The following is a 288358-nucleotide window of genomic DNA, read 5'->3' as shown; positions in this document are numbered from 1 at the left end:
CTTCTCCTACATGTTATGTTTAGCACTCCATCTCTTCTCCTACATGTTATGTTTAGCATTCCTTCTCTTCTCCTACATGTTATGATTAGCACTTCTTCTCTTCTCCTACATGTTATGTTTAGCACTTCTTCTCTTCTCCTACGTGTTATGTTTAGCACTCCTTCTCTTCTCCTACGTGTTATGTTTAGCACTCCTTCTCTTCTCCTACATGTTATGTTTAGCACTCCTTCTCTTCTCCTACATGTTATGTTTAGCACTCCTTCTCTTCTCCTACATGTTATGTTTAGCACTCCTTCTCTTCTCCTACATGTTATGTTTAGCATTCCTTCTCTTCTCCTACATGTTATGTTTAGCACTCCTTCTCTTCTCCTACATGTTATGTTTAGCACTCCTTCTATTCTCCTACATGTTATGTTTAGCACTCCTTCTCTTCTCCTACATGTTATGTTTAGCATTCCTTCTCTTCTCCTACATGTTATGATTAGCACTTCTTCTCTTTTCCTACATGTTATGTTTAGCACTCTTTCTCTTCTCCTACATGTTATGTTTAGCACTTTCTCTTCTCCTACATGTTATGTTTAGCACTCCTTCTCTTCTCCTACATGTTATGTTTAGCACTCCTTCTCTTCTCCTACATGTTATGTTTAGCACTCCTTCTCTTCTCCTACATGTTATGTTTAGCATTCCTTCTCTTCTCCTACTTGTTATGATTAGCACTTCTTCTCTTCTCCTACATGTTATGTTTAGCACTCTTTCTCTTCTCCTACATGTTATGTTTAGCACTTTCTCTTCTCCTACATGTTATGTTTAGCACTCCTTCTCTTCTCCTACATGTTATGTTTAGCACTCCTTCTCTTCTCCTACATGTTATGTTTAGCACTCCTTCTCTTCTCCTACATGTTATGTTTAGCACTTCTTCTCTTCTCCTACATGTTATGTTTAGTATTCCTTCTCTTCTCCTACATGTTATGATTAGCATTACTTCTCTTCTCCTACATGTTATGTTTAGCACTCCCTCTCTTCTCCTACATGTTATGTTTAGCACTCTTTCTCTTCTCCTACATGTTATGTTTAGCATTCCTTCTCTTCTCCTACATGTTATGTTTAGCACTTCTATTCTCCTACATGTTATGTTCAGCAAGCCTTCTCTTCTCCTACATGTTATGTTTAGCACTTCTTGTCTTCTCCCACATGAATATTATGTTTAGCACTTCTGGTTCTCCTACATGTTATGTTTAGCACTCCTTCTCTTCTCCTACATGTTATGTTTAGCACTTCTTCTCTTCTCCTACATGTTATGTTTAGCATTCCTTCTCTTCTCCTACATGTTATGATTAGCACTTCTTCTCTTCTCCTACATGTTATGTTTAGCATTCCTTCTCTTCTCCTACATGTGATGTTTAGCACTTCTTCACTTCTCCTACATGTTATGTTTAGCACTTCTATTCTCCTACATGTTATGTTTAGCATTCCTTCTCTTCTCCTACATGTTATGTTTAGCACTTCTTATCTTCTCCCACATGAATATTATGTTTAGCACTTCTGGTTCTCCTACATGTTATGTTTAGCACTCCTTCTCTTCTCCTACATGTTATGTTTAGCACTTCTTCTTTTCTCCTACATGTTATGTTTAGCATTCCTTCTCTTCTCCTACATGTTATGATTAGCACTTCTTCTCTTCTCCTACATGTTATGTTTAGCACTCTTTCTCTTCTCCTACATGTTATGTTTAGCACTCCTTCTCTTCTCCTACATGTTATGTTTAGCACTCCTTCTCTTCTCCTACATATTATGTTTAGCACACCTCTTCTCCTACATGTTATGTTTAGCACTCCTTCTCTTCTCCTACATGTTATGTTTAGCACTCCTTCTCTTCTCCTACATGTTATGTTTAGCACTCCATCTCTTCTCCTACATGTTATGTTTAGCATTCCTTCTCTTCTCCTACATGTTATGATTAGCACTTCTTCTCTTCTCCTACATGTTATGTTTAGCACTTCTTCTCTTCTCCTACGTGTTATGTTTAGCACTCCTTCTCTTCTCCTACGTGTTATGTTTAGCACTCCTTCTCTTCTCCTACATGTTATGTTTAGCACTCCTTCTCTTCTCCTACATGTTATGTTTAGCACTCCTTCTCTTCTCCTACATGTTATGTTTAGCACTCCTTCTCTTCTCCTACATGTTATGTTTAGCATTCCTTCTCTTCTCCTACATGTTATGATTAGCACTTCTTCTCTTCTCCTACATGTTATGTTTAGCACTCTTTCTCTTCTCCTACATGTTATGTTTAGCACTTTTTCTTCTCCTACATGTTATGTTTAGCACTCCTTCTCTTCTCCTACATGTTATGTTTAGCACTCCTTCTCTTCTCCTACATGTTATGTTTAGCACTCCTTCTCTTCTCCTACATGTTATGTTTAGTACTCCTTCTCTTCTCCTACATGTTATGTTTAGCACTCCTTCTCTTCTCCTACATGTTATGTTTAGCATTCCTTCTCTTCTCCTACATGTTATGATTAGCACTTATTCTCTTCTCCTACATGTTATATTTAGCAATCTTTCTCTTCTTCTACATGTTATGTTTAGCACTCCTTCTCTTCTCCTACATGTTATATTTAGCACTCCTTCTCTTCTCCTACATGTTATGTTTAGCATTCCTTCTCTTCTCCTACATGTTATGATTAGCACTTCTTCTCTTCTCCTACGTGTTATGTTTAGCACTCCTTCTCTTCTCCTACATGTTATGTTTAGCACTCCTTCTCTTCTCCTACATGTTATGTTTAGCACTCCTTCTCTTCTCCTACATGTTATGTTTAGCATTCCTTCTCTTCTCCTACATGTTATGATTAGCACTTCTTCTCTTCTCCTACATGTTATGTTTAGCACTCTTTCTCTTCTCCTACATGTTATGTTTAGCACTTTCTCTTCTCCTACATGTTATGTTTAGCACTCCTTCTCTTCTCCTACATGTTATGTTTAGCACTCCTTCTCTTCTCCTACATGTTATGATTAGCACTTCTTCTCTTCTCCTACGTGTTATGTTTAGCACTCCTTCTCTTCTCCTACATGTTATGTTTAGCACTCCTTCTCTTCTCCTACATGTTATGTTTAGCACTCCTTCTCTTCTCCTACATGTTATGTTTAGCACTCCTTCTCTTCTCCTACATGTTATGTTTAGCATTCCTTCTCTTCTCCCACATGTTATGATTAGCACTTCTTCTCTTCTCCTACATGTAATGTTTAGCACTCTTTCTCTTCTCCTACATGTTATGTTTAGCACTTTCTCTTCTCCTACATGTTATGTTTAGCACTTCTTCTCTTCTCCTACATGTTATGTTTAGCACTCCTTCTCTTCTCCTACATGTTATGTTTAGCATTCCTTCTCTTCTCCTACTTGTTATGATTAGCACTTCTTCTCTTCTCCTACATGTTATGTTTAGCACTCTTTCTCTTCTCCTACATGTTATGTTTAGCACTTTCTCTTCTCCTACATGTTATGTTTAGCACTCCTTCTCTTCTCCTACATGTTATGTTTAGCACTCCTTCTCTTCTCCTACATGTTATGTTTAGCACTCCTTCTCTTCTCCTACATGTTATGTTTAGCACTTCTTCTCTTCTCCTACATGTTATGTTTAGTATTCCCTCTCTTCTCCTACATGTTATGATTAGCATTACTTCTCTTCTCCTACATGTTATGTTTAGCACTCCCTCTCTTCTCCTACATGTTATGTTTAGCATTCCTTCTCTTCTCCTACATGTTATGATTAGCACTTCTTCTCTTCTCCTACATGTTATGTTTAGCACTCTTTCTCTTCTCCTACATGTTATGTTTAGCATTCCTTCTCTTCTCCTACATGTTATGTTTAGCACTTCTATTCTCCTACATGTTATGTTCAGCAAGCCTTCTCTTCTCCTACATGTTATGTTTAGCACTTCTTGTCTTCTCCCACATGAATATTATGTTTAGCACTTCTGGTTCTCCTACATGTTATGTTTAGCACTACTTCTCTTCTCCTACATGTTATGTTTAGCACTTCTTCTCTTCTCCTACATGTTATGTTTAGCATTCCTTCTCTTCTCCTACATGTTATGATTAGCACTTCTTCTCTTCTCCTACATGTTATGTTTAGCATTCCTTCTCTTCTCCTACATGTGATGTTTAGCACTTCTTCTCTTCTCCTACATGTTATGTTTAGCACTTCTATTCTCCTACATGTTATGTTTAGCATTCCTTCTCTTCTCCTACATGTTATGTTTAGCACTTCTTGTCTTCTCCCACATGAATATTATGTTTAGCACTTCTGGTTCTCCTACATGTTATGTTTAGCACTCCTTCTCTTCTCCTACATGTTATGTTTAGCACTTCTTCTCTTCTCCTACATGTTATGTTTAGCATTCCTTCTCTTCTCCTACATGTTATGATTAGCACTTCTTCTCTTCTCCTACATGTTATGTTTAGCATTCCTTCTCTTCTCCTACATGTGATGTTTAGCACTTCTTCACTTCTCCTACATGTTATGTTTAGCACTTCTATTCTCCTACATGTTATGTTTAGCATTCCTTCTCTTCTCCTACATGTTATGTTTAGCACTTCTTGTCTTCTCCCACATGAATATTATGTTTAGCACTTCTGGTTCTCCTACATGTTATGTTTAGCACTCCTTCTCTTCTCCTACATGTTATGTTTAGCACTTCTTCTTTTCTCCTACATGTTATGTTTAGCATTCCTTCTCTTCTCCAACATGTTATGATTAGCACTTCTTCTCTTCTCCTACATGTTATGTTTAGCACTCTTTCTCTTCTCCTACATGTTATGTTTAGCACTCCTTCTCTTCTCCTACATGTTATGTTTAGCACTCCTTCTCTTCTCCTACATATTATGTTTAGCACACCTCTTCTCCTACATGTTATGTTTAGCACTCCTTCTCTTCTCCTACATGTTATGTTTAGCACTCCTTCTCTTCTCCTACATGTTATGTTTAGCACTCCATCTCTTCTCCTACATGTTATGTTTAGCATTCCTTCTCTTCTCCTACATGTTATGATTAGCACTTCTTCTCTTCTCCTACATGTTATGTTTAGCACTTCTTCTCTTCTCCTACGTGTTATGTTTAGCACTCCTTCTCTTCTCCTACGTGTTATGTTTAGCACTCCTTCTCTTCTCCTACATGTTATGTTTAGCACTCCTTCTCTTCTCCTACATGTTATGTTTAGCACTCCTTCTCTTCTCCTACATGTTATGTTTAGCACTCCTTCTCTTCTCCTACATGTTATGTTTAGCATTCCTTCTCTTCTCCTACATGTTATGATTAGCACTTCTTCTCTTCTCCTACATGTTATGTTTAGCACTCTTTCTCTTCTCCTACATGTTATGTTTAGCACTTTTTCTTCTCCTACATGTTATGTTTAGCACTCCTTCTCTTCTCCTACATGTTATGTTTAGCACTCCTTCTCTTCTCCTACAAGTTAAGTTTAGCACTCCTTCTCTTCTCCTACATGTTATGTTTAGTACTCCTTCTCTTCTCCTACATGTTATGTTTAGCACTCCTTCTCTTCTCCTACATGTTATGTTTAGCATTCCTTCTCTTCTCCTACATGTTATGATTAGCACTTATTCTCTTCTCCTACATGTTATGTTTAGCACTCTTTCTCTTCTTCTACATGTTATGTTTAGCACTCCTTCTCTTCTCCTACATGTTATATTTAGCACTCCTTCTCTTCTCCTACATGTTATGTTTAGCATTCCTTCTCTTCTCCTACATGTTATGATTAGCACTTCTTCTCTTCTCCTACGTGTTATGTTTAGCACTCCTTCTCTTCTCCTACATGTTATGTTTAGCACTCCTTCTCTTCTCCTACATGTTATGTTTAGCACTCCTTCTCTTCTCCTACATGTTATGTTTAGCACTCCTTCTCTTCTCCTACATGTTATGTTTAGCATTCCTTCTCTTCTCCTACATGTTATGATTAGCACTTCTTCTCTTCTCCTACATGTTATGTTTAGCACTCTTTCTCTTCTCCTACATGTTATGTTTAGCACTTTCTCTTCTCCTACATGTTATGTTTAGCACTCCTTCTCTTCTCCTACATGTTATGTTTAGCACTCCTTCTCTTCTCCTACATGTTATGATTAGCACTTCTTCTCTTCTCCTACGTGTTATGTTTAGCACTCCTTCTCTTCTCCTACATGTTATGTTTAGCACTCCTTCTCTTCTCCTACATGTTATGTTTAGCACTCCTTCTCTTCTCCTACATGTTATGTTTAGCACTCCTTCTCTTCTCCTACATGTTATGTTTAGCATTCCTTCTCTTCTCCTACATGTTATGATTAGCACTTCTTCTCTTCTCCTACATGTAATGTTTAGCACTCTTTCTCTTCTCCTACATGTTATGTTTAGCACTTTCTCTTCTCCTACATGTTATGTTTAGCACTTCTGCTCTTCTCCTACATGTTATGTTTAGCACTCCTTCTCTTCTCCTACATGTTATGTTTAGCATTCCTTCTCTTCTCCTACTTGTTATGATTAGCACTTCTTCTCTTCTCCTACATGTTATGTTTAGCACTCTTTCTCTTCTCCTACATGTTATGTTTAGCACTTTCTCTTCTCCTACATGTTATGTTTAGCACTCCTTCTCTTCTCCTACATGTTATGTTGAGCACTCCTTCTCTTCTCCTACATGTTATGTTTAGCACTCCTTCTCTTCTCCTACATGTTATGTTTAGCACTTCTTCTCTTCTCCTACATGTTATGTTTAGTATTCCTTCTCTTCTCCTACATGTTATGATTAGCATTGCTTCTCTTCTCCTACATGTTATGTTTAGCACTCCCTCTCTTCACCTACATGTTATGTTTAGCATTCCTTCTCTTCTCCTACATGTTATGATTAGCACTTCTTCTCTTCTCCTACATGTTATGTTTAGCACTCTTTCTCTTCTCCTACATGTTATGTTTAGCATTCCTTCTCTTCTCCTACATATTATGTTTAGCACTTCTATTCTCCTACATGTTATGTTCAGCAAGCCTTCTCTTCTCCTACATGTTATGTTTAGCACTTCTTGTCTTCTCCCACATGAATATTATGTTTAGCACTTCTGGTTCTCCTACATGTTATGTTTAGCACTACTTCTCTTCTCCTACATGTTATGTTTAGCACTTCTTCTCTTCTCCTACATGTTATGTTTAGCATTCCTTCTCTTCTCCTACATCTTATGATTAGCACTTCTTCTCTTCTCCTACATGTTATGTTTAGCATTCCTTCTCTTCTCCTACATGTGATGTTTAGCACTTCTTCTCTTCTCCTACATGTTATGTTTAGCACTTCTATTCTCCTACATGTTATGTTTAGCATTCCTTCTCTTCTCCTACATGTTATGTTTAGCACTTCTTGTCTTCTCCCACATGAATATTATGTTTAGCACTTCTGGTTCTCCTACATGTTATGTTTAGCACTCCTTCTCTTCTCCTACATGTTATGTTTAGCACTTCTTCTTTTCTCCTACATGTTATGTTTAGCATTCCTTCTCTTCTCCTACATGTTATGATTAGCACTTCTTCTCTTCTCCTACATGTTATGTTTAGCACTCTTTCTCTTCTCCTACATGTTATGTTTAGCACTCCTTCTCTTCTCCTACATGTTATGTTTAGCACTCCTTCTCTTCTTCTACATGTTATGTTTAGCACACCTCTTCTCCTACATGTTATGTTTAGCACTCCTTCTCTTCTCCTACATGTTATGTTTAGCACTCCTTCTCTTCTCCTACATGTTATGTTTAGCACTCCATCTCTTCTCCTACATGTTATGTTTAGCATTCCTTCTCTTCTCCTACATGTTATGATTAGCACTTCTTCTCTTCTCCTACATGTTATGTTTAGCACTTCTTCTCTTCTCCTACGTGTTATGTTTAGCACTCCTTCTCTTCTCCTACGTGTTATGTTTAGCACTCCTTCTCTTCTCCTACATGTTATGTTTAGCACTCCTTCTCTTCTCCTACATGTTATGTTTAGCACTCCTTCTCTTCTCCTACATGTTATGTTTAGCACTCCTTCTCTTCTCCTACATGTTATGTTTAGCATTCCTTCTCTTCTCCTACATGTTATGATTAGCACTTCTTCTCTTCTCCTACATGAAATGTTTAGCACTCTTTCTCTTCTCCTACATGTTATGTTTAGCACTTTTTCTTCTCCTACATGTTATGTTTAGCACTCCTTCTCTTCTCCTACATGTTATGTTTAGCACTCCTTCTCTTCTCCTACATGTTATGTTTAGCACTCCTTCTCTTCTCCTACATGTTATGTTTAGTACTCCTTCTCTTCTCCTACATGTTATGTTTAGCACTCCTTCTCTTCTCCTACATGTTATGTTTAGCATTCCTTCTCTTCTCCTACATGTTATGAATAGCACTTCTTCTCTTCTCCTACATGTTATGTTTAGCACTCTTTCTCTTCTCCTACGTTATGTTTAGCACTCCTTCTCTTCTCCTACATGTTATATTTAGCACTCCTTCTCTTCTCCTACATGTTATGTTTAGCACTCCTTCTCTTCTCCTACATGTTATGTTTAGCACTTCTTCTCTTCTCCTACATGTTATGTTTAGCATTCCTTCTCGACTCCTACATGTTATGATTAGCATTACTTCTCTTCTCCTACATGTTATGTTTAGCACTCCCTCTCTTCTCCTACATGTTATGTTTAGCATTCCTTCTCTTCTCCTACATGTTATGATTAGCACTTCTTCTCTTCTCCTACATCTTATGTTTAGCACTCTTTCTCTTCTCCTACATGTTATGTTTAGCATTCCTTCTCTTCTCCTACATGTTATGTTTAGCACTTCTATTCTCCTACATGTTATGTATAGCATTCCTTCTCTTCTCCTACATGTTATGTTTAGCACTTCTTGTCTTCTCCCACATGAATATTATGTTTAGCACTTCTGGTTCTCCTACATGTTATGTTTAGCACTCCTTCTCTTCTCCTACATGTTATGTTTAGCACTCCATCTCTTCTCCTACATGTTATGTTTAGCATTCCTTCTCTTCTCCTACATGTTATGATTAGCACTCCTTCTCTTCTCCTACATGTTATGTTTAGCACACCTCTTCTCCTACATGTTATGTTTAGCACTCCTTCTCTTCTCCTACATGTTATGTTTAGCACTCCTTCTCTTCTCCTACATGTTATGTTTAGCACTCCATCTCTTCTCCTACATGTTATGTTTAGCATTCCTTCTCTTCTCCTACATGTTATGATTAGCACTTCTTCTCTTCTCCTACATGTTATGTTTAGCACTTCTTCTCTTCTCCTACGTGTTATGTTTAGCACTCCTTCTCTTCTCCTACGTGTTATGTTTAGCACTCCTTCTCTTCTCCTACATGTTATGTTTAGCACTCCTTCTCTTCTCCTACATGTTATGTTTAGCACTCCTTCTCTTCTCCTACATGTTATGTTTAGCACTCCTTCTCTTCTCCTACATGTTATGTTTAGCATTCCTTCTCTTCTCCTACATGTTATGTTTAGCACTCCTTCTCTTCTCCTACATGTTATGTTTAGCACTCCTTCTATTCTCCTACATGTTATGTTTAGCACTCCTTCTCTTCTCCTACATGTTATGTTTAGCATTCCTTCTCTTCTCCTACATGTTATGATTAGCACTTCTTCTCTTCTCCTACATGTTATGTTTAGCACTCTTTCTCTTCTCCTACATGTTATGTTTAGCACTTTCTCTTCTCCTACATGTTATGTTTAGCACTCCTTCTCTTCTCCTACATGTTATGTTTAGCACTCCTTCTCTTCTCCTACATGTTATGTTTAGCACTCCTTCTCTTCTCCTACATGTTATGTTTAGCATTCCTTCTCTTCTCCTACTTGTTATGATTAGCACTTCTTCTCTTCTCCTACATGTTATGTTTAGCACTCTTTCTCTTCTCCTACATGTTATGTTTAGCACTTTCTCTTCTCCTACATGTTATGTTTAGCACTCCTTCTCTTCTCCTACATGTTATGTTTAGCACTCCTTCTCTTCTCCTACATGTTATGTTTAGCACTCCTTCTCTTCTCCTACATGTTATGTTTAGCACTTCTTCTCTTCTCCTACATGTTATGTTTAGTATTCCTTCTCTTCTCCTACATGTTATGATTAGCATTACTTCTCTTCTCCTACATGTTATGTTTAGCACTCCCTCTCTTCTCCTACATGTTATGTTTAGCACTCTTTCTCTTCTCCTACATGTTATGTTTAGCATTCCTTCTCTTCTCCTACATGTTATGTTTAGCACTTCTATTCTCCTACATGTTATGTTCAGCAAGCCTTCTCTTCTCCTACATGTTATGTTTAGCACTTCTTGTCTTCTCCCACATGAATATTATGTTTAGCACTTCTGGTTCTCCTACATGTTATGTTTAGCACTCCTTCTCTTCTCCTACATGTTATGTTTAGCACTTCTTCTCTTCTCCTACATGTTATGTTTAGCATTCCTTCTCTTCTCCTACATGTTATGATTAGCACTTCTTCTCTTCTCCTACATGTTATGTTTAGCATTCCTTCTCTTCTCCTACATGTGATGTTTAGCACTTCTTCACTTCTCCTACATGTTATGTTTAGCACTTCTATTCTCCTACATGTTATGTTTAGCATTCCTTCTCTTCTCCTACATGTTATGTTTAGCACTTCTTATCTTCTCCCACATGAATATTATGTTTAGCACTTCTGGTTCTCCTACATGTTATGTTTAGCACTCCTTCTCTTCTCCTACATGTTATGTTTAGCACTTCTTCTTTTCTCCTACATGTTATGTTTAGCATTCCTTCTCTTCTCCTACATGTTATGATTAGCACTTCTTCTCTTCTCCTACATGTTATGTTTAGCACTCTTTCTCTTCTCCTACATGTTATGTTTAGCACTCCTTCTCTTCTCCTACATGTTATGTTTAGCACTCCTTCTCTTCTCCTACATATTATGTTTAGCACACCTCTTCTCCTACATGTTATGTTTAGCACTCCTTCTCTTCTCCTACATGTTATGTTTAGCACTCCTTCTCTTCTCCTACATGTTATGTTTAGCACTCCATCTCTTCTCCTACATGTTATGTTTAGCATTCCTTCTCTTCTCCTACATGTTATGATTAGCACTTCTTCTCTTCTCCTACATGTTATGTTTAGCACTTCTTCTCTTCTCCTACGTGTTATGTTTAGCACTCCTTCTCTTCTCCTACGTGTTATGTTTAGCACTCCTTCTCTTCTCCTACATGTTATGTTTAGCACTCCTTCTCTTCTCCTACATGTTATGTTTAGCACTCCTTCTCTTCTCCTACATGTTATGTTTAGCACTCCTTCTCTTCTCCTACATGTTATGTTTAGCATTCCTTCTCTTCTCCTACATGTTATGATTAGCACTTCTTCTCTTCTCCTACATGTTATGTTTAGCACTCTTTCTCTTCTCCTACATGTTATGTTTAGCACTTTTTCTTCTCCTACATGTTATGTTTAGCACTCCTTCTCTTCTCCTACATGTTATGTTTAGCACTCCTTCTCTTCTCCTACATGTTATGTTTAGCACTCCTTCTCTTCTCCTACATGTTATGTTTAGTACTCCTTCTCTTCTCCTACATGTTATGTTTAGCACTCCTTCTCTTCTCCTACATGTTATGTTTAGCATTCCTTCTCTTCTCCTACATGTTATGATTAGCACTTATTCTCTTCTCCTACATGTTATATTTAGCAATCTTTCTCTTCTTCTACATGTTATGTTTAGCACTCCTTCTCTTCTCCTACATGTTATATTTAGCACTCCTTCTCTTCTCCTACATGTTATGTTTAGCATTCCTTCTCTTCTCCTACATGTTATGATTAGCACTTCTTCTCTTCTCCTACGTGTTATGTTTAGCACTCCTTCTCTTCTCCTACATGTTATGTTTAGCACTCCTTCTCTTCTCCTACATGTTATGTTTAGCACTCCTTCTCTTCTCCTACATGTTATGTTTAGCATTCCTTCTCTTCTCCTACATGTTATGATTAGCACTTCTTCTCTTCTCCTACATGTTATGTTTAGCACTCTTTCTCTTCTCCTACATGTTATGTTTAGCACTTTCTCTTCTCCTACATGTTATGTTTAGCACTCCTTCTCTTCTCCTACATGTTATGTTTAGCACTCCTTCTCTTCTCCTACATGTTATGATTAGCACTTCTTCTCTTCTCCTACGTGTTATGTTTAGCACTCCTTCTCTTCTCCTACATGTTATGTTTAGCACTCCTTCTCTTCTCCTACATGTTATGTTTAGCACTCCTTCTCTTCTCCTACATGTTATGTTTAGCACTCCTTCTCTTCTCCTACATGTTATGTTTAGCATTCCTTCTCTTCTCCCACATGTTATGATTAGCACTTCTTCTCTTCTCCTACATGTAATGTTTAGCACTCTTTCTCTTCTCCTACATGTTATGTTTAGCACTTTCTCTTCTCCTACATGTTATGTTTAGCACTTCTTCTCTTCTCCTACATGTTATGTTTAGCACTCCTTCTCTTCTCCTACATGTTATGTTTAGCATTCCTTCTCTTCTCCTACTTGTTATGATTAGCACTTCTTCTCTTCTCCTACATGTTATGTTTAGCACTCTTTCTCTTCTCCTACATGTTATGTTTAGCACTTTCTCTTCTCCTACATGTTATGTTTAGCACTCCTTCTCTTCTCCTACATGTTATGTTTAGCACTCCTTCTCTTCTCCTACATGTTATGTTTAGCACTCCTTCTCTTCTCCTACATGTTATGTTTAGCACTTCTTCTCTTCTCCTACATGTTATGTTTAGTATTCCCTCTCTTCTCCTACATGTTATGATTAGCATTACTTCTCTTCTCCTACATGTTATGTTTAGCACTCCCTCTCTTCTCCTACATGTTATGTTTAGCATTCCTTCTCTTCTCCTACATGTTATGATTAGCACTTCTTCTCTTCTCCTACATGTTATGTTTAGCACTCTTTCTCTTCTCCTACATGTTATGTTTAGCATTCCTTCTCTTCTCCTACATGTTATGTTTAGCACTTCTATTCTCCTACATGTTATGTTCAGCAAGCCTTCTCTTCTCCTACATGTTATGTTTAGCACTTCTTGTCTTCTCCCACATGAATATTATGTTTAGCACTTCTGGTTCTCCTACATGTTATGTTTAGCACTACTTCTCTTCTCCTACATGTTATGTTTAGCACTTCTTCTCTTCTCCTACATGTTATGTTTAGCATTCCTTCTCTTCTCCTACATGTTATGATTAGCACTTCTTCTCTTCTCCTACATGTTATGTTTAGCATTCCTTCTCTTCTCCTACATGTGATGTTTAGCACTTCTTCTCTTCTCCTACATGTTATGTTTAGCACTTCTATTCTCCTACATGTTATGTTTAGCATTCCTTCTCTTCTCCTACATGTTATGTTTAGCACTTCTTGTCTTCTCCCACATGAATATTATGTTTAGCACTTCTGGTTCTCCTACATGTTATGTTTAGCACTCCTTCTCTTCTCCTACATGTTATGTTTAGCACTTCTTCTCTTCTCCTACATGTTATGTTTAGCATTCCTTCTCTTCTCCTACATGTTATGATTAGCACTTCTTCTCTTCTCCTACATGTTATGTTTAGCATTCCTTCTCTTCTCCTACATGTGATGTTTAGCACTTCTTCACTTCTCCTACATGTTATGTTTAGCACTTCTATTCTCCTACATGTTATGTTTAGCATTCCTTCTCTTCTCCTACATGTTATGTTTAGCACTTCTTGTCTTCTCCCACATGAATATTATGTTTAGCACTTCTGGTTCTCCTACATGTTATGTTTAGCACTCCTTCTCTTCTCCTACATGTTATGTTTAGCACTTCTTCTTTTCTCCTACATGTTATGTTTAGCATTCCTTCTCTTCTCCAACATGTTATGATTAGCACTTCTTCTCTTCTCCTACATGTTATGTTTAGCACTCTTTCTCTTCTCCTACATGTTATGTTTAGCACTCCTTCTCTTCTCCTACATGTTATGTTTAGCACTCCTTCTCTTCTCCTACATATTATGTTTAGCACACCTCTTCTCCTACATGTTATGTTTAGCACTCCTTCTCTTCTCCTACATGTTATGTTTAGCACTCCTTCTCTTCTCCTACATGTTATGTTTAGCACTCCATCTCTTCTCCTACATGTTATGTTTAGCATTCCTTCTCTTCTCCTACATGTTATGATTAGCACTTCTTCTCTTCTCCTACATGTTATGTTTAGCACTTCTTCTCTTCTCCTACGTGTTATGTTTAGCACTCCTTCTCTTCTCCTACGTGTTATGTTTAGCACTCCTTCTCTTCTCCTACATGTTATGTTTAGCACTCCTTCTCTTCTCCTACATGTTATGTTTAGCACTCCTTCTCTTCTCCTACATGTTATGTTTAGCACTCCTTCTCTTCTCCTACATGTTATGTTTAGCATTCCTTCTCTTCTCCTACATGTTATGATTAGCACTTCTTCTCTTCTCCTACATGTTATGTTTAGCACTCTTTCTCTTCTCCTACATGTTATGTTTAGCACTTTTTCTTCTCCTACATGTTATGTTTAGCACTCCTTCTCTTCTCCTACATGTTATGTTTAGCACTCCTTCTCTTCTCCTACAAGTTAAGTTTAGCACTCCTTCTCTTCTCCTACATGTTATGTTTAGTACTCCTTCTCTTCTCCTACATGTTATGTTTAGCACTCCTTCTCTTCTCCTACATGTTATGTTTAGCATTCCTTCTCTTCTCCTACATGTTATGATTAGCACTTATTCTCTTCTCCTACATGTTATGTTTAGCACTCTTTCTCTTCTTCTACATGTTATGTTTAGCACTCCTTCTCTTCTCCTACATGTTATATTTAGCACTCCTTCTCTTCTCCTACATGTTATGTTTAGCATTCCTTCTCTTCTCCTACATGTTATGATTAGCACTTCTTCTCTTCTCCTACGTGTTATGTTTAGCACTCCTTCTCTTCTCCTACATGTTATGTTTAGCACTCCTTCTCTTCTCCTACATGTTATGTTTAGCACTCCTTCTCTTCTCCTACATGTTATGTTTAGCACTCCTTCTCTTCTCCTACATGTTATGTTTAGCATTCCTTCTCTTCTCCTACATGTTATGATTAGCACTTCTTCTCTTCTCCTACATGTTATGTTTAGCACTCTTTCTCTTCTCCTACATGTTATGTTTAGCACTTTCTCTTCTCCTACATGTTATGTTTAGCACTCCTTCTCTTCTCCTACATGTTATGTTTAGCACTCCTTCTCTTCTCCTACATGTTATGATTAGCACTTCTTCTCTTCTCCTACGTGTTATGTTTAGCACTCCTTCTCTTCTCCTACATGTTATGTTTAGCACTCCTTCTCTTCTCCTACATGTTATGTTTAGCACTCCTTCTCTTCTCCTACATGTTATGTTTAGCACTCCTTCTCTTCTCCTACATGTTATGTTTAGCATTCCTTCTCTTCTCCTACATGTTATGATTAGCACTTCTTCTCTTCTCCTACATGTAATGTTTAGCACTCTTTCTCTTCTCCTACATGTTATGTTTAGCACTTTCTCTTCTCCTACATGTTATGTTTAGCACTTCTGCTCTTCTCCTACATGTTATGTTTAGCACTCCTTCTCTTCTCCTACATGTTATGTTTAGCATTCCTTCTCTTCTCCTACTTGTTATGATTAGCACTTCTTCTCTTCTCCTACATGTTATGTTTAGCACTCTTTCTCTTCTCCTACATGTTATGTTTAGCACTTTCTCTTCTCCTACATGTTATGTTTAGCACTCCTTCTCTTCTCCTACATGTTATGTTGAGCACTCCTTCTCTTCTCCTACATGTTATGTTTAGCACTCCTTCTCTTCTCCTACATGTTATGTTTAGCACTTCTTCTCTTCTCCTACATGTTATGTTTAGTATTCCTTCTCTTCTCCTACATGTTATGATTAGCATTGCTTCTCTTCTCCTACATGTTATGTTTAGCACTCCCTCTCTTCACCTACATGTTATGTTTAGCATTCCTTCTCTTCTCCTACATGTTATGTTTAGCATTCCTTCTCTTCTCCTACATGTTATGATTAGCACTTATTCTCTTCTCCTACATGTTATATTTAGCAATCTTTCTCTTCTTCTACATGTTATGTTTAGCACTCCTTCTCTTCTCCTACATGTTATATTTAGCACTCCTTCTCTTCTCCTACATGTTATGTTTAGCATTCCTTCTCTTCTCCTACATGTTATGATTAGCACTTCTTCTCTTCTCCTACGTGTTATGTTTAGCACTCCTTCTCTTCTCCTACATGTTATGTTTAGCACTCCTTCTCTTCTCCTACATGTTATGTTTAGCACTCCTTCTCTTCTCCTACATGTTATGTTTAGCATTCCTTCTCTTCTCCTACATGTTATGATTAGCACTTCTTCTCTTCTCCTACATGTTATGTTTAGCACTCTTTCTCTTCTCCTACATGTTATGTTTAGCACTTTCTCTTCTCCTACATGTTATGTTTAGCACTCCTTCTCTTCTCCTACATGTTATGTTTAGCACTCCTTCTCTTCTCCTACATGTTATGATTAGCACTTCTTCTCTTCTCCTACGTGTTATGTTTAGCACTCCTTCTCTTCTCCTACATGTTATGTTTAGCACTCCTTCTCTTCTCCTACATGTTATGTTTAGCACTCCTTCTCTTCTCCTACATGTTATGTTTAGCACTCCTTCTCTTCTCCTACATGTTATGTTTAGCATTCCTTCTCTTCTCCCACATGTTATGATTAGCACTTCTTCTCTTCTCCTACATGTAATGTTTAGCACTCTTTCTCTTCTCCTACATGTTATGTTTAGCACTTTCTCTTCTCCTACATGTTATGTTTAGCACTTCTTCTCTTCTCCTACATGTTATGTTTAGCACTCCTTCTCTTCTCCTACATGTTATGTTTAGCATTCCTTCTCTTCTCCTACTTGTTATGATTAGCACTTCTTCTCTTCTCCTACATGTTATGTTTAGCACTCTTTCTCTTCTCCTACATGTTATGTTTAGCACTTTCTCTTCTCCTACATGTTATGTTTAGCACTCCTTCTCTTCTCCTACATGTTATGTTTAGCACTCCTTCTCTTCTCCTACATGTTATGTTTAGCACTCCTTCTCTTCTCCTACATGTTATGTTTAGCACTTCTTCTCTTCTCCTACATGTTATGTTTAGTATTCCCTCTCTTCTCCTACATGTTATGATTAGCATTACTTCTCTTCTCCTACATGTTATGTTTAGCACTCCCTCTCTTCTCCTACATGTTATGTTTAGCATTCCTTCTCTTCTCCTACATGTTATGATTAGCACTTCTTCTCTTCTCCTACATGTTATGTTTAGCACTCTTTCTCTTCTCCTACATGTTATGTTTAGCATTCCTTCTCTTCTCCTACATGTTATGTTTAGCACTTCTATTCTCCTACATGTTATGTTCAGCAAGCCTTCTCTTCTCCTACATGTTATGTTTAGCACTTCTTGTCTTCTCCCACATGAATATTATGTTTAGCACTTCTGGTTCTCCTACATGTTATGTTTAGCACTACTTCTCTTCTCCTACATGTTATGTTTAGCACTTCTTCTCTTCTCCTACATGTTATGTTTAGCATTCCTTCTCTTCTCCTACATGTTATGATTAGCACTTCTTCTCTTCTCCTACATGTTATGTTTAGCATTCCTTCTCTTCTCCTACATGTGATGTTTAGCACTTCTTCTCTTCTCCTACATGTTATGTTTAGCACTTCTATTCTCCTACATGTTATGTTTAGCATTCCTTCTCTTCTCCTACATGTTATGTTTAGCACTTCTTGTCTTCTCCCACATGAATATTATGTTTAGCACTTCTGGTTCTCCTACATGTTATGTTTAGCACTCCTTCTCTTCTCCTACATGTTATGTTTAGCACTTCTTCTCTTCTCCTACATGTTATGTTTAGCATTCCTTCTCTTCTCCTACATGTTATGATTAGCACTTCTTCTCTTCTCCTACATGTTATGTTTAGCATTCCTTCTCTTCTCCTACATGTGATGTTTAGCACTTCTTCACTTCTCCTACATGTTATGTTTAGCACTTCTATTCTCCTACATGTTATGTTTAGCATTCCTTCTCTTCTCCTACATGTTATGTTTAGCACTTCTTGTCTTCTCCCACATGAATATTATGTTTAGCACTTCTGGTTCTCCTACATGTTATGTTTAGCACTCCTTCTCTTCTCCTACATGTTATGTTTAGCACTTCTTCTTTTCTCCTACATGTTATGTTTAGCATTCCTTCTCTTCTCCAACATGTTATGATTAGCACTTCTTCTCTTCTCCTACATGTTATGTTTAGCACTCTTTCTCTTCTCCTACATGTTATGTTTAGCACTCCTTCTCTTCTCCTACATGTTATGTTTAGCACTCCTTCTCTTCTCCTACATATTATGTTTAGCACACCTCTTCTCCTACATGTTATGTTTAGCACTCCTTCTCTTCTCCTACATGTTATGTTTAGCACTCCTTCTCTTCTCCTACATGTTATGTTTAGCACTCCATCTCTTCTCCTACATGTTATGTTTAGCATTCCTTCTCTTCTCCTACATGTTATGATTAGCACTTCTTCTCTTCTCCTACATGTTATGTTTAGCACTTCTTCTCTTCTCCTACGTGTTATGTTTAGCACTCCTTCTCTTCTCCTACGTGTTATGTTTAGCACTCCTTCTCTTCTCCTACATGTTATGTTTAGCACTCCTTCTCTTCTCCTACATGTTATGTTTAGCACTCCTTCTCTTCTCCTACATGTTATGTTTAGCACTCCTTCTCTTCTCCTACATGTTATGTTTAGCATTCCTTCTCTTCTCCTACATGTTATGATTAGCACTTCTTCTCTTCTCCTACATGTTATGTTTAGCACTCTTTCTCTTCTCCTACATGTTATGTTTAGCACTTTTTCTTCTCCTACATGTTATGTTTAGCACTCCTTCTCTTCTCCTACATGTTATGTTTAGCACTCCTTCTCTTCTCCTACAAGTTAAGTTTAGCACTCCTTCTCTTCTCCTACATGTTATGTTTAGTACTCCTTCTCTTCTCCTACATGTTATGTTTAGCACTCCTTCTCTTCTCCTACATGTTATGTTTAGCATTCCTTCTCTTCTCCTACATGTTATGATTAGCACTTATTCTCTTCTCCTACATGTTATGTTTAGCACTCTTTCTCTTCTTCTACATGTTATGTTTAGCACTCCTTCTCTTCTCCTACATGTTATATTTAGCACTCCTTCTCTTCTCCTACATGTTATGTTTAGCATTCCTTCTCTTCTCCTACATGTTATGATTAGCACTTCTTCTCTTCTCCTACGTGTTATGTTTAGCACTCCTTCTCTTCTCCTACATGTTATGTTTAGCACTCCTTCTCTTCTCCTACATGTTATGTTTAGCACTCCTTCTCTTCTCCTACATGTTATGTTTAGCACTCCTTCTCTTCTCCTACATGTTATGTTTAGCATTCCTTCTCTTCTCCTACATGTTATGATTAGCACTTCTTCTCTTCTCCTACATGTTATGTTTAGCACTCTTTCTCTTCTCCTACATGTTATGTTTAGCACTTTCTCTTCTCCTACATGTTATGTTTAGCACTCCTTCTCTTCTCCTACATGTTATGTTTAGCACTCCTTCTCTTCTCCTACATGTTATGATTAGCACTTCTTCTCTTCTCCTACGTGTTATGTTTAGCACTCCTTCTCTTCTCCTACATGTTATGTTTAGCACTCCTTCTCTTCTCCTACATGTTATGTTTAGCACTCCTTCTCTTCTCCTACATGTTATGTTTAGCACTCCTTCTCTTCTCCTACATGTTATGTTTAGCATTCCTTCTCTTCTCCTACATGTTATGATTAGCACTTCTTCTCTTCTCCTACATGTAATGTTTAGCACTCTTTCTCTTCTCCTACATGTTATGTTTAGCACTTTCTCTTCTCCTACATGTTATGTTTAGCACTTCTGCTCTTCTCCTACATGTTATGTTTAGCACTCCTTCTCTTCTCCTACATGTTATGTTTAGCATTCCTTCTCTTCTCCTACTTGTTATGATTAGCACTTCTTCTCTTCTCCTACATGTTATGTTTAGCACTCTTTCTCTTCTCCTACATGTTATGTTTAGCACTTTCTCTTCTCCTACATGTTATGTTTAGCACTCCTTCTCTTCTCCTACATGTTATGTTGAGCACTCCTTCTCTTCTCCTACATGTTATGTTTAGCACTCCTTCTCTTCTCCTACATGTTATGTTTAGCACTTCTTCTCTTCTCCTACATGTTATGTTTAGTATTCCTTCTCTTCTCCTACATGTTATGATTAGCATTGCTTCTCTTCTCCTACATGTTATGTTTAGCACTCCCTCTCTTCACCTACATGTTATGTTTAGCATTCCTTCTCTTCTCCTACATGTTATGATTAGCACTTCTTCTCTTCTCCTACATGTTATGTTTAGCACTCTTTCTCTTCTCCTACATGTTATGTTTAGCATTCCTTCTCTTCTCCTACATATTATGTTTAGCACTTCTATTCTCCTACATGTTATGTTCAGCAAGCCTTCTCTTCTCCTACATGTTATGTTTAGCACTTCTTGTCTTCTCCCACATGAATATTATGTTTAGCACTTCTGGTTCTCCTACATGTTATGTTTAGCACTACTTCTCTTCTCCTACATGTTATGTTTAGCACTTCTTCTCTTCTCCTACATGTTATGTTTAGCATTCCTTCTCTTCTCCTACATCTTATGATTAGCACTTCTTCTCTTCTCCTACATGTTATGTTTAGCATTCCTTCTCTTCTCCTACATGTGATGTTTAGCACTTCTTCTCTTCTCCTACATGTTATGTTTAGCACTTCTATTCTCCTACATGTTATGTTTAGCATTCCTTCTCTTCTCCTACATGTTATGTTTAGCACTTCTTGTCTTCTCCCACATGAATATTATGTTTAGCACTTCTGGTTCTCCTACATGTTATGTTTAGCACTCCTTCTCTTCTCCTACATGTTATGTTTAGCACTTCTTCTTTTCTCCTACATGTTATGTTTAGCATTCCTTCTCTTCTCCTACATGTTATGATTAGCACTTCTTCTCTTCTCCTACATGTTATGTTTAGCACTCTTTCTCTTCTCCTACATGTTATGTTTAGCACTCCTTCTCTTCTCCTACATGTTATGTTTAGCACTCCTTCTCTTCTTCTACATGTTATGTTTAGCACACCTCTTCTCCTACATGTTATGTTTAGCACTCCTTCTCTTCTCCTACATGTTATGTTTAGCACTCCTTCTCTTCTCCTACATGTTATGTTTAGCACTCCATCTCTTCTCCTACATGTTATGTTTAGCATTCCTTCTCTTCTCCTACATGTTATGATTAGCACTTCTTCTCTTCTCCTACATGTTATGTTTAGCACTTCTTCTCTTCTCCTACGTGTTATGTTTAGCACTCCTTCTCTTCTCCTACGTGTTATGTTTAGCACTCCTTCTCTTCTCCTACATGTTATGTTTAGCACTCCTTCTCTTCTCCTACATGTTATGTTTAGCACTCCTTCTCTTCTCCTACATGTTATGTTTAGCACTCCTTCTCTTCTCCTACATGTTATGTTTAGCATTCCTTCTCTTCTCCTACATGTTATGATTAGCACTTCTTCTCTTCTCCTACATGAAATGTTTAGCACTCTTTCTCTTCTCCTACATGTTATGTTTAGCACTTTTTCTTCTCCTACATGTTATGTTTAGCACTCCTTCTCTTCTCCTACATGTTATGTTTAGCACTCCTTCTCTTCTCCTACATGTTATGTTTAGCACTCCTTCTCTTCTCCTACATGTTATGTTTAGTACTCCTTCTCTTCTCCTACATGTTATGTTTAGCACTCCTTCTCTTCTCCTACATGTTATGTTTAGCATTCCTTCTCTTCTCCTACATGTTATGAATAGCACTTCTTCTCTTCTCCTACATGTTATGTTTAGCACTCTTTCTCTTCTCCTACATGTTATGTTTAGCACTCCTTCTCTTCTCCTACATGTTATATTTAGCACTCCTTCTCTTCTCCTACATGTTATGTTTAGCACTCCTTCTCTTCTCCTACATGTTATGTTTAGCACTTCTTCTCTTCTCCTACATGTTATGTTTAGCATTCCTTCTCGACTCCTACATGTTATGATTAGCATTACTTCTCTTCTCCTACATGTTATGTTTAGCACTCCCTCTCTTCTCCTACATGTTATGTTTAGCATTCCTTCTCTTCTCCTACATGTTATGATTAGCACTTCTTCTCTTCTCCTACATCTTATGTTTAGCACTCTTTCTCTTCTCCTACATGTTATGTTTAGCATTCCTTCTCTTCTCCTACATGTTATGTTTAGCACTTCTATTCTCCTACATGTTATGTATAGCATTCCTTCTCTTCTCCTACATGTTATGTTTAGCACTTCTTGTCTTCTCCCACATGAATATTATGTTTAGCACTTCTGGTTCTCCTACATGTTATGTTTAGCACTCCTTCTCTTCTCCTACATGTTATGTTTAGCACTTCTTCTCTTCTCCTACATGTTATGTTTAGCATTCCTTCTCTTCTCCTATATGTTATGATTAGCACTTCTTCTCTTCTCCTACATGTTATGTTTAGCATTCCTTCTCTTCTCCTACATGTGATGTTTAGCACTTCTTCTCTTCTCCTACATGTTATGTTTAGCACTTCTATTCTCCTACATGTTATGTTTAGCACTCTTTCTCTTCTCCTACATGTTATGTTTGCACTTCCTCTTCTCCTACATGTTATGTTTAGCACTCCCTCTCTTCTCCTACATGTTATATTTAGCACTCATTCTCTTCTCCTACATGTTATGTTTAGCACTTCTTCTCTTCTCCTACATGTTATGTTTAGCACTCCTTCTCTTCTCCTACATGTTATGTTTAGCATTCCTTCTCTTCTCCTACATGTTATGATTAGCACTTCTTCTCTTCTCCTACATGTTATGTTTAACACTTCTTCTCTTCTCCTACATGTTATGTTTAGCACTGCTTCTCTTCTCCTACATGTTATATTTAGCACTCCTTCTCTTCTCCTACATGTTATGTTTAGCACTCCTTCTCTTCTCCTACATGTTATGTTTAGCACTTCTTCTCTTCTCCTACATGTTATGTTTAGCATTCCTTCTCTTCTCCTACATGATATGATTAGCATTTCTTCTCTTCTCCTACATATTATGTTTAGCACTCCCTCTCTTCTCCTACATGTTATGTTTAGCATTCCTTCTCTTCTCCTACATGTTATGATTAGCACTTCTTCTCTTCTCCTACATGTTATGTTTAGCACTCTTTCTCTTCTCCTACATGTTATGTTTAGCATTCCTTCTCTTCTCCAACATGTGATGTTTAGCACTTCTTCTCTTCTCCAACATGTTGTGTTTAGCACTTCTATTCTCCTACATGTTATGTTTAGCATTCCTTCTCTTCTCCTACATGTTATGTTTAGCACTTCTTGTCTTCTCCCACATGAATATTATGTTTAGCACTTCTGGTTCTCCTACATGTTACGATTAGCACTCCTTCTCTTCTCCTACATGTTATGTTTAGCATTCCTTCTCTTCTCCTACATGTGATGTTTAGCACTTCTTCTCTTCTCCTACATGTTATGTTTAGCACTTCTATTCTCCTACATGTTATGGTTAGCATTCCTTCTCTTCTCCTACATGTTATGTTTAGCACTTCTTGTCTTCTCCCACACGAATATTATGTTTAGCACTTCTGGTTCTCCTACATGTTATGTTTAGCACTCCTTCTCTTCTCCTACATGTTATGTTTAGCACTTCTTCTCTTCTCCTACATGTTATGTTTAACATTCGTTCTCTTCTCCTACATGTTATGATTAGCACTTCTTCTGTTCTCCTACATGTTATGTTTAGCACTTTTTCTCTTCTCCTACATGTTTTGTTTAGCACTCCTTGTCTTCTCCTACATGTTATGTTTAGCACTCCTTCTCTTCTCCTACATGCTATGTTTAGCACACCTTCTCTTCTCCTACATGTTATGTTTAGCACTCCTTCTCTTCTCCTACATGTTATGTTTAGCACTTCTTCTCTTCTCCTACATGTTATGTTTAGCACTCCTTCTCTTCTCCTACATGTTATGTTTAGCACTCCTTCTCCCTTCCTACATGTTATGTTTAGCACTTCTTCTCTTCTCCTACATGTTATATTTAGCACTCCTTCTCTTCTCCTACATGTTATGTTTAGCACTTCTTCTCTTCTCCTACATGTTATGTTTAGCACTCCTTCTCTTCTCCTACGTGTTATGTTTAGCACTTCTTCTCTTCTCCTACGTGTTATGTTTAGCACTCCTTCTCTTCTCCTACGTGTTATGTTTAGCACTACTTCTCTTCTCCTACATGTTATGTTTAGCACTCCTTCTCTTCTCCTACATGTTATGTTTAGCACTCCTTCTCTTCTCCTATATGTTATGTTTAGCACTCCTTCTCTTCTCCTACATGTTATGTTTAGCACTCCTTCTCTTCTCCTAAATGTTATGTTTAGCACTCCTTCTCTTCTCCTACATGTTATGTTTAGCATTCCTTCTCTTCTCCTACATGTTATGATTAGCACTTCTTCTCTTCTCCTACATGTTATGTTTAGCACTCCTTCTCTTCTCCTACATGTTATATTTAGCACTCCTTCTCTTCTCCTACATGCTATGTTTAGCACACCTTCTCTTCTCCTACATGTTATGTTTAGCACTCCTTCTCTTCTCCTACATGTTATGTTTAGCACTTCTTCTCTTCTCCTACATGTTATGTTTAGCACTCCTTCTCTTCTCCTACATGTTATGTTTAGCACTCCTTCTCCCTTCCTACATGTTATGTTTAGCACTTCTTCTCTTCTCCTACATGTTATATTTAGCACTCCTTCTCTTCTCCTACATGTTATGTTTAGCACTTCTTCTCTTCTCCTACATGTTATGTTTAGCACTCCTTCTCTTCTCCTACGTGTTATGTTTAGCACTTCTTCTCTTCTCCTACGTGTTATGTTTAGCAGTCCTTCTCTTCTCCTACGTGTTATGTTTAGCACTACTTCTCTTCTCCTACATGTTATGTTTAGCACTCCTTCTTTTCTCCTGCATGTTATGTTTAGCACTCCTTCTCTTCTCCTATATGTTATGTTTAGCACTCCTTCTCTTCTCCTACATGTTATGTTTAGCATTCCTTCTCTTCTCCTACATGTTATGTTTAGCACTCCTTCTCTTCTCCTACATGTTATGTTTAGCATTCCTTCTCTTCTCCTACATGTTATGATTAGCACTTCTTCTCTTCTCCTACATGTTATGTTTAGCACTCCTTCTCTTCTCCTACATGTTATGTTTAGCACTCCTTCTCTTCTCCTACATGTTATAATTAGCACTCCTTCTCTTCTCCTACATGTTATGTTTAGCACTCTTTCTCTTCTCCTACATGTTATGTTTAGCACTCCTTCTCTTCTCCTACATGTTATGTTTAGCACTCCTTCTCTTCTCCTACATGTTATGTTTAGCACACCTCTTCTCCTACATGTTATGTTTAGCACTCCTTCTCTTCTCCTACATGTTATGTTTAGCACTCCTTCTCTTCTCCTACATGTTATGTTTAGCACTCCATCTCTTCTCCTACATGTTATGTTTAGCATTCCTTCTCTTCTCCTACATGTTATGATTAGCACTTCTTCTCTTCTCCTACATGTTATGTTTAGCACTTCTTCTCTTCTCCTACGTGTTATGTTTAGCACTCCTTCTCTTCTCCTACGTGTTATGTTTAGCACTCCTTCTCTTCTCCTACATGTTATGTTTAGCACTCCATCTCTTCTCCTACATGTTATGTTTAGCACTCCTTCTCCCTTCCTACATGCTATGTTTAGCACACCTTCTCTTCTCCTACATGTTATGTTTAGCACTCCTTCTCTTCTCCTACATGTTATGTTTAGCACTTCTTCTCTTCTCCTACATGTTATGTTTAGCACTCCTTCTCTTCTCCTACATGTTATGTTTAGCACTCTTTCTCCCTTCCTACATGTTATGTTTAGCACTTCTTCTCTTCTCCTACATGTTATATTTAGCACTCCTTCTCTTCTCCTACATGTTATGTTTAGCACTTCTTCTCTTCTCCTACATGTTATGTTTAGCACTCCTTCTCTTCTCCTACGTGTTATGTTTAGCACTTCTTCTCTTCTCCTACGTGTTATGTTTAGCAGTCCTTCTCTTCTCCTACGTGTTATGTTTAGCACTACTTCTCTTCTCCTACATGTTATGTTTAGCACTCCTTCTCTTCTCCTACATGTTATGTTTAGCACTCCTTCTCTTCTCCTATATGTTATGTTTAGCACTCCTTCTCTTCTCCTACATGTTATGTTTAGCACTCCTTCTCTTCTCCTACATGTTATGTTTAGCACTCCTTCTCTTCTCCTACATGTTATGTTTAGCATTCCTTCTCTTCTCCTACATGTTATGATTAGCACTTCTTCTCTTCTCCTACATGTTATGTTTAGCACTCCTTCTCTTCTCCTACATGTTATGTTTAGCACTCCTTCTCTTCTCCTACATGTTATAATTAGCACTCCTTCTCTTCTCCTACATGTTATGTTTAGCACTCTTTCTCTTCTCCTACATGTTATGTTTAGCACTCCTTCTCTTCTCCTACATGTTATGTTTAGCACTCCTTCTCTTCTCCTACATGTTATGTTTAGCACACCTCTTCTCCTACATGTTATGTTTAGCACTCCTTCTCTTCTCCTACATGTTATGTTTAGCACTCCTTCTCTTCTCCTACATGTTATGTTTAGCACTCCATCTCTTCTCCTACATGTTATGTTTAGCATTCCTTCTCTTCTCCTACATGTTATGATTAGCACTTCTTCTCTTCTCCTACATGTTATGTTTAGCACTTCTTCTCTTCTCCTACGTGTTATGTTTAGCACTCCTTCTCTTCTCCTACGTGTTATGTTTAGCACTCCTTCTCTTCTCCTACATGTTATGTTTAGCACTCCATCTCTTCTCCTACATGTTATGTTTAGCACTCCTTCTCTTCTCCTACATGTTATGTTTAGCACTCCTTCTCTTCTCCTACATGTTATGTTTAGCACTCCTTCTCTTCTCCTACATGTTATGTTTAGCATTCCTTCTCTTCTCCTACATGTTATGATTAGCACTTCTCTTCTCCTACATGTTATGTTTAGCACTCTTTCTCTTCTCCTACATGTTATGTTTAGCACTTTCTCTTCTCCTACATGTTATGTTTAGCACTCCTTCTCTTCTCCTACATGTTATGTTTAGCACTCCTTCTCTTCTCCTACATGTTATGTTTAGCACTCCTTCTCTTCTCCTACATGTTATGTTTAGTACTCCTTCTCTTCTCCTACATGTTATGTTTAGCACTCCTTCTCTTCTCCTACATGTTATGTTTAGCATTCCTTCTCTTCTCCTACATGTTATGATTAGGACTTCTTCTCTTCTCCTACATGTTATGTTTAACACTTCTTCTCTTCTCCTACATGTTATGTTTAGCACTCCTTCTCTTCTCCTACATGTTATATTTAGCACTCCTTCTCTTCTCCTACATGTTATGTTTAGCACTCCTTCTCTTCTCCTACATGTTATGTTTAGCATTCCTTCTCTTCTCCTACATGTTATGATTAGCATTACTTCTCTTCTCCTACATGTTATGTTTAGCACTCCCTCTCTTCTCCTACATGTTATGTTTAGCATTCCGTCTCTTCTACTACATGTTATGATTAGCACTTCTTCTCTTCTCCTACATCTTATGTTTAGCACTCTTTCTCTTCTCCTACATGTTATGTTTAGCATTCCTTCTCTTCTCCTACATGTTATGTTTAGCACTTCTATTCTCCTACATGTTATGTATAGCATTCCTTCTCTTCTCCTACATGTTATGTTTAGCACTTCTTGTCTTCTCCCACATGAATATTATGTTTAGCACTTCTGGTTCTCCTACATGTTATGTTTAGCACTACTTCTCTTCTCCTACATGTTATGTTTAGCACTTCTTCTCTTCTCCTACATGTTATGTTTAGCATTCCTTCTCTTCTCCTAATTGTTATGATTAGCACTTCTTCTCTTCTCCTACATGTTATGTTTAGCATTCCTTCTAAACTCTCCTACATGTGATGTTTAGCACTTCTTCTCTTCTCCTACATGTTATGTTTAGCACTTCTATTCTCGTACATGTTATGTTTAGCATTCCTTCTCTTCTCCTACATGTTATGTTTAGCACTTCTTGTCTTCTCCCACATGAATATTATGTTTAGCACTTCTGGTTCTCCTACATGTTATGTTTAGCACTCCTTCTCTTCTCCTACATGTTATGTTTAGCACTTCTTCTCTTCTCCTACATGTTATGTTTAGCATTCCTTCTCTTCTCCTACATGTTATGATTAGCACTTCTTCTCTTCTCCTACATGTTATGTTTAGCACTCTTTCTCTTCTCCTACATGTTATGTTTAGCACTCCTTCTCTTCTCCTACATGTTATGTTTAGCACACCTTCTCTTCTCCTAAATGTTATGTTTAGCACTCCTTCTCTTCTCCTACATGTTATGTTTAGCACTTCTTCCCTTCTCCTACATGTTATTTTTAGCACTCTTTCTCTTCTCCTACATGTTATGTTTGCACTTCCTCTTCTCCTACATGTTATGTTTAGCACTCCCTCTCTTCTCCTACATGTTATATTTAGCACTCATTCTCTTCTCCTACATGTTATGTTTAGCACTTCTTCTCTTCTCCTACATGTTATGTTTAGCACTCCTTCTCTTCTCCTACATGTTATGTTTAGCATTCCTTCTCTTCTCCTACATGTTATGATTAGCACTTCTTCTCTTCTCCTACATGTTATGTTTAGCACTCCTTCTCTTCTCCTACATGTTATGTTTAGCACTCCCTCTCTTCTCCTACATGTTATGTTTAGCATTCCTTCTCTTCTCCTACATGTTATGATTAGCATTTCTTCTCTTCTCCTACATGTTATGTTTAGCACTCTTTCTCTTCTCCTACATGTTATGTTTAGCTTCCTTCTCTTCTCAAACATGTGATGTTTAGCATTTCATCTCTTCTCCAACATGTTGTGTTTAGCACTTCTATTCTCCTACATGTTATGTTTAGCATTCCTTCTCTTCTCCTACATGTTATGTTTAGCACTTCTTGTCTTCTCCCACATGAATATTATGTTTAGCACTTCTGGTTCTCCTACATGTTACGATTAGCACTCCTTCTCTTCTCCTACATGTGATGTTTAGCACTTCTTCTCTTCTCCTACATGTTATGTTTAGCACTTCTATTCTCCTACATGTTATGGTTAGCATTCCTTCTCTTCTCCTACATGTTATGTTTAGCACTTCTTGTCTTCTCCCACATGAATATTATGTTTAACACTTCTGGTTCTCCTACATGTTATGTTTAGCACTCCTTCTCTTCTCCTACATGTTATGTTTAGCACTTCTTCTCTTCTCCTACATGTTATGTTTAGCACTTTTTCTCTTCTCCTACATGTTATGTTTAGCACTCCTTGTCTTCTCCTACATGTTATGTTTAGCAATCCTTCTCTTCTCCTACATGCTATGTTTAGCACACCTTCTCTTCTCCTACATGTTATGTTTAGCACTCCTTCTCTTCTCCTACATGTTATGTTTAGCACTTCTTCCCTTCTCCTACATGTTATGGTTAGCACTCCTTCTCTTCTCCTACATGTTATGTTTAGCACTCCTTCTCCCTTCCTACATGTTATGTTTAGCACTTCTTCTCTTCTCCTACATGTTATGTTTAGCACTCCTTCTCTTCTCCTACATGTTATGTTTAGCACTTCTTCTCTTCTCCTACATGTTATGTTTAGTATTCCTTCTCTTCTCCTACATGTTATGATTAGCATTACTTCTCTTCTCCTACATGTTATGTTTAGCACTCCCTCTCTTCTCCTACATGTTATGTTTAGCATTCCTTCTCTTCTCCTACATGTTATGATTAGCACTTCTTCTCTTCTCCTACATGTTATGTTTAGCACTCTTTCTCTTCTCCTACATGTTATGTTTAGCATTCCTTCTCTTCTCCTACATGTTATGTTTAGCACTTCTAATCTCCTACATGTTATGTTCAGCAAGCCTGCTCTTCTCCTACATGTTATGTTTAGCACTTCTTGTCTTCTCCCACATGAATATTATGTTTAGCACTTCTGGTTCTCCTACATGTTATGTTTAGCACTCCTTCTCTTCTCCTACATGTTATGTTTAGCACTTCTTCTCTTCTCCTACATGTTATGTTTAGCATTCCTTCTCTTCTCCTACATGTTATGATTAGCACTTCTTCTCTTCTCCTACATGTTATGTTTAGCATTCCTTCTCTTCTCCTACATGTGATGTTTAGCACTTCTTCTCTTCTCCTACATGTTATGTTTAGCACTTCTATTCTCCTACATGTTATGTTTAGCATTCCTTCTCTTCTCCTACATGTTATGTTTAGCACTTCTTGTCTTCTCCCACATGAATATTATGTTTAGCACTTCTGGTTCTCCTACATGTTATGTTTAGCACTCCTTCTCTTCTCCTACATGTTATGTTTAGCACTTCTTCTTTTCTCCTACATGTTATGTTTAGCATTCCTTCTCTTCTCCTACATGTTATGATTAGCACTTCTTCTCTTCTCCTACATGTTATGTTTAGCACTCTTTCTCTTCTCCTACATGTTATGTTTAGCACTCCTTCTCTTCTCCTACATGTTATGTTTAGAACTCCTTCTCTTCTCCTACATGTTATGTTTAGCACACCTCTTCTCCTACATGTTATGTTTAGCACTCCTTCTCTTCTCCTACATGTTATGTTTAGCACTCCTTCTCTTCTCCTACATGTTATGTTTAGCACTCCATCTCTTCTCCTACATGTTATGTTTAGCATTCCTTCTCTTCTCCTACATGTTATGATTAGCACTTCTTCTCTTCTCCTACATGTTATGTTTAGCACTTCTTCTCTTCTCCTACGTGTTATGTTTAGCACTCCTTCTCTTCTCCTACGTGTTATGTTTAGCACTCCTTCTCTTCTCCTACATGTTATGTTTAGCACTCCTTCTCTTCTCCTACATGTTATGTTTAGCACTCCTTCTATTCTCCTACATGTTATGTTTAGCACTCCTTCTCTTCTCCTACATGTTATGTTTAGCATTCCTTCTCTTCTCCTACATGTTATGATTAGCACTTCTTCTCTTCTCCTACATGTTATGTTTAGCACTCTTTCTCTTCTCCTACATGTTATGTTTAGCACTTTCTCTTCTCCTACATGTTATGTTTAGCACTCCTTCTCTTCTCCTACATGTTATGTTTAGCACTCCTTCTCTTCTCCTACATGTTATGTTTAGCACTCCTTCTCTTCTCCTACATGTTATGTTTAGCATTCCTTCTCTTCTCCTACTTGTTATGATTAGCACTTCTTCTCTTCTCCTACATGTTATGTTTAGCACTCTTTCTCTTCTCCTACATGTTATGTTTAGCACTTTCTCTTCTCCTACATGTTATGTTTAGCACTCCTTCTCTTCTCCTACATGTTATGTTTAGCACTCCTTCTCTTCTCCTACATGTTATGTTTAGCACTCCTTCTCTTCTCCTACATGTTATGTTTAGCACTTCTTCTCTTCTCCTACATGTTATGTTTAGTATTCCTTCTCTTCTCCTACATGTTATGATTAGCATTACTTCTCTTCTCCTACATGTTATGTTTAGCACTCCCTCTCTTCTCCTACATGTTATGTTTAGCATTCCTTCTCTTCTCCTACATGTTATGATTAGCACTTCTTCTCTTCTCCTACATGTTATGTTTAGCACTCTTTCTCTTCTCCTACATGTTATGTTTAGCATTCCTTCTCTTCTCCTACATGTTATGTTTAGCACTTCTATTCTCCTACATGTTATGTTCAGCAAGCCTTCTCTTCTCCTACATGTTATGTTTAGCACTTCTTGTCTTCTCCCACATGAATATTATGTTTAGCACTTCTGGTTCTCCTACATGTTATGTTTAGCACTCCTTCTCTTCTCCTACATGTTATGTTTAGCACTTCTTCTCTTCTCCTACATGTTATGTTTAGCATTCCTTCTCTTCTCCTACATGTTATGATTAGCACTTCTTCTCTTCTCCTACATGTTATGTTTAGCATTCCTTCTCTTCTCCTACATGTGATGTTTAGCACTTCTTCACTTCTCCTACATGTTATGTTTAGCACTTCTATTCTCCTACATGTTATGTTTAGCATTCCTTCTCTTCTCCTACATGTTATGTTTAGCACTTCTTGTCTTCTCCCACATGAATATTATGTTTAGCACTTCTGGTTCTCCTACATGTTATGTTTAGCACTCCTTCTCTTCTCCTACATGTTATGTTTAGCACTTCTTCTTTTCTCCTACATGTTATGTTTAGCATTCCTTCTCTTCTCCTACATGTTATGATTAGCACTTCTTCTCTTCTCCTACATGTTATGTTTAGCACTCTTTCTCTTCTCCTACATGTTATGTTTAGCACTCCTTCTCTTCTCCTACATGTTATGTTTAGAACTCCTTCTCTTCTCCTACATATTATGTTTAGCACACCTCTTCTCCTACATGTTATGTTTAGCACTCCTTCTCTTCTCCTACATGTTATGTTTAGCACTCCTTCTCTTCTCCTACATGTTATGTTTAGCACTCCATCTCTTCTCCTACATGTTATGTTTAGCATTCCTTCTCTTCTCTTACATGTTATGATTAGCACTTCTTCTCTTCTCCTACATGTTATGTTTAGCACTTCTTCTCTTCTCCTACGTGTTATGTTTAGCACTCCTTCTCTTCTCCTACGTGTTATGTTTAGCACTCCTTCTCTTCTCCTACATGTTATGTTTAGCACTTCTTCTCTTCTCCTACGTGTTATGTTTAGCACTCCTTCTCTTCTCCTACGTGTTATGTTTAGCACTCCTTCTCTTCTCCTACATGTTATGTTTAGCACTCCTTCTCTTCTCCTACATGTTATGTTTAGCACTCCTTCTCTTCTCCTACATGTTATGTTTAGCACTCTTTCTCTTCTCCTACATGTTATGTTTAGCATTCCTTCTCTTCTCCTACATGTTATGATTAGCACTTCTTCTCTTCTCCTACATGTTATGTTTAGCACTCTTTCTCTTCTCCTACATGTTATGTTTAGCACTTTTTCTTCTCCTACATGTTATGTTTAGCACTCCTTCTCTTCTCCTACATGTTATGTTTAGCACTCCTTCTCTTCTCCTACATGTTATGTTTAGCACTCCTTCTCTTCTCCTACATGTTATGTTTAGTACTCCTTCTCTTCTCCTACATGTTATGTTTAGCACTCCTTCTCTTCTCCTACATGTTATGTTTAGCATTCCTTCTCTTCTCCTACATGTTATGATTAGCACTTATTCTCTTCTCCTACATGTTATGTTTAGCACTCTTTCTCTTCTTCTACATGTTATGTTTAGCACTCCTTCTCTTCTCCTACATGTTATATTTAGCACTCCTTCTCTTCTCCTACATGTTATGTTTAGCATTCCTTCTCTTCCCCTACATGTTATGATTAGCACTTCTTCTCTTCTCCTACGTGTTATGTTTAGCACTCCTTCTCTTCTCCTACATGTTATGTTTAGCACTCCTTCTCTTCTCCTACATGTTATGTTTAGCACTCCTTCTCTTCTCCTACATGTTATGTTTAGCACTCCTTCTCTTCTCCTACATGTTATGTTTAGCATTCCTTCTCTTCTCCTACATGTTATGATTAGCACTTCTTCTCTTCTCCTACATGTTATGTTTAGCACTCTTTCTCTTCTCCTACATGTTATGTTTAGCACTTTCTCTTCTCCTACATGTTATGTTTAGCACTCCTTCTCTTCTCCTACATGTTATGTTTAGCACTCCTTCTCTTCTCCTACATGTTATGATTAGCACTTCTTCTCTTCTCCTACGTGTTATGTTTAGCACTCCTTCTCTTCTCCTACATGTTATGTTTAGCACTCCTTCTCTTCTCCTACATGTTATGTTTAGCACTCCTTCTCTTCTCCTACATGTTATGTTTAGCACTCCTTCTCTTCTCCTACATGTTATGTTTAGCATTCCTTCTCTTCTCCTACATGTTATGATTAGCACTTCTTCTCTTCTCCTACATGTAATGTTTAGCACTCTTTCTCTTCTCCTACATGTTATGTTTAGCACTTTCTCTTCTCCTACATGTTATGTTTAGCACTTCTTCTCTTCTCCTACATGTTATGTTTAGCACTCCTTCTCTTCTCCTACATGTTATGTTTAGCATTCCTTCTCTTCTCCTACTTGTTATGATTAGCACTTCTTCTCTTCTCCTACATGTTATGTTTAGCACTCTTTCTCTTCTCCTACATGTTATGTTTAGCACTTTCTCTTCTCCTACATGTTATGTTTAGCACTCCTTCTCTTCTCCTACATGTTATGTTTAGCACTCCTTCTCTTCTCCTACATGTTATGTTTAGCACTCCTTCTCTTCTCCTACATGTTATGTTTAGCACTTCTTCTCTTCTCCTACATGTTATGTTTAGTATTCCTTTTCTTCTCCTACATGTTATGATTAGCATTACTTCTCTTCTCCTAAATGTTATGTTTAGCACTTCTATTCTCCTACATGTTATGTTCAGCAAGCCTTCTCTTCTCCTACATGTTATGTTTAGCACTTCTTGTCTTCTCCCACATGAATATTATGTTTAGCACTTCTGGTTCTCCTACATGTTATGTTTAGCACTCCTTCTCTTCTCCTACATGTTATGTTTAGCACTTCTTCTCTTCTCCTACATGTTATGTTTAGCATTCCTTCTCTTCTCCTACATGTTATGATTAGCATTTCTTCTCTTCTCCTACATGTTATGTTTAGCATTCCTTCTCTTCTCCTACATGTGATGTTTAGCACTTCTTCTCTTCTCCTACATGTTATGTTTAGCACTTCTATTCTCCTACATGTTATGTTTAGCATTCCTTCTCTTCTCCTACATGTTATGTTTAGCACTTCTTGTCTTCTCCCACATGAATATTATGTTTAGCACTTCTGGTTCTCCTACATGTTATGTTTAGCACTCCTTCTCTTCTCCTACATGTTATGTTTAGCACTTCTTCTTTTCTCCTACATGTTATGTTTAGCATTCCTTCTCTTCTCCTACATGTTATGATTAGCACTTCTTCTCTTCTCCTACATGTTATGTTTAGCACTCTTTCTCTTCTCCTACATGTTATGTTTAGCACTCCTTCTCTTCTCCTACATGTTATGTTTAGCACTCCTTCTCTTCTTCTACATGTTATGTTTAGCACACCTCTTCTCCTACATGTTATGTTTAGCACTCCTTCTCTTCTCCTACATGTTATGTTTAGCACTCCTTCTCTTCTCCTACATGTTATGTTTAGCACTCCATCTCTTCTCCTACATGTTATGTTTAGCATTCCTTCTCTTCTCCTACATGTTATGATTAGCACTTCTTCTCTTCTCCTACATGTTATGTTTAGCACTTCTTCTCTTCTCCTACGTGTTATGTTTAGCACTCCTTCTCTTCTCCTACGTGTTATGTTTAGCACTCCTTCTCTTCTCCTACATGTTATGTTTAGCACTCCTTCTCTTCTCCTACATGTTATGTTTAGCACTCCTTCTCTTCTCCTACATGTTATGTTTAGCACTCCTTCTCTTCTCCTACATGTTATGTTTAGCATTCCTTCTCTTCTCCTACATGTTATGATTAGCACTTCTTCTCTTCTCCTACATGAAATGTTTAGCACTCTTTCTCTTCTCCTACATGTTATGTTTAGCACTTTTTCTTCTCCTACATGTTATGTTTAGCACTCCTTCTCTTCTCCTACATGTTATGTTTAGCACTCCTTCTCTTCTCCTACATGTTATGTTTAGCACTCATTCTCTTCTCCTACATGTTATGTTTAGCACTTCTTCTCTTCTCCTACATGTTATGTTTAGCACTCCTTCTCTTCTCCTACATGTTATGTTTAGCACTTCTTCTCTTCTCCTACATGTTATGTTTAGCATTCCTTCTCGACTCCTACATGTTATGATTAGCATTACTTCTCTTCTCCTACATGTTATGTTTAGCACTCCCTCTCTTCTCCTACATGTTATGTTTAGCATTCCTTCTCTTCTCCTACATGTTATGATTAGCACTTCTTCTCTTCTCCTACATCTTATGTTTAGCACTCTTTCTCTTCTCCTACATATTATGTTTAGCATTCCTTCTCTTCTCCTACATGTTATGTTTAGCACTTCTATTCTCCTACATGTTATGTATAGCATTCCTTCTCTTCTCCTACATGTTATGTTTAGCACTTCTTGTCTTCTCCCACATGAATATTATGTTTAGCACTTCTGGTTCTCCTACATGTTATGTTTAGCACTCCTTCTCTTCTCCTACATGTTATGTTTAGCACTTCTTCTCTTCTCCTACATGTTATGTTTAGCATTCCTTCTCTTCTCCTATATGTTATGATTAGCACTTCTTCTCTTCTCCTACATGTTATGTTTAGCATTCCTTCTCTTCTCTTACATGTGATGTTTAGCACTTCTTCTCTTCTCCTACATGTTATGTTTAGCACTTCTATTCTCCTACATGTTATGTTTAGCACTCTTTCTCTTCTCCTACATGTTATGTTTGCACTTCCTCTTCTCCTACATGTTATGTTTAGCACTCCCTCTCTTCTCCTACATGTTATATTTAGCACTCATTCTCTTCTCCTACATGTTATGTTTTGCACTTCTTCTCTTCTCCTACATGTTATGTTTAGCACTCTTTCTCTTCTCCTACATGTTATGTTTAGCACTCCTTCTCTTCTCCTACATGTTATATTTAGCACTCCTTCTCTTCTCCTACATGTTATGTTTAGCACTCCTTCTCTTCTCCTACATGTTATGTTTAGCACTTCTTCTCTTCTCCTACATGTTATGTTTAGCATTCCTTCTCGACTCCTACATGTTATGATTAGCATTACTTCTCTTCTCCTACATGTTATGTTTAGCACTCCCTCTCTTCTCCTACATGTTATGTTTAGCATTCCTTCTCTTCTCCTACATGTTATGTTTAGCACTCCCTCTCTTCTCCTACATGTTATGTATAGCATTCCTTCTCTTCTCCTACATGTTATGTTTAGCACTTCTTGTCTTCTCCCACATGAATATTATGTTTAGCACTTCTGGTTCTCCTACATGTTATGTTTAGCACTCCTTCTCTTCTCCTACATGTTATGTTTAGCACTTCTTCTCTTCTCCTACATGTTATGTTTAGCATTCCTTCTCTTCTCCTATATGTTATGATTAGCACTTCTTCTCTTCTCCTACATGTTATGTTTAGCATTCCTTCTCTTCTCTTACATGTGATGTTTAGCACTTCTTCTCTTCTCCTACATGTTATGTTTAGCACTTCTATTCTCCTACATGTTATGTTTAGCACTCTTTCTCTTCTCCTACATGTTATGTTTGCACTTCCTCTTCTCCTACATGTTATGTTTAGCACTCCCTCTCTTCTCCTACATGTTATATTTAGCACTCATTCTCTTCTCCTACATGTTATGTTTAGCACTTCTTCTCTTCTCCTACATGTTATGTTTAGCACTCCTTCTCTTCTCCTACATGTTTTGTTTAGCATTCCTTCTCTTCTCCTACATGTTATGATTAGCACTTCTTCTCTTCTCCTACATGTTATGTTTAACACTTCTTCTCTTCTCCTACATGTTATGTTTAGCACTGCTTCTCTTCTCCTACATGTTATATTTAGCACTCCTTCTCTTCTCCTACATGTTATGTTTAGCACTCCTTCTCTTCTCCTACATGTTATGTTTAGCACTTCTTCTCTTTTCCTACATGTTATGTTTAGCATTCCTTCTCTTCTCCTACATGATATGATTAGCATTTCTTCTCTTCTCCTACATGTTATGTTTAGCACTCCCTCTCTTCTCCTACATGTTATGTTTAGCATTCCTTCTCTTCTCCTACATGTTATGATTAGCACTTCTTCTCTTCTCCTACATGTTATGTTTAGCACTCTTTCTCTTCTCCTACATGTTATGTTTAGCATTCCTTCTCTTCTCCAACATGTGATGTTTAGCACTTCTTGTCTTCTCCAACATGTTGTGTTTAGCACTTCTATTCTCCTACATGTTATGTTTAGCATTCCTTCTCTTCTCCTACATGTTATGTTTAGCACTTCTTGTCTTCTCCCACATGAATATTATGTTTAGCACTTCTGGTTCTCCTACATGTTACGATTAGCACTCCTTCTCTTCTCCTACATGTTATGTTTAGCAATCCTTCTCTTCTCCTACATGTGATGTTTAGCACTTCTTCTCTTCTCCTACATGTTATGTTTAGCACTTCTATTCTCCTACATGTTATGGTTAGCATTCCTTCTCTTCTCCTACATGTTATGTTTAGCACTTCTTGTCTTCTCCCACACGAATATTATGTTTAGCACTTCTGGTTCTCCTACATGTTATGTTTAGCACTCCTTCTCTTCTCCTACATGTTATGTTTAGCACTTCTTCTCTTCTCCTACATGTTATGTTTAACATTCCTTCTCTTCTCCTACATGTTATGATTAGCACTTCTTCTCTTCTCCTACATGTAATGTTTAGCACTCTTTCTCTTCTCCTACATGTTATGTTTAGCACTTTCTCTTCTCCTACATGTTATGTTTAGCACTTCTTCTCTTCTCCTACATGTTATGTTTAGCACTCCTTCTCTTCTCCTACATGTTATGTTTAGCATTCCTTCTCTTCTCCTACTTGTTATGATTAGCACTTCTTCTCTTCTCCTACATGTTATGTTTAGCACTCTTTCTCTTCTCCTACATGTTATGTTTAGCACTTTCTCTTCTCCTACATGTTATGTTTAGCACTCCTTCTCTTCTCCTACATGTTATGTTTAGCACTCCTTCTCTTCTCCTACATGTTATGTTTAGCACTCCTTCTCTTCTCCTACATGTTATGTTTAGCACTTCTTCTCTTCTCCTACATGTTATGTTTAGTATTCCTTCTCTTCTCCTACATGTTATGATTAGCATTACTTCTCTTCTCCTAAATGTTATGTTTAGCACTTCTATTCTCCTACATGTTATGTTCAGCAAGCCTTCTCTTCTCCTACATGTTATGTTTAGCACTTCTTGTCTTCTCCCACATGAATATTATGTTTAGCACTTCTGGTTCTCCTACATGTTATGTTTAGCACTCCTTCTCTTCTCCTACATGTTATGTTTAACACTTCTTCTCTTCTCCTACATGTTATGTTTAGCATTCCTTCTCTTCTCCTACATGTTATGATTAGCATTTCTTCTCTTCTCCTACATGTTATGTTTAGCATTCCTTCTCTTCTCCTACATGTGATGTTTAGCACTTCTTCTCTTCTCCTACATGTTATGTTTAGCACTTCTATTCTCCAACATGTTATGTTTAGCATTCCTTCTCTTCTCCTACATGTTATGTTTAGCACTTCTTGTCTTCTCCCACATGAATATTATGTTTAGCACTTCTGGTTCTCCTACATGTTATGTTTAGCACTCCTTCTCTTCTCCTACATGTTATGTTTAGCACTTCTTCTTTTCTCCTACATGTTATGTTTAGCATTCCTTCTCTTCTCCTACATGTTATGATTAGCACTTCTTCTCTTCTCCTACATGTTATGTTTAGCACTCTTTCTCTTCTCCTACATGTTATGTTTAGCACTCCTTCTCTTCTCCTACATGTTATGTTTAGCACTCCTTCTCTTCTTCTACATGTTATGTTTAGCACACCTCTTCTCCTACATGTTATGTTTAGCACTCCTTCTCTTCTCCTACATGTTATGTTTAGCACTCCTTCTCTTCTCCTACATGTTATGTTTAGCACTCCATCTCTTCTCCTACATGTTATGTTTAGCATTCCTTCTCTTCTCCTACATGTTATGATTAGCACTTCTTCTCTTCTCCTACATGTTATGTTTAGCACTTCTTCTCTTCTCCTACGTGTTATGTTTAGCACTCCTTCTCTTCTCCTACGTGTTATGTTTAGCACTCCTTCTCTTCTCCTACATGTTATGTTTAGCACTCCTTCTCTTCTCCTACATGTTATGTTTAGCACTCCTTCTCTTCTCCTACATGTTATGTTTAGCACTCCTTCTCTTCTCCTACATGTTATGTTTAGCATTCCTTCTCTTCTCCTACATGTTATGATTAGCACTTCTTCTCTTCTCCTACATGAAATGTTTAGCACTCTTTCTCTTCTCCTACATGTTATGTTTAGCACTTTTTCTTCTCCTACATGTTATATTTAGCACTCCTTCTCTTCTCCTACATGTTATGTTTAGCACTCCTTCTCTTCTCCTACATGTTATGTTTAGCACTCCTTCTCTTCTCCTACATGTTATGTTTAGTACTCCTTCTCTTCTCCTACATGTTATGTTTAGCACTCCTTCTCTTCTCCTACATGTTATGTTTAGCATTCCTTCTCTTCTCCTACATGTTATGATTAGCACTTCTTCTCTTCTCCTACATGTTATGTTTAGCACTCTTTCTCTTCTCCTACATGTTATGTTTAGCACTCCTTCTCTTCTCCTACATGTTATATTTAGCACTCCTTCTCTTCTCCTACATGTTATGTTTAGCACTCCTTCTCTTCTCCTACATGTTATGTTTAGCACTTCTTCTCTTCTCCTACATGTTATGTTTAGCATTCCTTCTCGACTCCTACATGTTATGATTAGCATTACTTCTCTTCTCCTGCATGTTATGTTTAGCACTCCCTCTCTTCTCCTACATGTTATGTTTAGCATTCCTTCTCTTCTCCTACATGTTATGATTAGCACTTCTTCTCTTCTCCTACATCTTATGTTTAGCACTCTTTCTCTTCTCCTACATGTTATGTTTAGCATTCCTTCTCTTCTCCTACATGTTATGTTTAGCACTTCTATTCTCCTACATGTTATGTATAGCATTCCTTCTCTTCTCCTACATGTTATGTTTAGCACTTCTTGTCTTCTCCCACATGAATATTATGTTTAGCACTTCTGGTTCTCCTACATCTTATGTTTAGCACTCCTTCTCTTCTCCTACATGTTATGTTTAGCACTTCTTCTCTTCTCCTACATGTTATGTTTAGCATTCCTTCTCTTCTCCTATATGTTATGATTAGCACTTCTTCTCTTCTCCTACATGTTATGTTTAGCATTCCTTCTCTTCTCTTACATGTGATGTTTAGCACTTCTTCTCTTCTCCTACATGTTATGTTTAGCACTTCTATTCTCCTACATGTTATGTTTAGCACTCTTTCTCTTCTCCTACATGTTATGTTTGCACTTCCTCTTCTCCTACATGTTATGTTTAGCACTCCCTCTCTTCTCCTACATGTTATATTTAGCACTCATTCTCTTCTCCTACATGTTATGTTTAGCACTTCTTCTCTTCTCCTACATGTTATGTTTAGCACTCCTTCTCTTCTCCTACATGTTATGTTTAGCATTCCTTCTCTTCTCCTACATGTTATGATTAGCACTTCTTCTCTTCTCCTACATGTTATGTTTAACACTTCTTCTCTTCTCCTACATGTTATGTTTAGCACTGCTTCTCTTCTCCTACATGTTATATTTAGCACTCCTTCTCTTCTCCTACATGTTATGTTTAGCACTCCTTCTCTTCTCCTACATGTTATGTTTAGCACTTCTTCTCTTTTCCTACATGTTATGTTTAGCATTCCTTCTCTTCTCCTACATGATATGATTAGCATTTCTTCTCTTCTCCTACATGTTATGTTTAGCACTCCCTCTCTTCTCCTACATGTTATGTTTAGCATTCCTTCTCTTCTCCTACATGTTATGATTAGCACTTCTTCTCTTCTCCTACATGTTATGTTTAGCACTCTTTCTCTTCTCCTACATGTTATGTTTAGCATTCCTTCTCTTCTCCAACATGTGATGTTTAGCACTTCTTCTCTTCTCCAACATGTTGTGTTTAGCACTTCTATTCTCCTACATGTTATGTTTAGCATTCCTTCTCTTCTCCTACATGTTATGTTTAGCACTTCTTGTCTTCTCCCACATGAATATTATGTTTAGCACTTCTGGTTCTCCTACATGTTACGATTAGCACTCCTTCTCTTCTCCTACATGTTATGTTTAGCAATCCTTCTCTTCTCCTACATGTGATGTTTAGCACTTCTTCTCTTCTCCTACATGTTATGTTTAGCACTTCTATTCTCCTACATGTTATGGTTAGCATTCCTTCTCTTCTCCTACATGTTATGTTTAGCACTTCTTGTCTTCTCCCACACGAATATTATGTTTAGCACTTCTGGTTCTCCTACATGTTATGTTTAGCACTCCTTCTCTTCTCCTACATGCTATGTTTAGCACACCTTCTCTTCTCCTACATGTTATGTTTAGCACTCCTTCTCTTCTCCTACATGTTATGTTTAGCACTTCATCTCTTCTCCTACATGTTATGTTTAGCACTCCTTCTCTTCTCCTACATGTTATGTTTAGCACTCCTTCTCCCTTCCTACATGTTATGTTTAGCACTTCTTCTCTTCTCCTACATGTTATATTTAGCACTCCTTCTCTTCTCCTACATGTTATGTTTAGCACTTCTTCTCTTCTCCTACATGTTATGTTTAGCACTCCTTCTCTTCTCCTACGTGTTATGTTTAGCACTTCTTCTCTTCTCCTACGTGTTATGTTTAGCACTCCTTCTCTTCTCCTACGTGTTATGTTTAGCACTACTTCTCTTCTCCTACATGTTATGTTTAGCACTCCTTCTCTTCTCCTACATGTTATGTTTAGCACTCCTTCTCTTCTCCTATATGTTATGTTTAGCACTCCTTCTCTTCTCCTACATGTTATGTTTAGCACTCCTTCTCTTCTCCTACATGTTATGTTTAGCACTCCTTCTCTTCTCCTACATGTTATGTTTAGCATTCCTTCTCTTCTCCTACATGTTATGATTAGCACTTCTTCTCTTCTCCTACATGTTATGTTTAGCACTCCTTCTCTTCTCCTACATGTTATGTTTAGCACTCCTTCTCTTCTCCTACATGTTATAATTAGCACTCCTTCTCTTCTCCTACATGTTATGTTTAGCACTCTTTCTCTTCTCCTACATGTTATGTTTAGCACTCCTTCTCTTCTCCTACATGTTATGTTTAGCACTCCTTCTCTTCTCCTACATGTTATGTTTAGCACACCTCTTCTCCTACATGTTATGTTTAGCACTCCTTCTCTTCTCCTACATGTTATGTTTAGCACTCCTTCTCTTCTCCTACATGTTATGTTTAGCACTCCATCTCTTCTCCTACATGTTATGTTTAGCATTCCTTCTCTTCTCCTACATGTTATGATTAGCACTTCTTCTCTTCTCCTACATGTTATGTTTAGCACTTCTTCTCTTCTCCTACGTGTTATGTTTAGCACTCCTTCTCTTCTCCTACGTGTTATGTTTAGCACTCCTTCTCTTCTCCTACATGTTATGTTTAGCACTCCATCTCTTCTCCTACATGTTATGTTTAGCACTCCTTCTCTTCTCCTACATGTTATGTTTAGCACTCCTTCTCTTCTCCTACATGTTATGTTTAGCACTCCTTCTCTTCTCCTACATGTTATGTTTAGCATTCCTTCTCTTCTCCTACATGTTATGATTAGCACTTCTCTTCTCCTACATGTTATGTTTAGCACTCTTTCTTTTCTCCTACATGTTATGTTTAGCACTTTCTCTTCTCCTACATGTTATGTTTAGCACTCCTTCTCTTCTCCTACATGTTATGTTTAGCACTCCTTCTCTTCTCCTACATGTTATGTTTAGCACTCCTTCTCTTCTCCTACATGTTATGTTTAGTACTCCTTCTCTTCTCCTACATGTTATGTTTAGCACTCCTTCTCTTCTCCTACATGTTATGTTTAGCATTCCTTCTCTTCTCCTACATGTTATGATTAGGACTTCTTCTCTTCTCCTACATGTTATGTTTAGCACTCCTTCTCTTCTCCTACATGTTATATTTAGCACTCCTTCTCTTCTCCTACATGTTATGTTTAGCACTCCTTCACTTCTCCTACATGTTATGTTTAGCACTTCTTCTCTTCTCCTACATGTTATGTTTAGCATTCCTTCTCTTCTCCTACATGTTATGATTAGCATTACTTCTCTTCTCCTACATGTTATGTTTAGCACTCCCTCTCTTCTCCTACATGTTATGTTTAGCATTCCATCTCTTCTACTACATGTTATGATTAGCACTTCTTCTCTTCTCCTACATCTTATGTTTAGCACTCTTTCTCTTCTCCTACATGTTATGTTTAGCATTCCTTCTCTTCTCCTACATGTTATGTTTAGCACTTCTATTCTCCTACATGTTATGTATAGCATTCCTTCTCTTCTCCTACATGTTATGTTTAGCACTTCTTGTCTTCTCCCACATGAATATTATGTTTAGCACTTCTGGTTCTCCTACATGTTATGTTTAGCACTCCATCTCTTCTCCTACATGTTATGTTTAGCACTTCTTCTCTTCTCCTACATGTTATGTTTAGCATTCCTTCTCTTCTCCTAATTGTTATGATTAGCACTTCTTCTCTTCTCCTACATGTTATGTTTAGCATTCCTTCTAAACTCTCCTACATGTGATGTTTAGCACTTCTTCTCTTCTCCTACATGTTATGTTTAGCACTTCTATTCTCATACATGTTATGTTTAGCATTCCTTCTCTTCTCCTACATGTTATGTTTAGCACTTCTTGTCTTCTCCCACATGAATATTATGTTTAGCACTTCTGGTTCTCCTACATGTTATGTTTAGCACTCCTTCTCTTCTCCTACATGTTATGTTTAGCACTTCTTCTCTTCTCCTACATGTTATGTTTAGCATTCCTTCTCTTCTCCTACATGTTATGATTAGCACTTCTTCTCTTCTCCTACATGTTATGTTTAGCACTCTTTCTCTTCTCCTACATGTTATGTTTAGCACTCCTTCTCTTCTCCTACATGTTATGTTTAGCACACCTTCTCTTCTCCTACATGTTATGTTTAGCACTCCTTCTCTTCTCCTACATGTTATGTTTAGCACTTCTTCCCTTCTCCTACATGTTATTTTTAGCACTCTTTCTCTTCTCCTACATGTTATGTTTGCACTTCCTCTTCTCCTACATGTTATGTTTAGCACTCCCTCTCTTCTCCTACATGTTATATTTAGCACTCATTCTCTTCTCCTACATGTTATGTTTAGCACTTCTTCTCTTCTCCTACATGTTATGTTTAGCACTCCTTCTCTTCTCCTACATGTTATGTTTAGCATTCCTTCTCTTCTCCTACATGTTATGATTAGCACTTCTTCTCTTCTCCTACATGTTATGTTTAACACTTCTTCTCTTCTCCTACATGTTATGTTTAGCACTGCTTCTCTTCTCCTACATGTTATATTTAGCACTCCTTCTCTTCTCCTACATGTTATGTTTAGCACTCCTTCTCTTCTCCTACATGTTATGTTTAGCACTTCTTCTCTTCTCCTACATGTTATGTTTAGCATTCCTTCTCTTCTCCTACATGGTATGATTAGCATTTCTTCTCTTCTCCTACATGTTATGTTTAGCACTCCCTCTCTTCTCCTACATGTTATGTTTAGCATTCCTTCTCTTCTCCTACATGTTATGATTAGCACTTCTTCTCTTCTCCTACATGTTATGTTTAGCACTCTTTCTCTTCTCCTACTCGTTATGTTTAGCTTCCTTCTCTTCTCAAACATGTGATGTTTAGCACTTCATCTCTTCTCCAACATGTTGTGTTTAGCACTTCTATTCTCCTACATGTTATGTTTAGCATTCCTTCTCTTCTCCTACATGTTATGTTTAGCACTTCTTGTCTTCTCCCACATGAATATTATGTTTAGCACTTCTGGTTCTCCTACATGTTACGATTAGCACTCCTTCTCTTCTCCTACATGTTATGTTTAGCATTCCTTCTCTTCTCCTACATGTGATGTTTAGCACTTCTTCTCTTCTCCTACATGTTATGTTTAGCACTTCTATTCTCCTACATGTTATGGTTAGCATTCCTTCTCTTCTCCTACATGTTATGTTTAGCACTTCTTGTCTTCTCCCACATGAATATTATGTTTAGCACTTCTGGTTCTCCTACATGTTATGTTTAGCACTCCTTCTCTTCTCCTACATGTTATGTTTAGCACTTCTTCTCTTCTCCTACATGTTATGTTTAGCACTTTTTCTCTTCTCCTACATGTTATGTTTAGCACTCCTTGTCTTCTCCTACATGTTATGTTTAGCAATCCTTCTCTTCTCCTACATGCTATGTTTAGCACACCTTCTCTTCTCCTACATGTTATGTTTAGCACTCCTTCTCTTCTCCTACATGTTATGTTTAGCACTTCTTCCCTTCTCCTACATGTTATGTTTAGCACTCCTTCTCTTCTCCTACATGTTATGTTTAGCACTCCTTCTCCCTTCCTACATGTTATGTTTAGCACTTCTTCTCTTCTCCTACATGTTATGTTTAGCATTCCTTCTCTTCTCCTACATGTTATGATTAGCACTTCTTCTCTTCTCCTACATGTTATGTTTAGCACTTCTTATCTTCTCCTACATGTTATATTTAGCACTCCTTCTCTTCTCCTACATGTTATGTTTAGCACTTCTTCTCTTCTCCTACATGTTATGTTTAGCACTCCTTCTCTTCTCCTACATGTTATGTTTAGCACTTCTTCTCTTCTCCTACGTGTTATGTTTAGCACTCCTTCTCTTCTCCTACGTGTTATGTTTAGCACTCCTTCTCTTCTCCTACGTGTTATGTTTAGCACTCCTTCTATTCTCCTACATGTTATGTTTAGCACTCCTTCTCTTCTCCTACATGTTATGTTTAGCACTCCTTCTCTTCTCCTACATGTTATATTTAGCACTCCTTCTCTTCTCCTACATGTTATGTTTAGCATTCCTTCTCTTCTCCTACTTGTTATGATTAGCACTTCTTCTCTTCTCCTACATGTTATGTTTAGCACTCTTTCTCTTCTCCTACATGTTAAGTTTAGCACTTTCTCTTCTCCTACATGTTATGTTTAGCACTCCTTCTCTTCTCCTACATGTTATGTTTAGCACTCCTTCTCTTCTCCTACATGTTATGTTTAGCACTCCTTCTCTTCTCCTACATGTTATGTTTAGCACTGATTCTCTTCTCCTACATGTTATGTTTAGCACTCCTTCTCTTCTCCTACATGTTATGTTTAGCATTCCTTCTCTTCTCCTACATGTTATGTTTAGCACTCTTTCTCTTCTCCTAAATGTTATGTTTAGCACTTTCTCTTCTCCTACATGTTATGTTTAGCACTCCTTCTCTTCTCCTACATGTTATGTTTAGCACTCCTTCTCTTCTCCTACATGTTATGTTTAGCACTGCTTCTCTTCTCCTACATGTTATGTTTAGCACTCCTTCTCTTCTCCTACATGTTATGTTTAGCACTCCTTCTATTCTCCTACATGTTATGTTTAGCATTCCTTCTCTTCTCCTACATGTTATGATTAGCACTTCTTCTCTTCTCCTACATGTTATGTTTAACACTTCTTCTCTTCTCCTACATGTTATGTTTAGCACTCCTTCTCTTCTCCTACATGTTATATTTAGCACTCCTTCTCTTCTCCTACATGTTATGTTTAGCACTCCTTCTCTTCTCCTACATGTTATGTTTAGCACTTCTTCTCTTCTCCTACATGTTATGTTTAGCATTCCTTCTCTTCTCCTACATGTTATGATTAGCATTACTTCTCTTCTCCTACATGTTATGTTTAGCACTCCCTCTCTTCTCCTACATGTTATGTTTAGCATTCCTTCTCTTCTCCTACATGTTATGATTAGCACTTCTTCTCTTCTCCTACATGTTATGCTTAGCACTCTTTCTCTTCTCCTACATGTTATGTTTAGCATTCCTTCTCTTCTCCTACATGTTATGTTTAGCACTTCTATTCTCCTACATGTTATGTTCAGCAACCCTTCTCTTCTCCTACATGTTATGTTTAGCACTTCTTGTCTTCTCCCACATGAATATTATGTTTAGCACTTCTGGTTCTCCTACATGTTATGTTTAGCACTCCTTCTCTTCTCCTACATGTTATGTTTAGCACTTCTTCTCTTCTCCTACATGTTATGTTTAGCATTCCTTCTCTTCTCCTACATGTTATGATTAGCACTTCTTGTCTTCTCCTACATATTATGTTTAGCATTCCTTCTCTTCTCCTACATGTGATGTTTAGCACTTCTTCTCTTTTCCTACATGTTATGTTTAGCACTTCTATTCTCCTACACGTTATGTTTAGCATTCCTTCTCTTCTCCTACATGTTATGTTTAGCACTTCTTGTCTTCTCCCACATAAATATTATGTTTAGCACTTCTGGTTCTCCTACATGTTATGTTTAGCACTCCTTCTCTTCTCCTACATGTTATGTTTAGCACTTCTTCTCTTCTCCTACATGTTATGTTTAGCATTCCTTCTCTTCTCCTACATGTTATGATTAGCACTTCTTCTCTTCTCCTACATGTTATGTTTAGCACTCTTTCTCTTCTCCTACATGTTATGTTTAGCACTCCTTCTCTTCTCCTACATGTTATGTTTAGCACTCCTTCTCTTCTCCTACATGTTATGTTTAGCACACCTTCTCTTCTCCTACATGTTATGTTTAGCACTCCTTCTCTTCTCCTACATGTTATGTTTAGCACTCCTTCTCTTCTCCTACATGTTATGTTTAGCTCTCCTTCTCTTCTCCTACATGTTATGTTTAGCACTTCTTCTCTTCTCCTACATGTTATGTTTAGCACTCCTTCTCTTCTCCTACATGTTATATTTAGCACTCCTTCTCTTCTCCTACATGTTATGTTTAGCATTCCTTCTCTTCTCCTACTTGTTATGATTAGCACTTCTTCTCTTCTCCTACATGTTATGTTTAGCACTCTTTCTCTTCTCCTACATGTTATGTTTAGCACTTTCTCTTCTCCTACATGTTATGTTTAGCACTCCTTCTCTTCTCCTACATGTTATGTTTAGCACTCCTTCTCTTCTCCTACATGTTATGTTTAGCACTGCTTCTCTTCTCCTACATGTTATGTTTAGCACTCCTTCTCTTCTCCTACATGTTATGTTTAGCATTCCTTCTCTTCTCCTACATGTTATGTTTAGCACTCTTTCTCTTCTCCTACATGTTATGTTTAGCACTTTCTCTTCTCCTACATGTTATGTTTAGCACTCCTTCTCTTCTCCTACATGTTATGTTTAGCACTCCTTCTCTTCTCCTACATGTTATGTTTAGCACTGCTTCTCTTCTCCTACATGTTATGTTTAGCACTCCTTCTCTTCTCCTACATGTTATGTTTAACACTCCTTCTCTTCTCCTACATGTTATGTTTAGCATTCCTTCTCTTCTCCTACATGTTATGATTAGCACTTCTTCTCTTCTCCTACATGTTATGTTTAACACTTCTTCTCTTCTCCTACATGTTATGTTTAGCACTCCTTCTCTTCTCCTACATGTTATATTTAGCACTCCTTCTCTTCTCCTACATGTTATGTTTAGCACTCCTTCTCTTCTCCTACATGTTATGTTTAGCACTTCTTCTCTTCTCCTACATGTTATGTTTAGCATTCCTTCTCTTCTCCTACATGTTATGTTTAGCACTGCTTCTCTTCTCCTACATGTTATGTTTAGCACTCCTTCTCTTCTCCTACATGTTATGTTTAGCATTCCTTCTCTTCTCCTACATGTTATGTTTAGCACTCTTTCTCTTCTCCTACATGTTATGTTTAGCACTTTCTCTTCTCCTACATGTTATGTTTAGCACTCCTTCTCTTCTCCTACATGTTATGTTTAGCACTCCTTCTCTTCTCCTACATGTTATGTTTAGCACTGCTTCTCTTCTCCTACATGTTATGTTTAGCACTCCTTCTCTTCTCCTACATGTTATGTTTAGCACTCCTTCTCTTCTCCTACATGTTATGTTTAGCATTCCTTCTCTTCTCCTACATGTTATGATTAGCACTTCTTCTCTTCTCCTACATGTTATGTTTAACACTTCTTCTCTTCTCCTACATGTTATGTTTAGCACTCCTTCTCTTCTCCTACATGTTATATTTAGCACTCCTTCTCTTCTCCTACATGTTATGTTTAGCACTCCTTCTCTTCTCCTACATGTTATGTTTAGCACTTCTTCTCTTCTCCTACATGTTATGTTTAGCATTCCTTCTCTTCTCCTACATGTTATGATTAGCATTACTTCTCTTCTCCTACATGTTATGTTTAGCACTCCCTCTCTTCTCCTACATGTTATGTTTAGCATTCCTTCTCTTCTCCTACATGTTATGATTAGCACTTCTTCTCTTCTCCTACATGTTATGTTTAGCACTCTTTCTCTTCTCCTACATGTTATGTTTAGCATTCCTTCTCTTCTCCTACATGTTATGTTTAGCACTTCTATTCTCCTACATGTTATGTTCAGCAACCCTTCTCTTCTCCTACATGTTATGTTTAGCACTTCTTGTCTTCTCCCACATGAATATTATGTTTAGCACTTCTGGTTCTCCTACATGTTATGTTTAGCACTCCTTCTCTTCTCCTACATGTTATGTTTAGCACTTCTTCTCTTCTCCTACATGTTATGTTTAGCATTCCTTCTCTTCTCCTACATGTTATGATTAGCACTTCTTCTCTTCTCCTACATGTTATGTTTAGCATTCCTTCTCTTCTCCTACATGTGATGTTTAGCACTTCTTCTCTTCTCCTACATGTTATGTTTAGCACTTCTATTCTCCTACATGTTATGTTTAGCATTCCTTCTCTTCTCCTACATGTTATGTTAAGCACTTCTTGTCTTCTCCCACATGAATATTATGTTTAGCACTTCTGGTTCTCCTACATGTTATGTTTAGCACTCCTTCTCTTCTCCTACATGTTATGTTTAGCACTTCTTCTCTTCTCCTACATGTTATGTTTAGCATTCCTTCTCTTCTCCTACATGTTATGATTAGCACTTCTTCTCTTCTCCTACATGTTATGTTTAGCTCTCTTTCTCTTCTCCTACATGTTATGTTTAGCACTCCTTCTCTTCTCCTACATGTTATGTTTAGCACTCCTTCTCTTCTCCTACATTTTATGTTTAGCACACCTTCTCTTCTCCTACATGTTATGTTTAGCACTCCTTCTCTTCTCCTACATGTTATGTTTAGCACTCCTTCTCTTCTCCTACGTGTTATGTTTAGCACTCCTTCTCTTCTCCTACATGTTATGTTTAGCACTTCTTCTCTTCTCCTACATGTTATGTTTAGCACTCCTTCTCTTCTCCTACATGTTATATTTAGCACTCCTTCTCTTCTCCTACATGTTATGTTTAGCATTCCATCTCTTCTCCTACTTGTTATGATTAGCACTTCTTCTCTTCTCCTACATGTTATGTTTAGCACTCTTTCTCTTCTCCTACATGTTATGTTTAGCACTTTCTCTTCTCCTACATGTTATGTTTAGCACTCCTTCTCTTCTCCTACATGTTATGTTTAGCACTCCTTCTCTTCTCCTACATGTTATGTTTAGCACTCCTTCTCTTCTCCTACATGTTATGTTTAGCACTGCTTCTCTTCTCCTACATGTTATGTTTAGCACTCCTTCTCTTCTCCTACATGTTATGTTTAGCATTCCTTCTCTTCTCCTACATGTTATGTTTAGCACTCTTTCTCTTCTCCTACATGTTATGTTTAGCACTTTCTCTTCTCCTACATGTTATGTTTAGCACTCCTTCTCTTCTCCTACATGTTATGTTTAGCACTCCTTCTCTTCTCCTACATGTTATGTTTAGCACTGCTTCTCTTCTCCTACATGTTATGTTTAGCACTCCTTCTCTTCTCCTACATGTTATGTTTAGCACTCCTTCTCTTCTCCTACATGTTATGTTTAGCATTCCTTCTCTTCTCCTACATGTTATGATTAGCACTTCTTCTCTTCTCCTACATGTTATGTTTAACACTTCTTCTCTTCTCCTACATGTTATGTTTAGCACTCCTTCTCTTCTCCTACATGTTATATTTAGCACTCCTTCTCTTCTCCTACATGTTATGTTTAGCACTCCTTCTCTTCTCCTACATGTTATGTTTAGCACTTCTTCTCTTCTCCTACATGTTATGTTTAGCATTCCTTCTCTTCTCCTACATGTTATGATTAGCATTACTTCTCTTCTCCTACATGTTATGTTTAGCACTCCCTCTCTTCTCCTACATGTTATGTTTAGCATTCCTTCTCTTCTCCTACATGTTATGATTAGCACTTCTTCTCTTCTACTACATGTTATATTTAGCACTCTTTCTCTTCTCCTACATGTTATGTTTAGCATTCCTTCTCTTCTCCTACATGTTATGTTTAGCACTTCTATTCTCCTACATGTTATGTTCAGCAACCCTTCTCTTCTCCTACATGTTATGTTTAGCACTTCTTGTCTTCTCCCACATGAATATTATGTTTAGCACTTCTGGTTCTCCTACATGTTATGTTTAGCACTCCTTCTCTTCTCCTGCATGTTATGTTTAGCACTTCTTCTCTTCTCCTACATGTTATGTTTAGCATTCCTTCTCTTCTCCTACATGTTATGATTAGCACTTCTTCTCTTCTCCTACATGTTATGTTTAGCATTCCTTCTCTTCTCCTACATGTGATGTTTAGCACTTCTTCTCTTCTCCTACATGTTATGTTTAGCACTTCTATTCTCCTACACGTTATGTTTAGCATTCCTTCTCTTCTCCTACATGTTATGTTTAGCACTTCTTGTCTTCTCCCACATGAATATTATGTTTAGCACTTCTGGTTCTCCTACATGTTATGTTTAGCACTCCTTCTCTTCTCCTACATGTTATGTTTAGCACTTCTTCTCTTCTCCTACATGTTATGTTTAGCATTCCTTCTCTTCTCCTACATGTTATGATTAGCACTTCTTCTCTTCTCCTACATGTTATGTTTAGCACTCTTTCTCTTCTCCTACATGTTATGTTTAGCACTCCTTCTCTTCTCCTACATGTTATGTTTAGCACTCCTTCTCTTCTCCTACATGTTATGTTTAGCACACCTTCTCTTCTCCTACATGTTATGTTTAGCACTCCTTCTCTTCTCCTACATGTTATGTTTAGCACTCCTTCTCTTCTCCTACATGTTATGTTTAGCACTCCATCTCTTCTCCTACATGTTATGTTTAGCATTCCTTTTCTTCTCCTACATGTTATGATTAGCACTTCTTCTCTTCTCCTACATGTTATGTTTAACACTTCTTCTCTTCTCCTACATGTTATGTTTAGCACTGCTTCTCTTCTCCTACATGTTATATTTAGCACTCCTTCTCTTCTACTACATGTTATGTTTAGCACTCCTTCTCTTCTCCTACATGTTATGTTTAGCACTTCTTCTCTTCTCCTACATGTTATGTTTAGCATTCCTTCTATTCTCCTACATGTTATGATTAGCATTTCTTCTCTTCTCCTACATGTTATGTTTAGCACTCCCTCTCTTCTCCTACATGTTATGTTTAGCATTCCTTCTCTTCTCCTACATGTTATGATTAGCACTTCTTCTCTTCTCCTACATGTTATGTTTAGCACTCTTTCTCTTCTCCTACATGTTATGTTTAGCATTCCTTCTCTTCTCCAACATGTGATGTTTAGCACTTCTTCTCTTCTCCTACATGTTATGTTTAGCACTTCTCTTCTCCTACATGTTATGTTTAGCACTCCCTCTCTTCTCCTACATGTTATGTTTAGCATTCCTTCTCTTCTCCTACATGTTATGTTTAGCACTTCTTCTCTTCTCCTACATCTTATGTTTAGCACTCTTTCTCTTCTCCTACATGTTATGTTTAGCATTCCTTCTCTTCTCCTACATGTTATGTTTAGCACTTCTATTCTCCGACATGTTATGTTTAGCATTCCTTCTCTTCTCCTACATGTTATGTTTAGCACTTCTTGTCTTCTCCCACATGAATATTATGTTTAGCACTTCTGGTTCTCCAACATGTTATGTTTAGCACTCCTTCTCTTCTCCTACATGTTATGTTTAGCACTTCTTCTCTTCTCCTATATGTTATGTTTAGCATTCCTTCTCTTCTCCTACATGTTATGATTAGCACTTCTTCTCTTCTCCTACATGTTATGTTTAGCATTCCTTCTCTTCTCCTACATGTGATGTTTAGCACTTCTTCTCTTCTCCTACATGTTATGTTTAGCACTTCTATTCTCCTACATGTTATGTTTAGCATTCCTTCTCTTCTCCTACATGTTATGTTTAGCACTTCTTGTCTTCTCCCACATGAATATTATGTTTAGCACTTCTGGTTCTCCTACATGTTATGTTTAGCACTCCTTCTCTTCTCCTACATGTTATGTTTAGCACTTCTTCTCTTCTCCTACATGTTATGTTTAGCACTCTTTCTCTTCTCCTACATGTTATGTTTAGCACTCCTTCTCTTCTCCTACATGTTATGTTTAGCACTCCTTCTCTTCTCCTACATGTTATGTTTAGCACACCTTCTCTTCTCCTACATGTTATGTTTAGCACTCCTTCTCTTCTCCTACATGTTATGTTTAGCACTCCTTCTCTTCTCCTACATGTTATGTTTAGCACTCCATCTCTTCTCCTACATGTTATGTTTAGCATTCCTTCTCTTCTCCTACATGTTATGATTAGCACTTCTTCTCTTCTCCTACATGTTATGTTTAACACTTCTTCTCTTCTCCTACATGTTATGTTTAGCACTGCTTCTCTTCTCCTACATGTTATATTTAGCACTCCTTCTCTTCTACTACATGTTATGTTTAGCACTCCTTCTCTTCTCCTACATGTTATGTTTAGCACTTCTTCTCTTCTCCTACATGTTATGTTTAGCATTCCTTCTATTCTCCTACATGTTATGATTAGCATTTCTTCTCTTCTCCTACATGTTATGTTTAGCACTCCCTCTCTTCTCCTACATGTTATGTTTAGCATTCCTTCTCTTCTCCTACATGTTATGATTAGCACTTCTTCTCTTCTCCTACATGTTATGTTTAGCACTCTTTCTCTTCTCCTACATGTTATGTTTAGCATTCCTTCTCTTCTCCAACATGTGATGTTTAGCACTTCTTCTCTTCTCCTACATGTTATGTTTAGCACTTCTCTTCTCCTACATGTTATGTTTAGCACTCCCTCTCTTCTCCTACATGTTATGTTTAGCATTCCTTCTCTTCTCCTACATGTTATGTTTAGCACTTCTTCTCTTCTCCTACATCTTATGTTTAGCACTCTTTCTCTTCTCCTACATGTTATGTTTAGCATTCCTTCTCTTCTCCTACATGTTATGTTTAGCACTTCTATTCTCCGACATGTTATGTTTAGCATTCCTTCTCTTCTCCTACATGTTATGTTTAGCACTTCTTGTCTTCTCCCACATGAATATTATGTTTAGCACTTCTGGTTCTCCAACATGTTATGTTTAGCACTCCTTCTCTTCTCCTACATGTTATGTTTAGCACTTCTTCTCTTCTCCTATATGTTATGTTTAGCATTCCTTCTCTTCTCCTACATGTTATGATTAGCACTTCTTCTCTTCTCCTACATGTTATGTTTAGCATTCCTTCTCTTCTCCTACATGTGATGTTTAGCACTTCTTCTCTTCTCCTACATGTTATGTTTAGCACTTCTATTCTCCTACATGTTATGTTTAGCATTCCTTCTCTTCTCCTACATGTTATGTTTAGCACTTCTTGTCTTCTCCCACATGAATATTATGTTTAGCACTTCTGGTTCTCCTACATGTTATGTTTAGCACTCCTTCTCTTCTCCTACATGTTATGTTTAGCACTTCTTCTCTTCTCCTACATGTTATGTTTAGCATTCCTTCTCTTCTCCTACATGTTATGATTAGCACTTCTTCTCTTCTCCTACATGTTATGTTTAGCACTCTTTCACTTCTCCTACATGTTATGTTTAGCACTCCTTCTCTTCTCCTACATGTTATGTTTAGCACTCCTTCTCTTCTCCTACATGTTATGTTTAGCACACCTTCTCTTCTCCTACATGTTATGTTTAGCACTCCTTCTCTTCTCCTACATGTTATGTTCAGCACTTCTTCCCTTCTCCTACATGTTATGTTTAGCACTCTTTCTCTTCTCCTACATGTTATGTTTGCACTTCCTCTTCTCCTACATGTTATGTTTAGCACTCCCTCTCTTCTCCTACATGTTATATTTAGCACTCATTCTCTTCTCCTACATGTTATGTTTAGCACTTCTTCTCTTCTCCTACATGTTATGTTTAGCACTCCTTCTCTTCTCCTACATGTTATGTTTAGCATTCCTTCTCTTCTCCTACATGTTATTATTAGCACTTCTTCTCTTCTCCTACATGTTATGTTTAACACTTCTTCTCTTCTCCTACATGTTATGTTTAGCACTGCTTCTCTTCTCCTACATGTTATATTTAGCACTCCTTCTCTTCTCCTACATGTTATGTTTAGCACTCCTTCTCTTCTCCTACATGTTATGTTTAGCACTTCTTCTCTTCTCCTACATGTTATGTTTAGCATTCCTTCTCTTCTCCTACATGGTATGATTAGCACTTCTTCTCTTCTCCTACATGTTATGTTTAGCACTTTTTCTCTTCTCCTACATGTTATGTTTAGCACTCCTTCTCTTCTCCTACATGTTATGTTTAGCACTCCTTCTCTTCTCCTACATGCTATGTTTAGCACACCTTCTCTTCTCCTACATGTTATGTTTAGCACTCCTTCTCTTCTCCTACATGTTATGTTTAGCACTCCTTCTCTTCTCCTACATGTTATGTTTAGCACTCCTTCTCTTCTCCTACATGTTATGTTTAGCACTTCTTCTCTTCTCCTACTTGTTATATTTAGCACTCCTTCTCTTCTCCTACATGTTATGTTTAGCACTTCTTTTCTTCTCCTACATGTTATGTTTAGCACTCCTTCTCTTCTCCTACGTGTTATGTTTAGCACTTCTTCTCTTCTCCTACGTGTTATGTTTAGCACTCCTTCTCTTCTCCTACATGTTATGTTTAGCACTCCTTCTCTTCTCCTACATGCTATGTTTAGCACACCTTCTCTTCTCCTACATGTTATGTTTAGCACTCCTTCTCTTCTCCTACATGTTATGTTTAGCACTCCTTCTCTTCTCCTACATGTTATGTTTAGCACTCCTTCTCTTCTCCTACATGTTATGTTTAGCACTTCTTCTCTTCTCCTACTTGTTATATTTAGCACTCCTTCTCTTCTCCTACATGTTATGTTTAGCACTTCTTTTCTTCTCCTACATGTTATGTTTAGCACTCCTTCTCTTCTCCTACGTGTTATGTTTAGCACTTCTTCTCTTCTCCTACGTGTTATGTTTAGCACTCCTTCTCTTCTCCTACGTGTTATGTTTAGCACTACTTCTCTTTTCCTACATGTTATGTTTAGCACTCCTTCTCTTCTCCTACATGTTATGTTTAGCACTCCTTCTCTTCTCCTATATGTTATGTTTAGCACTCCTTCTCTTCTCCTACATGTTATGTTTAGCACTCCTTCTCTTCTCCTACATGTTATGTTTAGCACTCCTTCTCTTCTCCTACATGTTATGTTTAGCATTCCTTCTCTTCTCCTACATGTTATGATTAGCACTTCTTCTCTTCTCCTACATGTTATGTTTAGCACTTCTTCTCTTCTCCTACATGTTATGTTTAGCACTCCTTCTCTTCTCCTACATGTTATAATTAGCACTCCTTCTCTTCTCCTACATGAATGTTATGTTTAGCATTTCTGTTCTCCTACAAGAATGTAATACTTAGCACTTCTGTTCTCCTACAATAATGTATTGCTTAGCATTTCGTCTCTTCTCTCACATGTTATGTTAGCACTTCTTCTGTTCTCCTACAATAATGTAATGCTTAGCATTTCTTCTCTTCTCCCACATGTTTCGTTAGCACTTCCTCTTTTCTACTATATGTATGTAATGCTTAGCACTTCTGTTTTCCTACATGAATGTTATGTTTAGCGATTTTCCTCTTCTCCTACATGAATGTTATGTTTAGCACTTCTATTCTCCTACATGAATGCTATGTTTACCACTTCTATTCTCCTACATGAATGTTATGTTTAGCGATTTTCCTCTTCTCCAACATGAATATTAAGTTTAGCACTTCTCCGGTATGAATGTTGTTTAGCACTTCTCTTCTCCTACATGTATGTTATGTTTAGCACTTCTCTTCTCCTACATGAATGTTATGTTTAGCACTTCTCTCCTTCTTCATGAATGTTATGTTTAGCACTTCTCTTCTCCTACATGAATGTTATGTTTAGCACTGCTTCTCTTCTCCTACATGAATGTTATGTTTAGCACTTCTCTTCTCCTACATGAATGTTATGTTTAGCACTTCTTCTCTTCTCCAACATGAATGTTATGTTTAGCACTTCTCTTCTCCTACATGAATGTTATGTTTAGCACTGCTTCTCTTCTCCTACATGAATGTTATGTTTAGCACTTATTCTCTTCTCCTACATGAATGTTATGTTTAGCACTTCTCTTTTGCTACATGAATATTATGTTTAGCACTTCTCTTCTCCTACATGAATGTTATGTTTAGCACTTCTCTTCTCCTACATGAATGTTATGTTTAGCACTTCTCTTCTCCTACATGAACGTTATGTTTAGCACTTCTCTTCTCCTAAATGAATGTTATGTTTAGCACTTCTTCTCTTCTCCAACATGAATGTTATGTTTAGCACTTCTTCTCTTCTCCAACATGAATGTTATGTTTAGCACTTCTCTTCTCCTACATGAATGTTATGTTTAGCACTTCTCTTCTCCTTCATGAATGTTATGTTTAGCACTTCTCTTCTCCTACATGAATATTATGTTTGTATATGTTTCTTTCACCAATATTTCGCCACACCTATATGTGCAGTTTATATTGATACCCCTATATGTGATACTTTAAAATCTATATTTAGAACTACTAATTGGATCATTATTGTTCTATCATTATTTTCTCCCAATATTTCTAACTCATGTGGAGAATATATGTATTCTGAGATTTAACTGAATTTAGGGGTGCTTATAGCACATACAGGATCACTTATGATCACTTTTTATTTGTTTGTTTGTCTGTCTGGCATTTGAAGTTCATTATTTGTATGTTTCTTTGGCAACTTGATTTTAAATATATTGATTAAAGATTTATATTTTAATTTCATCAGATTTTCATAAATAGTCAGTGGGTGCCCCATAAAAGGAGTCGCTTTTTTCTTTTTCTTGTTTTGATCTACATCTCATACTCTGAGGGAGCACCTCTGATTTGCTACTAATCCTATATCCAGACCTTTGTTGGGTTTCTCCTGTGCTATTGTTTTTTTTTCCCCATTCCCACCTTCCCATTAATAATACTAATATATTCTGGGTTTTTTATCCCAGATTCTATTACAATAAGCACGGAGGATACTCTTCACTATTAAGTGTGGTCATATGATTAAAGGGTAGGATTCTCATTGATTTGTTGTCACTCTATAGTGACATCTAATTATTTGTAATATTCCTTTTTCATCTTGTTTTTAACAAAAAATTTTTGTTTAATGGCCAGCTTCAACCTCAGGAGTGAATTAATTAGTAAACGCTGCTCTGCGGAGGAGTTAGAATCAATCTTTCCAGATAAAATTCAGGAGGTTTCCCCTAATATTAATTGGGATCAAGATATTGTCACACTTAAACATTTATTACAAAAAAGATTAAGAACACGTTGGGATGCAACTACTATTGAAAGTTACATTAAACATAAAATTTCCCCAAGAGGTTTGAGACAGAGGATTTTTCCTGCCTTTCAATTAGCAACATCAGCCCTCCAGAATGACTGGGAAATTTGTCTTTTAAAATGTTCCCAGGACTTGATGTCAATATTGGTAAAACATGACTTGCTAATTTTGGAGGAGTGTGATAAAGAAATTGAATCTTTGGGTAAAAAATTGGAAACATGGGAGAAGGATCAACAATTCCAAAAATCCTTTGAAAAAGTAAAAAAGGACTTAGAGGAATATGAACAAGGGATAATTGAGAGGAAAAAACATAAATTTGCAAGGGATAGAAATGACTTCCAGAAAGGAATGATTTTCAGATGGAATCTGAAAACCGGCAAGGAATATATTAAACCATATAATCCGCAATATACATCCTCAGAAGCGGAATCTTCTGGTACTGAAGAAACCACAGGATTGAATGTGGGTATGATTAGATCTCCTTCCACTTCTTCTATTAATTTTTTAGAGAACACCCTGGGATCCAGACCGAGGTTCCGAACTACAAGAGGAAGCAGACAAGGAGGGGGCAGAAGAGAAAGGGAGGAAAGACAATGGGATACTCCACTACCCCAACGGCAATCACAACGAATCAACAAAAGACGATGATAAAAGCTGATAATTTGGAAGTTATTAACTTGTCTGATATAATTTTGGGGGAAGAACATATAGCTGTTTTCCAAAAGGGTCTTTCTTTCTCACCAACTGGTGCTTTTGATCGATTCAAGTGGGAAAAGGATCTCAATCTCTTCTGTAGAAAACTTCTGTTAACTAAATTTTTCGCCGGCAAAAGAAAGGATGAACATACTACAATAATGGATGATCGAGATATGGGGGACGACCCAACTCCATCTATGGATAAATCTACTCTGGAAAAATGGATCATTTCTAGATCTGAGAATGAGCCATTCCCTCTTACCTCTCCTGAAGAACTAGAAGCCCTTAAAAATTTGGTAGATCTACTGGACTCTAATGACAATCAGGATATAGGGATACCAGAAGGAACTAGCAGACCTATATGTAAAAGAAAGTCCTTATTTTACCCCATGAATAACAACTGTCCCGAAATTAAAGTTTTTCAGGACCTTGTATCAAAAGATCTTGATACATTATTCCAAAGACAACTAGATCTACATTTATTTAAAATTCATAATCTGACTAATGAAGAAACACGAGCACTAAGGGAAATTAGAACATGGTGCAATGTTGTTATCAAGCCATCTGACAAGGGGGGTAATGTGGTAATATGGCCCATTGAGATGTACTTGAAGGAGGCATATCGCCAGCTGAATGATAGGAGTTGCTATGAACAACTTCTATTTAACCCCACTGATAACTTCAGCATCCTGTATAACAGGATAATTGATCAGGCCAAAACAGGGGGAATCATTACTAAATCGGAATTTGACTTTCTAAAAGTGGTACATCCTAAAACACCAACTTTTTATTTACTGCCCAAAGTTCATAAGGGACGGACAGAACCACCAGGTAGACCTATTGTCTCCGGCATAGGAGGATTGTCTGAACAGGCAAGCAAATTTATAGATATACATCTAAGACAGTTTGTAACAACGCTGCCCTCCTATGCACAGGATACCCTTGATGTCTTAAGGAAGATTAACGATATCAGTTTAGACGAGGGACAAATACTCACTAGTATTGACGTCGAATCCCTCTATACTAGCATTCGCCACCATCAGGGAATGGAAGCAGTCAAGTCATTTCTCAGCACAGATGAAGCATCTGAATTTCAAGATCTACTGTTGGAACTGCTTGAATTTATACTACATAGGAACTATTTTGTATTCAACAATAAATTCTATCTCCAAACCAGGGGGACGGCGATGGGATCGGCGTGTGCTCCCACATATGCTAACCTCTTTTTGGGGTGGTGGGAGCGCACGCATGTCTTTAATGAGGAGAACGAGGATTTCAATACATCGATATCCCTTTGGGTTCGATATATCGATGATATTTTGATAATATGGAATGGACCAGTGGAAAGATTCCATGACTTCATGATGAAGCTTAATGAAAATAACCTCAACCTTAAACTGACTTATGAGACCAGTATGAAATCTATTACCTTTTTGGACCTAAGAATAACTGTGGATGAACAGGGCCTCTTGAAAACTGAGCTGTATAGAAAACCTACTGCAACCAATAGTTTGTTGCATCATGAGAGCTGTCACTTTCCCTCCATGATAAAAAATATCCCTAAAGGAGAATTTCTGAGGCTAAGAAGAAATTGTTCAGATGATGATATCTTCCGGACACAATGTGCAGATCTGTCTTTTAGACTCAAGAATAGAGGATACAGTAACAAATGTATAAAAAGAGCATACCACACTGTATCCAAAATCAAAAGGGATACCCTTATTTTTCCATCAAATGAAAGAAGTAAAAAACAGAAGGATAAATTGAGGTTCATAGGTAATTTTTGCCATGAGTGGCAAACCATTCGTGACATCCTGCAAAAACACTGGGGGATACTGAGGTTAGACTCAGATCTTGAGCAACATCTGGACCCTAGAGTGCAGATCAGCTGGCGCAGAGCACAAAACATTAAAGATATGTGTGTCCATAGTCACTTCGTGATGGAAAAAAAGAAAAAATTCAGTGTACAGGGTTCCTTTCCGTGTGGACGATGTAAAGCATGTCCGAATATGGTCCGAAAGAAGGAGGTAACAGACCGTTTTGGTAGAAAATACACTCTTCGGCATTTTATAAACTGTGACACCTCGGCAGTGATTTACTGCCTTGAGTGCACATGTGTAAAGAGATATATAGGTATGACTACCAGACCCCTCAAACAACGAATACTGGAACATATTGGGAGTATCAGACATGCAGCGACGGACATTCAGAGAATGAAGACAATAACATCGGTCGCCAAACACTTTCTAATATATCATCAAGGATCTTCGAAAGACCTGAAGGCTTTTGGTCTTGATAAGATATCTCTGGACCTCAGAAAAGGCGATGTAACCAAGGAACTCCTTAAAAAGGAGTGTGAATGGACTTTTAAATTAGGTACAGTCAGTCCAAATGGGATGAATGAGATGATTAATTATAGTCCTTTCCTTGATACCTGATTTACAATCTAGTGGTATACTCACTTTGATTTTTGGTATTTGTCATTTTCAATATAGTAATCAGATGATCAATTTATTCTGTCAATATTAATTTTTGATATTTACATCTATATTGACTTTTTTATTTATTCTTTCATACTAATTTATTCACTACACATTTTGTTTTTAGTATACTAATGTTATATGATCATAGATTTATAAATGTTTTTTATATTTTTTGTCTCACTTTTTTCAACCCTTCGGGGTCACTTTTTATATTCATACATATATATTTTTTTCTTATTCAATTTTTATGATATATATTCACCTTATTTAATTTATTTTTTACTTTTATAACACTAATTGCATCATTTATACACATATATATGTTTTTTATCCTTATCCTTATCAAGTTTTTTATCTTTAGTGTGATTATTCAGCATCTTATTAGCATATTTATGGGTGAATTAAATTTCGGAATATCTTACACCATTTATATTATTAAATGATATATTATTTTTAATGCACGTGTGTACTTTATATGGAGTATTTATATAGATTATAAATTATTTTAATCTTTGGTTATTTTTCTTTGAGGGTTGTGGTTACACCACAAAATCATAGTGGTGAATTGTGCATATTTGTCACAGATATACTTTTATAATATTTCTTTATATTTTTATATCCTTTTTTCTCTCGTTATGTATTGACAGAGTTAACTGTCAGTTTACAAATTAAACTAATTATTATTATTATTTTTATTAATCTGGCTAAATAGCTTATAATTACTAGTATATGATATTATGTACTTATATCAGACTGATATCTAGGGCCTTTCTATGATATGCTGATTATGTATTGTTTTAGTATAATCAGATAATTTTGTCTGTACATTGATCCCTCTGAATTCTTGAATGCGCAGAGATGAAGAGGGCTAGCCATCCCTCAATCAGCTGACCTTTGCTTTAGTTACAGCTGTGACTATGTGCATCTCCTGAAGGTGACGTCATCCCCTGAGTCTGGCGCTACTAACGTACATTGCCAACCAATCAATGAACAGCCGGCACTATGTAAATCCGGCTTGCACATACAGCCATGACAGCTTCCTTGAGAAAGCCTCCGGCGAAACGCGCGTCGGCCTCACAGCTGGGGGGGACCTAGTGCGCACTTGGAACCTCCACACCACGATCCTACCTGGGAGATTTCAGGGACAGGTACTTTATCTTTACTCTCCCTCCTTGCTCTCTCATTAGCTAACCGTTACTGTGATTCCCTGCGCTGCTTAGGCAACAGGGGGTCTGGTCATTGTGGACGCTAACTGTAGAGGCAAGCTGCACTGTTTCTTTTGTGCCATATATCAGTGACACTCATCCCGTGTCTGATATTTATATGACACGGGAAAGCAGCATCTGGTTTATAAGAGCACTTATCTCTTATTATTCCTAATCTATTTAGGTTAAATCCTTTCTAGATTCTCCCAGTTAGAAGGGAGGGACGCCTCCAATATATAAACCATTGTGTACTGTATTACTTATCTCGTGGTTTTCAGCCTTTTAACAATATATGTAATTTGTTTCTGCTTTGTATATGTTTCTTTCACCAATATTTCGCCACACCTATATGTGCAGTTTATATTGATACCCCTATATGTGATACTTTAAAATCTATATTTAGAACTACTAATTGGATCATTATTGTTCTATCATTATTTTCTCCCAATATTTCTAACTCATGTGGAGAATATATGTATTCTGAGATTTAACTGAATTTAGGGGTGCTTATAGCACATACAGGATCACTTATGATCACTTTTTATTTGTTTGTTTGTCTGTCTGGCATTTGAAGTTCATTATTTGTATGTTTCTTTGGCAACTTGATTTTAAATATATTGATTAAAGATTTATATTTTAATTTCATCAGATTTTCATAAATAGTCAGTGAGTGCCCCATAAAAGGAGTCGCTTTTTTCTTTTTCTTGTTTTGAATGTTATGTTTAGCAGTGCTTCTCTCCTCCTACATGAATGTTATGTTTAGCACTGCTTCTCTTCTCCTACATGAATGTTATGTTTAGCACTTATTCTCTTCTCCTACATGAATGCTATTTTTAGCACTTCTCTTCTACTACATGAATATTATGTTTAGCACTTCTCTTCTACATGAATGTTGTTTAGCACTTCTTCTCTTCTCCAAGATGAATGTTATGTTTAGCACTTCTCTTCTCCTACATGAATGTTATGTTTAGCACTTCTTCTCTTCTCCAACATGAATGTTATGTTTAGCACTTCTCTTCTCCTACATGAATGTTATGTTTAGCACTTCTTCTCTTCTCCAACATGAATGTTATGTTTAGCACTTCTCTTCTCCTACATGAATGTTATGTTTAGCACTTCTCTTCTCCTAGATGAATGTTATGTTTAGCACTTCTTCTCTTCTCCAACATGAATGTTATGTTTAGCACTTCTCTTCTCCTACATGAATGTTATTGTTAGCACTTCTCTTCTCCTACATGAATGTTATGTTTAGCCCTTCTCTTCTCCTACATGAATGTTATGTTTAGCACTTCTCTTCTCCTACATGAATACTATGTTTAGCACTTCTCTTCTCCTACATGAATGTTATGTTTAGCACTTCTCTTCTCCTACATGAATGTTATGTATAGCATTTCTCTTCTCCTACATGAATGTTATGTTTAGCACTTCTCTCCTTCTACATGAATGTTATGTTTAGCACTTCTCTTCTCCTACATGAATGTTATGTTTAGCACTTCTCTTCTCCTACATGAATGTTATGTTTAGTACTTCTTCTCTTCTCCTACATGAATGTTATGTTTAGCACTTCTATTCTCCTACATGAATGTTATGTTTAGCACTTCTATTCTCCTACATGAATGTTATGTTTAGCACTTCTATTCTCCTACATGAATGTTATGTTTAGCACTTCTCTTCTCCTACATGAATGTTACCTTTAGCACTTCTTCTCTTCTCCTACATGAATGTTATGTTTAGCACTTCTCTTCTCCTACATGAATGTTATGTTTATCACTTCTCTTCTCCTACATGAATGTTATGTTTAGCATTGCTTCTCTTCTCCTACATGAATGTTATGTTTAGCACTTCTCTTCTCCTACATGAATGTTATGTTTAGCACTTCTTCTCTTCTCCTACATGAATGTTATGTTGAGCACTTCTCTTCTCCTACATGAATGTTATGTTTAGCACTTCTCTTCTCCTACATGAATGTTATATTTAGCACTTCTTCTCTTCTCCTACATGAATGTTATGTTGAGCACTTCTCTTCTCCTACATGCATGTTATGTTTAGCACTTCTCTTCTCCTACATGAATGTTATGTTTAGCACTGCTTCTCTTCTCCTACATGAATGTTATGTTTAGCACTTCTCTTCTCCTACATGAATGTTATGTTTAGCACTTCTTCTCTTCTCCTACATGAATGTTATGTTGAGCACTTCTCTTCTCCTCCATGAATGTTATGTTTAGCACTTCTCTTCTCCTACATGAATGTTATGTTTAGCACTTCTCTTCTCCTACATGAATGTTATGTTTAGCACTTCTCTTCTCCTACATGAATGTTATGTTTAGCACTTCTCTTCTCCTACATGAATGTTATGTTTAGCACTTCTCTTCTCCTACATGAATTTTATGTTTAGCACTTCTCTTCTTCTACATGACTCTTATGTTTAGCACCTCTCTTCTCCTAAATGAATGTTATGTTTAGCAATTATTCTCTTCTCCTACATGAATGTTATGTTTAGCACTTCTATTCTCCTACATGAATGTTATGTTTAGCACTTCTATTCTCCTACATGAATGTTATGTATAGCACTTCTCTTCTCCTACATGAATGTTATGTTTAGCACTTCTATTCTCCTACATGAATGTTATGTTTAGCACTTCTCTTCTCCTACATAAATGTTATGTTTAGCACTTCTATTCTCCTACATGAATGTTATGTTTAGCACTTCTCTTCTCCTACATGAATGTTACATTTAGCACTTCTTCTCTTCTCCTACATGAATGTTATGTTTAGCACTTCTCTTCTCCTACATGCATATTATGTTTATCACTTCTCTTCTCCTACATGAATGTTACCTTTAGCACTTCTTCTCTTCTCCTACATGAATGTTATGTTTAGCACTTCTCTTCTCCTACATGAATGTTATGTTTATCACTTCTCTTTTCCTACATGAATGTTATGTTTAGCACTTCTCTTCTCCTACATGAATGCTATGTTTAGCACTTCTCTTCTCCTACATGAATGTTATGTTTAGCACTTCTCTTCTCCTACATGAATGTTATGTTTAGCACTTCTCTTCTCCTACATGAATGTTATGTTTAGCACTTCTCTTCTCCTACATGAATGTTATGTTTATCACTTCTCTTCTCCTACATGAATGTTATGTTTATCACTTCTCTTCTCCTACATGAATGTTATGTTTAGCACTTCTCTTCTCCTACATGAATGTTATGTTTAGCACTTCTCTTCTCCTACATGCATGTTATGTTTATCACTTCTCTTCTCCTACATGAATGTTATGTTTAGCACTGCTTCTCTTCTCCTACATGAATGTTTTGTTGAGCACTTCTCTTCTCCTACATGAATGTTATGTTTAGCACTTCTCTTCTCCTACATGAATGTTATGTTTAGCACTGCTTCTCTTCTCCTACATGAATGTTATGTTGAGCACTTCTCTTCTCCTACATGAATGTTATGTTTAGCACTTCTCTTCTCCTACATGAATGTTATGTTTAGCACTTCTCTTCTCCTACATGAATGTTATGTTTAGCACTTATTCTCTTCTCCTACATGAATGTTATGTTTAGCACTTCGATTCTCCTACATGAATGTTATGTTTAGCACTTCTCCTACATGAATGTTATGTTTAGCACTTCTTCTCTTCTCCTATATGAATGTTATGTGTAGCACTTCTCTTCTCCTAGATGAATGTTATGTTTAGCACTTCTCTTCTAATACATGAATATTATGTTTTGCGACATAATATTCATGTTATGTGTAGCACTTCTCTTCTCCTACATGAGTTATGTTTAGCAATTCTTCTCTTCTCCTATATGAATGTTATGTGTAGCACTTCTCTTCTCCGACATGAATGTTATGTTTAGCACTTCTCTTCTCCTACATGAATATTATGTTTAGCACTTCTTCTCTTCTCCTACATGAATGTTATGTTTAGCACTTCTCTTCTCCTACATGAATGTTATGTTTAGCACTTCTTCTCTTCTCCTACATGAATGTTATGTTGAGCACTTCTCTTCTCCTACATGAATGTTTTGTTTAGCACTTCTCTTCTCCTACATGAATTTTATGTTTAGCACTTCTCTTCTCCTAGATGAATGTTATGTTTAGCACTTCTCTTCTCCTACATGAATGTTATGTTTAGCACTTCTCTTCTCCTACATGAATGTTATGTTTAGCACTTCTCTTCTTCTACATGAATCTTATGTTTAGCACTTCTCTTCTCCTACTTGAATGTTATGTTTAGCAATTATTCTCTTCTCCTACATGAATGTTATGTTTAGCACTTCTATTCTCCTACATGAATGTTATGTTTATCACTTCTATTCTCCTACATGAATGTTATGTTTAGCACTTCTATTCTCCTACATGAATGTTATGTTTAGCACTTCTCTTCTCCTACATGAATGTTACCTTTAGCACTTCTTCTCTTCTCCTACATGAATGTTATGTTTAGCACTTCTCTTCTCCTACATGAATGTTATGTTTATCACTTCTCTTCTCCTACAAGAATGTTATGTTTAGCACTGCTTCTCTTCTCCTACATGAATGTTATGTTTAGCACTTCTCTTCTCCTACATGAATGTTATGTTTAGCACTTCTTCTCTTCTCCTACATGAATGTTATGTTGAGCACTTCTCTTCTCCTACAAGAATGTTATGTTTAGCACTTCTCTTCTCCTACATGAATGTTATATTTAGCACTTCTTCTCTTCTCCTACATGAATGTTATGTTGAGCACTTGTCTTCTCCTACATGCATGTTATGTTTAGCACATCTCTTCTCCTACATGAATGTTATGTTTAGCACTTCTCTTCTCCTACATGAATAATATGTTTAGCACTTCTCTTCTCCTACATGAATGTTATGTTTAGCCCTTCTATCCTTCTACATGAATGTTATGTTTAGCACTTCTCTTCTCCTACATGAATGTTATGTTTAGCACTTCTCTTCTCCTACATGAATGTTATGTTTAGTACTTCTTCTCTTCTCCTACATGAATGTTATGTTTAGCACTTCTATTCTCCTACATGAATGTTATGTTTAGCACTTCTATTCTCCTACATGAATGTTATGTTTAGCACTTCTAGTCTCCTACATGAATGTTATGTTTAGCACTTCTTCTCTTCTCCTACATGAATGTTATGTTTAGCACTTCTCTTCTCCTACATGAATGTTATGTTTATCACTTCTTTTCTCCTACATGAATGTTATGTTTAGCATTGCTTCTCTTCTCCTACATGAATGTTATGTTTAGCACTTCTCTTCTCCTACATGAATGTTATGTTTAGCACTTCTTCTCTTCTCCTACATGAATGTTATGTTGAGCACTTCTCTTCTCCTACATGAATGTTATGTTTAGCACTTCTCTTCTCCTACATGAATGTTATATTTAGCACTTCTTCTCTTCTCCTACATGAATGTTATGTTGAGCACTTCTCTTCTCCTACATGCATGTTATGTTTAGCACTTCTCTTCTCCTACATGAATGTTATGTTTAGCACTGCTTCTCTTCTCCTACATGAATGTTATGTTTAGCACTTCTCTTCTCCTACATGAATGTTATGTTTAGCACTTCTTCTCATCTCCTACATGAATGTTATGTTGAGCACTTCTCTTCTCCTCCATGAATGTTATGTTTAGCACTTCTCTTCTCCTACATGAATGTTATGTTTAGCACTTCTCTTCTCCTACATGAATGTTATGTTTAGCACTTCTCTTATCCTACATGAATGTTATGTTTAGCACTTCTCTTCTCCTACATGAATGTTATGTTTAGCACTTCTCTTCTCCTACATGAATTTTATGTTTAGCACTTCTCTTCTTCTACATGACTCTTATGTTTAGCACTTCTATTCTCCTACATGAATGTTATGTTTAGCACTTCTATTCTCTTACATGAATGTTATGTTTAGCACTTCTCTTCTCCTACATGAATGTTATGTTGAGCACTTCTCTTCTCCTACATGAATGTTATGTTTAGCACTTCTCTTCTCCTACATGAATGTTATATTTAGCACTTCTTCTCTTCTCCTACATGAATGTTATGTTGAGCACTTCTCTTCTCCTACATGCATGTTATGTTTAGCACTTCTCTTCTCCTACATGAATGTTATGTTTAGCACTGCTTCTCTTCTCCTACATGAATGTTATGTTTAGCACTTCTCTTCTCCTACATGAATGTTATGTTTAGCACTTCTTCTCATCTCCTACATGAATGTTATGTTGAGCACTTCTCTTCTCCTCCATGAATGTTATGTTTAGCACTTCTCTTCTCCTACATGAATGTTATGTTTAGCACTTCTCTTCTCCTACATGAATGTTATGTTTAGCACTTCTCTTATCCTACATGAATGTTATGTTTAGCACTTCTCTTCTCCTACATGAATGTTATGTTTAGCACTTCTCTTCTCCTACATGAATTTTATGTTTAGCACTTCTCTTCTTCTACATGACTCTTATGTTTAGCACTTCTATTCTCCTACATGAATGTTATGTTTAGCACTTCTATTCTCTTACATGAATGTTATGTTTAGCACTTCTCTTCTCCTACATGAATGTTATGTTTAGCACTTCTATTCTCCTACATGAATGTTATGTTTAGCACTTCTCTTCTCCTACATAAATGTTATGTTTAGCACTTCTATTCTCCTACATGAATGTTATGTTTAGCACTTCTCTTCTCCTACATGAATGTTACCTTTAGCACTTCTTCTCTTCTCCTACATGAATGTTATGTTTAGCACTTCTCTTCTCCTACATGCATGTTATGTTTATCACTTCTCTTCTCCTACATGAATGTTACCTTTAGCACTTCTTCTCTTCTCCTACATGAATGTTATGTTTAGCACTTCTCTTCTCCTACATGAATGTTATGTTTATCACTTCTCTTCTCCTACATGAATGTTATGTTTAGCACTTCTCTTCTCCTACATGAATGTTATGTTTAGCACTTCTCTTCTCCTACATGAATGTTATGTTTAGCACTTCTCTTCTCCTACATGAATGTTATGTTGAGCACTTGTCTTCTCCTACATGCATGTTATGTTTAGCACATCTCTTCTCCTACATGAATGTTATGTTTAGCACTTCTCTTCTCCTACATGAATAATATGTTTAGCACTTCTCTTCTCCTACATGAATGTTATGTTTAGCCCTTCTATCCTTCTACATGAATGTTATGTTTAGCACTTCTCTTCTCCTACATGAATGTTATGTTTAGCACTTCTCTTCTCCTACATGAATGTTATGTTTAGTACTTCTTCTCTTCTCCTACATGAATGTTATGTTTAGCACTTCTATTCTCCTACATGAATGTTATGTTTAGCACTTCTATTCTCCTACATGAATGTTATGTTTAGCACTTCTATTCTCCTACATGAATGTTATGTTTAGCACTTCTTCTCTTCTCCTACATGAATGTTATGTTTAGCACTTCTCTTCTCCTACATGAATGTTATGTTTATCACTTCTTTTCTCCTACATGAATGTTATGTTTAGCATTGCTTCTCTTCTCCTACATGAATGTTATGTTTAGCACTTCTCTTCTCCTACATGAATGTTATGTTTAGCACTTCTTCTCTTCTCCTACATGAATGTTATGTTGAGCACTTCTCTTCTCCTACATGAATGTTATGTTTAGCACTTCTCTTCTCCTACATGAATGTTATATTTAGCACTTCTTCTCTTCTCCTACATGAATGTTATGTTGAGCACTTCTCTTCTCCTACATGCATGTTATGTTTAGCACTTCTCTTCTCCTACATGAATGTTATGTTTAGCACTGCTTCTCTTCTCCTACATGAATGTTATGTTTAGCACTTCTCTTCTCCTACATGAATGTTATGTTTAGCACTTCTTCTCATCTCCTACATGAATGTTATGTTGAGCACTTCTCTTCTCCTCCATGAATGTTATGTTTAGCACTTCTCTTCTCCTACATGAATGTTATGTTTAGCACTTCTCTTCTCCTACATGAATGTTATGTTTAGCACTTCTCTTATCCTACATGAATGTTATGTTTAGCACTTCTCTTCTCCTACATGAATGTTATGTTTAGCACTTCTCTTCTCCTACATGAATTTTATGTTTAGCACTTCTCTTCTTCTACATGACTCTTATGTTTAGCACCTCTCTTCTCCTAAATGAATGTTATGTTTAGCAATTATTCTCTTCTCCTACATGAATGTTATGTTTAGCACTTCTATTCTCCTACATGAATGTTATGTTTAGCACTTCTATTCTCTTACATGAATGTTATGTTTAGCACTTCTCTTCTCCTACATGAATGTTATGTTTAGCACTTCTATTCTCCTACATGAATGTTATGTTTAGCACTTCTCTTCTCCTACATAAATGTTATGTTTAGCACTTCTATTCTCCTACATGAATGTTATGTTTAGCACTTCTCTTCTCCTACATGAATGTTACCTTTAGCACTTCTTCTCTTCTCCTACATGAATGTTATGTTTAGCACTTCTCTTCTCCTACATGCATGTTATGTTTATCACTTCTCTTCTCCTACATGAATGCTACCTTTAGCACTTCTTCTCTTCTCCTACATGAATGTTATGTTTAGCACTTCTCTTCTCCTACATGAATGTTATGTTTATCACTTCTCTTCTCCTACATGAATGTTATGTTTAGCACTTCTCTTCTCCTACATGAATGTTATGTTTAGCACTTCTCTTCTCCTACATGAATGTTATGTTTAGCACTTCTCTTCTCCTACATGAATGTTATGTTTAGCACTTCTCTTCTCCTACATGAATGTTATGTTTAGCACTTCTCTTCTCCTACATGAATGTTATGTTTAGCAATTCTCTTCTCCTACATGAATGTTATGTTTAGCACTTCTCTTCTCCTACATGAATGTTATGTTTAGCACTTCTCTACTCCTACATGAATGTTATGTTTAGCACTTCTCTTCTCCTACATACATGTTATGTTTATCACTTCTCTTCTCCTACATGAATGTTATGTTTAGCACTGCTTCTCTTCTCCTACATGAATATTTTGTTGAGCACTTCTCTTCTCCTACATGAATGTTATGTTTAGCACTTCTCTTCTCCTACATGAATGTTATGTTTAGCACTGCTTCTCTTCTCCTACATGAATGTTATGTTGAGCACTTCTCTTCTCCTACATGAATGTTATGTTTAGCACTTCTCTTCTCCTACATGAATGTTATGTTTAGCACTTCTCTTCTCCTACATGAATGTTATGTTTAGCACTTATTCTCTTCTCCTACATGAATGTTATGTTTAGCACTTCTATTCTCCTACATGAATGTTATGTTTAGCACTTCTCCTACATAAATGTTATGTTTAGCACTTCTCTTCTCCTACATGAATGTTATGCTTAGCACTTCTCTTCTCCTACATGAATGTTACCTTTAGCACTTCTTCTCTTCTCATACATGAATGTTATGTTTAGCACTGCTTCTCTTCTCCTACATGAATGTTATGTTTAGCACTTCTCTTCTCCTACATGAATGTTATGTGTAGCACTTCTCTTCTCCTACATGAGTTATGTTTAGCACTTCTTCTCTTCTCCTATATGAATGTTATGTGTAGCACTTCTCTTCTCCTACATGAATGTTATGTTTAGCACTTCTCTTCTAATACATGAATATTATGTTTAGCCCTTCTCTTCTCCGACATGAATGTTATGTTTAGCACTTCTCTTCTCCTACATGAATATTATGTTTAGCACTTCTTCTCTTCTCCTACATGAATGTTATGTTGAGCACTTCTCTTCTCCTACATGCATGTTATGTTTAGCACTTCTCTTCTCCTACATGAATGTTATCTTTAGCACTGCTTCTCTTCTCCTACATGAATGTTATGTTTAGCACTTCTCTTCTCCTACATGAATGTTATGTTTAGCACTTCTTCTCTTCTCCTACATGAATGTTATGTTGAGCACTTCTCTTCTCCTACATGAATGTTATGTTTAGCACTTCTATTCTGCTACATGAATGTTATGTTTAGCACTTCTCTTCTAATACATGAATGTTACCTTTAGCACTTCTTCTCTTCTCCTACATGAATGTTATGTTTAGCACTTCTCTTCTCATACATGAATGTTATGTGTAGCACTTCTCTTCTCCTACATGAGTTATGTTTAGCACTTCTTCTCTTCTCCTACATGAATATTATGTGTAGCACTTCTCTTCTCCTACATGAATGTTATGTTTAGCACTTCTCTTCTACTACATGAATGTTATGTTTAGCACTTCTCTTCTCCTACATGAATGTTATATTTAGTACTTCTTCTCTTCTACATGAATGTTATTTTTAGCACTTCTCTTCTCCTACATGAATGTTATGTTTAGTACTTCTTCTCTTCTACATGAATGTTATGTTTAGCATTTCTGTTCTCCTACATGAATGTTATGTTTAGTACTTATTCTCTTCTACATGAATGTTATGTTTAGCATTTCTCTTCTCCTACATGAATGTTATGTTGAGCACTTCTCTTCTCCTACATGAATGTTATGTTAGCACTTCTCTTCTCCTACATGAATGTTATGTTTAGCACTTCTCTTCTCCTACATGAATGTTATGTTTAGCACTTCTCTTCTTCTACATGAATCTTATGTTTAGCACTTCTCTTCTCCTACATGAATGTTATGTTTAGCACTTATTCTCTTCTCCTACATGAATGTTATGTTTAGCACTTCTATTCTCCTACATGAATGTTATGTTTAGCACTTCTCTTCTTCTACATGAATGTTATGTTTAGCACTTCTCTTCTCCTACATGAATGTTACCTTTAGCACTTCTTCTCTTCTATATGAATGTTATGTTTAGCACTTCTCTTCTCCTACATGAATGTTATGTTTAGCACTACTCTTCTCCTACATGCATGTTATGTTTATCACTTCTCTTCTCATACATGAATGTTATGTTTAGCACTGCTTCTCTTCTCCTACATGAATGTTTTGTTGAGCTCTTCTCTTCTCCTACATGAATGTTATGTTCAGCACTTCTCTTCTCCTACATGAATGTTATGTTTAGCACTGCTTCTCTTCTCCTACATGAATGTTATGTTGAGCACTTCTCTTCTACTACATTAATGTTATGTTTAGCACTTCTCTTCTCCTACATGAATGTTATGTTTAGCACTTATTCTCTTCTCCTACATGAATGTTATGTTTAGCTCTTCTATTCTCCTACATGAATTTTATGTTTAGCACTTCTCTTCTCCGACATAAATGTTATGTTTAGCACTTCTATTCTCCTACATGAATGTTATGTTTAGCACTTCTCTTCTCCTACATGAATGTTATTGTTAGCACTTCTCTTCTCCTACATGAATGTTATGTTTAGCCCTTCTCTTCTCCTACATGAATGTTATGTTTAGCACTTCTCTTCTCCTACATGAATACTATGTTTAGCACTTCTCTTCTCCTACATGAATGTTATGTTTAGCACTTCTCTTCTCCTACATGAATGTTATGTTTAGCCCTTCTATCCTTCTACATGAATGTTATGTTTAGCACTTCTCTTCTCCTACATGAATGTTATGTTTAGCACTTCTCTTCTCCTACATGAATGTTATGTTTAGTACTTCTTCTCTTCTCCTACATGAATGTTATGTTTAGCACTTCTATTCTCCTACATGAATGTTATGTTTAGCACTTCTATTCTCCTACATGAATGTTATGTTTAGCACTTCTATTCTCCTACATGAATGTTATGTTTAGCACTTCTTCTCTTCTCCTACATGAATGTTATGTTTAGCACTTCTCTTCTCCTACATGAATGTTATGTTTATCACTTCTTTTCTCCTACATGAATGTTATGTTTAGCATTGCTTCTCTTCTCCTACATGAATGTTATGGTTAGCACTTCTCTTCTCCTACATGAATGTTATGTTTAGCACTTCTTCTCTTCTCCTACATGAATGTTATGTTGAGCACTTCTCTTCTCCTACATGAATGTTATGTTTAGCACTTCTCTTCTCCTACATGAATGTTATATTTAGCACTTCTTCTCTTCTCCTACATGAATGTTATGTTGAGCACTTCTCTTCTCCTACATGCATGTTATGTTTAGCACTTCTCTTCTCCTACATGAATGTTATGTTTAGCACTGCTTCTCTTCTCCTACATGAATGTTATGTTTAGCACTTCTCTTCTCCTACATGAATGTTATGTTTAGCACTTCTTCTCATCTCCTACATGAATGTTATGTTGAGCACTTCTCTTCTCCTCCATGAATGTTATGTTTAGCACTTCTCTTCTCCTACATGAATGTTATGTTTAGCACTTCTCTTCTCCTACATGAATGTTATGTTTAGCACTTCTCTTATCCTACATGAATGTTATGTTTAGCACTTCTCTTCTCCTACATGAATGTTATGTTTAGCACTTCTCTTCTCCTACATGAATTTTATGTTTAGCACTTCTCTTCTTCTACATGACTCTTATGTTTAGCACCTCTCTTCTCCTAAATGAATGTTATGTTTAGCAATTATTCTCTTCTCCTACATGAATGTTATGTTTAGCACTTCTATTCTCCTACATGAATGTTATGTTTAGCACTTCTATTCTCTTACATGAATGTTATGTTTAGCACTTCTCTTCTCCTACATGAATGTTATGTTTAGCACTTCTATTCTCCTACATGAATGTTATGTTTAGCACTTCTCTTCTCCTACATAAATGTTATGTTTAGCACTTCTATTCTCCTACATGAATGTTATGTTTAGCACTTCTCTTCTCCTACATGAATGTTACCTTTAGCACTTCTTCTCTTCTCCTACATGAATGTTATGTTTAGCACTTCTCTTCTCCTACATGCATGTTATGTTTATCACTTCTCTTCTCCTACATGAATGTTACCTTTAGCACTTCTTCTCTTCTCCTACATGAATGTTATGTTTAGCACTTCTCTTCTCCTACATGAATGTTATGTTTATCACTTCTCTTCTCCTACATGAATGTTATGTTTAGCACTTCTCTTCTCCTACATGAATGTTATGTTTAGCACTTCTCTTCTCCTACATGAATGTTATGTTTAGCACTTCTCTTCTCCTACATGAATGTTATGTTTAGCACTTCTCTTCTCCTACATGAATGTTATGTTTAGCACTTCTCTTCTCCTACATGAATGTTATGTTTAGCAATTCTCTTCTCCTACATGAATGTTATGTTTAGCACTTCTCTTCTCCTACATGAATGTTATGTTTAGCACTTCTCTTCTCCTACATGAATGTTATGTTTAGCACTTCTCTTCTCCTACATACATGTTATGTTTATCACTTCTCTTCTCCTACATGAATGTTATGTTTAGCACTGCTTCTCTTCTCCTACATGAATATTTTGTTGAGCACTTCTCTTCTCCTACATGAATGTTATGTTTAGCACTTCTCTTCTCCTACATGAATGTTATGTTTAGCACTGCTTCTCTTCTCCTACATGAATGTTATGTTGAGCACTTCTCTTCTCCTACATGAATGTTATGTTTAGCACTTCTCTTCTCCTACATGAATGTTATGTTTAGCACTTCTCTTCTCCTACATGAATGTTATGTTTAGCACTTATTCTCTTCTCCTACATGAATGTTATGTTTAGCACTTCTATTCTCCTACATGAATGTTATGTTTAGCACTTCTCCTACATAAATGTTATGTTTAGCACTTCTCTTCTCCTACATGAATGTTATGCTTAGCACTTCTCTTCTCCTACATGAATGTTACCTTTAGCACTTCTCTTCTCATACATGAATGTTATGTTTAGCACTGCTTCTCTTCTCCTACATGAATGTTATGTTTAGCACTTCTCTTCTCCTACATGAATGTTATGTGTAGCACTTCTCTTCTCCTACATGAGTTATGTTTAGCACTTCTTCTCTTCTCCTATATGAATGTTATGTGTAGCACTTCTCTTCTCCTACATGAATGTTATGTTTAGCACTTCTCTTCTAATACATGAATATTATGTTTAGCCCTTCTCTTCTCCGACATGAATGTTATGTTTAGCACTTCTCTTCTCCTACATGAATATTATGTTTAGCACTTCTTCTCTTCTCCTACATGAATGTTATGTTGAGCACTTCTCTTCTCCTACATGCATGTTATGTTTAGCACTTCTCTTCTCCTACATGAATGTTATCTTTAGCACTGCTTCTCTTCTCCTATATGAATGTTATGTTTAGCACTTCTCTTCTCCTACATGAATGTTATGTTTAGCACTTCTTCTCTTCTCCTACATGAATGTTATGTTGAGCACTTCTCTTCTCCTACATGAATGTTATGTTTAGCACTTCTATTCTCCTACATGAATGTTATGTTTAGCACTTCTCTTCTAATACATGAATGTTACCTTTAGCACTTCTTCTCTTCTCCTACATGAATGTTATGTTTAGCACTTCTCTTCTCATACATGAATGTTATGTGTAGCACTTCTCTTCTCCTACATGAGTTATGTTTAGCACTTCTTCTCTTCTCCTACATGAATATTATGTGTAGCACTTCTCTTCTCCTACATGAATGTTATGTTTAGCACTTCTCTTCTACTACATGAATGTTATGTTTAGCACTTCTCTTCTCCTACATGAATGTTATATTTAGTACTTCTTCTCTTCTACATGAATGTTATTTTTAGCACTTCTCTTCTCCTACATGAATGTTATGTTTAGTACTTCTTCTCTTCTACATGAATGTTATGTTTAGCATTTCTGTTCTCCTACATGAATGTTATGTTTAGTACTTATTCTCTTCTACATGAATGTTATGTTTAGCATTTCTCTTCTCCTATATGAATGTTATGTTGAGCACTTCTCTTCTCCTACATGAATGTTATGTTAGCACTTCTCTTCTCCTACATGAATGTTATGTTTAGCACTTCTCTTCTCCTACATGAATGTTATGTTTAGCACTTCTCTTCTTCTACATGAATCTTATGTTTAGCACTTCTCTTCTCCTACATGAATGTTATGTTTAGCACTTATTCTCTTCTCCTACATGAATGTTATGTTTAGCACTTCTATTCTCCTACATGAATGTTATGTTTAGCACTTCTCTTCTTCTACATGAATGTTATGTTTAGCACTTCTCTTCTCCTACATGAATGTTACCTTTAGCACTTCTTCTCTTCTATATGAATGTTATGTTTAGCACTTCTCTTCTCCTACATGAATGTTATGTTTAGCACTACTCTTCTCCTACATGCATGTTATGTTTATCACTTCTCTTCTCATACATGAATGTTATGTTTAGCACTGCTTCTCTTCTCCTACATGAATGTTTTGTTGAGCTCTTCTCTTCTCCTACATGAATGTTATGTTTAGCACTTCTCTTCTCCTACATGAATGTTATGTTTAGCACTGCTTCTCTTCTCCTACATGAATGTTATGTTGAGCACTTCTCTTCTACTACATTAATGTTATGTTTAGCACTTCTCTTCTCCTACATGAATGTTATGTTTAGCACTTATTCTCTTCTCCTACATGAATGTTATGTTTAGCTCTTCTATTCTCCTACATGAATTTTATGTTTAGCACTTCTCTTCTCCGACATAAATGTTATGTTTAGCACTTCTATTCTCCTAGATGAATGTTATGTTTAGCACTTCTCTTCTCCTACATGAATGTTATTGTTAGCACTTCTCTTCTCCTACATGAATGTTATGTTTAGCCCTTCTCTTCTCCTACATGAATGTTATGTTTAGCACTTCTCTTCTCCTACATGAATACTATGTTTAGCACTTCTCTTCTCCTACATGAATGTTATGTTTAGCACTTCTCTTCTCCTACATGAATGTTATGTATAGCATTTCTCTTCTCCTACATGAATGTTATGTTTAGCACTTCTCTTCTCCTACATGAATGTTATATTTAGTACTTCTTCTCTTCTACATGAATGTTATTTTTAGCACTTCTCTTCTCCTACATGAATGTTATGTTTAGTACTTCTTCTCTTCTACATGAATGTTATGTTTAGCATTTCTGTTCTCCTACATGAATGTTATGTTTAGTACTTATTCTCTTCTACATGAATGTTATGTTTAGCATTTCTCTTCTCCTACATGAATGTTATGTTGAGCACTTCTCTTCTCCTACATGAATGTTATGTTAGCACTTCTCTTCTCCTACATGAATGTTATGTTTAGCACTTCTCTTCTCCTACATGAATGTTATGTTTAGCACTTCTCTTCTTCTACATGAATCTTATGTTTAGCACTTCTCTTCTCCTACATGAATGTTATGTTTAGCACTTATTCTCTTCTCCTACATGAATGTTATGTTTAGCACTTCTATTCTCCTACATGAATGTTATGTTTAGCACTTCTCTTCTTCTACATGAATGTTATGTTTAGCACTTCTCTTCTCCTACATGAATGTTACCTTTAGCACTTCTTCTCTTCTATATGAATGTTATGTTTAGCACTTCTCTTCTCCTACATGAATGTTATGTTTAGCACTACTCTTCTCCTACATGCATGTTATGTTTATCACTTCTCTTCTCATACATGAATGTTATGTTTAGCACTGCTTCTCTTCTCCTACATGAATGTTTTGTTGAGCTCTTCTCTTCTCCTACATGAATGTTATGTTTAGCACTTCTCTTCTCCTACATGAATGTTATGTTTAGCACTGCTTCTCTTCTCCTACATGAATGTTATGTTGAGCACTTCTCTTCTACTACATTAATGTTATGTTTAGCACTTCTCTTCTCCTACATGAATGTTATGTTTAGCACTTATTCTCTTCTCCTACATGAATGTTATGTTTAGCTCTTCTATTCTCCTACATGAATTTTATGTTTAGCACTTCTCTTCTCCGACATAAATGTTATGTTTAGCACTTCTATTCTCCTACATGAATGTTATGTTTAGCACTTCTCTTCTCCTACATGAATGTTATTGTTAGCACTTCTCTTCTCCTACATGAATGTTATGTTTAGCCCTTCTCTTCTCCTACATGAATGTTATGTTTAGCACTTCTCTTCTCCTACATGAATACTATGTTTAGCACTTCTCTTCTCCTACATGAATGTTATGTTTAGCACTTCTCTTCTCCTACATGAATGTTATGTATAGCATTTCTCTTCTCCTACATGAATGTTATGTTTAGCACTTCTCTCCTTCTACATGAATGTTATGTTTAGCACTTCTCTTCTCCTACATGAATGTTATGTTTAGCACTTCTCTTCTCCTACATGAATGTTATGTTTAGTACTTCTTCTCTTCTCCTACATGAATGTTATGTTTAGCACTTCTATTCTCCTACATGAATGTTATGTTTAGCACTTCTATTCTCCTACATGAATGTTATGTTTAGCACTTCTATTCTCCTACATGAATGTTATGTTTAGCACTTCTCTTCTCCTACATGAATGTTACCTTTAGCACTTCTTCTCTTCTCCTACATGAATGTTATGTTTAGCACTTCTCTTCTCCTACATGAATGTTATGTTTATCACTTCTCTTCTCCTACATGAATGTTATGTTTAGCATTGCTTCTCTTCTCCTACATGAATGTTATGTTTAGCACTTCTCTTCTCCTACATGAATGTTATGTTTAGCACTTCTTCTCTTCTCCTACATGAATGTTATGTTGAGCACTTCTCTTCTCCTACATGAATGTTATGTTTAGCACTTCTCTTCTCCTACATGAATGTTATATTTAGCACTTCTTCTCTTCTCCTACGTGAATGTTATGTTGAGCACTTCTCTTCTCCTACATGCATGTTATGTTTAGCACTTCTCTTCTCCTACATGAATGTTATGTTTAGCACTGCTTCTCTTCTCCTACATGAATGTTATGTTTAGCACTTCTCTTCTCCTACATGAATGTTATGTTTAGCACTTCTTCTCTTCTCCTACATGAATGTTATGTTGAGCACTTCTCTTCTCCTCCATGAATGTTATGTTTAGCACTTCTCTTCTCCTACATGAATGTTATGTTTAGCACTTCTCTTCTCCTACATGAATGTTATGTTTAGCACTTCTCTTATCCTACATGAATGTTATGTTTAGCACTTCTCTTCTCCTACATGAATGTTATGTTTAGCACTTCTCTTCTCCTACATGAATTTTATGTTTAGCACTTCTCTTCTTCTACATGACTCTTATGTTTAGCACCTCTCTTCTCCTAAATGAATGTTATGTTTAGCAATTATTCTCTTCTCCTACATGAATGTTATGTTTAGCACTTCTATTCTCCTACATGAATGTTATGTTTAGCACTTCTCTTCTCCTACATAAATGTTATGTTTAGCACTTCTATTCTCCTACATGAATGTTATGTTTAGCACTTCTCTTCTCCTACATGAATGTTACCTTTAGCACTTCTTCTCTTCTCCTACATGAATGTTATGTTTAGCACTTCTCTTCTCCTACATGCATGTTATGTTTATCACTTCTCTTCTCCTACATGAATGTTACCTTTAGCACTTCTTCTCTTCTCCTACATGAATGTTATGTTTAGCACTTCTCTTCTCCTACATGAATGTTATGTTTATCACTTCTCTTCTCCTACATGAATGTTATGTTTAGCACTTCTCTTCTCCTACATGAATGTTATGTTTAGCACTTCTCTTCTCCTACATGAATGTTATGTTTAGCACTTCTCTTCTCCTACATGAATGTTATGTTTAGCACTTCTCTTCTCCTACATGAATGTTATGTTTAGCACTTCTCTTCTCCTACATGAATGTTATGTTTAGCAATTCTCTTCTCCTACATGAATGTTATGTTTAGCACTTCTCTTCTCCTACATGAATGTTATGTTTAGCACTTCTCTTCTCCTACATGAATGTTATGTTTAGCACTTCTCTTCTCCTACATACATGTTATGTTTATCACTTCTCTTCTCCTACATGAATGTTATGTTTAGCACTGCTTCTCTTCTCCTACATGAATATTTTGTTGAGCACTTCTCTTCTCCTACATGAATGTTATGTTTAGCACTTCTCTTCTCCTACATGAATGTTATGTTTAGCACTGCTTCTCTTCTCCTACATGAATGTTATGTTGAGCACTTCTCTTCTCCTACATGAATGTTATGTTTAGCACTTCTCTTCTCCTACATGAATGTTATGTTTAGCACTTCTCTTCTCCTACATGAATGTTATGTTTAGCACTTATTCTCTTCTCCTACATGAATGTTATGTTTAGCACTTCTATTCTCCTACATGAATGTTATGTTTAGCACTTCTCCTACATAAATGTTATGTTTAGCACTTCTCTTCTCCTACATGAATGTTATGCTTAGCACTTCTCTTCTCCTACATGAATGTTACCTTTAGCACTTCTCTTCTCATACATGAATGTTATGTTTAGCACTGCTTCTCTTCTCCTACATGAATGTTATGTTTAGCACTTCTCTTCTCCTACATGAATGTTATGTGTAGCACTTCTCTTCTCCTACATGAGTTATGTTTAGCACTTCTTCTCTTCTCCTATATGAATGTTATGTGTAGCACTTCTCTTCTCCTACATGAATGTTATGTTTAGCACTTCTCTTCTAATACATGAATATTATGTTTAGCCCTTCTCTTCTCCGACATGAATGTTATGTTTAGCACTTCTCTTCTCCTACATGAATATTATGTTTAGCACTTCTTCTCTTCTCCTACATGAATGTTATGTTGAGCACTTCTCTTCTCCTACATGCATGTTATGTTTAGCACTTCTCTTCTCCTACATGAATGTTATCTTTAGCACTGCTTCTCTTCTCCTATATGAATGTTATGTTTAGCACTTCTCTTCTCCTACATGAATGTTATGTTTAGCACTTCTTCTCTTCTCCTACATGAATGTTATGTTGAGCACTTCTCTTCTCCTACATGAATGTTATGTTTAGCACTTCTATTCTCCTACATGAATGTTATGTTTAGCACTTCTCTTCTAATACATGAATGTTACCTTTAGCACTTCTTCTCTTCTCCTACATGAATGTTATGTTTAGCACTTCTCTTCTCATACATGAATGTTATGTGTAGCACTTCTCTTCTCCTACATGAGTTATGTTTAGCACTTCTTCTCTTCTCCTACATGAATATTATGTGTAGCACTTCTCTTCTCCTACATGAATGTTATGTTTAGCACTTCTCTTCTACTACATGAATGTTATGTTTAGCACTTCTCTTCTCCTACATGAATGTTATATTTAGTACTTCTTCTCTTCTACATGAATGTTATTTTTAGCACTTCTCTTCTCCTACATGAATGTTATGTTTAGTACTTCTTCTCTTCTACATGAATGTTATGTTTAGCATTTCTGTTCTCCTACATGAATGTTATGTTTAGTACTTATTCTCTTCTACATGAATGTTATGTTTAGCATTTCTCTTCTCCTATATGAATGTTATGTTGAGCACTTCTCTTCTCCTACATGAATGTTATGTTAGCACTTCTCTTCTCCTACATGAATGTTATGTTTAGCACTTCTCTTCTCCTACATGAATGTTATGTTTAGCACTTCTCTTCTTCTACATGAATCTTATGTTTAGCACTTCTCTTCTCCTACATGAATGTTATGTTTAGCACTTATTCTCTTCTCCTACATGAATGTTATGTTTAGCACTTCTATTCTCCTACATGAATGTTATGTTTAGCACTTCTCTTCTTCTACATGAATGTTATGTTTAGCACTTCTCTTCTCCTACATGAATGTTACCTTTAGCACTTCTTCTCTTCTATATGAATGTTATGTTTAGCACTTCTCTTCTCCTACATGAATGTTATGTTTAGCACTACTCTTCTCCTACATGCATGTTATGTTTATCACTTCTCTTCTCATACATGAATGTTATGTTTAGCACTGCTTCTCTTCTCCTACATGAATGTTTTGTTGAGCTCTTCTCTTCTCCTACATGAATGTTATGTTTAGCACTTCTCTTCTCCTACATGAATGTTATGTTTAGCACTGCTTCTCTTCTCCTACATGAATGTTATGTTGAGCACTTCTCTTCTACTACATTAATGTTATGTTTAGCACTTCTCTTCTCCTACATGAATGTTATGTTTAGCACTTATTCTCTTCTCCTACATGAATGTTATGTTTAGCTCTTCTATTCTCCTACATGAATTTTATGTTTAGCACTTCTCTTCTCCGACATAAATGTTATGTTTAGCACTTCTATTCTCCTAGATGAATGTTATGTTTAGCACTTCTCTTCTCCTACATGAATGTTATTGTTAGCACTTCTCTTCTCCTACATGAATGTTATGTTTAGCCCTTCTCTTCTCCTACATGAATGTTATGTTTAGCACTTCTCTTCTCCTACATGAATACTATGTTTAGCACTTCTCTTCTCCTACATGAATGTTATGTTTAGCACTTCTCTTCTCCTACATGAATGTTATGTATAGCATTTCTCTTCTCCTACATGAATGTTATGTTTAGCACTTCTCTTCTCCTACATGAATGTTATATTTAGTACTTCTTCTCTTCTACATGAATGTTATTTTTAGCACTTCTCTTCTCCTACATGAATGTTATGTTTAGTACTTCTTCTCTTCTACATGAATGTTATGTTTAGCATTTCTGTTCTCCTACATGAATGTTATGTTTAGTACTTATTCTCTTCTACATGAATGTTATGTTTAGCATTTCTCTTCTCCTACATGAATGTTATGTTGAGCACTTCTCTTCTCCTACATGAATGTTATGTTAGCACTTCTCTTCTCCTACATGAATGTTATGTTTAGCACTTCTCTTCTCCTACATGAATGTTATGTTTAGCACTTCTCTTCTTCTACATGAATCTTATGTTTAGCACTTCTCTTCTCCTACATGAATGTTATGTTTAGCACTTATTCTCTTCTCCTACATGAATGTTATGTTTAGCACTTCTATTCTCCTACATGAATGTTATGTTTAGCACTTCTCTTCTTCTACATGAATGTTATGTTTAGCACTTCTCTTCTCCTACATGAATGTTACCTTTAGCACTTCTTCTCTTCTATATGAATGTTATGTTTAGCACTTCTCTTCTCCTACATGAATGTTATGTTTAGCACTACTCTTCTCCTACATGCATGTTATGTTTATCACTTCTCTTCTCATACATGAATGTTATGTTTAGCACTGCTTCTCTTCTCCTACATGAATGTTTTGTTGAGCTCTTCTCTTCTCCTACATGAATGTTATGTTTAGCACTTCTCTTCTCCTACATGAATGTTATGTTTAGCACTGCTTCTCTTCTCCTACATGAATGTTATGTTGAGCACTTCTCTTCTACTACATTAATGTTATGTTTAGCACTTCTCTTCTCCTACATGAATGTTATGTTTAGCACTTATTCTCTTCTCCTACATGAATGTTATGTTTAGCTCTTCTATTCTCCTACATGAATTTTATGTTTAGCACTTCTCTTCTCCGACATAAATGTTATGTTTAGCACTTCTATTCTCCTACATGAATGTTATGTTTAGCACTTCTCTTCTCCTACATGAATGTTATTGTTAGCACTTCTCTTCTCCTACATGAATGTTATGTTTAGCCCTTCTCTTCTCCTACATGAATGTTATGTTTAGCACTTCTCTTCTCCTACATGAATACTATGTTTAGCACTTCTCTTCTCCTACATGAATGTTATGTTTAGCACTTCTCTTCTCCTACATGAATGTTATGTATAGCATTTCTCTTCTCCTACATGAATGTTATGTTTAGCACTTCTCTCCTTCTACATGAATGTTATGTTTAGCACTTCTCTTCTCCTACATGAATGTTATGTTTAGCACTTCTCTTCTCCTACATGAATGTTATGTTTAGTACTTCTTCTCTTCTCCTACATGAATGTTATGTTTAGCACTTCTATTCTCCTACATGAATGTTATGTTTAGCACTTCTATTCTCCTACATGAATGTTATGTTTAGCACTTCTATTCTCCTACATGAATGTTATGTTTAGCACTTCTCTTCTCCTACATGAATGTTACCTTTAGCACTTCTTCTCTTCTCCTACATGAATGTTATGTTTAGCACTTCTCTTCTCCTACATGAATGTTATGTTTATCACTTCTCTTCTCCTACATGAATGTTATGTTTAGCATTGCTTCTCTTCTCCTACATGAATGTTATGTTTAGCACTTCTCTTCTCCTACATGAATGTTATGTTTAGCACTTCTTCTCTTCTCCTACATGAATGTTATGTTGAGCACTTCTCTTCTCCTACATGAATGTTATGTTTAGCACTTCTCTTCTCCTACATGAATGTTATATTTAGCACTTCTTCTCTTCTCCTACGTGAATGTTATGTTGAGCACTTCTCTTCTCCTACATGCATGTTATGTTTAGCACTTCTCTTCTCCTACATGAATGTTATGTTTAGCACTGCTTCTCTTCTCCTACATGAATGTTATGTTTAGCACTTCTCTTCTCCTACATGAATGTTATGTTTAGCACTTCTTCTCTTCTCCTACATGAATGTTATGTTGAGCACTTCTCTTCTCCTCCATGAATGTTATGTTTAGCACTTCTCTTCTCCTACATGAATGTTATGTTTAGCACTTCTCTTCTCCTACATGAATGTTATGTTTAGCACTTCTCTTATCCTACATGAATGTTATGTTTAGCACTTCTCTTCTCCTACATGAATGTTATGTTTAGCACTTCTCTTCTCCTACATGAATTTTATGTTTAGCACTTCTCTTCTTCTACATGACTCTTATGTTTAGCACCTCTCTTCTCCTAAATGAATGTTATGTTTAGCAATTATTCTCTTCTCCTACATGAATGTTATGTTTAGCACTTCTATTCTCCTACATGAATGTTATGTTTAGCACTTCTATTCTCCTACATGAATGTTATGTATAGCACTTCTCTTCTCCTACATGAATGTTATGTTTAGCACTTCTATTCTCCTACATGAATGTTATGTTTAGCACTTCTCTTCTCCTACATAAATGTTATGTTTAGCACTTCTATTCTCCTACATGAATGTTATGTTTAGCACTTCTCTTCTCCTACATGAATGTTACCTTTAGCACTTCTTCTCTTCTCCTACATGAATGTTATGTTTAGCACTTCTCTTCTCCTACATGCATATTATGTTCATCACTTCTCTTCTCCTACATGAATGTTACCTTTAGCACTTCTTCTCTTCTCCTACATGAATGTTATGTTTAGCACTTCTCTTCTCCTACATGAATGTTATGTTTATCACTTCTCTTTTCCTACATGAATGTTATGTTTAGCACTTCTCTTCTCCTACATGAATGTTATGTTTAGCACTTCTCTTCTCCTACATGAATGTTATGTTTAGCACTTCTCTTCTCCTACATGAATGTTATGTTTAGCACTTCTCTTCTCCTACATGAATGTTATGTTTAGCACTTCTCTTCTCCTACATGAATGTTATGTTTATCACTTCTCTTCTCCTACATGAATGTTATGTTTATCACTTCTCTTCTCCTACATGAATGTTATGTTTAGCACTTCTCTTCTCCTACATGAATGTTATGTTTAGCACTTCTCTTCTCCTACATGCATGTTATGTTTATCACTTCTCTTCTCCTACATGAATGTTATGTTTAGCACTGCTTCTCTTCTCCTACATGAATGTTTTGTTGAGCACTTCTCTTCTCCTACATGAATGTTATGTTTAGCACTTCTCTTCTCCTACATGAATGTTATGTTTAGCACTGCTTCTCTTCTCCTACATGAATGTTATGTTGAGCACTTCTCTTCTCCTACATGAATGTTATGTTTAGCACTTCTCTTCTCCTACATGAATGTTATGTTTAGCACTTCTCTTCTCCTACATGAATGTTATGTTTAGCACTTATTCTCTTCTCCTACATGAATGTTATGTTTAGCACTTCGATTCTCCTACATGAATGTTATGTTTAGCACTTCTCCAACATAAATGTTATGTTTAGCACTTCTCTTCTCCTACATGAATGTTATGCTTAGCACTTCTCTTCTCCTACATGAATGTTACCTTTAGCACTTCTTCTCTTCTCATACATGAATGTTATGTTTAGCACTGCTTCTCTTCTCCTACATGAATGTTATGTTTAGCACTTCTCTTCTCCTACATGAATGTTATGTGTAGCACTTCTCTTCTCCTACATGAGTTATGTTTAGCACTTCTTCTCTTCTCCTATATGAATGTTATGTGTAGCACTTCTCTTCTCCTAGATGAATGTTATGTTTAGCACTTCTCTTCTAATACATGAATATTATGTTTTGCGACATAATATTCATGTTATGTGTAGCACTTCTCTTCTCCTACATGAGTTATGTTTAGCAATTCTTCTCTTCTCCTATATGAATGTTATGTGTAGCACTTCTCTTCTCCGACATGAATGTTATGTTTAGCACTTCTCTTCTCCTACATGAATATTATGTTTAGCACTTCTTCTCTTCTCCTACATGAATGTTATGTTGAGCACTTCTCTTCTCCTACATGCATGTTATGTTTAGCACTTCTCTTCTCCTACATGAATGTTATCTTTAGCACTGCTTCTCTTCTCCTACATGAATGTTATGTTTAGCACTTCTCTTCTCCTACATGAATGTTATGTTTAGCACTTCTTCTCTTCTCCTACATGAATGTTATGTTGAGCACTTCTCTTCTCCTACATGAATGTTATGTTTAGCACTTCTATTCTGCTACATGAATGTTATGTTTAGCACTTCTCTTCTAATACATGAATGTTACCTTTAGCACTTCTTCTCTTCTCCTACATGAATGTTATGTTTAGCACTTCTCTTCTCATACATGAATGTTATGTGTAGCACTTCTCTTCTCCTACATGAGTTATGTTTAGCACTTCTTCTCTTCTCCTACATGAATATTATGTGTAGCACTTCTCTTCTCCTACATGAATGTTATGTTTAGCACTTCTCTTCTACTACATGAATGTTATGTTTAGCACTTCTCTTCTCCTACATGAATGTTATATTTAGTACTTCTTCTCTTCTACATGAATGTTATTTTTAGCACTTCTCTTCTCCTACATGAATGTTATGTTTAGTACTTCTTCTCTTCTACATGAATGTTATGTTTAGCATTTCTGTTCTCCTACATGAATGTTATGTTTAGTACTTATTCTCTTCTACATGAATGTTATGTTTAGCATTTCTCTTCTCCTACATGAATGTTATGTTGAGCACTTCTCTTCTCCTACATGAATGTTATGTTAGCACTTCTCTTCTCCTACATGAATGTTATGTTTAGCACTTCTCTTCTCCTACATGAATGTTATGTTTAGCACTTCTCTTCTTCTACATGAATCTTATGTTTAGCACTTCTCTTCTCCTACATGAATGTTATGTTTAGCACTTATTCTCTTCTCCTACATGAATGTTATGTTTAGCACTTCTATTCTCCTACATGAATGTTATGTTTAGCACTTCTCTTCTTCTACATGAATGTTATGTTTAGCACTTCTCTTCTCCTACATGAATGTTACCTTTAGCACTTCTTCTCTTCTATATGAATGTTATGTTTAGCACTTCTCTTCTCCTACATGAATGTTATGTTTAGCACTACTCTTCTCCTACATGCATGTTATGTTTATCACTTCTCTTCTCATACATGAATGTTATGTTTAGCACTGCTTCTCTTCTCCTACATGAATGTTTTGTTGAGCTCTTCTCTTCTCCTACATGAATGTTATGTTTAGCACTTCTCTTCTCCTACATGAATGTTATGTTTAGCACTGCTTCTCTTCTCCTACATGAATGTTATGTTGAGCACTTCTCTTCTACTACATTAATGTTATGTTTAGCACTTCTCTTCTCCTACATGAATGTTATGTTTAGCACTTATTCTCTTCTCCTACATGAATGTTATGTTTAGCTCTTCTATTCTCCTACATGAATTTTATGTTTAGCACTTCTCTTCTCCGACATAAATGTTATGTTTAGCACTTCTATTCTCCTACATGAATGTTATGTTTAGCACTTCTCTTCTCCTACATGAATGTTATTGTTAGCACTTCTCTTCTCCTACATGAATGTTATGTTTAGCCCTTCTCTTCTCCTACATGAATGTTATGTTTAGCACTTCTCTTCTCCTACATGAATACTATGTTTAGCACTTCTCTTCTCCTACATGAATGTTATGTTTAGCACTTCTCTTCTCCTACATGAATGTTATGTTTAGCCCTTCTATCCTTCTACATGAATGTTATGTTTAGCACTTCTCTTCTCCTACATGAATGTTATGTTTAGCACTTCTCTTCTCCTACATGAATGTTATGTTTAGTACTTCTTCTCTTCTCCTACATGAATGTTATGTTTAGCACTTCTATTCTCCTACATGAATGTTATGTTTAGCACTTCTATTCTCCTACATGAATGTTATGTTTAGCACTTCTATTCTCCTACATGAATGTTATGTTTAGCACTTCTTCTCTTCTCCTACATGAATGTTATGTTTAGCACTTCTCTTCTCCTACATGAATGTTATGTTTATCACTTCTTTTCTCCTACATGAATGTTATGTTTAGCATTGCTTCTCTTCTCCTACATGAATGTTATGTTTAGCACTTCTCTTCTCCTACATGAATGTTATGTTTAGCACTTCTTCTCTTCTCCTACATGAATGTTATGTTGAGCACTTCTCTTCTCCTACATGAATGTTATGTTTAGCACTTCTCTTCTCCTACATGAATGTTATATTTAGCACTTCTTCTCTTCTCCTACATAAATGTTATGTTGAGCACTTCTCTTCTCCTACATGCATGTTATGTTTAGCACTTCTCTTCTCCTACTTGAATGTTATGTTTAGCACTGCTTCTCTTCTCCTACATGAATGTTATGTTTAGCACTTCTCTTCTCCTACATGAATGTTATGTTTAGCACTTCTTCTCATCTCCTACATGAATATTATGTTGAGCACTTCTCTTCTCCTCCATGAATGTTATGTTTAGCACTTCTCTTCTCCTACATGAATGTTATGTTTAGCACTTCTCTTCTCCTACATGAATGTTATGTTTAGCACTTCTCTTATCCTACATGAATGTTATGTTTAGCACTTCTCTTCTCCTACATGAATGTTATGTTTAGCACTTCTCTTCTCCTACATGAATTTTATGTTTAGCACTTCTCTTCTTCTACATGACTCTTATGTTTAGCACCTCTCTTCTCCTAAATGAATGTTATGTTTAGCAATTATTCTCTTCTCCTACATGAATGTTATGTTTAGCACTTCTATTCTCCTACATGAATGTTATGTTTAGCACTTCTATTCTCTTACATGAATGTTATGTTTAGCACTTCTCTTCTCCTACATGAATGTTATGTTTAGCACTTCTATTCTCCTACATGAATGTTATGTTTAGCACTTCTCTTCTCCTACATAAATGTTATGTTTAGCACTTCTATTCTCCTACATGAATGTTATGTTTAGCACTTCTCTTCTCCTACATGAATGTTACCTTTAGCACTTCTTCTCTTCTCCTACATGAATGTTATGTTTAGCACTTCTCTTCTCCTACATGCATGTTATGTTTATCACTTCTCTTCTCCTACATGAATGTTACCTTTAGCACTTCTTCTCTTCTCCTACATGAATGTTATGTTTAGCACTTCTCTTCTCCTACATGAATGTTATGTTTATCACTCCTCTTCTCCTACATGAATGTTATGTTTAGCACTTCTCTTCTCCTACATGAATGTTATGTTTAGCACTTCTCTTCTCCTACATGAATGTTATGTTTAGCACTTCTCTTCTCCTACATGAATGTTATGTTTAGCACTTCTCTTCTCCTACATGAATGTTATGTTTAGCACTTCTCTTCTCCTACATGAATGTTATGTTTAGCAATTCTCTTCTCCTACATGAATGTTATGTTTAGCACTTCTCTTCTCCTACATGAATGTTATGTTTAGCACTTCTCTTCTCCTACATGAATGTTATGTTTAGCACTTCTCTTCTCCTACATACATGTTATGTTTATCACTTCTCTTCTCCTACATGAATGTTATGTTTAGCACTGCTTCTCTTCTCCTACATGAATATTTTGTTGAGCACTTCTCTTCTCCTACATGAATGTTATGTTTAGCACTTCTCTTCTCCTACATGAATGTTATGTTTAGCACTGCTTCTCTTCTCCTACATGAATGTTATGTTGAGCACTTCTCTTCTCCTACATGAATGTTATGTTTAGCACTTCTCTTCTCCTACATGAATGTTATGTTTAGCACTTCTCTTCTCCTACATGAATGTTATGTTTAGCACTTATTCTCTTCTCCTACATGAATGTTATGTTTAGCACTTCTATTCTCCTACATGAATGTTATGTTTAGCACTTCTCCTACATAAATGTTATGTTTAGCACTTCTCTTCTCCTACATGAATGTTATGCTTAGCACTTCTCTTCTCCTACATGAATGTTACCTTTAGCACTTCTTCTCTTCTCATACATGAATGTTATGTTTAGCACTGCTTCTCTTCTCCTACATGAATGTTATGTTTAGCACTTCTCTTCTCCTACATGAATGTTATGTGTAGCACTTCTCTTCTCCTACATGAGTTATGTTTAGCACTTCTTCTCTTCTCCTATATGAATGTTATGTGTAGCACTTCTCTTCTCCTACATGAATGTTATGTTTAGCACTTCTCTTCTAATACATGAATATTATGTTTAGCCCTTCTCTTCTCCGACATGAATGTTATGTTTAGCACTTCTCTTCTCCTACATGAATATTATGTTTAGCACTTCTTCTCTTCTCCTACATGAATGTTATGTTGAGCACTTCTCTTCTCCTACATGCATGTTATGTTTAGCACTTCTCTTCTCCTACATGAATGTTATCTTTAGCACTGCTTCTCTTCTCCTACATGAATGTTATGTTTAGCACTTCTCTTCTCCTACATGAATGTTATGTTTAGCACTTCTTCTCTTCTCCTACATGAATGTTATGTTGAGCACTTCTCTTCTCCTACATGAATGTTATGTTTAGCACTTCTATTCTCCTACATGAATGTTATGTTTAGCACTTCTCTTCTAATACATGAATGTTACCTTTAGCACTTCTTCTCTTCTCCTACATGAATGTTATGTTTAGCACTTCTCTTCTCATACATGAATGTTATGTGTAGCACTTCTCTTCTCCTACATGAGTTATGTTTAGCACTTCTTCTCTTCTCCTACATGAATATTATGTGTAGCACTTCTCTTCTCCTACATGAATGTTATGTTTAGCACTTCTCTTCTACTACATGAATGTTATGTTTAGCACTTCTCTTCTCCTACATGAATGTTATATTTAGTACTTCTTCTCTTCTACATGAATGTTATTTTTAGCACTTCTCTTCTCCTACATGAATGTTATGTTTAGTACTTCTTCTCTTCTACATGAATGTTATGTTTAGCATTTCTGTTCTCCTACATGAATGTTATGTTTAGTACTTATTCTCTTCTACATGAATGTTATGTTTAGCATTTCTCTTCTCCTACATGAATGTTATGTTGAGCACTTCTCTTCTCCTACATGAATGTTATGTTAGCACTTCTCTTCTCCTACATGAATGTTATGTTTAGCACTTCTCTTCTCCTACATGAATGTTATGTTTAGCACTTCTCTTCTTCTACATGAATCTTATGTTTAGCACTTCTCTTCTCCTACATGAATGTTATGTTTAGCACTTATTCTCTTCTCCTACATGAATGTTATGTTTAGCACTTCTATTCTCCTACATGAATGTTATGTTTAGCACTTCTCTTCTTCTACATGAATGTTATGTTTAGCACTTCTCTTCTCCTACATGAATGTTACCTTTAGCACTTCTTCTCTTCTATATGAATGTTATGTTTAGCACTTCTCTTCTCCTACATGAATGTTATGTTTAGCACTACTCTTCTCCTACATGCATGTTATGTTTATCACTTCTCTTCTCATACATGAATGTTATGTTTAGCACTGCTTCTCTTCTCCTACATGAATGTTTTGTTGAGCTCTTCTCTTCTCCTACATGAATGTTATGTTTAGCACTTCTCTTCTCCTACATGAATGTTATGTTTAGCACTGCTTCTCTTCTCCTACATGAATGTTATGTTGAGCACTTCTCTTCTACTACATTAATGTTATGTTTAGCACTTCTCTTCTCCTACATGAATGTTATGTTTAGCACTTATTCTCTTCTCCTACATGAATGTTATGTTTAGCTCTTCTATTCTCCTACATGAATTTTATGTTTAGCACTTCTCTTCTCCGACATAAATGTTATGTTTAGCACTTCTCTTCTCCTACATGAATGTTATGTTTAGCACTTCTCTTCTCCTACATGAATGTTATGTTTAGCACTTCTCTTCTCCTACATGAATACTATGTTTAGCACTTCTCTTCTCCTACATGAATGTTATGTTTAGCACTTCTCTTCTCCTACATGAATGTTATGTATAGCATTTCTCTTCTCCTACATGAATGTTATGTTTAGCACTTCTCTCCTTCTACATGAATGTTATGTTTAGCACTTCTCTTCTCCTACATGAATGTTATGTTTAGCACTTCTCTTCTCCTACATGAATGTTATGTTTAGTACTTCTTCTCTTCTCCTACATGAATGTTATGTTTAGCACTTCTATTCTCCTACATGAATGTTATGTTTAGCACTTCTATTCTCCTACATGAATGTTATGTTTAGCACTTCTATTCTCCTACATGAATGTTATGTTTAGCACTTCTCTTCTCCTACATGAATGTTACCTTTAGCACTTCTTCTCTTCTCCTACATGAATGTTATGTTTAGCACTTCTCTTCTCCTACATGAATGTTATGTTTATCACTTCTCTTCTCCTACATGAATGTTATGTTTAGCATTGCTTCTCTTCTCCTACATGAATGTTATGTTTAGCACTTCTCTTCTCCTACATGAATGTTATGTTTAGCACTTCTTCTCTTCTCCTACATGAATGTTATGTTGAGCACTTCTCTTCTCCTACATGAATGTTATGTTTAGCACTTCTCTTCTCCTACACGAATGTTATGTTTAGCACTTCTCTTCTCCTACATGAATGTTATGTATAGCATTTCTCTTCTCCTACATGAATGTTATGTTTAGCACTTCTCTCCTTCTACATGAATGTTATGTTTAGCACTTCTCTTCTCCTACATGAATGTTATGTTTAGCACTTCTCTTCTCCTACATGAATGTTATGTTTAGTACTTCTTCTCTTCTCCTACATGAATGTTATGTTTAGCACTTCTATTCTCCTACATGAATGTTATGTTTAGCACTTCTATTCTCCTACATGAATGTTATGTTTAGCACTTCTATTCTCCTACATGAATGTTATGTTTAGCACTTCTCTTCTCCTACATGAATGTTACCTTTAGCACTTCTTCTCTTCTCCTACATGAATGTTATGTTTAGCACTTCTCTTCTCCTACATGAATGTTATGTTTATCACTTCTCTTCTCCTACATGAATGTTATGTTTAGCATTGCTTCTCTTCTCCTACATGAATGTTATGTTTAGCACTTCTCTTCTCCTACATGAATGTTATGTTTAGCACTTCTTCTCTTCTCCTACATGAATGTTATGTTGAGCACTTCTCTTCTCCTACATGAATGTTATGTTTAGCACTTCTCTTCTCCTACATGAATGTTATATTTAGCACTTCTTCTCTTCTCCTACATGAATGTTATGTTGAGCACTTCTCTTCTCCTACATGCATGTTATGTTTAGCACTTCTCTTCTCCTACATGAATGTTATGTTTAGCACTGCTTCTCTTCTCCTACATGAATTTTATGTTTAGCACTTCTCTTCTCCGACATAAATGTTATGTTTAGCACTTCTATTCTCCTACATGAATGTTATGTTTAGCACTTCTCTTCTCCTACATGAATGTTATTGTTAGCACTTCTCTTCTCCTACATGAATGTTATGTTTAGCCCTTCTCTTCTCCTACATGAATGTTATGTTTAGCACTTCTCTTCTCCTACATGAATACTATGTTTAGCACTTCTCTTCTCCTACATGAATGTTATGTTTAGCACTTCTCTTCTCCTACATGAATGTTATGTATAGCATTTCTCTTCTCCTACATGAATGTTATGTTTAGCACTTCTCTCCTTCTACATGTATGTTATGTTTAGCACTTCTCTTCTCCTACATGAATGTTATGTTTAGCACTTCTCTTCTCCTACATGAATGTTATGTTTAGTACTTCTTCTCTTCTCCTACATGAATGTTATGTTTAGCACTTCTATTCTCCTACATGAATGTTATGTTTAGCACTTCTATTCTCCTACATGAATGTTATGTTTAGCACTTCTATTCTCCTACATGAATGTTATGTTTAGCACTTCTCTTCTCCTACATGAATGTTACCTTTAGCACTTCTTCTCTTCTCCTACATGAATGTTATGTTTAGCACTTCTCTTCTCCTACATGAATGTTATGTTTATCACTTCTCTTCTCCTACATGAATGTTATGTTTAGCATTGCTTCTCTTCTCCTACATGAATGTTATGTTTAGCACTTCTCTTCTCCTACATGAATGTTATGTTTAGCACTTCTTCTCTTCTCCTACATGAATGTTATGTTGAGCACTTCTCTTCTCCTACATGAATGTTATGTTTAGCACTTCTCTTCTCCTACATGAATGTTATATTTAGCACTTCTTCTCTTCTCCTACATGAATGTTATGTTGAGCACTTCTCTTCTCCTACATGCATGTTATGTTTAGCACTTCTCTTCTCCTACATGAATGTTATGTTTAGCACTGCTTCTCTTCTCCTACATGAATGTTATGTTTAGCACTTCTCTTCTCCTACATGAATGTTATGTTTAGCACTTCTTCTCTTCTCCTACATGAATGTTATGTTGAGCACTTCTCTTCTCCTCCATGAATGTTATGTTTAGCACTTCTCTTCTCCTACATGAATGTTATGTTTAGCACTTCTCTTCTCCTACATGAATGTTATGTTTAGCACTTCTCTTATCCTACATGAATGTTATGTTTAGCACTTCTCTTCTCCTACATGAATGTTATGTTTAGCACTTCTCTTCTCCTACATGAATTTTATGTTTAGCACTTCTCTTCTTCTACATGACTCTTATGTTTAGCACCTCTCTTCTCCTAAATGAATGTTATGTTTAGCAATTATTCTCTTCTCCTACATGAATGTTATGTTTAGCACTTCTATTCTCCTACATGAATGTTATGTTTAGCACTTCTATTCTCCTACATGAATGTTATGTATAGCACTTCTCTTCTCCTACATGAATGTTATGTTTAGCACTTCTATTCTCCTACATGAATGTTATGTTTAGCACTTCTCTTCTCCTACATAAATGTTATGTTTAGCACTTCTATTCTCCTACATGAATGTTATGTTTAGCACTTCTCTTCTCCTACATGAATGTTACCTTTAGCACTTCTTCTCTTCTCCTACATGAATGTTATGTTTAGCACTTCTCTTCTCCTACATGCATATTATGTTTATCACTTCTCTTCTCCTACATGAATGTTACCTTTAGCACTTCTTCTCTTCTCCTACATGAATGTTATGTTTAGCACTTCTCTTCTCCTACATGAATGTTATGTTTATCACTTCTCTTTTCCTACATGAATGTTATGTTTAGCACTTCTCTTCTCCTACATGAATGTTATGTTTAGCACTTCTCTTCTCCTACATGAATGTTATGTTTAGCACTTCTCTTCTCCTACATGAATGTTATGTTTAGCACTTCTCTTCTCCTACATGAATGTTATGTTTAGCACTTCTCTTCTCCTACATGAATGTTATGTTTATCACTTCTCTTCTCCTACATGAATGTTATGTTTATCACTTCTCTTCTCCTACATGAATGTTATGTTTAGCACTTCTCTTCTCCTACATGAATGTTATGTTTAGCACTTCTCTTCTCCTACATGCATGTTATGTTTATCACTTCTCTTCTCCTACATGAATGTTATGTTTAGCACTGCTTCTCTTCTCCTACATGAATGTTTTGTTGAGCACTTCTCTTCTCCTACATGAATGTTATGTTTAGCACTTCTCTTCTCCTACATGAATGTTATGTTTAGCACTGCTTCTCTTCTCCTACATGAATGTTATGTTGAGCACTTCTCTTCTCCTACATGAATGTTATGTTTAGCACTTCTCTTCTCCTACATGAATGTTATGTTTAGCACTTCTCTTCTCCTACATGAATGTTATGATTAGCACTTATTCTCTTCTCCTACATGAATGTTATGTTTAGCACTTCGATTCTCCTACATGAATGTTATGTTTAGCACTTCTCCTACATAAATGTTATGTTTAGCACTTCTCTTCTCCTACATGAATGTTATGCTTAGCACTTCTCTTCTCCTACATGAATGTTACCTTTAGCACTTCTTCTCCTACATGAATGTTATGTGTAGCACTTCTCTTCTCCTACATGAGTTATGTTTAGCACTTCTTCTCTTCTCCTATATGAATGTTATGTGTAGCACTTCTCTTCTCCTAGATGAATGTTATGTTTAGCACTTCTCTTCTAATACATGAATATTATGTTTTGCGACATAATATTCATGTTATGTGTAGCACTTCTCTTCTCCTACATGAGTTATGTTTAGCAATTCTTCTCTTCTCCTATATGAATGTTATGTGTAGCACTTCTCTTCTCCGACATGAATGTTATGTTTAGCACTTCTCTTCTCCTACATGAATATTATGTTTAGCACTTCTTCTCTTCTCCTACATGAATGTTATGTTGAGCACTTCTCTTCTCCTACATGCATGTTATGTTTAGCACTTCTCTTCTCCTACATGAATGTTATCTTTAGCACTGCTTCTCTTCTCCTACATGAATGTTATGTTTAGCACTTCTCTTCTCCTACATGAATGTTATGTTTAGCACTTCTTCTCTTCTCCTACATGAATGTTATGTTGAGCACTTCTCTTCTCCTACATGAATGTTTTGTTTAGCACTTCTCTTCTCCTACATGAATTTTATGTTTAGCACTTCTCTTCTCCTAGATGAATGTTATGTTTAGCACTTCTCTTCTCCTACATGAATGTTATGTTTAGCACTTCTCTTCTCCTACATGAATGTTATGTTTAGCACTTCTCTTCTTCTACATGAATCTTATGTTTAGCACTTCTCTTCTCCTACTTGAATGTTATGTTTAGCACTTATTCTCTTCTCCTACATGAATGTTATGTTTAGCACTTCTATTCTCCTACATGAATGTTATGTTTATCACTTCTATTCTCCTACATGAATGTTATGTTTAGCACTTCTATTCTCCTACATGAATGTTATGTTTAGCACTTCTCTTCTCCTACATGAATGTTACCTTTAGCACTTCTTCTCTTCTCCTACATGAATGTTATGTTTAGCACTTCTCTTCTCCTACATGAATGTTATGTTTATCACTTCTCTTCTCCTACAAGAATGTTATGTTTAGCACTGCTTCTCTTCTCCTACATGAATGTTATGTTTAGCACTTCTCTTCTCCTACATGAATGTTATGTTTAGCACTTCTTCTCTTCTCCTACATGAATGTTATGTTGAGCACTTCTCTTCTCCTACAAGAATGTTATGTTTAGCACTTCTCTTCTCCTACATGAATGTTATATTTAGCACTTCTTCTCTTCTCCTACATGAATGTTATGTTGAGCACTTGTCTTCTCCTACATGCATGTTATGTTTAGCACATCTCTTCTCCTACATGAATGTTATGTTTAGCACTTCTCTTCTCCTACATGAATAATATGTTTAGCACTTCTCTTCTCCTACATGAATGTTATGTTTAGCCCTTCTATCCTTCTACATGAATGTTATGTTTAGCACTTCTCTTCTCCTACATGAATGTTATGTTTAGCACTTCTCTTCTCCTACATGAATGTTATGTTTAGTACTTCTTCTCTTCTCCTACATGAATGTTATGTTTAGCACTTCTATTCTCCTACATGAATGTTATGTTTAGCACTTCTATTCTCCTACATGAATGTTATGTTTAGCACTTCTATTCTCCTACATGAATGTTATGTTTAGCACTTCTTCTCTTCTCCTACATGAATGTTATGTTTAGCACTTCTCTTCTCCTACATGAATGTTATGTTTATCACTTCTTTTCTCCTACATGAATGTTATGTTTAGCATTGCTTCTCTTCTCCTACATGAATGTTATGTTTAGCACTTCTCTTCTCCTACATGAATGTTATGTTTAGCACTTCTTCTCTTCTCCTACATGAATGTTATGTTGAGCACTTCTCTTCTCCTACATGAATGTTATGTTTAGCACTTCTCTTCTCCTACATGAATGTTATATTTAGCACTTCTTCTCTTCTCCTACATGAATGTTATGTTGAGCACTTCTCTTCTCCTACATGCATGTTATGTTTAGCACTTCTCTTCTCCTACATGAATGTTATGTTTAGCACTGCTTCTCTTCTCCTACATGAATGTTATGTTTAGCACTTCTCTTCTCCTACATGAATGTTATGTTTAGCAATTCTCTTCTCCTACATGAATGTTATGTTTAGCACTTCTCTTCTCCTACATGAATGTTATGTTTAGCACTTCTCTTCTCCTACATGAATGTTATGTTTAGCACTTCTCTTCTCCTACATACATGTTATGTTTATCACTTCTCTTCTCCTACATGAATGTTATGTTTAGCACTGCTTCTCTTCTCCTACATTAATATTTTGTTGAGCACTTCTCTTCTCCTACATGAATGTTATGTTTAGCACTTCTCTTCTCCTACATGAATGTTATGTTTAGCACTGCTTCTCTTCTCCTACATGAATGTTATGTTGAGCACTTCTCTTCTCCTACATGAATGTTATGTTTAGCACTTCTCTTCTCCTACATGAATGTTATGTTTAGCACTTCTCTTCTCCTACATGAATGTTATGTTTTGCACTTATTCTCTTCTCCTACATGAATGTTATGTTTAGCACTTCTCTTCTCCTACATGAATGTTATGTTTTGCACTTATTCTCTTCTCCTACATGAATGTTATGTTTAGCACTTCTATTCTCCTACATGAATGTTATGTTTAGCACTTCTCCTACATAAATGTTATGTTTAGCACTTCTCTTCTCCTACATGAATGTTATGCTTAGCACTTCTCTTCTCCTACATGAATGTTACCTTTAGCACTTCTTCTCTTCTCATACATGAATGTTATGTTTAGCACTGCTTCTCTTCTCCTACATGAATGTTATGTTTAGCACTTCTCTTCTCCTACATGAATGTTATGTGTAGCACTTCTCTTCTCCTACATGAGTTATGTTTAGCACTTCTTCTCTTCTCCTATATGAATGTTATGTGTAGCACTTCTCTTCTCCTACATGAATGTTATGTTTAGCACTTCTCTTCTAATACATGAATATTATGTTTAGCCCTTCTCTTCTCCGACATGAATGTTATGTTTAGCACTTCTCTTCTCCTACATGAATATTATGTTTAGCACTTCTTCTCTTCTCCTACATGAATGTTATGTTGAGCACTTCTCTTCTCCTACATGCATGTTATGTTTAGCACTTCTCTTCTCCTACATGAATGTTATCTTTAGCACTGCTTCTCTTCTCCTACATGAATGTTATGTTTAGCACTTCTCTTCTCCTACATGAATGTTATGTTTAGCACTTCTTCTCTTCTCCTACATGAATGTTATGTTGAGCACTTCTCTTCTCCTACATGAATGTTATGTTTAGCACTTCTATTCTCCTACATGAATGTTATGTTTAGCACTTCTCTTCTAATACATGAATGTTACCTTTAGCACTTCTTCTCTTCTCCTACATGAATGTTATGTTTAGCACTTCTCTTCTCATACATGAATGTTATGTGTAGCACTTCTCTTCTCCTACATGAGTTATGTTTAGCACTTCTTCTCTTCTCCTACATGAATATTATGTGTAGCACTTCTCTTCTCCTACATGAATGTTATGTTTAGCACTTCTCTTCTACTACATGAATGTTATGTTTAGCACTTCTCTTCTCCTACATGAATGTTATATTTAGTACTTCTTCTCTTCTACATGAATGTTATTTTTAGCACTTCTCTTCTCCTACATGAATGTTATGTTTAGTACTTCTTCTCTTCTACATGAATGTTATGTTTAGCATTTCTGTTCTCCTACATGAATGTTATGTTTAGTACTTATTCTCTTCTACATGAATGTTATGTTTAGCATTTCTCTTCTCCTACATGAATGTTATGTTGAGCACTTCTCTTCTCCTACATGAATGTTATGTTAGCACTTCTCTTCTCCTACATGAATGTTATGTTTAGCACTTCTCTTCTCCTACATGAATGTTATGTTTAGCACTTCTCTTCTTCTACATGAATCTTATGTTTAGCACTTCTCTTCTCCTACATGAATGTTATGTTTAGCATTTATTCTCTTCTCCTACATGAATGTTATGTTTAGCACTTCTATTCTCCTACATGAATGTTATGTTTAGCACTTCTCTTCTTCTACATGAATGTTATGTTTAGCACTTCTCTTCTCCTACGTGAATGTTACCTTTAGCACTTCTTCTCTTCTATATGAATGTTATGTTTAGCACTTCTCTTCTCCTACATGAATGTTATGTTTAGCACTACTCTTCTCCTACATGCATGTTATGTTTATCACTTCTCTTCTCATACATGAATGTTATGTTTAGCACTGCTTCTCTTCTCCTACATGAATGTTTTGTTGAGCTCTTCTCTTCTCCTACATGAATGTTATGTTTAGCACTTCTCTTCTCCTACATGAATGTTATGTTTAGCACTGCTTCTCTTCTCCTACATGAATGTTATGTTGAGCACTTCTCTTCTACTACATTAATGTTATGTTTAGCACTTCTCTTCTCCTACATGAATGTTATGTTTAGCACTTATTCTCTTCTCCTACATGAATGTTATGTTTAGCTCTTCTATTCTCCTACATGAATTTTATGTTTAGCACTTCTCTTCTCCGACATAAATGTTATGTTTAGCACTTCTATTCTCCTACATGAATGTTATGTTTAGCACTTCTCTTCTCCTACATGAATGTTATTGTTAGCACTTCTCTTCTCCTACATGAATGTTATGTTTAGCCCTTCTCTTCTCCTACATGAATGTTATGTTTAGCACTTCTCTTCTCCTACATGAATACTATGTTTAGCACTTCTCTTTCCTACATGAATGTTATGTTTAGCACTTCTCTTCTCCTACATGAATGTTATGTATAGCATTTCTCTTCTCCTACATGAATGTTATGTTTAGCACTTCTCTCCTTCTACATGAATGTTATGTTTAGCACTTCTCTTCTCCTACATGAATGTTATGTTTAGCACTTCTCTTCTCCTACATGAATGTTATGTTTAGTACTTCTTCTCTTCTCCTACATGAATGTTATGTTTAGCACTTGTATTCTCCTACATGAATGTTATGTTTAGCACTTCTATTCTCCTACATGAATGTTATGTTTAGCACTTCTATTCTCCTACATGAATGTTATGTTTAGCACTTCTCTTCTCCTACATGAATGTTACCTTTAGCACTTCTTCTCTTCTCCTACATGAATGTTATGTTTAGCACTTCTCTTCTCCTACATGAATGTTATGTTTATCACTTCTCTTCTCCTACATGAATGTTATGTTTAGCATTGCTTCTCTTCTCCTACATGAATGTTATGTTTAGCACTTCTCTTCTCCTACATGAATGTTATGTTTAGCACTTCTTCTCTTCTCCTACATGAATGTTATGTTGAGCACTTCTCTTCTCCTACATGAATGTTATGTTTAGCACTTCTCTTCTCCTACATGAATGTTATATTTAGCACTTCTTCTCTTCTCCTACATGAATGTTATGTTGAGCACTTCTCTTCTCCTACATGCATGTTATGTTTAGCACTTCTCTTCTCCTACATGAATGTTATGTTTAGCACTGCTTCTCTTCTCCTACATGAATGTTATGTTTAGCACTTCTCTTCTCCTACATGAATGTTATGTTTAGCACTTCTTCTCTTCTCCTACATGAATGTTATGTTGAGCACTTCTCTTCTCCTCCATGAATGTTATGTTTAGCACTTCTCTTCTCCTACATGAATGTTATGTTTAGCACTTCTCTTATCCTACATGAATGTTATGTTTAGCACTTCTCTTCTCCTACATGAATGTTATGTTTAGCACTTCTCTTCTCCTACATGAATTTTATGTTTAGCACTTCTCTTCTTCTACATGACTCTTATGTTTAGCACCTCTCTTCTCCTAAATGAATGTTATGTTTAGCAATTATTCTCTTCTCCTACATGAATGTTATGTTTAGCACTTCTATTCTCCTACATGAATGTTATGTTTAGCACTTCTATTCTCTTACATGAATGTTATGTTTAGCACTTCTCTTCTCCTACATGAATGTTATGTTTAGCACTTCTATTCTCCTACATGAATGTTATGTTTAGCACTTCTCTTCTCCTACATAAATGTTATGTTTAGCACTTCTATTCTCCTACATGAATGTTATGTTTAGCACTTCTCTTCTCCTACATGAATGTTACCTTTAGCACTTCTTCTCTTCTCCTACATGAATGTTATGTTTAGCACTTCTCTTCTCCTACATGCATGTTATGTTTATCACTTCTCTTCTCCTACATGAATGTTACCTTTAGCACTTCTTCTCTTCTCCTACATGAATGTTATGTTTAGCACTTCTCTTCTCCTACATGAATGTTATGTTTATCACTTCTCTTCTCCTACATGAATGTTATGTTTAGCACTTCTCTTCTCCTACATGAATGTTATGTTTAGCACTTCTCTTCTCCTACATGAATGTTATGTTTAGCACTTCTCTTCTCCTACATGAATGTTATGTTTAGCACTTCTCTTCTCCTACATGAATGTTATGTTTAGCACTTCTCTTCTCCTACATGAATGTTATGTTTAGCAATTCTCTTCTCCTACATGAATGTTATGTTTAGCACTTCTCTTCTCCTACATGAATGTTATGTTTAGCACTTCTCTTCTCCTACATGAATATTATGTTTAGCACTTCTCTTCTCCTACATACATGTTATGTTTATCACTTCTCTTCTCCTACATGAATGTTATGTTTAGCACTGCTTCTCTTCTCCTACATGAATATTTTGTTGAGCACTTCTCTTCTCCTACATGAATGTTATGTTTAGCACTTCTCTTCTCCTACATGAATGTTATGTTTAGCACTGCTTCTCTTCTCCTACATGAATGTTATGTTGAGCACTTCTCTTCTCCTACATGAATGTTATGTTTAGCACTTCTCTTCTCCTACATGAATGTTATGTTTAGCACTTCTCTTCTCCTACATGAATGTTATGTTTAGCACTTATTCTCTTCTCCTACATGAATGTTATGTTTAGCACTTCTATTCTCCTACATGAATGTTATGTTTAGCACTTCTCCTACATAAATGTTATGTTTAGCACTTCTCTTCTCCTACATGAATGTTATGCTTAGCACTTTTCTTCTCCTACATGAATGTTACCTTTAGCACTTCTTCTCTTCTCATACATGAATGTTATGTTTAGCACTGCTTCTCTTCTCCTACATGAATGTTATGTTTAGCACTTCTCTTCTCCTACATGAATGTTATGTGTAGCACTTCTCTTCTCCTACATGAGTTATGTTTAGCACTTCTTCTCTTCTCCTATATGAATGTTAAGTGTAGCACTTCTCTTCTCCTACATGAATGTTATGTTTAGCACTTCTCTTCTAATACATGAATATTATGTTTAGCCCTTCTCTTCTCCGACATGAATGTTATGTTTAGCACTTCTCTTCTCCTACATGAATATTATGTTTAGCACTTCTTCTCTTCTCCTACATGAATGTTATGTTGAGCACTTCTCTTCTCCTACATGCATGTTATGTTTAGCACTTCTCTTCTCCTACATGAATGTTATCTTTAGCACTGCTTCTCTTCTCCTACATGAATGTTATGTTTAGCACTTCTCTTCTACATGAATGTTATGTTTAGCATTTCTGTTCTCCTACATGAATGTTATGTTTAGTACTTATTCTCTTCTACATGAATGTTATGTTTAGCACTGCTTCTCTTCTACATGAATGTTATGTTTAGCACTGCTTCTCTTCTACATGAATGTTAAGCTTAGCACTTCTCTTCTCCTACATGCATGTTATGTTTAGCACTTCTCTTCTACATGAATGTTATGTTTAGCACTTTTCTTCTACATGAATGTTATGTTTAGCACTTTTCTTCTACATGCATGTTATGTTTAGCACTTTTCTTCTACATGCATGTTATGTTTAGCACTTCTCTTGTTCATGAATGTTATGCTTAGCACTTCTGTTCTACTACAAGAATGTAATGCTTTGCACTTCTCTTCTCCTACATGAATGTTATGTTGAGCACTTCTATTCTCCTACATGAATGTTATGTTTAGCACTTCTCTTCTCCTACATAAATGTTATGTTTAGCACTTCTATTCTCCTACATGAATGTTATGTTTAGCACTTCTCTTCTCCTACATGAATGTTACCTTTAGCACTTCTTCTCTTCTCCTACATGAATGTTATGTTTAGCACTTCTCTTCTCCTACATGCATGTTATGTTTATCACTTCTCTTCTCCTACATGAATGTTATGTTTAGCACTTCTCTTCTCCTACATGAATGTTATGTTTAGCACTTCTCTTCTCCTACATGAATGTTATGTTTAGCACTTCTCTTCTCCTACATGAATGTTATATTGAGCACTTCTCTTCTCCTACATGCATGTTATGTTTAGCACTTCTCTTCTCCTACATGAATGTTATGTTTAGCACTGCTTCTCTTCTCCTACATGAATGTTATGTTTAGCACTTCTCTTCTCCTACATGAATGTTATGTTTAGCACTTCTCTTCTCCTACATGAATGTTATGTTGAGCACTTCTCTGCTCCTACATGAATGTTATGTTTAGCACTTCTCTTCTCCTACATGAATGTTATGTTTAGCACTTCTCTTCTCCTACATGAATGTTATGTTTAGCACTTCTCTTCTCCTACATGAATGTTATGTTTAGCACTTCTCTTCTTCTATATGAATCTTATGTTTAGCACTTCTCTTCTCCTACATGAATGTTATGTTTAGCACATATTCTCTTCTCCTACATGAATGTTATGTTTAGCACTTCTATTCTCCTACATGAATGTTATGTTTAGCACTTCTCTTTTTCTACATGAATGTTATGTTTAGCACTTCTCTTCTCCTACATGAATGTTATGTTTAACACTTCTCTTCTCCTACATGAATGTTGTATTTAGCACTTCTCTTCTCCTACATAAATGTTATGTTTAGCACTTCTATTCTCCTACATGAATGTTATGTTTAGCACTTCTCTTCTCCTACATGAATGTTACCTTTAGCACTTCTTCTCTTCTCCTACATGAATGTTATGTTTAGTACTTCTCTTCTCCTACATGCATGTTATGTTTATCACTTCTCTTCTCCTACATGAATGTTATGTTTAGTACTTCTCTTATCCTACATGAATGTTATGTTTAGCACTACTCTTCTCCTACATGCATGTTATGTTTATCACTTCTCTTCTCCTACATGAATGTTATGTTTAGCACTGCTTCTCTTCTCCTACATGAATGTTTTGTTGAGCACTTCTCTTCTCCTACATGAATGTTATGTTTAGCACTTCTCTTCTCCTACATGAATGTTATGTTTAGCACTGCTTCTCTTCTCCTACATGAATGTTAAGTTGAGCACTTCTCTTCTACTACATTAATGTTATGTTTAGCACTTCTCTTCTCCTACATGAATGTTATGTTTAGCACTTATTCTCTTCTCCTACATGAATGTTATGTTGAGCACTTCTATTCTCCTACATGAATGTTATGTTTAGCACTTCTCTTCTCCTACATAAATGTTATGTTTAGCACTTCTATTCTCTTACATGAATGTTATGTTTAGCACTTCTCTTCTCCTACATGAATGTTACCTTTAGCACTTCTTCTCTTCTCCTACATGAATGTTATGTTTAGCACTTCTATTCTCCTACATGAATGTTATGTTTATCACTTCTCTTCTCCTACATGAATGTTATGTTTAGCACTTCTCTTCTCCTACATGAATGTTATGTTTAGCACTTCTCTTCTCCTACATGAATGTTATGTTTAGCACTTCTCTTCTCCTACATGAATGTTATGTTTAGCACTTCTCTTCTCCTACATGAATGTTATGTTTAGCACTTCTCTTCTCCTACATGAATGTTATGTTTAGCACTTCTCTTCTCCTACATGAATGTTATGTTTAGCACTTCTCTTCTCCTACATGAATGTTATGTTTAGCACTTCTCTTCTCCTACATGAATGTTATGTTTAGCACTTCTCTTCTCCTACATGCATGTTATGTTTATCACTTCTCTTCTCCTACATGAATGTTATGTTTAGCACTGCTTCTCTTCTCCTACATGAATATTTTGTTGAGCACTTCTCTTCTCCTACATGAATGTTATGTTTAGCACTTCTCTTCTCCTACATGAATGTTATGTTTAGCACTGCTTCTCTTCTCCTACATGAATGTTATGTTGAGCACTTCTCTTCTCCTACATGAATGTTATGTTTAGCACTTCTCTTCTCCTACATGAATGTTATGTTTAGCACTTCTCTTCTCCTACATGAATGTTATGTTTAGCACTTATTCTCTTCTCCTACATGAATGTTATGTTTAGCACTTCTATTCTCCTACATGAATGTTATGTTTAGCACTTCTCCTACATAAATGTTATGTTTAGCACTTCTCTTCTCCTACATGAATGTTATGCTTAGCACTTCTCTTCTCCTACATGAATGTTACCTTTAGCACTTCTTCTCTTCTCATACATGAATGTTATGTTTAGCACTGCTTCTCTTCTCCTACATGAATGTTATGTTTAGCACTTCTCTTCTCCTACATGAATGTTATGTGTAGCACTTCTCTTCTCCTACATGAGTTATGTTTAGCACTTCTCTTCTCCTATATGAATGTTATGTGTAGCACTTCTCTTCTCCTACATGAATGTTATGTTTAGCACTTCTCTTCTAATACATGAATATTATGTTTAGCCCTTCTCTTCTCCGACATGAATGTTATGTTTAGCACTTCTCTTCTCCTACATGAATATTATGTTTAGCACTTCTTTTCTTCTCCTACATGAATGTTATGTTGAGCACTTCTCTTCTCCTACATGTATGTTATGTTTAGCACTTCTCTTCTCCTACATGAATGTTATCTTTAGCACTGCTTCTCTTCTCCTACATGAATGTTATGTTTAGCACTTCTCTTCTCCTACATGAATGTTATGTTTAGCACTTCTTCTCTTCTCCTACATGAATGTTATGTTGAGCACTTCTCTTCTCCTACATGAATGTTATGTTTAGCACTTCTATTCTCCTACATGAATGTTATGTTTAGCACTGCTTCTCTTCTCCTACATGAATGTTATGTTTAGCACTTCTATTCTCCTACATGAATGTTATGTTTAGCACTTCTCTTCTAATACATGAATGTTACCTTTAGCACTTCTTCTCTTCTCCTACATGAATGTTATGTTTAGCACTGCTTCTCTTCTCCTACATGAATGTTATGTGTAGCACTTCTCTTCTCCTACATGAGTTATGTTTAGCACTTCTTCTCTTCTCCTACATGAATATTATGTGTTGCACTTCTCTTCTCCTACATGAATGTTATGTTTAGCACTTCTCTTCTACTACATGAATGTTATGTTTAGCACTTCTCTTCTCCTACATGAATGTTATATTTACTACTTCTTCTCTACTACATGAATGTTATGTTTAGCACTTCGCTTCTCCTACATGAATGTTATGTTTAGTACTTCTTCTCTTCTACATGAATGTTATGTTTAGCATTTCTGTTCTCCTACATGAATGTTATGTTTAGTACTTATTCTCTTCTACATGGATGTTATGTTTTGCACTTCTCTTCTCCTACATGAATGTTATGTTTAGTACTTCTTCTCTTCTATATGAATGTTATGTTTAGCACTTCTCTTCTACATGAATGTTATGTTTAGCATTTCTGTTCTCCTACATGAATGTTATGTTTAGTACTTATTCTCTTCTACATGAATGTTATGTTTAGCACTGCTTCTCTTCTACATGAATGTTATGTTTAGCACTGCTTCTCTTGTACATGAATGTTAAGCTTAGCACTTCTCTTCTCCTACATGCATGTTATGTTTAGCACTTCTCTTCTACATGAATGTTATGTTTAGCACTTTTCTTCTACATGAATGTTATGTTTAGCACTTTTCTTCTACATGCATGTTATGTTTAGCACTTTTCTTCTACATGCATGTTATGTTTAGCACTTCTCTTGTTCATGAATGTTATGCTTAGCACTTCTGTTCTACTACAAGAATGTAATGCTTTGCACTTCTCTTCTCCTACATGAATGTTATGTTGAGCACTTCTATTCTCCTACATGAATGTTATGTTTAGCACTTCTCTTCTCCTACATAAATGTTATGTTTAGCACTTCTATTCTCTTACATGAATGTTATGTTTAGCACTTCTCTTCTCCTACATGAATGTTACCTTTAGCACTTCTTCTCTTCTCCTACATGAATGTTATGTTTAGCACTTCTATTCTCCTACATGAATGTTATGTTTATCACTTCTCTTCTCCTACATGAATGTTATGTTTAGCACTTCTCTTCTCCTACATGAATGTTATGTTTAGCACTTCTCTTCTCCTACATGAATGTTATGTTTAGCACTTCTCTTCTCCTACATGAATGTTATGTTTAGCACTTCTCTTCTCCTACATGAATGTTATGTTTAGCACTTCTCTTCTCCTACATGAATGTTATGTTTAGCACTTCTCTTCTCCTACATGAATGTTATGTTTAGCACTTCTCTTCTCCTACATGAATGTTATGTTTAGCACTTCTCTTCTCCTACATGAATGTTATGTTTAGCACTTCTCTTCTCCTACATGCATGTTATGTTTATCACTTCTCTTCTCCTACATGAATGTTATGTTTAGCACTGCTTCTCTTCTCCTACATGAATATTTTGTTGAGCACTTCTCTTCTCCTACATGAATGTTATGTTTAGCACTTCTCTTCTCCTACATGAATGTTATGTTTAGCACTGCTTCTCTTCTCCTACATGAATGTTATGTTGAGCACTTCTCTTCTCCTACATGAATGTTATGTTTAGCACTTCTCTTCTCCTACATGAATGTTATGTTTAGCACTTCTCTTCTCCTACATGAATGTTATGTTTAGCACTTATTCTCTTCTCCTACATGAATGTTATGTTTAGCACTTCTATTCTCCTACATGAATGTTATGTTTAGCACTTCTCCTACATAAATGTTATGTTTAGCACTTCTCTTCTCCTACATGAATGTTATGCTTAGCACTTCTCTTCTCCTACATGAATGTTACCTTTAGCACTTCTTCTCTTCTCATACATGAATGTTATGTTTAGCACTGCTTCTCTTCTCCTACATGAATGTTATGTTTAGCACTTCTCTTCTCCTACATGAATGTTATGTGTAGCACTTCTCTTCTCCTACATGAGTTATGTTTAGCACTTCTTCTCTTCTCCTATATGAATGTTATGTGTAGCACTTCTCTTCTCCTACATGAATGTTATGTTTAGCACTTCTCTTCTAATACATGAATATTATGTTTAGCCCTTCTCTTCTCCGACATGAATGTTATGTTTAGCACTTCTCTTCTCCTACATGAATATTATGTTTAGCACTTCTTTTCTTCTCCTACATGAATGTTATGTTGAGCACTTCTCTTCTCCTACATGCATGTTATGTTTAGCACTTCTCTTCTCCTACATGAATGTTATCTTTAGCACTGCTTCTCTTCTCCTACATGAATGTTATGTTTAGCACTTCTCTTCTCCTACATGAATGTTATGTTTAGCACTTCTTCTCTTCTCCTACATGAATGTTATGTTGAGCACTTCTCTTCTCCTACATGAATGTTATGTTTAGCACTTCTATTCTCCTACATGAATGTTATGTTTAGCACTGCTTCTCTTCTCCTACATGAATGTTATGTTTAGCACTTCTATTCTCCTACATGAATGTTATGTTTAGCACTTCTCTTCTAATACATGAATGTTACCTTTAGCACTTCTTCTCTTCTCCTACATGAATGTTATGTTTAGCACTGCTTCTCTTCTCCTACATGAATGTTATGTGTAGCACTTCTCTTCTCCTACATGAGTTATGTTTAGCACTTCTTCTCTTCTCCTACATGAATATTATGTGTTGCACTTCTCTTCTCCTACATGAATGTTATGTTTAGCACTTCTCTTCTACTACATGAATGTTATGTTTAGCACTTCTCTTCTCCTACATGAATGTTATATTTACTACTTCTTCTCTACTACATGAATGTTATGTTTAGCACTTCGCTTCTCCTACATGAATGTTATGTTTAGTACTTCTTCTCTTCTACATGAATGTTATGTTTAGCATTTCTGTTCTCCTACATGAATGTTATGTTTAGTACTTATTCTCTTCTACATGGATGTTATGTTTTGCACTTCTCTTCTCCTACATGAATGTTATGTTTAGTACTTCTTCTCTTCTATATGAATGTTATGTTTAGCACTTCTCTTCTACATGAATGTTATGTTTAGCATTTCTGTTCTCCTACATGAATGTTATGTTTAGTACTTATTCTCTTCTACATGAATGTTATGTTTAGCACTGCTTCTCTTCTACATGAATGTTATGTTTAGCACTGCTTCTCTTCTACATGAATGTTAAGCTTAGCACTTCTCTTCTCCTACATGCATGTTATGTTTAGCACTTCTCTTCTACATGAATGTTATGTTTAGCACTTTTCTTCTACATGAATGTTATGTTTAGCACTTTTCTTCTACATGCATGTTATGTTTAGCACTTTTCTTCTACATGCATGTTATGTTTAGCACTTCTCTTGTTCATGAATGTTATGCTTAGCACTTCTGTTCTACTACAAGAATGTAATGCTTTGCACTTCTCTTCTCCTACATGAATGTTATGTTGAGCACTTCTATTCTCCTACATGAATGTTATGTTTAGCACTTCTCTTCTCCTACATAAATGTTATGTTTAGCACTTCTATTCTCCTACATGAATGTTATGTTTAGCACTTCTCTTCTCCTACATGAATGTTACCTTTAGCACTTCTTCTCTTCTCCTACATGAATGTTATGTTTAGCACTTCTCTTCTCCTACATGCATGTTATGTTTATCACTTCTCTTCTCCTACATGAATGTTATGTTTAGCACTTCTCTTCTCCTACATGAATGTTATGTTTAGCACTTCTCTTCTCCTACATGAATGTTATGTTTAGCACTTCTCTTCTCCTACATGAATGTTATGTTTAGCACTTCTCTTCTCCTACATGCATGTTATGTTTATCACTTCTCTTCTCCTACATGAATGTTATGTTTATCACTGCTTCTCTTCTCCTACATGAATATTTTGTTGAGCACTTCTCTTCTCCTACATGAATGTTATGTTTAGCACTTCTCTTCTCCTACATGAATGTTATGTTTAGCACTGCTTCTCTTCTCCTACATGAATGTTATGTTGAGCACTTCTCTTCTCCTACATGAATGTTATGTTTAGCACTTCTCTTCTCCTACATGAATGTTATGTTTAGCACTTCTCTTCTCCTACATGAATGTTATGTTTAGCACTTATTCTCTTCTCCTACATGAATGTTATGTTTAGCACTTCTATTCTCCTACATGAATGTTATGTTTAGCACTTCTCCTACATAAATGTTATGTTTAGCACTTCTCTTCTCCTACATGAATGTTATGCTTAGCACTTCTCTTCTCCTACATGAATGTTACCTTTAGCACTTCTTCTCTTCTCATACATGAATGTTATGTTTAGCACTGCTTCTCTTCTCCTACATGAATGTTATGTTTAGCACTTCTCTTCTCCTACATGAATGTTATGTGTAGCACTTCTCTTCTCCTACATGAGTTATGTTTAGCACTTCTTCTCTTCTCCTATATGAATGTTATGTGTAGCACTTCTCTTCTCCTACATGAATGTTATGTTTAGCACTTCTCTTCTAATACATGAATATTATGTTTAGCCCTTCTCTTCTCCGACATGAATGTTATGTTTAGCACTTCTCTTCTCCTACATGAATATTATGTTTAGCACTTCTTTTCTTCTCCTACATGAATGTTATGTTGAGCACTTCTCTTCTCCTACATGCATGTTATGTTTAGCACTTCTCTTCTCCTACATGAATGTTATCTTTAGCACTGCTTCTCTTCTCCTACATGAATGTTATGTTTAGCACTTCTCTTCTCCTACATGAATGTTATGTTTAGCACTTCTTCTCTTCTCCTACATGAATGTTATGTTGAGCACTTCTCTTCTCCTACATGAATGTTATGTTTAGCACTTCTATTCTCCTACATGAATGTTATGTTTAGCACTGCTTCTCTTCTCCTACATGAATGTTATGTTTAGCACTTCTATTCTCCTACATGAATGTTATGTTTAGCACTTCTCTTCTAATACATGAATGTTACCTTTAGCACTTCTTCTCTTCTCCTACATGAATGTTATGTTTAGCACTGCTTCTCTTCTCCTACATGAATGTTATGTGTAGCACTTCTCTTCTCCTACATGAGTTATGTTTAGCACTTCTTCTCTTCTCCTACATGAATATTATGTGTTGCACTTCTCTTCTCCTACATGAATGTTATGTTTAGCACTTCTCTTCTACTACATGAATGTTATGTTTAGCACTTCTCTTCTCCTACATGAATGTTATATTTACTACTTCTTCTCTACTACATGAATGTTATGTTTAGCACTTCGCTTCTCCTACATGAATGTTATGTTTAGTACTTCTTCTCTTCTACATGAATGTTATGTTTAGCATTTCTGTTCTCCTACATGAATGTTATGTTTAGTACTTATTCTCTTCTACATGGATGTTATGTTTTGCACTTCTCCTACATGAATGTTATGTTTAGTACTTCTTCTCTTCTATATGAATGTTATGTTTAGCACTTCTCTTCTACATGAATGTTATGTTTAGCATTTCTGTTCTCCTACATGAATGTTATGTTTAGTACTTATTCTCTTCTACATGAATGTTATGTTTAGCACTGCTTCTCTTCTACATGAATGTTATGTTTAGCACTGCTTCTCTTCTACATGAATGTTAAGCTTAGCACTTCTCTTCTCCTACATGCATGTTATGTTTAGCACTTCTCTTCTACATGAATGTTTTGTTTAGCACTTTTCTTCTACATGAATGTTATGTTTAGCACTTTTCTTCTACATGCATGTTATGTTTAGCACTTTTCTTCTACATGCATGTTATGTTTAGCACTTCTCTTGTTCATGAATGTTATGCTTAGCACTTCTGTTCTACTACAAGAATGTAATGCTTTGCACTTCTCTTCTCCTACATGAATGTTATGTTGAGCACTTCTATTCTCCTACATGAATGTTATGTTTAGCACTTCTCTTCTCCTACATAAATGTTATGTTTAGCACTTCTATTCTCCTACATGAATGTTATGTTTAGCACTTCTCTTCTCCTACATGAATGTTACCTTTAGCACTTCTTCTCTTCTCCTACATGAATGTTATGTTTAGCACTTCTCTTCTCCTACATGCATGTTATGTTTATCACTTCTCTTCTCCTACATGAATGTTATGTTTAGCACTTCTCTTCTCCTACATGAATGTTATGTTTAGCACTTCTCTTCTCCTACATGAATGTTATGTTTAGCACTTCTCTTCTCCTACATGAATGTTATATTGAGCACTTCTCTTCTCCTACATGCATGTTATGTTTAGCACTTCTCTTCTCCTACATGAATGTTATGTTTAGCACTGCTTCTCTTCTCCTACATGAATGTTATGTTTAGCACTTCTCTTCTCCTACATGAATGTTATGTTTAGCACTTCTCTTCTCCTACATGAATGTTATGTTGAGCACTTCTCTGCTCCTACATGAATGTTATGTTTAGCACTTCTCTTCTCCTACATGAATGTTATGTTTAGCACTTCTCTTCTCCTTCATGAATGTTATGTTTAGCACTTCTCTTCTTCTATATGAATCTTATGTTTAGCACTTCTCTTCTCCTACATGAATGTTATGTTTAGCACATATTCTCTTCTCCTACATGAATGTTATGTTTAGCACTTCTATTCTCCTACATGAATGTTATGTTTAGCACTTCTCTTTTTCTACATGAATGTTATGTTTAGCACTTCTCTTCTCCTACATGAATGTTATGTTTAACACTTCTCTTCTCCTACATGAATGTTGTATTTAGCACTTCTCTTCTCCTACATAAATGTTATGTTTAGCACTTCTATTCTCCTACATGAATGTTATGTTTAGCACTTCTCTTCTCCTACATGAATGTTACCTTTAGCACTTCTTCTCTTCTCCTACATGAATGTTATGTTTAGTACTTCTCTTCTCCTACATGCATGTTATGTTTATCACTTCTCTTCTCCTACATGAATGTTATGTTTAGTACTTCTCTTATCCTACATGAATGTTATGTTTAGCACTACTCTTCTCCTACATGCATGTTATGTTTATCACTTCTCTTCTCCTACATGAATGTTATGTTTAGCACTGCTTCTCTTCTCCTACATGAATGTTTTGTTGAGCACTTCTCTTCTCCTACATGAATGTTATGTTTAGCACTTCTCTTCTCCTACATGAATGTTATGTTTAGCACTGCTTCTCTTCTCCTACATGAATGTTAAGTTGAGCACTTCTCTTCTACTACATTAATGTTATGTTTAGCACTTCTCTTCTCCTACATGAATGTTATGTTTAGCACTTATTCTCTTCTCCTACATGAATGTTATGTTGAGCACTTCTATTCTCCTACATGAATGTTATGTTTAGCACTTCTCTTCTCCTACATAAATGTTATGTTTAGCACTTCTATTCTCTTACATGAATGTTATGTTTAGCACTTCTCTTCTCCTACATGAATGTTACCTTTAGCACTTCTTCTCTTCTCCTACATGAATGTTATGTTTAGCACTTCTCTTCTCCTACATGAATGTTATGTTTATCACTTCTCTTCTCCTACATGAATGTTATGTTTAGCACTTCTCTTCTCCTACATGAATGTTATGTTTAGCACTTCTCTTCTCCTACATGAATGTTATGTTTAGCACTTCTCTTCTCCTACATGAATGTTATGTTTAGCACTTCTCTTCTCCTACATGAATGTTATGTTTAGCACTTCTCTTCTCCTACATGAATGTTATGTTTAGCACTTCTCTTCTCCTACATGAATGTTATGTTTAGCACTTCTCTTCTCCTACATGAATGTTATGTTTAGCACTTCTCTTCTCCTACATGAATGTTATGTTTAGCACTTCTCTTCTCCTACATGCATGTTATGTTTATCACTTCTCTTCTCCTACATGAATGTTATGTTTAGCACTGCTTCTCTTCTCCTACATGAATATTTTGTTGAGCACTTCTCTTCTCCTACATGAATGTTATGTTTAGCACTTCTCTTCTCCTACATGAATGTTATGTTTAGCACTGCTTCTCTTCTCCTACATGAATGTTATGTTGAGCACTTCTCTTCTCCTACATGAATGTTATGTTTAGCACTTCTCTTCTCCTACATGAATGTTATGTTTAGCACTTCTCTTCTCCTACATGAATGTTATGTTTAGCACTTATTCTCTTCTCCTACATGAATGTTATGTTTAGCACTTCTATTCTCCTACATGAATGTTATGTTTAGCACTTCTCCTACATAAATGTTATGTTTAGCACTTCTCTTCTCCTACATGAATGTTATGCTTAGCACTTCTCTTCTCCTACATGAATGTTACCTTTAGCACTTCTTCTCTTCTCATACATGAATGTTATGTTTAGCACTGCTTCTCTTCTCCTACATGAATGTTATGTTTAGCACTTCTCTTCTCCTACATGAATGTTATGTGTAGCACTTCTCTTCTCCTACATGAGTTATGTTTCGCACTTCTTCTCTTCTCCTATATGAATGTTATGTGTAGCACTTCTCTTCTCCTACATGAATGTTATGTTTAGCACTTCTCTTCTAATACATGAATATTATGTTTAGCCCTTCTCTTCTCCGACATGAATGTTATGTTTAGCACTTCTCTTCTCCTACATGAATATTATGTTTAGCACTTCTTTTCTTCTCCTACATGAATGTTATGTTGAGCACTTCTCTTCTCCTACATGCATGTTATGTTTAGCACTTCTCTTCTCCTACATGAATGTTATCTTTAGCACTGCTTCTCTTCTCCTACATGAATGTTATGTTTAGCACTTCTCTTCTCCTACATGAATGTTATGTTTAGCACTTCTTCTCTTCTCCTACATGAATGTTATGTTGAGCACTTCTCTTCTCCTACATGAATGTTATGTTTAGCACTTCTATTCTCCTACATGAATGTTATGTTTAGCACTTCTCTTCTAATACATGAATGTTACCTTTAGCACTTCTTCTCTTCTCCTACATGAATGTTATGTTTAGCACTTCTCTTCTCATACATGAATGTTATGTGTAGCACTTCTCTTCTCCTACATGAGTTATGTTTAGCACTTCTTCTCTTCTCCTACATGAATATTATGTGTAGCACTTCTCTTCTCCTACATGAATGTTATGTTTAGCACTTCTCTTCTACTACATGAATGTTATGTTTAGCACTTCTCTTCTCCTACATGAATGTTATATTTAGTACTTCTTCTCTTCTACATGAATGTTATTTTTAGCACTTCTCTTCTCCTACATGAATGTTATGTTTAGTACTTCTTCTCTTCTACATGAATGTTATGTTTAGCATTTCTGTTCTCCTACATGAATGTTATGTTTAGTACTTATTCTCTTCTACATGAATGTTATGTTTAGCATTTCTCTTCTCCTACATGAATGTTATGTTGAGCACTTCTCTTCTCCTACATGAATGTTATGTTTAGCACTTCTCTTCTCCTACATGAATGTTATGTTTAGCACTTCTCTTCTTCTACATGAATGTTATGTTTAGCACTTCTCTTCTCCTACATGAATGTTATGTTTAGCACTTCTCTTCTCCTACATGAATGTTATGTTTAGCACTTCTCTTCTCCTACATGAATGTTATGTTTAGCACTTCTCTTCTCCTACATGCATGTTATGTTTTTCACTTCTCTTCTCCTACATGAATGTTATGTTTAGCACTGCTTCTCTTCTCCTACATGAATATTTTGTTGAGCACTTCTCTTCTCCTACATGAATGTTATGTTTAGTACTTCTCTTCTCCTACATGAATGTTATGTTTAGCACTGCTTCTCTTCTCCTACATGAATGTTATGTTGAGCACTTCTCTTCTCCTACATGAATGTTATGTTTAGCACTTCTCTTCTCCTACATGAATGTTATGTTTAGCACTTCTCTTCTCCTACATGAATGTTATGTTTAGCACTTATTCTCTTCTCCTACATGAATGTTATGTTTAGCACTTCTATTCTCCTACATGAATGTTATGTTTAGCACTTCTCCTACATAAATGTTATGTTTAGCACTTCTCTTCTCCTACATGAATGTTATGCTTAGCACTTCTCTTCTCCTACATGAATGTTACCTTTAGCACTTCTTCTCTTCTCATACATGAATGTTATGTTTAGCACTGCTTCTCTTCTCCTACATGAATGTTATGTTTAGCACTTCTCTTCTCCTACATGAATGTTATGTGTAGCACTTCTCTTCTCCTACATGAGTTATGTTTAGCACTTCTTCTCTTCTCCTATATGAATGTTATGTGTAGCACTTCTCTTCTCCTACATGAATGTTATGTTTAGCACTTCTCTTCTAATACATGAATATTATGTTTAGCCCTTCTCTTCTCCGACATGAATGTTATGTTTAGCACTTCTCTTCTCCTACATGAATATTATGTTTAGCACTTCTTCTCTTCTCCTACATGAATGTTATGTTGAGCACTTCTCTTCTCCTACATGCATGTTATGTTTAGCACTTCTCTTCTCCTACATGAATGTTATCTTTAGCACTGCTTCTCTTCTCCTACATGAATGTTATGTTTAGCACTTCTCTTCTCCTACATGAATGTTATGTTTAGCACTTCTTCTCTTCTCCTACATGAATGTTATGTTGAGCACTTCTCTTCTCCTACATGAATGTTATGTTTAGCACTTCTATTCTCCTACATGAATGTTATGTTTAGCACTTCTCTTCTAATACATGAATGTTACCTTTAGCACTTCTTCTCTTCTCCTACATGAATGTTATGTTTAGCACTTCTCTTCTCATACATGAATGTTATGTGTAGCACTTCTCTTCTCCTACATGAGTTATGTTTAGCACTTCTTCTCTTCTCCTACATGAATATTATGTGTAGCACTTCTCTTCTCCTACATGAATGTTATGTTTAGCACTTCTCTTCTACTACATGAATGTTATGTTTAGCACTTCTCTTCTCCTACATGAATGTTATATTTAGTACTTCTTCTCTTCTACATGAATGTTATTTTTAGCACTTCTCTTCTCCTACATGAATGTTATGTTTAGTACTTCTTCTCTTCTACATGAATGTTATGTTTAGCATTTCTGTTCTCCTACATGAATGTTATGTTTAGTACTTATTCTCTTCTACATATATGTTATGTTTAGCATTTCTCTTCTCCTACATGAATGTTATGTTGAGCACTTCTCTTCTCCTACATGAATGTTATGTTTAGCACTTCTCTTCTCCTACATGAATGTTATGTTTAGCACTTTTCTTCTTCTACATGAATCTTATGTTTAGCACTTCTCTTCTCCTACATGAATGTTATGTTTAGCACTTATTCTCTTCTCCTACGTGAATGTTATGTTTAGCACTTCTATTCTCCTACATGAATGTTATGTTTAGCAATTCTCTTCTTCTACATGAATGTTATGTTTAGCACTTCTCTTCTCCTACATGAATGTTATGTTTAACACTCCTCTTCTCCTACATGAATGTTATATTTAGCACTTCTCTTCTCCTACATAAATGTTATGTTTAGCACTTCTATTCTCCTACATGAATGTTATGTTTAGCACTTCTCTTCTCCTACATGAATGTTACCTTTAGCACTTCTTCTCTTCTATATGAATGTTATGTTTAGCACTTCTCTTCTCCTACATGAATGTTATGTTTAGCACTACTCTTCTCCTACATGCATGTTATGTTTATCACTTCTCTTCTCCTACATGAATGTTATGTTTAGCACTGCTTCTCTTCTCCTACATGAATGTTTTGTTGAGCACTTCTCTTCTCCTACATGAATGTTATGTTTAGCACTTCTCTTCTCCTACATGAATGTTATGTTTAGCACTGCTTCTCTTCTCCTACATGAATGTTATGTTGAGCACTTCTCTTCTACTACATTAATGTTATGTTTAGCACTTCTCTTCTCCTACATGAATGTTATGTTTAGCACTTATTCTCTTCTCCTACATGAATGTTATGTTTAGCTCTTCCATTCTCCTACATGAATTTTATGTTTAGCACTTCTCTTCTCCGACATAAATGTTATGTTTAGCACTTCTATTCTCCTACATGAATGTTATGTTTAGCACTTCTCTTCTAATACATGAATGTTACCTTTAGCACTTCTTCTCTTCTCCTACATGAATGTTATGTTTAGCACTGCTTCTCTTCTCCTACATGAATGTTATGTTTAGCACTTCTATTCTCCTACATGAATGTTATGTTTAGCACTTCTCTTCTAATACATGAATGTTACCTTTAGCACTTCTTCTCTTCTCCTACATGAATGTTATGTTTAGCACTGCTTCTCTTCTCCTACATGAATGTTATGTGTAGCACTTCTCTTCTCCTACATGAGTTATGTTTAGCACTTCTTCTCTTCTCCTACATGAATATTATGTGTAGCACTTCTCTTCTCCTACATGAATGTTATGTTTAGCACTTCTCTTCTACTACATGAATGTTATGTTTAGCACTTCTCTTCTCCTACATGAATGTTATATTTACTACTTCTTCTCTTCTACATGAATGTTATGTTTAGCACTTCGCTTCTCCTACATGAATGTTATGTTTAGTACTATTTCTCTTCTACATGAATGTTATGTTTAGCATTTCTGTTCTCCTACATGAATGTTATGTTTAGTACTTATTCTCTTCTACATGGATGTTATGTTTTGCACTTCTCTTCTCCTACATGAATGTTATGTTTAGTACTTCTTCTCTTCTATATGAATGTTATGTTTAGCACTTCTCTTCTACATGAATGTTATGTTTAGCATTTCTGTTCTCCTACATGAATGTTATGTTTAGTACTTATTCTCTTCTACATGAATGTTATGTTTAGCACTGCTTCTCTTCTACATGAATGTTATGTTTAGCACTGCTTCTCTTCTACATGAATGTTAAGCTTAGCACTTCTCTTCTCCTACATGCATGTTATGTTTAGCACTTCTCTTCTACATGAATGTTATGTTTAGCACTTTTTTTCTACATGAATGTTATGTTTTTCACTTTTCTTCTACATGCATGTAATGTTTAGCACTTTTCTTCTACATGCATGTTATGTTTAGCACTTCTCTTGTTCATGAATGTTATGCTTAGCACTTCTGTTCTACTACAAGAATGTAATGCTTTGCACTTCTCTTCTCCTACATGAATGTTATGTTTAGCACTTCTCGTCTACTACATGAATGTTATGTTTAGCACTTCTCTTCTCCTACATGAATGTTATGTTTAGCACTTATTCTCTTCTCCTACATGAATGTTATGTTGAGCACTTCTATTCTCCTACATGAATGTTATGTTTAGCACTTCTCTTCTCCTACATAAATGTTATGTTTAGCACTTCTATTCTCCTACATGAATGTTATGTTTAGCACTTCTCTTCTCCTACATGAATGTTACCTTTAGCACTTCTTCTCTTCTCCTACATGAATGTTATGTTTAGCACTTCTCTTCTCCTACATGCATGTTATGTTTATCACTTCTCTTCTCCTACATGAATGTTATGTTTAGCACTTCTCTTCTCCTACATGAATGTTATGTTTAGCACTTCTCTTCTCCTACATGAATGTTATGTTTAGCACTTCTCTTCTCCTACATGAATGTTATATTGAGCACTTCTCTTCTCCTACATGCATGTTATGTTTAGCACTTCTCTTCTCCTACATGAATGTTATGTTTAGCACTGCTTCTCTTCTCCTACATGAATGTTATGTTTAGCACTTCTCTTCTCCTACATGAATGTTATGTTTAGCACTTCTCTTCTCCTACATGAATGTTATGTTGAGCACTTCTCTGCTCCTACATGAATGTTATGTTTAGCACTTCTCTTCTCCTACATGAATGTTATGTTTAGCACTTCTCTTCTCCTACATGAATGTTATGTTTAGCACTTCTCTTCTCCTACATGAATGTTATGTTTAGCACTTCTCTTCTTCTATATGAATCTTATGTTTAGCACTTCTCTTCTCCTACATGTATGTTATGTTTAGCACATATTCTCTTCTCCTACATGAATGTTATGTTTAGCACTTCTATTCTCCTACATGAATGTTATGTTTAGCACTTCTCTTTTTCTACATGAATGTTATGTTTAGCACTTCTCTTCTCCTACATGAATGTTATGTTTAACACTTCTCTTCTCCTACATGAATGTTGTATTTAGCACTTCTCTTCTCCTACATAAATGTTATGTTTAGCACTTCTATTCTCCTACATGAATGTTATGTTTAGCACTTCTCTTCTCCTACATGAATGTTACCTTTAGCACTTCTTCTCTTCTCCTACTTGAATGTTATGTTTAGCACTTCTCTTCTCCTACATGCATGTTATGCTTATCACTTCTCTTCTCCTACATGAATGTTATGTTTAGTACTTCTCTTATCCTACATGAATGTTATGTTTAGCACTACTCTTCTCCTACATGCATGTTATGTTTATCACTTCTCTTCTCCTACATGAATGTTATGTTTAGCACTGCTTCTCTTCTCCTACATGAATGTTTTGTTGAGCACTTCTCTTCTCCTACATGAATGTTATGTTTAGCACTTCTCTTCTCCTACATGAATGTTATGTTTAGCACTGCTTCTCTTCTCCTACATGAATGTTAAGTTTAGCACTTCTCTTCTACTACATTAATGTTATGTTTAGCACTTCTCTTCTCCTACATGAATGTTATGTTTAGCACTTATTCTCTTCTCCTACATGAATGTTATGTTGAGCACTTCTATTCTCCTACATGAATGTTATGTTTAGCACTTCTCTTCTCCTACATAAATGTTATGTTTAGCACTTCTATTCTCTTACATGAATGTTATGTTTAGCACTTCTCTTCTCCTACATGAATGTTACCTTTAGCACTTCTTCTCTTCTCCTACATGAATGTTATGTTTAGCACTTCTCTTCTCCTACATGCATGTTATGTTTATCACTTCTCTTCTCCTACATGAATGTTATGTTTAGCACTTCTCTTCTCCTACATGAATGTTATGTTTAGCACTTCTCTTCTCCTACATGAATGTTATGTTTAGCACTTCTCTTCTCCTACATGAATGTTATGTTGAGCACTTCTCTTCTCCTACATGCATGTTATGTTTAGCACTTCTCTTCTCCTACATGAATGTTATGTTTAGCACTGCTTCTCTTCTCCTACATGAATGTTATGTTTAGCACTTCTCTTCTCCTACATGAATGTTATGTTCAGCACTTCTCTTCTCCTACATGAATGTCATGTTGAGCACTTCTCTTCTCCTACATGAATGTTATGTTTAGCACTTCTCTTCTCCTACATGAATGTTATGTTTAGCAATTCTCTTCTCCTACATGAATGTTATGTTTAGCACTTATTCTCTTCTCCTACATGAATGTTATGTTTAGCACTTCTATTCTCCTACATGAATGTTATGTTTAGCACTTCTCTTTTTCTACATGAATGTTATGTTTAGCACTTCTCTTCTCCTACATGAATGTTATGTTTAACACTTCTCTTCTCCTACATGAATGTTATGTTTAGCATTTCTCTTCTCCTACATAAATGTTATGTTTAGCACTTCTATTCTCCTACATGAATGTTATGTTTAGCACTTCTATTCTCCTACATGAATGTTACCTTTAGCACTTCTTCTCTTCTCCTACATGAATGTTATGTTTAGCACTTCTCTTCTCCTACATGCATGTTATGTTTATCACTTCTCTTCTCCTACATGAATGTTATGTTTAGTACTTCTCTTATCCTACATGAATGTTATGTTTAGCACTACTCTTCTCCTACATGCATGTTATGTTTATCACTTCTCTTCTCCTACATGAATGTTATGTTTAGCACTGCTTCTCTTCTCCTACATGACTGTTTTGTTGAGCACTTCTCTTCTCCTACATGAATGATATGTTTAGCACTTCTCTTCTCCTACATGAATGTTATGTTTAGCACTGCTTCTCTTCTCCTACATGAATGTTATGTTGAGCACTTCTCTTCTACTACATTAATGTTATGTTTAGCACTTCTCTTCTCCTATATGAATGTTATGTTTAGCACTTATTCTCTTCTCCTACATGAATGTTATGTTTAGCACTTCTATTCTCCTACATGAATGTTATGTTTAGAACTTCACTTCTCCAACATAAATGTTATGTTTAGCACTTCTATTCTCCTACATGAATTTTATGTTTAGCACTTCTCTTCTAATACATGAATGTTACCTTTAGCACTTCTTCTCTTCTCCTACATGAATGCTATGTTTAGCACTGCTTCTCTTCTCCTACATGAATGTTATGTTTAGCACTTCTCTTCTCCTACATGAATGTTATGTGTAGCACTTCTCTTCTCCTACATGAGTTATGTTTAGCACTTCTTCTCTTCTCCTACATGAATGTTATGTTTAGCACTTCTCTTCTCCTACATGAATGTTATATTGAGCACTTCTCTTCTCCTACATGCATGTTATGTTTAGCACTTCTCTTCTCCTACATGAATGTTATGTTTAGCACTGCTTCTCTTCTCCTACATGAATGTTATGTTTAGCACTTCTCTTCTCCTACATGAATGTTATGTTTAGCACTTCTCTTCTCCTACATGAATGTTATGTTGAGCACTTCTCTGCTCCTACATGAATGTTATGTTTAGCACTTCTCTTCTCCTACATGAATGTTATGTTTAGCACTTCTCTTCTCCTACATGAATGTTATGTTTAGCACTTCTCTTCTCCTACATGAATGTTATGTTTAGCACTTCTCTTCTTCTATATGAATCTTATGTTTAGCACTTCTCTTCTCCTACATGAATGTTATGTTTAGCACATATTCTCTTCTCCTACATGAATGTTATGTTTAGCACTTCTATTCTCCTACATGAATGTTATGTTTAGCACTTCTCTTTTTCTACATGAATGTTATGTTTAGCACTTCTCTTCTCCTACATGAATGTTATGTTTAACACTTCTCTTCTCCTACATGAATGTTGTATTTAGCACTTCTCTTCTCCTACATAAATGTTATGTTTAGCACTTCTATTCTCCTACATGAATGTTATGTTTAGCACTTCTCTTCTCCTACATGAATGTTACCTTTAGCACTTCTTCTCTTCTCCTACATGAATGTTATGTTTAGCACTTCTCTTCTCCTACATGCATGTTATGCTTATCACTTCTCTTCTCCTACATGAATGTTATGTTTAGTACTTCTCTTATCCTACATGAATGTTATGTTTAGCACTACTCTTCTCCTACATGCATGTTATGTTTATCACTTCTCTTCTCCTACATGAATGTTATGTTTAGCACTGCTTCTCTTCTCCTACATGAATGTTTTGTTGAGCACTTCTCTTCTCCTACATGAATGTTATGTTTAGCACTTCTCTTCTCCTACATGAATGTTATGTTTAGCACTGCTTCTCTTCTCCTACATGAATGTTAAGTTTAGCACTTCTCTTCTACTACATTAATGTTATGTTTAGCACTTCTCTTCTCCTACATGAATGTTATGTTGAGCACTTCTATTCTCCTACATGAATGTTATGTTTAGCACTTCTCTTCTCCTACATAAATGTTATGTTTAGCACTTCTATTCTCTTACATGAATGTTATGTTTAGCACTTCTCTTCTCCTACATGAATGTTACCTTTAGCACTTCTTCTCTTCTCCTACATGAATGTTATGTTTAGCACTTCTCTTCTCCTACATGCATGTTATGTTTATCACTTCTCTTCTCCTACATGAATGTTATGTTTAGCACTTCTCTTCTCCTACATGAATGTTATGTTTAGCACTTCTCTTCTCCTACATGAATGTTATGTTTAGCACTTCTCTTCTCCTACATGAATGTTATGTTGAGCACTTCTCTTCTCCTACATGCATGTTATGTTTAGCACTTCTCTTCTCCTACATGAATGTTATGTTTAGCACTGCTTCTCTTCTCCTACATGAATGTTATGTTTAGCACTTCTCTTCTCCTACATGAATGTTATGTTCAGCACTTCTCTTCTCCTACATGAATGTCATGTTGAGCACTTCTCTTCTCCTACATGAATGTTATGTTTAGCACTTCTCTTCTCCTACATGAATGTTATGTTTAGCACTTCTCTTCTCCTACATGAATGTTATGTTGAGCACTTCTCTTCTCCTACATGAATGTTATGTTTAGCACTTCTCTTCTTCTACATGAATCTTATGTTTAGCAATTCTCTTCTCCTACATGAATGTTATGTTTAGCACTTATTCTCTTCTCCTACATGAATGTTATGTTTAGCACTTCTATTCTCCTACATGAATGTTATGTTTAGCACTTCTCTTTTTCTACATGAATGTTATGTTTAGCACTTCTCTTCTCCTACATGAATGTTATGTTTAACACTTCTCTTCTCCTACATGAATGTTATGTTTAGCATTTCTCTTCTCCTACATAAATGTTATGTTTAGCACTTCTATTCTCCTACATGAATGTTATGTTTAGCACTTCTATTCTCCTACATGAATGTTACCTTTAGCACTTCTTCTCTTCTCCTACATGAATGTTATGTTTAGCACTTCTCTTCTCCTACATGCATGTTATGTTTATCACTTCTCTTCTCCTACATGAATGTTATGTTTAGTACTTCTCTTATCCTACATGAATGTTATGTTTAGCACTACTCTTCTCCTACATGCATGTTATGTTTATCACTTCTCTTCTCCTACATGAATGTTATGTTTAGCACTGCTTCTCTTCTCCTACATGACTGTTTTGTTGAGCACTTCTCTTCTCCTACATGAATGATATGTTTAGCACTTCTCTTCTCCTACATGAATGTTATGTTTAGCACTGCTTCTCTTCTCCTACATGAATGTTATGTTGAGCACTTCTCTTCTACTACATTAATGTTATGTTTAGCACTTCTCTTCTCCTATATGAATGTTATGTTTAGCACTTATTCTCTTCTCCTACATGAATGTTATGTTTAGCACTTCTATTCTCCTACATGAATGTTATGTTTAGAACTTCACTTCTCCAACATAAATGTTATGTTTAGCACTTCTATTCTCCTACATGAATTTTATGTTTAGCACTTCTCTTCTAATACATGAATGTTACCTTTAGCACTTCTTCTCTTCTCCTACATGAATGCTATGTTTAGCACTGCTTCTCTTCTCCTACATGAATGTTATGTTTAGCACTTCTCTTCTCCTACATGAATGTTATGTGTAGCACTTCTCTTCTCCTACATGAGTTATGTTTAGCACTTCTTCTCTTCTCCTACATGAATATTATGTGTAGCACTTCTCTTCTCCTACATGAATGTTATGTTTAGCACTTCTCTTCTACTACATGAATGTTATGTTTAGCACTTCTCTTCTCCTACATGAATGTTATATTTAGTACTTCTTCTCTTCTACATGAATGTTATGTTTAGCACTTCTCTTCTCCTACATGAATGTTATGTTTAGTACTTCTTCTCTTCTACATGAATGTTATGTTTAGCATTTCTGTTCTCCTACATGAATGTTATGTTTAGTACTTATTCTCTTCTACATGAATGTTATGTTTAGCACTTCTCTTCTCCTACATGAATGTTATGTTTCGTACTTCTTCTCTTCTATATGAATGTTATGTTTAGCACTTCTCTTCTACATGAATGTTATGTTTAGCATTTCTGTTCTCCTACATGAATGTTATGTTTAGTACTTATTCTCTTCTACATGAATGTTATGTTTAGCACTGCTTCTCCTCTACATGAATGATATGTTTAGCACTGCTTCTCTTCTACATGAATGTTATGTTTAGCACGGCTTCTCTTCTACATGAATGTAATGTTTAGCACTGCTTCTCTTCTATATGAATGTTATGTTTAGCACGGCTTCTCTTCCCACTGAATGTAATGTTTAGCACTGCTTCTCTTCTACATGCATGTTATGTTTAGCACTTCTCTTCTACATGAATGTTATGCTTAGCACTTCTCTTCTCCTACATGCATGTTATGTTTAGCACTTCTCTTCTACATGAATGTTATGTTTAGCACTTCTCTTCTACATGAATGTTATGTTTAGCACTTTTCTTCTACATGCATGTTATGTTTAGCACTTCTCTTCTACATGAATGTTATGCTTAGCACTTCTGTTCTACTACAAGAATGTAATGCTTTGCACTTCTCTTCTCCTACATGAATGTTATGTTTAGCACTTCTCTTCTCCTACATGAATGTTATGTTTAGCACTTCTCTTCTCCTACATGAATGTTATGTTTAGCACTTATTCTCTTCTCCTACATGAATGTTATGTTTAGCACTTCTATTTTCCTACATGAATGTTATGTTTAGCACTTCTCTTCTCCTACATAAATGTTATGTTTAGCACTTCTATTCTCCTACATGAATGTTACGTTTAGCACTTCTCTTCTCCTACATGAATGTTACCTTTAGCACTTCTTCTCTTCTCCTACATGAATGTTATGTTTAGCACTTCTCTTCTCCTACATGCATGTTATGTTTATCACTTCTCTTCTCCTACATGAATGTTATGTTTAGCACTTCTCTTCTCCTACATGATTGTTAAGTTTAGCACTTCTCTTCTCCTACATGCATGTTTATGTTTAGCACTGCTTCTCTTCTCCTACATGAATGTTTTGTTGAGCACTTCTCTTCTCCTACATGAATGTTATGTTTAGCACTGCTGCTCTGCTCCTACATGAATGTTATGTTTCGCACTTCTCTTCTCCTACATGCATGTTATGTTTATCACTTCTCCTCTCCTACATGAATGTTATGTTTAGTACTTCTCTTCTCCTACACGAATGTTATGTTTAGCACTACTCTTCTCCTACATGCATGTTATGTTTATCACTTCTCTTCTCCTACATGAATGTTATGTTTAGCACTGCTTCTCTTCTCCTACATGAATGTTTTGTTGAGCACTTCTCTTCTCCTACATGAATGTTATGTTTAGCACTTCGCTTCTCCTACATGAATGTTATGTTTAGCACTGCTTCTCTTCTCCTACATGAATGTTATGTTGAGCACTTCTCTTCTACTACATTAATGTTATGTTTAGCACTTCTCTTCTCCTACATGAATGTTATGTTTAGCACTTATTCTCTTCTCCTACATGAATGTTATGTTTAGCTCTTCTATTCTCCTACATGAATTTTATGTTTAGCACTTCTCTTCTCCGACATAAATGTTATGTTTAGCACTTCTATTCTCCTACATGAATGTTATGTTTAGCACTTCTCTTCTAATACATGAATGTTACCTTTAGCACTTCTTCTCTTCTCCTACATGAATGTTATGTTTAGCACTGCTTCTCTTCTCCTACATGAATGTTATGTTGAGCACTTCTCTTCTACTACATTAATGTTATGTTTAGCACTTCTCTTCTCCTACATGAATGTTATGTTTAGCACTTATTCTCTTCTCCTACATGAATGTTATGTTTAGCTCTTCTATTCTCCTACATGAATTTTATGTTTAGCACTTCTCTTCTCCGACATAAATGTTATGTTTAGCACTTCTATTCTCCTACATGAATGTTATGTTTAGCACTTCTCTTCTAATACATGAATGTTACCTTTAGCACTTCTTCTCTTCTCCTACATGAATGTTATGTTTTGCACTGCTTCTCTTCTCCTACATGAATGTTATGTTTAGCACTTCTATTCTCCTACATGAATGTTATGTTTAGCACTTCTCTTCTAATACATGAATGTTACTTTTAGCACTTCTTCTCTTCTCCTACATGAATGTTATGTTTAGCACTGCTTCTCTTCTCCTACATGAATGTTATGTGTAGCACTTCTCTTCTCCTACATGAGTTATGTTTAGCACTTCTTCTCTTCTCCTACATGAATATTATGTGAAGCACTTCTCTTCTCCTACATGAATGTTATGTTTAGCACTTCTCTTCTACTACATGAATGTTATGTTTAGCACTTCTTTTCTCCTACATGAATGTTATGTTTAGCACTGCTTCTCTTCTCCTACATGAATGTTATGTTGAGCACTTCTCTTCTACTACATTAATGTTATGTTTAGCACTTCTCTTCTCCTACATGAATGTTATGTTTAGCACTTATTCTCTTCTCCTACATGAATGTTATGTTTAGCTCTTCTATTCTCCTACATGAATTTTATGTTTAGCACTTCTCTTCTCCGACATAAATGTTATGTTTAGCACTTCTATTCTCCTACATGAATGTTATGTTTAGCACTTCTCTTCTAATACATGAATGTTACCTTTAGCACTTCTTCTCTTCTCCTACATGAATGTTATGTTTAGCACTGCTTCTCTTCTCCTACATGAATGTTATGTTTAGCACTTCTATTCTCCTACATGAATGTTATGTTTAGCACTTCTCTTCTAATACATGAATGTTACCTTTAGCACTTCTTCTCTTCTCCTACATGAATGTTATGTTTAGCACTGCTTCTCTTCTCCTACATGAATGTTATGTGTAGCACTTCTCTTCTCCTACATGAGTTATGTTTAGCACTTCTTCTCTTCTCCTACATGAATATTATGTGTAGCACTTCTCTTCTCCTACATGAATGTTATGTTTAGCACTTCTCTTCTACTACATGAATGTTATGTTTAGCACTTCTCTTCTCCTACATGAATGTTATATTTACTACTTCTTCTCTTCTACATGAATTTTATGTTTAGCACTTCGCTTCTCCTACATGAATGTTATGTTTAGTACTTCTTCTCTTCTACATGAATGTTATGTTTAGCATTTCTGTTCTCCTACATGAATGTTATGTTTAGTACTTATTCTCTTCTACATGGATGTTATGTTTTGCACTTCTCTTCTCCTACATGAAAGTTATGTTTAGTACTTCTTCTCTTCTATATGAATGTTATGTTTAGCACTTCTCTTCTACATGAATGTTATGTTTAGCATTTCTGTTCTCCTACATGAATGTTATGTTTAGCACTTATTCTCTTCTACATGAATGTTATGTTTAGCACTGCTTCTCTTCTACATGAATGTTATGTTTAGCACTGCTTCTCTTCTACATGAATGTTAAGCTTAGCACTTCTCTTCTCCTACATGCATGTTATGTTTAGCACTTCTCTTCTACATGAATGTTATGTTTAGCACTTTTTTTCTACATGAATGTTATGTTTTTCACTTTTCTTCTACATGCATGTTATGTTTAGCACTTTTCTTCTACATGCATGTTATGTTTAGCACTTCTCTTGTTCATGAATGTTATGCTTAGCACTTCTGTTCTACTACAAGAATGTAATGCTTTGCACTTCTCTTCTCCTATATGAATGTTATGTTTAGCACTTCTCGTCTACTACATGAATGTTATGTTTAGCACTTCTCTTCTCCTACATGAATGTTATGTTTAGCACTTATTCTCTTCTCCTACATGAATGTTATGTTGAGCACTTCTATTCTCCTACATGAATGTTATGTTTAGCACTTCTCTTCTCCTACATAAATGTTATGTTTAGCACTTCTATTCTCCTACATGAATGTTATGTTTAGCACTTCTCTTCTCCTACATGAATGTTACCTTTAGCACTTCTTCTCTTCTCCTACATGAATGTTATGTTTAGCACTTCTCTTCTCCTACATGCATGTTATGTTTATCACTTCTCTTCTCCTACATGAATGTTATGTTTAGCACTTCTCTTCTCCTACATGAATGTTATGTTTAGCACTTCTCTTCTCCTACATGAATGTTATGTTTAGCACTTCTCTTCTCCTACATGAATGTTATATTGAGCACTTCTCTTCTCCTACATGCATGTTATGTTTAGCACTTCTCTTCTCCTACATGAATGTTATGTTTAGCACTGCTTCTCTTCTCCTACATGAATGTTATGTTTAGCACTTCTCTTCTCCTACATGAATGTTATGTTTAGCACTTCTCTTCTCCTACATGAATGTTATGTTGAGCACTTCTCTGCTCCTACATGCATGTTATGTTTAGCACTTCTCTTCTCCTACATGAATGTTATGTTTAGCACTTCTCTTCTCCTACATGAATGTTATGTTTAGCACTTCTCTTCTCCTACATGAATGTTATGTTTAGCACTTCTCTTCTTCTATATGAATCTTATGTTTAGCACTTCTCTTCTCCTACATGAATGTTATGTTTAGCACATATTCTCTTCTCCTACATGAATGTTATGTTTAGCACTTCTATTCTCCTACATGAATGTTATGTTTAGCACTTCTCTTTTTCTACATGAATGTTATGTTTAGCACTTCTCTTCTCCTACATGAATGTTATGTTTAACACTTCTCTTCTCCTACATGAATGTTGTATTTAGCACTTCTCTTCTCCTACATAAATGTTATGTTTAGCACTTCTATTCTCCTACATGAATGTTATGTTTAGCACTTCTCTTCTCCTACATGAATGTTACCTTTAGCACTTCTTCTCTTCTCCTACATGAATGTTATGTTTAGCACTTCTCTTCTCCTACATGCATGTTATGCTTATCACTTCTCTTCTCCTACATGAATGTTATGTTTAGTACTTCTCTTATCCTACATGAATGTTATGTTTAGCACTACTCTTCTCCTACATGCATGTTATGTTTATCACTTCTCTTCTCCTACATGAATGTTATGTTTAGCACTGCTTCTCTTCTCCTACATGAATGTTTTGTTGAGCACTTCTCTTCTCCTACATGAATGTTATGTTTAGCACTTCTCTTCTCCTACATGAATGTTATGTTTAGCACTGCTTCTCTTCTCCTACATGAATGTTAAGTTTAGCACTTCTCTTCTACTACATTAATGTTATGTTTAGCACTTCTCTTCTCCTACATGAATGTTATGTTTAGCACTTATTCTCTTCTCCTACATGAATGTTATGTTGAGCACTTCTATTCTCCTACATGAATGTTATGTTTAGCACTTCTCTTCTCCTACATAAATGTTATGTTTAGCACTTCTATTCTCTTACATGAATGTTATGTTTAGCACTTCTCTTCTCCTACATGAATGTTACCTTTAGCACTTCTTCTCTTCTCCTACATGAATGTTATGTTTAGCACTTCTCTTCTCCTACATGCATGTTATGTTTATCACTTCTCTTCTCCTACATGAATGTTATGTTTAGCACTTCTCTTCTCCTACATGAATGTTATGTTTAGCACTTCTCTTCTCCTACATGAATGTTATGTTTAGCACTTCTCTTCTCCTACATGAATGTTATGTTGAGCACTTCTCTTCTCCTACATGCATGTTATGTTTAGCACTTCTCTTCTCCTACATGAATGTTATGTTTAGCACTGCTTCTCTTCTCCTACATGAATGTTATGTTTAGCACTTCTCTTCTCCTACATGAATGTTATGTTCAGCACTTCTCTTCTCCTACATGAATGTCATGTTGAGCACTTCTCTTCTCCTACATGAATGTTATGTTTAGCACTTCTCTTCTCCTACATGAATGTTATGTTTAGCACTTCTCATCTCCTACATGAATGTTATGTTGAGCACTTCTCTTCTCCTACATGAATGTTATGTTTAGCACTTCTCTTCTTCTACATGAATCTTATGTTTAGCACTTCTCTTCTCCTACATGAATGTTATGTTTAGCACTTATTCTCTTCTCCTACATGAATGTTATGTTTAGCACTTCTATTCTCCTACATGAATGTTATGTTTAGCACTTCTCTTTTTCTACATGAATGTTATGTTTAGCACTTCTCTTCTCCTACATAAATGTTATGTTTAACACTTCTCTTCTCCTACATGAATGTTATGTTTAGCATTTCTCTTCTCCTACATAAATGTTATGTTTAGCACTTCTATTCTCCTACATGAATGTTATGTTTAGCACTTCTATTCTCCTACATGAATGTTACCTTTAGCACTTCTTCTCTTCTCCTACATGAATGTTATGTTTAGCACTTCTCTTCTCCTACATGCATGTTATGTTTATCACTTCTCTTCTCCTACATGAATGTTATGTTTAGTACTTCTCTTATCCTACATGAATGTTATGTTTAGCACTACTCTTCTCCTACATGCATGTTATGTTTATCACTTCTCTTCTCCTACATGAATGTTATGTTTAGCACTGCTTCTCTTCTCCTACATGACTGTTTTGTTGAGCACTTCTCTTCTCCTACATGAATGTTATGTTTAGCACTTCTCTTCTCCTACATGAATGTTATGTTTAGCACTGCTTCTCTTCTCCTACATGAATGTTATGTTGAGCACTTCTCTTCTACTACATTAATGTTATGTTTAGCACTTCTCTTCTCCTATATGAATGTTATGTTTAGCACTTATTCTCTTCTCCTACATGAATGTTATGTTTAGCACTTCTATTCTCCTACATGAATGTTATGTTTAGAACTTCACTTCTCCAACATAAATGTTATGTTTAGCACTTCTATTCTCCTACATGAATGTTATGTTTAGCACTTCTCTTCTAATACATGAATGTTACCTTTAGCACTTCTTCTCTTCTCCTACATGAATGCTATGTTTAGCACTGCTTCTCTTCTCCTACATGAATGTTATGTTTAGCAATTCTCTTCTCCTACATGAATGTTATGTGTAGCACTTCTCTTCTCCTACATGAGTTATGTTTAGCACTCCTTCTCTTCTCCTACATGAATATTATGTGTAGCACTTCTCTTCTCCTACATGAATGTTATGTTTAGCACTTCTCTTCTACTACATGAATGTTATGTTTAGCACTTCTCTTCTCCTACATGAATGTTATATTTAGTACTTCTTCTCTTCTACATGAATGTTATGTTTAGCACTTCTCTTCTCCTACATGAATGTTATGTTTAGTACTTCTTCTCTTCTACATGAATGTTATGTTTAGCATTTCTGTTCTCCTACATGAATGTTATGTTTAGTACTTATTCTCTTCTACATGAATGTTATGTTTAGCACTTCTCTTCTCCTACATGAATGTTATGTTTCGTACTTCTTCTCTTCTATATGAATGTTATGTTTAGCACTTCTCTTCTACATGAATGTTATGTTTAGCATTTCTGTTCTCCTACATGAATGTTATGTTTAGTACTTATTCTCTTCTACATGAATGTTATGTTTAGCACTGCTTCTCCTCTACATGAATGATATGTTTAGCACTGCTTCTCTTCTACATGAATGTTATGTTTAGCACGGCTTCTCTTCTACATGAATGTAATGTTTAGCACTGCTTCTCTTCTATATGAATGTTATGTTTAGCACGGCTTCTCTTCCCACTGAATGTAATGTTTAGCACTGCTTCTCTTCTACATGCATGTTATGTTTAGCACTTCTCTTCTACATGAATGTTATGCTTAGCACTTCTCTTCTCCTACATGCATGTTATGTTTAGCACTTCTCTTCTACATGAATGTTATGTTTAGCACTTCTCTTCTACATGAATGTTATGTTTAGCACTTTTCTTCTACATGCATGTTATGTTTAGCACTTCTCTTCTACATGAATGTTATGCTTAGCACTTCTGTTCTACTACAAGAATGTAATGCTTTGCACTTCTCTTCTCCTACATGAATGTTATGTTTAGCACTTCTCTTCTCCTACATGAATGTTATGTTTAGCACTTCTCTTCTCCTACATGAATGTTATGTTTAGCACTTATTCTCTTCTCCTACATGAATGTTATGTTTAGCACTTCTATTCTCCTACATGAATGTTATGTTTAGCACTTCTCTTCTCCTACATAAATGTTATGTTTAGCACTTCTATTCTCCTACATGAATGTTACGTTTAGCACTTCTCTTCTCCTACATGAATGTTACCTTTAGCACTTCTTCTCTTCTCCTACATGAATGTTATGTTTAGCACTTCTCTTCTCCTACATGCATGTTATGTTTATCACTTCTCTTCTCCTACATGAATGTTATGTTTAGCACTTCTCTTCTCCTACATGATTGTTAAGTTTAGCACTTCTCTTCTCCTACATGCATGTTTATGTTTAGCACTGCTTCTCTTCTCCTACATGAATGTTTTGTTGAGCACTTCTCTTCTCCTACATGAATGTTATGTTTAGCACTGCTGCTCTGCTCCTACATGAATGTTATGTTTCGCACTTCTCTTCTCCTACATGCATGTTATGTTTATCACTTCTCCTCTCCTACATGAATGTTATGTTTAGTACTTCTCTTCTCCTACACGAATGTTATGTTTAGCACTACTCTTCTCCTACATGCATGTTATGTTTATCACTTCTCTTCTCCTACATGAATGTTATGTTTAGCACTGCTTCTCTTCTCCTACATGAATGTTTTGTTGAGCACTTCTCTTCTCCTACATGAATGTTATGTTTAGCACTTCGCTTCTCCTACATGAATGTTATGTTTAGCACTGCTTCTCTTCTCCTACATGAATGTTATGTTGAGCACTTCTCTTCTACTACATTAATGTTATGTTTAGCACTTCTCTTCTCCTACATGAATGTTATGTTTAGCACTTATTCTCTTCTCCTACATGAATGTTATGTTTAGCTCTTCTATTCTCCTACATGAATTTTATGTTTAGCACTTCTCTTCTCCGACATAAATGTTTTGTTTAGCACTTCTATTCTCCTACATGAATGTTATGTTTAGCACTTCTCTTCTAATACATGAATGTTACCTTTAGCACTTCTTTTCTTCTCCTACATGAATGTTATGTTTTGCACTGCTTCTCTTCTCCTACATGAATGTTATGTTTAGCACTTCTATTCTCCTACATGAATGTTATGTTTAGCACTTCTCTTCTAATACATGAATGTTACTTTTAGCACTTCTTCTCTTCTCCTACATGAATGTTATGTTTAGCACTGCTTCTCTTCTCCTACATGAATGTTATGTGTAGCACTTCTCTTCTCCTACATGAGTTATGTTTAGCACTTCTTCTCTTCTCCTACATGAATATTATGTGTAGCACTTCTCTCCTCCTACATGAATGTTATGTTTAGCACTTCTCTTCTACTACATGAATGTTATGTTTAGCACTTCTTTTCTCCTACATGAATGTTATATTTACTACTTCTTCTCTTCTACATGAATGTTATGTTTAGCACTTCGCTTCTCCTACATGAATGTTATGTTTAGTACTTCTTCTCTTCTACATGAATGTTATGTTTAGCATTTCTGTTCTCCTACATGAATGTTATGTTTAGTACTTATTCTCTTCTACATGAATGTTATGTTTAGCACTTCTCTTCTCCTACATGAATGTTATGCTTAGTAATTCTTCTCTTCTATATGAATGTTATGTTTAGCACTTCTCTTCTACATGAATGTTATGTTTAGCATTTCTGTTCTCCTACATGAATGTTATGTTTAGTACTTATTCTCTTCTACATGAATGTTATGTTTAGCACTGCTTCTCTTCTACATGAATGTTATGTTAAGCACTGCTTCTCTTCTACATGAATGTTATGCTTAGCACTTCTCTTCTCCTACATGCATGTTATGTTTAGCACTTCTCTACTACATGAATGTTATGTTTAGCACTTTTCTTCTACATGAATGTTATGTTTTTCACTTTTCTTCTACATGCATGTTATGTTTAGCACTTTTCTTCTACATGCATGTTATGTTTAGCTCTTCTCTTGTTCATGAATGTTATGCTTAGCACTTCTGTTCTACTACAAGAATGTAATGCTTTGCACTTCTCTTCTCCTACATGAATGTTATGTTTAGCACTTCTCTTCTACTACATGAATGTTATGTTTAGCACTTCTCTTCTCCTACATGAATGTTATGTTTAGCATTTATTCTCTTCTCCTACATGAATGTTATGTTGAGCACTTCTATTCTCCTACATGAATGTTATGTTTAGCACTTCTCTTCTCCTACATAAATGTTATGTTTAGCACTTCTATTCTCCTACATGAATGTTATGTTTAGCACTTCTCTTCTCCTACATGAATGTTACCTTTAGCACTTCTTCTCTTCTCCTACATGAATGTTATGTTTAGCACTTCTCTTCTCCTACATGCATGTTATGTTTATCACTTCTCTTCTCCTACATGAATGTTATGTTTAGCACTTCTCTTCTCCTACATGAATGTTATGTTTAGCACTTCTCTTCTCCTACATGAATGTTATGTTTAGCACTTCTCTTCTCCTACATGAATGTTATGTTGAGCACTTCTCTTCTCCTACATGCATGTTATGTTTAGCACTTCTCTTCTCCTACATGAATGTTATGTTTATCACTGCTTCTCTTCTCCTACATGAATGTTATGTTTAGCACTTCTCTTCTCCTACATGAATGTTATGTTTAGCACTTCTCTTCTCCTACATGATTGTTAAGTTTAGCACTTCTCTTCTCCTACATGCATGTTTATGTTTAGCACTGCTTCTCTTCTCCTACATGAATGTTTTGTTGAGCACTTCTCTTCTCCTACATGAATGTTATGTTTAGCACTGCTGCTCTGCTCCTACATGAATGTTATGTTTCGCACTTCTCTTCTCCTACATGCATGTTATGTTTATCACTTCTCCTCTCCTACATGAATGTTATGTTTAGTACTTCTCTTCTCCTACACGAATGTTATGTTTAGCACTACTCTTCTCCTACATGCATGTTATGTTTATCACTTCTCTTCTCCTACATGAATGTTATGTTTAGCACTGCTTCTCTTCTCCTACATGAATGTTTTGTTGAGCACTTCTCTTCTCCTACATGAATGTTATGTTTAGCACTTCTCTTCTACTACATTAATGTTATGTTTAGCACTTCTCTTCTCCTACATGAATGTTATGTTTAGCACTTATTCTCTTCTCCTACATGAATGTTATGTTTAGCTCTTCTATTCTCCTACATGAATTTTATGTTTAGCACTTCTCTTCTCCGACATAAATGTTATGTTTAGCACTTCTATTCTCCTACATGAATGTTATGTTTAGCACTTCTCTTCTAATACATGAATGTTACCTTTAGCACTTCTTCTCTTCTCCTACATGAATGTTATGTTTTGCACTGCTTCTCTTCTCCTACATGAATGTTATGTTTAGCACTTCTATTCTCCTACATGAATGTTATGTTTAGCACTTCTCTTCTAATACATGAATGTTACTTTTAGCACTTCTTCTCTTCTCCTACATGAATGTTATGTTTAGCACTGCTTCTCTTCTCCTACATGAATGTTATGTGTAGCACTTCTCTTCTCCTACATGAGTTATGTTTAGCACTTCTTCTCTTCTCCTACATGAATATTATGTGTAGCACTTCTCTTCTCCTACATGAATGTTATGTTTAGCACTTCTCTTCTACTACATGAATGTTATGTTTAGCACTTCTTTTCTCCTACATGAATGTTATGTTTAGCACTGCTTCTCTTCTCCTACATGAATGTTATGTTGAGCACTTCTCTTCTACTACATTAATGTTATGTTTAGCACTTCTCTTCTCCTACATGAATGTTATGTTTAGCACTTATTCTCTTCTCCTACATGAATGTTATGTTTAGCTCTTCTATTCTCCTACATGAATTTTATGTTTAGCACTTCTCTTCTCCGACATAAATGTTATGTTTAGCACTTCTATTCTCCTACATGAATGTTATGTTTAGCACTTCTCTTCTAATACATGAATGTTACCTTTAGCACTTCTTCTCTTCTCCTACATGAATGTTATGTTTAGCACTGCTTCTCTTCTCCTACATGAATGTTATGTTTAGCACTTCTATTCTCCTACATGAATGTTATGTTTAGCACTTCTCTTCTAATACATGAATGTTACCTTTAGCACTTCTTCTCTTCTCCTACATGAATGTTATGTTTAGCACTGCTTCTCTTCTCCTACATGAATGTTATGTGTAGCACTTCTCTTCTCCTACATGAGTTATGTTTAGCACTTCTCTTCTCCTACATGAATATTATGTGTAGCACTTCTCTTCTCCTACATGAATGTTATGTTTAGCACTTCTCTTCTACTACATGAATGTTATGTTTAGCACTTCTCTTCTCCTACATGAATGTTATATTTACTACTTCTTCTCTTCTACATGAATTTTATGTTTAGCACTTCGCTTCTCCTACATGAATGTTATGTTTAGTACTTCTTCTCTTCTACATGAATGTTATGTTTAGCATTTCTGTTCTCCTACATGAATGTTATGTTTAGTACTTATTCTCTTCTACATGGATGTTATGTTTTGCACTTCTCTTCTCCTACATGAAAGTTATGTTTAGTACTTCTTCTCTTCTATATGAATGTTATGTTTAGCACTTCTCTTCTACATGAATGTTATGTTTAGCATTTCTGTTCTCCTACATGAATGTTATGTTTAGCACTTATTCTCTTCTACATGAATGTTATGTTTAGCACTGCTTCTCTTCTACATGAATGTTATGTTTAGCACTGCTTCTCTTCTACATGAATGTTAAGCTTAGCACTTCTCTTCTCCTACATGCATGTTATGTTTAGCACTTCTCTTCTACATGAATGTTATGTTTAGCACTTTTTTTCTACATGAATGTTATGTTTTTCACTTTTCTTCTACATGCATGTTATGTTTAGCACTTTTCTTCTACATGCATGTTATGTTTAGCACTTCTCTTGTTCATGAATGTTATGCTTAGCACTTCTGTTCTACTACAAGAATGTAATGCTTTGCACTTCTCTTCTCCTATATGAATGTTATGTTTAGCACTTCTCGTCTACTACATGAATGTTATGTTTAGCACTTCTCTTCTCCTACATGAATGTTATGTTTAGCACTTATTCTCTTCTCCTACATGAATGTTATGTTGAGCACTTCTATTCTCCTACATGAATGTTATGTTTAGCACTTCTCTTCTCCTACATAAATGTTATGTTTAGCACTTCTATTCTCCTACATGAATGTTATGTTTAGCACTTCTCTTCTCCTACATGAATGTTACCTTTAGCACTTCTTCTCTTCTCCTACATGAATGTTATGTTTAGCACTTCTCTTCTCCTACATGCATGTTATGTTTATCACTTCTCTTCTCCTACATGAATGTTATGTTTAGCACTTCTCTTCTCCTACATGAATGTTATGTTTAGCACTTCTCTTCTCCTACATGAATGTTATGTTTAGCACTTCTCTTCTCCTACATGAATGTTATATTGAGCACTTCTCTTCTCCTACATGCATGTTATGTTTAGCACTTCTCTTCTCCTACATGAATGTTATGTTTAGCACTGCTTCTCTTCTCCTACATGAATGTTATGTTTAGCACTTCTCTTCTCCTACATGAATGTTATGTTTAGCACTTCTCTTCTCCTACATGAATGTTATGTTGAGCACTTCTCTGCTCCTACATGCATGTTATGTTTAGCACTTCTCTTCTCCTACATGAATGTTATGTTTAGCACTTCTCTTCTCCTACATGAATGTTATGTTTAGCACTTCTCTTCTCCTACATGAATGTTATGTTTAGCACTTCTCTTCTTCTATATGAATCTTATGTTTAGCACTTCTCTTCTCCTACATGAATGTTATGTTTAGCACATATTCTCTTCTCCTACATGAATGTTATGTTTAGCACTTCTATTCTCCTACATGAATGTTATGTTTAGCACTTCTCTTTTTCTACATGAATGTTATGTTTAGCACTTCTCTTCTCCTACATGAATGTTATGTTTAACACTTCTCTTCTCCTACATGAATGTTGTATTTAGCACTTCTCTTCTCCTACATAAATGTTATGTTTAGCACTTCTATTCTCCTACATGAATGTTATGTTTAGCATTTCTCTTCTCCTACATGAATGTTACCTTTAGCACTTCTTCTCTTCTCCTACATGAATGTTATGTTTAGCACTTCTCTTCTCCTACATGCATGTTATGCTTATCACTTCTCTTCTCCTACATGAATGTTATGTTTAGTACTTCTCTTATCCTACATGAATGTTATGTTTAGCACTACTCTTCTCCTACATGCATGTTATGTTTATCACTTCTCTTCTCCTACATGAATGTTATGTTTAGCACTGCTTCTCTTCTCCTACATGAATGTTTTGTTGAGCACTTCTCTTCTCCTACATGAATGTTATGTTTAGCACTTCTCTTCTCCTACATGAATGTTATGTTTAGCACTGCTTCTCTTCTCCTACATGAATGTTAAGTTTAGCACTTCTCTTCTACTACATTAATGTTATGTTTAGCACTTCTCTTCTCCTACATGAATGTTATGTTTAGCACTTATTCTCTTCTCCTACATGAATGTTATGTTGAGCACTTCTATTCTCCTACATGAATGTTATGTTTAGCACTTCTCTTCTCCTACATAAATGTTATGTTTAGCACTTCTATTCTCTTACATGAATGTTATGTTTAGCACTTCTCTTCTCCTACATGAATGTTACCTTTAGCACTTCTTCTCTTCTCCTACATGAATGTTATGTTTAGCACTTCTCTTCTCCTACATGCATGTTATGTTTATCACTTCTCTTCTCCTACATGAATGTTATGTTTAGCACTTCTCTTCTCCTACATGAATGTTATGTTTAGCACTTCTCTTCTCCTACATGAATGTTATGTTTAGCACTTCTCTTCTCCTACATGAATGTTATGTTGAGCACTTCTCTTCTCCTACATGCATGTTATGTTTAGCACTTCTCTTCTCCTACATGAATGTTATGTTTAGCACTGCTTCTCTTCTCCTACATGAATGTTATGTTTAGCACTTCTCTTCTCCTACATGAATGTTATGTTCAGCACTTCTCTTCTCCTACATGAATGTCATGTTGAGCACTTCTCTTCTCCTACATGAATGTTATGTTTAGCACTTCTCTTCTCCTACATGAATGTTATGTTTAGCACTTCTCATCTCCTACATGAATGTTATGTTGAGCACTTCTCTTCTCCTACATGAATGTTATGTTTAGCACTTCTCTTCTTCTACATGAATCTTATGTTTAGCACTTCTCTTCTCCTACATGAATGTTATGTTTAGCACTTATTCTCTTCTCCTACATGAATGTTATGTTTAGCACTTCTATTCTCCTACATGAATGTTATGTTTAGCACTTCTCTTTTTCTACATGAATGTTATGTTTAGCACTTCTCTTCTCCTACATGAATGTTATGTTTAACACTTCTCTTCTCCTACATGAATGTTATGTTTAGCATTTCTCTTCTCCTACATAAATGTTATGTTTAGCACTTCTATTCTCCTACATGAATGTTATGTTTAGCACTTCTATTCTCCTACATGAATGTTACCTTTAGCACTTCTTCTCTTCTCCTACATGAATGTTATGTTTAGCACTTCTCTTCTCCTACATGCATGTTATGTTTATCACTTCTCTTCTCCTACATGAATGTTATGTTTAGTACTTCTCTTATCCTACATGAATGTTATGTTTAGCACTACTCTTCTCCTACATGCATGTTATGTTTATCACTTCTCTTCTCCTACATGAATGTTATGTTTAGCACTGCTTCTCTTCTCCTACATGACTGTTTTGTTGAGCACTTCTCTTCTCCTACATGAATGTTATGTTTAGCACTTCTCTTCTCCTACATGAATGTTATGTTTAGCACTGCTTCTCTTCTCCTACATGAATGTTATGTTGAGCACTTCTCTTCTACTACATTAATGTTATGTTTAGCACTTCTCTTCTCCTATATGAATGTTATGTTTAGCACTTATTCTCTTCTCCTACATGAATGTTATGTTTAGCACTTCTATTCTCCTACATGAATGTTATGTTTAGAACTTCACTTCTCCAACATAAATGTTATGTTTAGCACTTCTATTCTCCTACATGAATGTTATGTTTAGCACTTCTCTTCTAATACATGAATGTTACCTTTAGCACTTCTTCTCTTCTCCTACATGAATGCTATGTTTAGCACTGCTTCTCTTCTCCTACATGAATGTTATGTTTAGCACTTCTCTTCTCCTACATGAATGTTATGTGTAGCACTTCTCTTCTCCTACATGAGTTATGTTTAGCACTCCTTCTCTTCTCCTACATGAATATTATGTGTAGCACTTCTCTTCTCCTACATGAATGTTATGTTTAGCACTTCTCTTCTACTACATGAATGTTATGTTTAGCACTTCTCTTCTCCTACATGAATGTTATATTTAGTACTTCTTCTCTTCTACATGAATGTTATGTTTAGCACTTCTCTTCTCCTACATGAATGTTATGTTTAGTACTTCTTCTCTTCTACATGAATGTTATGTTTAGCATTTCTGTTCTCCTACATGAATGTTATGTTTAGTACTTATTCTCTTCTACATGAATGTTTTGTTTAGCACTTCTCTTCTCCTACATGAATGTTATGTTTCGTACTTCTTCTCTTCTATATGAATGTTATGTTTAGCACTTCTCTTCTACATGAATGTTATGTTTAGCATTTCTGTTCTCCTACATGAATGTTATGTTTAGTACTTATTCTCTTCTACATGAATGTTATGTTTAGCACTGCTTCTCCTCTACATGAATGATATGTTTAGCACTGCTTCTCTTCTACATGAATGTTATGTTTAGCACGGCTTCTCTTCTACATGAATGTAATGTTTAGCACTGCTTCTCTTCTATATGAATGTTATGTTTAGCACGGCTTCTCTTCCCACTGAATGTAATGTTTAGCACTGCTTCTCTTCTACATGCATGTTATGTTTAGCACTTCTCTTCTACATGAATGTTATGCTTAGCACTTCTCTTCTCCTACATGCATGTTATGTTTAGCACTTCTCTTCTACATGAATGTTATGTTTAGCACTTCTCTTCTACATGAATGTTATGTTTAGCACTTTTCTTCTACATGCATGTTATGTTTAGCACTTCTCTTCTACATGAATGTTATGCTTAGCACTTCTGTTCTACTACAAGAATGTAATGCTTTGCACTTCTCTTCTCCTACATGAATGTTATGTTTAGCACTTCTCTTCTCCTACATGAATGTTATGTTTAGCACTTCTCTTCTCCTACATGAATGTTATGTTTAGCACTTATTCTCTTCTCCTACATGAATGTTATGTTTAGCACTTCTATTCTCCTACATGAATGTTATGTTTAGCACTTCTCTTCTCCTACATAAATGTTATGTTTAGCACTTCTATTCTCCTACATGAATGTTACGTTTAGCACTTCTCTTCTCCTACATGAATGTTACCTTTAGCACTTCTTCTCTTCTCCTACATGAATGTTATGTTTAGCACTTCTCTTCTCCTACATGCATGTTATGTTTATCACTTCTCTTCTCCTACATGAATGTTATGTTTAGCACTTCTCTTCTCCTACATGATTGTTAAGTTTAGCACTTCTCTTCTCCTACATGCATGTTTATGTTTAGCACTGCTTCTCTTCTCCTACATGAATGTTTTGTTGAGCACTTCTCTTCTCCTACATGAATGTTATGTTTAGCACTGCTGCTCTGCTCCTACATGAATGTTATGTTTCGCACTTCTCTTCTCCTACATGCATGTTATGTTTATCACTTCTCCTCTCCTACATGAATGTTATGTTTAGTACTTCTCTTCTCCTACACGAATGTTATGTTTAGCACTACTCTTCTCCTACATGCATGTTATGTTTATCACTTCTCTTCTCCTACATGAATGTTATGTTTAGCACTGCTTCTCTTCTCCTACATGAATGTTTTGTTGAGCACTTCTCTTCTCCTACATGAATGTTATGTTTAGCACTTCGCTTCTCCTACATGAATGTTATGTTTAGCACTGCTTCTCTTCTCCTACATGAATGTTATGTTGAGCACTTCTCTTCTACTACATTAATGTTATGTTTAGCACTTCTCTTCTCCTACATGAATGTTATGTTTAGCACTTATTCTCTTCTCCTACATGAATGTTATGTTTAGCTCTTCTATTCTCCTACATGAATTTTATGTTTAGCACTTCTCTTCTCCGACATAAATGTTTTGTTTAGCACTTCTATTCTCCTACATGAATGTTATGTTTAGCACTTCTCTTCTAATACATGAATGTTACCTTTAGCACTTCTTTTCTTCTCCTACATGAATGTTATGTTTTGCACTGCTTCTCTTCTCCTACATGAATGTTATGTTTAGCACTTCTATTCTCCTACATGAATGTTATGTTTAGCACTTCTCTTCTAATACATGAATGTTACTTTTAGCACTTCTTCTCTTCTCCTACATGAATGTTATGTTTAGCACTGCTTCTCTTCTCCTACATGAATGTTATGTGTAGCACTTCTCTTCTCCTACATGAGTTATGTTTAGCACTTCTTCTCTTCTCCTACATGAATATTATGTGTAGCACTTCTCTCCTCCTACATGAATGTTATGTTTAGCACTTCTCTTCTACTACATGAATGTTATGTTTAGCACTTCTTTTCTCCTACATGAATGTTATATTTACTACTTCTTCTCTTCTACATGAATGTTATGTTTAGCACTTCGCTTCTCCTACATGAATGTTATGTTTAGTACTTCTTCTCTTCTACATGAATGTTATGTTTAGCATTTCTGTTCTCCTACATGAATGTTATGTTTAGTACTTATTCTCTTCTACATGAATGTTATGTTTAGCACTTCTCTTCTCCTACATGAATGTTATGCTTAGTAATTCTTCTCTTCTATATGAATGTTATGTTTAGCACTTCTCTTCTACATGAATGTTATGTTTAGCATTTCTGTTCTCCTACATGAATGTTATGTTTAGTACTTATTCTCTTCTACATGAATGTTATGTTTAGCACTGCTTCTCTTCTACATGAATGTTATGTTTAGCACTGCTTCTCTTCTACATGAATGTTATGCTTAGCACTTCTCTTCTCCTACATGCATGTTATGTTTAGCACTTCTCTACTACATGAATGTTATGTTTAGCACTTTTCTTCTACATGAATGTTATGTTTTTCACTTTTCTTCTACATGCATGTTATGTTTAGCACTTTTCTTCTACATGCATGTTATGTTTAGCTCTTCTCTTGTTCATGAATGTTATGCTTAGCACTTCTGTTCTACTACAAGAATGTAATGCTTTGCACTTCTCTTCTCCTACATGAATGTTATGTTTAGCACTTCTCTTCTACTACATGAATGTTATGTTTAGCACTTCTCTTCTCCTACATGAATGTTATGTTTAGCACTTATTCTCTTCTCCTACATGAATGTTATGTTGAGCACTTCTATTCTCCTACATGAATGTTATGTTTAGCACTTCTCTTCTCCTACATAAATGTTATGTTTAGCACTTCTATTCTCCTACATGAATGTTATGTTTAGCACTTCTCTTCTCCTACATGAATGTTACCTTTAGCACTTCTTCTCTTCTCCTACATGAATGTTATGTTTAGCACTTCTCTTCTCCTACATGCATGTTATGTTTATCACTTCTCTTCTCCTACATGAATGTTATGTTTAGCACTTCTCTTCTCCTACATGAATGTTATGTTTAGCACTTCTCTTCTCCTACATGAATGTTATGTTTAGCACTTCTCTTCTCCTACATGAATGTTATGTTGAGCACTTCTCTTCTCCTACATGCATGTTATGTTTAGCACTTCTCTTCTCCTACATGAATGTTATGTTTATCACTGCTTCTCTTCTCCTACATGAATGTTATGTTTAGCACTTCTCTTCTCCTACATGAATGTTATGTTTAGCACTTCTCTTCTCCTACATGATTGTTAAGTTTAGCACTTCTCTTCTCCTACATGCATGTTTATGTTTAGCACTGCTTCTCTTGTCCTACATGAATGTTTTGTTGAGCACTTCTCTTCTCCTACATGAATGTTATGTTTAGCACTGCTGCTCTGCTCCTACATGAATGTTATGTTTCGCACTTCTCTTCTCCTACATGCATGTTATGTTTATCACTTCTCCTCTCCTACATGAATGTTATGTTTAGTACTTCTCTTCTCCTACACGAATGTTATGTTTAGCACTACTCTTCTCCTACATGCATGTTATGTTTATCACTTCTCTTCTCCTACATGAATGTTATGTTTAGCACTGCTTCTCTTCTCCTACATGAATGTTTTGTTGAGCACTTCTCTTCTCCTACATGAATGTTATGTTTAGCACTTCGCTTCTCCTACATGAATGTTATGTTTAGCACTGCTTCTCTTCTCCTACATGAATGTTATGTTGAGCACTTCTCTTCTACTACATTAATGTTATGTTTAGCACTTCTCTTCTCCTACATGAATGTTATGTTTAGCACTTATTCTCTTCTCCTACATGAATGTTATGTTTAGCTCTTCTATTCTCCTACATGAATTTTATGTTTAGCACTTCTCTTCTCCGACATAAATGTTATGTTTAGCACTTCTATTCTCCTACATGAATGTTATGTTTAGCACTTCTCTTCTAATACATGAATGTTACCTTTAGCACTTCTTCTCTTCTCCTACATGAATGTTATGTTTTGCACTGCTTCTCTTCTCCTACATGAATGTTATGTTTAGCACTTCTATTCTCCTACATGAATGTTATGTTTAGCACTTCTCTTCTAATACATGAATGTTACTTTTAGCACTTCTTCTCTTCTCCTACATGAATGTTATGTTTAGCACTGCTTCTCTTCTCCTACATGAATGTTATGTGTAGCACTTCTCTTCTCCTACATGAGTTATGTTTAGCACTTCTTCTCTTCTCCTACATGAATATTATGTGTAGCACTTCTCTTCTCCTACATGAATGTTATGTTTAGCACTTCTCTTCTACTACATGAATGTTATGTTTAGCACTTCTTTTCTCCTACATGAATGTTATATTTACTACTTCTTCTCTTCTACATGAATGTTATGTTTAGCACTTCGCTTCTCCTACATGAATGTTATGTTTAGTACTTCTTCTCTTCTACATGAATGTTATGTTTAGCATTTCTGTTCTCCTACATGAATGTTATGTTTAGTACTTATTCTCTTCTACATGAATGTTATGTTTAGCACTTCTCTTCTCCTACATGAATGTTATGCTTAGTAATTCTTCTCTTCTATATGAATGTTATGTTTAGCACTTCTCTTCTACATGAATGTTATGTTTAGCATTTCTGTTCTCCTACATGAATGTTATGTTTAGTACTTATTCTCTTCTACATGAATGTTATGTTTAGCACTGCTTCTCTTCTACATGAATGTTATGTTTAGCACTGCTTCTCTTCTACATGAATGTTATGCTTAGCACTTCTCTTCTCCTACATGCATGTTATGTTTAGCACTTCTCTACTACATGAATGTTATGTTTAGCACTTTTCTTCTACATGAATGTTATGTTTTTCACTTTTCTTCTACATGCATGTTATGTTTAGCACTTTTCTTCTACATGCATGTTATGTTTAGCTCTTCTCTTGTTCATGAATGTTATGCTTAGCACTTCTGTTCTACTACAAGAATGTAATGCTTTGCACTTCTCTTCTCCTACATGAATGTTATGTTTAGCACTTCTCTTCTACTACATGAATGTTATGTTTAGCACTTCTCTTCTCCTACATGAATGTTATGTTTAGCACTTATTCTCTTCTCCTACATGAATGTTATGTTGAGCACTTCTATTCTCCTACATGAATGTTATGTTTAGCACTTCTCTTCTCCTACATAAATGTTATGTTTAGCACTTCTATTCTCCTACATGAATGTTATGTTTAGCACTTCTCTTCTCCTACATGAATGTTACCTTTAGCACTTCTTCTCTTCTCCTACATGAATGTTATGTTTAGCACTTCTCTTCTCCTACATGCATGTTATGTTTATCACTTCTCTTCTCCTACATGAATGTTATGTTTAGCACTTCTCTTCTCCTACATGAATGTTATGTTTAGCACTTCTCTTCTCCTACATGAATGTTATGTTTAGCACTTCTCTTCTCCTACATGAATGTTATGTTGAGCACTTCTCTTCTCCTACATGCATGTTATGTTTAGCACTTCTCTTCTCCTACATGAATGTTATGTTTATCACTGCTTCTCTTCTCCTACATGAATGTTATGTTTAGCACTTCTCTTCTCCTACATGAATGTTATGTTTAGCACTTCTCTTCTCCTACATGAATGTTATGTTGAGCACTTCTCTTCTCCTACATGAATGTTATGTTTAGCACTTCTCTTCTCCTACATGAATGTTATGTTTAGCACTTCTCTTCTCCTACATGAATGTTATGTTTAGCACTTCTCTTCTCCTACATGCTTGTTATGTTTAGCACTTCTCTTCTTCTATATGAATCTTATGTTTAGCACTTCTCTTCTCCTACATGAATGTTATGTTTAGAACTTATTCTCTTCTCCTACATGAATGTTATGTTTAGCACTTTTATTCTCCTACATGAATGTTATGTTTAGCACTTCTCTTTTTCTACATGAATGTTATGTTTAGCACTTCTCTTCTCCTACATGAATGTTATGTTTAACACTTCACTTCTCCTACATGAATGTTATATTTAGCACTTCTCTTCTCCTACATAAATGTTATGTTTAGCACTTCTATTCTCCTACATGAATGTTATGTTTAGCACTTCTCTTCTCCTATATGAATGTTACCTTTAGCACTTCTTCTCTTCTCCTACATGAATGTTATGTTTAGCACTTCTCTTCTCCTACATGCATGTTATGTTTATCACTTCTCTTCTCCTACATGAATGTTATGTTTAGTACTTCTCTTATCCTACATGAATGTTATGTTTAGCACTACTCTTCTCCTACATGCATGTTATGTTTATCACTTCTCTTCTCCTACATGAATGTTATGTTTAGCACTGCTTCTCTTCTCCTATATGAATGTTTTGTTGAGCACTTATCTTCTCCTACATGAAAGTTATGTTTAGCACTTCTCTTCTCCTACATGAATGTTATGTTTAGCACTGCTTCTCTTCTCCTACATGAATGTTAAGTTGAGCACTTCTCTTCTACTACATTAATGTTATGTTTAGCACTTCTCTTCTCCTACATGAATGTTATGTTTAGCACTTATTCTCTTCGCCTACATGAATGTTATGTTGAGCACTTCTATTCTCCTACATGAATGTTATGTTTAGCACTTCTCTTCTCCTACATAAATGTTATGTTTAGCACTTCTATTCTCCTACATGAATGTTATGTTTAGCACTTCTCTTCTCCTACAGGAATGTTACCTTTAGCACTTCTTCTCTTCTCCTACATGAATGTTATGTTTAGCACTTCTCTTATCCTACATGCATGTTATGTTTATCACTTCTCTTCTCCTACATGAATGTTATGTTTAGCACTTCTCTTCTCCTACATGAATGTTATGTTTAGCACTTCTCTTCTCCTACATGAATGTTATGTTTAGCACTTCTCTTCTCCTACATGAATGTTATGTTTAGCACTGCTTCTCTTCTCCTACATGAATGTTATGTTTAGCACTTCTCTTCTCCTACATGAATGTTATGTTTAGCACTTCTCTTCTCCTACATGAATGTTATGTTGAGCACTTCTCTTCTCCTACATGAATGTTATGTTTAGCACTTCTCTTCTCCTACATGAATGTTATGTTTAGCACTTCTCTTCTCCTACATGAATGTTATGTTTAGCACTTCTCTTCTCCTACATGAATGTTATGTTTAGCACTTCTCTTCTTCTACATGAATCTTATGTTTAGCACTTCTCTTCTCCTACATGAATGTTATGTTTAGCACTTATTCTCTTCTCCTACATGAATCTTATGTTTAGCACTTCTATTCTCCTACATGAATGTTATGTTTAGCACTTCTCTTTTTCTACATGAATGTTATGTTTAGCACTTCTCTTCTCCTACATGAATGTTATGTTTAACACTTCTCTTCTCCTACATGAATGTTATGTTTAGCATTTCTCTTCTCCTACATAAATGTTATGTTTAGCACTTCTATTCTCCTACATGAATGTTATGTTTAGCACTTCTATTCTCCTACATGAATGTTACCTTTAGCACTTCTTCTCTTCTCCTACATGAATGTTATGTTTAGCACTTCTCTTCTCCTACATGCATGTTATGTTTATCACTTCTCTTCTCCTACATGAATGTTATGTTTAGTACTTCTCTTATCCTACTTGAATGTTATGTTTAGCACTACTCTTCTCCTACATGCATGTTATGTTTATCACTTCTCTTCTCCTACATGAATGTTATGTTTAGCACTGCTTCTCTTCTCCTACATGAATGTTTTGTTGAGCACTTTTCTTCTCCTACATGAATGTTATGTTTAGCACTTCTCTTCTCCTACATGAATGTTATGTTTAGCACTGCTTCTCTTCTCCTACATGAGTGTTATGTTGAGCACTTCTCTTCTACTACATTAATGTTATGTTTAGCACTTCTCTTCTCCTATATGAATGTTATGTTTAGCACTTATTCTCTTCTCCTACATGAATGTTATGTTGAGCACTTCTATTCTCCTACATGAATGTTATGTTTAGCACTTCTCTTCTCCGACATAAATGTTATGTTTAGCACTTCTATTCTCCTACATGAATGTTATGTTTAGCACTTCTCTTCTAATACATGAATGTTACCTTTAGCACTTCTTCTCTTCTCCTACATGAATCTTATGTTTAGCACTGCTTCTCTTCTCCTACATGAATGTTATGTTTAGCACTTCTCTTCTCCTACATGAATGTTATGTGTAGCACTTCTCTTCTCCTACATGAGTTATGTTTAGCACTTCTTCTCTTCTCCTACATGAATATTATGTGTAGCACTTCTCTTCTCCTACATGAATGTTATGTTTAGCACTTCTCTTCTCCTACATGAATGTTATGTTTAGCACTTCTCTTCTCCTACATGAATGTTATGTTTAGCACTGCTTCTCTTCTCCTACATGAATGTTATGTTTAGCACTTCTCTTCTCCTACATGAATGTTATGTTTAGCACTTCTCTTCTCCTACATGAATGTTATGTTTAGCACTTCTCTTCTCCTACATGAATGTTATGTTTAGCACTTCTCTTCTTCTACATGAATCTTATGTTTAGCACTTCTCTTCTCCTACATGAATGTTATGTTTAGCACTTATTCTCTTCTCCTACATGAATCTTATGTTTAGCACTTCTATTCTCCTACATGAATGTTATGTTTAGCACTTCTCTTTTTCTACATGAATGTTATGTTTAGCACTTCTCTTCTCCTACATGAATGTTATGTTTAACACTTCTCTTCTCCTACATGAATGTTATGTTTAGCATTTCTCTTCTCCTACATAAATGTTATGTTTAGCACTTCTATTCTCCTACATGAATGTTATGTTTAGCACTTCTATTCTCCTACATGAATGTTACCTTTAGCACTTCTTCTCTTCTCCTACATGAATGTTATGTTTAGCACTTCTCTTCTCCTACATGCATGTTATGTTTATCACTTCTCTTCTCCTACATGAATGTTATGTTTAGTACTTCTCTTATCCTACTTGAATGTTATGTTTAGCACTACTCTTCTCCTACATGCATGTTATGTTTATCACTTCTCTTCTCCTACATGAATGTTATGTTTAGCACTGCTTCTCATCTCCTACATGAATGTTTTGTTGAGCATTTTTCTTCTCCTACATGAATGTTATGTTTAGCACTTCTCTTCTCCTACATGAATGTTATGTTTAGCACTGCTTCTCTTCTCCTACATGAATGTTATGTTGAGCACTTCTCTTCTACTACATTAATGTTATGTTTAGCACTTCTCCTCTCCTATATGAATGTTATGTTTAGCACTTATTCTCTTCTCCTACATGAATGTTATGTTTAGCACTTCTATTCTCCTACATGAATGTTATGTTTAGCACTTCTCTTCTCCGACATAAATGTTATGTTTAGCACTTCTATTCTCCTACATGAATGTTATGTTTAGCACTTCTCTTCTAATACATGAATGTTACCTTTAGCACTTCTTCTCTTCTCCTACATGAATCTTATGTTTAGCACTGCTTCTCTTCTCCTACATGAATGTTATGTTTAGCACTTCTCTTCTCCTACATGAATGTTATGTGTAGCACTTCTCTTCTCCTACATGAGTTATGTTTAGCACTTCTTCTCTTCTCCTACATGAATATTATGTGTAGCACTTCTCTTCTCCTACATGAATGTTATGTTTAGCACTTCTCTTCTACTACATGAATGTTATGTTTAGCACTTCTCTTCTCCTACATGAATGTTATATTTAGTACTTCTTCTCTTCTACATGAATGTTATGTTTAGCACTTCTCTTCTCCTACATGAATGTTATGTTTAGTACTTCTTCTCTTCTACATGAATGTTATGTTTAGCATTTCTGTTCTCCTACGTGAATGTTATGTTTAGTACTTATTCTCTTCTACATGAATGTTATGTTTAGCACTTCTCTTCTCCTACATGAATGTTATGTTTAGTACTTCTCTTTTTCTACATGAATGTTATGTTTAGCACTTCTCTTCTCCTACATGAATGTTATGTTTAACACTTCTCTTCTCCTACATGAATGTTATGTTTAGCATTTCTCTTCTCCTACATAAATGTTATGTTTAGCACTTCTATTCTCCTACATGAATGTTATGTTTAGCACTTCTATTCTCCTACATGAATGTTACCTTTAGCACTTCTTCTCTTCTCCTACATGAATGTTATGTTTAGCACTTCTCTTCTCCTACATGCATGTTATGTTTATCACTTCTCTTCTCCTACATGAATGTTATGTTTAGTACTTCTCTTATCCTACTTGAATGTTATGTTTAGCACTACTCTTCTCCTACATGCATGTTATGTTTATCACTTCTCTTCTCCTACATGAATGTTATGTTTAGCACTGCTTCTCATCTCCTACATGAATGTTTTGTTGAGCATTTTTCTTCTCCTACATGAATGTTATGTTTAGCACTTCTCTTCTCCTACATGAATGTTATGTTTAGCACTGCTTCTCTTCTCCTACATGAATGTTATGTTGAGCACTTCTCTTCTACTACATTAATGTTATGTTTAGCACTTCTCTTCTCCTATATGAATGTTATGTTTAGCACTTATTCTCTTCTCCTACATGAATGTTATGTTTAGCACTTCTATTCTCCTACATGAATGTTATGTTTAGCACTTCTCTTCTCCGACATAAATGTTATGTTTAGCACTTCTATTCTCCTACATGAATGTTATGTTTAGCACTTCTCTTCTAATACATGAATGTTACCTTTAGCACTTCTTCTCTTCTCCTACATGAATCTTATGTTTAGCACTGCTTCTCTTCTCCTACATGAATGTTATGTTTAGCACTTCTCTTCTCCTACATGAATGTTATGTGTAGCACTTCTCTTCTCCTACATGAGTTATGTTTAGCACTTCTTCTCTTCTCCTACATGAATATTATGTGTAGCACTTCTCTTCTCCTACATGAATGTTATGTTTAGCACTTCTCTTCTCCTACATGAATGTTATGTTGAGCACTTCTCTTCTCCTACATGCATGTTATGTTTAGCACTTCTCTTCTCCTACATGAATGTTATGTTTATCACTGCTTCTCTTCTCCTACATGAATGTTATGTTTAGCACTTCTCTTCTCCTACATGAATGTTATGTTTAGCACTTCTCTTCTCCTACATGAATGTTATGTTGAGCACTTCTCTTCTCCTACATGAATGTTATGTTTAGCACTTCTCTTCTCCTACATGAATGTTATGTTTAGCACTTCTCTTCTCCTACATGAATGTTATGTTTAGCACTTCTCTTCTCCTACATGCTTGTTATGTTTAGCACTTCTCTTCTTCTATATGAATCTTATGTTTAGCACTTCTCTTCTCCTACATGAATGTTATGTTTAGAACTTATTCTCTTCTCCTACATGAATGTTATGTTTAGCACTTTTATTCTCCTACATGAATGTTATGTTTAGCACTTCTCTTTTTCTACATGAATGTTATGTTTAGCACTGCTCTTCTCCTACATGAATGTTATGTTTAACACTTCACTTCTCCTACATGAATGTTATATTTAGCACTTCTCTTCTCCTACATAAATGTTATGTTTAGCACTTCTATTCTCCTACATGAATGTTATGTTTAGCACTTCTCTTCTCCTATATGAATGTTACCTTTAGCACTTCTTCTCTTCTCCTACATGAATGTTATGTTTATCACTTCTCTTCTCCTACATGAATGTTATGTTTAGTACTTCTCTTATCCAACATGAATGTTATGTTTAGCACTACTCTTCTCCTACATGCATGTTATGTTTATCACTTCTCTTCTCCTACATGAATGTTATGTTTAGCACTGCTTCTCTTCTCCTATATGAATGTTTTGTTGAGCACTTATCTTCTCCTACATGAAAGTTATGTTTAGCACTTCTCTTCTCCTACATGAATGTTATGTTTAGCACTGCTTCTCTTCTCCTACATGAATGTTAAGTTGAGCACTTCTCTTCTACTACATTAATGTTATGTTTAGCACTTCTCTTCTCCTACATGAATGTTATGTTTAGCACTTATTCTCTTCGCCTACATGAATGTTATGTTGAGCACTTCTATTCTCCTACATGAATGTTATGTTTAGCACTTCTCTTCTCCTACATAAATGTTATGTTTAGCACTTCTATTCTCCTACATGAATGTTATGTTTAGCACTTCTCTTCTCCTACAGGAATGTTACCTTTAGCACTTCTTCTCTTCTCCTACATGAATGTTATGTTTAGCACTTCTCTTATCCTACATGCATGTTATGTTTATCACTTCTCTTCTCCTACATGAATGTTATGTTTAGCACTTCTCTTCTCCTACATGAATGTTATGTTTAGCACTTCTCTTCTCCTACATGAATGTTATGTTTAGCACTTCTCTTCTCCTACATGAATGTTATGTTTAGCACTGCTTCTCTTCTCCTACATGAATGTTATGTTTAGCACTTCTCTTCTCCTACATGAATGTTATGTTTAGCACTTCTCTTCTCCTACATGAATGTTATGTTGAGCACTTCTCTTCTCCTACATGAATGTTATGTTTAGCACTTCTCTTCTCCTACATGAATGTTATGTTTAGCACTTCTCTTCTCCTACATGAATGTTATGTTTAGCACTTCTCTTCTCCTACATGAATGTTATGTTTAGCACTTCTCTTCTTCTACATGAATCTTATGTTTAGCACTTCTCTTCTCCTACATGAATGTTATGTTTAGCACTTATTCTCTTCTCCTACATGAATCTTATGTTTAGCACTTCTATTCTCCTACATGAATGTTATGTTTAGCACTTCTCTTTTTCTACATGAATGTTATGTTTAGCACTTCTCTTCTCCTACATGAATGTTATGTTTAACACTTCTCTTCTCCTACATGAATGTTATGTTTAGCATTTCTCTTCTCCTACATAAATGTTATGTTTAGCACTTCTATTCTCCTACATGAATGTTATGTTTAGCACTTCTATTCTCCTACATGAATGTTACCTTTAGCACTTCTTCTCTTCTCCTACATGAATGTTATGTTTAGCACTTCTCTTCTCCTACATGCATGTTATGTTTATCACTTCTCTTCTCCTACATGAATGTTATGTTTAGTACTTCTCTTATCCTACTTGAATGTTATGTTTAGCACTACTCTTCTCCTACATGCATGTTATGTTTATCACTTCTCTTCTCCTACATGAATGTTATGTTTAGCACTGCTTCTCTTCTCCTACATGAATGTTTTGTTGAGCACTTTTCTTCTCCTACATGAATGTTATGTTTAGCACTTCTCTTCTCCTACATGAATGTTATGTTTAGCACTGCTTCTCTTCTCCTACATGAGTGTTATGTTGAGCACTTCTCTTCTACTACATTAATGTTATGTTTAGCACTTCTCTTCTCCTATATGAATGTTATGTTTAGCACTTATTCTCTTCTCCTACATGAATGTTATGTTGAGCACTTCTATTCTCCTACATGAATGTTATGTTTAGCACTTCTCTTCTCCGACATAAATGTTATGTTTAGCACTTCTATTCTCCTACATGAATGTTATGTTTAGCACTTCTCTTCTAATACATGAATGTTACATTTAGCACTTCTTCTCTTCTCCTACATGAATCTTATGTTTAGCACTGCTTCTCTTCTCCTACATGAATGTTATGTTTAGCACTTCTCTTCTCCTACATGAATGTTATGTGTAGCACTTCTCTTCTCCTACATGAGTTATGTTTAGCACTTCTTCTCTTCTCCTACATGAATATTATGTGTAGCACTTCTCTTCTCCTACATGAATGTTATGTTTAGCACTTCTCTTCTCCTACATGAATGTTATGTTTAGCACTTCTCTTCTCCTACATGAATGTTATGTTTAGCACTGCTTCTCTTCTCCTACATGAATGTTATGTTTAGCACTTCTCTTCTCCTACATGAATGTTATGTTTAGCACTTCTCTTCTCCTACATGAATGTTATGTTTAGCACTTCTCTTCTCCTACATGAATGTTATGTTTAGCACTTCTCTTCTTCTACATGAATCTTATGTTTAGCACTTCTCTTCTCCTACATGAATGTTATGTTTAGCACTTATTCTCTTCTCCTACATGAATCTTATGTTTAGCACTTCTATTCTCCTACATGAATGTTATGTTTAGCACTTCTCTTTTTCTACATGAATGTTATGTTTAGCACTTCTCTTCTCCTACATGAATGTTATGTTTAACACTTCTCTTCTCCTACATGAATGTTATGTTTAGCATTTCTCTTCTCCTACATAAATGTTATGTTTAGCACTTCTATTCTCCTACATGAATGTTATGTTTAGCACTTCTATTCTCCTACATGAATGTTACCTTTAGCACTTCTTCTCTTCTCCTACATGAATGTTATGTTTAGCACTTCTCTTCTCCTACATGCATGTTATGTTTATCACTTCTCTTCTCCTACATGAATGTTATGTTTAGTACTTCTCTTATCCTACTTGAATGTTATGTTTAGCACTACTCTTCTCCTACATGCATGTTATGTTTATCACTTCTCTTCTCCTACATGAATGTTATGTTTAGCACTGCTTCTCATCTCCTACATGAATGTTTTGTTGAGCATTTTTCTTCTCCTACATGAATGTTATGTTTAGCACTTCTCTTCTCCTACATGAATGTTATGTTTAGCACTGCTTCTCTTCTCCTACATGAATGTTATGTTGAGCACTTCTCTTCTACTACATTAATGTTATGTTTAGCACTTCTCCTCTCCTATATGAATGTTATGTTTAGCACTTATTCTCTTCTCCTACATGAATGTTATGTTTAGCACTTCTATTCTCCTACATGAATGTTATGTTTAGCACTTCTCTTCTCCGACATAAATGTTATGTTTAGCACTTCTATTCTCCTACATGAATGTTATGTTTAGCACTTCTCTTCTAATACATGAATGTTACCTTTAGCACTTCTTCTCTTCTCCTACATGAATCTTATGTTTAGCACTGCTTCTCTTCTCCTACATGAATGTTATGTTTAGCACTTCTCTTCTCCTACATGAATGTTATGTGTAGCACTTCTCTTCTCCTACATGAGTTATGTTTAGCACTTCTTCTCTTCTCCTACATGAATATTATGTGTAGCACTTCTCTTCTCCTACATGAATGTTATGTTTAGCACTTCTCTTCTACTACATGAATGTTATGTTTAGCACTTCTCTTCTCCTACATGAATGTTATATTTAGTACTTCTTCTCTTCTACATGAATGTTATGTTTAGCACTTCTCTTCTCCTACATGAATGTTATGTTTAGTACTTCTTCTCTTCTACATGAATGTTATGTTTAGCATTTCTGTTCTCCTACATGAATGTTATGTTTAGTACTTATTCTCTTCTACATGAATGTTATGTTTAGCGCTTCTCTTCTCCTACATGAATGTTATGTTTAGTACTTCTCTTTTTCTACATGAATGTTATGTTTAGCACTTCTCTTCTCCTACATGAATGTTATGTTTAACACTTCTCTTCTCCTACATGAATGTTATGTTTAGCATTTCTCTTCTCCTACATAAATGTTATGTTTAGCACTTCTATTCTCCTACATGAATGTTATGTTTAGCACTTCTATTCTCCTACATGAATGTTACCTTTAGCACTTCTTCTCTTCTCCTACATGAATGTTATGTTTAGCACTTCTCTTCTCCTACATGCATGTTATGTTTATCACTTCTCTTCTCCTACATGAATGTTATGTTTAGTACTTCTCTTATCCTACTTGAATGTTATGTTTAGCACTACTCTTCTCCTACATGCATGTTATGTTTATCACTTCTCTTCTCCTACATGAATGTTATGTTTAGCACTGCTTCTCATCTCCTACATGAATGTTTTGTTGAGCATTTTTCTTCTCCTACATGAATGTTATGTTTAGCACTTCTCTTCTCCTACATGAATGTTATGTTTAGCACTGCTTCTCTTCTCCTACATGAATGTTATGTTGAGCACTTCTCTTCTACTACATTAATGTTATGTTTAGCACTTCTCTTCTCCTATATGAATGTTATGTTTAGCACTTATTCTCTTCTCCTACATGAATGTTATGTTTAGCACTTCTATTCTCCTACATGAATGTTATGTTTAGCACTTCTCTTCTCCGACATAAATGTTATGTTTAGCACTTCTATTCTCCTACATGAATGTTATGTTTAGCACTTCTCTTCTAATACATGAATGTTACCTTTAGCACTTCTTCTCTTCTCCTACATGAATCTTATGTTTAGCACTGCTTCTCTTCTCCTACATGAATGTTATGTTTAGCACTTCTCTTCTCCTACATGAATGTTATGTGTAGCACTTCTCTTCTCCTACATGAGTTATGTTTAGCACTTCTTCTCTTCTCCTACATGAATATTATGTGTAGCACTTCTCTTCTCCTACATGAATGTTATGTTTAGCACTTCTCTTCTACTACATGAATGTTATGTTTAGCACTTCTCTTCTCCTACATGAATGTTATATTTAGTACTTCTTCTCTTCTACATGAATGTTATGTTTAGCACTTCTCTTCTCCTACATGAATGTTATGTTTAGTACTTCTTCTCTTCTACATGAATGTTATGTTTAGCATTTCTGTTCTCCTACATGAATGTTATGTTTAGTACTTATTCTCTTCTACATGAATGTTATGTTTAGCACTTCTCTTCTCCTACATGAATGTTATGTTTAGTACTTCTTCTCTTCTATATGAATGGTATGTTTAGCACTTCTCTTCTACATGAATGTTATGTTTAGCATTTCTGTTCTCCTACATGAATGTTATGTTTAGTACTTATTCTCTTCTACATGAATGTTATGTTTAGCACTGCTTCTCTTCTACATGAATGTTATGTTTAGCACTGCTTCTCTTCTACATGAATGTTATGTTTAGCACGGCTTCTCTTCTACATGAATGTAATGTTTAGCACTGCTTCTCTTCTATATGAATGTTATGTTTAGCACGGCTTCTCTTCCCACTGAATGTAATGTTTAGCACTGCTTCTCTTCTACATGCATGTTATGTTTAGCACTTCTCTTCTACATGAATGTTATGCTTAGCACTTCTCTTCTCCTACATGCTTGTTATGTTTAGCACTTCTCTTCTACATGAATGTTATGTTTAGCACTTCTCTTCTACATGAATGTTATGTTTAGCACTTTTCTTCTACATGCATGTTATGTTTAGCACTTTTCTTCTACATGCATGTTATGTTTAGCACTTCTCTTCTACATGAATGTTATGCTTAGCACTTCTGTTCTACTACAAGAATGTAATGCTTTGCACTTCTCTTCTCCTACATGAATGTTATGTTTAGCACTTCTCTTCTCCTACATGAATGTTATGTTTAGCACTTCTCTTCTCCTACATGAATGTTATGTTTAGCACTTATTCTCTTCTCCTACATGAATGTTATGTTTAGCACTTCTATTCTCCTACATGAATGTTATGTTTAGCACTTCTCTTCTCCTACATAAATGTTATGTTTAGCACTTCTATTCTCCTATATGAATGTTACGTTTAGCACTTCTCTTCTCCTACATGAATGTTACCTTTAGCACTTCTTCTCTTCTCCTACATGAATGTTATGTTTCGCACTTCTCTTCTCCTACATGCATGTTATGTTTATCACTTCTCCTCTCCTACATGAATGTTATGTTTAGTACTTCTCTTATCCTACATGAATGTTATGTTTAGCACTACTCTTCTCCTACATGCATGTTATGTTTATCACTTCTCTTCTCCTACATGAATGTTATGTTTAGCACTGCTTCTCTTCTCCTACATGAATGTTTAGTTGAGCACTTCTCTTCTCCTACATGAATGTTATGTTTAGCACTTCTCTTCTCCTACATGAATGTTATGTTTAGCACTGCTTCTCTTCTCCTACATGAATGTTATGTTGAGCACTTCTCTTCTACTACATTAATGTTATGTTTAGCACTTCTCTTCTCCTACATGAATGTTATGTTTAGCACTTATTCTCTTCTCCTACATGAATGTTATGTTTAGCACTTCTATTCTCCTACATGAATGTTATGTTTAGCACTTCTCTTCTCCGACATAAATGTTATGTTTAGCACTTCTATTCTCCTACATGAATGTTATGTTTAGCACTTCTCTTCTAATATATGAATGTTACCTTTAGCTCTTCTTCTCTTCTCCTACATGAATGTTATGTTTAGCACTGCTTCTCTTCTCAAACATGAATGTTATGTTTAGCACTTCTCTTCTCCTACATGAATGTTATGTGTAGCACTTCTCTTTTCCTACATGAGTTATGTTTAGCACTTCTTTTCTTCTCCTACATGAATATTATGTGTAGCACTTCTCTTCTCCTACATGAATGTTATGTTTAGCACTTCTCTTCTACTACATGAATGTTATGTTTAGCACTTCTCTTCTCCTACATGAATGTTATATTTAGTACTTCTTCTCTTCTACATGAATGTTATGTTTAGCACTTCTCTTCTCCTACATGAATGTTATGTTTAGTATTTCTTCTCTTCTACATGAATGTTATGTTTAGCATTTCTGTTCTCCTACATGAATGTTATGTTTAGTACTTATTCTCTTTTACATGAATGTTATGTTTAGCACTTCTCTTCTCCTACATGAATGTTATGTTTAGTACTTCTTCTCTTCTATATGAATGTTATGTTTAGCACTTCTCTTCTACATGAATGTTATGTTTAGCATTTCTATTCTCCTACATGAATGTTATGTTTAGTACTTATTCTCTTCTACATGAATGTTATGTTTAGCACTGCTTCTCTTCTACATGAATGTTATGTTTAGCACTGCTTCTCTTCTACATGAATGTTATGTTTAGCACGGCTTCTCTTCTACATGAATGTAATGTTTAGCACTGCTTCTCTTCTATATGAATGTTATGTTTAGCACGGCTTCTCTTCCCACTGAATGTAATGTTTAGCACTGCTTCTCTTCTACATGCATGTTATGTTTAGCACTTCTCTTCTACATGAATGTTTTGCTTAGCACTTCTCTTCTCCTACATGCATGTTATGTTTAGCAATTCTCTTCTACATGAATGTTATGTTTAGCACTTCTCTTCTACATGAATGTTATGTTTAGCACTTTTCTTCTACATGCATGTTATGTTTAGCACTTTTCTTCTACATGCATGTTATGTTTAGCACTTCTCTTGTACATGAATGTTATGCTTAGCACTTCTGTTCTACTACAAGAATGTAATGCTTTGCACTTCTCTTCTCCTACATGAATGTTATGTTTAGCACTTCTCTTCTCCTACATGAATGTTATGTTTAGCACTTCTCTTCTCCTACATGAATGTTATGTTTAGCACTTATTCTCTTCTCCTACATGAATGTTATGTTTAGCACTTCTATTCTCCTACATGAATGTTATGTTTAGCACTTCTCTTCTCCTACATAAATGTTATGTTTAGCACTTCTATTCTCCTACATGAATGTTACGTTTAGCACTTCTCTTCTCCTACATGAATGTTACCTTTAGCACTTCTTCTCTTCTCCTACATGAATGTTATGTTTAGCACTTCTCTTCTCCTACATGCATGTTATGTTTATCACTTCTCTTCTCCTACATGAATGTTATGTTTAGCACTTCTCTTCTCCTACATGATTGCTAAGTTTAGCACTTCTCTTCTCCTACATGCATGTTTATGTTTAGCACTGCTTCTCTTCTCCTACATGAATGTTTTGTTGAGCACTTCTCTTCTCCTACATGAATGTTATGTTTAGCACTGCTGCTCTTCTCCTACATGAATGTTTTGTTGAGCACTTCTCTTCTCCTACATGAATGTTATGTTTAGCACTTCTCTTCTCCTACATGAATGTTATGTTTAGCACTTCTCTTCTCCTACATGAATGTTATGTTTAGCACTGCTTCTCTTCTTCTACATGAATGTTTTGTTGAGCACTTCTCTTCTCCTACATGAATGTTATGTTTAGCACTTCTCTTCTCCTACATGAATGTTATGTTTAGCACTGCTTCTCTTCTCCTACATGAATATTATGTTGAGCACTTCTCTTCTCCTACATGAATGTTATGTTGAGCACTTCTCTTCTAATACATGAATGTTATGTTTAGCAATTATTCTCTTCTCCTACATGAATGTTATGTTTAGCACTTCTATTCTCCTACATGAATGTTATGTTTAGCACTTCTCTTCTCCAACATAAATGTCATGTTTAGCACTTCTATTCTCCTACATGAATGTTATGTTTAGCACTTCTCTTCTAATACATGAATGTTACCTTTAGCACTTCTTCTCTTCTCCTACATGAATGTTATGTTTAGCACTGCTTCTATTCTCCTACATGAATGTTATGTTTAGCACTTCTCTTCTCCTACATGCATGTTATGTTTATCACTTCTCTTCTCCTACATGAATGTTATGTTTAGTACTTCTCTTCTCCTACATGAATGTTATGTTTAGCACTACTCTTCTCCTACATGCATGTTATGTTTATCACTTCTCTTCTCCTACATGAATGTTATGTTTAGCACTGCTTCTCTTCTCCTACATGAATGTTTTGTTGAGCACTTCTCTTCTCCTACATGAATGTTATGTTTAGCACTTCTCTTCTCCTACATGAATGTTATGTTTAGCACTGCTTCTCTTCTCCTACATGAATGTTATGTTGAGCACTTCTCTTCTACTACATTAATGTTATGTTTAGCACTTCTCTTCTCCTACATGAATGATATGTTTAGCACTTATTCTCTTCTCCTACATGAATGTTATGTTTAGCTCTTCTATTCTCCTACATGAATTTTATGTTTAGCACTTCTCTTCTCCGACATAAATGTTATGTTTAGCACTTCTATTCTCCTACATGAATGTTATGTTTAGCACTTCTCTTCTAATACATGAATGTTACCTTTAGCACTTCTTCTCTTCTCCTACATGAATGTTATGTTTAGCACTGCTTCTCTTCTCCTACATGAATGTTTTGTTTAGCACTTCTCTTCTCCTACATGAATGTTATGTGTAGCACTTCTCTTCTCCTACATGAGTTATGTTTAGCACTTCTTCTCTTCTCCTACATGAATATTATGTGTAGCACTTCTCTTCTCCTACATGAATGTTATGTTTAGCACTTCTCTTCTACTACATGAATGTTATGTTTAGCACTTCTCTTCTCCTACATGAATGTTATATTTACTACTTCTTCTCTTCTACATGAATGTTATGTTTAGCACTTCGCTTCTCCTACATGAATGTTATGTTTAGTACTTCTTCTCTTCTACATGAATGTTATGTTTAGCATTTCTGTTCTCCTACATGAATGTTATGTTTAGTACTTATTCTCTTCTACATGAATGTTATGTTTAGCACTTCCCTTCTCCTACATGAATGTTATGTTTTGTACTTCTTCTCTTCTATATGAATGTTATGTTTAGCACTTCTCTTCTACATGAATGTTATGTTTAGCATTTCTGTTCTCCTACATGAATGTTATGTTTAGTACTTATTCTCTTCTACATGAATGTTATGTTTAGCACTGCTTCTCTTCTATATGAATGTTATGTTTAGCACTGCTTCTCTTCTACATGAATGTTATGCTTAGCACTTCTCTTCTCCTACATGCATGTTATGTTTAGCACTTCTCTTCTACATGAATGTTATGTTTAGCACTTTTCTTCTACATGAATGTTATGTTTAGCACTTTTCTTCTACATGCATGTTATGTTTAGCACTTCTCTTGTTCATGAATGTTATGCTTAGCACTTCTGTTCTACTACAAGAATGTAATGCTTTGCACTTCTCTTCTCCTACATGAATGTTATGTTTAGCACTTCTCTTCTCCTACATGAATGTTATGTTTAGCACTTCTCTTCTCCTACATGAATGTTATGTTTAGCACTTATTCTCTTCTCCTACATGAATGTTATGTTGAGCACTTCTATTCTCCTACATGAATGTTATGTTTAGCACTTCTCTTCTCCTACATAAATGTTATGTTTAGCACTTCTATTCTCCTACATGAAAGTTATGTTTAGCACTTCTCTTCTCCTACATGAATGTTACCTTTAGCACTTCTTCTCTTCTCCTACATGAATGTTATGTTTAGCACTTCTCTTCTCCTACATGCATGTTATGTTTAACACTTCTCTTCTCCTACATGAATGTTATGTTTAGCACTTCTCTTCTCCTACATGAATGTTATGTTTAGCACTTCTCTTCTCCTACATGAATGTTATGTTTAGCACTTCTCTTCTCCTACATGAATGTTTTATTGAGCACTTCTCTTCTCCTACATGCATGTTATGTTTAGCACTTCTCTTCTCCTACATGAATGTTATGTTTAGCACTGCTTCTCTTCTCCTACATGAGTGTTATGTTTAGCACTTCTCTTCTCCTACATGAATGTTATGTTTAGCACTTCTCTTCTCCTACATGAATGTTATGTTGAGCACTTCTCTTCTCCTACATGAATGTTATGTTTAGCACTTCTCTTCTCCTACATGAATGTTATGTTTAGCACTTCTATTCTCCTACATGAATGTTATGTTTAGCACTTCTCTTTTTCTACATGAATGTTATGTTTAGCACTTCTCTTCTCCTACATGAATGTTATGTTTAACACTTCTCTTCTCCTACATGAATGTTATGTTTAGCACTTCTCTTCTCCTACATGAATATTATGTGTAGCACTTCTCTTCTCCTACATCAATGTTATGTTTAGCACTTCTCTTCTACTACATGAATGTTATGTTTAGCACTTCTCTTCTCCTACATGAATGTTATATTTACTACTTCTTCTCTTCTACATGAATGTTATGTTTAGCACTTCGCTTCTCCTACATGAATGTTATGTTTAGTACTTCTTCTCTTCTACATGAATGTTATGTTTAGCATTTCTGTTCTCCTACATGAATGTTATGTTTAGTACTTATTCTCTTCTACATGAATGTTATGTTTAGCACTTCTCTTCTCCTACATGAATGTTATGTTTAGTACTTCTTCTCTTCTATATGAATGTTATGTTTAGCACTTCTCTTCTACATGAATGTTATGTTTAGCATTTCTGTTCTCCTACATGAATGTTATGTTTAGCACTTCTCTTCTAATACATGAATGTCACCTTTTGCACTTCTTCTCTTCTCCTACATGAATGTTATGTTTAGCACTGTTTCTCTTCTCCTACATGAATGTTATGTTTAGCACTTCTCTTCTCCTACATGAATGTTATGTTTAGCATTTCTCTTCTCCTACATAAATGTTATGTTTAGCACTTCTATTCTCCTACATGAATGTTATGTTTAGCACTTCTATTCTCCTACATGAATGTTACCTTTAGCACTTCTTCTCTTCTCCTACATGAATGTTATGTTTAGCACTTCTCTTCTCCTACATGCATGTTATGTTTATCACTTCTCTTCTCCTACATGAATGTTATGTTTAGTACTTCTCTTATCCTACATGAATGTTATGTTTAGCACTACTCTTCTCCTACATGCATGTTATGTTTATCGCTTCTCTTCTCCTACATGAATGTTATGTTTAGCACTGCTTCTCTTCTCCTACATGAATGTTTTGTTGAGCACTTCTCTTCTCCTACATGAATGTTATGTTTAGCACTTCTCTTCTCCTACATGAATGTTATGTTTAGCACTGCTTCTCTTCTCCTACATGAATGTTATGTTGAGCACTTCTCTTCTACTACATTAATGTTATGTTTAGCACTTCTCTTCTCCTACATGAATGTTATGTTTAGCACTTATTCTCTTCTCCTACATGAATGTTATGTTTAGCACTTCTATTCTCCTACATGAATGTTATGTTTAGCACTTCTCTTCTCCGACATAAATGTTATGTTTAGCACTTCTATTCTCCTACATGAATGTTATGTTTAGCACTTCTCTTCTAATACATGAATGTTACCTTTAGCTCTTCTTCTCTTCTCCTACATGAATGTTATGTTTAGCACTGCTTCTCTTCTCAAACATGAATGTTATGTTTAGCACTTCTCTTCTCCTACATGAATGTTATGTGTAGCACTTCTCTTCTCCTACATGAGTTATGTTTAGCACTTCTTTTCTTCTCCTACATGAATATTATGTGTAGCACTTCTCTTCTCCTACATGAATGTTATGTTTAGCACTTCTCTTCTACTACATGAATGTTATGTTTAGCACTTCTCTTCTCCTACATGAATGTTATATTTAGTACTTCTTCTCTCCTACATGAATGATATGTTTAGCACTTCTCTTCTCCTACATGAATGTTATGTTTAGTATTTCTTCTCTTCTACATGAATGTTATGTTTAGCATTTCTGTTCTCCTACATGAATGTTATGTTTAGTACTTATTCTCTTTTACATGAATGTTATGTTTAGCACTTCTCTTCTCCTACATGAATGTTATGTTTAGTACTTCTTCTCTTCTATATGAATGTTATGTTTAGCACTTCTCTTCTACATGAATGTTATGTTTAGCATTTCTGTTCTCCTACATGAATGTTATGTTTAGTACTTATTCTCTTCTACATGAATGTTATGTTTAGCACTGCTTCTCTTCTACATGAATGTTATGTTTAGCACTGCTTCTCTTCTACATGAATGTTATGTTTAGCACGGCTTCTCTTCTACATGAATGTAATGTTTAGCACTGCTTCTCTTCTATATGAATGTTATTTTTAGCACGGCTTCTCTTCCCACTGAATGTAATGTTTAGCACTGCTTCTCTTCTACATGCATGTTATGTTTAGCACTTCTCTTCTACATGAATGTTTTGCTTAGCACTTCTCTTCTCCTACATGCATGTTATGTTTAGCACTTCTCTTCTACATGAATGTTATGTTTAGCACTTCTCTTCTACATGAATGTTATGTTTAGCACTTTTCTTCTACATGCATGTTATGCTTAGCACTTTTCTTCTACATGCATGTTATGTTTAGCACTTCTCTTGTACATGAATGTTATGCTTAGCACTTCTGTTCTACTACAAGAATGTAATGCTTTGCACTTCTCTTCTCCTACATGAATGTTATGTTTAGCACTTCTCTTCTCCTACATGAATGTTATGTTTAGCACTTCTCTTCTCCTACATGAATGTTATGTTTAGCACTTATTCTCTTCTCCTACATGAATGTTATGTTTAGCACTTCTATTCTCCTACATGAATGTTATGTTTAGCACTTCTCTTCTCCTACATAAATGTTATGTTTAGCACTTCTATTCTCCTACATGAATGTTACGTTTAGCACTTCTCTTCTCCTACATGAATGTTACCTTTAGCACTTCTTCTCTTCTCCTACATGAATGTTATGTTTAGCACTTCTCTTCTCCTACATGCATGTTATGTTTATCACTTCTCTTCTCCTACATGAATGTTATGTTTAGCACTGCTTCTCTTCTCCTACATGAATGTTATGTTTAGCACTTCTCTTCTCCTACATGCATGTTTATGTTTAGCACTTCTTCTCTTCTCCTACATGAATGTTTTGTTGAGCACTTCTCTTCTCCTACATGAATGTTATGTTTAGCACTGCTGCTCTTCTCCTACATGAATGTTTTGTTGAGCACTTCTCTTCTCCTACATGAATGTTATGTTTAGCACTTCTCTTCTCCTACATGAAAGTTATGTTTAGCACTTCTCTTCTCCTACATGAATGTTATGTTTAGCACTGCTTCTCTTCTTCTACATGAATGTTTTGTTGAGCACTTCTCTTCTCCTACATGAATGTTATGTTAAGCACTTCTCTTCTCCTACATGAATGTTATGTTTAGCACTGCTTCTCTTCTCCTACATGAATATTATGTTGAGCACTTCTCTTCTCCTACATGAATGTTATGTTGAGCACTTCTCTTCTAATACATGAATGTTATGTTTAGCACTTATTCTCTAATCCTACATGAATGTTATGTTTAGCACTTCTATTCTCCTACATGAATGTTATGTTTAGCACTTCTCTTCTCCGACATAAATGTCATGTTTAGCACTTCTATTCTCCTACATGAATGTTATGTTTAGCACTTCTCTTCTAATACATGAATGTTACCTTTAGCACTTCTTCTCTTCTCCTACATGAATGTTATGTTTAGCACTGCTTCTCTTCTCCTACATGAATGTTATGTTTAGCACTTCTCTTCTCCTACATGCATGTTATGTTTATCACTTCTCTTCTCCTACATGAATGTTATGTTTAGTACTTCTCTTCTCCTACATGAATGTTATGTTTAGCACTACTCTTCTCCTACATGCATGTTATGTTTATCACTTCTCTTCTCCTACATGAATGTTATGTTTAGCACTGCTTCTCTTCTCCTACATGAATGTTTTGTTGAGCACTTCTCTTCTCCTACATGAATGTTATGTTTAGCACTTCTCTTCTCCTACATGAATGTTATGTTTAGCACTGCTTCTCTTCTCCTACATGAATGTTATGTTGAGCACTTCTCTTCTACTACATTAATGTTATGTTTAGCATTTCTCTTCTCCTACAAGAATGATATGTTTAGCACTTATTCTCTTCTCCTACATGAATGTTATGTTTAGCTCTTCTATTCTCCTACATGAATTTTATGTTTAGCACTTCTCTTCTCCGACATAAATGTTATGTTTAGCACTTCTATTCTCCTACATGAATGTTATGTTTAGCACCTCTCTTCTAATACATGAATGTTACCTTGAGCACTTCTTCTCTTCTCCTACATGAATGTTATGTTTAGCACTGCTTCTCTTCTCCTACATGAATGTTATGTTTAGCACTTCTCTTCTCCTACATGAATGTTATGTGTAGCACTTCTCTTCTCCTACATGAGTTATGTTTAGCACTTCTTCTCTTCTCCTACATGAATATTATGTGTAGCACTTCTCTTCTCCTACATGAATGTTATGTTTAGCACTTCTCTTCTACTACATGAATGTTATGTTTAGCACTTCTCTTCTCCTACATGAATGTTATATTTACTACTTCTTCTCTTCTACATGAATGTTATGTTTAGCACTTCGCTTCTCCTACATGAATGTTATGTTTAGTACTTCTTCTCTTCTACATGAATGTTATGTTTAGCATTTCTGTTCTCCTACATGAATGTTATGTTTAGTACTTCTCTTCTCCTACATGAATGTTATGTTTTGTACTTCTTTTCTATATGAATGTTATGTTTAGCACTTCTCTTCTACATGAATGTTATGTTTAGCATTTCTGTTCTCCTACATGAATGTTATGTTTAGTACTTTTTCTCTTCTACATGAATGTTATGTTTAGCACTGCTTCTCTTCTACATGAATGTTATGTTTAGCACTGCTTCTCTTCTACATGAATGTTATGCTTAGCACTTCTCTTCTCCTACATGCATGTTATGTTTAGCACTTCTCTTCTACATGAATGTTATGTTTAGCACTTTTCTTCTACATGAATGTTATGTTTAGCACTTTTCTTCTACATGCATGTTATGTTTAGCACTTCTCTTGTTCATGAATATTATGCTTAGCACTTCTGTTCTACTACAAGAATGTAATGCTTTGCACTTCTCTTCTCCTACATGAATGTTATGTTTAGCACTTCTCTTCTCCTACATGAATGTTATGTTTAGCACTTCTCTTCTACTACATGAATGTTATGTTTAGCACTTATTCTCTTCTCCTACATGAATGTTATGTTGAGCACTTCTATTCTCCTACATGAATGTTATGTTTAGCACTTCTCTTCTCCTACATAAATGTTATGTTTAGCACTTCTATTCTCCTACATGAAAGTTATGTTTAGCACTTCTCTTCTCCTACATGAATGTTACCTTTAGCACTTCTTCTCTTCTCCTACATGAATGTTATGTTTAGCACTTCTCTTCTCCTACATGCATGTTATGTTTAACACTTCTCTTCTCCTACATGAATGTTATGTTTAGCACTTCTCTTCTCCTACATGAATGTTATGTTTAGCACTTCTCTTCTCCTACATAAATGTTATGTTTAGCACTTCTCTTCTCCTACATGAATGTTTTATTGAGCACTTCTCTTCTCCTACATGCATGTTATGTTTAGCACTTCTCTTCTCCTACATGAATGTTATGTTTAGCACTGCTTCTCTTCTCCTACATGTATGTTATGTTTAGCACTTCTCTTCTCCTACATGAATGTTATGTTTAGCACTTCTCTTCTCCTACATGAATGTTATGTTGAGCACTTCTCTTCTCCTACATGAATGTTATGTTTAGCACTTCTCTTCTCCTACATGAATGTTATGTTTAGCACTTCTATTCTCCTACATGAATGTTATGTTTAGCACTTCTCTTTTTCTACATGAATGTTATGTTTAGCACTTCTCTTCTCCTACATGAATGTTATGTTTAACACTTCTCTTCTCCTACATGAATGTTATGTTTAGCACTTCTCTTCTCCTACATAAATGTTATGTTTAGCACTGCTTCTCTTCTCCTACATGAATGTTATGTTTAGCACTTCTCTTCTCCTACATGAATGTTATGTGTAGCACTTCTCTTCTCCTACATGAGTTATGTTTAGCACTTCTTCTCTTCTCCTACATGAATATTATGTGTAGCACTTCTCTTCTCCTACATGAATGTTATGTTTAGCACTTCTTTTCTACTACATGAATGTTATGTTTAGCACTTCTCTTCTCCTACATGAATGTTATATTTACTACTTCTTCTCTTCTACATGAATGTTATGTTTAGCACTTCGCTTCTCCTACATGAATGTTATGTTTAGTACTTCTTCTCTTCTACATGAATGTTATGTTTAGCATTTCTGTTCTCCTACATGAATTTTATGTTTAGTACTTATTCTCTTCTACATGAATGTTATGTTTAGCACTTCTCTTCTCCTAAATGAATGTTATGTTTAGTACTTCTTCTCTTCTATATGAATGTTATGTTTAGCACTTCTCTTCTACATGAATGTTATGTTTAGCATTTCAGTTCTCCTACATGAATGTTATGTTTAGCACTTCTCTTCTAATACATGAATGTTACCTTTTGCACTTCTTCTCTTCTCCTACATGAATGTTATGTTTAGCACTGCTTCTCTTCTCCTAGATGAATGTTATATTTAGCACTTCTCTTCTCCTACATGAATGTTATGTTTAGCATTTCTCTTCTCCTACATAAATGTTATGTTTAGCACTTCTATTCTCCTACATGAATGTTATGTTTAGCACTTCTATTCTCCTACATGAATGTTACCTTTAGCACTTCTTCTCTTCTCCTACATGAATGTTATGTTTAGCACTTCTCTTCTCCTACATGCATGTTATGTTTATCACTTCTCTTCTCCTACATGAATGTTATGTTTAGTACTTCTCTTATCCTACATGAATGTTATGTTTAGCACTACTCTTCTCCTACATGCATGTTATGTTTATCACTTCTCTTCTCCTACATGAATGTTATGTTTAGCACTGCTTCTCTTCTCCTACATGACTGTTTTGTTGAGCACTTCTCTTCTCCTACATGATTGTTATGTTTAGCACTTCTCTTCTCCTACATGAATGTTATGTTTTGCACTGCTTCTCTTCTCCTACATGAATGTTATGTTGAGCACTTCTCTTCTACTACATTAATGTTATGGTTAGCACTTCTCTTCTCCTATATGAATGTTATGTTTAGCACTTATTCTCTTCTCCTACATGAATGTTATGTTTAGCACTTCTATTCTCCTACATGAATGTTATGTTTAGCACTTCACTTCTCCGACATAAATGTTATGTTTAGCACTTCTATTCTCCTACATGAATGTTATGTTTAGCACTTCTCTTCTAATACATGAATGTTACCTTTAGCACTTATTCTCTTCTCCTACATGAATGTTATGTTTAGCACTGCTTCTCTTCTCCTACATGAATGTTATGTTTAGCACTTCTCTTCTCCTACATGAATGTTATGTGTAGCACTTCTCTTCTCCTACATGAGTTATGTTTAGCACTTCTTCTCTTCTCCTACATGAATATTATGTGTAGCACTTCTCTTCTCCTACATGAATGTTATGTTTAGCACTTCTCTTCTACTACATGAATGTTATGTTTAGCACTTCTCTTCTCCTACATGAATGTTATATTTAGTACTTATTCTCTTCTACATGAATGTTATGTTTAGCACTTCTCTTCTCCTACATGAATGTTATGTTTAGTACTTCTTCTCTTCTATATGAATGTTATGTTTAGCACTTCTCTTCTACATGAATGTTATGCTTAGCACTTCTCTTCTCCTACATGCATGTTATGTTTAGCACTTCTCTTCTACATGAATGTTATGTTTAGCACTTCTCTTCTACATGAATGTTATGTTTAGCACTTTTCATCTACATGCATGTTATGTTTAGCACTTTTCTTCTACATGCATGTTATGTTTAGCACTTCTCTTCTACATGAATGTTATGCTTAGCACTTCTGTTCTACTACAAGAATGTAATGCTTTGCACTTCTCTTCTCCTACATGAATGTTATGTTTAGCACTTCTCTTCTCCTACATGAATGTTATGTTTAGCACTTCTCTTCTCCTACATGAATGTTATGTTTAGCACTTATTCTCTTCTCCTACATGAATGTTATGTTTAGCACTTCTATTCTCCTACATGAATGTTATGTTTAGCACTTCTCTTCTCCTACATAAATGTTATGTTTAGCACTTCTATTCTACTACATGAATGTTACGTTTAGCACTTCTCTTCTCCTAGATGAATGTTACCTTTAGCACTTCTTCTCTTCTCCTACATGAATGTTATGTTTCGCACTTCTCTTCTCCTACATGCATGTTATGTTTATCACTTCTCTTCTCCTACATGAATGTTATGTTTAGCACTTCTCTTCTCCTACATGATTGTTAAGTTTAGCACTTCTCTTCTCCTACATGCATGTTTATGTTTAGCACTGCTTCTCTTCTCCTACATGAATGTTTTGTTGAGCACTTCTCTTCTCCTACATGAATGTTATGTTTAGCACTGCTGCTCTGCTCCTACATGAATGTTATGTTTCGCACTTCTCTTCTCCTACATGCATGTTATGTTTATCACTTCTCCTCTCCTACATGAATGTTATGTTTATTACTTCTCTTCTCCTACATGAATGTTATGTTTAGCACTACTCTTCTCCTACATGCATGTTATGTTTATCACTTCTCTTCTCCTACATGAATGTTATGTTTAGCACTGCTTCTCTTCTCCTACATGAATGTTTTGTTGAGCACTTCTCTTCTCCTACATGAATGTTATGTTTAGCACTTCTCTTCTCCTACATGAATGTTATGTTTAGCACTGCTTCTCTTCTCCTACATGAATGTTATGTTGAGCACTTCTCTTCTACTACATTAATGTTATGTTTAGCACATCTCTTCTCCTACATGAATGTTATGTTTAGCACTTATTCTCTTCTCCTACATGAATGTTATGTTTAGCTCTTCTATTCTCCTACATGAATTTTATGTTTAGCACTTCTCTTCTCCGACATAAATGTTATGTTTAGCACTTCTATTCTCCTACATGAATGATATGTTTAGCACTTCTTTTCTAATACATGAATGTTACCTTTAGCACTTCTTCTCTTCTCCTACATGAATGTTATGTTTTGCACTGCTTCTCTTCTCCTACATGAATGTTATGTTTAGCACTTCTATTCTTCTACATGAATGTTATGTTTAGCACTTCTCTTCTAATACATGAATGTTACCTTTAGCACTTCTTCTCTTCTCCTACATGAATGTTATGTTTAGCACTGCTTCTCTTCTCCTACATGAATGTTATGTGTAGCACTTCTCTTCTCCTACATGAGTTATGTTTAGCACTTCTTCTCTTCTCCTACATGAATATTATGTGTAGCACTTCTCTTCTCCTACATGAATGTTATGTTTAGCACTTCTCTTCTACTACATGAATGTTATGTTTAGGACTTCTTTTCTCCTACATGAATGTTATATTTACTACTTCTTCTCTTCTACATGAATGTTATGTTTAGCACTTCGCTTCTCCTACATGAATGTTATGTTTAGTACTTCTTCTCTTCTACATGAATGTTATGTTTAGCATTTCTGTTCTCCTACATGAATGTTATGTTTAGTACTTATTCTCTTCTACATGAATGTTATGTTTAGCACTTCTCTTCTCCTACATGAATGTTATGTTTAGTACTTCTTCTCTTCTATATGAATGTTATGTTTAGCACTTCTCTTCTACATGAATGTTATGTTTAGCATTTCTGTTCTCCTACATGAATGTTATGTTTAGTACTTATTCTCTTCTACATGAATGTTATGTTTAGCACTGCTTCTCTTCTACATGAATGTTATGTTTAGCACTGCTTCTCTTCTACATGAATGTTATGCTTAGCACTTCTCTTCTCCTACATGCATGTTATGTTTAGCACTTCTCTTCTACATGAATGTTATGTTTAGCACTTTTCTTCTACATGAATGTTATGTTTTTCACTTTTCTTCTACATGCATGTTATGTTTAGCACTTTTCTTCTACATGCATGTTATGTTTAGCACTTCTCTTGTTCATGAATGTTATGCTTAGCACTTCTGTTCTACTACAAGAATGTAATGCTTCGCACTTCTCTTCTCCTACATGAATGTTATGTTTAGCACTTCTCTTCTACTACATGAATGTTATGTTTAGCACTTCTCTTCTCCTACATGAATGTTATGTTTAGCACTTATTCTCTTCTCCTACATGAATGTTATGTTGAGCACTTCTATTCTCCTACATGAATGTTATGTTTAGCACTTCTCTTCTCCTACATAAATGTTATGTTTAGCACTTCTATTCTCCTACATGAATGTTATGTTTAGCACTTCTCTTCTCCTACATGAATGTTACCTTTAGCACTTCTTCTCTTCTCCTACATGAATGTTATGTTTAGCACTTCTCTTCTCCTACATGCATGTTATGTTTATCACTTCTCTTCTCCTACATGAATGTTATGTTTAGCACTTCTCTTCTCCTACATGAATGTTATGTTTAGCACTTCTCTTCTCCTACATGAATGTTATGTTTAGCACTTCTCTTCTCCTACATGAATGTTATGTTGAGCACTTCTCTTCTCCTACATGCATGTTATGTTTAGCACTTCTCTTCTCCTAAATGAATGTTATGTTTATCACTGCTTCTCTTCTCCTACATGAATGTTATGTTTAGCAATTCTCTTCTCCTACATGAATGTTATGTTTAGCACTTCTCTTCTCCTACATGAATGTTATGTTGAGCACTTCTCTTCTCCTACATGAATGTTATGTTGAGCACTTCTCTTCTCCTACATGAATGTTATGTTTAGCACTTCTCTTCTCCTACATGAATGTTATGTTTAGCACTTCTCTTCTCCTACATGAATGTTATGTTTAGCACTTCTCTTCTTCTATATGAATCTTATGTTTAGCACTTCTCTTCTCCTACATGAATGTTATGTTTAGCACTTATTCTCTTCTCCTACATGAATGTTATGTTTAGCACTTCTATTCTCCTACATGAATGTTATGTTTAGCACTTCTCTTTTTCTACATGAATGTTATGTTTAGCACTTCTCTTGTCCTACATGAATGTTATGTTTAACACTTCTCTTCTCCTACATGAATGTTATATTTAGCACTTCTCTTCTCCTACATAAATGTTATGTTTAGCACCTCTATTCTCCTACATGAACGTTATGTTTAGCACTTCTCTTCTCCTACATGAATGTTACCTTTAGCACTTCTTCTCTTCTCCTACATGAATGTTATGTTTAGCACTTCTCTTCTCCTACATGCATGTTATGTTTATCACTTCTCATCTCCTACATGAATGTTATGTTTAGTACTTCTCTTATCCTACATGAATGTTATGTTTAGCACTACTCTTCTCCTACATGCATGTTATGTTTATCACTTCTCTTCTCCTACATGAATGTTATGTTTAGCACTGCTTCTCTTCTCCTACATGAATGTTTTGTTGAGCACTTCTCTTCTCCTACATGAATGTTATGTTTAGCACTTCTCTTCTCCTACATGAATGTTATGTTTAGCACTGCTTCTCTTCTCCTACATGAATGTTAAGTTGAGCACTTCTCTTCTACTACATTAATGTTATGTTTAGCACTTCTCTTCTCCTACATGAATGTTATGTTTAGCACTTATTCTCTTCTCCTACATGAATGTTATGTTGAGCACTTCTATTCTCCTACATGAATGTTATGTTTAGCACTTCTCTTCTCCTACATAAATGTTATGTTTAGCACTTCTATTCTCCTACATGAATGTTATGTTTAGCACTTCTCTTCTCCTACATGAATGTTACCTTTAGCACTTCTTCTCTTCTCCTACATGAATGTTATGTTTAGCACTTCTCTTCTCCTACATGCATGTTATGTTTATCACTTCTCTTCTCCTACATGAATGTTATGTTTAGCACTTGTCTTCTCCTACATGAATGTTATGTTTAGCACTTCTCTTCTCCTACATGAATGTTATGTTTAGCACTTCTCTTCTCCTACATGAATGTTATGTTTAGCACTGCTTCTCTTCTCCTACATGAATGTTATGTTTAGCACTTCTCTTCTCCTACATCAATGTTATGTTTAGCACTTCTCTTCTCCTATATGAATGTTATGTTGAGCACTTCTCTTCTCCTACATGAATGTTATGTTTAGCACTTCTCTTCTCCTACGTGAATGTTATGTTTAGCACTTCTCTTCTCCTACATGAATGTTATGTTTAGCACTTCTCTTTTCCTACATGAATGTTATGTTTAGCACTTCTCTTCTTCTACATGAATCTTATGTTTAGCACTTCTCTTCTCCTACATAAATGTTATGTTTAGCACTTATTCTCTTCTCCTACATGAATCTTATGTTTAGCACTTCTTCTCTTCTCCTACATGAATGTTATGTTTAGCACTTCTCTTCTCCTACATGCATGTTATGTTTATCACTTCTCTTCTCCTACATGAATGTTATGTTTAGTACTTCTCTTATCCTACATGAATGTTATGTTTAGCACTACTCTTCTCCTACATGCATGTTATGTTTATCACTTCTCTTCTCCTACATGAATGTTATGTTTAGCACTGCTTCTCTTCTCCTACATGAATGTTTTGTTGAGCACTTCTCTTCTCCTACATGAATGTTATGTTTAGCACTTCTCTTCTCCTACATGAATGTTATGTTTAGCACTGCTTCTCTTCTCCTACATGAATGTTAAGTTGAGCACTTCTCTTCTACTACATTAATGTTATGTTTAGCACTTCTCTTCTCCTACATGAATGTTATGTTTAGCACTTATTCTCTTCTCCTACATGAATGTTATGTTGAGCACTTCTATTCTCCTACATGAATGTTATGTTTAGCACTTCTCTTCTCCTACATAAATGTTATGTTTAGCACTTCTATTCTCCTACATGAATGTTATGTTTAGCACTTCTCTTCTCCTACATGAATGTTACCTTTAGCACTTCTTCTCTTCTCCTACATGAATGTTATGTTTAGCACTTCTCTTCTCCTACATGCATGTTATGTTTATCACTTCTCTTCTCCTACATGAATGTTATGTTTAGCACTTGTCTTCTCCTACATGAATGTTATGTTTAGCACTTCTCTTCTCCTACATGAATCTTATGTTTAGCACTTCTCTTCTCCTACATGAATCTTATGTTTAGCACTGCTTCTCTTCTCCTACATGAATGTTATGTTTAGCACTTCTCTTCTCCTACATCAATGTTATGTTTAGCACTTCTCTTCTCCTATATGAATGTTATGTTGAGCACTTCTCTTCTCCTACATGAATGTTATGTTTAGCACTTCTCTTCTCCTACATGAATGTTATGTTTAGCACTTCTCTTCTCCTACATGAATGTTATGTTTAGCACTTCTCTTCTCCTACATGAATGTTATGTTTAGCACTTCTCTTCTTCTACATGAATCTTATGTTTAGCACTTCTCTTCTCCTACATAAATGTTATGTTTAGCACTTATTCTCTTCTCCTACATGAATCTTATGTTTAGCACTTCTTCTCTTCTCCTTCATGAATGTTATGTTTAGCACTTCTCTTCTCCTACATGCATGTTATGTTTAACACTTCTCTTCTCCTACATGAATTTTATGTTTAGCACTTCTCTTCTCCTACATGAATGTTATGTTTAGCACTTCTCTTCTCCTACATAAATGTTATGTTTAGCACTTCTCTTCTCCTACATGAATGTTTTATTGAGCACTTCTCTTCTCCTACATGCATGTTATGTTTAGCACTTCTCTTCTCCTACATGAATGTTATGTTTAGCACTGCTTCTCTTCTCCTACATGAATGTTATGTTTAGCACTTCTCTTCTCCTACATGAATGTTATGTTTAGCACTTCTCTTCTCCTACATGAATGTTATGTTGAGCACTTCTCTTCTCCTACATGAATGTTATGTTTAGCACTTCTCTTCTCCTACATGAATGTTATGTTTAGCACTTCTATTCTCCTACATGAATGTTATGTTTAGCACTTCTCTTTTTCTACATGAATGTTATGTTTAGCACTTCTCTTCTCCTACATGAATGTTATGTTTAACACTTCTCTTCTCCTAAATGAATGTTATGTTTAGCACTTCTCTTCTCCTACATAAATGTTATGTTTAGCACTGCTTCTCTTCTCCTACATGAATGTTATGTTTAGCACTTCTCTTCTCCTACATGAATGTTATGTGTAGCACTTCTCTTCTCCTACATGAGTTATGTTTAGCACTTCTTCTCTTCTCCTACATGAATATTATGTGTAGCACTTCTCTTCTCCTACATGAATGTTATGTTTAGCACTTCTCTTCTACTACATGAATGTTATGTTTAGCACTTCTCTTCTCCTACATGAATGTTATATTTACTACTTCTTCTCTTCTACATGAATGTTATGTTTAGCACTTCGCTTCTCCTAAATGAATGTTATGTTTAGTACTTCTTCTCTTCTACATGAATGTTATGTTTAGCATTTCTGTTCTCCTACATGAATTTTATGTTTAGTACTTATTCTCTTCTACATGAATGTTATGTTTAGCACTTCTCTTCTCCTACATGAATGTTATGTTTAGTACTTCTTCTCTTCTATATGAATGTTATGTTTAGCACTTCTCTTCTACATGAATGTTATGTTTAGCATTTCTGTTCTCCTACATGACTATTATGTTTAGCACTTCTCTTCTAATACATGAATGTTACCTTTTGCACTTCTTCTCTTCTCCTACATGAATGTTATGTTTAGCACTGCTTCTCTTCTCCTACATGAATGTTATGTTTAGCACTTCTCTTCTCCTACATGAATGTTATGTTTAGCATTTCTCTTCTCCTACATAAATGTTATGTTTAGCACTTCTATTCTCCTACATGAATGTTATGTTTAGCACTTCTATTCTCCTACATGAATGTTGCCTTTAGCACTTCTTCTCTTCTCCTACATGAATGTTATGTTTAGCACTTCTCTTCTCCTACATGCATGTTATGTTTATCACTTCTCTTCTCCTACATGAATGTTATGTTTAGTACTTCTCTTATCCTACATGAATGTTATGTTTAGCACTACTCTTCTCCTACATGCATGTTATGTTTATCACTTCTCTTCTCCTACATGAATGTTATGTTAAGCACTGCTTCTCTTCTCCTACATGACTGTTTTGTTGAGCACTTCTCTTCTCCTACATGAATGTTATGTTTAGCACTTCTCTTCTCCTACATGAATGTTATGTTTAGCACTGCTTCTCTTCTCCTACATGAATGTTATGTTGAGCACTTCTCTTCTACTACATTAATGTTATGTTTAGCACTTCTCTTCTCCTATATGAATGTTATGTTTAGCACTTATTCTCTTCTCCTACATGAATGTTATGTTTAGCACTTCTATTCTCCTACATGAATGTTATGTTTAGCACTTCACTTCTCCGACATAAATGTTATGTTTAGCACTTCTATTCTCCTACATGAATGTTATGTTTAGCACTTCTCTTCTAATACATGAATGTTACCTTTAGCACTTATTCTCTTCTCCTACATGAATGTTATGTTTAGCACTGCTTCTCTTCTCCTACATGAATGTTATGTTTAGCACTTCTCTACTCCTACATGAATGTTATGTGTAGCACTTCTCTTCTCCTACATGAGTTATGTTTAGCACTTCTTCTCTTCTCCTACATGAATATTATGTGTAGCACTTCTCTTCTCCTACATGAATGTTATGTTTAGCACTTCTCTTCTACTACATGAATGTTATGTTTAGCACTTCTCTTCTCCTACATGAATGTTATATTTAGTACTTATTCTCTTCTACATGAATGTTATGTTTAGCACTTCTTTTCTCCTACATGAATGTTATGTTTAGTACTTCTTCTCTTCTATATGAATGTTATGTTTAGCACTTCTCTTCTACATGAATGTTATGTTTAGCATTTCTGTTCTCCTACATGAATGTTATGTTTAGTACTTATTCTCTTCTACATGAATGTTATGTTTAGCACTGCTTCTCTTCTACATGAATGTTATGTTTAGCACTGCTTCTCTTCTACATGAATGTTATGTTTAGCACGGCTTCTCTTCTACATGAATGTAATGTTTAGCACTGCTTCTCTTCTATATGAATGTTATGTTTAGCACGGCTTCTCTTCCCACTGAATGTAATGTTTAGCACTGCTTCTCTTCTACATGCATGTTATGTTTAGCACTTCTCTTCTACATGAATGTTATGCTTAGCACTTCTCTTCTCCTACATGCATGTTATGTTTAGCACTTCTCTTCTACATGAATGTTATGTTTAGCACTTCTCTTCTACATGAATGTTATGTTTAGCACTTTTCATCTACATGCATGTTATGTTTAGCACTTTTCTTCTACATGCATGTTATGTTTAGCACTTCTCTTCTACATGAATGTTATGCTTAGCACTTCTGTTCTACTACAAGAATGTAATGCTTTGCACTTCTCTTCTCCTACATGAATGTTATGTTTAGCACTTATTCTCTTCTCCTACATGAATGTTATGTTTAGCACTTCTCTTCTCCTACATGAATGTTATGTTTAGCACTTATTCTCTTCTCCTACATGAATGTTATGTTTAGCACTTCTATTCTCCTACATGAATGTTATGTTTAGCACTTCTCTTCTCCTACATAAATGTTATGTTTAGCACTTCTATTCTCCTACATGAATGTTACGTTTAGCACTTCTCTTCTCCTACATGAATGTTACCTTTAGCACTTCTTCTCTTCTCCTACATGAATGTTATGTTTCGCACTTCTCTTCTCCTACATGCATGTTATGTTTATCACTTCTCTTCTCCTACATGAATGTTATGTTTAGCACTTCTCTTCTCCTACATGATTGTTAAGTTTAGCACTTCTCTTCTCCTACATGCATGTTTATGTTTAGCACTGCTTCTCTTCTCCTACATGAATGTTTTGTTGAGCACTTCTCTTCTCCTACATGAATGTTATGTTTAGCACTGCTGCTCTGCTCCTACATGAATGTTATGTTTAGCACTTCTCTTCTCCTACATGCATGTTATGTTTATCACTTCTCCTCTCCTACATGAATGTTATGTTTATTACTTCTCTTCTCCTACATGAATGTTATGTTTAGCACTACTCTTCTCCTACATGCATGTTATGTTTATCACTTCTCTTCTCCTACATGAATGTTATGTTTAGCACTGCTTCTCTTCTCCTACATGAATGTTTTGTTGAGCACTTCTCTTCTCCTACATGAATGTTATGTTTAGCACTTCTCTTCTCCTACATGAATGTTATGTTTAGCACTGCTTCTCTTCTCCTACATGAATGTTATGTTGAGCACTTCTCTTCTACTACATTAATGTTATGTTTAGCACATCTCTTCTCCTACATGAATGTTATGTTTAGCACTTATTCTCTTCTCCTACATGAATGTTATGTTTAGCTCTTCTATTCTCCTACATGAATTTTATGTTTAGAACTTCTCTTCTCCGACATAAATGTTATGTTTAGCACTTCTATTCTCCTACATGAATGATATGTTTAGCACTTCTTTTCTAATACATGAATGTTACCTTTAGCACTTCTTCTCTTCTCCTACATGAATGTTATGTTTTGCACTGCTTCTCTTCTCCTACATGAATGTTATGTTTAGCACTTCTATTCTTCTACATGAATGTTATGTTTAGCACTTCTCTTCTAATACATGAATGTTACCTTTAGCACTTCTTCTCTTCTCCTACATGAATGTTATGTTTAGCACTGCTTCTCTTCTCCTACATGAATGTTATGTGTAGCACTTCTCTTCTCCTACATGAGTTATGTTTAGCACTTCTTCTCTTCTCCTACATGAATATTATGTGTAGCACTTCTCTTCTCCTACATGAATGTTATGTTTAGCACTTCTCTTCTACTACATGAATGTTATGTTTAGGACTTCTTTTCTCCTACATGAATGTTATATTTACTACTTCTTCTCTTCTACATGAATGTTATGTTTAGCACTTCGCTTCTCCTACATGAATGTTATGTTTAGTACTTCTTCTCTTCTACATGAATGTTATGTTTAGCATTTCTGTTCTCCTACATGAATGTTATGTTTAGTACTTATTCTCTTCTACATGAATGTTATGTTTAGCACTTCTCTTCTCCTACATGAATGTTATGTTTAGTACTTCTTCTCTTCTATATGAATGTTATGTTTAGCACTTCTCTTCTACATGAATGTTATGTTTAGCATTTCTGTTCTCCTACATGAATGTTATGTTTAGTACTTATTCTCTTCTACATGAATGTTATGTTTAGCACTGCTTCTCTTCTACATGAATGTTATGTTTAGCACTGCTTCTCTTCTACATGAATGTTATGCTTAGCACTTCTCTTCTCCTACATGCATGTTATGTTTAGCACTTCTCTTCTACATGAATGTTATGTTTAGCACTTTTCTTCTACATGAATGTTATGTTTTTCACTTTTCTTCTACATGCATGTTATGTTTAGCACTTTTCTTCTACATGCATGTTATGTTTAGCACTTCTCTTGTTCATGAATGTTATGCTTAGCACTTCTGTTCTACTACAAGAATGTAATGCTTCGCACTTCTCTTCTCCTACATGAATGTTATGTTTAGCACTTCTCTTCTACTACATGAATGTTATGTTTAGCACTTCTCTTCTCCTACATGAATGTTATGTTTAGCACTTATTCTCTTCTCCTACATGAATGTTATGTTGAGCACTTCTATTCTCCTACATGAATGTTATGTTTAGCACTTCTCTTCTCCTACATAAATGTTATGTTTAGCACTTCTATTCTCCTACATGATTGTTATGTTTAGCACTTCTCTTCTCCTACATGAATGTTACCTTTAGCACTTCTTCTCTTCTCCTACATGAATGTTATGTTTAGCACTTCTCTTCTCCTACATGCATGTTATGTTTATCACTTCTCTTCTCCTACATGAATGTTATGTTTATCACTTCTCTTCTCCTACATGAATGTTATGTTTAGCACTTCTCTTCTCCTACATGAATGTTATGTTTAGCACTTCTCTTCTCCTACATGAATGTTATGTTGAGCACTTCTCTTCTCCTACATGCATGTTATGTTTAGCACTTCTCTTCTCCTACATGAATGTTAAGTTTATCACTGCTTCTCTTCTCCTACATGAATGTTATGTTTAGCACTTCTCTTCTCCTACATGAATGTTATGTTTAGCACTTCTCTTCTCCTACATGAATGTTATGTTGAGCACTTCTCTTCTCCTACATGAATGTTATGTTGAGCACTTCTCTTCTCCTACATGAATGTTATGTTTAGCACTTCTCTTCTCCTACATGAATGTTATGTTTAGCACTTCTCTTCTCCTACATGAATGTTATGTTTAGCACTTCTCTTCTTCTATATGAATCTTATGTTTAGCACTTCTCTTCTCCTACATGAATGTTATGTTTAGCACTTATTCTCTTCTCCTACATGAATGTTATGTTTAGCACTTCTATTCTCCTACATGAATGTTATGTTTAGCACTTCTCTTTTTCTACATGAATGTTATGTTTAGCACTTCTCTTGTCCTACATGAATGTTATGTTTAACACTTCTCTTCTCCTACATGAATGTTATATTTAGCACTTCTCTTCTCCTACATAAATGTTATGTTTAGCACCTCTATTCTCCTACATGAACGTTATGTTTAGCACTTCTCTTCTCCTACATGAATGTTACCTTTAGCACTTCTTCTCTTCTCCTACATGAATGTTATGTTTAGCACTTCTCTTCTCCTACATGCATGTTATGTTTATCACTTCTCTTCTCCTACATGAATGTTATGTTTAGTACTTCTCTTATCCTACATGAATGTTATGTTTAGCACTACTCTTCTCCTACATGCATGTTATGTTTATCACTTCTCTTATCCTACATGAATGTTATGTTTAGCACTGCTTCTCTTCTCCTACATGAATGTTTTGTTGAGCACTTCTCTTCTCCTACATGAATGTTATGTTTAGCACTTCTCTTCTCCTACATGAATGTTATGTTTAGCACTGCTTCTCTTCTCCTACATGAATGTTAAGTTGAGCACTTCTCTTCTACTACATTAATGTTATGTTTAGCACTTCTCTTCTCCTACATGAATGTTATGTTTAGCACTTATTCTCTTCTCCTACATGAATGTTATGTTGAGCACTTCTATTCTCCTACATGAATGTTATGTTTAGCACTTCTCTTCTCCTACATAAATGTTATGTTTAGCACTTCTATTCTCCTACATGAATGTTATGTTTAGCACTTCTCTTCTCCTACATGAATGTTACCTTTAGCACTTCTTCTCTTCTCCTACATGAATGTTATGTTTAGCACTTCTCTTCTCCTACATGAATGTTATGTTTATCACTTCTCTTCTCCTACATGAATGTTATGTTTAGCACTTGTCTTCTCCTACATGAATGTTATGTTTAGCACTTCTCTTCTCCTACATGAATGTTATGTTTAGCACTTCTCTTCTCCTACATGAATGTTATGTTTAGCACTGCTTCTCTTCTCCTACATGAATGTTATGTTTAGCACTTCTCTTCTCCTACATCAATGTTATGTTTAGCACTTCTCTTCTCCTATATGAATGTTATGTTGAGCACTTCTCTTCTCCTACATGAATGTTATGTTTAGCACTTCTCTTCTCCTACATGAATGTTATGTTTAGCACTTCTCTTCTCCTACATGAATGTTATGTTTAGCACTTCTCTTCTCCTACATGAATGTTATGTTTAGCACTTCTCTTCTTCTACATGAATCTTATGTTTAGCACTTCTCTTCTCCTACATAAATGTTATGTTTAGCACTTATTCTCTTCTCCTACATGAATCTTATGTTTAGCACTTCTATTCTCCTACATGAATGTTATGTTTAGCACTTCTCTTTTTCTACATGAATGTTATGTTTAGCACTTCTCTTCTCCTACATGAATGTTATGTTTAACACTTCTCTTCTCCTACATGAATGTTATGTTTAGCATTTCTCTTCTCCTACATAAATGTTATGTTTAGCACTTCTATTCTCCTACATGAATGTTATGTTTAGCACTTCTATTCTCCTACATGAATGTTACCTTTAGCACTTCTTCTCTTCTCCTACATGAATGTTATGTTTAGCACTTCTCTTCTCCTACATGCATGTTATGTTTATCACTTCTCTTCTCCTACATGAATTTTATGTTTAGTACTTCTCTTATCCTACATGAATGTTATGTTTAGCACTACTCTTCTCCTACATGCATGTTATGTTTATCACTTCTCTTCTCCTACATGAATGTTATGTTTAGCACTGCTTCTCTTCTCCTACATGAATGTTTTGTTGAGCACTTCTCTTCTCCTACATGAATGTTATGTTTAGCACTTCTCTTCTCCTACATGAATGTTATGTTTAGCACTGCTTCTCTTCTCCTACAGGAATGTTATGTTGAGCACTTCTCTTCTACTACATTAATGTTATGTTTAGCACTTCTCTTCTCCTATATGAATGTTATGTTTAGCACTTATTCTCTTCTCCTACATGAATGTTATGTTTAGCACTTCTATTCTCCTACATGAATGTTATGTTTAGCACTTCTCTTCTCCGACATAAATGTTATGTTTAGCACTTCTATTCTCCTACATGAATGTTATGTTTAGCACTTCTCTTCTAATACATGAATGTTACCTTTAGCACTTCTTCTCTTCTCCTACATGAATCTTATGTTTAGCACTGCTTCTCTTCTCCTACATGAATGTTATGTTTAGCACTTCTCTTCTCCTACATGAATGTTATGTGTAGCACTTCTCTTCTCCTACATGAGTTATGTTTAGCACTTCTTCTCTTCTCCTACATGAATATTATGTGTAGCACTTCTCTTCTCCTACATGAATGTTATGTTTAGCACTTCTTTTCTACTACATGAATGTTATGTTTAGCACTTCTCTTCTCCTACATGAATGTTATATTTAGTACTTCTTCTCTTCTACATGAATGTTATGTTTAGCACTTCAATTCTCCTACATGAATGTTATGTTTAGTACTTCTTCTCTTCTACATGAATGTTATGTTTAGCATTTCTGTTCTCCTACATGAATGTTATGTTTAGTACTTATTCTCTTCTACATGAATGTTATGTTTAGCACTTCTCTTCTCCTACATGAATGTTATGTTTAGTACTTCTTCTCTTCTATATGAATGTTATGTTTAGCACTTCTCTTCTACATGAATGTTATGTTTAGCATTTCTGTTCTCCTACATGAATGTTATGTTTAGTACTTATTCTCTTCTACATGAATGTTATGTTTAGCACTGCTTCTCTTCTACATGAATGTTATGTTTAGCACTGCTTCTCTTCTACATGAATGTTATGTTTAGCACGGCTTCTCTTCTACATGAATGTTATGTTTAGCACGGCTTCTCTTCCCACTGAATGTAATGTTTAGCACTGCTTCTCTTCTACATGCATGTTATGTTTAGCACTTCTCTTCTACATGAATGTTATGCTTAGCACTTCTCTTCTCCTACATGCATGTTATGTTTAGCACTTCTCTTCTACATGAATGTTATGTTTAGCACTTCTCTTCTACATGAATGTTATGTTTAGCACTTTTCTTCTACATGCATGTTATGTTTAGCACTTTTCTTCTACATGCATGTTATGTTTAGCACTTCTCTTCTACATGAATGTTATGCTTAGCACTTCTGTTCTACTACAAGAATGTCATGCTTTGCACTTCTCTACTCCTACATGAATGTTATGTTTAGCACTTCTCTTCTCCTACATGAATGTTATGTTTAGCACTTCTCTTCTCCTACATGAATGTTATGTTTAGCACTTATTCTCTTCTCCTACATGAATGTTATGTTTAGCACTTCTATTCTCCTACATGAATGTTATGTTTAGCACTTCTCTTCTCCTACATAAATGTTATGTTTAGCACTTCTATTCTCCTACATTAATGTTACGTTTAGCACTTCTCTTCTCCTATATGAATGTTACCTTTAGCACTTCTTCTCATCTCCTACATGAATGTTATGTTTCGCACTTCTCTTCTCCTACATGCATGTTATGTTTATCACTTCTCCTCTCCTACATGAATGTTATGTTTAGTACTTCTCTTATCCTACATGAATGTTATGTTTAGCACTACTCTTCTCCTACATGCATGTTATGTTTATCACTTCTCTTCTCCTACATGAATGTTATGTTTAGCACTGCTTCTCTTCTCCTACATGAATGTTTTGTTGAGCACTTCTCTTCTCCTACATGAATGTTATGTTTAGCACTTCTCTTCTCCTATATGAATGTTATGTTTAGCACTGCTTCTCTTCTCCTACATGAATGTTATGTTGAGCACTTCTCTTCTACTACATTAATGTTATGTTTAGCACTTCTCTTCTCCTACATGAATGTTATGTTTAGCACTTATTCTCTTCTCCTACATGAATGTTATGTTTAGCACTTCTATTCTCCTACATGAATGTTATGTTTAGCACTTCTCTTCTCCGACATAAATGTTATGAATAGCACTTCTATTCTCCTACATGAATGTTATGTTTAGCACTTCTCTTCTAATACATGAATGTTACCTTTAGCTCTTCTTCTCTTCTCCTACATGAATGTTATGTTTAGCACTGCTTCTCTTCTCAAACATGAATGTTATGTTTAGCACTTCTCTTCTCCTACATGAATGTTATGTGTAGCACTTCTCTTCTCCTACATGAGTTATGTTTAGCACTTCTTTTTTTCTCCTACATGAATATTATGTGTAGCACTTCTCTTCTCCTACATGAATGTTATGTTTAGCACTTCTCTTCTACTACATGAATGTTATGTTTAGCACTTCTCTTCTCCTACATGAATGTTATATTTAGTACTTCTTCTCTTCTACATGAATGTTATGTTTAGCACTTCTCTTCTCCTACATGAATGTTATGTTTAGTATTTCTTCTCTTCTACATGAATGTTATGTTTAGCATTTCTGTTCTCCTACATGAATGTTATGATTAGTACTTATTCTCTTTTACATGAATGTTATGTTTAGCACTTCTCTTCTCCTACATGAATGTTATGTTTAGTACTTCTTCTCTTCTATATGAATGTTATGTTTAGCACTTCTCTTCTACATGAATGTTATGTTTAGCATTTCTGTTCTCCTACATGAATGTTATGTTTAGTACTTATTCTCTTCTACATGAATGTTATGTTTAGCACTGCTTCTCTTCTACATGAATGTTATGTTTAGCACTGCTTCTCTTCTACATGAATGTTATGTTTAGCACGGCTTCTCTTCTACATGAATGTAATGTTTAGCACTGCTTCTCTTCTATATGAATGTTATGTTTAGCACGGCTTCTCTTCCCACTGAATGTAATGTTTAGCACTGCTTCTTTTCTACATGCATGTTATGTTTAGCACTTCTCTTCTACATGAATGTTTTGCTTAGCACTTCTCTTCTCCTACATGCATGTTATGTTTAGCACTTCTCTTCTACATGAATGTTATGTTTAGCACTTCTCTTCTACATGAATGTTATGTTTAGCACTTTTCTTCTACATGCATGTTATGTTTAGCACTTTTCTTCTACATGCATGTTATGTTTAGCACTTCTCTTGTACATGAATGTTATGCTTAGCACTTCTCTTCTCCTACATGAATGTTATGTTTAGCACTTCTCTTCTCCTACATGAATGTTATGTTTAGCACTTCTCTTCTCCTACATGAATGTTATGTTTAGCACTTATTCTCTTCGCCTACATGAATGTTATGTTTAGCACTTCTATTCTCCTACATGAATGTTATGTTTAGCACTTCTCTTCTCCTACATAAATGTTATGTTTAGCACTTCTATTCTCCTACATGAATGTTACGTTTAGCACTTCTCTTCTCCTACATGAATGTTACCTTTAGCACTTCTTCTCTTCTCCTACATGAATGTTATGTTTAGCACTTCTCTTCTCCTATATGCATGTTATGTTTATCACTTCTCTTCTCCTACATGAATGTTATGTTTAGCACTTCTCTTCTCCTACATGATTGCTAAGTTTAGCACTTCTCTTCTCCTACATGCATGTTTATGTTTAGCACTGCTTCTCTTCTCCTACATGAATGTTTTGTTGAGCACTTCTCTTCTCCTACATGAATGTTATGTTTAGCACTGCTGCTCTTCTCCTACATGAATGTTTTGTTGAGCACTTCTCTTCTCCTACATGAATGTTATGTTTAGCACTTCTCTTCTCCTACATGAATGTTATGTTTAGCACTTCTCTTCTCCTACATGAATGTTATGTTTAGCACTGCTTCTCTTCTTCTACATGAATGTTTTGTTGAGCACTTCTCTTCTCCTACATGAATGTTATGTTTAGCACTTCTCTTCTCCTACATGAATGTTATGTTTAGCACTGCTTCTCTTCTCCTACATGAATATTATGTTGAGCACTTCTCTTCTCCTACATGAATGTTATGTTGAGCACTTCTCTTCTAATACATGAATGTTATGTTTAGCACTTATTCTCTTCTCCTACATGAATGTTATGTTTAGCACTTCTATTCTCCTACATGAATGTTATGTTTAGCACTTCTCTTCTCCGACATAAATGTCATGTTTAGCACTTCTATTCTCCTACATGAATGTTATGTTTAGCACTTCTCTTCTAATACATGAATGTTACCTTTAGCACTTCTTCTCTTCTCCTACATGAATGTTATGTTTAGCACTGCTTCTCTTCTCCTACATGAATGTTATGTTTAGCACTTCTCTTCTCCTACATGCATGTTATGTTTATCACTTCTCTTCTCCTACATGAATGTTATGTTTAGTACTTCTCTTCTCCTACATGAATGTTATGTTTAGCACTACTCTTCTCCTACATGCTTGTTATGTTTATCACTTCTCTTCTCCTACATGAATGTTATGTTTAGCACTGCTTCTCTTCTCCTACATGAATGTTTTGTTAAGCACTTCTCTTCTCCTACATGAATGTTATGTTTAGCACTTCTCTTCTCCTACATGAATGTTATGTTTAGCACTGCTTCTCTTCTCCTACATGAATGTTATGTTGAGCACTTCTCTTCTACTACATTAATGTTATGTTTAGCACTTCTCTTCTCCTACATGAATGATATGTTTAGCACTTATTCTCTTCTCCTACATGAATGTTATGTTTAGCTCTTCTATTCTCCTACATGACTTTTATGTTTAGCACTTCTCTTCTCCGACATAAATGTTATGTTTAGCACTTCTATTCTCCTACATGAATGTTATGTTTAGCACTTCTCTTCTAATACATGAATGTTACCTTTAGCACTTCTTCTCTTCTCCTACATGAATGTTATGTTTAGCACTGCTTCTCTTCTCCTACATGAATGTTATGTTTAGCACTTCTCTTCTCCTACATGAATGTTATGTGTAGCACTTCTCTTCTCCTACATGAGTTATGTTTAGCACTTCTTCTCTTCTCCTACATGAATATTATGTGTAGCACTTCTCTTCTCCTATATGAATGTTATGTTTAGCACTTCTCTTCTACTACATGAATGTTATGTTTAGCACTTCTCTTCTCCTACATGAATGTTATATTTACTACTTCTTCTCTTCTACATGAATGTTATGTTTAGCACTTCGCTTCTCCTACATGAATGTTATGTTTAGTACTTCTTCTCTTCTACATGAATGTTATGTTTAGCATTTCTGTTCTCCTACATGAATGTTATGTTTAGTACTTATTCTCTTCTACATGAATGTTATGTTTAGCACTTCTCTTCTCCTACATGAATGTTATGTTTTGTACTTCTTCTCTTCTATATGAATGTTATGTTTAGCACTTCTCTTCTACATGAATGTTATGTTTAGCATTTCTGTTCTCCTACATGAATGTTATGTTTAGTACTTATTCTCTTCTACATGAATGTTATGTTTAGCACTGCTTCTCTTCTACATGAATGTTATGCTTAGCACTTCTCTTCTCCTACATGCATGTTATGTTTAGCACTTCTCTTCTACATGAATGTTATGTTTAGCACTTTTCTTCTACATGAATGTTATGTTTAGCACTTTTCTTCTACATGCATGTTATGTTTAGCACTTCTCTTGTTCATGAATGTTATGCTTAGCACTTCTGTTCTAGTACAAGAATGTAATGCTTTGCACTTCTCTTCTCCTACATGAATGTTATGTTTAGCACTTCTCTTCTCCTACATGAATGTTATGTTTAGCACTTCTCTTCTCCTACATGAATGTTATGTTTAGCACTTATTCTCTTCTCCTACATGAATGTTATGTTGAGCACTTCTATTCTCCTACATGAATGTTATGTTTAGCACTTCTCTTCTCCTACATAAATGTTATGTTTAGCACTTCTTCTCTTCTCCTACATGAATGTTATGTTTAGCACTTCTTTTCTACTACATGAATGTTATGTTTAGCACTTCTCTTCTCCTACATGAATGTTATATTTAGTACTTCTTCTCTTCTACATGAATGTTATGTTTAGCACTTCTCTTCTCCTACATGAATGTTATGTTTAGTACTTCTTCTCTTCTACATGAATGTTATGTTTAGCATTTCTGTTCTCCTACATGAATGTTATGTTTAGTACTTATTCTCTTCTACATGAATGTTATGTTTAGCACTTCTCTTCTCCTACATGAATGTTATGTTTAGTACTTCTTCTCTTCTATATGAATGTTATGTTTAGCACTTCTCTTCTACATGAATGTTATGTTTAGCATTTCTGTTCTCCTACATGAATGTTATGTTTAGTACTTATTCTCTTCTACATGAATGTTATGTTTAGCACTGCTTCTCTTCTACATGAATGTTATGTTTAACACTGCTTCTGTTCTACATGAATGTTATGTTTAGCACGGCTTCTCTTCTACATGAATGTAATGTTTAGCACTGCTTCTCTTCTATATGAATGTTATGTTTAGCACGGCTTCTCTTCCCACTGAATGTAATGTTTAGCACTGCTTCTCTTCTACATGCATGTTATGTTTAGCACTTCTCTTCTACATGAATGTTATGCTTAGCACTTCTCTTCTCCTATATGCATGTTATGTTTAGCACTTCTCTTCTACATGAATGTTATGTTTAGCACTTCTCTTCTACATGAATGTTATGTTTAGCACTTTTCTTCTACATGCATGTTATGTTTAGCACTTTTCTTCTACATGCATGTTATGTTTAGCACTTCTCTTCTACATGAATGTTATGCTTAGCACTTCTGTTCTACTACAAGAATGTAATGCTTTGCACTTCTCTTCTCCTACATGAATGTTATGTTTAGCACTTCTCTTCTCCTACATGAATGTTATGTTTAGCACTTCTCTTCTCCTACATGAATGTTATGTTTAGCACTTATTCTCTTCTCCTTCATGAATGTTATGTTTAGCACTTCTATTCTCCTACATGAATGTTATGTTTAGCACTTCTCTTCTCCTACATAAATGTTATGTTTAGCACTTCTATTCTCCTACATGAATGTTACGTTTAGCACTTCTCTTCTCCTATATGAATGTTACCTTTAGCACTTCTTCTCATCTCCTACATGAATGTTATGTTTCGCACTTCTCTTCTCCTACATGCATGTTATGTTTATCACTTCTCCTCTCCTACATGAATGTTATGTTTAGTACTTCTCTTATCCTACATGAATGTTATGTTTAGCACTACTCTTCTCCTACATGCATGTTATGTTTATCACTTCTCTTCTCCTACATGAATGTTATGTTTAGCACTGCTTCTCTTCTCCTACATGAATGTTTTGTTGAGCACTTCTCTTCTCCTACATGAATGTTATGTTTAGCACTTCTCTTCTCCTACATGAATGTTATGTTTAGCACTTCTCTTCTCCTACATGAATGTTATGTTTAGCACTTATTCTCTTCTCCTACATGAATGTTATGTTTAGCACTTCTATTCTCCTACATGAATGTTATGTTTAGCACTTCTCTTCTCCGACATAAATGTTATGTTTAGCACTTCTATTCTCCTACATGAATGTTATGTTTAGCACTTCTCTTCTAATACATGAATGTTACCTTTAGCTCTTCTTCTCTTCTCCTACATGAATGTTATGTTTAGCACTGCTTCTCTTCTCAAACATGAATGTTATGTTTAGCACTTATCTTCTCCTACATGAATGTTATGTGTAGCACTTCTCTTCTCCTACATGAGTTATGTTTAGCACTTCTTTTTTTCTCCTACATGAATATTATGTGTAGCACTTCTCTTCTCCTACATGAATGTTATGTTTAGCACTTCTCTTCTACTACATGAATGTTATGTTTAGCACTTCTCTTCTCCTACATGAATGTTATATTTAGTACTTCTTCTCTTCTACATGAATGTTATGTTTAGCACTTCTCTTCTCCTACATGAATGTTATGTTTAGTATTTCTTCTCTTCTACATGAATGTTATGTTTAGCATTTCTGTTCTCCTACATGAATGTTATGTTTAGTACTTATTCTCTTCTACATGAATGTTATGTTTAGCACTGCTTCTCTTCTACATGAATGTTATGTTTAGCACGGCTTCTCTTCTACATGAATGTAATGTTTAGCACTGCTTCTCTTCTATATGAATGTTATGTTTAGCACGGCTTCTCTTCCCACTGAATGTAATGTTTAGCACTGCTTCTTTTCTACATGCATGTTATGTTTAGCACTTCTCTTCTACATGAATGTTTTGCTTAGCACTTCTCTTCTCCTACATGCATGTTATGTTTAGCACTTCTCTTCTACATGAATGTTATGTTTAGCACTTCTCTTCTACATGAATGTTATGTTTAGCACTTTTCTTCTACATGCATGTTATGTTTAGCACTTTTCTTCTACATGCATGTTATGTTTAGCACTTCTCTTGTACATGAATGTTATGCTTAGCACTTCTGTTCTACTACAAGAATGTAATGCTTTGCACTTCTCTTCTCCTACATGAATGTTATGTTTAGCACTTCTCTTCTCCTACATGAATGTTATGTTTAGCACTTCTCTTCTCCTACATGAATGTTATGTTTAGCACTTATTCTCTTCGCCTACATGAATGTTATGTTTAGCACTTCTATTCTCCTACATGAATGTTATGTTTAGCACTTCTCTTCTCCTACATAAATGTTATGTTTAGCACTTCTATTCTCCTACATGAATGTTACGTTTAGCACTTCTCTTCTCCTACATGAATGTTACCTTTAGCACTTCTTCTCTTCTCCTACATGAATGTTGTGTTTAGCACTTCTCTTCTCCTACATGCATGTTATGTTTATCACTTCTCTTCTCCTACATGAATGTTATGTTTAGCACTTCTCTTCTCCTACATGATTGCTAAGTTTAGCACTTCTCTTCTCCTACATGCATGTTTATGTTTAGCACTGCTTCTCTTCTCCTACATGAATGTTTTGTTGAGCACTTCTCTTCTCCTACATGAATGTTATGTTTAGCACTGCTGCTCTTCTCCTACATGAATGTTTTGTTGAGCACTTCTCTTCTCCTACATGAATGTTATGTTTAGCACTTCTCTTCTCCTACATGAATGTTATGTTTAGCACTTCTCTTCTCCTACATGAATGTTATGTTTAGCACTGCTTCTCTTCTTCTACATGAATGTTTTGTTGAGCACTTCTCTTCTCCTACATGAATGTTATGTTTAGCACTTCTCTTCTCCTACATGAATGTTATGTTTAGCACTGCTTCTCTTCTCCTACATGAATATTATGTTGAGCACTTCTCTTCTCCTACATGAATGTTATGTTGAGCACTTCTCTTCTAATACATGAATGTTATGTTTAGCACTTATTCTCTTCTCCTACATGAATGTTATGTTTAGCACTTCTATTCTCCTACATGAATGTTATGTTTAGCACTTCTCTTCTCCGACATAAATGTCATGTTTAGCACTTCTATTCTCCTACATGAATGTTATGTTTAGCACTTCTCTTCTAATACATGATTGTTACCTTTAGCACTTCTTCTCTTCTCCTACATGAATGTTATGTTTAGCACTGCTTCTCTTCTCCTACATGAATGTTATGTTTAGCACTTCTCTTCTCCTACATGCATGTTATGTTTATCACTTCTCTTCTCCTACATGAATGTTATGTTTAGTACTTCTCTTCTCCTACATGAATGTTATGTTTAGCACTGCTTCTCTTCTCCTACATGAATATTATGTTGAGCACTTCTCTTCTCCTACATGAATGTTATGTTGAGCATTTCTCTTCTAATACATGAATGTTATGTTTAGCACTTATTCTCTTCTCCTACATGAATGTTATGTTTAGCACTTCTATTCTCCTACATGAATGTTATGTTTAGCACTTCTCTTCTCCGACATAAATGTCATGTTTAGCACTTCTATTCTCCTACATGAATGTTATGTTTAGCACTTCTCTTCTAATACATGAATGTTACCTTTAGCACTTCTTCTCTTCTCCTACATGAATGTTATGTTTAGCACTGCTTCTCTTCTCCTACATGAATGTTATGTTTAGCACTTCTCTTCTCCTACATGCATGTTATGTTTATCACTTCTCTTCTCCTACATGAATGTTATGTTTAGTACTTCTCTTCTCCTACATGAATGTTATGTTTAGCACTACTCTTCTCCTACATGCTTGTTATGTTTATCACTTCTCTTCTCCTACATGAATGTTACGTTTAGCACTGCTTCTCTTCTCCTACATGAATGTTATGTTGAGCACTTCTCTTCTACTACATTAATGTTATGTTTAGCACTTCTCTTCTCCTACATGAATGATATGTTTAGCACTTATTCTCTTCTCCTACATGAATGTTATGTTTAGCTCTTCTATTCTCCTACATGAATTTTATGTTTAGCACTTCTCTTCTCCGACATAAATGTTATGTTTAGCACTTCTATTCTCCTACATGAATGTTATGTTTAGCACTTCTCTTCTAATACATGAATGTTACCTTTAGCACTTCTTCTCTTCTCCTACATGAATGTTATGTTTAGCACTGCTTCTCTTCTCCTACATGAATGTTATGTTTAGCACTTCTCTTCTCCTACATGAATGTTATGTGTAGCACTTCTCTTCTCCTACATGAGTTATGTTTAGCACTTCTTCTCTTCTCCTACATGAATATTATGTGTAGCACTTCTCTTCTCCTATATGAATGTTATGTTTAGCACTTCTCTTCTACTACATGAATGTTATGTTTAGCACTTCTCTTCTCCTACATGAATGTTATATTTACTACTTCTTCTCTTCTACATGAATGTTATGTTTAGCACTTCGATTCTCCTACATGAATGTTATGTTTAGTACTTCTTCTCTTCTACATGAATGTTATGTTTAGCATTTCTGTTCTCCTACATGAATGTTATGTTTAGTACTTATTCTCTTCTACATGAATGTTATGTTTAGCACTTCTCTTCTCCTACATGAATGTTATGTTTTGTACTTCTTCTCTTCTATATGAATGTTATGTTTAGCACTTCTCTTCTACATGAATGTTATGTTTAGCATTTCTGTTCTCCTACATGAATGTTATGTTTAGTACTTATTCTCTTCTACATGAATGTTATGTTTAGCACTGCTTCTCTTCTACATGAATTTTATGTTTAGCACTGCTTCTCTTCTACATAAATGTTATGCTTAGCACTTCTCTTCTCCTACATGCATGTTATGTTTAGCACTTCTCTTCTACATGAATGTTATGTTTAGCACTTTTCTTCTACATGAATGTTATGTTTAGCACTTTTCTTCTACATGCATGTTATGTTTAGCACTTCTCTTGTTCATGAATGTTATGCTAAACACTTCTGTTCTAGTACAAGAATGTAATGCTTTGCACTTCTCTTCTCCTACATGAATGTTATGTTTAGCACTTCTCTTCTCCTACATGAATGTTATGTTTAGCACTTCTCTTCTCCTACATGAATGTTATGTTTAGCACTTATTCTCTTCTCCTACATGAATGTTATGTTGAGCACTTCTATTCTCCTACATGAATGTTATGTTTAGCACTTCTCTTCTCCTACATAAATGTTATGTTTAGCACTTCTTCTCTTCTCCTACATGAATGTTATGTTTAGCACTTCTTTTCTACTACATGAATGTTATGTTTAGCACTTCTCTTCTCCTACATGAATGTTATATTTAGTACTTCTTCTCTTCTACATGAATGTTATGTTTAGCACTTCTCTTCTCCTACATGAATGTTATGTTTAGTATTTCTTCTCTTCTACATGAATGTTATGTTTAGCATTTCTGTTCTCCTACATGAATGTTATGATTAGTACTTATTCTCTTTTACATGAATGTTATGTTTAGCACTTCTCTTCTCCTACATGAATGTTATGTTTAGTACTTCTTCTCTTCTATATGAATGTTATGTTTAGCACTTCTCTTCTACATGAATGTTATGTTTAGCATTTCTGTTCTCCTACATGAATGTTATGTTTAGTACTTATTCTCTTCTACATGAATGTTATGTTTAGCACTGCTTCTCTTCTACATGAATTTTATGTTTAGCACTGCTTCTCTTCTACATAAATGTTATGCTTAGCACTTCTCTTCTCCTACATGCATGTTATGTTTAGCACTTCTCTTCTACATGAATGTTATGTTTAGCACTTTTCTTCTACATGAATGTTATGTTTAGCACTTTTCTTCTACATGCATGTTATGTTTAGCACTTCTCTTGTTCATGAATGTTATGCTAAACACTTCTGTTCTAGTACAAGAATGTAATGCTTTGCACTTCTCTTCTCCTACATGAATGTTATGTTTAGCACTTCTCTTCTCCTACATGAATGTTATGTTTAGCACTTCTCTTCTCCTACATGAATGTTATGTTTAGCACTTATTCTCTTCTCCTACATGAATGTTATGTTGAGCACTTCTATTCTCCTACATGAATGTTATGTTTAGCACTTCTCTTCTCCTACATAAATGTTATGTTTAGCACTTCTTCTCTTCTCCTACATGAATGTTATGTTTAGCACTTCTTTTCTACTACATGAATGTTATGTTTAGCACTTCTCTTCTCCTACATGAATGTTATATTTAGTACTTCTTCTCTTCTACATGAATGTTATGTTTAGCACTTCTCTTCTCCTACATGAATGTTATGTTTAGTATTTCTTCTCTTCTACATGAATGTTATGTTTAGCATTTCTGTTCTCCTACATGAATGTTATGATTAGTACTTATTCTCTTTTACATGAATGTTATGTTTAGCACTTCTCTTCTCCTACATGAATGTTATGTTTAGTACTTCTTCTCTTCTATATGAATGTTATGTTTAGCACTTCTCTTCTACATGAATGTTATGTTTAGCATTTCTGTTCTCCTACATGAATGTTATGTTTAGTACTTATTCTCTTCTACATGAATGTTATGTTTAGCACTGCTTCTCTTCTACATGAATGTTATGTTTAGCACTGCTTCTCTTCTACATGAATGTTATGTTTAGCACGGCTTCTCTTCTACATGAATGTAATGTTTATTACTACTTCTCTTCTACATGAATGTTATGTTTAGCACTTCTCTTCTACATGAATGTTATGTTTAGCACTTTTCTTCTACATGCATGTTATGTTTAGCACTTTTCTTCTACATGCATGTTATGTTTAGCACTTCTCTTGTACATGAATGTTATGCTTAGCACTTCTGTTCTACTACAAGAATGTAATGCTTTGCACTTCTCTTCTCCTACATGAATGTTATGTTTAGCACTTCTCTTCTCCTACATGAATGTTATGTTTAGCACTTCTCTTCTCCTACATGAATGTTATGTTTAGCACTTATTCTCTTCGCCTACATGAATGTTATGTTTAGCACTTCTATTCTCCTACATGAATGTTATGTTTAGCACTTCTCTTCTCCTACATAAATGTTATGTTTAGCACTTCTATTCTCCTACATGAATGTTACGTTTAGCACTTCTCTTCTCCTACATGAATGTTACCTTTAGCACTTCTTCTCTTCTCCTACATGAATGTTGTGTTTAGCACTTCTCTTCTCCTACATGCATGTTATGTTTATCACTTCTCTTCTCCTACATGAATGTTATGTTTAGCACTTCTCTTCTCCTACATGATTGCTAAGTTTAGCACTTCTCTTCTCCTACATGCATGTTTATGTTTAGCACTGCTTCTCTTCTCCTACATGAATGTTTTGTTGAGCACTTCTCTTCTCCTACATGAATGTTATGTTTAGCACTGCTGCTCTTCTCCTACATGAATGTTTTGTTGAGCACTTCTCTTCTCCTACATGAATGTTATGTTTAGCACTTCTCTTCTCCTACATGAATGTTATGTTTAGCACTTCTCTTCTCCTACATGAATGTTATGTTTAGCACTGCTTCTCTTCTTCTACATGAATGTTTTGTTGAGCACTTCTCTTCTCCTACATGAATGTTATGTTTAGCACTTCTCTTCTCCTACATGAATGTTATGTTTAGCACTGCTTCTCTTCTCCTACATGAATGTTATGTTTAGCACTTCTCTTCTAATACATGAATGTTACCTTTAGCACTTCTTCTCTTCTCCTACATGAATGTTATGTTTAGCACTGCTTCTCTTCTCCTACATGAATGTTATGTTTAGCACTTCTCTTCTCCTACATGCATGTTATGTTTATCACTTCTCTTCTCCTACATGAATGTTATGTTTAGTACTTCTCTTCTCCTACATGAATGTTATGTTTAGCACTGCTTCTCTTCTCCTACATGAATATTATGTTGAGCACTTCTCTTCTCCTACATGAATGTTATGTTGAGCATTTCTCTTCTAATACATGAATGTTATGTTTAGCACTTATTCTCTTCTCCTACATGAATGTTATGTTTAGCACTTCTATTCTCCTACATGAATGTTATGTTTAGCACTTCTCTTCTCCGACATAAATGTCATGTTTAGCACTTCTATTCTCCTACATGAATGTTATGTTTAGCACTTCTCTTCTAATACATGAATGTTACCTTTAGCACTTCTTCTCTTCTCCTACATGAATGTTATGTTTAGCACTGCTTCTCTTCTCCTACATGAATGTTATGTTTAGCACTTCTCTTCTCCTACATGCATGTTATGTTTATCACTTCTCTTCTCCTACATGAATGTTATGTTTAGTACTTCTCTTCTCCTACATGAATGTTATGTTTAGCACTACTCTTCTCCTACATGCTTGTTATGTTTATCACTTCTCTTCTCCTACATGAATGTTATGTTTAGCACTGCTTCTCTTCTCCTACATGAATGTTATGTTGAGCACTTCTCTTCTACTACATTAATGTTATGTTTAGCACTTCTCTTCTCCTACATGAATGATATGTTTAGCACTTATTATCTTCTCCTACATGAATGTTATGTTTAGCTCTTCTATTCTCCTACATGAATTTTATGTTTAGCACTTCTCTTCTCCGACATAAATGTTATGTTTAGCACTTCTATTCTCCTACATGAATGTTATGTTTAGCACTTCTCTTCTAATACATGAATGTTACCTTTAGCACTTCTTCTCTTCTCCTACATGAATGTTATGTTTAGCACTGCTTCTCTTCTCCTACATGAATGTTATGTTTAGCACTTCTCTTCTCCTACATGAATGTTATGTGTAGCACTTCTCTTCTCCTACATGAGTTATGTTTAGCACTTCTTCTCTTCTCCTACATGAATATTATGTGTAGCACTTCTCTTCTCCTATATGAATGTTATGTTTAGCACTTCTCTTCTACTACATGAATGTTATGTTTAGCACTTCTCTTCTCCTACATGAATGTTATATTTACTACTTCTTCTCTTCTACATGAATGTTATGTTTAGCACTTCGATTCTCCTACATGAATGTTATGTTTAGTACTTCTTCTCTTCTACATGAATGTTATGTTTAGCATTTCTGTTCTCCTACATGAATGTTATGTTTAGTACTTATTCTCTTCTACATGAATGTTATGTTTAGCACTTCTCTTCTCCTACATGAATGTTATGTTTTGTTCTTCTTCTCTTCTATATGAATGTTATGTTTAGCACTTCTCTTCTACATGAATGTTATGTTTAGCATTTCTGTTCTCCTACATGAATGTTATGTTTAGTACTTATTCTCTTCTACATGAATGTTATGTTTAGCACTGCTTCTCTTCTACATGAATTTTATGTTTAGCACTGCTTCTCTTCTACATAAATGTTATGCTTAGCACTTCTCTTCTCCTACATGCATGTTATGTTTAGCACTTCTCTTCTACATGAATGTTATGTTTAGCACTTTTCTTCTACATGAATGTTATGTTTAGCACTTTTCTTCTACATGCATGTTATGTTTAGCACTTCTCTTGTTCATGAATGTTATGCTAAGCACTTCTGTTCTAGTACAAGAATGTAATGCTTTGCACTTCTCTTCTCCTACATGAATGTTATGTTTAGCACTTCTCTTCTCCTACATGAATGTTATGTTTAGCACTTCTCTTCTCCTACATGAATGTTATGTTTAGCACTTATTCTCTTCTCCTACATGAATGTTATGTTGAGCACTTCTATTCTCCTACATGAATGTTATGTTTAGCACTTCTCTTCTCCTACATAAATGTTATGTTTAGCACTTCTTCTCTTCTCCTACATGAATGTTATGTTTAGCACTTCTTTTCTACTACATGAATGTTATGTTTAGCACTTCTCTTCTCCTACATGAATGTTATATTTAGTACTTCTTCTCTTCTACATGAATGTTATGTTTAGCACTTCTCTTCTCCTACATGAATGTTATGTTTAGTATTTCTTCTCTTCTACATGAATGTTATGTTTAGCATTTCTGTTCTCCTACATGAATGTTATGATTAGTACTTATTCTCTTTTACATGAATGTTATGTTTAGCACTTCTCTTCTCCTACATGAATGTTATGTTTAGTACTTCTTCTCTTCTATATGAATGTTATGTTTAGCACTTCTCTTCTACATGAATGTTATGTTTAGCATTTCTGTTCTCCTACATGAATGTTATGTTTAGTACTTATTCTCTTCTACATGAATGTTATGTTTAGCACTGCTTCTCTTCTACATGAATGTTATGTTTAGCACTGCTTCTCTTCTACATGAATGTTATGTTTAGCACGGCTTCTCTTCTACATGAATGTAATGTTTATTACTACTTCTCTTCTACATGAATGTTATGTTTAGCACTTCTCTTCTACATGAATGTTATGTTTAGCACTTTTCTTCTACATGCATGTTATGTTTAGCACTTTTCTTCTACATGCATGTTATGTTTAGCACTTCTCTTGTACATGAATGTTATGCTTAGCACTTCTGTTCTACTACAAGAATGTAATGCTTTGCACTTCTCTTCTCCTACATGAATGTTATGTTTAGCACTTCTCTTCTCCTACATGAATGTTATGTTTAGCACTTCTCTTCTCCTACATGAATGTTATGTTTAGCACTTATTCTCTTCGCCTACATGAATGTTATGTTTAGCACTTCTATTCTCCTACATGAATGTTATGTTTAGCACTTCTCTTCTCCTACATAAATGTTATGTTTAGCACTTCTATTCTCCTACATGAATGTTACGTTTAGCACTTCTCTTCTCCTACATGAATGTTACCTTTAGCACTTCTTCTCTTCTCCTACATGAATGTTGTGTTTAGCACTTCTCTTTTCCTACATGCATGTTATGTTTATCACTTCTCTTCTCCTACATGAATGTTATGTTTAGCACTTCTCTTCTCCTACATGATTGCTAAGTTTAGCACTTCTCTTCTCCTACATGCATGTTTATGTTTAGCACTGCTTCTCTTCTCCTACATGAATGTTTTGTTGAGCACTTCTCTTCTCCTACATGAATGTTATGTTTAGCACTGCTGCTCTTCTCCTACATGAATGTTTTGTTGAGCACTTCTCTTCTCCTACATGAATGTTATGTTTAGCACTTCTCTTCTCCTACATGAATGTTATGTTTAGCACTGCTTCTCTTCTTCTACATGAATGTTTTGTTGAGCACTTCTCTTCTCCTACATGAATGTTATGTTTAGCACTTCTCTTCTCCTACATGAATGTTATGTTTAGCACTGCTTCTCTTCTCCTACATGAATATTATGTTGAGCACTTCTCTTCTCCTACATGAATGTTATGTTGAGCACTTCTCTTCTAATACATGAATGTTATGTTTAGCACTTATTCTCTTCTCCTACATGAATGTTATGTTTAGCACTTCTATTCTCCTACATGAATGTTATGTTTAGCACTTCTCTTCTCCGACATAAATGTCATGTTTAGCACTTCTATTCTCCTACATGAATGTTATGTTTAGCACTTCTCTTCTAATACATGAATGTTACCTTTAGCACTTCTTCTCTTCTCCTACATGAATGTTATGTTTAGCACTGCTTCTCTTCTCCTACATGAATGTTATGTTTAGCACTTCTCTTCTCCTACATGCATGTTATGTTTATCACTTCTCTTCTCCTACATGAATGTTATGTTTAGTACTTCTCTTCTCCTACATGAATGTTATGTTTAGCACTGCTTCTCTTCTCCTACATGAATATTATGTTGAGCACTTCTCTTCTCCTACATGAATGTTATGTTGAGCACTTCTCTTCTAATACATGAATGTTATGTTTAGCACTTATTCTCTTCTCCTACATGAATGTTATGTTTAGCACTTCTATTCTCCTACATGAATGTTATGTTTAGCACTTCTCTTCTCCGACATAAATGTCATGTTTAGCACTTCTATTCTCCTACATGAATGTTATGTTTAGCACTTCTCTTCTAATACATGAATGTTACCTTTAGCACTTCTTCTCTTCTCCTACATGAATGTTATGTTTAGCACTGCTTCTCTTCTCCTACATGAATGTTATGTTTAGCACTTCTCTTCTCCTACATGCATGTTATGTTTATCACTTCTCTTCTCCTACATGAATGTTATGTTTAGTACTTCTCTTCTCCTACATGAATGTTATGTTTAGCACTACTCTTCTCCTACATGCTTGTTATGTATATCACTTCTCTTCTCCTACATGAATGTTATGTTTAGCACTGCTTCTCTTCTCCTACATGAATGTTATGTTGAGCACTTCTCTTCTACTACATTAATGTTATGTTTAGCACTTCTCTTCTCCTACATGAATGATATGTTTAGCACTTATTCTCTTCTCCTACATGAATGTTATGTTTAGCTCTTCTATTCTCCTACATGAATTTTATGTTTAGCACTTCTCTTCTCCGACATAAATGTTATGTTTAGCACTTCTATTCTCCTACATGAATGTTATGTTTAGCACTTCTCTTCTAATACATGAATGTTACCTTTAGCACTTCTTCTCTTCTCCTACATGAATGTTATGTTTAGCACTTCTCTTCTCCTACATGAATGTTATGTGTAGCACTTCTCTTCTCCTACATGAGTTATGTTTAGCACTTCTTCTCTTCTCCTACATGAATATTATGTGTAGCACTTCTCTTCTCCTATATGAATGTTATGTTTAGCACTTCTCTTCTACTACATGAATGTTATGTTTAGCACTTCTCTTCTCCTACATGAATGTTATATTTACTACTTCTTCTCTTCTACATGAATGTTATGTTTAGCACTTCGCTTCTCCTACATGAATGTTATGTTTAGTACTTCTTCTCTTCTACATGAATGTTATGTTTAGCATTTCTGTTCTCCTACATGAATGTTATGTTTAGTACTTATTCTCTTCTACATGAATGTTATGTTTAGCACTTCTCTTCTCCTACATGAATGTTATGTTTTGTACTTCTTCTCTTCTATATGAATGTTATGTTTAGCACTTCTCTTCTACATGAATGTTATGTTTAGCATTTCTGTTCTCCTACATGAATGTTATGTTTAGTACTTATTCTCTTCTACATGAATGTTATGTTTAGCACTGCTTCTCTTCTACATGAATGTTATGCTTAGCACTTCTCTTCTCCTACATGCATGTTATGTTTAGCACTTCTCTTCTACATGAATGTTATGTTTAGCACTTTTCTTCTACATGAATGTTATGTTTAGCACTTTTCTTCTACATGCATGTTATGTTTAGCACTTCTCTTGTTCATGAATGTTATGCTTAGCACTTCTGTTCTAGTACAAGAATGTAATGCTTTGCACTTCTCTTCTCCTACATGAATGTTATGTTTAGCACTTCTCTTCTCCTACATGAATGTTATGTTTAGCACTTCTCTTCTCCTACATGAATGTTATGTTTAGCACTTATTCTCTTCTCCTACATGAATGTTATGTTGAGCACTTCTATTCTCCTACATGAATGTTATGTTTAGCACTTCTCTTCTCCTACATAAATGTTATGTTTAGCACTTCTTCTCTTCTCCTACATGAATGTTATGTTTAGCACTTCTTTTCTACTACATGAATGTTATGTTTAGCACTTCTCTTCTCCTACATGAATGTTATATTTAGTACTTCTTCTCTTCTACATGAATGTTATGTTTAGCACTTCTCTTCTCCTACATGAATGTTATGTTTAGTACTTCTTCTCTTCTACATGAATGTTATGTTTAGCATTTCTGTTCTCCTACATGAATGTTATGTTTAGTACTTATTCTCTTCTACATGAATGTTATGTTTAGCACTTCTCTTCTCCTACATGAATGTTATGTTTAGTACTTCTTCTCTTCTATATGAATGTTATGTTTAGCACTTCTCTTCTACATGAATGTTATGTTTAGCATTTCTGTTCTCCTACATGAATGTTATGTTTAGTACTTATTCTCTTCTACATGAATGTTATGTTTAGCACTGCTTCTCTTCTACATGATTGTTATGTTTAACACTGCTTCTGTTCTACATGAATGTTATGTTTAGCACGGCTTCTCTTCTACATGAATGTAATGTTTAGCACTGCTTCTCTTCTATATGAATGTTATGTTTAGCACGGCTTCTCTTCCCACTGAATGTAATGTTTAGCACTGCTTCTCTTCTACATGAATGTTATGCTTAGCACTTCTCTTCTCCTATATGCATGTTATGTTTAGCACTTCTCTTCTACATGAATGTTATGTTTAGCACTTCTCTTCTACATGAATGTTATGTTTAGCACTTTTCTTCTACATGCATGTTATGTTTAGCACTTTTCTTCTACATGCATGTTATGTTTAGCACTTCTCTTCTACATGAATGTTATGCTTAGCACTTCTGTTCTACTACAAGAATGTAATGCTTTGCACTTCTCTTCTCCTACATGAATGTTATGTTTAGCACTTCTCTTCTCCTACATGAATGTTATGTTTAGCACTTCTCTTCTCCTACATGAATGTTATGTTTAGCACTTATTCTCTTCTCCTTCATGAATGTTATGTTTAGCACTTCTATTCTCCTACATGAATGTTATGTTTAGCACTTCTCTTCTCCTACATAAATGTTATGTTTAGCACTTCTATTCTCCTACATGAATGTTACGTTTAGCACTTCTCTTCTCCTATATGAATGTTACCTTTAGCACTTCTTCTCATCTCCTACATGAATGTTATGTTTCGCACTTCTCTTCTCCTACATGCATGTTATGTTTATCACTTCTCCTCTCCTACATGAATGTTATGTTTAGTACTTCTCTTATCCTACATGAATGTTATGTTTAGCACTACTCTTCTCCTACATGCATGTTATGTTTATCACTTCTCTTCTCCTACATGAATGTTATGTTTAGCACTGCTTCTCTTCTCCTACATGAATGTTTTGTTGAGCACTTCTCTTCTCCTACATGAATGTTATGTTTAGCACTTCTCTTCTCCTACATGAATGTTATGTTTAGCACTTCTCTTCTCCTACATGAATGTTATGTTTAGCACTTATTCTCTTCTCCTACATGAATGTTATGTTTAGCACTTCTATTCTCCTACATGAATGTTATGTTTAGCACTTCTCTTCTCCGACATAAATGTTATGTTTAGCACTTCTATTCTCCTACATGAATGTTATGTTTAGCACTTCTCTTCTAATACATGAATGTTACCTTTAGCTCTTCTTCTCTTCTCCTACATGAATGTTATGTTTAGCACTGCTTCTCTTCTCAAACATGAATGTTATGTTTAGCACTTATCTTCTCCTACATGAATGTTATGTGTAGCACTTCTCTTCTCCTACATGAGTTATGTTTAGCACTTCTTTTTTTCTCCTACATGAATATTATGTGTAGCACTTCTCTTCTCCTACATGAATGTTATGTTTAGCACTTCTCTTCTACTACATGAATGTTATGTTTAGCACTTCTCTTCTCCTACATGAATGTTATATTTAGTACTTCTTCTCTTCTACATGAATGTTATGTTTAGCACTTCTCTTCTCCTACATGAATGTTATGTTTAGTATTTCTTCTCTTCTACATGAATGTTATGTTTAGCATTTCTGTTCTCCTACATGAATGTTATGTTTAGTACTTATTCTCTTCTACATGAATGTTATGTTTAGCACTGCTTCTCTTCTACATGAATGTTATGTTTAGCACTGCTTCTCTTCTACATGAATGTTATGTTTAGCACGGCTTCTCTTCTACATGAATGTAATGTTTAGCACTGCTTCTCTTCTATATGAATGTTATGTTTAGCACGGCTTCTCTTCCCACTGAATGTAATGTTTAGCACTGCTTCTTTTCTACATGCATGTTATGTTTAGCACTTCTCTTCTACATGAATGTTTTGCTTAGCACTTCTCTTCTCCTACATGCATGTTATGTTTAGCACTTCTCTTCTACATGAATGTTATGTTTAGCACTTCTCTTCTACATGAATGTTATGTTTAGCACTTTTCTTCTACATGCATGTTATGTTTAGCACTTTTCTTCTACATGCATGTTATGTTTAGCACTTCTCTTGTACATGAATGTTATGCTTAGCACTTCTGTTCTACTACAAGAATGTAATGCTTTGCACTTCTCTTCTCCTACATGAATGTTATGTTTAGCACTTCTCTTCTCCTACATGAATGTTATGTTTAGCACTTCTCTTCTCCTACATGAATGTTATGTTTAGCACTTATTCTCTTCGCCTACATGAATGTTATGTTTAGCACTTCTATTCTCCTACATGAATGTTATGTTTAGCACTTCTCTTCTCCTACATAAATGTTATGTTTAGCACTTCTATTCTCCTACATGAATGTTACGTTTAGCACTTCTCTTCTCCTACATGAATGTTACCTTTAGCACTTCTTCTCTTCTCCTACATGAATGTTGTGTTTAGCACTTCTCTTCTCCTACATGCATGTTATGTTTATCACTTCTCTTCTCCTACATGAATGTTATGTTTAGCACTTCTCTTCTCCTACATGATTGCTAAGTTTAGCACTTCTCTTCTCCTACATGCATGTTTATGTTTAGCACTGCTTCTCTTCTCCTACATGAATGTTTTGTTGAGCACTTCTCTTCTCCTACATGAATGTTATGTTTAGCACTGCTGCTCTTCTCCTACATGAATGTTTTGTTGAGCACTTCTCTTCTCCTACATGAATGTTATGTTTAGCACTTCTCTTCTCCTACATGAATGTTATGTTTAGCACTTCTCTTCTCCTACATGAATGTTATGTTTAGCACTGCTTCTCTTCTTCTACATGAATGTTTTGTTGAGCACTTCTCTTCTCCTACATGAATGTTATGTTTAGCACTTCTCTTCTCCTACATGAATGTTATGTTTAGCACTGCTTCTCTTCTCCTACATGAATATTATGTTGAGCACTTCTCTTCTCCTACATGAATGTTATGTTGAGCACTTCTCTTCTAATACATGAATGTTATGTTTAGCACTTATTCTCTTCTCCTACATGAATGTTATGTTTAGCACTTCTATTCTCCTACATGAATGTTATGTTTAGCACTTCTCTTCTCCGACATAAATGTCATGTTTAGCACTTCTATTCTCCTACATGAATGTTATGTTTAGCACTTCTCTTCTAATACATGAATGTTACCTTTAGCACTTCTTCTCTTCTCCTACATGAATGTTATGTTTAGCACTGCTTCTCTTCTCCTACATGAATGTTATGTTTAGCACTTCTCTTCTCCTACATGCATGTTATGTTTATCACTTCTCTTCTCCTACATGAATGTTATGTTTAGTACTTCTCTTCTCCTACATGAATGTTATGTTTAGCACTGCTTCTCTTCTCCTACATGAATATTATGTTGAGCACTTCTCTTCTCCTACATGAATGTTATGTTGAGCACTTCTCTTCTAATACATGAATGTTATGTTTAGCACTTATTCTCTTCTCCTACATGAATGTTATGTTTAGCACTTCTATTCTCCTACATGAATGTTATGTTTAGCACTTCTCTTCTCCGACATAAATGTCATGTTTAGCACTTCTATTCTCCTACATGAATGTTATGTTTAGCACTTCTCTTCTAATACATGAATGTTACCTTTAGCAATTCTTCTCTTCTCCTACATGAATGTTATGTTTAGCACTGCTTCTCTTCTCCTACATGAATGTTATGTTTAGCACTTCTCTTCTCCTACATGCATGTTATGTTTATCACTTCTCTTCTCCTACATGAATGTTATGTTTAGTACTTCTCTTCTCCTACATGAATGTTATGTTTAGCACTACTCTTCTCCTACATGCTTGTTATGTATATCACTTCTCTTCTCCTACATGAATGTTATGTTTAGCACTGCTTCTCTTCTCCTACATGAATGTTATGTTGAGCACTTCTCTTCTACTACATTAATGTTATGTTTAGCACTTCTCTTCTCCTACATGAATGATATGTTTAGCACTTATTCTCTTCTCCTACATGAATGTTATGTTTAGCTCTTCTATTCTCCTACATGAATTTTATGTTTAGCACTTCTCTTCTCCGACATAAATGTTATGTTTAGCACTTCTATTCTCCTACATGAATGTTATGTTTAGCACTTCTCTTCTAATACATGAATGTTTCCTTTAGCACTTCTTCTCTTCTCCTACATGAATGTTATGTTTAGCACTGCTTCTCTTCTCCTACATGAATGTTATGTTTAGCACTTCTCTTCTCCTACATGAATGTTATGTGTAGAACTTCTCTTCTCCTACATGAGTTATGTTTAGCACTTCTTCTCTTCTCCTACATGAATATTATGTGTAGCACTTCTCTTCTCCTATATGAATGTTATGTTTAGCACTTCTCTTCTACTACATGAATGTTATGTTTAGCACTTCTCTTCTCCTACATGAATGTTATATTTACTACTTCTTCTCTTCTACATGAATGTTATGTTTAGCACTTCGATTCTCCTACATGAATGTTATGTTTAGTACTTCTTCTCTTCTACATGAATGTTATGTTTAGCATTTCTGTTCTCCTACATGAATGTTATGTTTAGTACTTATTCTCTTCTACATGAATGTTATGTTTAGCACTTCTCTTCTCCTACATGAATGTTATGTTTTGTACTTCTTCTCTTCTATATGAATGTTATGTTTAGCACTTCTCTTCTACATGAATGTTATGTTTAGCATTTCTGTTCTCCTACATGAATGTTATGTTTAGTACTTATTCTCTTCTACATGAATGTTATGTTTAGCACTGCTTCTCTTCTACATGAATTTTATGTTTAGCACTGCTTCTCTTCTACATAAATGTTATGCTTAGCACTTCTCTTCTCCTAAATGCATGTTATGCTTAGCACTTCTCTTCTACATGAATGTTCTGTTTAGCACTTTTCTTCTACATGAATGTTATGTTTAGCACTTTTCTTCTACATGCATGTTATGTTTAGCACTTCTCTTGTTCATGAATGTTATGCTAAGCACTTCTGTTCTAGTACAAGAATGTAATGCTTTGCACTTCTCTTCTCCTACATGAATGTTATGTTTAGCACTTCTCTTCTCCTACATGAATGTTATGTTTAGCACTTCTCTTCTCCTACATGAATGTTATGTTTAGCACTTATTCTCTTCTCCTACATGAATGTTATGTTGAGCACTTCTATTCTCCTACATGAATGTTATGTTTAGCACTTCTCTTCTCCTACATAAATGTTATGTTTAGCACTTCTTCTCTTCTCCTACATGAATGTTATGTTTAGCACTTCTTTTCTACTACATGAATGTTATGTTTAGCACTTCTCTTCTCCTACATGAATGTTATATTTAGTACTTCTTCTCTTCTACATGAATGTTATGTTTAGCACTTCTCTTCTCCTACATGAATGTTATGTTTAGTATTTCTTCTCTTCTACATGAATGTTATGTTTAGCATTTCTGTTCTCCTACATGAATGTTATGATTAGTACTTATTCTCTTTTACATGAATGTTATGTTTAGCACTTCTCTTCTCCTACATGAATGTTATGTTTAGTACTTCTTCTCTTCTATATGAATGTTATGTTTAGCACTTCTCTTCTACATGAATGTTATGTTTAGCATTTCTGTTCTCCTACATGAATGTTATGTTTAGTACTTATTCTCTTCTACATGAATGTTATGTTTAGCACTGCTTCTCTTCTACATGAATGTTATGTTTAGCACTGCTTCTCTTCTACATGAATGTTATGTTTAGCACGGCTTCTCTTCTACATGAATGTAATGTTTAGCACTGCTTCTCTTCTATATGAATGTTATGTTTAGCACGGCTTCTCTTCCCACTGAATGTAATGTTTAGCACTGCTTCTTTTCTACATGCATGTTATGTTTAGCACTTCTCTTCTACATGAATGTTTTGCTTAGCACTTCTCTTCTCCTACATGCATGTTATGTTTAGCACTTCTCTTCTACATGAATGTTATGTTTAGCACTTCTCTTCTACATGAATGTTATGTTTAGCACTTTTCTTCTACATGCATGTTATGTTTAGCACTTTTCTTCTACATGCATGTTATGTTTAGCACTTCTCTTGTACATGAATGTTATGCTTAGCACTTCTGTTCTACTACAAGAATGTAATGCTTTGCACTTCTCTTCTCCTACATGAATGTTATGTTTAGCACTTCTCTTCTCCTACATGAATGTTATGTTTAGCACTTCTCTTCTCCTACATGAATGTTATGTTTAGCACTTATTCTCTTCGCCTACATGAATGTTATGTTTAGCACTTCTATTCTCCTACATGAATGTTATGTTTAGCACTTCTCTTCTCCTACATAAATGTTATGTTTAGCACTTCTATTCTCCTACATGAATGTTACGTTTAGCACTTCTCTTCTCCTACATGAATGTTACCTTTAGCACTTCTTCTCTTCTCCTACATGAATGTTATGTTTAGCACTTCTCTTCTCCTACATGCATGTTATGTTTATCACTTCTCTTCTCCTACATGAATGTTATGTTTAGCACTTCTCTTCTCCTACATGATTGCTAAGTTTAGCACTTCTCTTCTCCTACATGCATGTTTATGTTTAGCACTGCTTCTCTTCTCCTACATGAATGTTTTGTTGAGCACTTCTCTTCTCCTACATGAATGTTATGTTTAGCACTGCTGCTCTTCTCCTACATGAATGTTTTGTTGAGCACTTCTCTTCTCCTACATGAATGTTATGTTTAGCACTTCTCTTCTCCTACATGAATGTTATGTTTAGCACTTCTCTTCTCCTACATGAATGTTATGTTTAGCACTGCTTCTCTTCTCCTACATGAATGTTTTGTTGAGCACTTCTCTTCTCCTACATGAATGTTATGTTTAGCACTTCTCTTCTCCTACATGAATGTTATGTTTAGCACTGCTTCTCTTCTCCTACATGAATATTATGTTGAGCACTTCTCTTCTCCTACATGAATGTTATGTTGAGCACTTCTCTTCTAATACATGAATGTTATGTTTAGCACTTATTCTCTTCTCCTACATGAATGTTATGTTTAGCACTTCTATTCTCCTACATGAATGTTATGTTTAGCACTTCTCTTCTCCGACATAAATGTCATGTTTAGCACTTCTATTCTCCTACATGAATGTTATGTTTAGCACTTCTCTTCTAATACATGAATGTTACCTTTAGCACTTCTTCTCTTCTCCTACATGAATGTTATGTTTAGCACTGCTTCTCTTCTCCTACATGAATGTTATGTTTAGCACTTCTCTTCTCCTACATGCATGTTATGTTTATCACTTCTCTTCTCCTACATGAATGTTATGTTTAGTACTTCTCTTCTCCTACATGAATGTTATGTTTAGCACTACTCTTCTCCTACATGCTTGTTATGTTTATCACTTCTCTTCTCCTACATGAATGTTATGTTTAGCACTGCTTCTCTTCTCCTACATGAATGTTTTGTTAAGCACTTCTCTTCTCCTACATGAATGTTATGTTTAGCACTTCTCTTCTCCTACATGAATGTTATGTTTAGCACTGCTTCTCTTCTCCTACATGAATGTTATGTTGAGCACTTCTCTTCTACTACATTAATGTTATGTAAAGCACTTCTCTTCTCCTACATGAATGATATGTTTAGCACTTATTCTCTTCTCCTACATGAATGTTATGTTTAGCTCTTCTATTCTCCTACATGAATTTTATGTTTAGCACTTCTCTTCTCCGACATAAATGTTATGTTTAGCACTTCTATTCTCCTACATGAATGTTATGTTTAGCACTTCTCTTCTAATACATGAATGTTACCTTTAGCACTTCTTCTCTTCTCCTACATGAATGTTATGTTTAGCACTGCTTCTCTTCTCCTACATGAATGTTATGTTTAGCACTTCTCTTCTCCTACATGAATGTTATGTGTAGCACTTCTCTTCTCCTACATGAGTTATGTTTAGCACTTCTTCTCTTCTCCTACATGAATATTATGTGTAGCACTTCTCTTCTCCTATATGAATGTTATGTTTAGCACTTCTCTTCTACTACATGAATGTTATGTTTAGCACTTCTCTTCTCCTACATGAATGTTATATTTACTACTTCTTCTCTTCTACATGAATGTTATGTTTAGCACTTCGCTTCTCCTACATGAATGTTATGTTTAGTACTTCTTCTCTTCTACATGAATGTTATGTTTAGCATTTCTGTTCTCCTACATGAATGTTATGTTTAGTACTTATTCTCTTCTACATGAATGTTATGTTTAGCACTTCTCTTCTCCTACATGAATGTTATGTTTTGTACTTCTTCTCTTCTATATGAATGTTATGTTTAGCACTTCTCTTCTACATGAATGTTATGTTTAGCATTTCTGTTCTCCTACATGAATGTTATGTTTAGTACTTATTCTCTTCTACATGAATGTTATGTTTAGCACTGCTTCTCTTCTACATGAATTTTATGTTTAGCACTGCTTCTCTTCTACATGAATGTTATGCTTAGCACTTCTCTTCTCCTACATGCATGTTATGTTTAGCACTTCTCTTCTACATGAATGTTATGTTTAGCACTTTTCTTCTACATGAATGTTATGTTTAGCACTTTTCTTCTACATGCATGTTATGTTTAGCACTTCTCTTATTCATGAATGTTATGCTTAGCACTTCTGTTCTAGTACAAGAATGTAATGCTTTGCACTTCTCTTCTCCTACATGAATGTTATGTTTAGCACTTCTCTTCTCCTACATGAATGTTATGTTTAGCACTTCTCTTCTCCTACATGAATGTTATGTTTAGCACTTATTCTCTTCTCCTACATGAATGTTATGTTGAGCACTTCTATTCTCCTACATGAATGTTATGTTTAGCACTTCTCTTCTCCTACATAAATGTTATGTTTAGCACTTCTATTCTCCTACATGAAAGTTATGTTTAGCACTTCTCTTCTCCTACATGAATGTTACCTTTAGCACTTCTTCTCTTCTCCTACATGAATGTTATGTTTAGCACTTCTCTTCTCCTACATGCATGTTATGTTTATCACTTCTCTTCTCCTACATGAATGTTATGTTTAGCACTTCTCTTCTCCTACATGAATGTTATGTTTAGCACTTCTCTTCTCCTACATGAATGTTATGTTTAGCACTTCTCTTCTCCTACATGAATGTTTTATTGAGCACTTCTCTTCTCCTACATGCATGTTATGTTTAGCACTTCTCTTCTCCTACATGAATGTTATGTTTAGCACTGCTTCTCTTCTCCTACATGAATGTTATGTTTAGCACTTCTCTTCTCCTACATGAATGTTATGTTAAGCACTTCTCTTCTCCTACATGAATGTTATGTTGAGCACTTCTCTTCTCCTACATGAATGTTATGTTTAGCACTTCTCTTCTCCTACATGAATTTTATGTTTAGCACTTCTATTCTCCTACATGAATGTTATGTTTAGCACTTCTCTTTTTCTACATGAATGTTATGTTTAGCACTTCTCTTCTCCTACATGAATGTTATGTTTAACACTTCTCTTCTCCTACATGAATGTTATGTTTAGCACTTCTCTTCTCCTACATAAATGTTATGTTTAGCACTGCTTCTCTTCTCCTACATGAATGTTATGTTTAGCACTTCTCTTCTCCTACATGAATGTTATGTGTAGCACTTCTCTTCTCCTACATGAGTTAAGTTTAGCACTTCTTCTCTTCTCCTACATGAATATTATGTGTAGCACTTCTCTTCTCCTACATGAATGTTATGTTTAGCACTTCTCTTCTACTACATGAATGTTATGTTTAGCACTTTTCTTCTCCTACATGAATGTTATATTTACTACTTCTTCTCTTCTACATGAATGTTATGTTTAGCACTTCGCTTCTCCTACATGAATGTTATGTTTAGTACTTCTTCTCTTCTACATGAATGTTATGTTTAGCATTTCTGTTCTCCTACATGAATGTTATGTTTAGTACTTATTCTCTTCTACATTAATGTTATGTTTAGCACTTCTCTTCTCCTACATGAATGTTATGTTTAGTACTTCTTCTCTTCTATATGAATGTTATGTTTAGCACTTCTCTTCTACATGAATGTTATGTTTAGCATTTCTGTTCTCCTACATGAATGTTATGTTTAGCACTTCTCTTCTAATACATGAATGTTACCTTTTGCACTTCTTCTCTTCTCCTACATGAATGTTATGTTTAGCACTGCTTCTCTTCTCCTACATGAATGTTATGTTTAGCACTTCTCTTCTCCTACATGAATGTTATGTGTAGCACTTCTCTTCTCCTACATGAGATATGTTTAGCACTTCTTCTCTTCTCCTACATGAATGTTATGTTGAGCACTTCTCTTCTAATACATGAATGTTATGTTTAGCACTTATTCTCTTATCCTACATGAATGTTATGTTTAGCACTTCTATTCTCCTACATGAATGTTATGTTTAGCACTTCTCTTCTCCGACATAAATGTCATGTTTAGCACTTCTATTCTCCTACATGAATGTTATGTTTAGCACTTCTCTTCTAATACATGAATGTTACCTTTAGCACTTCTTCTCTTCTCCTACATGAATGTAATGTTTAGCACTGCTTCTCTTCTCCTACATGAATGTTATGTTTAGCACTTCTCTTCTCCTACATGCATGTTATGTTTATCACTTCTCTTCTCCTACTTGAATGTTATGTTTAGTACTTCTCTTCTCCTACATCAATGTTATGTTTAGCACTGCTCTTCTCCTACATGCATGTTATGTTTATCACTTCTCTTCTCCTACATGAATGTTATGTTTAGCACTGCTTCTCTTCTCCTACATGAATGTTTTGTTGAGCACTTCTCTTCTCCTACATGAATGTTATGTTTAGCACTTCTCTTCTCCTACATGAATGTTCTGTTTAGCACTGCTTCTCTTCTCCTACATGAATGTTATGTTGAGCACTTCTCTTCTACTACATTAATGTTGTGTTTAGCACTTCTCTTCTCCTACATGAAGGTTATGTTTAGCACTTATTCTCTTCTCCTACATGAATGTTATGTTTAGCTCTTCTATTCTCCTACATGAATTTTATGTTTAGCACTTCTCTTCTCCGACATAAATGTTATGTTTAGCACTTCTATTCTCCTACATGAATGTTATGTTTAGCACTTCTCTTCTAATACATGAATGTTACCTTTCGCACTTCTTCTCTTCTCCTACATGAATGTTATGTTTAGCACTGCTTCTCTTCTCCTACATGAATGTTATGTTTAGCACTTCTCTTCTCCTACATGAATGTTATGTGTAGCACTTCTCTTCTCCTACATGAGTTATGTTTAGCACTTCTTCTCTTCTCCTACATGAATATTATGTGTAGCACTTCTCTTCTCCTACATGAATGTTATGTTTAGCACTTCTCTTCTCCTACATGAATGTTATTATTTACTACTTCTTCTCTTCTACATGAATGTTATGTTTAGCACTTCGCTTCTCCTACATGAATTTTATGTTTAGTACTTCTTCTCTTCTACATGAATGTTATGTTTAGCATTTCTGTTCTCCTACATGAATGTTATGTTTAGTACTTATTCTCTTCTACATGAATGTTATGTTTAGCACTTCTCTTCTCCTACATGAATGTTATGTTTAGTACTTCTTCTCTTCTATATGAATGTTATGTTTAGCACTTCTCTTCTACATGAATGTTATGTTTAGCATTTCTGTTCTCCTACATGAATGTTATGTTTAGTACTTATTCTCTTCTACATGAATGTTATGTTTAGCACTGCTTCTCTTCTACATGAATGTTATGTTTAGCACTGCTTCTCTTCTACATGAATGTTATGCTTAGCACTTCTCTTCTCCTACATGCATGTTATGTTTAGCACTTCTCTTCTACATGAATGTTATGTTTAGCACTTTTCTTCTACATGAATGTTATGTTTAGCACTTTTCTTCTACATGCATGTTATGTTTAGCACTTTTCTTCTACATGCATGTTACGTTTAGCACTTCTCTTGTTCATGAATGTTATGCTTAGCACTTCCGTTCTACTACAAGAATGTAATGCTTTGCACTTCTCTTCTCCTACATGAATGTTATGTTTAGCACTTCTCTTCTCCTACATGAATGTTATGTTTAGCACTTCTCTTCTCCTACATGAATGTTATGTTTAGCACTTATTCTCTTCTCCTACATGAATGTTATGTTGAGCACTTCTATTCTCCTACATGAATGTTATGTTTAGCACTTCTCTTCTCCTACATAAATGTTATGTTTAGCACTTCTATTCTCCTACATGAATGTTATGTTTAGCACTTCTCTTCTCCTACATGAATGTTACCTTTAGCACTTCTTCTCTTCTCCTACATGAATGTTATGTTTAGCACTTCTCTTCTCCTTCATGCATGTTATGTTTATCACTTCTCTTCTCCTACATGAATGTTATGTTTAGCACTTCTCTTCTCCTACATGAATGTTATGTTTAGCACTTCTCTTCTCCTACATGAATGTTATGTTTAGCACTTATTCTCTTCTCCTACATGAATGTTATGTTGAGCACTTCTATTCTCCTACATGAATGTTATGTTTAGCACTTCTCTTCTCCTACATAAATGTTATGTTTAGCACTTCTTCTCTTCTCCTACATGAATGTTATGTTTAGCACTTCTTTTCTACTACATGAATGTTATGTTTAGCACTTCTCTTCTCCTACATGAATGTTATATTTAGTACTTCTTCTCTTCTACATGAATGTTATGTTTAGCACTTCTCTTCTCCTACATGAATGTTATGTTTAGTATTTCTTCTCTTCTACATGAATGTTATGTTTAGCATTTCTGTTCTCCTACATGAATGTTATGATTAGTACTTATTCTCTTTTACATGAATGTTATGTTTAGCACTTCTCTTCTCCTACATGAATGTTATGTTTAGTACTTCTTCTCTTCTATATGAATGTTATGTTTAGCACTTCTCTTCTACATGAATGTTATGTTTAGCATTTCTGTTCTCCTACATGAATGTTATGTTTAGTACTTATTCTCTTCTACATGAATGTTATGTTTAGCACTGCTTCTCTTCTACATGAATGTTATGTTTAGCACTGCTTCTCTTCTACATGAATGTTATGTTTAGCACGGCTTCTCTTCTACATGAATGTAATGTTTAGCACTGCTTCTCTTCTATATGAATGTTATGTTTAGCACGGCTTCTCTTCCCACTGAATGTAATGTTTAGCACTGCTTCTTTTCTACATGCATGTTATGTTTAGCACTTCTCTTCTACATGAATGTTTTGCTTAGCACTTCTCTTCTCCTACATGCATGTTATGTTTAGCACTTCTCTTCTACATGAATGTTATGTTTAGCACTTCTCTTCTACATGAATGTTATGTTTAGCACTTTTCTTCTACATGCATGTTATGTTTAGCACTTTTCTTCTACATGCATGTTATGTTTAGCACTTCTCTTGTACATGAATGTTATGCTTAGCACTTCTGTTCTACTACAAGAATGTAATGCTTTGCACTTCTTTTCTCCTACATGAATGTTATGTTTAGCACTTCTCTTCTCCTACATGAATCTTATGTTTAGCACTTCTCTTCTCCTACATGAATGTTATGTTTAGCACTTATTCTCTTCGCCTACATGAATGTTATGTTTAGCACTTCTATTCTCCTACATGAATGTTATGTTTAGCACTTCTCTTCTCCTACATAAATGTTATGTTTAGCACTTCTATTCTCCTACATGAATGTTACGTTTAGCACTTCTCTTCTCCTACATGAATGTTACCTTTAGCACTTCTTCTCTTCTCCTACATGAATGTTATGTTTAGCACTTCTCTTCTCCTACATGCATGTTATGTTTATCACTTCTCTTCTCCTACATGAATGTTATGTTTAGCACTTCTCTTCTCCTACATGATTGCTAAGTTTAGCACTTCTCTTCTCCTACATGCATGTTTATGTTTAGCACTGCTTCTCTTCTCCTACATGAATGTTTTGTTGAGCACTTCTCTTCTCCTACATGAATGTTATGTTTAGCACTGCTGCTCTTCTCCTACATGAATGTTTTGTTGAGCACTTCTCTTCTCCTACATGAATGTTATGTTTAGCACTTCTCTTCTCCTACATGAATGTTATGTTTAGCACTTCTCTTCTCCTACATGAATGTTATGTTTAGCACTGCTTCTCTTCTTCTACATGAATGTTTTGTTGAGCACTTCTCTTCTCCTACATGAATGTTATGTTTAGCACTTCTCTTCTCCTACATGAATGTTATGTTTAGCACTGCTTCTCTTCTCCTACATGAATATTATGTTGAGCACTTCTCTTCTCCTACATGAATGTTATGTTGAGCACTTCTCTTCTAATACATGAATGTTATGTTTAGCACTTATTCTCTTCTCCTACATGAATGTTATGTTTAGCACTTCTATTCTCCTACATGAATGTTATGTTTAGCACTTCTCTTCTCCGACATAAATGTCATGTTTAGCACTTCTATTCTCCTACATGAATGTTATGTTTAGCACTTCTCTTCTAATACATGAATGTTACCTTTAGCACTTCTTCTCTTCTCCTACATGAATGTTATGTTTAGCACTGCTTCTCTTCTCCTACATGAATGTTATGTTTAGCACTTCTCTTCTCCTACATGCATGTTATGTTTATCACTTCTCTTCTCCTACATGAATGTTATGTTTAGTACTTCTCTTCTCCTACATGAATGTTATGTTTAGCACTACTCTTCTCCTACATGCTTGTTATGTTTATCACTTCTCTTCTCCTACATGAATGTTATGTTTAGCACTGCTTCTCTTCTCCTACATGAATGTTTTGTTAAGCACTTCTCTTCTCCTACATGAATGTTATGTTTAGCACTTCTCTTCTCCTACATGAATGTTATGTTTAGCACTGCTTCTCTTCTCCTACATGAATGTTATGTTGAGCACTTCTCTTCTACTACATTAATGTTATGTTTAGCACTTCTCTTCTCCTACATGAATGATATGTTTAGCACTTATTCTCTTCTCCTACATGAATGTTATGTTTAGCTCTTCTATTCTCCTACATGAATTTTATGTTTAGCACTTCTCTTCTCCGACATAAATGTTATGTTTAGCACTTCTATTCTCCTACATGAATGTTATGTTTAGCACTTCTCTTCTAATACATGAATGTTACCTTTAGCACTTCTTCTCTTCTCCTACATGAATGTTATGTTTAGCACTGCTTCTCTTCTCCTACATGAATGTTATGTTTAGCACTTCTCTTCTCCTACATGAATGTTATGTGTAGCACTTCTCTTCTCCTACATGAGTTATGTTTAGCACTTCTTCTCTTCTCCTACATGAATATTATGTGTAGCACTTCTCTTCTCCTATATGAATGTTATGTTTAGCACTTCTCTTCTACTACATGAATGTTATGTTTAGCACTTCTCTTCTCCTACATGAATGTTATATTTACTACTTCTTCTCTTCTACATGAATGTTATGTTTAGCACTTCGCTTCTCCTACATGAATGTTATGTTTAGTACTTCTTCTCTTCTACATGAATGTTATGTTTAGCATTTCTGTTCTCCTACATGAATGTTATGTTTAGTACTTATTCTCTTCTACATGAATGTTATGTTTAGCACTTCTCTTCTCCTACATGAATGTTATGTTTTGTACTTCTTCTCTTCTATATGAATGTTATGTTTAGCACTTCTCTTCTACATGAATGTTATGTTTAGCATTTCTGTTCTCCTACATGAATGTTATGTTTAGTACTTATTCTCTTCTACATGAATGTTATGTTTAGCACTGCTTCTCTTCTACATGAATTTTATGTTTAGCACTGCTTCTCTTCTACATGAATGTTATGCTTAGCACTTCTCTTCTCCTACATGCATGTTATGTTTAGCACTTCTCTTCTACATGAATGTTATGTTTAGCACTTTTCTTCTACATGAATGTTATGTTTAGCACTTTTCTTCTACATGCATGTTATGTTTAGCACTTCTCTTATTCATGAATGTTATGCTTAGCACTTCTGTTCTAGTACAAGAATGTAATGCTTTGCACTTCTCTTCTCCTACATGAATGTTATGTTTAGCACTTCTCTTCTCCTACATGAATGTTATGTTTAGCACTTCTCTTCTCCTACATGAATGTTATGTTTAGCACTTATTCTCTTCTCCTACATGAATGTTATGTTGAGCACTTCTATTCTCCTACATGAATGTTATGTTTAGCACTTCTCTTCTCCTACATAAATGTTATGTTTAGCACTTCTATTCTCCTACATGAAAGTTATGTTTAGCACTTCTCTTCTCCTACATGAATGTTACCTTTAGCACTTCTTCTCTTCTCCTACATGAATGTTATGTTTAGCACTTCTCTTCTCCTACATGCATGTTATGTTTATCACTTCTCTTCTCCTACATGAATGTTATGTTTAGCACTTCTCTTCTCCTACATGAATGTTATGTTTAGCACTTCTCTTCTCCTACATGAATGTTATGATTAGCACTTCTCTTCTCCTACATGAATGTTTTATTGAGAACTTCTCTTCTCCTACATGCATGTTATGTTTAGCACTTCTCTTCTCCTACATGAATGTTATGTTTAGCACTGCTTCTCTTCTCCTACATGAATGTTATGTTTAGCACTTCTCTTCTCCTACATGAATGTTATGTTAAGCACTTCTCTTCTCCTACATGAATGTTATGTTGAGCACTTCTCTTCTCCTACATGAATGTTATGTTTAGCACTTCTCTTCTCCTACATGAATGTTATGTTTAGCACTTCTATTCTCCTACATGAATGTTATGTTTAGCACTTCTCTTTTTCTACATGAATGTTATGTTTAGCACTTCTCTTCTCCTACATGAATGTTATGTTTAACACTTCTCTTCTCCTACATGAATGTTATGTTTAGCACTTCTCTTCTCCTACATAAATGTTATGTTTAGCACTGCTTCTCTTCTCCTACATGAATGTTATGTTTAGCACTTCTCTTCTCCTACATGAATGTTATGTGTAGCACTTCTCTTCTCCTACATGAGTTAAGTTTAGCACTTCTTCTCTTCTCCTACATGAATATTATGTGTAGCACTTCTCTTCTCCTACATGAATGTTATGTTTAGCACTTCTCTTCTACTACATGAATGTTATGTTTAGAACTTTTCTTCTCCTACATGAATGTTATATTTACTACTTCTTCTCTTCTACATGAATGTTATGTTTAGCACTTCGCTTCTCCTACATGAATGTTATGTTTAGTACTTCTTCTCTTCTACATGAATGTTATGTTTAGCATTTCTGTTCTCCTACATGAATGTTATGTTTAGTACTTATTCTCTTCTACATTAATGTTATGTTTAGCACTTCTCTTCTCCTACATGAATGTTATGTTTAGTACTTCTTCTCTTCTATATGAATGTTATGTTTAGCACTTCTCTTCTACATGAATGTTATGTTTAGCATTTCTGTTCTCCTACATGAATGTTATGTTTAGCACTTCTCTTCTAATACATGAATGTTACCTTTTGCACTTCTTCTCTTCTCCTACATGAATGTTATGTTTAGCACTGCTTCTCTTCTCCTACATGAATGTTATGTTTAGCACTTCTCTTCTCCTACATGAATGTTATGTGTAGCACTTCTCTTCTCCTACATGAGATATGTTTAGCACTTCTTCTCTTCTCCTACATGAATGTTATGTTGAGCACTTCTCTTCTAATACATGAATGTTATGTTTAGCACTTATTCTCTTATCCTACATGAATGTTATGTTTAGCACTTCTATTCTCCTACATGAATGTTATGTTTAGCACTTCTCTTCTCCGACATAAATGTCATGTTTAGCACTTCTATTCTCCTACATGAATGTTATGTTTAGCACTTCTCTTCTAATACATGAATGTTACCTTTAGCACTTCTTCTCTTCTCCTACATGAATGTAATGTTTAGCACTGCTTCTCTTCTCCTACATGAATGTTATGTTTAGCACTTCTCTTCTCCTACATGCATGTTATGTTTATCACTTCTCTTCTCCTACTTGAATGTTATGTTTAGTACTTCTCTTCTCCTACATCAATGTTATGTTTAGCACTGCTCTTCTCCTACATGCATGTTATGTTTATCACTTCTCTTCTCCTACATGAATGTTATGTTTAGCACTGCTTCTCTTCTCCTACATGAATGTTTTGTTGAGCACTTCTCTTCTCCTACATGAATGTTATGTTTAGCACTTCTCTTCTCCTACATGAATGTTATGTTTAGCACTGCTTCTCTTCTCCTACATGAATGTTATGTTGAGCACTTCTCTTCTACTACATTAATGTTGTGTTTAGCACTTCTCTTCTCCTACATGAAGTTTATGTTTAGCACTTATTCTCTTCTCCTACATGAATGTTATGTTTAGCTCTTCTATTCTCCTACATGAATTTTATGTTTAGCACTTCTCTTCTCCGACATAAATGTTATGTTTAGCACTTCTATTCTCCTACATGAATGTTATGTTTAGCACTTCTCTTCTAATACATGAATGTTACCTTTCGCACTTCTTCTCTTCTCCTACATGAATGTTATGTTTAGCACTGCTTCTCTTCTCCTACATGAATGTTATGTTTAGCACTTCTCTTCTCCTACATGAATGTTATGTGTAGCACTTCTCTTCTCCTACATGAGTTATGTTTAGCACTTCTTCTCTTCTCCTACATGAATATTATGTGTAGCACTTCTCTTCTCCTACATGAATGTTATGTTTAGCACTTCTCTTCTCCTACATGAATGTTATATTTACTACTTCTTCTCTTCTACATGAATGATATGTTTAGCACTTCGCTTCTCCTACATGAATTTTATGTTTAGTACTTCTTCTCTTCTACATGAATGTTATGTTTAGCATTTCTGTTCTCCTACATGAATGTTATGTTTAGTACTTATTCTCTTCTACATGAATGTTATGTTTAGCACTTCTCTTCTCCTACATGAATGTTATGTTTAGTACTTCTTCTCTTCTATATGAATGTTATGTTTAGCACTTCTCTTCTACATGAATGTTATGTTTAGCATTTCTGTTCTCCTACATGAATGTTATGTTTAGTACTTATTCTCTTCTACATGAATGTTATGTTTAGCACTGCTTCTCTTCTACATGAATGTTATGTTTAGCACTGCTTCTCTTCTACATGAATGTTATGCTTAGCACTTCTCTTCTCCTACATGCATGTTATGTTTAGCACTTCTCTTCTACATGAATGTTATGTTTAGCACTTTTCTTCTACATGAATGTTATGTTTAGCACTTTTCTTCTACATGCATGTTATGTTTAGCACTTTTCTTCTACATGCATGTTACGTTTAGCACTTCTCTTGTTCATGAATGTTATGCTTAGCACTTCCGTTCTACTACAAGAATGTAATGCTTTGCACTTCTCTTCTCCTACATGAATGTTATGTTTAGCACTTCTCTTCTCCTACATGAATGTTATGTTTAGCACTTCTCTTCTCCTACATGAATGTTATGTTTAGCACTTATTCTCTTCTCCTACATGAATGTTATGTTGAGCACTTCTATTCTCCTACATGAATGTTATGTTTAGCACTTCTCTTCTCCTACATAAATGTTATGTTTAGCACTTCTATTCTCCTACATGAATGTTATGTTTAGCACTTCTCTTCTCCTACATGAATGTTACCTTTAGCACTTCTTCTCTTCTCCTACATGAATGTTATGTTTAGCACTTCTCTTCTCCTTCATGCATGTTATGTTTATCACTTCTCTTCTCCTACATGAATGTTATGTTTAGCACTTCTCTTCTCCTACATGAATGTTATGTTTAGCACTTCTCTTCTCCTACATGAATGTTATGTTTAGCACTTATTCTCTTCTCCTACATGAATGTTATGTTGAGCACTTCTATTCTCCTACATGAATGTTATGTTTAGCACTTCTCTTCTCCTACATAAATGTTATGTTTAGCACTTCTTCTCTTCTCCTACATGAATGTTATGTTTAGCACTTCTTTTCTACTACATGAATGTTATGTTTAGCACTTCTCTTCTCCTACATGAATGTTATATTTAGTACTTCTTCTCTTCTACATGAATGTTATGTTTAGCACTTCTCTTCTCCTACATGAATGTTATGTTTAGTATTTCTTCTCTTCTACATGAATGTTATGTTTAGCATTTCTGTTCTCCTACATGAATGTTATGATTAGTACTTATTCTCTTTTACATGAATGTTATGTTTAGCACTTCTCTTCTCCTACATGAATGTTATGTTTAGTACTTCTTCTCTTCTATATGAATGTTATGTTTAGCACTTCTCTTCTACATGAATGTTATGTTTAGCATTTCTGTTCTCCTACATGAATGTTATGTTTAGTACTTATTCTCTTCTACATGAATGTTATGTTTAGCACTGCTTCTCTTCTACATGAATGTTATGTTTAGCACTGCTTCTCTTCTACATGAATGTTATGTTTAGCACGGCTTCTCTTCTACATGAATGTAATGTTTAGCACTGCTTCTCTTCTATATGAATGTTATGTTTAGCACGGCTTCTCTTCCCACTGAATGTAATGTTTAGCACTGCTTCTTTTCTACATGCATGTTACGTTTAGCACTTCTCTTCTACATGAATGTTTTGCTTAGCACTTCTCTTCTCCTACATGCATGTTATGTTTAGCACTTCTCTTCTACATGAATGTTATGTTTAGCACTTCTCTTCTACATGAATGTTATGTTTAGCACTTTTCTTCTACATGCATGTTATGTTTAGCACTTTTCTTCTACATGCATGTTATGTTTAGCACTTCTCTTGTACATGAATGTTATGCTTAGCACTTCTGTTCTACTACAAGAATGTAATGCTTTGCACTTCTTTTCTCCTACATGAATGTTATGTTTAGCACTTCTCTTCTCCTACATGAATCTTATGTTTAGCACTTCTCTTCTCCTACATGAATGTTATGTTTAGCACTTATTCTCTTCGCCTACATGAATGTTATGTTTAGCACTTCTATTCTCCTACATGAATGTTATGTTTAGCACTTCTCTTCTCCTACATAAATGTTATGTTTAGCACTTCTATTCTCCTACATGAATGTTACGTTTAGCACTTCTCTTCTCCTACATGAATGTTACCTTTAGCACTTCTTCTCTTCTCCTACATGAATGTTATGTTTAGCACTTCTCTTCTCCTACATGCATGTTATGTTTATCACTTCTCTTCTCCTACATGAATGTTATGTTTAGCACTTCTCTTCTCCTACATGATTGCTAAGTTTAGCACTTCTCTTCTCCTACATGCATGTTTATGTTTAGCACTGCTTCTCTTCTCCTACATGAATGTTTTGTTGAGCACTTCTCTTCTCCTACATGAATGTTATGTTTAGCACTGCTGCTCTTCTCCTACATGAATGTTTTGTTGAGCACTTCTCTTCTCCTACATGAATGTTATGTTTAGCACTTCTCTTCTCCTACATGAATGTTATGTTTAGCACTTCTCTTCTCCTACATGAATGTTATGTTTAGCACTGCTTCTCTTCTTCTACATGAATGTTTTGTTGAGCACTTCTCTTCTCCTACATGAATGTTATGTTTAGCACTTCTCTTCTCCTACATGAATGTTATGTTTAGCACTGCTTCTCTTCTCCTACATGAATATTATGTTGAGCACTTCTCTTCTCCTACATGAATGTTATGTTGAGCACTTCTCTTCTAATACATGAATGTTATGTTTAGCACTTATTCTCTTCTCCTACATGAATGTTATGTTTAGCACTTCTATTCTCCTACATGAATGTTATGTTTAGCACTTCTCTTCTCCGACATAAATGTCATGTTTAGCACTTCTATTCTCCTACATGAATGTTATGTTTAGCACTTCTCTTCTAATACATGAATGTTACCTTTAGCACTTCTTCTCTTCTCCTACATGAATGTTATGTTTAGCACTGCTTCTCTTCTCCTACATGAATGTTATGTTTAGCACTTCTCTTCTCCTACATGCATGTTATGTTTATCACTTCTCTTCTCCTACATGAATGTTATGTTTAGTTCTTCTCTTCTCCTACATGAATGTTATGTTTAGCACTACTCTTCTCCTACATGCTTGTTATGTTTATCACTTCTCTTCTCCTACATGAATGTTATGTTTAGCACTGCTTCTCTTCTCCTACATGAATGTTTTGTTAAGCACTTCTCTTCTCCTACATGAATGTTATGTTTAGCACTTCTCTTCTCCTACATGAATGTTATGTTTAGCACTGCTTCTCTTCTCCTACATGAATGTTATGTTGAGCACTTCTCTTCTACTACATTAATGTTATGTTTAGCACTTCTCTTCTCCTACATGAATGATATGTTTAGCACTTATTCTCTTCTCCTACATGAATGTAATGTTTAGCTCTTCTATTCTCCTACATGAATTTTATGTTTAGCACTTCTCTTCTCCGACATAAATGTTATGTTTAGCACTTCTATTCTCCTACATGAATGTTATGTTTAGCACTTCTCTTCTAATACATGAATGTTACCTTTAGCACTTCTTCTCTTCTCCTACATGAATGTTATGTTTAGCACTGCTTCTCTTCTCCTACATGAATGTTATGTTTAGCACTTCTCTTCTCCTACATGAATGTTATGTGTAGCACTTCTCTTCTCCTACATGAGTTATGTTTAGCACTTCTCTTCTCCTACATGAATATTATGTGTAGCACTTCTCTTCTCCTATATGAATGTTATGTTTAGCACTTCTCTTCTACTACATGAATGTTATGTTTATCACTTCTCTTCTCCTACATGAATGTTATATTTACTACTTCTTCTCTTCTACATGAATGTTATGTTTAGCACTTCGCTTCTCCTACATGAATGTTATGTTTAGTACTTCTTCTCTTCTACATGAATGTTATGTTTAGCATTTCTGTTCTCCTACATGAATGTTATGTTTAGTACTTATTCTCTTCTACATGAATGTTATGTTTAGCACTTCTCTTCTCCTACATGAATGTTATGTTTTGTACTTCTTCTCTTCTATATGAATGTTATGTTTAGCACTTCTCTTCTACATGAATGTTATGTTTAGCATTTCTGTTCTCCTACATGAATGTTATGTTTAGTACTTATTCTCTTCTACATGAATGTTATGTTTAGCACTGCTTCTCTTCTACATGAATTTTATGTTTAGCACTGCTTCTCTTCTACATGAATGATATGCTTAGCACTTCTCTTCTCCTACATGCATGTTATGTTTAGCACTTCTCTTCTACATGAATGTTATGTTTAGCACTTTTCTTCTACATGAATGTTATGTTTAGCACTTTTCTTCTACATGCATGTTATGTTTAGCACTTCTCTTATTCATGAATGTTATGCTTAGCACTTCTGTTCTAGTACAAGAATGTAATGCTTTGCACTTCTCTTCTCCTACATGAATGTTATGTTTAGCACTTCTCTTCTCCTACATGAATGTTATGTTTAGCACTTCTCTTCTCCTACATGAATGTTATGTTTAGCACTTATTCTCTTCTCCTACATGAATGATATGTTGAGCACTTCTATTCTCCTACATGAATGTTATGTTTAGCACTTCTCTTCTCCTACATAAATGTTATGTTTAGCACTTCTATTCTCCTACATGAAAGTTATGTTTAGCACTTCTCTTCTCCTACATGAATGTTACCTTTAGCACTTCTTCTCTTCTCCTACATGAATGTTATGTTTAGCACTTCTCTTCTCCTACATGCATGTTATGTTTATCACTTCTCTTCTCCTACATGAATGTTATGTTTAGCACTTCTCTTCTCCTACATGAATGTTATGTTTAGCACTTCTCTTCTCCTACATGAATGTTATGTTTAGCACTTCTCTTCTCCTACATGAATGTTTTATTGAGCACTTCTCTTCTCCTACATGCATGTTATGTTTAGCACTTCTCTTCTCCTACATGAATGTTATGTTTAGCACTGCTTCTCTTCTCCTACATGAATGTTATGTTTAGCACTTCTCTTCTCCTACATGAATGTTATGTTAAGCACTTCTCTTCTCCTACATGAATGTTATGTTGAGCACTTCTCTTCTCCTACATGAATGTTATGTTTAGCACTTCTCTTCTCCTACATGAATGTTATGTTTAGCACTTCTATTCTCCTACATGAATGTTATGTTTAGCACTTCTCTTTTTCTACATGAATGTTATGTTTAGCACTTCTCTTCTCCTACATGAATGTTATGTTTAACACTTCTCTTCTCCTACATGAATGTTATGTTTAGCACTTCTCTTCTCCTACATAAATGTTATGTTTAGCACTGCTTCTCTTCTCCTACATGAATGTTATGTTTAGCACTTCTCTTCTCCTACATGAATGTTATGTGTAGCACTTCTCTTCTCCTACATGAGTTAAGTTTAGCACTTCTTCTCTTCTCCTACATGAATATTATGTGTAGCACTTCTCTTCTCCTACATGAATGTTATGTTTAGCACTTCTCTTCTACTACATGAATGTTATGTTTAGCACTTTTCTTCTCCTACATGAATGTTATATTTACTACTTCTTCTCTTCTACATGAATGTTATGTTTAGCACTTCGCTTCTCCTACATGAATGTTATGTTTAGTACTTCTTCTCTTCTACATGAATGTTATGTTTAGCATTTCTGTTCTCCTACATGAATGTTATGTTTAGTACTTATTCTCTTCTACATTAATGTTATGTTTAGCACTTCTCTTCTCCTACATGAATGTTATGTTTAGTACTTCTTCTCTTCTATATGAATGTTATGTTTAGCACTTCTCTTCTACATGAATGTTATGTTTAGCATTTCTGTTCTCCTACATGAATGTTATGTTTAGCACTTCTCTTCTAATACATGAATGTTACCTTTTGCACTTCTTCTCTTCTCCTACATGAATGTTATGTTTAGCACTGCTTCTCTTCTCCTACATGAATGTTATGTTTAGCACTTCTCTTCTCCTACATGAATGTTATGTGTAGCACTTCTCTTATCCTACATGAGATATGTTTAGCACTTCTTCTCTTCTCCTACATGAATGTTATGTTGAGCACTTCTCTTCTAATACATGAATGTTATGTTTAGCACTTATTCTCTTATCCTACATGAATGTTATGTTTAGCACTTCTATTCTCCTACATGAATGTTATGATTAGCACTTCTCTTCTCCGACATAAATGTCATGTTTAGCACTTCTATTCTCCTACATGAATGTTATGTTTAGCACTTCTCTTCTAATACATGAATGTTATGTTTAGCACTTCTTCTCTTCTCCTACATGAATGTTATGTTTAGCACTGCTTCTCTTCTCCTACATGAATGTTATGTTTAGCACTTCTCTTCTCCTACATGCATGTTATGTTTATCACTTCTCTTCTCCTACATGAATGTTATGTTTAGTACTTCTCTTCTCCTACATCAATGTTATGTTTAGCACTGCTCTTCTCCTACATGCATGTTATGTTTATCACTTCTCTTCTCCTACATGAATGTTATGTTTAGCACTGCTTCTCTTCTCCTACATGAATGTTTTGTTGAGCACTTCTCTTCTCCTACATGAATGTTATGTTTAGCACTTCTCTTCTCCTACATGAATGTTATGTTTAGCACTGCTTCTCTTCTCCTACATGAATGTTATGTTGAGCACTTCTCTTCTACTACATTAATGTTGTGTTTAGCACTTCTCTTCTCCTACATGAAGGTTATGTTTAGCACTTATTCTCTTCTCCTACATGAATGTTATGTTTAGCTCTTCTATTCTCCTACATGAATTTTATGTTTAGCACTTCTCTTCTCCGACATAAATGTTATGTTTAGCACTTCTATTCTCCTACATGAATGTTATGTTTAGCACTTCTCTTCTAATACATGAATGTTACCTTTCGCACTTCTTCTCTTCTCCTACATGAATGTTATGTTTAGCACTGCTTCTCTTCTCCTACATGAATGTTATGTTTAGCACTTCTCTTCTCCTACATGAATGTTATGTGTAGCACTTCTCTTCTCCTACATGAGTTATGTTTAGCACTTTTTCTCTTCTCCTACATGAATATTATGTGTAGCACTTCTCTTCTCCTACATGAATGTTATGTTTAGCACTTCTCTTCTCCTACATGAATGTTATATTTACTACATCTTCTCTTCTACATGAATGTTATGTTTAGCACTTCGCTTCTCCTACATGAATTTTATGTTTAGTACTTCTTCTCTTCTACATGAATGTTATGTTTAGCATTTCTGTTCTCCTACATGAATGTTATGTTTAGTACTTATTCTCTTCTACATGAATGTTATGTTTAGCACTTCTCTTCTCCTACATGAATGTTATGTTTAGTACTTCTTCTCTTCTATATGAATGTTATGTTTAGCACTTCTCTTCTACATGAATGTTATGTTTAGCATTTCTGTTCTCCTACATGAATGTTATGTTTAGTACTTATTCTCTTCTACATGAATGTTATGTTTAGCACTGCTTCTCTTCTACATGAATGTTATGTTTAGCACTGCTTCTCTTCTACATGAATGTTATGCTTAGCACTTCTCTTCTCCTACATGCATGTTATGTTTAGCACTTCTCTTCTACATGAATGTTATGTTTAGCACTTTTCTTCTACATGAATGTTATGTTTAGCACTTTTCTTCTACATGCATGTTATGTTTAGCACTTTTCTTCTACATGCATGTTACGTTTAGCACTTCTCTTGTTCATGAATGTTATGCATAGCACTTCCGTTCTACTACAAGAATGTAATGCTTTGCACTTCTCTTCTCCTACATGAATGTTATGTTTAGCACTTCTCTTCTCCTACATGAATGTTATGTTTAGCACTTCTCTTCTCCTACATGAATGTTATGTTTAGCACTTATTCTCTTCTCCTACATGAATGTTATGTTGAGCACTTCTATTCTCCTACATGAATGTTATGTTTAGCACTTCTCTTCTCCTACATAAATGTTATGTTTAGCACTTCTATTCTCCTACATGAATGTTATGTTTAGCACTTCTCTTCTCCTACATGAATGTTACCTTTAGCACTTCTTCTCTTCTCCTACATGAATGTTATGTTTAGCACTTCTCTTCTCCTTCATGCATGTTATGTTTATCACTTCTCTTCTCCTACATGAATGTTATGTTTAGCACTTCTCTTCTCCTACATGAATGTTATGTTTAGCACTTCTCTTCTCCTACATGAATGTTATGTTTAGCAGTTATTCTCTTCTCCTACATGAATGTTATGTTGAGCACTTCTATTCTCCTACATGAATGTTATGTTTAGCACTTCTCTTCTCCTACATAAATGTTATGTTTAGCACTTCTTCTCTTCTCCTACATGAATGTTATGTTTAGCACTTCTTTTCTACTACATGAATGTTATGTTTAGCACTTCTCTTCTCCTACATGAATGTTATATTTAGTACTTCTTCTCTTCTACATGAATGTTATGTTTAGCACTTCTCTTCTCCTACATGAATGTTATGTTTAGTATTTCTTCTCTTCTACATGAATGTTATGTTTAGCATTTCTGTTCTCCTACATGAATGTTATGATTAGTACTTATTCTCTTTTACATGAATGTTATGTTTAGCACTTCTCTTCTCCTACATGAATGTTATGTTTAGTACTTCTTCTCTTCTATATGAATGTTATGTTTAGCACTTCTCTTCTACATGAATGTTATGTTTAGCATTTCTGTTCTCCTACATGAATGTTATGTTTAGTACTTATTCTCTTCTACATGAATGTTATGTTTAGCACTGCTTCTCTTCTACATGAATGTTATGTTTAGCACTGCTTCTCTTCTACATGAATGTTATGTTTAGCATGGCTTCTCTTCTACATGAATGTAATGTTTAGCACTGCTTCTCTTCTATATGAATGTTATGTTTAGCACGGCTTCTCTTCCCACTGAATCTAATGTTTAGCACTGCTTCTTTTCTACATGCATGTTATGTTTAGCACTTCTCTTCTACATGAATGTTTTGCTTAGCACTTCTCTTCTCCTACATGCATGTTATGTTTAGCACTTCTCTTCTACATGAATGTTATGTTTAGCACTTCTCTTCTACATGAATGTTATGTTTAGCACTTTTCTTCTACATGCATGTTATGTTTAGCACTTTTCTTCTACATGCATGTTATGTTTAGCACTTCTCTTGTACATGAATGTTATGCTTAGCACTTCTGTTCTACTACAAGAATGTAATGCTTTGCACTTCTCTTCTCCTACATGAATGTTATGTTTAGCACTTCTCTTCTCCTACATGAATGTTATGTTTAGCACTTCTCTTCTCCTACATGAATGTTATGTTTAGCACTTATTCTCTTCGCCTACATGAATGTTATGTTTAGCACTTCTATTCTCCTACATGAATGTTATGTTTAGCACTTCTCTTCTCCTACATAAATGTTATGTTTAGCACTTCTATTCTCCTACATGAATGTTACGTTTAGCACTTCTCTTCTCCTACATGAATGTTACCTTTAGCACTTCTTCTCTTCTCCTACATGAATGTTATGTTTAGCACTTCTCTTCTCCTACATGCATGTTATGTTTATCACTTCTCTTCTCCTATATGAATGTTATGTTTAGCACTTCTCTTCTCCTACATGATTGCTAAGTTTAGCACTTCTCTTCTCCTACATGCATGTTTATGTTTAGCACTGCTTCTCTTCTCCTACATGAATGTTTTGTTGAGCACTTCTCTTCTCCTACATGAATGTTATGTTTAGCACTGCTGCTCTTCTCCTACATGAATGTTTTGTTGAGCACTTCTCTTCTCCTACATGAATGTTATGTTTAGCACTTCTCTTCTCCTACATGAATGTTATGTTTAGCACTTCTCTTCTCCTACATGAATGTTATGTTTAGCACTGCTTCTCTTCTTCTACATGAATGTTTTGTTGAGCACTTCTCTTCTCCTACATGAATGTTATGTTTAGCACTTCTCTTCTCCTACATGAATGTTATGTTTAGCACTGCTTCTCTTCTCCTACATGAATATTATGTTGAGCACTTCTCTTCTCCTACATGAATGTTATGTTGAGCACTTCTCTTCTAATACATGAATGTTATGTTTAGCACTTATTCTCTTCTCCTACATGAATGTTATGTTTAGCACTTCTATTCTCCTACATGAATGTTATGTTTAGCACTTCTCTTCTCCGACATAAATGTCATGTTTAGCACTTCTATTCTCCTACATGAATGTTATGTTTAGCACTTCTCTTCTAATACATGAATGTTACCTTTAGCACTTCTTCTCTTCTCCTACATGAATGTTATGTTTAGCACTGCTTCTCTTCTCCTACATGAATGTTATGTTTAGCACTTCTCTTCTCCTACATGCATGTTATGTTTATCACTTCTCTTCTCCTACATGAATGTTATGTTTAGTACTTCTCTTCTCCTACATGAATGTTATGTTTAGCACTACTCTTCTCCTACATGCTTGTTATGTTTATCACTTCTCTTCTCCTACATGAATGTTATGTTTAGCACTGCTTCTCTTCTCCTACATGAATGTTTTGTTAAGCACTTCTCTTCTCCTACATGAATGTTATGTTTAGCACTTCTCTTCTCCTACATGAATGTTATGTTTAGCACTGCTTCTCTTCTCCTACATGAATGTTATGTTGAGCACTTCTCTTCTACTACATTAATGTTATGTTTAGCACTTCTCTTCTCCTACATGAATGATATGTTTAGCACTTATTCTCTTCTCCTACATGAATGTAATGTTTAGCTCTTCTATTCTCCTACATGAATTTTATGTTTAGCACTTCTCTTCTCCGACATAAATGTTATGTTTAGCACTTCTATTCTCCTACATGAATGTTATGTTTAGCACTTCTCTTCTAATACATGAATGTTACCTTTAGCACTTCTTCTCTTCTCCTACATGAATGTTATGTTTAGCACTGCTTCTCTTCTCCTACATGAATGTTATGTTTAGCACTTCTCTTCTCCTACATGAATGTTATGTGTAGCACTTCTCTTCTCCTACATGAGTTATGTTTAGCACTTCTCTTCTCCTACATGAATATTATGTGTAGCACTTCTCTTCTCCTATATGAATGTTATGTTTAGCACTTCTCTTCTACTACATGAATGTTATGTTTAGCACTTCTCTTCTCCTACATGAATGTTATATTTACTACTTCTTCTCTTCTACATGTATGTTATGTTTAGCACTTCGCTTCTCCTACATGAATGTTATGTTTAGTACTTCTTCTCTTCTACATGAATGTTATGTTTAGCATTTCTGTTCTCCTACATGAATGTTATGTTTAGTACTTATTCTCTTCTACATGAATGTTATGTTTAGCACTTCTCTTCTCCTACATGAATGTTATGTTTTGTACTTCTTCTCTTCTATATGAATGTTATGTTTAGCACTTCTCTTCTACATGAATGTTATGTTTAGCATTTCTGTTCTCCTACATGAATGTTATGTTTAGTACTTATTCTCTTCTACATGAATGTTATGTTTAGCACTGCTTCTCTTCTACATGAATTTTATGTTTAGCACTGCTTCTCTTCTACATGAATGATATGCTTAGCACTTCTCTTCTCCTACATGCATGTTATGTTTAGCACTTCTCTTCTACATGAATGTTATGTTTAGCACTTTTCTTCTACATGAATGTTATGTTTAGCACTTTTCTTCTACATGCATGTTATGTTTAGCACTTCTCTTATTCATGAATGTTATGCTTAGCACTTCTGTTCTAGTACAAGAATGTAATGCTTTGCACTTCTCTTCTCCTACATGAATGTTATGTTTAGCACTTCTCTTCTCCTACATGAATGTTATGTTTAGCACTTCTCTTCTCCTACATGAATGTTATGTTTAGCACTTATTCTCTTCTCCTACATGAATGTTATGTTGAGCACTTCTATTCTCCTACATGAATGTTATGTTTAGCACTTCTCTTCTCCTACATAAATGTTATGTTTAGCACTTCTATTCTCCTACATGAAAGTTATGTTTAGCACTTCTCTTCTCCTACATGAATGTTACCTTTAGCACTTCTTCTCTTCTCCTACATGAATGTGATGTTTAGCACTTCTCTTCTCCTACATGCATGTTATGTTTATCACTTCTCTTCTCCTACATGAATGTTATGTTTAGCACTTCTCTTCTCCTACATGAATGTTATGTTTAGCACTTCTCTTCTCCTACATGAATGTTATGTTTAGCACTTCTCTTCTCCTACATGAATGTTTTATTGAGCACTTCTCTTCTACTACATGCATGTTATGTTTAGCACTTCTCTTCTCCTACATGAATGTTATGTTTAGCACTGCTTCTCTTCTCCTACATGAATGTTATGTTTAGCACTTCTCTTCTCCTACATGAATGTTATGTTAAGCACTTCTCTTCTCCTACATGAATGTTATGTTGAGCACTTCTCTTCTCCTACATGAATGTTATGTTTAGCACTTCTCTTCTCCTACATGAATGTTATGTTTAGCACTTCTATTCTCCTACATGAATGTTATGTTTAGCACTTCTCTTTTTCTACATGAATGTTATGTTTAGCACTTCTCTTCTCCTACATGAATGTTATGTTTAACACTTCTCTTCTCCTACATGAATGTTATGTTTAGCACTTCTCTTCTCCTACATAAATGTTATGTTTAGCACTGCTTCTCTTCTCCTACATGAATGTTATGTTTAGCACTTCTCTTCTCCTACATGAATGTTATGTGTAGCACTTCTCTTCTCCTACATGAGTTAAGTTTAGCACTTCTTCTCTTCTCCTACATGAATATTATGTGTAGCACTTCTCTTCTCCTACATGAATGTTATGTTTAGCACTTCTCTTCTACTACATGAATGTTATGTTTAGCACTTTTCTTCTCCTACATGAATGTTATATTTACTACTTCTTCTCTTCTACATGAATGTTATGTTTAGCACTTCGCTTCTCCTACATGAATGTTATGTTTAGTACTTCTTCTCTTCTACATGAATGTTATGTTTAGCATTTCTGTTCTCCTACATGAATGTTATGTTTAGTACTTATTCTCTTCTACATTAATGTTATGTTTAGCACTTCTCTTCTCCTACATGAATGTTATGTTTAGTACTTCTTCTCTTCTATATGAATGTTATGTTTAGCACTTCTCTTCTACATGAATGTTATGTTTAGCATTTCTGTTCTCCTACATGAATGTTATGTTTAGCACTTCTCTTCTAATACATGAATGTTACCTTTTGCACTTCTTCTCTTCTCCTACATGAATGTTATGTTTAGCACTGCTTCTCTTCTCCTACATGAATGTTATGTTTAGCACTTCTCTTCTCCTACATGAATGTTATGTGTAGCACTTCTCTTATCCTACATGAGATATGTTTAGCACTTCTTCTCTTCTCCTACATGAATGTTATGTTGAGCACTTCTCTTCTAATACATGAATGTTATGTTTAGCACTTATTCTCTTATCCTACATGAATGTTATGTTTAGCACTTCTATTCTCCTACATGAATGTTATGATTAGCACTTCTCTTCTCCGACATAAATGTCATGTTTAGCACTTCTATTCTCCTACATGAATGTTATGTTTAGCACTTCTCTTCTAATACATGAATGTTACCTTTAGCACTTCTTCTCTTCTCCTACATGAATGTTATGTTTAGCACTGCTTCTCTTCTCCTACATGAATGTTATGTTTAGCACTTCTCTTCTCCTACATGCATGTTATGTTTATCACTTCTCTTCTCCTACATGAATGTTATGTTTAGTACTTCTCTTCTCCTACATCAATGTTATGTTTAGCACTGCTCTTCTCCTACATGCATGTTATGTTTATCACTTCTCTTCTCCTACATGAATGTTATGTTTAGCACTGCTTCTCTTCTCCTACATGAATGTTTTGTTGAGCACTTCTCTTCTCCTACATGAATGTTATGTTTAGCACTTCTCTTCTCCTACATGAATGTTATGTTTAGCACTGCTTCTCTTCTCCTACATGAATGTTATGTTGAGCACTTCTCTTCTACTACATTAATGTTGTGTTTAGCACTTCTCTTCTCCTACATGAAGGTTATGTTTAGCACTTATTCTCTTCTCCTACATGAATGTTATGTTTAGCTCTTCTATTCTCCTACATGAATTTTATGTTTAGCACTTCTCTTCTCCGACATAAATGTTATGTTTAGCACTTCTATTCTCCTACATGAATGTTATGTTTAGCACTTCTCTTCTAATACATGAATGTTACCTTTCGCACTTCTTCTCTTCTCCTACATGAATGTTATGTTTAGCACTGCTTCTCTTCTCCTACATGAATGTTATGTTTAGCACTTCTCTTCTCCTACATGAATGTTATGTGTAGCACTTCTCTTCTCCTACATGAGTTATGTTTAGCACTTTTTCTCTTCTCCTACATGAATATTATGTGTAGCACTTCTCTTCTCCTACATGAATGTTATGTTTAGCACTTCTCTTCTCCTACATGAATGTTATATTTACTACTTCTTCTCTTCTACATGAATGTTATGTTTAGCACTTCGCTTCTCCTACATGAATTTTATGTTTAGTACTTCTTCTCTTCTACATGAATGTTATGTTTAGCATTTCTGTTCTCCTACATGAATGTTATGTTTAGTACTTATTCTCTTCTACATGAATGTTATGTTTAGCACTTCTCTTCTCCTACATGAATGTTATGTTTAGTACTTCTTCTCTTCTATATGAATGTTATGTTTAGCACTTCTCTTCTACATGAATGTTATGTTTAGCATTTCTGTTCTCCTACATGAATGTTATGTTTAGTACTTATTCTCTTCTACATGAATGTTATGTTTAGCACTGCTTCTCTTCTACATGAATGTTATGTTTAGCACTGCTTCTCTTCTTCATGAATGTTATGCTTAGCACTTCTCTTCTCCTACATGCATGTTATGTTTAGCACTTCTCTTCTACATGAATGTTATGTTTAGCACTTTTCTTCTACATGAATGTTATGTTTAGCACTTTTCTTCTACATGCATGTTATGTTTAGCACTTTTCTTCTACATGCATGTTACGTTTAGCACTTCTCTTGTTCATGAATGTTATGCATAGCACTTCCATTCTACTACAAGAATGTAATGCTTTGCACTTCTCTTCTCCTACATGAATGTTATGTTTAGCACTTCTCTTCTCCTACATGAATGTTATGTTTAGCACTTCTCTTCTCCTACATGAATGTTATGTTTAGCACTTATTCTCTTCTCCTACATGAATGTTATGTTGAGCACTTCTATTCTCCTACATGAATGTTATGTTTAGCACTTCTCTTCTCCTACATAAATGTTATGTTTAGCACTTCTATTCTCCTACATGAATGTTATGTTTAGCACTTCTCTTCTCCTACATGAATGTTACCTTTAGCACTTCTTCTCTTCTCCTACATGAATGTTATGTTTAGCACTTCTCTTCTCCTTCATGCATGTTATGTTTATCACTTCTCTTCTCCTACATGAATGTTATGTTTAGCACTTCTCTTCTCCTACATGAATGTTATGTTTAGCACTTCTCTTCTCCTACATGAATGTTATGTTTAGCAGTTATTCTCTTCTCCTACATGAATGTTATGTTGAGCACTTCTATTCTCCTACATGAATGTTATGTTTAGCACTTCTCTTCTCCTACATAAATGTTATGTTTAGCACTTCTTCTCTTCTCCTACATGAATGTTATGTTTAGCACTTCTTTTCTACTACATGAATGTTATGTTTAGCACTTCTCTTCTCCTACATGAATGTTATATTTAGTACTTCTTCTCTTCTACATGAATGTTATGTTTAGCACTTCTCTTCTCCTACATGAATGTTATGTTTAGTATTTCTTCTCTTCTACATGAATGTTATGTTTAGCATTTCTGTTCTCCTACATGAATGTTATGATTAGTACTTATTCTCTTTTACATGAATGTTATGTTTAGCACTTCTCTTCTCCTACATGAATGTTATGTTTAGTACTTCTTCTCTTCTATATGAATGTTATGTTTAGCACTTCTCTTCTACATGAATGTTATGTTTAGCATTTCTGTTCTCCTACATGAATGTTATGTTTAGTACTTATTCTCTTCTACATGAATGTTATGTTTAGCACTGCTTCTCTTCTACATGAATGTTATGTTTAGCACTGCTTCTCTTCTACATGAATGTTATGTTTAGCACGGCTTCTCTTCTACATGAATGTAATGTTTAGCACTGCTTCTCTTCTATATGAATGTTATGTTTAGCACGGCTTCTCTTCCCACTGAATCTAATGTTTAGCACTGCTTCTTTTCTACATGCATGTTATGTTTAGCACTTCTCTTCTACATGAATGTTTTGCTTAGCACTTCTCTTCTCCTACATGCATGTTATGTTTAGCACTTCTCTTCTACATGAATGTTATGTTTAGCACTTCTCTTCTACATGAATGTTATGTTTAGCACTTTTCTTCTACATGCATGTTATGTTTAGCACTTTTCTTCTACATGCATGTTATGTTTAGCACTTCTCTTGTACATGAATGTTATGCTTAGCACTTCTGTTCTACTACAAGAATGTAATGCTTTGCACTTCTCTTCTCCTACATGAATGTTATGTTTAGCACTTCTCTTCTCCTACATGAATGTTATGTTTAGCACTTCTCTTCTCCTACATGAATGTTATGTTTAGCACTTATTCTCTTCGCCTACATGAATGTTATGTTTAGCATTTCTATTCTCCTACATGAATGTTATGTTTAGCACTTCTCTTCTCCTACATAAATGTTATGTTTAGCACTTCTATTCTCCTACATGAATGTTACGTTTAGCACTTCTCTTCTCCTACATGAATGTTACCTTTAGCACTTCTTCTCTTCTCCTACATGAATGTTATGTTTAGCACTTCTCTTCTCCTACATGCATGTTATGTTTATCACTTCTCTTCTCCTATATGAATGTTATGTTTAGCACTTCTCTTCTCCTACATGATTGCTAAGTTTAGCACTTCTCTTCTCCTACATGCATGTTTATGTTTAGCACTGCTTCTCTTCTCCTACATGAATGTTTTGTTGAGCACTTCTCTTCTCCTACATGAATGTTATGTTTAGCACTGCTGCTCTTCTCCTACATGAATGTTTTGTTGAGCACTTCTCTTCTCCTACATGAATGTTATGTTTAGCACTTCTCTTCTCCTACATGAATGTTATGTTTAGCACTTCTCTTCTCCTACATGAATGTTATGTTTAGCACTGCTTCTCTTCTTCTACATGAATGTTTTGTTGAGCACTTCTCTTCTCCTACATGAATGTTATGTTTAGCACTTCTCTTCTCCTACATGAATGTTATGTTTAGCACTGCTTCTCTTCTCCTACATGAATATTATGTTGAGCACTTCTCTTCTCCTACATGAATGTTATGTTGAGCACTTCTCTTCTAATACATGAATGTTATGTTTAGCACTTATTCTCTTCTCCTACATGAATGTTATGTTTAGCACTTCTATTCTCCTACATGAATGTTATGTTTAGCACTTCTCTTCTCCGACATAAATGTCATGTTTAGCACTTCTATTCTCCTACATGAATGTTATGTTTAGCACTTCTCTTCTAATACATGAATGTTACCTTTAGCACTTCTTCTCTTCTCCTACATGAATGTTATGTTTAGCACTGCTTCTCTTCTCCTACATGAATGTTATGTTTAGCACTTCTCTTCTCCTACATGCATGTTATGTTTATCACTTCTCTTCTCCTACATGAATGTTATGTTTAGTACTTCTCTTCTCCTACATGAATGTTATGTTTAGCACTACTCTTCTCCTACATGCTTGTTATGTTTATCACTTCTCTTCTCCTACATGAATGTTATGTTTAGCACTGCTTCTCTTCTCCTACATGAATGTTTTGTTAAGCACTTTACTTCTCCTACATGAATGTTATGTTTAGCACTTCTCTTCTCCTACATGAATGTTATGTTTAGCACTGCTTCTCTTCTCCTACATGAATGTTATGTTGAGCACTTCTCTTCTACTACATTAATGTTATGTTTAGCACTTCTCTTCTCCTACATGAATGATATGTTTAGCACTTATTCTCTTCTCCTACATGAATGTTATGTTTAGCTCTTCTATTCTCCTACATGAATTTTATGTTTAGCACTTCTCTTCTCCGACATAAATGTTATGTTTAGCACTTCTATTCTCCTACATGAATGTTATGTTTAGCACTTCTCTTCTAATACATGAATGTTACCTTTAGCACTTCTTCTCTTCTCCTACATGAATGTTATGTTTAGCACTGCTTCTCTTCTCCTACATGAATGTTATGTTTAGCACTTCTCTTCTCCTACATGAATGTTATGTGTAGCACTTCTCTTCTCCTACATGAGTTATGTTTAGCACTTCTTCTCTTCTCCTACATGAATATTATGTGTAGCACTTCTCTTCTCCTATATGAATGTTATGTTTAGCACTTCTCTTCTACTACATGAATGTTATGTTTAGCACTTCTCTTCTCCTACATGAATGTTATATTTACTACTTCTTCTCTTCTACATGAATGTTATGTTTAGCACTTCGCTTCTCCTACATGAATGTTATGTTTAGTACTTCTTCTCTTCTACATGAATGTTATGTTTAGCATTTCTGTTCTCCTACATGAATGTTATGTTTAGTACTTATTCTCTTCTACATGAATGTTATGTTTAGCACTTCTCTTCTCCTACATGAATGTTATGTTTTGTACTTCTTCTCTTCTATATGAATGTTATGTTTAGCACTTCTCTTCTACATGAATGTTATGTTTAGCATTTCTGTTCTCCTACATGAATGTTATGTTTAGTACTTATTCTCTTCTACATGAATGTTATGTTTAGCACTGCTTCTCTTCTACATGAATTTTATGTTTAGCACTGCTTCTCTTCTACATGAATGTTATGCTTAGCACTTCTCTTCTCCTACATGCATGTTATGTTTAGCACTTCTCTTCTACATGAATGTTATGTTTAGCACTTTTCTTCTACATGAATGTTATGTTTAGCACTTTTCTTCTACATGCATGTTATGTTTAGCACTTCTCTTATTCATGAATGTTATGCTTAGCACTTCTGTTCTAGTACAAGAATGTAATGCTTTGCACTTCTCTTCTCCTACATGAATGTTATGTTTAGCACTTCTCTTCTCCTACATGAATGTTATGTTTAGCACTTCTCTTCTCCTACATGAATGTTATGTTTAGCACTTATTCTCTTCTCCTACATGAATGTTATGTTGAGCACTTCTATTCTCCTACATGAATGTTATGTTTAGCACTTCTCTTCTCCTACATAAATGTTATGTTTAGCACTTCTATTCTCCTACATGAAAGTTATGTTTAGCACTTCTCTTCTCCTACATGAATGTTACCTTTAGCACTTCTTCTCTTCTCCTACATGAATGTTATGTTTAGCACTTCTCTTCTCCTACATGCATGTTATGTTTATCATTTCTCTTCTCCTACATGAATGTTATGTTTAGCACTTCTCTTCTCCTACATGAATGTTATGTTTAGCACTTCTCTTCTCCTACATGAATGTTATGTTTAGCACTTCTCTTCTCCTACATGAATGTTTTATTGAGCACTTCTCTTCTCCTACATGCATGTTATGTTTAGCACTTCTCTTCTCCTACATGAATGTTATGTTTAGCACTGCTTCTCTTCTCCTACATGAATGTTATGTTTAGCACTTCTCTTCTCCTACATGAATGTTATGTTAAGCACTTCTCTTCTCCTACATGAATGTTATGTTGAGCACTTCTCTTCTCCTACATGAATGTTATGTTTAGCACTTCTCTTCTCCTACATGAATGTTATGTTTAGCACTTCTATTCTCCTACATGAATGTTATGTTTAGCACTTCTCTTTTTCTACATGAATGTTATGTTTAGCACTTCTCTTCTCCTACATGAATGTTATGTTTAACACTTCTCTTCTCCTACATGAATGTTATGTTTAGCACTTCTCTTCTCCTACATAAATGTTATGTTTAGCACTGCTTCTCTTCTCCTACATGAATGTTATGTTTAGCACTTCTCTTCTCCTACATGAATGTTATGTGTAGCACTTCTCTTCTCCTACATGAGTTAAGTTTAGCACTTCTTCTCTTCTCCTACATGAATATTATGTGTAGCACTTCTCTTCTCCTACATGAATGTTATGTTTAGCACTTCTCTTCTACTACATGAATGTTATGTTTAGCACTTTTCTTCTCCTACATGAATGTTATATTTACTACTTCTTCTCTTCTACATGAATGTTATGTTTAGCACTTCGCTTCTCCTACATGAATGTTATGTTTAGTATTTCTTCTCTTCTACATGAATGTTATGTTTAGCATTTCTGTTCTCCTACATGAATGTTATGTTTAGTACTTATTCTCTTCTACATTAATGTTATGTTTAGCACTTCTCTTCTCCTACATGAATGTTATGTTTAGTACTTCTTCTCTTCTATATGAATGTTATGTTTAGCACTTCTCTTCTACATGAATGTTATGTTTAGCATTTCTGTTCTCCTACATGAATGTTATGTTTAGCACTTCTCTTCTAATACATGAATGTTACCTTTTGCACTTCTTCTCTTCTCCTACATGAATGTTATGTTTAGCACTGCTTCTCTTCTCCTACATGAATGTTATGTTTAGCACTTCTCTTCTCCTACATGAATGTTATGTGTAGCACTTCTCTTCTCCTACATGAGATATGTTTAGCACTTCTTCTCTTCTCCTACATGAATGTTATGTTGAGCACTTCTCTTCTAATACATGAATGTTATGTTTAGCACTTATTCTCTTATCCTACATGAATGTTATGTTTAGCACTTCTATTCTCCTACATGAATGTTATGTTTAGCACTTCTCTTCTCCGACATAAATGTCATGTTTAGCACTTCTATTCTCCTACATGAATGTTATGTTTAGCACTTCTCTTCTAATACATGAATGTTACCTTTAGCACTTCTTCTCTTCTCCTACATGAATGTTATGTTTAGCACTGCTTCTCTTCTCCTACATGAATGTTATGTTTAGCACTTCTCTTCTCCTACATGCATGTTATGTTTATCACTTCTCTTCTCCTACATGAATGTTATGTTTAGTACTTCTCTTCTCCTACATCAATGTTATGTTTAGCACTGCTCTTCTCCTACATGAATGTTATGTTTAGCACTGCTTCTCTTCTCCTACATGAATGTTTTGTTGAGCACTTCTCTTCTCCTACATGAATGTTATGTTTAGCACTTCTCTTCTCCTACATGAATGTTATGTTTAGCACTGCTTCTCTTCTCCTACATGAATGTTATGTTGAGCACTTCTCTTCTACTACATTAATGTTGTGTTTAGCACTTCTCTTCTCCTACATGAAGGTTATGTTTAGCACTTATTCTCTTCTCCTACATGAATGTTATGTTTAGCTCTTCTATTCTCCTACATGAATTTTATGTTTAGCACTTCTCTTCTCCGACATAAATGTTATGTTTAGCACTTCTATTCTCCTACATGAATGTTATGTTTAGCACTTCTCTTCTAATACATGAATGTTACCTTTCGCACTTCTTCTCTTCTCCTACATGAATGTTATGTTTAGCACTGCTTCTCTTCTCCTACATGAATGTTATGTTTAGCACTTCTCTTCTCCTACATGAATGTTATGTGTAGCACTTCTCTTCTCCTACATGAGTTATGTTTAGCACTTCTTCTCTTCTCCTACATGAATATTATGTGTAGCACTTCTCTTCTCCTACATGAATGTTATGTTTAGCACTTCTCTTCTCCTACATGAATGTTATATTTACTACTTCTTCTCTTCTACATGAATGTTATGTTTAGCACTTCGCTTCTCCTACATGAATGTTATGTTTAGTACTTATTCTCTTCTACATGAATGTTATGTTTAGCACTTCTCTTCTCCTACATGAATGTTATGTTTAGTACTTCTTCTCTTCTATATGAATGTTATGTTTAGCACTTCTCTTCTACATGAATGTTATGTTTAGCATTTCTGTTCTCCTACATGAATGTTATGTTTAGTACTTATTCTCTTCTACATGAATGTTATGTTTAGCACTGCTTCTCTTCTACATGAATGTTATGTTTAGCACTTCTCTTCTCCTACATGAATGTTATGTTTAGCACTTATTCTCTTCGCCTACATGAATGTTATGTTTAGCACTTCTATTTTCCTACATGAATGTTATGTTTAGCACTTCTCTTCTCCTACATAAATGTTATGTTTAGCACTTCTATTCTCCTACATGAATGTTACGTTTAGCACTTCTCTTCTCCTACATGAATGTTACCTTTAGCACTTCTTCTCTTCTCCTACATGAATGTTATGTTTAGCACTTCTCTTCTCCTACATGCATGTTATGTTTATCACTTCTCTTCTCCTACATGAATGTTATGTTTAGCACTTCTCTTCTCCTACATGATTGCTAAGTTTAGCACTTCTCTTCTCCTACATGCATGTTTATGTTTAGCACTGCTTCTCTTCTCCTACATGAATGTTTTGTTGAGCACTTCTCTTCTCCTACATGAATGTTATGTTTAGCACTGCTGCTCTTCTCCTACATGAATGTTTTGTTGAGCACTTCTCTTCTCCTACATGAATGTTATGTTTAGCACTACTCTTCTCCTACATGAATGTTATGTTTAGCACTTCTCTTCTCCTACATGAATGTTATGTTTAGCACTGCTTCTCTTCTTCTACATGAATGTTTTGTTGAGCACTTCTCTTCTCCTACATGAATGTTATGTTTAGCACTTCTCTTCTCCTACATGAATGTTATGTTTAGCACTGCTTCTCTTCTCCTACATGAATATTATGTTGAGCACTTCTCTTCTCCTACATGAATGTTATGTTGAGCACTTCTCTTCTAATACATGAATGTTATGTTTAGCACTTATTCTCTTCTCCTACATGAATGTTATGTTTAGCACTTCTATTCTCCTACATGAATGTTATGTTTAGCACTTCTCTTCTCCGACATAAATGTCATGTTTAGCACTTCTATTCTCCTACATGAATGTTATGTTTAGCACTTCTCTTGTAATACATGAATGTTACCTTTAGCACTTCTTCTCTTCTCCTACATGAATGTTATGTTTAGCACTGCTTCTCTTCTCCTACATGAATGTTATGTTTAGCACTTCTCTTCTCCTACATGCATGTTATGTTTATCACTTCTCTTCTCCTACATGAATGTTATGTTTAGTACTTCTCTTCTCCTACATGAATGTTATGTTTAGCACTACTCTTCTCCTACATGCTTGTTATGTTTATCACTTCTCTTCTCCTACATGAATGTTATGTTTAGCACTGCTTCTCTTCTCCTACATGAATGTTTTGTTAAGCACTTCTCTTCTCCTACATGAATGTTATGTTTAGCACTTCTCTTCTCCTACATGAATGTTATGTTTAGCACTGCTTCTCTTCTCCTACATGAATGTTATGTTGAGCACTTCTCTTCTACTACATTAATGTTATGTTTAGCACTTCTCTTCTCCTACATGAATGATATGTTTAGCACTTATTCTCTTCTCCTACATGAATGTTATGTTTAGCTCTTCTATTCTCCTACATGAATTTTATGTTTAGCACTTCTCTTCTCCGACATAAATGTTATGTTTAGCACTTCTATTCTCCTACATGAATGTTATGTTTAGCACTTCTCTTCTAATACATGAATGTTACCTTTAGCACTTCTTCTCTTCTCCTACATGAATGTTATGTTTAGCACTGCTTCTCTTCTCCTACATGAATGTTATGTTTAGCACTTCTCTTCTCCTACATGAATGTTATGTGTAGCACTTCTCTTCTCCTACATGAGTTATGTTTAGCACTTCTTCTCTTCTCCTACATGAATATTATGTGTAGCACTTCTCTTCTCCTATATGAATGTTATGTTTAGCACTTCTCTTCTACTACATGAATGTTATGTTTAGCACTTCTCTTCTCCTACATGAATGTAATATTTACTACTTCTTCTCTTCTACATGAATGTTATGTTTAGCACTTCGCTTCTCCTACATGAATGTTATGTTTAGTACTTCTTCTCTTCTACATGAATGTTATGTTTAGCATTTCTGTTCTCCTACATGAATGTTATGTTTAGTACTTATTCTCTTCTACATGAATGTTATGTTTAGCACTTCTCTTCTCCTACATGAATGTTATGTTTTGTACTTCTTCTCTTCTATATGAATGTTATGTTTAGCACTTCTCTTCTACATGAATGTTATGTTTAGCATTTCTGTTCTCCTACATGAATGTTATGTTTAGTACTTATTCTCTTCTACATGAATGTTATGTTTAGCACTGCTTCTCTTCTACATGAATTTTATGTTTAGCACTGCTTCTCTTCTACATGAATGTTATGCTTAGCACTTCTCTTCTCCTACATGCATGTTATGTTTAGCACTTCTCTTCTACATGAATGTTATGTTTAGCACTTTTCTTCTACATGAATGTTATGTTTAGCACTTTTCTTCTACATGCATGTTATGTTTAGCACTTCTCTTATTCATGAATGTTATGCTTAGCACTTCTGTTCTAGTACAAGAATGTAATGCTTTGCACTTCTCTTCTCCTACATGAATGTTATGTTTAGCACTTCTCTTCTCCTACATGAATGTTATGTTTAGCACTTCTCTTCTCCTACATGAATGTTATGTTTAGCACTTATTCTCTTCTCCTACATGAATGTTATGTTGAGCACTTCTATTCTCCTACATGAATGTTATGTTTAGCACTTCTCTTCTCCTACATAAATGTTATGTTTAGCACTTCTATTCTCCTACATGAAAGTTATGTTTAGCACTTCTCTTCTCCTACATGAATGTTACCTTTAGCACTTCTTCTCTTCTCCTACATGAATGTTATGTTTAGCACTTCTCTTCTCCTACATGCATGTTATGTTTATCACTTCTCTTCTCCTACATGAATGTTATGTTTAGCACTTCTCTTCTCCTACATGAATGTTATGTTTAGCACTTCTCTTCTCCTACATGAATGTTATGTTTAGCACTTCTCTTCTCCTACATGAATGTTTTATTGAGCACTTCTCTTCTCCTACATGCATGTTATGTTTAGCACTTCTCTTCTCCTACATGAATGTTATGTTTAGCACTGCTTCTCTTCTCCTACATGAATGTTATGTTTAGCACTTCTCTTCTCCTACATGAATGTTATGTTAAGCACTTCTCTTCTCCTACATGAATGTTATGTTGAGCACTTCTCTTCTCCTACATGAATGTTATGTTTAGCACTTCTCTTCTCCTACATGAATGTTATGTTTAGCACTTCTATTCTCCTACATGAATGTTATGTTTAGCACTTCTCTTTTTCTACATGAATGTTATGTTTAGCACTTCTCTTCTCCTACATGAATGTTATGTTTAGCACTTCTCTTCTCCTACATAAATGTTATGTTTAGCACTGCTTCTCTTCTCCTACATGAATGTTATGTTTAGCACTTCTCTTCTCCTACATGAATGTTATGTGTAGCACTTCTCTTCTCCTACATGAGTTAAGTTTAGCACTTCTTCTCTTCTCCTACATGAATATTATGTGTAGCACTTCTCTTCTCCTACATGAATGTTATGTTTAGCACTTCTCTTCTACTACATGAATGTTATGTTTAGCACTTTTCTTCTCCTACATGAATGTTATATTTACTACTTCTTCTCTTCTACATGAATGTTATGTTTAGCACTTCGCTTCTCCTACATGAATGTTATGTTTAGTACTTCTTCTCTTCTACATGAATGTTATGTTTAGCATTTCTGTTCTCCTACATGAATGTTATGTTTAGTACTTATTCTCTTCTACATTAATGTTATGTTTAGCACTTCTCTTCTCCTACATGAATGTTATGTTTAGTACTTCTTCTCTTCTATATGAATGTTATGTTTAGCACTTCTCTTCTACATGAATGTTATGTTTAGCATTTCTGTTCTCCTACATGAATGTTATGTTTAGCACTTCTCTTCTAATACATGATTGTTACCTTTTGCACTTCTTCTCTTCTCCTACATGAATGTTATGTTTAGCACTGCTTCTCTTCTCCTACATGAATGTTATGTTTAGCACTTCTCTTCTCCTACATGAATGTTATGTGTAGCACTTCTCTTCTCCTACATAAGATATGTTTAGCACTTCTTCTCTTCTCCTACATGAATGTTATGTTGAGCACTTCTCTTCTAATACATGAATGTTATGTTTAGCACTTATTCTCTTATCCTACATGAATGTTATGTTTAGCACTTCTATTCTCCTACATGAATGTTATGTTTAGCACTTCTCTTCTCCGACATAAATGTCATGTTTAGCACTTCTATTCTCCTACATGAATGTTATGTTTAGCACTTCTCTTCTAATACATGAATGTTACCTTTAGCACTTCTTCTCTTCTCCTACATGAATGTTATGTTTAGCACTGCTTCTCTTCTCCTACATGAATGTTATGTTTAGCACTTCTCTTCTCCTACATGCATGTTATGTTTATCACTTCTCTTCTCCTACATGAATGTTATGTTTAGTACTTCTCTTCTCCTACATCAATGTTATGTTTAGCACTGCTCTTCTCCTACATGCATGTTATGTTTATCACTTCTCTTCTCCTCATGAATGTTATGTTTAGCACTGCTTCTCTTCTCCTACATGAATGTTTTGTTGAGCACTTCTCTTCTCCTACATGAATGTTATGTTTAGCACTTCTCTTCTCCTACATGAATGTTATGTTTAGCACTGCTTCTCTTCTCCTACATGAATGTTATGTTGAGCACTTCTCTTCTACTACATTAATGTTGTGTTTAGCACTTCTCTTCTCCTACATGAAGGTTATGTTTAGCACTTATTCTCTTCTCCTACATGAATGTTATGTTTAGCTCTTCTATTCTCCTACATGAATTTTATGTTTAGCACTTCTCTTCTCCGACATAAATGTTATGTTTAGCACTTCTATTCTCCTACATGAATGTTATGTTTAGCACTTCTCTTCTAATACATGAATGTTACCTTTCGCACTTCTTCTCTTCTCCTACATGAATGTTATGTTTAGCACTGCTTCTCTTCTCCTACATGAATGTTATGTTTAGCACTTCTCTTCTCCTACATGAATGTTATGTGTAGCACTTCTCTTCTCCTACATGAGTTATGTTTAGCACTTCTTCTCTTCTCCTACATGAATATTATGTGTAGCACTTCTCTTCTCCTACATGAATGTTATGTTTAGCACTTCTCTTCTCCTACATGAATGTTATATTTACTACTTCTTCTCTTCTACATGAATGTTATGTTTAGCACTTCGCTTCTCCTACATGAATGTTATGTTTAGTACTTATTCTCTTCTACATGAATGTTATGTTTAGCACTTCTCTTCTCCTACATGAATGTTATGTTTAGTACTTCTTCTCTTCTATATGAATGTTATGTTTAGCACTTCTCTTCTACATGAATGTTATGTTTAGCATTTCTGTTCTCCTACATGAATGTTATGTTTAGTACTTATTCTCTTCTACATGAATGTTATGTTTAGCACTGCTTCTCTTCTACATGAATGTTATGTTTAGCACTGCTTCTCTTCTACATGAATGTTATGCTTAGCACTTCTCTTCTCCTACATGCATGTTATGTTTAGCACTTCTCTTCTACATGAATGTTATGTTTAGCACTTTTCTTCTACATGAATGTTATGTTTAGCACTTTTCTTCTACATGCATGTTATGTTTAGCACTTTTCTTCTACATGCATGTTACGTTTAGCACTTCTCTCGTTCATGAATGTTATGCTTAGCACTTCTGTTCTACTACAAGAATGTAATGCTTTGCACTTCTCTTCTCCTACATGAATGTTATGTTTAGCACTTCTCTACTCCTACATGAATGTTATGTTTAGCACTTCTCTTCTCCTACATGAATGTTATGTTTAGCACTTATTCTCTTCTCCTACATGAATGTTATGTTGAGCACTTCTATTCTCCTACATGAATGTTATGTTTAGCACTTCTCTTCTCCTACATAAATGTTATGTTTAGCACTTCTATTCTCCTACATGAATGTTATGTTTAGCACTTCTCTTCTCCTACATGAATGTTACCTTTAGCACTTCTTCTCTTCTCCTACATGAATGTTATGTTTAGCACTTCTCTTCTCCTTCATGCATGTTATGTTTATCACTTCTCTTCTCCTACATGAATGTTATGTTTAGCACTTCTCTTCTCCTACATGAATGTTATGTTTAGCACTTCTCTTCTCCTACATGAATGTTATGTTTAGCACTTCTCTTCTCCTACATGAATGTTATGTTTAGCACTGCTTCTCTTCTCCTACATGAATGTTATGTTGAGCACTTCTCTTCTACTACATTAATGTTATGTTTAGCACTTCTCTTCTCCTACATGAATGTTATGTTTAGCACTTATTCTCTTCTCCTACATGAATGTTATGTTTAGCAGTTCTATTCTCCTACATGAATGTTATGTTTAGCACTTCTCTTCTCCGACATAAATGTTATGTTTAACACTTCTATTATCCTACATGAATGTTATGTTTAGCACTTCTCTTCTAATACATGAATGTTACCTTTAGCACTTCTTCTCTTCTCCTACATGAATGTTATGTTTAGCTCTGCTTCTCTTCTCCTTCATGAATGTTATGTTTAGCACTTCTCTTCTCCTACATGAATGTTATGTGTAGCACTTCTCTTCTCCTACATGAGTTATGTTTAGCACTTCTTCTCTTCTACTACATGAATGTTATATTTAGTACTTCTTCTCTTCTACATGAATGTTATGTTTAGCACTTCTCTTCTCCTACATGAATGTTATGTTTAGTACTTCTTATCTTCTACATGAATGTTATGTTTAGCATTTCTGTTCTCCTACATGAATGTTATGTTTAGTACTTATTCTCTTCTCCTACATGAATGTTATGTTTAGTACTTCTTCTCTTCTATATGAATGTTATGTTTAGCACTGCTTCTCTTCTACATGAATGTTATGTTTAGCACTGCTTCTCTTCTACATGAATGTTATGTTTAGCACGGCTTCTCTTCTACATGAATGTAATGTTTAGCACTTCTTCTTTTCTACATGAATGTTATGTTTAGCACTTCTCTTCTCCTACATGCATGTTATGTTTAGCACTTTTCTTCTTCATGCATGTTATGTTTAGCACTTCTCTTCTACATGAATATTATGTTTAGCACTTTTCTTCTACATGCATGTTATGTTTAGCACTTCTCTTCTACATGAATGTTATGTTTAGCACTTTTCTTCTACATGCATGTTATGTTTAGCACTTTTCTTCTACATGCATGTTATGTTTAGCACTTCTCTTGTACATGAATGTTATTCTTAGCACTTCTGTTCTCCTACAAGAATGTTATGCTTAGCACTTCTCTTCTCCTACATGAATGTTATGTTTAGCACTTCTCTTCTCCTACATGAATGTTATGTTTAGCACTTCTCTTCTCCTTCATGAATGTTATGTTTAGCACTTATTCTCTTCTCCTACATGAATGTTATGTTTAGCACTTCTATTCTCCAACATGAATGTTATGTTTAGCACTTCTCTTCTCCGACATAAATGTTATATTTACCACTTCTATTCTCCTACATGAATGTTATGTTTAGCACTTCTCTTCTCCTACATGAATGTTATGTTTAGCACTTCTCTTCTTCTACATGAATCTTATGTTTAGCACTTCTCTTCTAATACATGAATGTTACCTTTAGCACTTCTTCTCTTCTCCTACATGAGTTATGTTTAGCACTTCTTCTCTTCTCCTACATGAATGTTATGTGTAGCACTTCTCTTCTCCTACATGAATGTTATGTTTAGCACTTCTCTTCTACTACATGAATGTTATGTTTCGCACTTCTCTTCACGTACATGAATGTTATGTTTAGTACTTCTTCCTTTCTACATCAATGTTATGTTTAGCACTTCTCTTCTCCTACATGAATGTTATGTTTAGTACTTCTTCTCTTCTACATGAATGTTATGTTTAGCACTTCTTCTCTTCTACATGAATGTTATGTTTAGCATTTCTGTTCTCCTACATGAATGTTATGTTTAGTACTTATTCTCTTCTACATGAATGTTATGTTTAGCACTTCTTCTCTTCTACATGAATGTTATGTTTAGCATTTCTGTTCTCCTACATGAATGTTATGTTTAGTACTTATTCTCTTCTATATGAATGTTATGTTTAGCACGTCTGTTCTCCTACATGAATGTTATGTTTAGTACTTCTCTTCTACATGAATGTTATGTTTAGCTCTGCTTCTCTTCTACATGAATGTTATGTTTAGCACTGCTTCTCTTCTACATGAATGTTATGTTTAGCACGGCTTCTCTTCTACATGAATGTAATGTTTAGCACTGCTTCTCTTCTATATGAATGTTATGTTTAGCACGGCTTCTCTTCTACATGAATGTAATGTTTAGCACTGCTTCTCTTCTACATGCATGTTATGTTTAGCAATTCTCTTCTACATGAATGTTATGTTTAGCACTTCTCTACTACATGAATGTTATGTTTAGCACTGCTTCTCTTCTACATGAATGTTATGTTTAGCACTGCTTCTCTTCTACTTGAATATTATGTTTAGCACTTCTCTTCTCCTACATGAATGTTATGTTTAGCACTTATTCTCTTCTCCTACAGGAATGTTATGTTTAGCAGTTCTATTCTCCTACATGAATGTTATGTTTAGCACTTCTCTTCTCCGACATAAATGTTATGTTTAGCACTTCTATTATCCTACATGAATGTTATGTTTAGCACTTCTCTTCTAATACATGAATGTTACCTTTAGCACTTCTTCTCTTCTCCTACATGAATGTTATGTTTAGCTCTGCTTCTCTTCTCCTTCATGAATGTTATGTTTAGCACTTCTCTTCTCCTACATGAATGTTATGTGTAGCACTTCTCTTCTCCTACATGAGTTATGTTTAGCACTTCTTCTCTTCTCCTACATGAATGTTATGTTTAGCACTTCTCTTCTCCTTCATGCATGTTATGTTTATCACTTCTCTTCTCCTACATGAATGTTATGTTTAGCACTTCTCTTCTCCTACATGAATGTTATGTTTAGCACTTCTCTTCTCCTACATGAATGTTATGTTTAGCACTTCTCTTCTCCTACATGAATGTTATGTTTAGCACTGCTTCTCTTCTCCTACATGAATGTTATGTTGAGCACTTCTCTTCTACTACATTAATGTTATGTTTAGCACTTCTCTTCTCCTACATGAATGTTATGTTTAGCACTTATTCTCTTCTCCTACATGAATGTTATGTTTAGCAGTTCTATTCTCCTACATGAATGTTATGTTTAGCACTTCTCTTCTCCGACATAAATGTTATGTTTAGCACTTCTATTATCCTACATGAATGTTATGTTTAGCACTTCTCTTCTAATACATGAATGTTACCTTTAGCACTTCTTCTCTTCTCCTACATGAATGTTATGTTTAGCTCTGCTTCTCTTCTCCTTCATGAATGTTATGTTTAGCACTTCTCTTCTCCTACATGAATGTTATGTGTAGCACTTCTCTTCTCCTACATGAGTTATGTTTAGCACTTCTTCTCTTCTCCTACATGAATATTATGTGTAGCACTTCTCTTCTCCTACATGAATGTTATGTTTAGCACTTCTCTTCTACTACATGAATGTTATATTTAGTACTTCTTCTCTTCTACATGAATGTTATGTTTAGCACTTCTCTTCTCCTACATGAATGTTATGTTTAGTACTTCTTATCTTCTACATGAATGTTATGTTTAGCATTTCTGTTCTCCTACATGAATGTTATGTTTAGTACTTATTCTCTTCTCCTACATGAATGTTATGTTTAGTACTTCTTCTCTTCTATATGAATGTTATGTTTAGCACTGCTTCTCTTCTACATGAATGTTATGTTTAGCACTGCTTCTCTTCTACATGAATGTTATGTTTAGCACGGCTTCTCTTCTACATGAATGTAATGTTTAGCACTTCTTCTTTTCTACATGAATGTTATGTTTAGCACTTCTCTTCTCCTACATGCATGTTATGTTTAGCACTTTTCTTCTTCATGCATGTTATGTTTAGCACTTCTCTTCTACATGAATATTACGTTTAGCACTTTTCTTCTACATGCATGTTATGTTTAGCACTTCTCTTCTACATGAATGTTATGTTTAGCACTTTTCTTCTACATGCATGTTATGTTTAGCACTTTTCTTCTACATGCATGTTATGTTTAGCACTTCTCTTGTACATGAATGTTATTCTTAGCACTTCTGTTCTCCTACAAGAATGTTATGCTTAGCACTTCTCTTCTCCTACATGAATGTTATGTTTAGCACTTCTCTTCTCCTACATGAATGTTATGTTTAGCACTTCTCTTCTCCTTCATGAATGTTATGTTTAGCACTTATTCTCTTCTCCTACATGAATGTTATGTTTAGCACTTCTATTCTCCAACATGAATGTTATGTTTAGCACTTCTCTTCTCCGACATAAATGTTATATTTAGCACTTCTATTCTCCTACATGAATGTTATGTTTAGCACATCTCTTCTCCTACATGAATGTTATGTTTAGCACTTCTCTTCTTCTACATGAATCTTATGTTTAGCACTTCTCTTCTAATACATGAATGTTACCTTTAGCACTTCTTCTCTTCTCCTACATGAGTTATGTTTAGCACTTCTTCTCTTCTCCTACATGAATGTTATGTGTAGCACTTCTCTTCTCCTACATGAATGTTATGTTTAGCAGTTCTCTTCTACTACATGAATGTTATGTTTTGCACTTCTCTTCACGTACATGAATGTTATGTTTAGTACTTCTTCCTTTCTACATCAATGTTATGTTTAGCACTTCTCTTCTCCTACATGAATGTTATGTTTAGTACTTCTTCTCTTCTACATGAATGTTATGTTTAGCACTTCTTCTCTTCTTCATGAATGTTATGTTTAGCATTTCTGTTCTCCTACATGAATGTTATGTTTAGTACTTATTCTCTTCTACATGAATGTTATGTTTAGCACTTCTTCTCTTCTACATGAATGTTATGTTTAGCATTTCTGTTCTCCTACATGAATGTTATGTTTAGTACTTATTCTCTTCTATATGAATGTTATGTTTAGCACGTCTGTTCTCCTACATGAATGTTATGTTTAGTACTTCTCTTCTACATGAATGTTATGTTTAGCTCTGCTTCTCTTCTACATGAATGTTATGTTTAGCACTGCTTCTCTTCTACATGAATGTTATGTTTAGCACGGCTTCTCTTCTACATGAATGTAATGTTTAGCACTGCTTCTCTTCTATATGAATGTTATGTTTAGCACGGCTTCTCTTCTACATGAATGTAATGTTTAGCACTGCTTCTCTTCTACATGCATTTTATGTTTAGCAATTCTCTTCTACATGAATGTTATGTTTAGCACTTCTCTACTACATGAATGTTATGTTTAGCACTTCTCTTCTACATGAATGTTATGTTTAGCACTGCTTCTCTTCTACATGAATGTTATGTTTAGCACTGCTTCTCTTCTACTTGAATATTATGTTTAGCACTTCTCTTCTCCTACATGAATGTTATGTTTAGCACTTATTCTCTTCTCCTACAGGAATGTTATGTTTAGCAGTTCTATTCTCCTACATGAATGTTATGTTTAGCACTTCTCTTCTCCGACATAAATGTTATGTTTAGCACTTCTATTATCCTACATGAATGTTATGTTTAGCACTTCTCTTCTAATACATGAATGTTACCTTTAGCACTTCTTCTCTTCTCCTACATGAATGTTATGTTTAGCTCTGCTTCTCTTCTCCTTCATGAATGTTATGTTTAGCACTTCTCTTCTCCTACATGAATGTTATGTGTAGCACTTCTCTTCTCCTACATGAATGTTATGTTTAGCACTTCTCTTCTACTACATGAATGTTATATTTAGTACTTCTTCTCTTCTACATGAATGTTATGTTTAGCACTTCTCTTCTCCTACATGAATGTTATGTTTAGTACTTCTTATCTTCTACATGAATGTTATGTTTAGCATTTCTGTTCTCCTACATGAATGTTATGTTTAGTACTTATTCTCTTCTCCTACATGAATGTTATGTTTAGTACTTCTTCTCTTCTATATGAATGTTATGTTTAGCACTGCTTCTCTTCTACATGAATGTTATGTTTAGCACTGCTTCTCTTCTACATGAATGTTATGTTTAGCACGGCTTCTCTTCTACATGAATGTAATGTTTAGCACTTCTTCTTTTCTACATGAATGTTATGTTTAGCACTTCTCTTCTCCTACATGCATGTTATGTTTAGCACTTTTCTTCTTCATGCATGTTATGTTTAGCACTTCTCTTCTACATGAATATTATGTTTAGCACTTTTCTTCTACATGCATGTTATGTTTAGCACTTCTCTTCTACATGAATGTTATGTTTAGCACTTTTCTTCTACATGCATGTTATGTTTAGCACTTTTCTTCTACATGCATGTTATGTTTAGCACTTCTCTTGTACATGAATGTTATTCTTAGCACTTCTGTTCTCCTACAAGAATGTTATGCTTAGCACTTCTCTTCTCCTACATGAATGTTATGTTTAGCACTTCTCTTCTCCTACATGAATGTTATGTTTAGCACTTCTCTTCTCCTTCATGAATGTTATGTTTAGCACTTATTCTCTTCTCCTACATGAATGTTATGTTTAGCACTTCTATTCTCCAACATGAATGTTATGTTTAGCACTTCTCTTCTCCGACATAAATGTTATATTTAGCACTTCTATTCTCCTACATGAATGTTATGTTTAGCACTTCTCTTCTCCTACATGAATGTTATGTTTAGCACTTCTCTTCTTCTACATGAATCTTATGTTTAGCACTTCTCTTCTAATACATGAATGTTACCTTTAGCACTTCTTCTCTTCTCCTACATGAGTTATGTTTAGCACTTCTTCTCTTCTCCTACATGAATGTTATGTGTAGCACTTCTCTTCTCCTACATGAATGTTATGTTTAGCACTTCTCTTCTACTACATGAATGTTATGTTTCGCACTTCTCTTCACGTACATGAATGTTATGTTTAGTACTTCTTCCTTTCTACATCAATGTTATGTTTAGCACTTCTCTTCTCCTACATGAATGTTATGTTTAGTACTTCTTCTCTTCTACATGAATGTTATGTTTAGCACTTCTTCTCTTCTACATGAATGTTATGTTTAGCATTTCTGTTCTCCTACATGAATGTTATGTTTAGTACTTATTCTCTTCTACATGAATGTTATGTTTAGCACTTCTCTTCTCCTACATGAATGTTATGTTTAGTACTTCTTCTCTTCTACATGAATGTTATGTTTAGCACTTCTTCTCTTCTACATGAATGTTATGTTTAGCATTTCTGTTCTCCTACATGAATGTTATGTTTAGTACTTATTCTCTTCTATATGAATGTTATGTTTAGCACGTCTGTTCTCCTACATGAATGTTATGTTTAGTACTTCTCTTCTACATGAATGTTATGTTTAGCTCTGCTTCTCTTCTACATGAATGTTATGTTTAGCACTGCTTCTCTTCTACATGAATGTTATGTTTAGCACGGCTTCTCTTCTACATGAATGTAATGTTTAGCACTGCTTCTCTTCTATATGAATGTTATGTTTAGCACGGCTTCTCATCTACATGAATGTAATGTTTAGCACTGCTTCTCTTCTACATGCATGTTATGTTTAGCAATTCTCTTCTACATGAATGTTATGCTTAGCACTTCTCTTCTACATGAATGTAATGTTTAGCACTGCTTCTCTTCTACATGCATGTTATGTTTAGCACTTCTCTTCTACATGAATGTTATGTTTAGCACTTCTCTTGTACATGAATGTTATGCTTAGCACTTCTGTTCTCCTACAAGAATGTAATGCTTAGCACGTCTTTACTTCCCCTACTTGAATGTAATGCTTAGCACGTCTTTACTTCCCCTACATGAATGTAATGTTTAGCACTGCTTCTCTTCTACATGCATGTTATGATTAGCACTTCTCTTCTACATGAATGTTATGCTTAGCACTTCTCTTCTCCTACATGCATGTTATGTTTAGCACTTTTCTTCTACATGCATGTTATGTTTAGCACTTCTCTTCTACATGAATGTTATGTTTAGCACTTTTCTTCTACATGCATGTTATGTTTAGCACTTTTCTTCTACATGCATGTTATGTTTAGCACTTCTCTTGTACATGAATGTTATGCTTAGCTCTTCTGTTCTCCTACAGGAATGTTATGCTTAGCACTTCTCTTCTCCTACATGAATGTTATGTTTAGCACTTCTCTTCTCCTACATGAATGTTATGTTTAGCACTTCTCTTCTCCTACATGAATGTTATGTTTAGCACTTATTCTCTTCTCCTACATGAATGTTATGTTTAGCACTTCTATTCTCCTACATGAATGTTATGTTTAGCACTTCTCTTCTCCGACATAAATGTTATGTTTAGCACTTCTATTCTCCTACATGAATGTTATGTTTAGCACTTCTCTTCTAATACATGAATGTTACCTTTAGCACTTCTTCTCTTCTCCTACATGAATGTTATGTTTAGCACTGCTTCTCTTCTCCTACATGAATGTTATGTTTAGCACTTCTCTTCTCCTACATGAATGTTATGTGTAGCACTTCTCTTCTCCTACATGAGTTATGTTTAGCACTTCTTCTCTTCTACATGAATGTTATGTGTAGCACTTCTCTTCTACTACATGAATGTTATGTTTAGCACTTCTCTTCTACTACATGAATGTTATGTTAAGCACTTCTCTTCTCCTACATGAATGTTATATTTACTACTTCTTCTCTTCTACATGAATGTTATGTTTAGCACTTCGCTTCTCCTACATGAATGTTATGTTTAGTACTTCTTCTCTTCTACATGAATGTTATTTTTATCATTTCTGTTCTCCTACATGAATGTTGTTTAGTACTTATTCTCTTCTACATGAATGTTATGTTTAGCACTTCTCTTCTCCTACATGAATGTTATGTTTAGTACTTCTTCTCTTCTATATGAATGATATGCTTAGCACTTCTCTTCTACATGAATGTTATGTTTAGCATTTCTGTTCTCCTACATGAATGTTATGTTTAGTACTTATTCTCTTCTACATGAATGTTATGTTTAGCACTGCTTCTCTTCTACATGAATGTTATGTTTAGCACTGCTTCTCTTCTACATGAATGTTATGCTTAGCACTTCTCTTCTCCTACATGCATGTTATGTTTAGCACTTCTCTTCTACATGAATGTTATGTTTAGCACTTTTCTTCTACATGAATGTTAAGTTTAGCCCTTTTCTTCTACATGCATGTTATGTTTAGAACTTTTCTTCTACATGCATGTTATGTTTAGCACTTCTCTTGTTCATGAATGTTATGCTTAGCACTTCTGTTCTACTACAAGAATGTAATGCTTTGCACTTCTCTTCTCCTACATGAATGTTATGTTTAGCACTTCTCTTCTCCTACATGAATGTTATGTTTAGCACTTCTCTTCTCCTACATGAATGTTATGTTTAGCACTTATTCTCTTCTCCTACATGAATGTTATGTTGAGCACTTCTATTCTCCTACATGAATGTTATGTTGAGCACTTCTCTTCTCCTACATAAATGTTATGTTTAGCACTTCTATTCTCCTACATGAATGTTATGTTTAGCACTTCTCTTCTCCTACATGAATGTTACCTTTAGCACTTCTTCTCTTCTCCTACATGAATGTTATGTTTAGCACTTCTCTTCTCCTACATGCATGTTATGTTTATCACTTCTCTTCTCCTACATGAATGTTATGTTTAGCACTTCTCTTCTCCTACATGAATGTTATGTTGAGCACTTCTCTTCTCCTACATGAATGTTATGTTTAGCACTTCTCTTCTCCTACATGAATGTTATGTTGAGCACTTCTCTTCTCCTACATGAATGTTATGTTTAGCACTTCTCTTCTCCTACATGAATGTTATGTTGAGCACTTCTATTCTCCTACATGAATGTTATGTTTAGCACTTCTCTTTTTCTATATGAATGTTATGTTTAGCACTTCTCTTCTCCTACATGAATGTTATGTTTAACACTTCTCTTCTCCTACATGAATGTTATGTTTAGCACTTCTCTTCTCCTACATAAATGTTATGTTTAGCACTTCTGTTCTCCTACATGAATGTTATGTTTAGCACTTCTCTTCTCCTACTTGAATGTTACCTATAGCACTTCTTCTCTTCTCCTACATGAATGTTATGTTTAGCACTTCTCTTCTCCTACATGCATGTTATGTTTATCACTTCTCTTCTCATACATGAATGTTATGTTTAGTACTTCTCTTATCCTACATGAATGTTATGTTTAGCACTACTCTTCTCCTACATGCATGTTATGTTTATCACTTCTCTTCTCCTACATGAATGTTATGTTTAGCACTGCTTCTCTTCTCCTACATGAATGTTTTGTTGAGCACTTCTCTTCTCCTACATGAATGTTATGTTTAGCACTGCTTCTCTTCTCCTACATGAATGTTATGTTGAGCACTTCTCTTCTACTACATTAATGTTATGTTTAGCACTTCTCTTCTCCTACATGAATGTTATGTTTAGCACTTATTCTCTTCTCCTACATGAATGTTATGTTTAGTACTTCTCTTCTCCGACATAAATGTTATGTTTAGCACTTCTATTCTCCTACATGAATTTTATGTTTAGCACTTCTCTTCTAATACATGAATGTTACCTTTAGCACTTCTTCTCTTCTCCTACATGAATGTTATGTTTAGCACTGCTTCTCTTCTCCTACATGAATGTTATGTTTACCACTTCTCTTCTCCTACATGAATGTTATGTGTAGCACTTCTCTTCTCCTACATGTGTTATGTTTAGCACTTCTTCTCTTCTACATTAATGTTATGTGTAGCACTTCTCTTCTACTACATGTATGTTATGTTTAGCACTTCTCTTCTACTACATGAATGTTATGTTTAGCACTTCTCTTCTCCTACATGAATGTTATATTTACTACTTCTTCTCTTCTACATGAATGTTATGTTTAGCACTTCTCTTCTCTTCTACATGAATGTTATGTTTAGCATTTCTGTTTTCCTACATGAATGTTATGTTTAGTACTTATTCTCTTCTATATGAATGTTATGTTTAGCACTTCTCTTCTCCTACATGAATGTTATGTTTAGTACTTCTTCTCTTCTATATGAATGTTATGTTTAGCACTTCTCTTCTACATGAATGTTATGTTTAGCATTTCTGTTCTCCTACATGAATGTTATGTTTAGTACTTATTCTCTTCTACATGAATGTTATGTTTAGCACTGCTTCTCTTCTACATGAATGTTATGTTTAGCACTGCTTCTCTTCTACATGAATGTTATGCTTAGCACTTCTCTTCTCCTACATGCATGTTATGTTTAGCACTTCTCTTCTACATGAATGTTATGTTTAGCACTTTTCTTCTACATGAATGTTATGTTTAGCACTTTTCTTCTACATGCATGTTATGTTTAGCACTTTTCTTCTACATGCATGTTATGTTTAGCACTTCTCTTGTTCATGAATGTTATGCTTAGCACTTCTGTTCTACTACAAGAATGTAATGCTTTGCACTTCTCTTCTCCTACATGAATGTTATGTTTAGCACTTCTCTTCTCCTACATGAATGTTATGTTTAGCACTTCTCTTCTCCTACATGAATGTTATGTTTAGCACTTATTCTCTTCTCCTACATGAATGTTATGTTGAGCACTTCTATTCTCCTACATGAATGTTATGTTTAGCACTTCTCTTCTCCTACATAAATGTTATGTTTAGCACTTCTATTCTCCTACATGAATGTTATGTTTAGCACTTCTCTTCTCCTACATGAATGTTACCTTTAGCACTTCTTCTCTTCTCCTACATGAATGTTATATTTAGCACTTCTCTTCTCCTACATGCATGTTATGTTTATCACTTCTCTTCTCCTACATGAATGTTATGTTTAGCACTTCTCTTCTCCTACATGAATGTTATGTTTAGCACTTCTCTTCTCCTACATGAATGTTATGTTTAGCACTTCTCTACTCCTACATGAATGTTATGTTGAGCACTTCTCTTCTCCTACATGCATGTTATGTTTAGCACTTCTCTTCTCCTACATGAATGTTATGTTTAGCACTGCTTCTCTTCTCCTACATGAATGTTATGTTTAGCACTTCTCTTCTCCTACATGAATGTTATGTTTAGCACTTCTCTTTTTCTACATGAATGTTATGTTTAGCACTTCTCTTCTCCTACATGAATGTTATGTTGAGCACTTCTCTTCTCCTACATGCATGTTATGTTTTGCACTTCTCTTCTCCTACATGAATGTTATGTTGAGCACTTCTCTTCTCCTACATGAATGTTATGTTTAGCACTTCTCTTCTCCTACATGAATGTTATGTTGAGCACTTCTCTTCTCCTACATGAATGTTATGTTTAGCACTTCTCTTCTCCTACATGAATGTTATGTTTAGCACTTCTCTTCTCCTACATGAATGTTATGTTGAGCACTTCTCTTCTCCTACATGAATGTTATGTTTAGCACTTCTCTTCTCCTACATGAATGTTATGTTTAGCACTTCTATTCTCCTACATGAATGTTATGTTTAGCACTTCTCTTTTTCTACATGAATGTTATGTTTAGCACTTCTCTTCTCCTACATGAATGTTATGTTTAACACTTCTCTTCTCCTACATGAATGTTATGTTTACCACTTCTCTTCTCCTACATAAATGTTATGTTTAGCACTTCTATTCTCCTACATGAATGTTATGTTTAGCACTTCTCTTCTCCTACATGAATGTTACCTTTAGCACTTCTTCTCTTCTCCTATATGAATGTTATGTTTAGCACTTCTCTTCTCCTACATGCATGTTATGTTTATCACTTCTCTTCTCCTACATGAATGTTATGTTTAGTACTTCTCTTATCCTACATGAATGTTATGTTTAGCACTACTCTTCTCCTACATGCATGTTATGTTTATCACTTCTCTTCTCCTACATGAATGTTATGTTTAGCACTGCTTCTCTTCTCCTACATGAATGTTTTGTTGAGCACTTCTCTTCTCCTACATGAATGTTATGTTTAGCACTTCTCTTCTCCTACATGAATGTTATGTTTAGCACTGCTTCTCTTCTCCTACATGAATGTTATGTTGAGCACTTCTCTTCTACTACATTAATGTTATGTTTAGCAATTCTTTTCCCCTACATGAATGTTATGTTTAGCAGTTATTCTCTTCTCCTACATGAATGTTATGTTTAGCACTTCTATTCTCCTACATGAATGTTTTGTTTAGCACTTCTCTTCTCCGACATAAATGTTATGTTTAGCACTTCTATTCTCCCACATGAATGTTATGTTTAGCACTTCTCTTCTAATACATGAATGTTACCTTTAGCACTTCTTCTCTTCTCCTACATGAATGTTATGTTTAGCACTGCTTCTCTTCTCCTACATGAATGTTATGTTTAGCACTTCTCTTCTCCTACATGAATGTTATGTGTAGCACTTCTCTTCTCCTACATGAGTTATGTTTAGCACTTCTCTTCTCCTACATGAATATTATGTGTAGCACTTCTCTTCTCCTACATGAATGTTATGTTTAGCACTTCTCTTCTACTACATGAATGTTATGTTTAGCACTTCTCTTCTCCTACATGAATGTTATATTTAGTACTTCTTCTCTTCTACATGAATGTTATGTTTAGCACTTCTCTTCTCCTACATGAATGTTATGTTTAGTACTTCTTCTCTTCTACATGAATGTTATATTTAGCATTTCTGTTCTCCTACATGAATGTTATGTTTAGTACTTATTCTCTTCTACATGAATGTTATGTTTAGCACTTCTCTTCTCCTACACTCCTACATGAATGTTATGTTTAGTACTTCTTCTCTTCTATATGAATGTTATGTTTAGCACTTCTCTTCTACATGAATGTTATGTTTAGCATTTCTGTTCTCCTACATGAATGTTATGTTTTGTACTTATTCTCTTCTACATGAATGTTATGTTTAGCACTGCTTCTCTTCTACATGAATGTTATGTTTAGCACTGCTTCTCTTCTACATGAATGTTATGTTTAGCACGGCTTCTCTTCTACATGAATTTAATGTTTAGCACTGCTTCTCTTCTATATGAATGTTATGTTTAGCACGGCTTCTCTTCCCACTGAATGTAGTGTTTAGCACTGCTTCTCGTCTACATGCATGTTATGTTTAGCACTTCTCTTCTGCATGAATGTTATGCTTAGCACTTCTCTTCTCCTACATGCATGTTATGTTTAGCACTTCTCTTCTACATGAATGTTATGTTTAGCACTTCTCTTCTAATACATGAATGTTACCTTTAGCACTTCTTCTCTTCTCCTACATGAATGTTATGTTTAGCACTGCTTCTCTTCTCCTACATGAATGTTATGTTTAGCACTTCTCTTCTCCTACATGAATGTTATGTGTAGCACTTCTCTTCTCCTACATGAGTTATGTTTAGCACTTCTTCTCTTCTACATGAATGTTATGTGTAGCACTTCTCTTCTACTACATGAATGTTATGTTTAGCACTTCTCTTCTACTACATGAATGTTATGTTTAGCACTTCTCTTCTCCTACATGAATGTTATATTTACTACTTCTTCTCTTCTACATGAATGTTATGTTTAGCACTTCGCTTCTCCTACATGAATGTTATGTTTAGTACTTCTTCTCTTCTACATGAATGTTATTTTTATCATTTCTGTTCTCCTACATGAATGTTGTTTAGTACTTATTCTCTTCTACATGAATGTTATGTTTAGCACTTCTCTTCTCCTACATGAATGTTATGTTTAGTACTTCTTCTCTTCTATATGAATGATATGCTTAGCACTTCTCTTCTACATGAATGTTATGTTTAGCATTTCTGTTCTCCTACATGAATGTTATGTTTAGTACTTATTCTCTTCTACATGAATGTTATGTTTAGCACTGCTTCTCTTCTACATGAATGTTATGTTTAGCACTGCTTCTCTTCTACATGAATGTTATGCTTAGCACTTCTCTTCTCCTACATGCATGTTATGTTTAGCACTTCTCTTCTACATGAATGTTATGTTTAGCACCTTTCTTCTACATGAATGTTAAGTTTAGCCCTTTTCTTCTACATGCATGTTATGTTTAGCACTTTTCTTCTACATGCATGTTATGTTTAGCACTTCTCTTGTTCATGAATGTTATGCTTAGCACTTCTGTTCTACTACAAGAATGTAATGCTTTGCACTTCTCTTCTCCTACATGAATGTTATGTTTAGCACTTCTCTTCTCCTACATGAATGTTATGTTTAGCACTTCTCTTCTCCTACATGAATGTTATGTTTAGCACTTATTCTCTTCTCCTACATGAATGTTATGTTTAGCACTTCTCTTCTCCTACATAAATGTTATGTTTAGCACTTCTATTCTCCTACATGAATGTTATGTTTAGCACTTCTCTTCTCCTACATGAATGTTACCTTTAGCACTTCTTCTCTTCTCCTACATGAATGTTATGTTTAGCACTTCTCTTCTCCTACATGCATGTTATGTTTATCACTTCTCTTCTCCTACATGAATGTTATGTTTAGTACTTCTCTTATCCTACATGAATGTTATGTTTAGCACTACTCTTCTCCTACATGCATGTTATGTTTATCACTTCTCTTCTCCTACATGAATGTTATGTTTAGCACTGCTTCTCTTCTCCTACATGAATGTTTTGTTGAGCACTTCTCTTCTCCTACATGAATGTTATGTTTAGCACTTCTCTTCTCCTACATGAATGTTATGTTTAGCACTGCTTCTCTTCTCCTACATGAATGTTATGTTGAGCACTTCTCTTCTACTACATTAATGTTATGTTTAGCACTTATTTTCCCCTACATGAATGTTATGTTTAGCAGTTATTCTCTTCTCCTACATGAATGTTATGTTTAGCACTTCTATTCTCCTACATGAATGTTTTGTTTAGCACTTCTCTTCTCCGACATAAATGTTATGTTTAGCACTTCTATTCTCCCACATGAATGTTATGTTTAGCACTTCTCTTCTAATACATGAATGTTACCTTTAGCACTTCTTCTCTTCTCCTACATGAATGTTATGTTTAGCACTGCTTCTCTTCTCCTACATGAATGTTATGTTTAGCACTTCTCTTCTCCTACATGAATGTTATGTGTAGCACTTCTCTTCTCCTACATGAGTTATGTTTAGCACTTCTTCTCTTCTCCTACATGAATATTATGTGTAGCACTTCTCTTCTCCTACATGAATGTTATGTTTAGCACTTCTCTTCTACTACATGAATGTTATGTTTAGCACTTCTCTTCTCCTACATGAATGTTATATTTAGTACTTCTTCTCTTCTACATGAATGTTATGTTTAGCACTTCTCTTCTCCTACATGAATGTTATGTTTAGTACTTCTTCTCTTCTACATGAATGTTATATTTAGCATTTCTGTTCTCCTACATGAATGTTATGTTTAGTACTTATTCTCTTCTACATGAATGTTATGTTTAGCACTTCTCTTCTCCTACATGAATGTTATGTTTAGTACTTCTTCTCTTCTATATGAATGTTATGTTTAGCACTTCTCTTCTACATGAATGTTATGTTTAGCATTTCTGTTCTCCTACATGAATGTTATGTTTTGTACTTATTCTCTTCTACATGAATGTTATGTTTAGCACTGCTTCTCTTCTACATGAATGTTATGTTTAGCACTGCTTCTCTTCTACATGAATGTTATGTTTAGCACGGCTTCTCTTCTACATGAATTTAATGTTTAGCACTGCTTCTCTTCTATATGAATGTTATGTTTAGCACGGCTTCTCTTCCCACTGAATGTAGTGTTTAGCACTGCTTCTCTTCTACATGCATGTTATGTTTAGCACTTCTCTTCTGCATGAATGTTATGCTTAGCACTTCTCTTCTCCTACATGCATGTTATGTTTAGCACTTCTCTTCTACATGAATGTTATGTTTAGCACTTCTCTTCTACATGAATGTTATGTTTAGCACTTTTCTTCTCCATGCATGTTATGTTTAGCACTTTTCTTCTACATGCATGTTATGTTTAGCACTTCTCTTGTAGATGAATGTTAGGCTTAGCACTTCTGTTCTACTACAAGAATGTAATGCTTTGCACTTCTCTTCTCCTACATGAATGTTATGTTTAGCACTTCTCTTCTCCTACATGAATGTTATGTTTAGCACTTCTCTTCTCCTACATGAATGTTATGTTTAGCACTTATTCTCTTCTCCTACATGAATGTTATGTTTAGCACTTCTATTCTCCTACATGAATGTTATGTTTAGCACTTCTCTTCTCCTACATAAATGTTATGTTTAGCACTTCTATTCTCCTACATGAATGTTACGTTTAGCACTTCTCTTCTCCTACATGAATGTTACCTTTAGCACTTCTTCTCTTCTCCTACATGAATGTTATGTTTAGCACTTCTCTTCTCCTACATGCATGTTATGTTTATCACTTCTCTTCTCCTACATGAATGTTATGTTTAGCACTTCTCTTCTCCTACATGATTGTTAAGTTTAGCACTTCTCTTCTCCTACATGCATGTTTATGTTTAGCACTGCTTCTCTTCTCCTACATGAATGTTTTGTTGAGCACTTCTCTTCTCCTACATGAATGTTATGTTTAGCACTGCTGCTCTTCTCCTACATGCATGTTAGGTTTATCACTTCTCTTCTCCTACATGAATGTTATGTTTAGTGTTTAGTACTTCTCTTATCCTACATGAATGTTATGTTTAGCGCTACTCTTCTCCTACAAGCATGTTTTGTTTATCACTTCTCTTCTCCTACATGAATGTTATGTTTAGCACTGCTTCTCTTCTCCTACATGAATGTTTTGTTGAGCACTTCTCTTCTCCTACATGAATGTTATGTTTAGCACTTCTCTTCTCCTACATGAATGTTATGTTTAGCACTGCTTCTCTTCTCCTACATGAATGTTATGTTGAGCACTTCTCTTCTACTACATTAATGTTATGTTTTGCACTTCTCTTCTCCTACATGAATGTTATGTTTAGCACTTATTCTCTTCTCCTACATGAATGTTATGTTTAGCACTTCTATTCTCCTACATGAATGTTATGTTTAGCACTTCTCTTCTCCGACATAAATGTTATGTTTAGCACTTCTATTATCCTACATGAATGTTATGTTTAGCACTTCTCTTCTAATACATGAATGTTACCTTTAGCACTTCTTCTCTTCTCCTACATGAATGTTATGTTTAGCACTGCTTCTCTTCTCCTTCATGAATGTTATGTTTAGCACTTCTCTTCTCCTACATGAATGTTATGTGTAGCACTTCTCTTCTCCTACATGAGTTATGTTTAGCACTTCTTCTCTTCTCCTACATGAATATTATGTGTAGCACTTCTCTTCTCCTACATGAATGTTATGTTTAGCACTTCTCTTCTACTACATGAATGTTATGTTTAGCACTTCTCTTCTCCTACATGAATGTTATGTTTAGCACTGCTTCTCTTCTATATGAATGTTATGTTTAGCACGGCTTCTCTTCTACATGAATGTAATGTTTAGCACTGCTTCTCTTCTACATGCATGTTATGTTTAGCACTTCTCTTCTACATGAATGTTATGCTTAGCACTTCTCTTCTACATGCATGTAATGTTTAGCACTGCTTCTCTTCTACATGCATGTTATGTTTAGCACTTCTCTTCTACATGAATGTTATGTTTAGCACTTCTCTTCTACATGAATGTTATGTTTAGCACTTTTCTTCTACATGCATGTTATGTTTAGCACTTTTCTTCTACATGCATGTTATGTTTAGCACTTCTCTTGTACATGAATGTTATGCTTATCCCTTCTGTTCTCCTACAAGAATGTAATGCTTAGCACGTCTTTACTTCCCCTACTTGAATGTAATGCTTAGCACGTCTTTACTTCCCCTACATGAATGTAATGTTTAGCACTGCTTCTCTTCTACATACATGTTATGTTTAGCACTTCTCTTCTACATGAATGTTATGCTTAGCACTTCTCTTCTCCTACATGCATGTTATGTTTAGCACTTTTCTTCTACATGCATGTTATGTTTAGCACTTCTCTTCTACATGAATGTTATGTTTAGCAGTTTTCTTCTACATGCATTTTATGTTTAGCACTTTTCTTCTACATGCATGTTATGTTTAGCACTTCTCTTGTACAGGAATGTTATGCTTAGCACTTCTGTTCTCCTACAAGAATGTAATGCTTAGCACTTCTCTTCTCCTACATGAATGTTATGTTTAGCACTTCTCTTCTCCTACATGAATGTTATGTTTAGCACTTCTCTTCTCCTACATGAATGTTATGTTTAGCACTTATTCTCTTCTCCTACATGAATGTTATGTTTAGCACTTCTATTCTCCTACATGAATGTTATGTTTAGCACTTCTCTTCTCCGACATAAATGTTATGTTTAGCACTTCTATTCTCCTACATGAATGTTATGTTTAGCACTTCTCTTCTAATACATGAATGTTACCTTTAGCACTTCTTCTCTTCTCCTACATGAATGTTATGTTTAGCACTGCTTCTCTTCTCCTACATGAATGTTATGTTTAGCACTTCTCTTCTCCTACATGAATGTTATGTTGAGCACTTCTCTTCTCCTACATGAATGTTATGTTTAGCACTTCTCTTCTCCTACATGAATGTTATGTTTAGCACTTCTATTCTCCTACATGAATGTTATGTTTAGCACTTCTCTTTTTCTACATGAATGTTATGTTTAGCACTTCTCTTCTCCTACATGAATGTTATGTTTAACACTTCTCTTCTCCTACATGAATGTTATGTTTAGCACTTCTCTTCTCCTACATAAATGTTATGTTTAGCACTTCTATTCTCCTACATGAATGTTATGTTTAGCACTTCTCTTCTCCTACATGAATGTTACCTTTAGCACTTCTTCTCTTCTCCTACATGAATGTTATGTTTAGCACTTCTCTTCTCCTACATGCATGTTATGTTTATCACTTCTCTTCTCCTACATGAATGTTATGTTTAGTTCTTCTCTTATCCTACATGAATGTTATGTTTAGCACTACTCTTCTCCTACATGCATGTTATGTTTATCACTTCTCTTCTCCTACATGAATGTTATGTTTAGCACTGCTTCTCTTCTCCTACATGAATGTTTTGTTGAGCACTTCTCTTCTCCTACATGAATGTTATGTTTAGCACTTCTCTTCTCCTACATGAATGTTATGTTTAGCACTGCTTCTCTTCTCCTACATGAATGTTATGTTGAGCACTTCTCTTCTACTACATTAATGTTATGTTTAGCACTTCTTTTCCCCTACATGAATGTTATGTTTAGCAGTTATTCTCTTCTCCTACATGAATGTTATGTTTAGCACTTCTATTCTCCTACATGAATGTTTTGTTTAGCACTTCTCTTCTCCGACATAAATGTTATGTTTAGCACTTCTATTCTCCCACATGAATGTTATGTTTAGCACTTCTCTTCTAATACATGAATGTTACCTTTAGCACTTCTTCTCTTCTCCTACATGAATGTTATGTTTAGCACTGCTTCTCTTCTCCTACATGAATGTTATGTTTAGCACTTCTCTTCTCCTACATGAATGTTATGTGTAGCACTTCTCTTCTCCTACATGAGTTATGTTTAGCACTTCTTCTCTTCTCCTACATGAATATTATGTGTAGCACTTCTCTTCTCCTACATGAATGTTATGTTTAGCACTTCTCTTCTACTACATGAATGTTATGTTTAGCACTTCTCTTCTCCTACATGAATGTTATATTTAGTACTTCTTCTCTTCTACATGAATGTTATGTTTAGCACTTCTCTTCTCCTACATGAATGTTATGTTTAGTACTTCTTCTCTTCTACATGAATGTTATATTTAGCATTTCTGTTCTCCTACATGAATGTTATGTTTAGTACTTATTCTCTTCTACATGAATGTTATGTTTAGCACTTCTCTTCTCCTACACTCCTACATGAATGTTATGTTTAGTACTTCTTCTCTTCTATATGAATGTTATGTTTAGCACTTCTCTTCTACATGAATGTTATGTTTAGCATTTCTGTTCTCCTACATGAATGTTATGTTTTGTACTTATTCTCTTCTACATGAATGTTATGTTTAGCACTGCTTCTCTTCTACATGAATGTTATGTTTAGCACTGCTTCTCTTCTACATGAATGTTATGTTTAGCACGGCTTCTCTTCTACATGAATTTAATGTTTAGCACTGCTTCTCTTCTATATGAATGTTATGTTTAGCACGGCTTCTCTTCCCACTGAATGTAGTGTTTAGCACTGCTTCTCTTCTACATGCATGTTATGTTTAGCACTTCTCTTCTGCATGAATGTTATGCTTAGCACTTCTCTTCTCCTACATGCATGTTATGTTTAGCACTTCTCTTCTACATGAATGTTATGTTTAGCACTTCTCTTCTAATACATGAATGTTACCTTTAGCACTTCTTCTCTTCTCCTACATGAATGTTATGTTTAGCACTGCTTCTCTTCTCCTACATGAATGTTATGTTTAGCACTTCTCTTCTCCTACATGAATGTTATGTGTAGCACTTCTCTTCTCCTACATGAGTTATGTTTAGCACTTCTTCTCTTCTACATGAATGTTATGTGTAGCACTTCTCTTCTACTACATGAATGTTATGTTTAGCACTTCTCTTCTACTACATGAATGTTATGTTTAGCACTTCTCTTCTCCTACATGAATGTTATATTTACTACTTCTTCTCTTCTACATGAATGTTATGTTTAGCACTTCGCTTCTCCTACATGAATGTTATGTTTAGTACTTCTTCTCTTCTACATGAATGTTATTTTATCATTTCTGTTCTCCTACATGAATGTTGTTTAGTACTTATTCTCTTCTACATGAATGTTATGTTTAGCACTTCTCTTCTCCTACATGAATGTTATGTTTAGTACTTCTTCTCTTCTATATGAATGATATGCTTAGCACTTCTCTTCTACATGAATGTTATGTTTAGCATTTCTGTTCTCCTACATGAATGTTATGTTTAGTACTCATTCTCTTCTACATGAATGTTATGTTTAGCACTGCTTCTCTTCTACATGAATGTTATGTTTAGCACTGCTTCTCTTCTACATGAATGTTATGCTTAGCACTTCTCTTCTCCTACATGCATGTTATGTTTAGCACTTCTCTTCTACATGAATGTTATGTTTAGCACCTTTCTTCTACATGAATGTTAAGTTTAGCCCTTTTCTTCTACATGCATGTTATGTTTAGCACTTTTCTTCTACATGCATGTTATGTTTAGCACTTCTCTTGTTCATGAATGTTATGCTTAGCACTTCTGTTCTACTACAAGAATGTAATGCTTTGCACTTCTCTTCTCCTACATGAATGTTATGTTTAGCACTTCTCTTCTCCTACATGAATGTTATGTTTAGCACTTCTCTTCTCCTACATGAATGTTATGTTTAGCACTTATTCTCTTCTCCTACATGAATGTTATGTTGAGCACTTCTATTCTCCTACATGAATGTTATGTTGAGCACTTCTCTTCTCCTACATAAATGTTATGTTTAGCACTTCTATTCTCCTACATGAATGTTATGTTTAGCACTTCTCTTCTCCTACATGAATGTTACCTTTAGCACTTCTTCTCTTCTCCTACATGAATGTTATGTTTAGCACTTCTTTTCTCCTACATGCATGTTATGTTTATCACTTCTCTTCTCCTACATGAATGTTATGTTTAGCACTTCTCTTCTCCTACATGAATGTTATGTTTAGCACTTCTCTTCTCCTACATGAATGTTATGTTTAGCACTTCTCTTCTCCTACAAGAATGTTATGTTGAGCACTTCTCTTCTCCTACATGCATGTTATGTTTAGCACTTCTCTTCTCCTACATGAATGTTATGTTTAGCACTGCTTCTCTTCTCCTACATGAATGTTATGTTTAGCACTTCTCTTCTCCTACATGAATGTTATGTTTAGCACTTCTCTTCTCCTACATGAATGTTATGTTGAGCACTTCTCTTCTCCTATATGAATGTTATGTTTAGCACTTCTCTTCTCCTACATGAATGTTATGTTGAGCACTTCTATTCTCCTACATGAATGTTATGTTTAGCACTTCTCTTTTTCTATATGAATGTTATGTTTAGCACTTCTCTTCTCCTACATGAATGTTATGTTTAACACTTCTCTTCTCCTACATGAATGTTATGTTTAGCACTTCTCTTCTCCTACTTGAATGTTACCTATAGCACTTCTTCTCTTCTCCTACATGAATGTTATGTTTAGCACTTCTCTTCTCCTACATGCATGTTATGTTTATCACTTCTCTTCTCATACATGAATGTTATGTTTAGTACTTCTCTTATCCTACATGAATGTTATGTTTAGCACTACTCTTCTCCTACATGCATGTTATGTTTATCACTTCTCTTCTCCTACATGAATGTTATGTTTAGCACTGCTTCTCTTCTCCTAAATGAATGTTTTGTTGAGCACTTCTCTTCTCCTACATGAATGTTATGTTTAGCACTGCTTCTCTTCTCCTACATGAATGTTATGTTGAGCACTTCTCTTCTACTACATTAATGTTATGTTTAGCACTTCTCTTCTCCTACATGAATGTTATGTTTAGCACTTATTCTCTTCTCCTACATGAATGTTATGTTTAGCACTTCTCTTCTCCGACATAAATGTTATGTTTAGCACTTCTATTCTCCTACATGAATGTTATGTTTAGCACTTCTCTTCTAATACATGAATGTTACCTTTAGCACTTCTTCTCTTCTCCTAAATGAATGTTATGTTTAGCACTGCTTCTCTTCTCCTACATGAATGTTATGTTTACCACTTCTCTTCTCCTACATGAATGTTATGTGTAGCACTTCTCTTCTCCTACATGTGTTATGTTTAGCACTTCTTCTCTTCTACATTAATGTTATGTGTAGCACTTCTCTTCTACTACATGAATGTTATGTTTAGCACTTCTCTTCTACTACATGAATGTTATGTTTAGCACTTCTCTTCTCCTACATGAATGTTATATTTACTACTTCTTCTCTTCTACATGAATGTTATGTTTAGCACTTCTCTTCTCTTCTACATGAATGTTATGTTTAGCATTTCTGTTCTCCTACATGAATGTTATGTTTAGTACTTATTCTCTTCTATATGAATGTTATGTTTAGCACTTCTCTTCTCCTACATGAATGTTATGTTTAGTACTTCTTCTCTTCTATATGAATGTTATGTTTAGCACTTCTCTTCTACATGAATGTTATGTTTAGCATTTCTGTTCTCCTACATGAATGTTATGTTTAGTACTTATTCTCTTCTACATGAATGTTATGTTTAGCACTGCTTCTCTTCTACATGAATGTTATGTTTAGCACTGCTTCTCTTCTACATGAATGTTATGCTTAGCACTTCTCTTCTCCTACATGCATGTTATGTTTAGCACTTCTCTTCTACATGAATGTTATGTTTAGCACTTTTCTTCTACATGAATGTTATGTTTAGCACTTTTCTTCTACATGCATGTTATGTTTAGCACTTTTCTTCTACATGCATGTTATGTTTAGCACTTCTCTTGTTCATGAATGTTATGCTTAGCACTTCTGTTCTACTACAAGAATGTAATGCTTTGCACTTCTCTTCTCCTACACGAATGTTATGTTTAGCACTTCTCTTCTCCTACATGAATATTATGTTTAGCACTTCTCTTCTCCTACATGAATGTTATGTTTAGCACTTATTCTCTTCTCCTACATGAATGTTATGTTGAGCACTTCTATTCTCCTACATGAATGTTATGTTTAGCACTTCTCTTCTCCTACATAAATGTTATGTTTAGCACTTCTATTCTCCTACATGAATGTTATGTTTAGCACTTCTCTTCTCCTACATGAATGTTACCTTTAGCACTTCTTCTCTTCTCCTACATGAATGTTATATTTAGCACTTCTCTTCTCCTACATGCATGTTATGTTTATCACTTCTCTTCTCCTACATGAATGTTATGTTTAGTACTTCTCTTCTCCTACATGAATGTTATGTTTAGCACTTCTCTTCTCCTACATGAATGTTATGTTTAGCACTTCTCTACTCCTACATGAATGTTATGTTGAGCACTTCTCTTCTCCTACATGCATGTTATGTTTAGCACTTCTCTTCTCCTACATGAATGTTATGTTTAGCACTGCTTCTCTTCTCCTACATGAATGTTATGTTTAGCACTTCTCTTCTCCTACATGAATGTTATGTTTAGCACTTCTCTTTTTCTACATGAATGTTATGTTTAGCACTTCTCTTCTCCTACATGAATGTTATGTTGAGCACTTCTCTTCTCCTACATGCATGTTATGTTTTGCACTTCTCTTCTCCTACATGAATGTTATGTTGAGCACTTCTCTTCTCCTACATGAATGTTATGTTTAGCACTTCTCTTCTCCTACATGAATGTTATGTTGAGCACTTCTCTTCTCCTACATGAATGTTATGTTCAGCACTTCTCTTCTCCTACATGAATGTTATGTTTAGCACTTCTCTTCTCCTACATGAATGTTATGTTGAGCACTTCTCTTCTCCTACATGAATGTTATGTTTAGCACTTCTCTTCTCCTACATGAATGTTATGTTTAGCACTTCTATTCTCCTACATGAATGTTATGTTTAGCACTTCTCTTTTTCTACATGAATGTTATGTTTAGCACTTCTCTTCTCCTACATGAATGTTATGTTTAACACTTCTCTTCTCCTACATGAATGTTATGTTTAGCACTTCTCTTCTCCTACATAAATGTTATGTTTAGCACTTCTATTCTCCTACATGAATGTTATGTTTAGCACTTCTCTTCTCCTACATGAATGTTACCTTTAGCACTTCTTCTCTTCTCCTACATGAATGTTATGTTTAGCACTTCTCTTCTCCTACATGCATGTTATGTTTATCACTTCTCTTCTCCTACATGAATGTTATGTTTAGTACTTCTCTTATCCTACATGAATGTTATGTTTAGCACTACTCTTCTCCTACATGCATGTTATGTTTATCACTTCTCTTCTCCTACATGAATGTTATGTTTAGCACTGCTTCTCTTCTCCTACATGAATGTTTTGTTGAGCACTTCTCTTCTCCTACATGAATGTTATGTTTAGCACTTCTCTTCTCCTACATGAATGTTATGTTTAGCACTGCTTCTCTTCTCCTACATGAATGTTATGTTGAGCACTTCTCTTCTACTACATTAATGTTATGTTTAGCACTTCTTTTCCCCTACATGAATGTTATGTTTAGCAGTTATTCTCTTCTCCTACATGAATGTTATGTTTAGCACTTCTATTCTCCTACATGAATGTTTTGTTTAGCACTTCTCTTCTCCGACATAAATGTTATGTTTAGCACTTCTATTCTCCCACATGAATGTTATGTTTAGCACTTCTCTTCTAATACATGAATGTTACCTTTAGCACTTCTTCTCTTCTCCTACATGAATGTTATGTTTAGCACTGCTTCTCTTCTCCTACATGAATGTTATGTTTAGCACTTCTCTTCTCCTACATGAATGTTATGTGTAGCACTTCTCTTCTCCTACATGAGTTATGTTTAGCACTTCTTCTCTTCTCCTACATGAATATTATGTGTAGCACTTCTCTTCTCCTACATGAATGTTATGTTTAGCACTTCTCTTCTACTACATGAATGTTATGTTTAGCACTTCTCTTCTCCTACATGAATGTTATATTTAGTACTTCTTCTCTTCTACATGAATGTTATGTTTAGCACTTCTCTTCTCCTACATGAATGTTATGTTTAGTACTTCTTCTCTTCTACATGAATGTTATATTTAGCATTTCTGTTCTCCTACATGAATGTTATGTTTAGTACTTATTCTCTTCTACATGAATGTTATGTTTAGCACTTCTCTTCTCCTACATGAATGTTATGTTTAGTACTTCTTCTCTTCTACATGAATGTTATGTTTAGCACTGCTTCTCTTCTACATGAATGTTATGTTTAGCACTGCTTCTCTTCTACATGAATGTTATGTTTAGCACGGCTTCTCTTCTACATGAATTTAATGTTTAGCACTGCTTCTCTTCTATATGAATGTTATGTTTAGCACGGCTTCTCTTCCCACTGAATGTAGTGTTTAGCACTGCTTCTCTTCTACATGCATGTTATGTTTAGCACTTCTCTTCTGCATGAATGTTATGCTTAGCACTTCTCTTCTCCTACATGCATGTTATGTTTAGCACTTCTCTTCTACATGAATGTTATGTTTAGCACTTCTCTTCTACATGAATGTTATGTTTAGCACTTTTCTTCTACATGCATGTTATGTTTAGCACTTTTCTTCTACATGCATGTTATGTTTAGCACTTCTCTTGTAGATGAATGTTAGGCTTAGCACTTCTGTTCTACTACAAGAATGTAATGCTTTGCACTTCTCTTCTCCTACATGAATGTTATGTTTAGCACTTCTCTTCTCCTACATGAATGTTATGTTTAGCACTTCTCTTCTCCTACATGAATGTTATGTTTAGCACTTATTCTCTTCTCCTACATGAATGTTATGTTTAGCACTTCTATTCTCCTACATGAATGTTATGTTTAGCACTTCTCTTCTCCTACATAAATGTTATGTTTAGCACTTCTATTCTCCTACATGAATGTTACGTTTAGCACTTCTCTTCTCCTACATGAATGTTACCTTTAGCACTTCTTCTCTTCTCCTACATGAATGTTATGTTTAGCACTTCTCTTCTCCTACATGCATGTTATGTTTATCACTTCTCTTCTCCTACATGAATGTTATGTTTAGCACTTCTCTTCTCCTACATGATTGTTAAGTTTAGCACTTCTCTTCTCCTACATGCATGTTTATGTTTAGCACTGCTTCTCTTCTCCTACATGAATGTTTTGTTGAGCACTTCTCTTCTCCTACATGAATGTTATGTTTAGCACTGCTGCTCTTCTCCTACATGAATGTTATGTTTAGCACTTCTCTTCTCCTACATGCATGTTATGTTTATCACTTCTCTTCTCCTACATGAATGTTATGTTTAGTGTTTAGTACTTCTCTTATCCTACATGAATGTTATGTTTAGCGCTACTCTTCTCCTACATGCATGTTTTGTTTATCACTTCTCTTCTCCTACATGAATGTTATGTTTAGCACTGCTTCTCTTCTCCTACATGAATGTTTTGTTGAGCACTTCTCTTCTCCTACATGAATGTTATGTTTAGCACTTCTCTTCTCCTACATGAATGTTATGTTTAGCACTGCTTCTCTTCTCCTACATGAATGTTATGTTGAGCACTTCTCTTCTACTACATTAATGTTATGTTTTGCACTTCTCTTCTCCTACATGAATGTTATGTTTAGCACTTATTCTCTTCTCCTACATGAATGTTATGTTTAGCACTTCTATTCTCCTACATGAATGTTATGTTTAGCACTTCTCTTCTCCGACATAAATGTTATGTTTAGCACTTCTATTATCCTACATGAATGTTATGTTTAGCACTTCTCTTCTAATACATGAATGTTACCTTTAGCACTTCTTCTCTTCTCCTACATGAATGTTATGTTTAGCACTGCTTCTCTTCTCCTTCATGAATGTTATGTTTAGCACTTCTCTTCTCCTACATGAATGTTATGTGTAGCACTTCTCTTCTCCTACATGAGTTATGTTTAGCACTTCTTCTCTTCTCCTACATGAATATTATGTGTAGCACTTCTCTTCTCCTACATGAATGTTATGTTTAGCACTTCTCTTCTACTACATGAATGTTATGTTTAGCACTTCTCTTCTCCTACATGAATGTTATGTTTAGCACTGCTTCTCTTCTATATGAATGTTATGTTTAGCACGGCTTCTCTTCTACATGAATGTAATGTTTAGCACTGCTTCTCTTCTACATGCATGTTATGTTTAGCACTTCTCTTCTACATGAATGTTATGCTTAGCACTTCTCTTCTACATGCATGTAATGTTTAGCACTGCTTCTCTTCTACATGCATGTTATGTTTAGCACTTCTCTTCTACATGAATGTTATGTTTAGCACTTCTCTTCTACATGAATGTTATGTTTAGCACTTTTCTTCTACATGCATGTTATGTTTAGCACTTTTCTTCTACATGCATGTTATGTTTAGCACTTCTCTTGTACATGAATGTTATGCTTATCCCTTCTGTTCTCCTACAAGAATGTAATGCTTAGCACGTCTTTACTTCCCCTACTTGAATGTAATGCTTAGCACGTCTTTACTTCCCCTACATGAATGTAATGTTTAGCACTGCTTCTCTTCTACATACATGTTATGTTTAGCACTTCTCTTCTACATGAATGTTATGCTTAGCACTTCTCTTCTCCTACATGCATGTTATGTTTAGCACTTTTCTTCTACATGCATGTTATGTTTAGCACTTCTCTTCTACATGAATGTTATGTTTAGCAGTTTTCTTCTACATGCATTTTATGTTTAGCACTTTTCTTCTACATGCATGTTATGTTTAGCACTTCTCTTGTACAGGAATGTTATGCTTAGCACTTCTGTTCTCCTACAAGAATGTAATGCTTAGCACTTCTCTTCTCCTACATGAATGTTATGTTTAGCACTTCTCTTCTCCTACATGAATGTTATGTTTAGCACTTCTCTTCTCCTACATGAATGTTATGTTTAGCACTTATTCTCTTCTCCTACATGAATGTTATGTTTAGCACTTCTATTCTCCTACATGAATGTTATGTTTAGCACTTCTCTTCTAATACATGAATGTTACCTTTAGCACTTCTTCTCTTCTCCTACATGAATGTTATGTTTAGCACTGCTTCTCTTCTCCTACATGAATTTTATGTTTAGCACTTCTCTTCTCCTACATGCATGTTATGTTTATCACTTCTCTTCTCCTACATGAATGTTATGTTTAGTACTTCTCTTATCCTACATGAATGTTATGTTTAGCACTACTCTTCTCCTACATGCATGTTATGTTTATCACTTCTCTTCTCCTATATGAATGTTATGTTTAGCACTGCTTCTCTTCTCCTACATGAATGTTTTGTTGAGCACTTCTCTTCTCCTACATGAATGTTATGTTTAGCACTTCTCTTCTCCTACATGAATGTTATGTTTAGCACTGCTTCTCTTCTCCTACATGAATGTTATGTTGAGCACTTCTCTTCTACTACATTAATGTTATGTTTAGCACTTCTCTTCTCCTACATGAATGTTATGTTTAGCACTTATTCTCTTCTCCTACATGAATGTTATGTTTAGCACTTCTATTCTCCTACA

This window comes from Taudactylus pleione, unplaced genomic scaffold, assembly GCF_031769625.1.
Source record: "Taudactylus pleione unplaced genomic scaffold, aTauple2 ptg000484l, whole genome shotgun sequence".
NCBI classification, from domain to species: domain Eukaryota; kingdom Metazoa; phylum Chordata; class Amphibia; order Anura; family Myobatrachidae; genus Taudactylus; species Taudactylus pleione.
This window is presented reverse-complemented; position numbering follows the sequence as displayed.